A 288,358-nucleotide genomic window follows, 5' to 3' on the forward strand; every position below is an offset into this window, starting at 1 on the left:
CACCTGCACCAAGACACAGGGACACCCCTGCAACTACAGGTGGAGCACAACCTCACCACTCGGCACGCATGCCAGTGGAGCAGATCCCACCCCCACCCAGGAGGCAGACACGACGCCCAGCAAGTGTGCTAAGGCAGCAGCGCTCCGTGCCCACCACAGCAGACATCGAGCAACAGGCACACAGCTTGGGCCTGGGCATTGAGGCTCGGATGCTTGCTGTGCACCGTAAACAGGCGCAGCACATGGCAGCAATGCAGCTGCAGCTATATAAAACTGCATGCAACATTAGTCTCCTCACTGAGAGTGTGCAGGAACTGACCACAGCGGTGAGGGAGAGCAACCAGCTGATGGTGGCGCAGCAGGACATCACCCGCAGGCACCTCAGGCAGCTGCTCACACGGCTATCAGCCTACACACGTTCCAATTACCTGATTGGGAATGCCATTTCCCAGCTCTCGCGCAGATCATTGGCCATGCAGATCCAGATGGTCCAATGCTGTGCTGACGTTGCAAGGGCCCTGGAGCAGGTCAATGCTGTGGAGCACCAACAGGCGGCCGACCATGGCAATGCAAGGGGAGGGATGATGCCAGCGAAGGGACATCTAGCCTCAGCAGCCTGTCTGTGCCGGTGCAAACAGAAAGCCGGCACAGTTCCCGGACCAACACTGCATCACGATAAAACCATCCTAACGTGGAGGGTGAGAGGCGACAGGGTGCGTCCGGCAGGAGGCGCTAGTTACTCGACATTTCCGGCAGTGCTGTGGTGAGGTAACCATGCACGCCAGCTCAGGTTACAAGAGCTTCGATGTCTGAATACAGTAGCACTATTTTTTGCTGATGAAAGCACATCGAGAGCTTGTGAATTAAAAAAGAGCTTTATTTAGAAAACAAGTCTTCCTCATGTCAATCATTGATGTGGCTTGCATGAGTGCAGTGTTGTGTGAGTGGTATGGGTGCACTAGATATAGTTAGGTGTGATTTTAGCGCAGCGCCTGTGACCTTCAGCAGGATTTTCCCCATGTGCATGATGCACATGTGCAGGTGGCAGGTTGTCCCTCTCTGACTCACTACCAGAGACCTCAACAGGTTTCCTCCGCTTGGTGGCAATATTGTGAAGTATGGCACACATGGCAACGATGCGGCAGCAGACCTCAGGCCAGTATTTGAGGGCCCACCAGTCTTGTGGAGGATGCGGAATCTACTCTTTGACATGTCAAATGTCCGCTCTATCACATTTCTGGTGTGTATATGCGCAGCATTGTACCTCCATTCCTGGGGTGTTGCAGGGTTGAGGTATGGGGTGAGGAGGTATTCACGGAGGCGGTAGGCGCTGTCACCTGAAGGGAGGAGCAGAGGGTCAGTGCCTGTTATGCGCGGCAACATGGTCTTAACATACTGTATGTGGGCATGTGTACTTACCTAGGAGATGTCCCTCACCAAATTCACCCCTGGCCAAGCGTGTGTGTATGCCGCTGTGCCGGAAGATAAACGAATCATGCGTGCTCCCTGGGTATTGTGCCACAATGTCTGTAATGATGGTCTTCGCATTACAGACCATCTGAATGTTGAGGGAGTGGTATGACTTGCGGTTCCGGTACATGTATTCGGTCTCTGCGGGTGGACAGATGTGAATGTGGGTGCAGTCGATGCAGCCAATTACATGGGGGAAATGGGCGGTGTGATAGAAGTCCAGTTTTGTTTGCATTAAGTCCTGTTGGGTTGTTGGGAAGGTGATGTAGTGATGTATCCAGCTCAGCATGGCATCCAAGAAACTCTGTAGGCAGCGTGACAGTGTACTCTGGGATATACCCCCTGCATACGCGACTATCCCCTGGAGGCTGCCGGAGGCCAGGAGATGCAGGCAGCACAGGACCTGGACATGGGTGGGCACGGCACTGGTCCTCCGTGTTGGGTGCTGCATCAGGGGGTCAAGGTCTCTGATGAGCTTCTTAATCATTGCCCCATTGAGCCTGTATTTGGAGTAGATATCCTCTTCAGTCTGTCCCAGGAGTGTAATCCGCAGCCGGAAGATGCGCTCCTGAATCCTGCGTCAGTGCTGGGCTGCAGCCTGTAGCCTCAGCCGCCTTGCCACAATGTAGAGACCTGCCATTGTGACTTTCCTCATGCTCTTACTGAGTCTCCTTAAGTGTGTTTGATTTACCCAACACCTGTTTCTTGTTTGCAGTTTTTAATTTTTTTTCCCAATTAGACTTCATGGTTACCACCTGGTGTTGCTTCTCCTTAAATTGCGACTCGTATTTAGCGGTTTATGGTATTTTCGCTATTTGCGATTATTGATGAATGGAAATAGCGATTTATTTGCGAATTCTCTATTTGGATGCGAATTCGCTATTGATTTCGCTAAATGTGTGGGTAATCGCTGTTAAGGAATCGTAATGGGGGTTTCCAAATGGTTTTGCGATTCTTTGTTTTGCGATTTCGCAATTTGCTGCTTTTGTACTTGATGCATTGAGAAAGTGGGAATTGCAATCGCAATCGCTGTTTCGCAGCGATTGCGATCGCAATATCGCTTGATGTATCTATGCCTAAGTCATCAGTGATATATATATATATTTTTAATTGTTACTATGTATATTAAAATATTACATTTTATTAAAACAAATATACTTAAAAGTAATTGAAATGAAATATATTTAAAATGTTATCTAAATTATTTATGTAAAATTTTCCCCAATGTTGGTGTTCCCTGTCTCCAGTTGGGAGTGATTAAATGTGTCTTACTGAATGCACGGGTTAGTGACTGATACAGGCATTCACACAGTTTAGTTTGTCAGTTGGTGTGTAAGCGGTTGCATGGGTTGGTGAGTGGCAAATTGAGGGTCTATATGGGTTATTGATTGGTTGTCTGAGTATCTGTATGGGTGCCTGAGTGTCTGTGTGGGTGGGTGGGGGATTGACTCTGTGCATTAATGTGTGAGTGGGTGATTCACTGGGTGGATGGGTTCAAGAGTGAATCTGTGAAGGGCTGTATGGGAGGGTGAGTGTGTGTATGGGTGTGTTGGTGAGTGAATGAATGTCTCAGTGGTACATGTGTGAGTGACTGCATATGTGAAAGGCAGTATATGTGAGTGTTAGAGTATATAAATGACTATATGTGAGAGTGAGTGATTGTGAGAGTGGCTGTACAAATGAGTGTGTGCTTGTATTAGTTATTGTATAAGTGTGTAAGTATGTGTTGGTATATGTTTGAATAAGTGAGGTGGCATGTGTATAACTGTATAGGTGATTGAATGGGAGTGTGATTGATTCTTTGCATGACTGACTAGGTGTGTGAGTAACTCTAAAGATGAGTGGTGGTGTGTCAGTGTCTGTATAGATATGTGAGTGCATATGATAGTGCCGTATTGATGGTTGACTGCATGTATGAATGACTGTATGGGTGAATGAGTGGATGTGTGTGTAGAATTAGTGATTGGGTATGCACTAACTGGTAATGGTGTGTCTATGGTTTAAAAAATGGTAGTCTGTATTTTAGAGCAGGTGAATCAAAGGTTATATTAGGGTATGAGGAGGTGCATCAGACTATCACGTGGATGATAACATCTGTGATATCACCAGTGATGTCATTTGAGATGTCATCAGTGATGTCATCAGTGATGTCCCTGACCATGTCATGAATGATGTAATCTATGACATCATCAGCAGTGCATTGCGTGAGTTATAGTTAGCTGAACAAACTATAACAGGTGCATTTCTCTGGTTTGTACGAGTGAAATGTTCGACTAATTATAAATTCCATGAAACCTGTGATTTTTTCAGTGAATTTCTAAGGTTTATTATATGCTAATTTCTAACTATAATGTCGCCGAAATCTATGGTTTTTTGAGTGAATTTCAAAGGTTTTTTAAATGCTAATTTCTAACTATAACATCCCTGAAACCTGTGTTTTTGTCAATGAATTTCAAAGGTTTTTTAAATGCTAATTTCTAACTATGCCTACAGATGTAGGACATGTGCAGAAAGAGGAAGAAAGGTTCAGAAAGAAGCAAGAGATGTGCACAAAGAACCAACAGAGAAGCAGAAGGAGGCCGTGTTTCAAAGTTTTTGCTGACGGGTGCTGGTGGTAACTGACTCTGACTACCCAGGCCCGGAGCCAGTGCTCTGCTGAAAGACACTTAGAATACAGTGAAAACACCTACATAAACTAGGTTACACTGTGGGTTGGGGTACCCCTGTGATTGGCATGACCTCCCCTGTATGGCCCTAGTACACAATACATACATAATAGGGCAGGGGGATTAAAACTTCCTCTAACTAAAAGGTGCAGAAGGAGGCAAGAGAAGTGCAGAAAGAAACAACAAAGGTGCTGAAAGAGGCAAGAGAGGTGCAGAAAAAAGCAAGTGAAGTGAAGGAATAGGCAAGTGAGGTACACAGAGACAACAGGGGTACAGAAAGAAGCAAGACAGGTGCATAATGAAGCATGGAAAGTGCAGAATGACGCAACATGGGTGCATTGAAATAAATGTAAATACGCTAAATAGTCTTACCGCAATTCTTCTAGTAGTAAAAGTTTGACCAGTTTTACTGAAGCGTTGCCAAGCAACCTTGGTTATCTTTGTCTTTTCTTGTTTTCTTCAGGGGAGGCGCCGGAGGACTGGATTTGGCGAGGAACCAGAAACAGAAGCAGAGGAGCGTATGTTGCCAGGAAAACTGCAATGAAGGGCGCTGTGCTGGAGTCAGACGAGACCGGAATCAGCTAAGTTGCCACGATGCAAAGAAGCGAAGCGACAATTTTAGCGCGAGCGTTTCTTTACATAGCCGGGCGCTTGGTACAGTTCCAGAAGACACGTGTGCACGGTGGAACTGTTAACACGTGCGCACGCTTCCCAGTGCTTTTGGTAACACTCATACGTATGCTACGCAAGTCTTCAGGAATCTTAACTAACAAGCATTGGTTAGTGCAAAAAACAAGCTTTGCTTAAATCATATACCTTTCAACTAATTTTGGTAGCAAATTGCATAATGGAACAGCACAAACATGGCAGCAACAACTGTACTGGTAACTTCTTGTCCATCAAGACATGGGACATAACAAGCATGGGGCATAACCAGTGGTTACTTCACATTCAAGTAATGGGGCACAAAAACCAGATACTTGTGACAAACATGACAAGCTTTGTTTCAAGGTGGAACATATCATGATAAGGCAGCGCAGTTCTGTTTGCCCATAACAAGAAGTATACAAAGGAGCAAGTGAGGTGCAGAAAGAGCCAGCAGAGGTGCAAAAAAGGTAAGAGAGTGGCAGAAACAGGCAGGAGAAGTGCATTAAGATGCAAGAAAATTGCTGAAAGAAGCAACAGGGGTGTAGAAGGAAGCAGGAAAAGTGCAGAAGGAGGCAAGTGAGATACAAAAACAGGCAGGAAAGGTACAGAAAGAGGGAGGACAGGTGCAGAAAGAGACAACAGGGGTGCAAAAAGAAGCAAATGAGGTTCAGAAAGAGGCAACAGACGTGCAGAAAGCAGGAAGAGAGGTACAGAAAAGGGCAAGAAAAGTGCAGAACAAGGCAAAAGAGGTGCATAAAGAGACAACGGGGTGCAGAAAGAAGCAAGAAAGGTGCAGAAAGAAGCATGGAAATTGCAGAATGAAGCAACAGGGGTGCTGAAAGAGGCAAGAGAAGTATAGAAAGGAGCAAGTGAGGTGCAGAAAGAGCCAACAGAGGTGCAAAAAGAGGCAAGAGAGGTGCAGAAACAGGCAAGAGAAGTGCACAAAGAGGCAAGAGAATTGCTGATAGAAGCAAAAGAGGCGTGGAAATAAGCAAGGAAAGTGCAGAAAGAAGAAAGTGAGATGCAAAAACAGGCAGGAAAGGCACAGAAAGAGGAAAGACGAGTGCAGAAAGAAACAGGGGTGCAGAAAGAAGCAAATGAGGTGTAGAAAGAGGTAACAGACATGCAGCAAGAAAAAAGAGAGGTGCAGAAAAAGGCAAGAAAAGTGCAGAAAGAGGTAAAATAGGTATATAAACAGACAATAGGGGTGCAGAACAGAAAGAGCCAGCATATGTGCAAAAAGAAGCAAGAGAGGGGCAGAAACAGGCAAGAAAAGTGCACAAAGAGGCAAGAGAATTGCTGAAAGAAGCAACAGAGGTGTAGAAAGAAGCAAGAAAAGTGCAGAAGAGGCAAGTGAGATGCAAAAACAGGCATGCAAGGTACAGAGATCGGCAGGAGGAGTACAGAAAGATGCAACAGAGTTGCAGAAAGAAGCAAATGAGGTGCAGAAAGAGGCAACAGATGTGCAGAAAGATGGAAGAGAGGTGCAGAAAAAGGCAAAAGAGGTATATACAGAGATAACAGGGGTGCAGAAAGAAGCACGACAGGTGCAGAAAGAAGCATGGAAAGTGCAGAATGAAGCAACAGGGGTGCAGAAAGAGTCAAGAAAGGTGCACAAAGGAGCAAGGTAGGTGCAGAAAGAGCCAGCAGATGTGCACTAAGAGGCATGAAAGGTTCAGAAACAGGCAAGAGAAATGCAAAAAGAGGCAAGAGAACTGCTGAAAGAAGCAACAGAGATGTAGAAAGAAGCAATAAAAGCACAGAAAGAGGCAAGCGAGATGCAAAAAGAGGCAGGAGCGGTGCAGAAAGTGGGAAGACGCATGCAGACAGAGACAACAGGGGTTCATAAAGGAGCAAATGAGGTGCAGAAAGAGGCAACAGATGTGCAGCAAGAGGGAAGAGAGGTGCAGAAAAAGACAAGAAAAGAGCAGAAAGAGGAAAAAGAGGTGCATAAAGAGACAACAGGGGTGCAGAAAGAAGCAAAACCAGGTGCAGGGGTGCTTAATGAGGCAAGAGAAGTGTATAAAGGAGCAAGAGAGGTGCAGAAAGAACCAACAGAGGTGCAAAAAGAGGCAAGAGAGGTGCAGAAATAGGCAGGAGAATTGCTGAAAGAAGCAACAGAGGTGTAGAAAGAAGCAAGAAAAGTGCAGATAGAGGCAAGTGAGATGTAAAAACTAGCAGGAAAGGTACAGAAAGAGGGAAGACAAATGCAGATTAGACAACAGGTATTCAGAAAGAAGCAAATGAGGTGCAGAAAGAGGCAACAGACATGCAGAAAGAGGGACGAGAGGTGCAGAAAAAGGCAAAAAAAGTTCAGAAAGAGGAAAAAGAGGTACATAAGGAGACAACAGGGGTGCAGAAAGAAGCAAGACAGGTGCAGAATGAAGCATGGAAAGTGCAGAATGAAGCAACACGGGTACAGAAAGAGGCACGAGAAGTGTAGAAAGGATGAAGTGAGGTGCAGAAAGAGGCAAGAGAGGTGCAAAAAGAGTAAAGAGAGGTTCAGAAACAGGCACGAAAAGTGCACAAAGAGGTAGGAGAATTGCTGAAAGAAGCAACAGAGATGTAGAAAAAAGCAAGAAATGTGCAGAAAGAGGCAAGTGAGATGCAAAAACAGGCAGGAAAGGTACAGAAAGAGGGAAGCCGAATGCAGAAAAATGCAACAGGGGTGCAGAAAGAAGCAAATGAGGTGCAGAAAGAGGCAACAGACGTGCAGAAAGATGGAAAAGAGGTACAGAAAGTACAAGAGATTTGCAGAATGAGGTCAAGAAAAGTGCAGAAAAAGAAAGAAACATGCAGAAAGAAGAAACAGCAATACAGAAAGAGGAAAGAGAGGCACAAAGGGAAGCAAGAGTGGCTTGCTTATCTTTAGTACCAATTGAACACCCACATTTAACAATAAGTAACAAGTGATCTATCTAGGTTTTCAAAGGGTCTTCCACCACTCTTTAACACTTTTTGCTGCATTTTTGGTAACATTTGACCAGTTTCAGCTAGAAACGAGGCTTTTTTGTTCAATTCTCAGATTAGGGTGCAGATGACCCCAGCAAGACCCCTAACCCTCGGCCAGAGATCTGCTCTACCCCCCCCAGCTCTGCCGTGCTGTCCTCTGCTGCAGTTCCACCCAGGCAGGGTTCAAAACCGCACCTTGCTGGTGCCTGTTGCCAGTACTGGTTTCTCTGTTTCTCCCCTCCATTGTGCCCTTCGTATATCCTTTTTCCACTTTAATTCTCATTCCTTGTAAATCTTTTCCGCTGTAGTGGTCATTGTGTATTTTATTTTATCCCTGTTTGCTTGCCCTTATTGTGTTGACTTCTCGCTGTGTGCCTCATTCACTTTTCTTGCAGTGTAATTCTGCCCCCTTTTCCTGCCCACGTCATTCCCGCCGCAACCGACCCCACCTCCCAGCTGCACCTCCTTCACCCCTCCCCTACTTAATGGTGACCGCTGCAGTGCAGCGCGAGCAAGACCCCTGACCCTCGGCCAGAGATCTGCTCTTCCCCCTCAGCTCCGCTGTGCTGTCCTCAACCTGCCGTCCCACCCAGGCAGGGTTCAAGACCGCACCTTGCTGATTTCTTTCTCGAGAAGATTGTCACCATCAAACGGAACATCCCCCGATCTCTTTTCCTCTTCCCCCTCCCTCCCTTACTCCCCTGTCCTCCTCTCTCAATCACTTCCCTTCTATTTTGAAGGAATCCTTTCTTGCCCTGCTTAGGAAGGTCAAGTCAGGCTCCCCCGTTGATTGTGCGCCGGCCAAAATCTTTGGGCAGCTATTCTCTGGCTGCCCTGATCCCCCCCCTATCCCTTCTCAGTGCATCCATTTCCCAGGGCATTGTTCCGACCCTCTTTAAATCAGCCACGATCATTCCCATTTTTTAAAAAAACAGGTTCCGACCCCTCTCTCCCTGCCAACTTCAGGCCCATCTCCTTGCTCCCTTACCTAGGTAAAATCTTGGAGAGCCACATTACCTCCTGCTTGTCGAATTACATTGAGACTAACATCTACTGGCCTCCACCAAGCGGGATTTCGTCCGGTCCATTCGACCGAATCGGTGGTCCTTGCTGTCCTGGATGAGTTGAAAGGCAAGGCGGATTCCAACTCTCCCCAAGCCTTAGTGCTCCTTGATCTGTCTGCTGCTTTTGACACGGTCGACCACTTCATCCTCCTCGACCGTGTCAGGGCAGCGGGCATCCAGGGCACCGCTCTCTCTTGGCTTGCCTCTTTCCTTAAAGAACGGATGCAAGCTGTCCGCCTCTCTGGCTTCTCCGCCCCCTCCCTCCCGGTGTCTTCCGGGGTTCCCCAAGGTTCCTCTCTTTCCCCTCTTCTTTTCAATCTTTATATCTATTCCCTTATCATTTCTCTGCTTAATATGGGGGTCTCCGTATACAATTACGCTGATGACCTCCAGCTTGTGTTTGATCTCTCCTCCCCTTCTGAGTCTATTCTTAAATTTCAAACCACCCTAATTTTCATCTCTGATTGGATGAACCAAAATCATCTAAAACTCAACCCGGACAAAACGGAGCTGGTCCTGACTGGCGGTCCTACCAGCCCTTGGACTGCTGCCTTCTGGCCTTCCATCCTCGGCCCCTCCCCGGTTCCCTCCCCTGCTGTTAAAACACTGGGAATCAAGGTCAGTCAGGACCTCTCCATGCGCCCGCAAGTCAGCTCTGTTGTGTCTTCCTGTTTCCTCTCTCTCCAGATCATCCGCAAGATCTCTCGTTTCTTTTCACCTGATGCCCTCAAGATTATTGTCCGGGCCATGATCCTCTCGAGACTGGACTACGGGAACTGTCTGTATGTGGGCATTCCAGCTTACGAGCAGCGCCGACTCCAGACCATTCAAAATCAGGCCGCTCATCTCATCTACCGGCTCCCCAGGTCTCATCATACCACTCCCCTACTCAAGTCCCTCCACTGGCTCCCCGTCCTGCAGAGAGCTCTATTCAAACTGGGATGCATAGTCTTTATGGCCCGCGCCCACACGTCTCCTGTCTTCATCAATTCCAGGATCACCCACTATCACCCTTGCCGTGATCTTCGCTCCTCAAGCTAGGCACTCCTCAGTGTCCCCCGTTTCTGTAAGTCCAGAACTGGAGGCACAAGGTTCTCTACCCTTGGCCCGCGTTTCTGGAACAACCTCCCACTCTCCATTAGGTCTATTACTGACTACTTGTTGTTCCGTAAAGCGCTTAAAACTCACCTGTTTGCTCAAGCATTTTCCTCTTAGTAATTTCCTGGCTCCCTCGCTCTCTGCTTTTGTCTTTCCTCCCCAGCGCCAGGAAGCCGCTTGGCCACAGTGCGCTTTATAAATTCTTTCAACTTTCAACTTTGCTGGTGCCTGTTGCTGGTACTGTTTTCTCCGTTCTCCCCTGCATTGCCCCTTCATATTTCCTTTTCTACTTTAATTCTCTTCTCTTGTAAATCTTTTCCACTGTAGTGGTCATTGTGTATTTTATTTTATCCCTCTTTGCTTGCCCTTATTGTGTTGACTTCTCGCTGTGTGCCCCGTTCACTTTTCTTGTTGTGTAATTCTGCCCCCGTTTCCTGCCCACGCCATTTCTGCCGCATTCCGCCCCCGCTCCCACCTCCCAGCTGCACCTCCCTCCTCCCTCCCCTACTTAATGGCGACCGCTGTGCAGTCGCGCGCAGCGGGGGCTCCTAAGGCAAGCCGAAAGCACGGCTAAGGCAAGCCCGTCTGTGCCCGTCCACGACCAGCACCAGGAACCCTGGATCTCCAATGCCCGGCCGATATAACTCTGCTTCCCTCCACATATTCAACTGCGGAAGACACGCCGACTGCCAAAGAGCTGCACCTAACAACACCCACGGACAGTTCTTCTACAGACACTGCAAACAATCCTTCACCAACAACGATGCACCCACGATGGCAGAAGGCCCCCTGGACGGCCGCTCCACCAAAGACCTGACCTGCATCCTCCTCAACACGCGATCCCTACACAGAGACGCCTCAGAGATCTGGGACCTGATCGACACCCTATCGCCCGATGTCTCTTTCTTCATGGAAACTTGGACCAACACCACCTCCGGCCCTGACATCGCCCCCACCATCCCTGAGGAATACAAGATCCAGAGAAAGGACTGCCCCCACCGCCCAGGAGGAGGCCTCGCCATCGCACAAAAGACATCTCTCCGACTCTCCACCTCCAGCACGGGCGACCCCCATCCCTGCACAGAACACCTCCACTTCCAGATCCAGACCATCCCCAGGACCAGGCTGTGCAGCACCCTCGCTTACAGGCCCCTGGGACCACATACCCAGGCCGCCACAGCCATCGCCCACACTCGTCACACATCACACCATCACCTCCATGGACTACATTCTACTTGGAGACCTTAACTTCCACCTCGACAACCTCAACGACACTGACTTCACCACCCTCCTCGACAACCTCTCCAACCTCGGACTGAAGCAGCTCCTCAGCACCCCTACGCACTGAGCAGGACACACCCTCGACCCCATCTTCACAGGAGGAACAAGCTTCAAACCACAAAAATAGTCTCCCTCATGACCAAAATAATTATACAATGGAGTTAATCCAATAGAGCACTGTGGGCCCCTAAACCAACATATTAACCCAATCAACAAAAATTATTGCAACAAATCTAAAAAATATACATTTTTTTATTTTCATTTTTTATCAAATATGTTTTCATAAATATACAAATCTATAAATATTTTTCAACAGAGTTAATTCACAAATCATCACAAGTAAAAAATACATTTAATCGAATCAAAGATACCCGGGAGGGGACACACATCAGCATCACAACAATCCATTCATATCAAACTCACACAAATCCAGACAACCTTCACATTCATAACATATCTGGGGAACACAATTACGGAATGACAAAGTAATTAGAATGACCAAAGACAGAAACTGCACAGACGCAGGATGTTCTCAAGGCAGTGGTTGACGCGTTTCGGTGGCTGCAAGCTGCTATAATGCCACCTCCATCAGGACCTGCCAGATATCAAATAAAGGCCACTCCACCCGGGAAGGGAAAATTACACTCTCAAAATATACGTACAGGAACCTTCTATATTAGTACTTGTATACGTGTCTAAATATAGAGAATCCGGATATGCAAAGCACTCCTCAACCAGGTGCTGACACCACTCTCAGCGTCTTAAGCAATTAAACCCCATGGAATATTTCTTGGTTTGTAATAAGACAGTTCAAGTGCCTCTACTCCTCAAAAATATTCTTTTTAATATAGCACCGGTCCAGCGCAGCGGGCGGATAGTATTGCACATACCAGATATCGACATAGAGTACTTCAACGGCTGTAAATGGTCCAATATTTCTTCTCCTTACAGACTTCCAAAATATGTCTGCTTCAATATATCGTATACTTTTCAAAACAGTCCGATATCTACCTCACGATCTGCCTGTCACACACTCGCATCACATACTCAATGCCACATGGCTGTGGGCCCTTCCTGACGACTGCCTCCAGTCTATACTGCGAACAGTAGGGCTCACAATTCAAGATTAGTACCAATGCAAATTGTGTAAGAGAGTATAATCGGTTCAGAAAACCAAATGCTCCCCATCTGCAACATCGCCACCAGACATACGTACCCATTTTGAGAAAGTTAGGATGCACTGCGTGAAGTGCAATCGTTTAATTTGTTATGGGGAGCAATCAGTAGACCTAGTTAGCAGAACAATTAATAACCATCGATAGTAGTTTTTTCCCCCCTAAAAGTACATGCAATCCAGTATGCAACATTCAATGCTTTGAGTGCAGCCTGTTCACACCACGCATCATCGCAGGGTGAGCACACGCTAAACACCAGACGTACCACTAACTCAGTACACCATAAATAATCGTCAAGGGGCTTTATTAAGGCAAAATTCAGTAGTCAAAAACCATTACCCCCAGTGCGGCATGTCCGGACCACGCATCATCACAGGTTACGTACACGCTCAGTCCCAAAGGTACTATTAACTCAGTGCACCATATTTCATTGCCACGTGGCCGTATTCAGGCAGAATTCAACTGACTCTTCATTCATTATATATAGAGTGCAGTACCAAATAAAGTATAACGCCCCTCAAACATACACACTATCCCTTTAGTAGCCTTCCTTCAAAAACTTCTTTTATATCAGTTCTAGGTTTAGTTGAAAAAAAAAATTCACTCTGCAAGTGCAAAGGCACACTCAATGGTAGTCTACACTGCGGACAGCACAGGTCACAACTTGAACTATAATGTCCCTGAAAATACATATTTAGACAATGTATTACATGCATGTTTCATGTTTTATTTCAATCGTGATTACAGATGATACCGTCCAGTAGGCAACAAGCTGAGCACCATACGTACCACTAACTAAGTGCACCATAAGTAATTGCCACAAGGCCTTATTAAGGCAAAATTCACTAGCCAAAAGACATTCTTACCAGTGCGGTCTGCCTCAACCAGGCAACATCGCAGGTTCCAAACAAACCGATCCTACCTTATTGCACCACAACTCATGAAACCTGCCTCAACCAGGCAACATCGCAGGTTCCAAACAAACCGATCCTACCTTATTGCACCACAACTCATGAAACCTTTACAATAGAATCTTCTGTGTATTATTTCACATAGAGTGCTCCTACCTTTGTACAGCAGAAGTCATAAACCGTTTAGGATTGAATATCTGTATATGATATCATGATTACTATTCTACTTGTTACCAACATCAACGTAATAAAATGGAGTCGAGCACACATGCCCGTACCCACTTCAACTATCCATCTGTGTCTGAGTAATTATTATGTTTGTAAAATGCTGATCCTGCACCCTACCACAATATATTGTACCGAAAACAGCGAATGCAACAATCTTACCTCTGCCAGTAACAAAAACTTCGATTCATACAACTTTCTCTCGCTCATTCTACAAATACGAACGTACAAACTGGATCATTACAATGCTGCAAAGAAAGTGTATAGTGAATTTATAAGTGTGTGCTATTTCCCGTTTTTTTTTAGCATATTTATATAGCGAGAAGTTGACCCAAAACTATATCAACAATTTACTCGAGCACCGTATTTACAGTACATTTTCAGGAACACGTAGATTACGTAATTTCTCTACAATGACAGGATGAGGACGCGCCTCGAACACTGATTTCCAGCACCAAGTTCGACAGTATACCCGAATGAGTACATACTTATAAATATTAACTGAGCTTCATGTGCCAAACACTGCAACCTAAAGCTTTCACAGTCCTGCATTACTACAGCTACAACACTGCACTGAATGTACAACAAACATTCATATTCGCAGAAGTGCGTCATTTCCACCATATTTTATGTGTGCAATGATGGATGAATATAGGGTCAGTGATACCCTGTACCTTTCATGTTGGCCATGTTCTGGGACTTTACAGACATAATGACACATTTGGTTTAAGACCCAGGTGTTGGCAGCACTACAACACAGACACCCAAATCAGTTAATTTCTCATATAGCTCATGACAGAACCACGCCCATAGCTCCGGAGTAATCGTTCGCAGCCTTGCGCAGCACTGGCATACGTCAGGCCAGCGCAATCCGCTTACACTACCAGGAAAACACTAAGTATGGGCGAAATTTGCAAATTTGCGGTCCGCGAAATTGCAAAAAAAGTCAGCGAGTTCGCGAATTTTCCTGCAAACTCGCGGATTTTTGTGCCATTTGCACAAATATGTGACCACGTGTGCCTGCAACTTTGCCAGCGCGCCAAAAGGCGCCGAGGTCCCTTGAGTGAGCTGGCCATTATAGTGGGGACGGGCGGGAAGATGTTTCATACCCCTAGTGTGTGGTGGATGGGGCCAAACGGGCGGGGTTTCTCTGCAAGTTCACATGCATCTTGTTTATAAAGGGTCAGAGACCGAGCAGAGCAGCAGATGAGGAGAAAGCAGCCTCCTGGTCACAGGAGCTACACGGGGATGGCGCTCGGGAAACTCAAGGATGCAAAAATATGTTTGGCACAGGACCCCAGAATTCTTCCGATGTCCAAGATAGCTCTGCTGCGCATGTTGGTACGAAGCCATTCTGATCCTGCTCAGTGGGTTCAGGCGCATGCAGCTGCTGCTGCTGGACAATATCCCATCTCATACTAAACTGCCCCGTACAGGCATATGCTGGTGCTGGGCAGTAGGGTGCAGTGGCATGCGGGTGCTCCACGCCTGGTACATGCGCATACCGGTGCCAGGGGGGACACGTGTTTATTGGTGCTGTGTAGCAAGTTATGACTTTACATTTTGACTGCACCAGATGGTGGTACCACCTACATGGATCAGGAGCATCCAGGCACCAGACTTCATGGTGCAAGAGCATAGTGGTGCTGTGCGGTACGGGTATATATGTACTGGGGGCAGGGTGACACTTAGCACAATGTGTGCTCACACCCAGAGGGCTCCCAGGCAATTGAGCATGAATGATTTTCACACTGAGAGGGCTACGGGGCAGTTCAGCAGCACGGGGGCTCACACCCACTGGGCCCCGGGGCAGTTCAGTAGCACGTGGGCTCACCACCCCTGGGCAGCTCAGCAGCGCAGGGGCTCACACCCACAGGGCTCCCGGGCAGTTTAGCAGCGCCACCCTCTGGTTCATCACTGCCAACCTCTGGTTCATCACTGCCACCCTCTAGTTCACCACTGCCACCCTCTGGTTCACCACTGCCACCCTCTGGTTACTCACTGCCATCCTCTGGTTCACCACTGTCACCCTCTGGTTCACCACTGTCACCCTCTGGTTCACCACTGTCACCCTCTGGTTCACCACTGTCACCCTCTGGTTCATCACAGCACCCTCTGGTTCACCACTGCCACCCTCTGGTTCACCACTGCCACCCTCTGGTTCATCACTGTCACCCTCTGGTTCATCACTGCCCCACTCTGGTTCATCACTGCCACACTCTGGTTCACCACTGCCACCCTCTGGTTCATCACTGTCACCCTCTGGTTCATCACGGCCACCCTCTGGTTCACCACTGCCACCCCCTGGTTCACCACTGCCACCCTCTGGTTCATCATTGTCACCCTCTGGTTCATCACTGCCACCCTCTGGTTCACCACTGCCACCCTCTGGTTCACCACTGCCACCCTCTGGTTCATCACTACCACCCTCTGGTTCATCACTACCACCCTCTGGTTCATCACTACCACCCTCTGGTTCATCACTGCCACCCTCTGGTTCATTACTGCCACCCTCTGGTTTGCCACTGCCACCCTCTGGATCATCACTGCCACCCTCTGGTTTGCCACTGCCACCCTCTGGATCATCACTGTCACCCTCTGGTTCATCACTGCCACTCTCTGGTTCATCACAGCACCCTCTGGTTCCCCAGTGCCACCCTCTGGTTCATCACAGCTCCCCTCTGGTTCATCACTGCCACCCTCTGGTTCATCACTGCACCCTCTGGTTCACCACTGCCACCCTCTGGTTCACCACTGCCACCCTCTGGTTCATCACTGCCACCCTCTGGTTCATCACTGCCACCCTCTGGTTCATCACTGCCACCCTCAAGTTCATCACTGCCACCCTCTGGTTCAACACTGCCACCCTCTGGTTCATCACTGCCACCCTCTGGTTCACCTCTGCCACCCTCTGGTTCATCACTGCCACCCTCTGGGTCATCACAGCACTCTCTGGTTCACCCCTGCCACCCTCTGGTTCATCACTGCCACCCTCTGTTTCATCACTGCCACCCTCTGTTTCATCACTGCCACCCTCTGGTTCACCACTGCCACCCTCTGGTTCACCACTTCCACCCTCTGGTTCACCACTGTCACCCTCTGGTTCATCACAGCACCCTCTGGTTCACCAATGTCAGCCTCTAGTTCATCACTGCCACCCTCTGGTTAATCACTCCCACCTTCTGGTTCACCACTGCCACCCTCTGGTTCACCCCTGCCACCCTCTGGTTCACCCCTGCCACCCTCTGGTTCACCACTGCCACCCTCTGGTTCATCACTGCCACCCTCTGGTTCACCACTGCCACCCTCTGGTTCACCACTGCCACCCTCTGGTTCACCCCTGCCACCATCTGGTTCATCACTGCCACCCTCTGGTTCATCACTGCCACCCTCTGGTTCACCACTGCCACCCTCTGGTTCACCACTGCCACCCTCTGGTTCACCACTGCCGCCCTCTGGTTCACCACTGCCACCCTCTGGTTCATCACTGTCACCCTCTGGTTCATCACTGTCACCCTCTGGTTCATCACTGTCACCCTCTGGTTCATCACTGTCATCCTCTGGTTCATCACTGCTACCCTCTGGTTCATCACTGCCACCCTCTGGTTCATCACTGCCACCCTCTGGTTCATCACTGCCACCCTCTGGTTCATCACAGCACCTTCTGGTTCACCACTGCCACCCTCTGGTTCACCACTGCCACCCTCTGGTTCATCACATCACCCTCTGGTTCACAACTGCACCTTCTGGTTCATCACAGCACCCTCTGGTTCACCACTGTAGATTATGGAGAGAAAGCACACCTGCCCAGCCCCAACCGGGGGCCGGTTAATGTGTTACTGAATTTGAGCTTCAAGTCCGGCACCTGCTTCCTTATCTGTAAGTGCTTCCTGTTGTGGTTTAATTTTTGTGACGGCCTGGAGCATTGTGCCATACTTGTAACTATTCTCTGACCCTGCTTCGAGGGTCAGAGCAGGGGCAGAGAATAGTTGCAAGTAGGCAACAACTCTGGAGGCGCCGCTCAGGAAGCACTTACAGGGTTACAGCAGGTGCCCAAGTTGAAGTTAATTTCTTTGTAACCATTTTGTAAATGGTTACAAAGAAATTAGCTTAAACTTGGGCACCTGCTGTAACGATGTAAGTGCTTCATGTACTTCAGTTTTTGAAAATCCGTCCGGAACGCGATTTCGCGGATGTTTCTGCAATTTCGCGAGATTCGCGGACCGCGAAATTGCAGAAAATCCACAAATTCCGCGAACGGAACGGATTTTACGCCCATGCTAAGAAAACACAACAGCGCTACATGGCCCAGATTTCCATTGTAGTGATTTCTCACTTCCAGGTCTAGTTGTCAGAACGGCACACACCCATTCCCTCATGGCTGGTATACACCCACACCACACCCATCCTGCACACTACAAACATGACCCTACCAATAAAAAAGACGGAGCACACGTGCTCTACGCCATTTTAGAGTTGCTTTCATCGCAAGCGCTGTGATGGCCTGTCCTAGTCATTCGAACGCCTCATGTAGGCCTGAACTACCGAACAGGGAGGCCCACTACCACGTGCGTGGCCTCTTTCGTCACTGAGTTAGTGATACCGCAAGGACTGTGCGGGTAAGGAACCTGCGATGAAGATAGGTGCACGAGTATGTCCTTTGCCATAGTGATATCAAGACTCAGCACCAAATCGGAGACTTCATGGTAGCAGAGCTGGACTGCATGATGTAGAACGTACACTGTCCGCGAAAAGGTGAGCAGTGAGGCCTGGGTGCGCAGTGGAGAGAGTAGATGGGGTGTAGCAGACTGGACACAAAAAGGCAACACCGCGATTTAGGCGTACGCAGTCCTATATACCGTATCTGATTTGATTTGTATTTATTTTCCAATAGCAGGAAAGTTTTTATAGTCGGTCAAATGTCCGTCGCTTGTGATGCTTGAAACCACGTGTATCACTGCGCACCACTTGCTTTCACAACTGGATGGAAATCATTACTACTCTACTAATTCTTCATAAATCAAAGCCCATTAAACACGTTGGTTACGGTACAAATAGTTGTATCTTAAATCCGGGAGGGAAGGTGTGTGAAAGGGCAATGTTATTCTACTCCACATTAAGATAGTGACAATTACCAATCATAACATCTTTCGTTTACTATCTTTTAGATATAGAGCTTCAGGGTGCACTATGTCTCAGCACGTGGTGGAAGACACACCAGTGACAGTAAGGTGAGCTGCGAATATTCTTTTCAGTCACTCTCTCTCTTCCTCTCTCCTTTGATTAAGAAATGGTGCACAATCTTATCTTCCTTTTTATCTAACAGGTTGTGTCCCACCCAACACCTCCAAAGCTAAATGTTTGAGGATTCTGCGATGATGTATGGCCATCGTAACAACGCCTGAGGAGGTTACTTCGAGACGTGGTGCACCCTCTTTGAATCACACCAATGGCACAAGGTGAACAAAGAAGCTTGTTTCCTAAAGAATGAGAAGTCATCTGTGGGCGGAGAAAGTGGGTAGTGTGCAGCAGCTTGACTGCGTAGGAATGTACAATTACCTCCGGGCAGTGAGAATGGATAGGTTGGAACAGTCTGGGTGTGCAAGAAAAGGCACTCCCCTCCGGACTCTGGGAGTCAATGGGGTGCAACAGTCTGGGTACAAAGTAATGAGAACTCACCGCTATGCAGTGGGAGTGCATGGGTATTGTACTCTGGGAGAAAAAGAGCGCACAGATACCACCTTGCAGTGGAAGTTGATGTAATACAGTATGTTGAGTGTCCAAAGGCATAATTCAGAAATATGCTTGTACAGTTGTATGTATTCTGCTATTACATACGTTTGTATTCAATGCTGTTTTTCTACGGGTGCCTAATAGCGCTTCATGGTCTCTGGGGGGGGGCGGTGTCACTCCCCGTCACAGTGTCACTCCCCACCGGACCGCATCTTGGTCAAGATGCGGTCCGGCGGGGAAGCAGCTAGGTATTTCGACGCGGCGCCACCAGTCAGGAACAATGTTTCCATAGAGTGACACCGCCCCCCCCCCAGAGACAATGAAGTGCTATTAGGCACCCATAGAAAAACAGCATTGAATACAAACGTATGTATTTTAGATAAACGCATGCCTATAGTCTTAGCAGCGTTAAATGTTGTGTCTCGGAACCCAATATTTTGGGCTCCTACTTTCATGTCATGTCCTAGGAGGGCGACCTGGTCTTTAGTGCCTCCTTCTCCCCCTTTGTTATATAAGTCTACTTCAGAACAGATGTTAGGATCCGACATAAACCGCAATTAGCGAGAATTTTGCTATTGGTCCTCAAATCCAGGGCCGCCTTGTAAATACAACGCTGTTGTCATACCTCCCTCTTCCTTTTTATATTGTCATAGGGACACCTACCTTGCCACTGAGAACGCCTACATTGCAATTCATTGGAGATACGAGGCGAGCCCTTAGCAAACCGGCTGCTAACATGCGTTAATGCATCTTAGCGTCGCCTAGTAAATAGGGCGATATCATTTTCACCGCATTTTTGGCTTTCTTAAAAAAATTGCGGCGAAATGGCACTTGTTAATATGCCCTCAAGTTTGCTATGACACAGTGGGAACCTCAACTCCCACCCTGCCATAGCAAACCGCAGTGTCCCAGGGTGAGACACCCCGAGACACAGCAGGAGTCACTCCTGGGGGGTGGTGTTCCCCAAGGCTTTTGACTGCTCCAGAATGCATACCATGTGGCCCCCCTCCTAAAATATAAAAAGCCCGGAGGGTAGTAATCCCCGGGGCTTCGACGGACATTTGAGCTCCCTCACCCATTTATTTTGTAGCACCGAAGAATGGCGGTCCCGGGCTAAAGGGCCCCTCGGAATCCCCATCAAATGTAATATTTTAGACCCCGGGATGTGGCCCTTCCAGGTAGCTAATTTTTAAACAAGCACAGGCCCGCGCTTCATTTTAATTTTATTATGGAGGATCCATGCACCCAGCGCACATTTCTCCGTTTTCAAAAAAAATTCTAAAAATGTTTTGGGGGCCCTAGGGGTCCTTGTTGGACACCCTAAGCAGGTCTAGAAGGTCAAAATATTTCTTACCTGCCCCTTTATACGTTTTGAATACTTGTCCCACTAATTTTTAGATCCTCGCTTCTACCGAGGTACAAAATGGCTGCCAACACTTCCTGGTTTCGAATGTTGAAAACCACTTGACAGTAAATTAGATCAGGACGGTGCGCTTAGAGTGCGCGCAAGATGCACGGATCCACCGAGGCCATAGCTATATATGTACTTTTAATTGTAATTTTCTCAGAAACTACTGAATGGATTTACACCATTTAAGCAAAAGGCACGAGTCTGAACAGAGGACTACCTCTTTGCCAAATGTGGTATAATTCCGTTCAGACATTCGGGCTGTAGCTGCAATGAACGGTTCCTATGGAAAATTGCATGGGAAAAACACGTTTTGGGACCCCCCTTTTTTCTCGGCCCTCGCTTCAAATGCAATATTTTAGACCCAGGATTAGTCCTTCTTAGGTAGCTAATTTTTAAACAAGCGCAGGAGCCCGCGCTTTGTTTTTAATTTGTTTTACACGGATCCATGCACCCAGCGCACATTTCTCCGTTTAAAAAAAAAGAAATAAATAGTTTTGGGCCCTAGGGGTACTTGTGGAACCCCCTAAGCAGGGCTAGAGGGTCAAAATATTTCTTACCTGCCCCCCTTTATACATTTTGAACACTTGTTCCACTACTTTATAGACCCTCGCTTCTACCGAGGCACAAAATGGCTGCCAACACTTCCTGGTTTTGGATGTTGACAACCACTTGACAGCCAATTAGCATTCATCGCGTGATCGGGACGGTGCGCTTATAGTGCGCATAAGATGTGCGGATCCACCGAGGCTATAGATATATGTACTTTTAATTGTAGTTTTCTCAGGAACTACTAAACGGATTTACACCATATAAGCAAAAGGCACGAGTCTGAACCAAGGACTGTCACTTTGCCAAATTTGGTGTAATTCTGTTCAGCCGTTCGGGCTGTAGCCGTGATCAACGGTTCCTATGGAAAATTGCATGGGGAAAACACGTTTTGAGACCCCCGTTTTTCTCAGCCCCCGCTTCACGAATCACCCCAAGACTTTCAGTATAGGAGCGGACCGGGGCGCCCCACCAGTTTTGAAAATTTCGCAAAGATTCGTCAACCAGTGCCACAGTTATTCCGAATAGGATGTCGCGGATTTCCTACGGAAAATAGGTTCTAACTATAACTAAGTACTGGCGACCGCCAGTAGGTAATAGATATATATATATATATTCACTGTAAAAACCATACGTTTCATTGATGTTATAGTTAGTTGGACATTTCACTTGTACAAAACCAGAGAAATTCCGCTGTTATAGTTAGTTCAGCTAACTATAACTCGTGCCTCCGCAATGCACTGCTGATGACGTCACATATTTCATCATTCATGACATGGTCAGTGACATCACTGATGACATCTCAAATGACATCACTAATGCCATCATCCACGTGAAAATCTGATGCACCTCCTCACACTCTAATATAACCTTTGATACACCAACACTAAAATGCAGACTACCTATTTCAAAACCATAAACACACCAATACCAGTTACTACATACCCAGTCACTGATTCTTAGGTCTATACACACATCCACTCATTCACCCATACAGTCACTCACACATGCAGTCACTCATCAATACAGCACTTTCATTTGCACTAGGCCTGGGCGGTAAATTCTTATCCGCTCGTGGAATTTGCGGAATTTGGGTAATTTCACGTTTTGCGGAGAACGCAAAAATTGCCCAAAATTCTCCGTTTCGCGACTTCGCAAAATGTTTTGCTTGTTCGCATTCTCAAATGCGTGTTTGCGAGATATTTCCCCCGAAAACGTAAACAGCGATTGCAAACAGTAAAAAAGCATCGCGAACAAGCAATTCCGCGTGTTCGCGGAATTTCTGCGTGTTCGCGGAGATTTTTTACCGATTTGCGGGGATTTGTGTAACGCGATTACGCTAATTCCGCCCACCCCTAATTTACACTCATATACCTATACAAACATTGACACACCGCCACTCATCCATAGAATTACACACACACCTAGTCAGTCATGCAAAGAGTTAATCACACTCCCATTTACTCGCCTACACAGTTATACTCACACCACCTCACTTATTCATACAGATAATAACACATACTTACTCTCTTATACAATCTATCATACAAGCACACACTCATCCATACAGCCACTCTCACAATCACTCACTTTCACGTATAGTCATTCATATACTCCAACACTGCCTTTCACATGTACCACTGAGACATTCATTCACTCACCAACACACCCATACACACAGTCACCCTCCCATACAGCCCTTCACAGATATACTCTTGAACCCATACATCCAGTGAGTCACCCACTCACACATATATGCACAGAGTCACACACCCCCACCCACACACACACAGTTACTCAGGCACCATACAGATACTCTGACAACCAAATAATAACCCATATAGACAATCATATAGCTACTCACCAATCCATAAAGCCACTTACACAACAACTGACAGACTGATACAGTCATTTACACAGTTTATTCACTAAACCATGCATTCAGTCAGACATGTTTAATCACTCACTTCTACAGTCGGTCACGCACCTACTAAATCATCTATTCAGACACTCAAACACCCACTCATACTTCAATACACATTTGCATATATATTTATAGAACATATTTAAACTTTACAGAAATACACATTCATTGGATGATGTCATCAGTGATGTCATTTGAGATGTCATCAGTGATGTCATTGACCATGTCATGAATGATGTAATATGTGACATCATCCGCAGTGCATTGCGGGGGCTCGAGTTATAGTTAGCTGAACTAACTATTAAGGTGGAGTTTCTCTGGTTTTTCTACGAGAAAAATGTCCAACGAACTGTAACGTCAATGAAGTCTATGTTTTTTCAGTGAATTTCTTTTTATATTTGAAAAGCTTTATTAGAACAATAAGTAAGGCAAAAAAAATGACAAAAGGAAGGGAGATACAAAATATATAAGCGAAAAGCATAACAATCCTAATGTCAAACGGAATGGAACACAAAGCATTTTTTTAATATTTTAAGGGGAAGAAGAAGGGGAAGGGAAGAGAGAAAGAAAGAAGGGTGGGAGAACAGAATGAGAGGGAGGGAAAGTCAAAGAGGTACTCAAAGAGGCAAGGGTAGTAAAGGTAATCTGCAAAAACTGTATAACATATCAAAGAACATTGGGAAAATTCAAAAGAAGTATAAAACATCATCAAAATAAGAACAATAATATAAGAGTATAAATGTAAGCATAACACAGGATAAACTATCTGAAGGGGGTTTAAAATTCTCAGAGCTAGTAAGTAAAGGTGTCTTGCTTATGGCCAAACGATCTAAGTAAGCAGTAAGAGGAATGCTAAAAAAGGTCAACATTACGAGGAGGTTTACAGGAGGAGGCAAAGGAAACGTCAAGCCTATGAAAGTGACAAATGGAGTTCCACCAATGTTGCATGGAGACATTTGTAAGAGCTTTCCAATTGGAGGAAATATGTTGAAAGACGAGTGCAAGCATAAGATCAACGAGACCACAGGAGTATGACGGCAAATCAAGTGTATCTGAAAGGCTTCCTAGGAAAAGGATAGAGGGTGAGTATGAAATGGAAAGGGAAACGATTTGAGAAATACAGTGCCAAAATTGTTTCCAAAGAACAGAATCCCTAGGACAGAAGAAGTACATGTGGAGGAGGTCAGCAGCAGGAGAGTGACAAGTCCAACAGGCAGAATCAGAAGAAGAGGAAAAGCGAGAAAGGGAAAGAGGAGAAAGATAAAGTCTGTGATATAGAAAAAAGAGAGACTAAGTAAGAGAAGCAGAGCGAGAAACCTTTAAGGATTTGAGCCAGAGTCTATCGCAAAGGGAGGTGGGCCACACACAACCTAGATCAGTTTCCCAAGCAAGTTCAAGTTTGGACTTAGGACGGTCCGGATTAGGAGAAGAAAAGAACTTGTAAATAAAAGACGCCTTGGGAAGAGTAGAAAGTAACATCAGAAGAGAAGACGGGGGAACAATTGATAATGAAGGAGAGAGAGAGTTATAACGTTCCAGAATCACTCCCATAAGGAGAGTATATTTATGCAAAAATGAACGAGGGCAGGAAAAATGAAGGTGAAAGAGAGGAAATGGACAAGGAGTGGTTCCGTCAAAAAATTGATGAATCCAAATAATACCCTTCCGTCTCTAAGAATTCCAGCAAATGTGTCTAATATTGATAAGAATGAGCGAATTATACCAAATAGGCCGTTGTAAAAAGGATTCACGTGAAATAGGTGAGAGGGAGAATAAAGGGCGTAAAAGGGAAGAGGTGTGTTTAAACAACGGGAAGGAATCATAAGGGGACTTGGATGAAAAACGGATTAACTCGTCAAAAGAGAAAGGTGATAAAAAAGCATGTTCAATAGAGAGCCAAAGAGGAGAGAAAAGGGAGACTTCACGGGAAAGCCAACGGGAAGCCTGACGGAGGGAAAAAGATTTATGATAAACACGGAAATCAGGGAAATTAACACCACCATTGGATTTGGGTCGACGAAGTGAAAGGAGGGAGATCCTAGACCTCTTGCCTTTCCAAAGAAATTTCGAGATAGACGAGTCAAGATGCTTAAAATATAGAGCGGGAATATGGACGGGAAGCATAGAAAGCGTGTAAAGAAGAATGGGAGCAATCATCATTTTAATAGAGTCCAGTCTACCCCACCACAATGGAAATAGCGGATTACAATTGATCAATGGGAGAAAGGGCAACGGACCTATTCAGTTTGACAGAAGAAGCGATAGAATTAGAGAACCAAATCCCAAGATATTTGATCTTGGTACTATCCCAGGCAAATCCAGTGGAAGCGAAGAGATGAGGGAGACAGAACTTCGCTAAGGGAAGAATTTCTGTTTTGTCGGAATTAATATTATAACCGGAGACAAGGGAAAACTTATCAAATTCAGCTAATAGCTGGGGGATGGAGGATTCCGGGTCTGAAATGAACAAAAGAATATCGTCAGCGTTTGCGGAGAGTTTTAACTGGTTAGGACCATAGGGAAAGCCAGAGATGGAAGCATTCTGGCGGATGGAGGATAAAAAGGGTTCAAGGGCCAAAACAAAAAGAAGCGGAGAGAGAGGGCACCCTTGCCGAACACCTCTTTGAAGGTTGAAAGAGGAAGAGAGATGGCCATTAACCAGAACAGAAGCTTTGGGGGAAGAATATAATAAGGAAACAAGAGATATAAACTTAGGACCAAAGCCATGCCAAGTAAGAGCAGCAAATAAGAAAGACCAATCCACCCGGTCAAAAGCTTTTTCAGCATCAACTGAGATGGCGGCTAAAGGGAGCGACAGAGAGGGGGCTTTATTCAAGACATTGGGAAAAAGGCGAGAATTATCCGAAGTAAGCCTACCCTTGATAAACCCGCATTGTTCTTTACCAACTAGATGTGGCATAAAGGAGTTCAATCGTAAAGCAAGAAGTTTGGCAAAGAGTTTATAGTCGACAATAACTAACGAGATAGGGCGATAATTCTTGCAAAATTTTGGGTCTCTACTTTCCTTTGGGATCAAACAAATAGTAGCATCTTGAAAAGTACCCGCAGCAGAACCTGAAGATGCAAAAGACTGGAAACGTGTTAATAGTCTGGGGAGAAGGAGATCAGAGAAGTGTAAATAGAATTCCACTGGGAACCCATCGGGACCGGGGGTTTTACCTTTAGTAAGAGAAGAAAGTGCCTTAGAAAGCTCCTGAAGAGTAAGATCAAGGTCCAAGGAGGCAAAGTTAAGATTAGAGGCAGAAGGCTTAGGAAGATTCTCAAAGTAAGAATGAAGCATAGAGGAAGGAGGAGATTCCGGGGTATAGAGGTGCTTGTAGAAAAGTTGGAATTGCTCAAGAATTTTATCAGTTTCATGAAGAAGAGAGTTATCAGATGAAAAATATAGACTCAATACAAGTACGTTCTTTACGTGACCTAAGATAATTAGCCAAAAGTTTGCCAGACTTATTCCGACCCCCGTAATATTGAGCACTAATGCGAAGAAAAATAGAGGAGGCATTGTCCGTAGATAACTTATTAAAGGAAATTTTGGCACGTAGAAGATCTGGTGACATACACTTAGCAGAGGAGGTATAGAAGTGATGCTCTAACTTTTTAATATGGGCAAGACAGGCTTTCCGTTTCTGAAGAAACTTTTTCTTCTTCCGGGAAACGAAATCAACAATAAATCCTCTTGCCGTGGCCTTGAAGGAGTCCCAAAGAGTATGTGGGGAGGTATCGGGAGTGGCATTGGTAAGGGAGAAGTCATTGGTAAAAGTACGGAAGGAGGAGGAAAAGACAGTGTCAGTAAGAAGCGAGGAGTTAAAGCGCCAACGAGAGGATTTGGGGCGAGGGGAAAGTAATAATGGGAGCATGATCAGAAATTACAATAGGCTCAATAGAGGAAGATAGAAGATTCCGAGTGAGATGATGAGAGAGAAAGAGGTAATCCAGTCTAGAAAAAGACGAATGAGGGTGTGAGAAAAAAGAATAGTCAAGGGTATCTGGATGCGTGAGTGGCCAGGAGTCTGAAAGGTTAGCTTGGAAAATAGTGTCTAGAAATTGTTTATGAGACTTATGTGGGACAAAGCGAACTGTGGACTTACGATCTAGAAAGGGATCAACAACCTGATTACAGTCACCACCTAAAAGGAAAAAAATCATCTTTGTGTTGTGTACACTTGCTTGTGATGACCGGCTAAAACACACAGTCAGGTTGGGTAGGGCCATAAACATTGAAGACAGTCAAGGGAATAGAATTAAGCGACAGTTTAGCTAAAATCCAACGATCCTCCGTATCCCTCTCCTCAAGCAAAACTTTACATTTAAGTTTCTTATGAACCAAAATAGCAACCCTGTTCTTTTTGTTATCCGTTGGCGAAAACAAAACATTACCCACCCAACTCCTCTTCAATTTAAGGGATTCTACATCATTAAGGTGAGTTTCTTGTAAAGAACAATATCAGGGGAATAGGAAGATGAGTGGGAAAGTATCCTCTGTCTTTTAATGGGGTTAATAAAACTTTTAACATTCCAAGATATAACTCTGAATCGTCAAACAGGGTAAATGTGGTAAGTAAAACACAAAAAACAGGAACATTGCAAATACAGTAAAAAAACGTAAGAAACAAACGAATAAGAAGTTGCAAAAAGAAGAAGCAAGGGTAAATAGAAAAAGAGATGAATAAACGCCTCGAAAGAAGAAAAGGCAAAATCAAATATGGACGAAAAGGAGATCAGGAGAAAAGCCTTCAGAAATAAGGAAAGAAAGCAGATAGGGAAAAAGAAAACCAAGGCTCAGAAGGAGAAAAGACAAAGAAAGGAAAGAAGGAGAGAAATAGGGAAAGGATAGAGAGAAGAGACAGCACAAATCCAGAAGGGTGACTGCAAAGAACATACCTGAGGGGAAGGTACAAAAAGGAGGATGGGGAAATGGCGACGCTTAACAAGATGGATCAGCCGAAGAGCATGGACACGACTACACCGGGACATCATAGGACCACAGGATGGGATTCACAAGGAGGATGGAACAAAGGATACAAATCTATGGGAGGGAAGGAAGATGTAAGAACTGAGTTGAGGACAACGAAACACAATATGAAAGAAAGAACAAATCACAAAAGTAAAGTGATAAACGAGAACGAATGAAGTACAAGTCAAGAGCACAAGTGGAACACATAAGCGCAAGGGAATGCCTTAGACAGCAACAATGAAGAAATAAGCAAGGGGACATGGAGAACCAATACAAAATGTCAAGGAGCATTCAAAAACATTCAAAAACATCAAAAAGCACTAAAAAAGAAACCACCAAAAAACATCCAAAAAACAAATCAGCCAGATGGAGAGGAGGAGGTATCCATGCCACTGTTGTTTTGCAGAAGAATGAAGTTCTTAAGTTCACCAGGATCATAAAAGGTCCAAGTCTTATTTTGATGAGTGACTCTGAAGATGCAAGGGTGGAACAGACCATAACGTGCACCAAGGGAGCGCAGAGAAGGACGAAGAGAAAGGAATTCTTTCCGTCTTCAAGCTGTAGCATTTGAAACATCCTGAGCAAGAAACACACGTTGCCCCAACCAGGAAACTTGGCGTTTAGCTCTGGCCGCAGAGAGGATCGAAAGGAGATCTGTGAATTTTAAAAAGAGAATGATAACTCCACGTGGTTTTGTAGAGGAGGCTAAGCGAGGACCAAGTCTATGAGCTCTTTGAATACTGATGGAAGTAGATGGCGGCATGTCCAAGAGCTTAGGAAGAAAGGAGGTGAAGAAGGTCACCGGGTCATCCCCTTCAGGGGATTCCGGCAGGCCATAAATACGGAGATTATTCCTTCTGTTTCTATTTTCCAAATCTTCAGTGTGTTGCTGGAGAGAGAGGACAGATTTTTCTCGAGAGGATATACGCTGAGAATTAGACTGTATGTCAGGAATTTGCTGTTCCACTGAGGTGATCTGGGTGTCCATAACCACCCACTTCTCTTTCAAGAGCTGCATATCTTTATTAGTCTCCTAAACGAAGGGACGCAAAGCACGTATTTCTTCCAAGATTAACTCCATAGAAATGAGAGACGAAGTCTTGTCAGGGGAAGGAGGGTCATGCTTTAGGCGCTTGGAGGAAGATGCAGGAGGCGAGTTTTTGTTAGAAGTAGCCTGAGCCATCGATGAGCGATGAGGTGCAGAGCCAGCCATTGTTGGCGTTGAGATGGAGGTGGACAGAGCCACAGAAGAAGAGTCCTGATTGCGCTTGGAAGGTACAAAAATAATTTTTGGCGTACGCAGTTTAACCATATGAATGAAAGGCTTCAAAAAGTTGAGTGAAAAACTTACAGGAGATACACTCAGCAATCAAGGACCTAAGCTGAAAATCCCAAATATGAGGCGTCTGAGTGATAAAAAGGGACTCGAGTAAGGGGATACACCCCAAGTAATTGGTCATGAGAGGAAGTCCATTGACTATACACCATCCGGAGTGTCCAGCTTATAAAGAAGCACTAAGCAAAAAGAAACAATGACGCAGGTTGTGTTGCGTACTTGAGAAAGCCTTCCAGCATGAGTAACGAGAAGTGGGTGGTGAGAGGTACAAGAAGGAGGCAGCCAGCAGCATGGAGACTCAAATGGCAGTAAAAATATCAGCAAGGAAGCATGTCTGAATATACCACCACATGAAATAGACGATGGAGAAATTAAAATGCACTGAGAGAAGGCATGAGCATGAGAACAGACTAATTTGCTTTAATATGTATAACCTACAGAGGAATATTGCAGCATAATCCCTAATAAATGCGTAGAGATCCGGTAGAAAGTGGCATTCTGCTGTTTCATGGTACAAGAACAGAAGCACGCAGCATGGAAAGGCTCATCAATGCGTGAAGTAATCTAGAGGCAACATGAAGAGGCCACAGGCAATGTTGCGGATGAAAGTGCATGAAATATTAATAATAATATTACGTTATTTGTACCCTGTTTTTAGCAGAAAAATAAGGGGTGTCCCTTTTTATTTGCAGGGCCAAAATGGCCTGCTCCTCAATGTGGTTGTCCTATATATCTTCAGGCGCTCAGGGTTGGGACCAGAACCAATGGTTTTATACAACATTCAATGCTATACCTCTAATATATTAACAGACCATATGCACTTTTTCCAGGTTTGCAAATGTACAATTCAAGAATTTAGGTTAAAATTAAAACAACTACTTGTCTGATGTCAGGTGTTTGAATTTATTTTTCATTAATATAAAGGTAAGGACATGTTACATCGTTAAAATTACATCTCTATGTAGTCAACACTATACAGTTATATATATAATTCATGATTTAAAAACACATTTCATACACAATAAAAACGTTTAAGATACACAATATCACAATTACAAAAATCAATACAAAAGAATCACAATTTTTAGTCGACGCAGCGTTTCGGTTTTTCTTATCTCACACCTTCTTCAGGACTGATTCTAGAGAGATTTTTATTGAGAAACAGAAATTACTGTATGTTGACTATTATCACATTTTTAAACAAAACTTTTCAACATTAAGTTTGTCCTTGTTCCCACCTTGCTCAGACTCCATCAATTTGTATCACATAGCCTAGAGGTATATCTAAAACACAGTACTGTTGCCCTCTTTTTCCCATTCTTTAAACTTTTACTCTTTTACTTCACATTTTATCATCTAAATTGAGTTTCATACATTATTATCAACCCTTATTCAAGTGCCTGGAAGATATATAGGTATTTCTGTACTTTGAGGTTCACAGGTGCTAGTAAGACACATGTCAAGTATGTTACCATATTTCTTCATAGGGTATTTATCCCAACGTGGGGGTTTCACTATCCCCGGTACGGGCCCAATACAATTGCCTTACCTTTATAACTAGTCTTTATGCTTAGTTCCACCCAGATTTTTGGTGATGTTTCTTTGCCCCAGTCTTATATAAGCTGTTGCCGGTAGTTATACATAGTACCGATTGTAGGTTTCTCCTATGGTGGAAAGAAGGCGTAGATATGCTACTGAAAATCTTTCATCCTTCTTATAACCTCGTGTGTATACATGTACATTTTTTTTTATTTTTTTTTTTATAAATTATGTACCTGTTCTGATTCAGGGTCTCTTCTTCCACACTGTGCGAGGTAGCCACCGTTTAATTGCAGTATGTAAGGAGTCCTTCCGCCTAAACATATTCACAGTGTTAAAGGAGTTCTAGGTGAGATTTTACATTAAAGAAGTATTTAGCCCCTTTCTACTCACCAAATTACAGACTATCAGAATAGGATGAATAAACTTTTGGAGAAAACGGACTACTACAGCAGAACCAATAGAAATGAGTGGTCTAACTTACAAGATACTATCTTAACACTATTACAACATGCCAAAGAGGATGAGGTCATATGCGAAGAAGAATTTGCTTTTTTAAAGAATGATAAACCTATCATCCCAGCTCTCTATGGCCTCCCCAAGGTCCATAAAGACTTAGAGAATCCCCCAATGCGACCTATAGTATCTAGTTTAGGATCCCTCACGGAACCACTCAGCAAATACGTGGACATATTTCTTCAACCCTTAGTGGTGAAACAAAAAGCTTACATCAAGGACACCACCTCGATGATTAAGAAAATAGAGTGCCTCAATTTTAACCCGGAAAATCAAATCTTAGTGACTCTAGACATAGAGGCACTGTATACAAACATCCCGCAAGATAAAACAATTACAATGGTAATAGATATGTTGAGCCAAGAGGGACAGGACCTGACAACACATCACCAGTTCATTGTAGACTGTATTAGAATAGTCCTCAAAAATAATATTTTTTTATTTGGAAAAGACCTCTACAAGCAGGTCAAGGGCACGAGCATGGGGGCTACCTGTGCGCCGAGCCTGGCCTGCTTGTATGTCTCGAGGTTTGAGGAACAACACATCTTCAATCAGGCAGCACCTTTCTTCGAAAACATCAGTGAATGGTCCAGATATATAGATGATATTTTCTTTATCTGGACCGGGGAAATGACTATGCTACTGGAATTCTTAGATTGGCTCAACCTGGGAGACACTGACTTAAGATTCACGTCCCACATAAATAGAGAACAGTGTGAATTCTTAGATATCATCATAAAACACACAAATGGCAAACTCAGTGTCGAATTATTTACAAAGACAACTGACAGAAACACTATGCTACATTACAACAGCAACCACCCCCCATGCCAGAAAAATAATATTCCGTTTGGACAGTTCCTGAGGTTAAAAAGAAATTGCACTGCCTCAAAAGATTATGATAAACATGCCGAAGTACTAAAAACCAAGTTTGTAGAAAGAGGATACCCAAGAAGGTTGGTACGTCAAGCCTATAAGAGAGCGAAGTACTACAACCGGGACAGCTTTTTTGAACAAAGGATATCTACAGGTGACAAAACACAACCATTGATATTTGTGACCAATTTTAGTCAGGTTAGCAATAAGGTGAAGAACATAATTAACAGGAACTGGCACCTTATTTCTAGTAAAACATCTGAGAGGATACCAAAACCCATGTTCTCTTTTCGGAGAAACAAAACTATCCGAAACAGGTTGGTACACACCTACAGAGATGTAACTAACCAATCACAACCATGTATCAACAACGCACCCCTGCCCAATGGCACCTTCCCTTGCCAGGGATGCGTGAACTGTGAAAATATCATTAAAGGAAGTTCTATCAGTACTAAAAACACATCAGTAAAGATCAAATGTTTTATGAACTGCCGCACAAAGAATCTTGTATATTTAATCCAATGCCCCTGCAAACTATGTTACGTGGGCGAAACGTCTAGAGAAATACGAATTTGCTTAAATGAACATAAATCTGCGATAAGAAACCATAAAAAAGGCGCCCCATTAGTAGAACACTGGGCAGCAGCAGGTCATAAGGTAGAAGAATTGAGCTGGTGCGGCCTCGAAACTGTAACTTTAAATCTGAGAGGAGGCGACTGCAACACAAAAAGGAAGAAGAGGGAACAATTCTATATGTCTCAATTTAACAGTGTGAGATGCGGATTAAATAGCAGGGAAGACTGGGAAAGAATTATCCAATAGGAAACGGAATAGACGCTAGGATCAGCATCCCTGTATGATGTTAAATAATAGAGTCATACTTAAGACAGTGTGGATACCAGCACATTCTGTCTAGATAGCTTAATAAATAGCTGTAAAATGCCACATAAAACATTGCGCTTAAGCAGAGAAATGCCCGAGCGATAATAAGTGCGGAAAATGTGGACTTTTCCAATTTGTTAATAGTTGTCCGACTGACCAATCAGGGGCGGAATGGCACTGAGCACGGCATTGAGAGAGGTAAAACGTAACCATGGTAGAGGCGTCTCCTGTGTGGTAACGGAGCGGAGATAGGCTTGTGTCCAACCAATTAAAACAGCGGGTTAAGAAGAACTCGAAACCTACTAAGATAGTGTGGATACTAGCGCAGTCTGTCTAGATAGCTTTATAAACAGCTGTAAAATGCCACATAAAACATTGCGCCAAAGCAGAGAAGTGCCCGAGCGATAATTAGTGCGGGTAAATGTGGACTCGTCCAACTTGTCAATAGTTGTCCGACTGACCAATCAGGGGCGGAATGGCACTGAGCACGGCATAGAGAGAGGTAAACCGTAACCATGGTAAAGGCGTCTCCTATGTGGTAACTGAGCAGGGATAGGCTTGTGTCCAACCAATCAAAAAAGCGGGTTAAGAAGAACTCGAAACCTTGGAAACGGCGTCAATACACCCCGTATTCAACCAATGGGAGAATAGTAACTGCCCAATTAGAAAACAGCAAAGAAACCACCAATCAGCTGGTGGCGCTTAAAAAGAGATGGTAAATCAAAGCGAAAATAGAAAGAACTCGCAAAGAAAACGGAGCTGCAGACGGTGCAGACGTCGCTGTGACGAGGAGCAGGGAGGCCGAATACAATTGACAAAGTAAGTCCTTACAGCGGAATGTTGTAGACTAGGGCCAATCTACCTCCTTAAAAACAGTATAGCATGGTAGTAAACTATAGAAACAGTGACAGCATAGAGGCAGACCAACAGATGCCGATACAACATGGCTGGTGATCATATAAAGTCCAGAGTTTTTAAAAAAAATAACTGGTATAGTCTGAAGATGAGGGGAAAAATAGAATTAATTCAGCGAACCAGTAGGGCACAACTACAGAGTAATGAATGTAGATTAAACACCCTAAGACTAATACTCCATATTAATTAATTTTATAGAGCATAGTGGCGAATCAAGAAGCAAGAAAGGCAATTAAAATCCAAAGCTTCCTGGAGTCGACGATAATTGAGAGGAAAATCGCGGCACAAGCGTGACCCACTTGTAATTTGGTGAGTAGAAAGGGGCTAAATACTTCTTTAATGTAAAATCTCACCTAGAACTCCTTTAACACTGTGAATATGTTTAGGCGGAAGGACTCCTTACATACTGCAATTAAACGGTGGCTACCTCGCACAGTGTGGAAGAAGAGACCCTGAATCAGAACAGGTACATAATTTATAAAAAAAAAAAAAAAAAAAAAAAAAATGTACATGTATACACACGAGGTTATAAGAAGGATGAAAGATTTTCAGTAGCATATCTACGCCTTCTTTCCACCATAGGAGAAACCTACAATCGGTACTATGTATAACTACCGGCAACAGCTTATATAAGACTGGGGCAAAGAAACATCACCAAAAATCTGGGTGGAACTAAGCATAAAGACTAGTTATAAAGGTAAGGCAATTGTATTGGGCCCGTACCGGGGATAGTGAAACCCCCACGTTGGGATAAATACCCTATGAAGAAATATGGTAACATACTTGACATGTGTCTTACTAGCACCTGTGAACCTCAAAGTACAGAAATACCTATATATCTTCCAGGCACTTGAATAAGGGTTGATAATAATGTATGAAACTCAATTTAGATGATAAAATGTGAAGTAAAAGAGTAAAAGTTTAAAGAATGGGAAAAAGAGGGCAACAGTACTGTGTTTTAGATATACCTCTAGGCTATGTGATACAAATTGATGGAGTCTGAGCAAGGTGGGAACAAGGACAAACTTAATGTTGAAAAGTTTTGTTTAAAAATGTGATAATAGTCAACATACAGTAATTTCTGTTTCTCAATAAAAATCTCTCTAGAATCAGTCCTGAAGAAGGTGTGAGATAAGAAAAACCGAAACGCTGCGTCGACTAAAAATTGTGATTCTTTTGTATTGATTTTTGTAATTGTGATATTGTGTATCTTAAACGTTTTTATTGTGTATGAAATGTGTTTTTAAATCATGAATTATATATATAACTGTATAGTGTTGACTACATAGAGATGTAATTTTAACGATGTAACATGTCCTTACCTTTATATTAATGAAAAATAAATTCAAACACCTGACATCAGACAAGTAGTTGTTTTAATTTTAACCTAAATTCTTGAATTGTACATTTGCAAACCTGGAAAAAGTGCATATGGTCTGTTAATATATTAGAGGTATAGCATTGAATGTTGTATAAAACCATTGGTTCTGGTCCCAACCCTGAGCGCCTGAAGATATATAGGACAACCACATTGAGGAGCAGGCCATTTTGGCCCTGCAAATAAAAAGGGACACCCCTTATTTTTCTGTTAATTTCCCCCTGGTCCCACATAACCAATAAGAGGGGGCCTCCCATAATTTTTTGCATTTTTTGTACCCTGTTTTTAGCGCCACTCACTTGCTCAATAATCGTTTATTCACCGCATTTTGCGGGCCTTCTTCCCTCGTTTTGGATCGGCAGCGCCATCTTGGGAGTAATTTGTTCACGGCAGTGCCTTTCAGGGCAGCGTGCTTGGCGGCGGGAATACTGCAAGCTATTTAAGGTGGGTTGGAATTGGGATTTGGACCTCTGACCAGGCAAGACCTAGATTTCTAGCGCAGCGCTTAGATTAGTAGCGCATTTCTCGTTATCAGACTCGAATTCTGAACATTTTTAAAACAACCCGTTTTGTATTTAATTTAATATTACGTTATTTGTACCCTGTTTTTAGCGCCACTCACTTGCTCAATAATCGTTTATTCACCGCATTTTGCGGGCCTTCTTCCCTCGTTTTGGATCGGCAGCGCCATCTTGGGAGTAATTTTTTCACGGCAGTGCCTTTCAGGGCAGCGTGCTAGGCGGCGGGAATACTGCAAGCTATTTAAGGTGGGTTGGAATTGGGATTTGGACCTCTGACCAGGCAAGACCTAGATTTCTAGCGCAGCGCTTAGATTAGTAGCGCATTTCTTGTTATCAGACTCGAATTCTGAACATTTTTGGAGCAACCCATTTTGTATTTGGTTTGATATTGCGTTGTTTGGGCCCTGTTTTTGGCGCCACTCACTTGCTCGGTGGTCGTTTGTTCACCGCATTTTGCGGGCCTTCCTCCCTCGTTTTGGATCAGCAGCGCCATCTTGGGAGTCATTTTTTCACGGCAGCGCCTTTCACGGCAGCGTGCTAGGCGGCGGGAATACTGCAAGCTATTTAAGGTGGGTTGGAATTGGGATTTGGACCTCTGACCAGGTAAGACCTAGATTTCTAGCGCAGCGCTTAGATTAGTAGCGCATCTCTCGTTATCAGACTCGAATTCTGAACATTTTTAAAACAACCCGTTTTGTATTTAATTTAATATTACGTTATTTGTACCCTGTTTTTAGCGCCACTCACTTGCTCAATAATCGTTTATTCACTGCATTTTGCGGGCCTTCTTCCCTAGTTTTGGATCGGCAGCGCCATCTTGGGAGTAATTTTTTCACGGCAGCGCCTTTCAGGGCAGCGTGCTAGGCGGCGGGAATACTGCAAGCTATTTAAGGTGGGTTGGAATTGGGATTTGGACCTCTGACCAGGCAAGACCTAGATTTCTAGCGCAGTGCTTAGATTAGTAGCGCATTTCTCGTTATCAGACTCGAATTCTGAACATTTTTAAAACAACCCGTTTTGTATTTAATTTAATATTACGTTATTTGTACCCTGTTTTTAGCGCCACTCACTTGCTCAATAATCGTTTATTCACCGCATTTTGCGGGCCTTCTTCCCTCGTTTTGGATCGGCAGCGCCATCTTGGGAGTCATTTTTTCACGGCAGCGCCTTTCAGGGCAGCGTGCTAGGCGGCGGGAATACTGCAAGCTATTTAAACGGCCATGGCAGCGCGCAGTGGTCGCGTGCAGCGGGAGCACGCCGGAGTCACGCCAGAGTCCAGCCCGTCTTTGCCCGTCCGTGCACGAACGAGCCCAGGGGCCCGGACTCCTGGTCATAGTATTATGTACTCGTCAGATACTTTACACGGCTTATACTCCAATAAGGGGAGGTTGAGCCCTAAGATGATCAACACGCTAAAAGATATACAGATTCTAAAACCCATCAAAGCAAGTTCCTATCTAGACCAACCTGTATTGAAGGTAGGGAGCCTGAACACACGATCTCTCCATAAGCACCATTTGGAAATATTTACCCTCTTGCAAGAGGGAGATATAGATATCTTAACCCTAACGGAAACTTTGAGGGATGATAATTCGGTTTCGGACATCATAGCAGCCCTTCCGGTAGAGTATGATGCGGTTTGGCATAATCGAGCTAATAACTCATGTGGTGGTGGAGTTGCAATCTTATTTAAAAAGTATTTGAGAGTTGAAAATCTCATAGCGGAATCGGTGGATCTGGCAGACCTACTTGGAATAAAGGTGATTTTTAATAACTCATGCCTTGCGCTTCTTACAATTTACCGGCAACCTAATACCACTTCAATGTTTAATGATCTCCTTTCCCCCATCTTATCAGATATCTGTACTAGATTCCAAAAGGTAGTGATAACCGGTGATTTCAATCTACACTGGGAAAAAACGCCTAAGGATTCGATATCTCCCAACTGGAGGTTTTTATGTCCTCAATCGGCCTGAAGCAGTTGGTTGTAGGTCCCACGCATAATAGGGGACGCACGCTTGACCTTGTCTGGACCTCGGATCTTGAGGCGACGATTCAAGACATCTTACCCTGCGTGTGGTCAGACCACTATCTGATTAATTATGCTATTTCCATTAATGGAATTTCCGTAACCAAAGCCCCAGAAATAAAGAAAGTTTGCCAATGGAAGAAGGTTGATTTGCAAACCTTGACAGGCACTCTTCCATACTGCATTAATCCCCTTAGCGGCAATCTTGAGCAGGACTATCGGAAGTTAGCTCAAAATTTAACTCAGGCGATCGATTAGATTGCCCCGGAGAGGCTTCAAAAAGCTAAAGGGTCGGGGAAAGGGGCGCCGTGGTTCACCTCCCTTCTGAGAGAACATAAGAAAGAGCTTCGTTGTGTGGAAAGGAATTGGAGGAAGACAAAGGAGGAAACTGATCGCGACCATTACAAAGTCAAATTAAACGCCTATAAGAAATTGATTTTGACAGTCAAAGCGAATACTTTGACACTCGTATAAAGCAGGCGCAAAATGTTCAGAAGGAAACATTCACCATCTTGAGAGAATTGACAAAAATACCGGCTAAAGCTGATATAAAGATTGATTGTAACACCTTTCTACAGTATTTCTCATAGAAAGTGCAAACGATTCTCTCTGAAATTAAAAATAATACAGTAAGTGGATTTATTCCACTGCAGAATACTGAAGTCCCTCAAGATTGTATCATGTCAAGCTTTTCTGAAATTAACTCTACAAAGCTTGAGCAATTGATGAATAATATTAAATCAGGTTCGCCAGCTGACCCCTGTCCCCCTAGGGTTTTCCGGGCGGCGCGGGCCATCCTGGGAAATCATATTGTTTCCTTTCTTAATTTGTCTTTGTTGAAGGGATATCTTTCACCTAGTTTGAAGGAGGCTCGGGTAAGACCTTTGCTAAAAAAAACGGGAGCGGATTCAGCTAATCTGAAAAATTACCGACCGATTTCCCAACTACCATTTATATCTAAAATTTTAGAACAACATGTGCTACAAGATCTTTCTTCCTTTCTGGAATCTCACAATTTTCTTCATGGGCGTCAGGCGGGCTTTCGTGCACACCATAGCACCGAGTTAGTGATGCTCTCGGTGCTTGATGAGCTCAGAGGTATGGCTGACAGTAGGAAACCGAGCGCCCTGATACTTTTAGATCTGTCAGCGGCGTTTGATACTGTCAGCCATGACCTGCTTCTGGAAACATTGGCCAGAGCCGGAATAAAGGGCACAGCCTACAAATGGCTAGAATCCTTCCTAACAGGGAGGCAACAGAGGATTCAACAGGGAGATGATCTCTCCGATGTGGGTATGGTGGACTGTGGAGTCCCGCAGGGCTCAGCACTATCGCCACTACTTTTTAATCTTTACCTACAACCTCTGATCGAGTCTTTAATGCACATGGGTTGTCGAGTGTTTAATTACGCCGACGACACTCAACTGCTTTTTAGCATTGAGAACTCTACTACGGCCCAGGCACATGTGTTAGAAGTTCTCAGGTATACAGTCAGTTGGATGACCATCAACCTACTGAAAATTAACCCCGAAAAGACGGAAGTCATGGTGGTATCTACCGGTATGTCACCTTGGGGTGATCTGTACTGGCCACAAGAACTTGGTGCCACTCCAATACCAGCAGCAAATGTAAAAAGTCTTGGCATAAAAATTGACTGTGACTTGTCAATGTCTGCCCAGATCTCTACGGTAGTTGGCACATGTATTGGTTTAATCAGGCAATTGCGTAAACTAGTACTCAATCGATGCTTCGCACGGTAGTTTCAGCCACAATTATATCACGATTGGACTATGGCAACGCCTTTATTTAGGCTTGCCAAATAGTCTGCTCAAGAGATTGCAGGCTGTCATGAACGATGCAGCACGGTTAATTTTCAATCTTCCTAGAAGAGCTCATGTCTCCCCCCTATTGCTCAGGCTCCACTGGCTCCCTGTGAAGCAGAGGGTGGAGTTTAAGAGCCTGTGTGTAGCACATAAGGCAATATATGGACAAGCACCGGTCTATATAAAGGATCGTTTGATGCCTTATATCCCTAAACGATCACTCAGATCTTCTGACGCTCAGCTGATGGTTTGCCCTCGCTTTAAACTGGCAACAAAGGGTGGAAGATCCTTTTCCACACTAGTTCCACAGCTGTGGAACAAATTGCCGGACACACTTCGTAAAGAGACCAATCTCTTACAGTTTAGAAAGCAGTTGAAAACAACTCTGTTCAGGGAAGCCTTAGGTCCCTCTTACATTTTTGGTTATCTTACTCCTTTTCTAGCTGGGAATTGTTGTGTCTTCTTGGTCTGAAAGCGTCTTGAGACCTGTAGGTGAGTTGGCGCTATACAAACTAAAGTAACAATAACAATAACAATAACAAATGGCGGCGTCCCATTCTGTAGGGAGAAACGGGTCGCAATTGTAAAGTTGCGCAACTAAGACTTCATGAGGTGCAGCAGGTGGTCAATTGAAGGGAGCCCCTGTCCTCACAAATAACAATGTGGAGTCGAGTACAGACCAAGACAGGAAGCCTCATTAGGTAGCGCTGGTACTTGCTGCATAAATGCGCTAAAGTCAGGTGAAGAAAGGCAAGCTGCCGACATAAGCCCCAAGGTAAAAAATAAGCTGCATATAAAGGCTCACCAACGCTTGATAAAGTCCCAGACATCAACCTCCACAACGCGAGGCAGTAGGCAGCGTAGTCGGGAAGAGTGCGCGAAATGGCGGCGGCCCGTTCTGTGAGGAGAAACGGGTCACGGCAGCAGAACAGCGCTACGTGCTCCCCGGCATCTGAAAAAGGTCTCAGGTGACACAGCAAGCAGTCCGGTTGTGCCTTCCGTTGTCCCACATCAACGGGGAAGGCAAAATGCTGGCAAAAAACGAAGAAGAGTGTCCCGGCGTAGCCGAGACCCCACGCTAGGCAGCCATCTCGTCCGGCGTCGAAGCCACGCCCCCCTTTTCAGTGAATTTCTAAGGGTTTTTAAATGCTAATTTCTAACTATTATTTTCCTGAAACCTATGGTTTTTTCAGTGAATTTCTAAGGTTTTTTAAATTTCGAACTATAACGGGCATAAAACCTATGGGTTTTTCAGTGAATTTGTAGGGTTTTCTAGAAGCTAATTTGTAAATGTAATATGTATAAGACCTTTTTATGTTTTTCTGTAATTTACACGTTTTAAAAAAGAGATATTTTGTAACTCTAATATTCTATAACAATTTTCTTTTATTGTTTTCATTTTAATTTATTTATGTAATGTCCTATGTCTTTTAAAAATTTACGTCCACCTATCACTGTGGGTGCCCTAATTCAAGCTGCCTTATTGGAAAAGTCGAGAAGGAGCCGCGTTTGGTTTGCGACGGGTGCGCGGTGTGTGGCCCCATGTAACATCATATATGTATGAGATCGTGTCATGTGGACAATTAGTATGTGATGGGTGCGCGGTGCATGGCCCCGCATAATGTCATATACATATGGGTTCGCGTCATGTGTGCGTTTCTTATGTGGCGAGTGCGCGGTGCTGGAACCCGCGTGACGTCATATACATGCTAGATCACGCCGGGTGCGCGACTCCCATAAAAAAATTTATGTTTATAAACTATATGTATATAACTTTAATGCACAGATCAGAACAAGAGATTATCTAAACTATTTATAAAAATAATATATTTGTACTTGTTATAAACTTATATCATTCTTAAATATATGTTCGCGACATCGCGTTGGGTGCATGCTGATTGGCGCGACTCCCATGTGACTATAAAAGAAAACATTGAATTGGTTGACAAGGTTTTCCATTATAGAACTTGGAGGACCCCAACCTTTTTAGTCTCTCTGCTGCATCAGAGGAGAGACACCTGCTGTGCTTTTAGCAGCAATAGTGAGTTTTTTTGGTGTTTACTTGGAAAGCTTCTGCAATGGCTTCTTCCAATCCACCAGTAGACCTTCCATCTAATGAAGAAGATTTGCTTCCACCTCCAACAAAAAGACCGGAGTCCATTGTTTAGAAATTCTTCACAATTCCTGAGGGGGAAAGAAAAGTGAATGCAAGGTAGGTGAGCTGCACGCTCTGTCCCAGATTTTTGTCAAGAGGCAGCCAGAAAAGGTTCTCGTGTGGCACTTCCAGTATGTATACATTTCTGCGGCAAATAATCCCCAGAAAGAAACCTTTACGGTTTTGACCGAGCCGAGAAAAAACAAGGGTCAGAATCTTTCCTTTACTCAAGAAGACTGTCACAAATTTCAGTCTTTCTTTACTAATAAAATATCGGATCTTTTGACAGAAATCCACAATACCCCGAGCCTTAGCTGCCCTGAAAGCCCCCCACTGACACCTCCTTTGATTGTCCATCCTCTTAATGCGCTACCCCCACTTACAAAAGAGACTTTGGCAGGCCTGATGGAGCAAGTGAAATCAGGGTCACCAGCGGACCCTTGTCCTCCCAGGATATTTAAACTAGCCCTGCCTGGAATAGAGGATGATGTATTATCTCTCCTTAATAGTTCTTTGGAAACAGGACAGGTCCCTGCTGATTTTAAAGAGGCCCGCCTGATTCCGCTTCTGAAGAAGCCTGGAGCAGATACTAAGATCTTGAAAAACTTTAGGCCTTTATCACAGTTGCCTTACCTAGCCAAAGTAATTGAACAGCATGTCCTTCCATACCTCTCTCGCCACCTTGAAAATAACTACCTGCTAGAACCAAATCAGGCTGGCTTTAGGGCCCATCACAGCACGGAATTGGTTATGCTTTCCGTGCTGGATGATCTGAGAATCAGGTCAGACAAAAAGACGCCATGTTCCCTAGTGCTGCTAGACCTCTCCGCGGCATTTGACACGGTCAATCATGACCAGATACTGTCCCGGTTGGGGGACCTCGGCATTCAGGGCACCGCGCACGCCTGGTTAACTTCATTTCTTAAAAACCGGTCTCAGAGAGTCCAACTGGCAAACTTGGGGGCATATTATCAAGCAGGGCGATAGGCAATTATCGCCGCCTTAGCGGCCGTTTTCGGCCGCTAAGCGGAGATAATTCTATCGCCCTATTAGCAAGCTGTCGCTAACTGATGTTAGCGACAGCTTTTAGGCGATAGCAAGCGGTTTGGGGCCCGCTTTTCATGTCAGCGATGTTTATCGCTAATGACATGCAAAGTGGGTGTACCCAATCAGTTAGCGACTGAAAGCAGTTGCTAACGTCGCTAACGCCTATTAGCAAGGCAGGCGTAGCGATGGAAATATTCGCGCTAAGCGTGAATATCTCCAAATACTAACACCTGTCCAGACCAGTTCTTAGCCATGTTATCCAATGGGAGGTGGATAACATGGCTAAGAGCATTTCGTCGCTAATGCGTGAATACCGCTGTATTCTCCGCGATATTCACGCATTTCGCCGCTATCACTGGATATTTTAGCAAAATGGAGAAAAACGTTGCTAATAGCATGTTTTCTCCGCTAACACATACAGCGATAGGCCGCGATAAAAAAATCAACGCTAAGCCTATTTAGCGATAATTATCGCTACTTGTTTGTAATATGCCCCTTGGTTTCCAACCCAGCAGGTCTTTCATGTGGAGTGCCTCAAGGCTCTGCACTCTCACCTCTTCTTTTTAATGCCTATTTGCAACCTTTGTTCTCAGCATTAAATCAGATGGAGTGCCGGCTGTACAACTATGCCGATGATACTCAAATTATTATCCAAATTGAAAATTCACCATCGGCATATACTAGGCTACAAAATATACTAACATTTACAGTTAATTGGATGTCAACAAATTCACTAAAGATAAACCCGGAAAAAACAGAGGTGCTGGCGATTACGACAGCGTCCAGCCCTTGGAATGGCCTTCTCTGGCCAAATGAGATAGGGCCCTCTCCTGAACCAGCGGCGGTTGTGAAAAGTTTGGGCATTCATATAGATGCCAAACTTTCAATGGCAAAACAAGCCTCTTCAGTTGTCGGTACTTGCGTAGGTCTAATAAGACAACTGCGGAAAATATCACGACTTCTAACCCCGGCTACTCTTAGACGGGCAGTATCAGCTATGATCTTGTCGCGCCTGGATTATGGCAACTCGTTGTATGCTGGTCTCCCACAACAACTGCTGGCCAGATTACAAATAGTCATGAATGATGCGGCAAGATTAATTAAAAAAATCCTAGACGAGCACATGCTACACCACTGCTACGTGAGCTCCATTGGCTCTCAATTAGGCAGCAAATCATGTTCAAGGGCCTCTGCACCACTCATAAAGCCCTGCATGGACAAGCCCCAAAGTATATCAAGGAACGACTAGTCCCCTACGTTCCTGGAAGGACCCTTCGATCAGCAGATGCCACCCTCTTGGTCTGCCCTCGCTTTAAATTAGCTGCCATGGGAGGGCGAGCCTTTTCCAATGCAAATCCTGTGGCCCGGAATAATTTACCAGTGAACTTGCGCAAGGAATCAAACCTTCTACCCTTCAGGAAGAAGATAAAAACTATACTCTTTCGGGAGGCCTGGGGTATATCCTAGTAGCTCCTTGTTCTTCCACTGAACCAGTGTATGCCCTCTAACAAGCACTTAGAGACCCCTGGTGATAAGGCGCTCTATAAATCTAAATAAATAAATAAATAAATAAAACTATACATCCCAGACAACTCGCAAGAGAACAACTGCGACGAGCTAAAGAGGCCACACTACAAACTGACCAGGGAGCTGGTTCCAGTACCTCCGGAGGCTCAACCTCTGCATCTCATAGTCCGGATATTCCTCAAGAGTTTACGGTGCTCAAACAGCATTGTATAAAATGCAATGCCATTTTATGCTGTGGAGAGCAATCAGTTGACGCTGTATGTTCAGCAGCAAGAAAGCATTGCTGCTACATTTTTTTTTTGGTTAGAATGACATTTTAATTCCAAAAGTTTAAAGTTTTGTCTGTTTGTTTTTTTGTTTTTCAAAAAACACCAGAAAAATCGCAAAATTGTTTAAAAAACACAAAAAATGTTTTTAAAAATGAAAAAAAACAGTTCTCTTCAGTACTACTTTATTTGGTTCAAACAGAGAAGTAACTGCATGCTAATATCTGGGTGATTGCTAGAGTACATGTGTAGAGCATGATTGATTATAAGAGTGCATGGGTAGTGACCGAGAGATGGCTGGGCAGCATGAGTAATGCACTGGTAATTGTAGGTCTGCATGTGTTAGTGCCTGTGTTATTGTAGGAGTACATGGGTACTGACTGATTGATTACACTATTGCAAGGAGAGGGCATGGTAATTTTATAAGTGTTTGGGTTTTGGCGGAGTGATTTGATTAGGTCATGGGACAGGCTGGGTAATTGAAAGAGTACATAGGTAGTAACATGGAGATCACTAAACTGTATAGGTAGCACTCAAAGGATTATAAAAGTACAAGAGTTAGTGCCTGGGTAATTGCATGAGTACTTGGGTAGTGACTGGGTGATTAGAGTACTGCAGGGAGAGTACATGGTACATTTCTAAGTGCTTGGGTTTTGGTGGAGTGATTGAATTAGTACATGGTACTGGCTGGGTGATTGGAGGAGTGCACTGGGATTGACAGTGTGATTGCTGGACTTCATGGGTACTACCTGAGCAATTGGCGAAGTCAATTAGTAGTGTGTAGGTGGTTACAGGACTGCATGGATAGTGCACATGTGATTGTAGCATTGCATGTGTTAGTACCTGGGTCATTCCATGAGTTCTTGGATAGTGACTGATAATTAGAGTGCTGCAAGGAGAGTGCATGGTGAATGTATAAGTGCTTGTGTTTTTTCGCAGAGTGATTGAATTTGTACATAGTACTGGATGGGTGATTGGAGGAGTGCACAGGGAGTGACAGTGTGATTGCTGGACTGCATGGGTACCACCTGGGTAATTGGAGGAGTGAATTAGTAGTGTGTTGTTGGTTAGAGGACTGCATGGATAGTGCACATGTGATTGTAGCATTGCATGTGCTAGTGCCTGGGTCGTCATTCCATGATTACATGGATAGTGACTGAATACTTAGAGTGCTGAAAGGAGAGTGCATGGAGAATTTATAAGTGCTTGTGTTTTTTCGCGGAGTGATTGGATTAGTACATAGTACTGGATGGGTGATTGGAGGAGTACAAAGGTTGTGACATGGAAATTACTAAACTGTATAGGTAGCACTCAAAGGACTGTATGTTATGTTATGTTATGTTATGTTAATAACTATTTCTAGAACGCACGTACACCCGTAGGTTTCATGGCGCTATTTGTAAGGAAAACGAAGCCCAAACTCTAAGCGTAGGCCTGCTTGAATAGCCACGTTTTCAAGAGCTTCCTAAATGCCAAAAGATCATTACAGTGCCTAATGGGTGGCGGGAGGGAGTTCCAGAAGGTGGCAGCTGGTAGTGAAAGCAACTACCTCCTTGACGTTTCTTTCTAAATGGGAGAACGGTTACTAGGCCAAGGTGAGCAGCGCGTAGGTTGCGCGGTGGTTTATAGTTGGTGATCAGGGTTCGGATGAATTTGGGGCCTTTGCCAAGCAATGCCTAGAAGTGGTACCTGTCCTTTAAGTGATAGATCTGCGCTAATAGTGATCCCTAGGCTTTTGACCGAGTGGGACTTAGCGGGAGGAGATCACATGTCGAGTGGCCAGAAGTGTCGACCCCAGCTCACTTCACTTTTCCCGGGCAAGACAAGTTCTGTCTTGCTCGGGTTAAGTTTCAAGTGGTTAAAGTTCATCCATCTCTGTATATGTGACATGGTTGCCTGAAATTCGGCAACCGAGTCCGTAGAGTTTAGGGGAATGATTAGCTGGAGGTCGCCATCGTAGTTAAAAACGGTGATTTTATGGTTTTTTAAGGAGTGTAACAGCGGGCGGAGGTATAAATTAAATAGTAACGGCGAGAGTGACGAACCTTGAGGCACCCCACAGGTAGAAGAGGTCCTGGGGGCTGTAAAAGTCTCCAATCTCACTGACTGTGTACGGTTCGTAATAAAGGAAGCTATCCAATTTAGGGCGGGACCCCTGAGGCCGGCCTGCTCGACACGGTTCATCAGTATGTTATAATCAACCGTGTCGAACGCGGCCGACAGATCAAGAAGCACCAGGGCCTGGTGGATGCCCTTGTCCGCGTTAGATCTTAAAGTATCCTGAACTGCCAGAATCACAGTTTCAGTTGAATGAGATGGCCGAAAACCTGCTTGATTCGGCTCTAAGTACTCAGAATTTTCAATGAAGTTAGATAGACATCTAGACATGTGAGCCTCGAGTAGTTTGAACAAAAAAGGGAGGAGGGAGATGGGCCTGTAATTGGTCGGATCCAAGGGGTCTGCTCCGGGTTTTTTCACTAGTGGGATCACAGTGGCATTCTTGAAATTTTCAGGAACCTTGACTTGTAAAAGTGATTCATTTAAAAATGAAAGGATGCTTAGTGGGAAGGCTGAGCAAACGTCCTTCAAAATATGTGGCGGGCATCTATCGTTGGGTGAACCGGATTTGGCGCGGAGGAGAAGTCCTGAAAATGTTTTAACATCAATAGGGGGAAGAGCGTCTAGTGTGAGTGGGTTGTGATAGATATCATCTATGGGATCCAAACAGAGCGGATTTTGGATACTCTTCTTTATTGTAACAATTTTATCTATGAAAAAGTCATTTAAAGAGTTACACAGCTCCTGAGTGGGGGCCAAGAGAGGGGCTGTTCTTTCACTATTACATAGATTGTTTACTATATTAAAAATATCCTTGGATTTGCTCTGGGAGTTTAGAATTTTTGCTGAAAAATAATCTGTTTTGCTTTTTAAGATAATCTTTTGATCGTTTCTGCGGGCAGAAATAAATTCCTCCTTGTCTTGCAGCTTATATTTTGCTCTCCACTTTCTTTCTTTCTGGCACACCTCGAGTTTTAGGTTCTTTAGATCCGAGGTGAACCATTTGTGGGCGTCCCTGCTACGTGTGCGAGAGAATTTCACTGGGGGCACGTGGATATCAGTGGCCTTTGAAAGCCAGTGTGAGATCCTCTCCTCCATGAGATCTACATGCTCGCAGATTGTAGGTAGCGTAGATGTTAATGTGTCTAGGAAGGCCGGTGTGTTAATAGCTTTCCATTTTCTAGTTTCTCCCCCCGCCTGGGGTGGTGGCTTGATGTGCCCACTAATAGTAATTGTAAACTGTATTAAAAAATGGTCAGACCAGATGCAGGGCGTAATGGAGGGAGGTGAGAGTGGGAGGTTGTAGGACCATATTTGATCCAAACTATGACCTTTTTCGTGAGTGGGGGAGTGTATGTGCTAGGTCAGATTGATGTTTAAGAGCAATTCTTGGAGTTCCGTTGCTTGGGTGTCGCCCACTGTGTTGTCAAACCAGTAATTTAGATCACCAACCAGGAGTATTTTCAGGAAGTTTGTCACAAAAGAGGCTATCTGTTTTCCCAGAGATATCGGGAATGAAGTCATAGTTTGAGGGGGGCGATAGAGCAGGACGAGTACTAGAGCGCCGCTGTCCATGTTAGTTTTAATGACTAAGTTCTCAGAATCAGTAAGGACCAATGTGGGAAGCGTCATAAACTTAAGATCTTTATGAATGATGGCTGCTACCCCCCCACCCATTTTGCTAGTAGGGCGGTTTGCTGCTATGATGTAGTACTCAGATGGAAGTGCTGCTAGGATATCCGGTAGAGAGTCTTGGGTAAGCCAAGTTTCCGTCACCAAGAAGATATCAGGTTTTTCGGTAACAAGCAGTAGAAATATGTCAATTTAGTGCTTAACCATGGAACGAGTGTTGAGGTATATACAAGGGAATTTTGATTGGGAGTTGATAGGGAGGTAAGTAATAGCAGATGGAATATTACTATGTTCAGTGGTTGAGTAAGGCTGTGTAGCCTGAGAGATACCATAAATTGAGGTACGTCTCAGTGTGTGGGGGGCCAGTGAAGGGCAGAGGTGGGTGGGGGGTCTCTTAGAGAGAGTAGTTTGCCAGCCGAATATATCTTTTTTTGGCCATAGTCCGTGGCCCCTGGTCCCGGTCGGGCACGGACGGGCGCAGACGGGCTTGCCTTTGGCGCGCCATCGGCGCGCCCGCTGCGCGCGTCCACTGCGCGTTGGCGTCATAGTATCTTTGTAGGTATATGGCTGGTCAACCACTAGAGCGCCACCCTGCCACAATGGCCGCTCTGCGAGGCTAAACCAGGAAGTGAGTGCCTCCCTCCACACAATCAGCACGAGATTGCTGCGGTGGACTGGGGAGAACAGTCAAGTAAACGCAAGCCCGAAAATCACAGAGAGATTAAAAATTAAACATTTAGCAGTTTTAAAAAATAACACATAGGCAATTTCAATTTCGTGGAGCTAGCACAAGGAGTTGTGCTTGTGATCCTCGAGCGCGTCGACTCCTACTGAAATTTAAGCACCCTGTGGCTGGTCAACCACTAGAGCGCCACCCTGCCACATTGGCCGCTCTGCGAGGCTAAACCAAGAAGTGAGTGCCTCCCTCCACACAATCAGCACGAAATTGCTGCGGTGGACCGGGGAGAACAATCAAGTAAGCGCAAGCCCGAAAATCACAGAGGGATTAAAAATTAAACATTTAGCAGTTTTAAAAAATAACACATAGGCAATTTCAATTTCGTGGAGCTAGCGCGAGGAGTTGTGCTTGTGATCCTCGAGCGCGTCGACCCCGACTGAAATTTAAGTACCCTGTGGCTGGTCAACCATTAGAGCGCCACTCTGCCACAATGGCTGCTCTGCGAGGCTAAACCAGGAAGTGAGTGGCTCCCTCCACACAATCAGCACAAGATTGCTGCAGTGGACCGGGGAGAACAGTAAAGTAAGCGCAAGCCCGAAAATCACAGAGGGATTAAAAATTAAACATTTAGCAGTTTTAAAAAATAACACATAGGCAATTTCAATTTCATGGAGCTAGCGCGAGGAGTTGTGCTTGTGTGTTTAAAAGTGCACGAGTTAGTGCCTGGGTAATTGCGTACATGACTAGTGACTGGATGATTACAGTACTGTAAGGAGAGTACATGGTGCATTTCTAAGTGCTTGGGTTTTGGCAGAGTGATTGGATTAGTACATGGTACTACCTGGGTGATTAGAGGAGTGCATGGTGAGTGACAGTGTGACTTCTGTACTGCATGGGTACTATGTGGGTAATTGGCAGAGTGAATTAGTAGTGTGTAGGTGGTTACAGGACTGCATGGATAGCGGTCGCCAGTAGGTAGTTATTGTTAGGACCTATTTTCCACAGGAAATTCACAACATTCTATTCCCAATCACTTTGGCGCTGGTTGACCAATCTTTGCGAAATTTTCAAAACGTATGGCCTGCTCCGGTCCGCTCCTATCTTGAAAGTTTTGCGGTGATTCGGCAAGCGAGGGCCGAGAAAAATGGGGGGTCCCAAAACGTGTTTTCCCCATGCCATTTTCCATAGGAAACTTTAGACATGGCTACAGCCCGAACTGCTGAACGGAATTACCCCAAATTTGGCAAAAAGCTAGTTCTTGGTCCATCACAACAGTGATGGACAGAATGTGGATCAATGTCACACATTCACCCCAGTCCAAAGATCTGGGCCCAAATCCATTGTTTTTCCACTCCACACCACCCTGGGTTAGACAATGGCGATATGCAAATCAGCGCTGACCCTGTGCCCCATGGGAACAGTCCAGTCCGAACTACAAAAGCCATGTCCTTCCCAGAACGGAATCAAGCATCCGAGGACCGGCCCGGTTTCGAGGTAACACCTCTCATCAGCCCGGCTAGCTTGACTCCAGTGGTGTGGAGTGCCTGGGACTCACGTCTGAGCATCCCCAGTACACTTAGAGCGGTAATTGCCCCCTATGCTACCTCAATCCCCTTCTCACTATAAGTTATTGGACCTTTTCATTGCAGTGGCCTTTCATTTGATTACCTCCAATTGGAAAGACTCCTCAAAACTTACCTATTCTGCCTGGTGGAATGCTATCTGTTTTAACCATAGACTTGATACTAATTATGTTACCCCTGTCTCCCTTGCCATCAAACGTGCCCTACTCTGGATCCCACTCACCAACTACCTCTCCTCCTCTCCCTCTCCCTCTCCCCCTTCTATTAATAATGTCCCCATCAATACCCCTGATGAAGTTCGTAAACCCCCTTGAAGATTTAACGTTGTCTTTTTGCCTATCATTTTGCAGTTTTCTTCTACCAATTGTAATATATGATTACATCATTTTTCGCATCCAATGTAAATTGTGCACATGATATTCTACTCCATTTTACTCTTATTGTCTCCCTTTTATTTTTTATATTTTTTCTCTCCTTCTTTTTTCATGAACGAGAGTGAGTTGTTTATTGACTCCGCTTTCTTATTCTTTTGCATTGTTTTATTCTATTTTCTCTTATATATTGCTATTTCTTAAATGCATTTTCACTTTTGTACTTTCTGTTTGGTTTCAATAAACTTGAACTTAAAAAAAAAAATACTGATTAGGGTGCCCTATTTCCAGTTCATAAGTACAAAATAGAATTTGAGGGGCACAAGCAGAAGAATGCAATGTCTGCTTGCAGCCTGCCTACATTCTCCCTGGAGAAGGATCGAGGCCTGGTCCCTATAAGTCTTCCACAGCAAATTAGAAGCTGTATGATTGACCGAAAAAAAAAATCCATCATCTTTAAAGATTAATGTATAATCGTTTTTACAACCTCAGGAAGACCTAGACAAAATGGCAAAGCTCCTCAAAAAAATGCAATTTTAGTCTCCAAGATATGCTGTTATGTCCTACTTTGATCTTTGTGGGCAGGAATTGTAAGCCTACCACCATACTACCATAGTCCAAATCTATCCTTATTTAGCTCTCATAGGCTACAAAACCATGCCTTGACTGAATGATGATTTTTAAGGTCCGAAAACAATGACATAGGGGGTCAGTAGACTGAAGCAGGAGCACCTCCTGCTTTGCTGAATGTGCAGTTTCCACGTTCTATTCAGAGGTGAGGGAACTGCTGGGGTTCTGCTGGTAAAGCCTAAGCTTTCTCCCCAAGTGGAATCACTTGAACCCGTGGCATGTCCACCACCGGGTCACCAAGTGTGGTATTAGTCCTGCCAGTTTTAGCCAGGCTACCAGCATGGATCTTTCCTGCCTGGGACCACCATTCATGACATGGCGGTACCAGGCAGGAAAATGTCATGCAATCATTATTTCAACAGGTTACCTTTATTCAAGTGTGGTAGACTCTTAACTCTATCTCTCACTAAGTTGGGCAGTCACTCTGTGGTGAAGTGGGTATCTTATGTATCACAGCGTGCTCCAGGTATTATTTCGGAAATGAAAGATATCATGTCTAGACAATGGTCCTGCACATTCACCTGTTACATGGGTAGTTTCTTGATTGATAATATAGTATTGTGAATTCCTGAGACATATGAAGTCAGTCAGAGTAATTTGTTCAATATGGTGGTGAGAGGGTGTTTGTCTCTTTATTTGGTGTTGGTCTATCCCAAACGTGTTCTTTTTTCTGTTGGCTGCTGTGGAATTCCTACACATCTGCTGAAGAGCAATATAAACATGGGACATCTCAAGTAAATGGCACAGTTTATGAAAAGTGATACTGATGAGTCAAAAACACATCATATAAAGCACATAAAACAACATTAACCAACTAACTGGAAACTAGAACTGTTTGGCCTATTTTGGTGGCGTGCAGATACATTCACATCAATTCATCAAATATGTTTCCCTATTGGTTGTATGGACCTTTGCTACTCGACTTGAAGAATTATAAAGGAATTAACATCCGAAATACATTTCCAGTTCTGTGAAGTTAATAGGTATCTGCAATGAAGACAAGGAATCAATTGATTCAATTATATGGGTTTATTTTACGACATTAATCCATCCAGTATTTATGAAAAGTAAAACAAATTCAGAAGATATTGCAACATAGTCTGAAGGTCAAATGTGCCAGTGAGTTAAATCATAGAAAAACAAGATAGTAACAGCCACAATGCAATTTTTTTAAAATTTTGCATTAAGGTGTTTCATAAAGAAACGTCCCCTTTCTAATCTAAACATACGTTGACCAGGATTTTCTAAAGAGGATTCTAAGCTGGGAGCATTGACTGTGTTCAGCATAGAGTTGAACTTCTGTAGAAGTTCACGCTTAAAACGAAAAGTCTGTCTAACTAGTTATGGAAACACCAATTGGATGACAATAGCTTCGAAAACACCAATATCGCTCTCCCACGACCAAGAGCCAACCCAGTTTCTGTGTATGAGGGGGGTCAACATTCTCTCTAAATTGTGTCCATCTCCTCTGGATTAGTTATGCAGCTGGTGCCCTTGGACAAATCATCCTCCTGGTACACTGCAAGCAGGAGGCCTCCTTTCATGATCATTTCTGAAAGTTCGTTGCCAACTTGTTCTCCGCAGGCCTCACTATCAGTAGTCTAATACAACCAATATGCTTTTTGTCTAGCTAACGAGAAGCAGGATAACGCACGTGCAGAAGAATAGAACAACACATTTGGAGCTTTAAAATGAACACCTTTAATGAAGGCCTCATGTCAAGTTAAGCTCTCCTGAAAATCAAAGTGGATGTCTGTTACAATGTTAAGTATATGTATAGAATAGAAGTAAACAATAATGTTAAATGTGAATATGAAAAATGTGAGAACAGCAGTCAGTAGATCAACTTAATACACATGTGTAAATCTTTAGCATTTAAAGAGAATACACTCTATTAATTTGTTTACATGTAACACATGTTAATGAAGTTAAGTCATTGATTGAATATTATGTTATATTGGAGTCTATAAAACTGTATAAATTACGCATACAGGGAGGAGTCAATGTCACGCTGCTCTAATTTTATTAATTAACATGAAATTAACACTTACTTTTTACAATATGAATTTGCACTGGGTCCTAACATTCTACCATTTATAGCGTTTTTAGTTTCCACTGTCAGCTTTTCCTAATATGTCAAATGTATTCTGCAGCATGCCATAAAAGGTACCACACAGCAACAATAATAAAATACATTAAAAAAACTTAAAGAGATGCAAAATTAGCGTTGTGCATTTACTGAGCCAGAGCATCATATAACATGCATTTATTATCAATTATACGTAAAATATCAAAAAGATCAGGAGCCCTTGAGCAGCCATTATCATCTGTCTGCTCAATGTAAAGCAATCCGCCCAAAGAGTAATCTTTATGGCTACATAGAATGAATGTGCCATATATGCGCTCAGAGTTAGAGGGGAAAATGGAAAAGGAGGTCAAACCTCGAGTACAGTGCAAAGACACCAAAACAATATAAGAATGCCCAAAGTGCAAGAACAAATTGGTTCAGACATAAACCGAACAGGAGGAACAATTTAAGAACTGTCAATATTTTGGGTACACACTCTTTCTACAATAACCTCACGGGTATGCAATGTAAACTAAGGATGATAGCCCAACTAGTACAAATGAAGGCGCAATCACAGTGTACATGCCAGTGCCTTACTTCAGAGCTTAGTAAGATTGTAGAACTCTGGGCGTAAGGAATTTGATGCCATTGCTTTGTGTCTTAATCCCCATACTCTTCCCAAGAATTTAGCTACACTGCAAGCAAACAGTGGACTGATGTCTGACCTTCAACTTCTCAGGGCTACAACATATCTTTGGGTATTCATATGGAGGCAGACAGGTTTAAACAGCCGCGGCCCGTGGAAGGAGTTACGGTGGGGCAGGAAGGCGGGGCGGGGAAGGGGCAGGGTGGGGGATGCTAAAAATCAGAATATGGATAATTGGAGTTAAGTAAACAATTTAATAATTAAAACGAATTTCGTAGCATGCACTGCATCACATTTTGCGATGCAGAGCACGCTATGGAATTCGTTTTATTTATTACACTGCCTCACACAAAGCATCTCCAGCACCCCCAAAAAAGTGTTGCTCTCTACTGAAGAAGGACAATTATCCTGAAACACGTGTCTAGAGATACACAGCACTGGCTGCACCAACAAGGGTGAAAAACGAAAGCCTGACACCGAAGAAAGTGTTATCATGCACTGCATTTATTATGATGCATCAGGGCAAACTGAGTGCTGGAGTGTGAGGCAGTGTGCGCCCATACCCCTCCTATTTGAAAAGGGTCCCTTGAGCTAACGAGCTGACGAGCTCTGGTTGATGCACCTGCGCCCAGCGAGTGGTACTGAGACCTGAGAAGACTTTGGGCAGCATCTCCAGCACCTCCAAAAAAGGGATGTATGACATTACAATGCATGCTTTTACATCGCATGCCTTTACAACGCGTTTTTTACAACGCAAACCTTTACAGCGCATAGCGCTTTGGGGTGCTGGATAGTGAATAGTTTAATTTAATATTCCAACTCCAGTCCCCGTGGACACTAGGAAAGGTGTTGGACAGTAAATTAAACGTATTCCCTATTCTAGAGCGACCCCAGCGCAATGCGTTGTAATGGTTTGCGTTGTAAAAGTTGCGTCGTAAAGGCACTGCGTGGTAAAAGTTGCGTTGTAAAGGATGTTTCCCCCAAAAAAGTGTTGCTCTCTACTGAAGAAGGACAATTATCCTGAAATGCGTGTCTAGAGATACACAGCACTGGCTGCAACACGAAGGGTCAAAAACAAAAGCCTGACACCGAAGAAAGTGTTATCGTGCACTGCATTTATTATGATGCATCAGGGCAAACTGAGTGCTGGAGTGTGAGGCAGTGTGCGCCCACACCCCTCCTATGTTACCAGTAGTTATTGGTTGTGTTTTGCATTTACTTACCTGCATTCTGATGGTTCTGACTGTGGCCCGATTTGCCCGGTCCTGTATATAATTCCCTGTGAATACTGCCTGTGCCAGTTGACACAGTGTAAATGTGTGATTATGTTTCTAATGTGTTTTATTACACTAGAAATGCTATGTTTTATATAACCTTGTGTGGAGTTTCTTTTGTGGTGTGCCCAGTGTGTCGCTGCTGTGTGTGTGTGTGTTGCGCAAACGCTTTACACATTGCCTCCGGGATAAACCTGACTGCTTGTGCCAAGCTACTAAGGGTGTGAGCAGGGGTTATCTTCGGCATGTAACTCCCTTGCCCTGACTAGAGTGGGGGTCTCTGCCTGGCTTTGTGCAGGCCTTAGCCTACCAGAGACCCCATTTCTAAAACCTGTCCTCTGGTTGCTCCTGTGACCGTGAATGTGGGCTCTCTACTTGGCCTCCAGACAGCTGGAAGAGACTAGCATCTGCCATTCTCCAGCAGGTTATGCTTTCCCTGGGGGCCCACGGTGCTGTGTCAGCCTCTCATCTCCAGTGCTGATGCCCGAGAGCCATGCTGTCTAGCATGGTGGCCACTTGCTAGGACATGAGGGCAACTGGTGCCTGGAGGTGGTGGGCTAGCGACCATGCCTGGAGGTGGGAGGCACACACCTGAACTTTGCAGCCTGGTTGGTGAACCCCTGACTGGTGGTAAGCAAGACCACATGGGTTACAGCCTGCCTTCCTACGGAGGAGTCACACACTTGGCAGCTGGGCTCCCGGATTGGCCTCCAGTACTGCTTTGACTGTGAAGTGATTGTCCTTATGGGTAGTGCGGAGGGAAGGCACTGCCTGCTTCTCTCCATTACCACATGACACCGAACTGCGCTGCTGCTCACTTCTCTCCTGCCACCTGCAAAAATGTTGCATTCGCCTGGTGTGCAGGGAGCCATTAAAGTGATTAGGCATTGGGTGATGGGATCTGGTTTGTTGCTCAACTCCAATATTGGCAGCTCACACTGTTTGGGGGCCCTTGCCTTTTCTCCCCATATGCCATTGCATCATTCACAACAGGTACTATCAGTGGGGTCTGCCTGATTTTATCTTGCCCTCCTAGCCCACGGCTATTTGGGATTAGTGCCTTCTCCAGCCTGCGTTTGAGCGCAATCCTCTGAGGAGAACTCAGAAAGATCATAACTATGCATGCTACACGTCTAGGGAGCCTCTTGGCACCTCATACCCCCACAGAGCCTGGGACTTGGGCCGCCTTGTGCCCCCTAGTTGGAAGGGCACTCCCGGACGTTAAGAGGGCTCTAGGGACACAACATTGCTCGATTAAGATCATGGCTCCGCTAATCTTTGCTCTTGGAAAAACTCCAGGTGCCCACAACCAAATGCTGCACAGACATTCAGCACAATAATATATGTCAACTCCCTACAGGGTGTTTGGAGACAAACACACATGACCACTTTGGAGAGTAACTGCATATCAGCGCACCTTAATGCTTGATCCAGAATCGACTACTGGCTAACCTTTAGGGATGTACAGACGTGTACCACCAGAGTGGTCCTTCTGCCCGCACCCTCTCGGACCACCTGCAGATCCTGCAGCTTCCTCAGGTGCTTTCCTGTGGATTTGCCTGGCAGCTGCTGCCTGATGCCTTGCTTTCCATGGTTTTTTGGGAAGAGATTCACGGTGCCATTGAAGATTTTGTTGCCAATAACGAGTGTTCCATGGTGCCCATGTTATGGGAGGGATTCAAGGTGGTTATTCTCAGAGGATGCATCTCAAAAAAATCGGAAGTATTAAAGGCCTTTCCCGTATATAGGCCTCCACTACCCTCACAGAGTTTTGCGGAATTCAGCAACTCTGCATTCCACAGAGAATGTGGAGTAACCGATAAATTCCGCACTCTGCAATAGAATTTATTTCTGTTGGCCTGCTTATCATGTCATGTCACGTACTCGGGGAGTGCAACAAGACTTGTCGGTCGCTCGCTACCTTCCACGAGATTTGCTAGTTGCCCACGAGCTGTCTTGAGAGTTTGCACCCACTAACGCAGCTTTAGGCCATGCCAACGACTTCTGGTGCTTCTTTTGTGATGTAGAAGAGCACAATTAAACATGCGCGACCTTGGCTGCAACCTTGAGAAGATTCTCTCCTCGAAAAGCAGCTAAATCTCCTCAAAAAGAGATTTTGGAGTTAAAAAACGTCTCAAATTGACTGTTTGCTTTGTTTTTTGTTCAAAAGCCCTTTTTTATTTAAATTCTTTTCAACAAGGAGGAAGTGCCCGAGAGGCTTTACCTTCCTGTTCCTGTCTTACAGGCTCTCCCCAGTGCTTTGTCCACCTCCTGGTCACTTCTCATGTGGATTTGGAGATGGAGAGATCACTCTGTTTGTCTGCTGCATATATACCATTGGATATGAGGACTTTGATTTTGTGATAGCACAAGTAAGTTCAAAAATGTTTGTATAAGGATAAGGTTGTTGTTCGTTGATAGAGGGCATGCACCAGGATTAATTTGTACTTTTATTCAATTTTTAACATTTATTGTTCAGGGTGACCTACAGCTTCAGTATTTTTTGCATGTATTTTTTTTCTTTTATAAAGGAAATTTATTGCACAGTTCAGTACATTTTCTCCATGTTTTTAATAAATTTGCAATATTCATTTAATTCACTATGTGGCCTAGTCTGCCAATGGGCCTTCCAGCCAGCAGGCCCAGCACTAGTCATGTGTGCATGAAACCACTGTTTCTGTGGTGTCTGTTGAAAGGGAGCATCATGTAGGCCACGGATGGCAATTGATTAATTAAAAAAAATATTTTGGGGGGTATATCATTTCTGCAAACATTGCATAGGTTGGGTAATATATTTGATCCCTTTGGAGGATGTGTGATGTAAAAGTTTTTAACCCAGTTAATTTTAATTTTTGGTATTGCTGAATTAATGTTGCTTTCTCCTGTGTTATTATGCCTCCTTTGTATGGTCAGTGTGTGAGTGTATTTGCCATATGTCACCATTTGTCTTTGTTCCCCATGCATGTGACCAGTGGACATTTTGCATATTCAGTGTCTATAGGCCTTCATGTGTTCTTTTTTCATGCCTCCTGCTTATTGTTTGACAATGCGGCATGTACCCATTTTGTGCAGGCAAATAGTGTGCTTTTGCCATAGGCATTCATGTGTTCTTAATTCTGGCCATGTCTCCTTGCTGTTTTTTGTTGTTTAACCATGTGGCTGCATTTGTGTAGCCAGCCAGTGTACTTTTTCCATAGGCGTGCATGCGTTCTTTGTTATGGTCATACCTCCTTGCGGGTTTTTGTTGATGTGTAACCATGTTGTCGTAATTTGGCAGCAACTGAATTAGCATTTAGCTCAGCTACACTTTCACCGTTAACTTGACCAAACGTGCGGGGGCCATTTTGTATTTCTTGGCTTCCATTTTGTATGAACATGCGGCCTCGTGGTCAGCGTGCCCTTTCGTCCTTCCTCCATGCCAATGACCATTTACCTTGCCCAGCAACAGGCTATTTTTAGTACTGGTCAAGCTCACGCATGCGTACTTGAACATTTGGATTAACGAGCGGTCACCTCTCAGGAATGTTCTCCAAACTGACCAGTGGTACTAAACTCCTCCCACATGTTAGCTGTGTTCCAAATATGCCCTTATATGTACCTAAACTGTGAAAAGAGGATACCGCCTACCTTTTTATTAAAATTGTATAAAAGAGGTCGCACACCGATGTTCGGTGTGATACTTCTTGCATTGCCGAAGGGTGCTGTAGGAATGTACCACCACCCCATGGGGTCTTAATAAACTTGTCTTTTGCATTTTCTAGTTTCCGTGCCAACTTCTATTTTATGGTGTTCGAGAGTTTTTGCAGAGTATGTAGACCTGACGAAACCCAATACCACAAATTGGCGACCACGAAGGGACTCATCGGCGACTCGGATGCCCGAAGGAGAGGTCGCGACGAAGGATTGGAAACTCGCCATGGACGTGTACGCTGCCACTGAGTGACCCGAGTCTTGGCATCTGCCGTGTTTCTTCCTTTCCTTGTGACTCGACCTTCCAGGTGGCGCCGGTCCTCGACTGAGATCCTGATCTGTTGGGTTATCGTGCAGTGCCCGTTTGACGGATTCGATTACGGAACTTGGCAGTTGGAACCTGGACGTTTGGAAATATTTGGTAAGCCTGTGATTGGTAAGGTAGTCTATTGACGCTTACTGTGGCTCTTTGAATTTGTTTGAGTTAGCTAACTGTGACGGAGTCCCGGCGTCCCCCCCCCCCAGGTTTCTTCCCCCCTGAGCCGTTACCTCATCCCGGGGTAGTCCGCACGAACACTCGCCGTCAAACCCCTCGGGTCCGCAACATTGCCGGAACAGTAACGATGACCCACAGTCCCCCGCCTCTCTCTCTATTCCAGGAACCAATCACGGACCAACAACAACCGGAAGTACTACGCCTTGAACCCGGAAGACTCGCCCTGGAGGAAGCGTCAGAACCAGTGAAAAGCGGCACAAACAGTGGAGGCGGAGTAGGAGAATCGTGGCAGGATACTCAGACTGGCCTTGGAGACGGAGAAGAGGAGCCAACCGAAGCAGACGAGTGGTCGGAGGAGTGGTGGAACCCTTAAGGAGGAGGCTGAAGAGCGGCCGTAGCTCACTGGAGAGCTACGGCGGACCGCGTGAGTACCGTAAACCTCCCCGTGAACACGCTAGGTGCTCACTGTACATATTGTATATAGTCTCCTCTCTTGTAGGCACCTATCACGTAGTATACGCACTGTGACATTCTGTAAAGCACTATCACCGTACACGGCCCAACTCCCCGTCACGTCCTGAACACCCTTGCAGAATCTCTGTCTTTATCCGTGCTGCCGACCCTTTTCCCCGTACCTCCTTCCCTCACGACTCCTTCTGCTCTGCCCCTTCACTTCCCGGTGTTGGTAGTGGCATACGTGCCGAGTCCCTGTTCGGACTAACGGTCCCTCTCTCTCTTCTTGCCCTCCGAGGTATCTCCACCAACGGCGAAGACCGAGCACCCGTCAAGGACCATCCGAAGGGAACCGCGCCCACACAGACGACGGATCCGAACATCTGGAGTCCGCTGTACCCGTCCCTTGCGTGTCTCTTGTACTTCTAATAAAACCCATAACAATAGCACACTATCTACGGCCTCCTTGCCTGATTTACCGGCCCGCGGAAACCCCAAGACCACATCTGGTGTCAGAAGTGGGATCAGCCGGTAGCATGGAGGCCGTCATGAAGAGAATGGCCGAATCCCAGGAGCAGCTGGGGAAACTAATGGAACAATTCTTGAAAACAGCTGAAGACGACCGGGGCCAACTTCATGACGTTCTAAAAGGACAAGGAACAGTGCAGGAACAAGCATTGGGTAAATTGACTGACGTCCTGGGACAACCACGACCCATGACCTCTCTCCCTTCCGTGGTGTTGCAGAAATACGTCCCCGGGGAAGACCCCGACTACTTCTTTACTAATTTCGAGAGGTTATCCCAAGCCGTGAACTGGCCTGTAGAACGATGGGGTCAGTACCTGGGTCCCCTTCTTAGCGGAGACTTGCAGGCCGCTTACCAACAGGCCAACATCCAAGGCAACACCCCGTACCCGGACATAAAGAAATGCATCCTTGAACGTCTGGGAGTAGACGATGACACTTATAGGATGAAGCTCAGACAGACCAAGGAAGGGCCCCAAGAAAACCCTCGGGCTCTGTCCTTTCGAATCAAGGATCTCGTCAACCGGTGGCTTAAACCGGAGGCCTCCACAAAAGAGGACATCGTAGAAAAGATCTGTCTCGAACAGTTCCTGAACTCCCTTCATCCCGCCACGCAGAGATGGGTACGACAACATACCAGGCTCAACCTGGAGACGGCAGTGGAAATTGCTTGTGCGTATGGCCGAGCTCAAGACCAGCAACGTGGTAGGGACGAAGCCACCCACAGGTCCCACACCTCCAGCACCAACCGTTTCCCCAGGCCTCCACAACCTCGAAGACAAGAACCCGCTCCTCTCTTGCCCTCCCCGATCCTATACCGTCCCCCCAACCCTGGACCCCAATGCTACCATTGTGGGAACTTCGGACACATAGCCCGCATGTGCCCCCAAAAGGAGGTACCGATGGAAATCGGACTGGTAAGAAACTACGTCTGCCACACGCCCGGGGCTGCTCCCCCTCCGTTTCATTGTCCCGTGGCCATAGACGGACAAGAGGTTCTGGCACTCGCGGACACTGGGTGTCGACAAAGCGTCCTCCGTCCTCAGGACTTGGTTCTCCACCAGAGGACCCCAACGGGAGCAGTGGCCATCCAGTGCGTACACGGGGACACGAAACGGTACCCCACCACGCGGGTTTGGGTGCAACATCCCGGCGATCCAGGAACCAACCTCACGGTCGGACTCATTCCAGCTTTGCCTGAACAAGCCATCCTGGGAAGCGACTACCCAGGTCTCCCTACGCTGCTCCAGGATACAACGGACTCCCTGGCCCAGTGGTGGAAGGAGGCCCCCTACCCTCAGGACCCGACCGCAACCCCTAGGGATCCGAAACCCCACAAAAGCAAGAGACAGAAAAGACAGGAGAAGATGTTACACACCTCTGCCTATCCCGTTGCTGTGGATGAACACCCATGGCAGACAGACCAGGAGTTCCGCGGGGCTCAACTGGAGGATCCGCTCCTACAAGAAGCCTGGGGAAGGGCCCTAGAAAACGAAGACCCCACACAAGTAGGTCCATATTTCTTTAAGAAAAGGGGTTTGCTATACAGAAAGGGAGGCCCGCAACAAAACCCACAATTGTTGATTCCTAGCCCCTTCCGGGACAAAGTCCTTTTCTTAGCCCACAGTCACCTGTTAGGGGGTCATTTCGGGGATGAAAAGACGAGCCAAGCGGTCCTTGACCGTTTCTACTGGCCTGGGATCTATCAGCACATAAAAACCTATTGCCGTGAATGTGCTATTTGTCAAAAGAACAGTCGTTATAGACCCCCTAGGGTGCCCCTGTGTCCCCTTCCCCTCATCGACATACCGTTCAGCAGGGTGGGAATGGACATTATAGGGCCCCTGTTGCCCTCCCGAAGCGGGTGTCGCTACGCTCTTGTCATCGTGGACTATGCCACGTGCTTCCCTGAGGCCTTTCCGCTACGCCAGCCCACGGCCCAGAACATTGCCAAAGCTCTTATCACGCTGTTTTCCCGTGTAGGCTTCCCCCGTGAGATTCTCACTGATCAGGGCACTCCCTTCGTTTCTGCCCTGATGAAGCAAGTCTGCTCAAGACTAGGGATAAAGCAAATCAGGACCTCAGCATACCACCCACAAACGGATGGTTTGGTCGAACGCTACAACGCCACCATAAAGCAGACTCTAAAGAAAATGTTGGGACTGGAGGCTAAACGGTGGGAGGAGCTCCTCCCGCTAGCCCTTTTTGCCATCCGGTGTAAGCCCCAGAGCAGTACTGGTTACTCCCCATACGAGTTGCTGTATGGAAGACCCCCTCGTACCCTGCTGGATATGGCACAGGAATCCTGGGAAGCTGACCCGGACCGCACACGCCCTTTACCTGAGTACGTCAACAACTTAAAGACCCATCTGGCACAGATCCGAGACATAGTCAAACAAAACATGGAAAAGGCCCAAGACACCCAGAAAAGACAATATGATAAGGGCACCAAGAATAGGGCGTTTTCCGTAGGGGACCTGGTCCTCCTAATGATGCCCTCTTCCGACCATAAACTCCTGGGTCAGTGGCAAGGACCCTACACCGTCCTGCGGCAGGTGACCCCGGTCACTTTTGAGATCGAGCTTGACCCCACAAAAGGCACGGCCCAGATCTATCATGTGAATCACCTGAAGAAATGGGAGGGACCCCGTCCTGTCCTGTCGGGGCACAGCCTCCCGGTTCCCTTTCCCTTTGATCCCTGTCTAGACCCTGCTCTGACCCCGGGACAAATCCATGCACTCCAAAAAGCCCTGTCACCCGTGAAGAAGGTTTTCTCATCATACCCAGGAAGAACCACCGTCACCGAACACGCAATAGACACTGAACCAGGGAAAGTGGTGCGGTTGCGTCCTTATTGTGTCCCTGAGGCACGAAGGGCAGTCATAAGAAGAGAAACCGAGGACATGTTAAAGATGGGGATCATCGAGCCTTCGATCAGCGAGTGGAACTCCCCTATAGTTCTGGTGCCTAAACCTGACGGGTCTGTCAGGTTCTGTATAGACTTTCGCGAAGTGAACAAGGTGTCCAGGTTCGACACATACCCCTTGCCGAGAGTTGACGAAATGGTCGAGCGAATAGGGAAGGCCAAATATATTTCCACCCTCGACCTCTGCAAGGGTTATTGGCAGATTCCCCTCCGAGACCAAGACAAGAAAAAGACTGCCTTCTCTACACCTGAGGGGTTGTTCCAATTCATCGTCATGCCCTTTGGGCTCCACGGTGCCCCCGCCACCTTCCAGCGTGCAATGAACCAGGTCCTGCGGCCACACGCACTGTATGCAGGTGCCTACCTCGACGACATCGTCATCTATAGCGACAGCTGGGAGCAACACCTAGTCCACTTACATGACGTTGTCTCTTCCCTGGGCTCCTTTGGCTTTTCCATTAACCCCGCCAAAACCACCCTGGCTGCCCAAACCGTCCAGTATCTGGGGTTCTTGTTGGGCGAAGGTATGATCAGACCCCAGAAATCCAAAACAGAAGCCATAGAGACCCTTCCTTTTCCAAGAACAAAAAAAGATCTCCGAGCATTTCTCGGGCTCCTGGGTTATTACAGGAGGTTCGTGCCCAACTTCTCTCAGAGAGCCGCACCTCTTACGGATCTTCTCAAAAAAACTACACGCACCGAGCACGCCCTGAAGCACCCTAACCCCCTCATATGGCAGACGTTCACCGACCTGAAGGGGCCCTAACCTCCAGTCCTGTCCTGGTGAGCCCTGGCTATACCCGGCCCTTCATTCTCCAGAGAGATGCCTACGACCAGGGATTAGGGGCCGTCCTATCACAAGAAGACGAACAAGGAAACGAGAAACCCATCCTATATCTCAGCCGAAAACTATTCCCCAGGGAACTGAACTATGAGGTAGTCGAGAAAGAGGCCCTTGCCATCAAGTGGGCTATCGAAACCTTGAGATATTACCTGGAGGGTCGTGGCCACCATTTTTACCGACCATGCCCCCTTGGAGTGGATGGCCCGGAACCAAGGACACAACGACCGGGTCCTCCGCTGGTTCCTATCTCTCCAGCCCTTTCACTTCCGTACCCAACATCGAAAAGGATCCGAACAAGGCAACGCTGATTTCCTATCCCGGTACCCCATCTCGCCCTCTCCAAACCGTACAAGAAGGACAGCTAGGGGAAGGGGATGTGACGGAGTCCCGGCGTCCCCCCCCAGGTTTCTTCCCCCCTGAGCCGTTACCTCATCCCGGGGTAGTCCGCACGAACACTCGCCGTCAAACCCCTCGGGTCCGCAACATTGCCGGAACAGTAACGATGACCCACAGTCCCCCGCCTCTCTCTCTATTCCAGGAACCAATCACGGACCAACAACAACCGGAAGTACTACGCCTTGACCCCGGAAGACCCGCCCTGGAGGAAGCCTCAGAACCAGTGAAAAGCGGCACGAACAGTGGAGGCGGAGTCGGAGAATCGTGGCAGGATACTCAGACTGGCCTTGGAGACGGAGAAGAGGAGCCAACCGAAGCAGACGAGTGGTCGGAGGAGTGGTGGAACCCTTAAGGAGGAGGCTGAAGAGCGGCCGTAGCTCACTGGAGAGCTACGGCGGACCGCGTGAGTACCGTAAACCTCCCCGTGAGCACGCTAGGTTCTCACTGTACATATTGTATATAGTCTCCTCTCTTGTAGGCACCTATCACGTAGTATACGCACTGTGACATTCTGTAAAGCACTATCACCGTACACGGCCCAACTCCCCGTCACGTCCTGAACACCCTTGCAGAATCTCTGTCTTTATCCTTGCTGCCGACCCTTTTCCCCGTACCTCCTTCCCTCACGACTCCTTCTGCTCTGCCCCTTCACTTCCCGGTGTTGGTAGTGGCATACGTGCCGAGTCCCTGTTCGGACTAACGGTCCCTCTCTCTCTTCTTGCCCTCCGAGGTATCTCCACCAACGGCGAAGACCGAGCACCCGTCAAGGACCATCCGAAGGGAACCGCGCCCACACAGACGACGGATCCGAACATCTGGAGTCCGCTGTACCCGTCCCTTGCGTGTCTCTTGTACTTCTAATAAAACCCATAACAATAGCACACTATCTACGGCCTCCTTGCCTGATTTACCGGCCCGCGGAAACCCCACGACCATACTAACGTTTGGACCTATGATTTGAGTTATATGTGGAGTGCACCTCACAGAGACAGGCACGTAGAGATATTTCTCTGACTTTGAATTTGTTTGAACGGCACATCGTGTGTGAAGCGTGTTTTAAGCGCCATTTTATGTAATATCGCGTTTTCGTGATATTTTGACATGCCTGTTCTAAGCACACTTCGAGGAATGTGCTGTTTTGGAAATGGTACCACTTATCGACTAAATGAATCTCAGCCGGCTCCCCCAGAGGGGACTCCCAATCGCGAAATGTACATAAAATTTGGCCTTCCCCCATTATGTATAGTACATTATGGCATAAATATACAAAAACTGATCGTGAATTGCAATGGCCACTACATGGGTCGTTTGATCTGCGAAAGGTTCAGTATGTGGAGCAATGTTTGTTTCAGCGTAGGTCTAGACAGGATATGTTTGATTGTGTGCGTATGTGGGAGAAAGGGGTGCGTGAACAAATGAAGCGTGAACAAGCCTTGGCGGACAAGGAGCAGCGAAAGGCTGCTCGTGACAAAGCTTTACAATTGCAGGAGAAAGAATTGCAGGAACCGAAAGAGAGGGAGATTCGAGAACGTAATTTGCAGGTTAATGGTCAGTTTCCTATTCGACGTCCTCTTTATCCTGTCCTTACTAATGAGTCAGATGATTTTTCATTATTAGATCGTTGCCCGCCTCCGTATGTTCCGCCTACGGCTCCGGATGAGGATTCGGACGAGGATGATCAGAATAATCAGCGTACCAGGTTAACTGCTGAGCGAATGACGGAATTGCGCTCAGTTGCTCGTAAACTTAATTCAAACTCTATAACTGTTTCAGAGATCGATGATCTTATGAGTAGGTGGTCTGAAAGGGAACAATTTTATTTTTTAGATCATTTTGCAGACGAAGTTGTTGACCGGTTTAGGAAGCATTCTCCTGAGTTGGAACCTAAAGTTATATCAGTTGGTCGTGAGAATTTCCGTAAAGGTATTTTTGTTCTTGCAAATGCGGATTAGTTTTTTCAGCGTTTGGTTAAGCTACGGGATGAGGCGACACGGCTGCGAGCGGTGAAAAAGGCATCGAGTTCGTCTACATCTGGACCAACGGAAGTATCCAACGAGTGCCCTATCTTTGGAACAGATAAGAGCGCTGCAATTAATGTTATGCCTATGCGAGAAGCTGCGCCTTTGTATGTCCCTCCTAAAGGGCAAGGCACAGATGATGATAAGAGGTCTAAAGATGCGAAGGGTTATTTCGTGTATAATTGGGTCTATACGCCATGGAATAGAACGGACGTTATGGCGCTTAAGAATGCTTTACCTGATCCCCGTAAAAATCCAGCAGTTTTCTATGAAGGAGTGGAAGGTGCTATTTCTTCTTGCGTTATGACATTAGTTGATATTGATCTGTTCTTTGGGTTGATATTGCCTCCTGATATGTGGAGAGCGATTCGTAAGTTTGATGATCGAGCGATTTTAGGTGCAGAGTGGAAGGAAATAGCTCGAGCTGATTTGGATAGAGAACCTGCATGTAAGCCATGTCAATTGATTTCAGATCTTCCAGTAGCTATTTTGAATAAATTAAAGACGCTTGTCCCTCCTAAGAAAATTGACTGGACGATGCTGACTTCTTGCAAACAAAAGCCGGATGAGTCGGTCTCTGATTTCTTTTCACGTTTCGAGGAAGCATTCCATGATTACAGTGGGCAATCATTAACAGAAGATACAGGCAGGCATTTGTTCGTTGATAAGTATGTGGCTAATCTCCTACCGGAGATTGCAAAACGTTTAAAAACTAGTGAGAGTTCATGGACCACTGCAACCCCTGCTTCTTTATTAACTCAGTATCAATATCAGTATTACGAACGACAGGAATTGGAGGCTAAAGAAAGTAGTGATAAGAAAGCGAAGGACTTAAAGACAAAGGTGATGTTGGCTCAGGTTTATGCTACGCAGTCGAGAGGGAATGATAGGGGTAGACGAGGATCATATGTTATGTCTCCCCCCCGTTCTGATATTTCCGAGGATCAGTGTGCATATTCGGTTTCGGATTGTCCGGTGCTTCGTGAACAGCGTGCTCAGCGTCGACGAGGGAGTGGAAGGTCACGGAATAGTTATGCGGGACCGAGAGGTGGAGCGAATGATCGCGGTAGGTCAGAAGCGAGGGGTCGTGGTCAGGCTGATCACAATACTTTTGATTGGCGGAATCAGTATCAGATAGCTGAAGGAGAGAATACTGAGTCTCAGGATAATAATTATGCATAGGATTGCGTGGGATGGGGTGTGGAATCGGTTGAAGTACCAGTCAATCAAAGGGGTACATATATATCAGCACATGTTTTGGGTTCTACTGATCAGTTTATGGTTGATACAGGAGCTACTCGTAGCGCTCTGTCCAAACACCTGGTTCCAAGGACTCCCCTGTCTGGCGAAACGATTACATCAATAGGGTTCGATGGAACACCTTCTCCTAGCCCATTGTCTCAACCCCTCACATTTCACATCGACAAATTCACTGCCCCATGCCCGTTTTTGTTATCCCCAAACACACCAGATAATATTGTAGGACTTGACATGCTTAAACATTTTCGTGCAACAATACGTTGTGCCCCTGAAGGGGTGCAGGTTATTTTGAATGAGAATTACCCAGAGGTTGAGAGATCGTGTCTCATGCAGGAGGCCGATGCCTTAGCATCTCTTCCAAGTACTTTATGGGCCACTTCTGATACTGATGTGGGACAAATGATTATTCCTCCTGTGCGTATCACTGTAAAGGAGGGAGCGTCTTTGCTTCGTGTCCCACAGTATAAGATCTCCAGAGAAGGCAAAATAGCTTTGACACACATTGTGAATGATTTGATAATGGCAGGGGTGGTGGAGGAAGTTCCCTATAATGTTTGTAACAGCCCAATTCTTCCGATCCTAAAGAAAGACACAGACACTAAGATCTATCGTTTCATTATTGATTTGAGGGAAATCAATAAGATAGTTGTACCCCAGTATCCGGTAGTGTCTCACATTACCACCTTACTCACTTTGATTCCACCCACAGCTACTACCTTTACAGTAATCGATTTGAAAAACGCTTTCTTTTCGATTCCCATTCATCCTGATAGTCGATATTTATTCGGCTTCACATTAAATAACAAATCATATAGATTATTCTTTCGACTTACAGTCTGGGGTGGTTCTTATTCAATATGTTGACAATATTTTGCTTGCAGCAGATACACAGGAGCAATGTGAGGAGAGCACTCTCTCCTTACTTTCTTTTCTTGCTAAAAATAATCACAAGGTCTCACGGAAGAAGTTGCAATATTGTAGACCAAAGGTGACCTACCTCGGTCATCTTTTGTCTAAGGAGGGGCGTGCATTGACATCAGATCGAATTCAAGCAATTTTAGGCATGCCAGTCCCTTGCACTCAGAAGGATGTTCGTGCCTTCATAGGTTTGACGTCCTTTTGTAGGCAATGGATACTAGGATTTTCGCACATTGTAAAACCCTTGTTAGCGTTGTTGTCCTAAACCACACCGGTTCCCCTTGAATGGACAGATGAATGTCAGAATGCTTTTGAGCAATTGAGACAAGCTCTTTGTTCTGCACCAGTGTTAGGGACACCAGATTATACAAAGCTCTTTACATTATATGTACACGAGAAGGATGGGTGTGCATTGTCAGTCTTAGTGCAGTTACACGGAGATAAACAGAGACCTTGCGCGTACTTTTCGGCAGTACTCGATCCTGTGGCCCGAGGACTGCCTGGATGTTTTCAAGCAGTTGCAGCAACAGCAGTAGCTATACGACAGAGTGAGGGAATAGTTTTGTCACACAAATTGTTGGTGTTAGTTCCCCATGCGGTAGATGCTTTATTGAACCAAACGAAAACACAGCATCTAACCAGTGCCCGTTTAACAGGATACGAGTTAACACTGTTGGCGCCACATATTACACTGAAGAGGTGCGCCACTTTGAACCCTGCTACTTTATTGCCATATCCTGTTACTGAGACCCAGAAGGAAGAACAACATGATTGTGTTTTTCTGACTGAAGAACAAACAAAGGGTCGTATCGATTTGCAGGATACACCACTTCCAGATGTAGATGGGGAATTGTGGGTTGATGGATCATGTTTGAAGCTACCAGATGGTACGACTTCCGCAGCCTATGCGATCACGACACTTAAGACAGTGGTAGAAACAGCATGGATACCGCAGAAATCGGCCCAAGCAGCTGAATTGATAGCCTTAACGAAAGCATGCGAGTTAAGTGCTGGTTTATGTGTGAATATCTTCACTGATAGCCGTTACGCTTTTGGAGTAGTGCACGATTTTGGCCTACTCTGGAAGGAACGAGGGTTTCTGACCTCACATGGAGTACACATCATGCATGGAGAGTTGGTACGTGACCTCCTGAATGCACTGTTATATCCAAAGAAAGTAGCGATAATCAAATGTAGTGCACACAAGAAGGTGACAGACAAAATAGGACAAGGAAACGCTTTTGCAGATCGCATAGCGAGAGAGACTGCTATGTTACAAAACACCTCTCCTATGTATGTGGTGATATCCCAAGCTGAGCGATGGCATGACGCCAGAGAGGAAATTTTAGACATACAAAAATCAGTATCTGAAGCAGAACTTGCAACCTGGGCAGCAGAGGGAGTGCAGGATGATGAGGGAGGCTGGCATGGTAAAGACAAGGAGAGATGGAAATTGTCTGCCGCTTACTTGCAAGCAATGGTTCAAATGACACATGGGTTGGCACATGTTGGAGCTCTTGCAATCACTAAATTGCTTACGCGAGTTTGGGAGCATCCTGAGATTGCCAACACGGCCAAGAGAGTAGTGCAGACCTGTCTGATATGCCTACATTACAATCCTGCTAAAGGGACTTATACTCCTAAAGGAGGGTTCGTTACACCTACTGCACCATTTGAAGTACTGCAAATGGATTACATCCAGCCTGAGCGCTGGAATAACCTCAAATATGTCCTAGTGGTAGTGTGCGCCTTCAGCAAGTGGATTGAGGCTTACCCCACGAAGGATAATACAGCATTGACAACAGCTAAGGTGTTACTCAAGGAGTACTTCCTACGCTATGGTGTTTGTAAATTTTTGTGGAATGATAATGGTCCTCATTTCGTTGGGAAAGTAGTGGAGTATGTCCTGAAAGGATTGGGGATTAAGCAAAAATGTCACGCTGTATTCCACCCGCAGTCAGTAGGTCTAGTATAAAGGTATAATGCGACTCTGAAGCTGAAGCTAGCAAAGATCGTGGCATCCACGTCTTTGAAATGGCCGGACGCTTTGCCTTTGGCATTACTGTCTATTAGATCAGTGCCACATTCCCGATCTGGCCTCACACCCTATGAAGTGGTGTTCGGAAGGCCCATGAATATTTGGGGAGTTCCAAAGCCTCGTTTGATACATGATGTGCCTTGTATAATGATGAACGATTATTTTGCACGATTAACAAATGATTTACTTTCTATTCATCAACAGGTTCGAGAAGCGCTCCCCGACAATTCCATTGGAGAGGCTCATGATCTTCGTCCTGGGGACCACGTGATGGTCCGCGCGTTCGAGAGAACCAGCAGTTTGGAGCCGAGGTGGCGTGGCCCTGAACAGGTGTTTCTGGCAACTCGGACGGCTGTACGAGTCACGAACAAGAAGCGGTGGATACATTCAACTCACTGCCGTCGTGTTTCTCCGGACCTGGTGAACCCTGCGGTGCTGTCTGATTATCGAGACATCTTGGATGCAGAGAAGAGCCCAGCTGTTACGCCTCACGAGTCGGAGGGAGCCTTCCCGGACCACACTGCTTGTGGTAAAGGGAAATAAAATCTACGGTCAAGAAAATAATTTTTTTTTGGTACAAGACTGGTTGAGTAACCGTTCTGAGGTTTGTGAAAACGGAAGCCGGGAATATCAAGGGGGGGATCAGTTCTGGCCAGTGTAGCGACACCCGTCTTGAATCTCGGAGAAGAAACCAGCGGCAGCCTCGGTTCTCAGCACTCAATTTTTATTTTTTAGTTTGGTTTTTGAAACTTTGTTCTTTGTACTATGGCACCTACGACACTGAGAAACAGAAGAATTTTGGGTGCAGTTCTTTTTGTTACAACTATAGTGGTAATAGCAGTAATAGCTTGGACTATAGAACGATTGCTTCCTGCACGAGAATATTTACTGCCTACCACTCCAATTCCATCTGAACATTTCCATTTTACTCTGCCTTATCATGAAGAGAGACATAGACAGACTTACTTGAATAACAGCTTCATTCAAATTCTGCACCACACCCATAATATGACGAACACTTCAAATTGTTGGGTATGTGGAATGTTGCCTGGACATCAGAAGAGAGGAGGAACTCCGCTTATTCCTCTTCCGTTCTCACATAATGGTTCTTGTAATGCTTGGTACACTCTTCTTTTTACCCTAAGATGGCCAACAAAAGGTGGACTACTTTTTCGATTGAATAAAGTCTGTTACAATGATAAAGATGGTTATCCACAGGCAGAAGGAACTAAATTTGAGTGGGAAGAATATCGACCGGACAATGTATCTACACTTCGTGTTTTCACTAATCAAAGACTTATAAATATGTCTAGTCTACATGTAATTACGGTTATTGACACTAAAGCTGACCTTTGCGTAAGAAATAAGGGAACAATTCCGGTGGGGAAAAGTGAATGTAACACTACCCTCACATTTGACACACCAAGGGGTATTGCTTTTGTAGCTTCACGAAACACTTTATTTGTGGTAATAAAGGATATCATCGTCTTCCCCTTGGATGGTTAGGAACTTGCTATATATCTTTTGTGCTACCCCCTGTATTTATTGCTCCGCCTATGTATCATAATGATTTTGTATTGTATCATGATTTTATATTAAATAGGGTTAAGAGAACAATAGAGATTGAAGATGTGGACCAAACTGACACCTCCTTACAACAATATGTAGATTTTAATTTAGGCCTATTCTCCTTTGTTGGTGCTGCCTTAAACAGCAGGAAAATACGACGGCTAACACGTGTTGTGGAAGCTGTTGCTAATGAAACTGCCTCTGCTCTAGGGAATTTAACTGAGGAACTCCAGATTACGAGAATTGTAACGTTTCAGAACTGAATGCTTCTCGATGTCGTATTGGCTGATCGTAGGGGTGCATGCCGCATTATCGGAAGTAGTTGTTGTGTTTATGTTCCCGATAATTCGCCTTCTGTGTATGATGCCATTTCCAAATTGCACAAAATTGCTGCTGAAATCCACCCCGAAAATGGTACATGGACATTTTCAAATTGGTTCTGGACTTTGCTTAGTACCTGGGGTTGGAAATTACTGACTATCCTATGTATGATTATTGGAATACTCTTTTTTCTTTGTCTATGTATCCAATGTGGTCCTACCCTATGCTCTGTATTTATTACGGCCTGTATCACATCCAAACGAGCTATTGCCAAAAATGAGCAAATGGTTAATGCAGAAGTGATGAAGATAATGATGATTAATATTGATGACGAGTATCCTGATTACTTCCATTATGAGGTAGCTTCAGCTAAATGCTAAAAGGGCCGTCTGTCGTAATTTGGCAGCAACTGAATTAGCATTTAGCTCAGCTACACGAACTTTCACCGTTAACTTGACCAAACGTGCGGGGGCCATTTTGTATTTCTTGGCTTCCATTTTGTATGAACATGCGGCCTCGTGGTCAGCGTGCCCTTTCGTCCTTCCTCCATGCCAATGACCATTTACCTTGCCCAGCAACAGGCTATTTTTAGTACTGGTCAAGCTCACGCATGCGTACTTGAACATTTGGATTAATGAGCAGTCACCTCTCAGGAATGTTCTCCAAACTGACCAGTGGTACTAAACTCCTCCCACATGTTAGCTGTGTTCCAAAAATGCCCTTATATGTACCTAAACTGTGAAAAGAGTATACCGCCTACCTTTTTATTAAAATTGCATAAAATAGGTCGCACACCGATGTTCGGTGTGATACTTCTTGCATTGCCGAAGGGTGCTGTAGGAATGTACCACCACCCCATGAGATCTTAATAAACTTGTCTTTTGCATTTTCCAGTTTCCGTGCCAACTTCTATTTTATGGTGTTCGAGAGTTTTTGCAGAGTATGTAGACCTGACGAAACCCAATACCACAATGTGGCTGGTGGCCATTTTATGTAGGCAACCAGAGTGCCTTTGACATAGGCCTGCATGTGCTCATTGGTTGCCCATGCCTCTCTGCTTGTTGTTTGACCATGTGGCAAATTTTTGCAACCATCCTTTTTTTCAGTTCGTAAAAACGTTTTGTAGTTAGAAGATTAAGCCTTTTTGTTGGTGCTAATTTCTTTTTTAACTTTTCCAGATATTAGTTGATAATATGCTTGAGGCCTAGTAGCTCAATGCTTATAGTAGATGTATTGTATGAGTAGTGTTTTATATTAATATATACTTGCTTTGCATTTTTTACTTGCACTACTCCTTGCCTCCCAATTCCCAGTGAATTTCTACCACAAAAGTAGAAGTGATGAAAAGGAGATTACCTGCACTGGTATGTCACCCCAGACCTTTTTCTTGCAAGGTCCTGTGCCTGCCGCACTGGCCTCTGGGAAGCAAGCTGGGAGCAACAGCCCACCATAACCTAGGCCCAAGCCTGGCACTCAGGCAGCCACTCTAATCATGGCAATGTCAATGAGCAGTGATGTTGAATTGGAATAAAATAGTATGATATTTTCACCCATGTGTTCTATATCCTGAATTTCTTCTTTTTTCTGCAAACGGAATACCATTTGTGGACATATAGAACGAGAGTAAATATGAGCTTAGTTTCACTTCTTACATAAGTGGGAGACAATTCACATGTAGTCCTCTATAAACAAGCTTAAAACAAAAATACTTCAAAAACAATATGAACAGCAAGTGGTATGCCTCAATCAGCAATCTCATGGTAGTAAAAAAAAATCATAGTCTATGAACAACATTTAGGAATTACACTGAATTGTTTTCAGGCGTTATGTTATGTTATGTTATATGTTATGCTATGCTATACTATGGCTGTGGAAATATAGAGTAAGGGAATGCCTTACTCTGTGAGGAAGAGGCATTACATGGGTGTTGCTCTAGGTGTTCCCACTCAACACCCATGGTTTTTGACATTGCAGCAGATTTACAAATATGCGTAAATCTGGGGGCACCAAAAATACCGCCTTCCCAAAGCAGGTGTAACTGGAAGAAATGTTTACATTTCTGCTCATCTCATCCTCTTTTGATGTGTGCTGAGGCAAATACCTCCTGTGATTGTTTTTGTATAGGAAGGTGTCCCTTCCTTCACAAAAACAATCATGCCAACAGCACAAACACTCTTTCACTATGGTCCAAGGGGGCCTGCGTTTGTGTTTGGCTGCAATTTGTACATTGGTGCTGGCTGAAAGGACAAGAATGCACTGTATCTTGTAGACAATACGCATTCCTGCCCTTTTCTTTTGACATTGGGCAGCGCAGCTAGAAGACTTGTGGTCCTGCCCTATGCCAAAATATTGTTAAAAAGCCCCTTGGTTTTCACCCAGTGGGCAATTTCAATAACGCAGACCCTGAACTTGATCCCAGTACTGACGTTTTGTCCATGTGGGAGAGAATGAGGTTGTTGGTATCGTGAGACCACATGATGCTGGCTAGAGAGATCATGAATGCATTGAAGAGGGTCTAGCTCAGTGAGGATCCTTGAGTAACTCCGCAGATGAGGTTACGGGAGTCCGAGATGTACGGTGTCAGTTTGACTGACTGTGTTGTTTCAGTTAGGTGTTTTCACTTTGCCACAGGACAGTGTGTACACAAATTAACTAACTAAGACACATGCGGAAGATACAACTAGAAATACATTATCAGTGCTTATCAACAAAAATCAACAAACAGTTTAAAAAATGATGAAGGAGCTAACATGACTCATCATGAAATGCAGAAATCAAGTGATTGCAATATCATCTTTTTTACAAAAGCACTGATTTGTCTTGTCTCGTTTGGTGATGATATGAACATTGAAATAACAAGGTGCGAGGAACTATAATTGGGGACGTTTTCCTTATCGTAGCTTACCTTTGCCGACTTGTTCCTGTGCCGATCCAGCTGTGGGGTGACGCTACAATCCACATTGGTGAACCCACGCGTCTGCAACACTGCGGAACGCCCGGTCTCTCCCTGCCGTCGCAGCACTATGCCATCAGCGCGACCGCAGTGGGGGGGAGACCGAGGGGCAGGTAGGAACTACATCTCCCAAGTGCCCTTGCGTTTCCCAGCCGCCTCCGGGGGATCGTGACGCGCCAGGAGGCGCTTTAAAGAGCAGAGTGCCCTCGGTGGAGTGGGGACGTTTTCCTTATTGTAGCTTACCTTTGCCGACTTGTTCCTGTGCCGGTCCAGCTGTGGGGTGACGCTACAATCCACATTGGTGAACCCGCGCGGCTGCAACACTGCGGAACGCCCGGTCTCTCCCTGCTGTCGCAGCACTTTGCCATCAGCGCGACCGCAGTGGGGGGGAGACTGAGGGGCAGGGAGGAACTACATCTCCCAAGTGCCCTTGCGTTTCCCAGCCGCCTCCGGGGGATCGTGACGCGCCAGGAGGCGCTTTAAAGAGCAGAGTGCCCTCGGTGGAGCGGGAACGTTTTCCTTATCGTAGCTTACCTTTGCCGACTTGTTCCTGTGCCGGTCCAGCTGTGGGGTGACGCTACAATCCACATTGGTGAACCCACGCGGCTGCAACACTGCGGAACGCCCGGTCTCTCCCTGCCGTCGCAGCACTTTGCCATCAGCGCGACCGCAGTGGGGGGGAGACCAAGGGGCAGGGAGGAACTACATCTCCCAAGTGCCCTTGCGTTTTCCAGCCGCCTCCGGGGGATCGTGACGCGCCAGGAGACGCTTTAAAGAGCAGAGTGCCCTCGGTGGAGCGGGGAAGTTTTCCTTATTGTAGCTTACCTTTGCCAACTTGTTCCTGTGCCGGTCCAGCTGTGGGGTGACGCTACAATCCACATTGGTGAACCCACGCGGCTGCAACACTGCGGAACGCCCGGTCTCTCCCTGCCGTCGCAGCACTTTGCCATCAGCGCGACCGCAGTGGGGTGGAGACCGAGGGGCAGGGAGGAACTACATCTCCCAAGTGCCCTTGCGTTTCCCAGCCGCCTCCGGGGGATTGTGACGCGCCAGGAGGCGCTTTAAAGAGCAGAGTGCCCTCGGTGGAGCGGGGACGTTTTCCTTATCGTAGCTTACCTTTGCCGACTTGTTCCTGTGCCGGTCCAGCTGTGGGGTGACGCTACAATCCACATTGGTGAACCCACGCGGCTGCAACACTGTGGAACGCCCGGTCTCTCCCTGCCGTCGCAGCACTTTGCCATCAGCGCGACCACAGTGGGGGGAGACCGAGGGGCAGGGAGGAACTACATCTCCCAAGTGCCCTTGCGTTTCCCAGCCACCTCCGGGGGATCGTGACGCGCCAGGAGGCGCTTTAAAGAGCAGAGTGCCCCCCGCGTCACGGGAGCGCGCGGGAGCTGCGCCGGGCTAAGCCCGGGCAAAGGGCGGGCCCTCTACGGCCCTCCAAGGCCAAACAAGGCTGGGCTGGGCATTCCTCTAAGTTCTACGCTTGTAAAACTCTTTAAAAACGACCTCGCATCACTAGAAATATCTACTTCTGTGGCTGATGAATTTCCATCCAGGGTAGGAGTATCCATTCTCGGCCCCTTGGATAAATATTTTTCTAGAGCGATTGCTGATGTAGATAGAGATATAGCTCTGGCAGAGCGACGTGTGGAACGTCGCCTCTCTATTGAATTATTAAAAAACACTGTCATTGCTCCAATCTCTAAGGAAACAAATATACCACACATAGAAAACGTCACAATTGAAAATACAGACGCTGAACTGGTTAATACAGAGAATATCCCTTTGATCTTCCAAATCAGCTCTTCCCCAAAGCCGACTAACAAGTCGATATTCGTTGTCACCCAGTCAGACCCACTTCCCCCTACCAACCTTTTAATTGATCTAAATACCCCCATAGATCCAAAAGCTTCAGAACATTTTAGTCGAAGCCTCCCCGTGGCTGAAATAGGTTCAGGGGCTGATTATCACGTGCAAACACGACTCCCCCCTCCTATAGAATTTAGACCACTAACTGAAGACAATTCCTTAAAAAATAAACGTGGTATTATCCGCTCACCTCCTAAAAAACGAAGGAAAAGAGGCGAGGGAAAAAGTAGCGAGCTTTACTCGTAACTTGTTGCCATGTAAAACCTCCCTGAGACAGGAATTAGCTGTAATTGTAGAAAGGGTCCCAAGCTTGGCCTCGACCAATCTATCTGATACCATCCCTCCTTATGTGCCTCCATCATTGAAAGATTTCACTGAGGTGATGGAACAGCTCCTGAAAACCTTACTGCTACCAATAGTAGAGAGAGTCAAGAGATTAGGCGCTCAACTAGATACCCTTGTCGAAGGTGCTAAACAAACGCCTCAAATTAAAAATGATGAAATAAAATCAACGAATTCGAAGGAGGCTGAAAAAGCGACAACTAAGGTTACAGTAACATCGGCTGTGAAAACAGCTCTTGTGCCAATGCCTTCTGCAAAATTAAATTTAGCGAACACTAAGGTCTCTTCTGCCACTAAGAAGATGCCCCAAGAGTCACAGTCTCTTCAAGTAAAAGCACTCGTGGAATCGGCAAGATCGAGAATAAAAAGACCTACTCCCAGCTGAACAGGGAAAAAATTAAACCAACCCAGACTCCACGTGATATAAATGTGGATCTACCCCCAGACGCTTCCAAATATGTCATTATTCTAACAGGGGTTTCGCCCTTATCATCAGGCTCTGTTGAAAATTATAACAGCCTAAAAAATAAGATTATTTATTGGCTATGCAACAACAGACCACTGCCACCTCACCTTAATGGTGACATAATTTCTGTGCGAAGAACAAATTGGGTGGGAATGCGACCAAAGGACATTGAGGGCGATGTCGTGATTGTGACTTTTAGAGATCACAGAGTCATCTCGCATATCATGGATTGGTTTACAGACACTAGTAGGGGGCCGATTATTCAAAAAAATGTGAGTTATTTTTACCCTGAGTCCCTGATGCCTCGCAAGAAATATTGTCCAACATAGCACTGTGAAAACTATCTTTCTTCCCAGCAATATAGATATTCACATAATTTCTATTCTTCAAGGCCAAGATATATGGAAAACACCATTCCTCGTTCCTATCTACATGCTTTCTCTGGCTATGGCCATTGCCTGCCACCTACAACGCCTCAGTGGAATATTCCTTGTTTCAACCCCTATGCGCCTCTTTCCGGCCTGGATGATATTGAATGACTTTCCATCCGAGATGCATCCTCGACAAATCATTTTGAGCATCTTTCCAACTATCAAAATCTGATTACTGTACCTTCCAAAAACCTGAAGACAAAATCTTTTTTGGGGAGTAAAAACTGGCAGAGAGGGTGTAAGGTCCCCTTCGTGTAAAATCAGTATCCCGAAGAAAGGAATTCTTTCCGAGTCTTTGAACTTATACAAAAATGCAGACCCAACTATAGTTGGATCACAGCTCGATACAATAGTTTCTGGTAGCACATTGGCTTTATTAAGGGTGGATAGCCCTGGGAGAGGGATTGTAACTGGTGCTAGCTTTGACGTAGCACCTTTAAATAGCGTTTCGCCGTGTACCATGATAGATGCTAGTGATTCAGCTAGTCGGGCAGAATTTTCGGAATCCTCAATCAAACAACCTTGGGTGAACCGGGAGAATAACATAGAGGTATCCTATAATCATCCTATGAACAGTGCCATACTTTCCCAAATTGAGATACTTAGTTGGAATGTGGCAGGCATTTCAACAAAAATAGGTTCATCATCTTGGCTTGATTTAGTTAGTTCTTTCTCAGTTCTTTGCTTCCAGGAGACGTGGGTACAAACCCCGGTTCATCTCCTGGGTTTTCAGACATTGCATTCACCGGCGTTACCGAGTAACCAAGGAAGAAATAGGGGTGGGCTGTGTGTTTATGTTAACATTGCTAGGGGTTTGAGTGTATGGAAACATTCTCTCACGGAGTCTTATCAAATTATCTCCATTCAAACAGGTAAATCCTTCCATTTGTTAATAATAAACTTTTACAACAATATGCCATTACATGGTTTGGAGAGGGTACTAGATGAATTGTTTCACGCTGTTGTTTCTGTTAAGGAGTTGCTTGGGGGGGAATGGGCCATGGCCTTTATGGGCGATTTTAATTGTCACGCCTGCCAGTATGCTTCAAGGGGACTTTGCGATTTTATCTCCTCCCCGGATAATAATGATGATACCTCAAATCATTTTATGCACTCGAAAATAGGGGAGGCACTAAATAGTTTTTTAGCACATTTTAATTTAGCTTTTGAGAATGAGCTATGCTCACCCCCGATACCTTTTAAACCCTCTTTTCCTGGAAGAGGGTTAAATTCCACCATTGACTTTGTATTCTTTTCTAAGATGCACGCCTCCTTGATATCCTCATGGGATACGTTAGATCATATATATGGTGATCATTACCCCATAGCCTTTTCTATTTCCTTACCATCCCATATTATAAGTCATCGTACTCACTTGGTAAGGTATGACCAACCAATCTCAATAGGGGCGGTAAATGGCTACACTCTTAAATGGGAAAAAATTGAGCCTGCTGGCCTTCTTAAGAACTTAATAGAGACGAGGTGGGAAGATGTGCATATCTGCCTGTCTTTGACAGAACACCCTCAAAAAATTTTGGAATCTTTTTCTAAAATACAAGAAACTCTAAAAAAGTTACTTACCCGCCAGTTTAAGACAGGACCCTCTATATTTAGAGGATGGTTCGATAATAATTGCACTCGAGCGCTTAAGTCATTGAAAAAGGCCTTACACTCCATCCCGAAGTCCTTATCTGAGATACGTCAGGCTAGATGTCGCTATCGCCATGCTATCAAAAGTAGGATTAAAACATTGAAGGCGGAGGCCTGGCAGACACTGTTGTTAGCCTCCGAAAGCCGTGATTCCTCGGCTTTCTGGAAGCGAGTCAATGCCCCTCTTCCATGGGTTAAAATCCCGGAGAATAGGTTAGATCTGGCCATTGATGGAGATACTTGGGCTGCTTATTTTCAACAGCTGTATAGCAACCCAAGTTTTCTAGGGACATCTCCAATGGATCACATTCTTCCCTCTCCTACTAGTACAGTGGCCTTGAGAGAGTGTGTCCCTGATATCGTTTTCTCATGTGATGAGGTTATCCTTGCCATTAAGGAGAGCAGACCTGGCAAGGCACCCGGTCCAGATGCCATACCAGTGGATGTCTATAAGGCTGAAATAGATTTTTGGACCCCGTTATTAACTTCTGTTATGAATTGTGCAAATGTTTATGGCCTAATTCCAACCTGTCTAGAAGCCATTGTGATACCTATATATATAAAAGGGGATAGGCACATACCCTCTTGTTATCGTCCTATCTCCTTGCTCGATGCCCTAATGAAAATTGCGGGACGTATTATCCTTAAACGTATGAATAATTGGACAGAGGAGGCTGATGTCCTCTCTAGATTTCAATACGGTTTTAGAACAGGTAGGGGTACGGCCGAGCAGAGCTTAAATTTATATTTTTTAATTTCTAAATATGTCGTGGCTAAACATGGTAACCTTTTTGTTACATTTATAGATTTAAGCTCAGCCTTCGACTGTGTCGACCACAACCAGTTATGGAGAGTTCTAGAGCACTTAGGACTGAACTTATCTATTCTTAATTTTATTATTGCTTTGTATAGGGATGCAGGGGCCAGGGTGCGGTACGGACAGAAAGGGGAGTGCTCCTCAAGATTCACCATTGGCAGAGGTGTGAGGCAGGGGTGCATTTTAGCCCCCCTGCTTTTCTCGCTCTACATAAATGCCGTTGGTGATTTCATGCAGAGTGTTGAATGTGATTACCCTAAGGTAGAGGGTCACGCCGTCCCAATCTTGTTATACGCAGACAATGCGGCTATTTTGTCTCAAACAAGGTTGGGGCTGCAAAGGGCGGTCACTAAATTTACTCTCTTTATGAAAGAAAAGGGTTTGAAGGTAAACATTGCTAAAACCTTTTCCCTGGCCTGTAGCAAGGGAATAAAGAAAACCCCATGCCCGATATTTATCGAGGGAAAAAAGATAGACACTGTAGAACAATTCCCATATTTGGGTATTTGCTTTCATAGAAAGGTGTCCTGGCAGCCCGCTGTAAAAGCTAGGAAGCTTGCTTTCTCAAGAGCGATTGGCGCACTTCGAGATTTTGCTAGTAAAATTGGGGGGAGACCAGTCAAGCAGCTTATTACCATTTACAAAGCAAAGTGCGTATCAACGGCAATCTAGGGGCAGGGCTCTAGGGGTTCGATACAATAACATCAATCCAGAAGGAAGAAAACAAGTTCCTCAGATACCTCCTAGGTTTGCCGAAATCAACGTCTACTTATTTGACGCACATAGAGTTGGGGCTACGGTTCATTTCTGATCCAATTAAGACTGAGCCCATTCTCTTATGGCATAAGCTTTGGACTACCCCAGAAACGGCTTTTAATCGTGAAGTAATAGCTGATTGCCAAAAATTGGAGGGGGCAAGACACATAAAATGGATGTCTTTCGTTGAAAGTATGTGTATGGAAATTGGCCGCCCTGAGTTTTTTATTGACCCATCGAGCCTGGAGCAAATATCGAGGAAAGCTCTGAGAAGGCTCTTAATGGACCATTTGGAAGCCAAAAGATGGTCTATTCAAAAGGACTATAAAACTGTTTTGGCTTTCCAAAGGATCACCATGACCCAGGGTCTTCAATTATACTTGGCAACTGACATTAATTGCTTTTCAAGAATGCTCCTATCCAGATTTAGATTGGGCTCCTTTTTTCGGCTAATTACTTTCCCCTCTTGCAATGATTGGTCTCGAAACCTGCTCCCTTGCCCTTGTGATGATGTTGCATCCCAATCTAATATACATTGCATACTTTTCTGCAAATATTATCAAGTACCTAGAAAATTTTTATTGAAACCTCTACTGAAGACCTGGTGACTGCGGTCTTGTAAGGATGCTTTTGTTCGTCTACAACAATTGGAGAATAGGGAAGTGATACTTATTGTCAAAAAGTTTTAAAAATTGCTGCTAAGGTTCAGGAAGTCAATATGATGCATGAATTTTTTTTATAATTATTTTTTGACTATATAGTCTTCTTAATATCTTTTTTATTGAAAATGTTAATTCCTCTGTTTCTTGTGAAGTGATGTTTCTGGCATCTTATAGATTTATATGTGTCTTTTTAAAAAATTGTAATTCGATTATTGTAATGTGTGCTTTTATGATATCCTTGTGATTATCTAATAAAGCTTATTGAATTTGAATTTGAAAAACACATTCATGTATTGACTGCAACACATTTAAGGATTGAAAACTGTTTTAAGTCTTTCCTCATTAGTCAAAAGTAAAAAATACTAATACTTAAAGAGGCATGGAAAACACACAGGCGAATTGGTCTATCATTCTCTTTTAGTTTGAGATTAGTAGGGAGTTGAATACGCACATTAAAAAACAATTTTGGAGCATCTAAGTGCAGGAGCGAATAAAATAGGCAATACATTTCTGGCGGGCCAGCATATCAGCATACAATAAAGGAAAAACAAAAATAATGGCTTGTTTTTTAACCCCTTGTGTGCGCACGACGGCCAGGAGCCATCGGGCAACACAGTGCTTGTGTGGGCAGGACAGCTCCCGGACATCCTGGCACAGGAAATCCCCCTGGTGCAGGTACCAAAGGGATTTCTTTTTCTCTCCTAAAGCCTTGTGAGCTGGGGAAGAGGTTCCCCAGCTAACAGTGCCCCCCCCTGGTATCTGTGAAAGGAGGATCAGCGCGCATGTCACGCTGACATCATTTCATAGAAACCAAAACTGAAATCAGTTTCACTTTCTGTGTGCTCAGGCGGCTATCTCAGCCCCCTGAGCACGTAGAAAGATGGGAGAGGGGAGTCCAAGGGATTCTGGGTAGAGAAACACTGGGAGATCCAAGCAAGCTATACATTCCTGGACTCGCTGGGGTCTCTAGTTTTCAGAAATGTGTGGGTTTGGTAGGTTTCCCTAGATGGCCGCCAAGCCCGGGACCAAAAACTCATGTGAACCCCCTAGCAAACCCAGGTCATTTTTAGATACATAGGGGGCATCTGCATTTTTGGTCCTGGGGTCGGCAGCTATCTATAAAGATGAGAGAGGGGAGTCCAGGGGACTATGGGTGGAGAAACATTGGGGGATCCACACAAGCCATACCTCGCTGGATTCCCCCGGGTGTCTAGTTTTTAGAAATGTGTGGATTTGGTAGTTTCCCAAGATGGCTGCCGAGCCCGGGCCCAAAACCCAGGTGACCCCCCTTGCAAAAACAGGTTGTTTTGTGATAGGTAATTTTGATGTCTCCTCAATACATTTTGTCGACGTTGCCTGTCGTGGGTACTTGACCCACCCATGTGAGTGAGGTATCATTTTTATCGTGAGGGACCTAGGGGAATGCTGGATGGTAGGTAATTTGTGGATCCATGTAGATTCCAGAACCTTCCCAGACAGAAATTTGAGGAAAAAAAATATTTTTTCAACAAATTTGAGGTTTGCAGGGGATTCTGGGTAGGAAAATATTGGGGGACCCATGCAAGCCATAACTTGCTGGACTCCCCCGGGTGTCTAGTTTTCAGAACTGTGTGGGTTTGGTAGGTTTCTCAGTTTTCAGAACTGTGTGGGTTTGGTAGGTTTCTCAGTTTTCAGAACTGTGTGGGTTTGGTAGGTTTCTCTAGATGGCCCCCAAGCCCGGGGCCAAAAACTCATGGGTCCCCCTTGCAAAAGAAGGTTGTTTTGTGATAGGTAATTTTGATGTCGCCTCAATAGGTTTTGGGCCCTTGCCTGTCGCCGTTACTTGACCTACTCACGCAAGTGAGGTACCATTTGTATTGGAAAACCTGGAGGACTGCTGGGTGGTAGGGCATTTGTGCATCCACACAGATTCCAGAACTTTCCCACACAGAAATTTGAGAACAAAGTGATTTTTTTCAGCTAAATTTGAGGTTTGTAGGGGATTCTGGGTAGGAAAATGTTGAGGGACCCACACAAGGCATACCTCGCTGGACTTCCTTGGGTGTCTAGTTTTCAGAAATGTGTGGATTTGGTAGGTTTCCCAAGATGGCCACTGAGCCCGGGGCCAAAAACTCATGGGATCCCCCCTTGCAAAACCAGCTTGTTTTGTGATAGGTAATTCTGATGTCGCCTCAATACTTTTTGGGTCCTGCCTATCGTGGGTACTTGACCCACCCACACAACTGAGGTACCATTTTTCTCGGAAGACTTTGGGGAATGCGAGGTGGGTACAATTTCATGGATCCACACACATTCCAGAACTTTCCACCACAGAAATTTGGGGAAAATTCTTTTGTTTTTTTTTTACAAATTTTGAGGTTTGCAAGGGATTCTGGATAACAGAACTTGATGAGAGCCAGATGAGGCCCCCCCATCATGGATTCCCCTGGGTGTCCATTTTAGAAAAATATAAAGGTTTGTTAGGTTTCTATAGGTGCCGGCAGAGCTAGGGTTCAACAACTACAGCTAGGCACTTTGCTAAAAAAGGGTCTGTTTCTACTGTGAAAATGTGGTATGTCCACGTTGCCGTTTGGGCCGTTTCCTGTCAAGGGGACTAGGCCTACCCAGACAAGTGAGGTAAACATTTTCGTGTAAGACTTTGAGGAACGCGGAGTAGGTGGAATTTTGTGGATCCATGCAGATTCCAGAACTTTCCCCCACAGAATCGCGAGGTAAATGTGTTTTTTTTACAAGTTTTGAGGTTTGCAATGTATTCTGGGTAACAGAACCTGGTGAGGGCCAGACAAGTCACCCCATCCTGGATTTTCTTGGGTGTCTACTTTTAAAAAATATATATGTTTTCTAGGTTTCCCTCGTTGCCGGCAGAGCTAGGGTTAAAAATCTACAGTTAGGCACTTGGCAAAAAAAGAGTCAGTTTTCACTGTGAAAATGTGGTGTGTCCATGTTGCGTTTTGGGGGTATTTCCTGACGCGGGCAGTAGGCCTACCCATACAAGTGAGGTGCCATTGTTCTTGGAAGACTTTGGGGAATGTGGAGTGGGTGGAATTTTGTGGATCCAAGCAGATTCTAGAACTTTCCACCACAGAAATGTGAGGAAAATTTGTTTTTTTAGAGTGTGGAGGTTTGCAAGGCATTCTGGGTAACAGAACCTGTTGAGAGCCAGACGATTCACTGCATCCTGAATTCATCTGCTTGTCTAGTTTTTAAAAATGTATAGGTTTGCTAGGTTTCACTAGGTGCCGGCAGAACTAGGCTTTAAATCTACAGCTAGGCACTTTGCTAAAAAAGGGTCTGTTTCTACTGTGAAAATGTGGTGTGTCCACGTTGCGTTCTGGGCCGTTTCCTGTCGCGCGCACTGGGCCTACCCACATAATTGAGGTACCATTTTTCTCTGAAGACTTGGGAAAATGTGGGGTGGGTGGAATTTTGTGGATCCACGCATATTCCAGAACTTTCTACCACAGAAATATGGGGATAATGTATTTTTTGACAAGTTTTGAGGTTTGCAATGGATTCTGGGTAACAGAACCTGGTGAGGGCCAGACAAGTCACCCCATCCTGGATTTTCTTGGGTGTCTAGTTTAAAAAAATATATATGTTTGTTAGGTTTCCCTAGTTGCCGGCAGAGCTAGGGTTACAAATCTACAGCTAGGCACTTTGCAAAAAAAGAGTCAGTTTTCACTGTGAAAATGTGGTGTGTCCTCGTTGCGTTTTGGGCCGTTTCCTGTCACCGGCAGTAGACCTACCCATACAAGTGAGGTACTATTTTACTTGGAAGACTTTTGGGAATGTGGGGTGCATGGAATTTTGTAGGTCCAAGCAGATTCCAGAACTTTCCACCACAGAAATATGAGGAAACGTGTTTTTTGACAAGTTTTGAGGTTTGCAATGGATTCTTGGTAACAGAACCTGGTGAGAGCCAGATAAGTCATCCCATCCTGGATTCTCCTGGGTGTCTAGTTTTAAAAGATGTATAGGTTTGCTAGGTTTTCCAAGTTGCCGGCAGACCTGGGTTCAAAATCTACAGCTAGGCACTTTGCAAAAAAAGGGTACATTTCAACTGTGAAAATGTGGTGTGTCCACGTTGTGTTTTGGGGCCGCTTCCTGACGCGGGGACTAGACCTACCCATACAAGTGAGGTGCTATTGTTCTTGGAAGACTTTGGGGAATGTGGAGTGGGTGGAATTTTGTGGATCCAAGCAGATTCCAGAACTTTCCACGACAGAAATGTGAGGCACTTTGCAAAAAAAAGGGTCTGTTTCTACTGTGAAAATGTGGTGTGTCCACGTTGCATTCTGGGCCATTTCCTGTCACGGGCACTTAGCCTACCCACATAAGTCAGGTACCATTTTTCTCTGAAGACTTTGGGGAATGCGGGGTGCATAGAATGTTGTGGATCCACACAGATTACAGAACTTTCCACCAAAGAAATGTGAGGGAAATGTGTATTTTTGGACAAATTCTGAGGGTTGCAAGGGATTCTGAGTAATAGAACCTGGTGAGGGCCAGACAAGTCACCCCATCCTGGATTGCCCTGGTTGTCTAGTTTTCAAAATGTATAGGTATGCTAGGTTTCCCTGGGTGCCAGCAGAGCTAGGGCTATTGCAAAAAAGGGTCAGTTTTTACTGTAAAAATAAAGTGTCCACGTGAGGTGCCATTTTTAACAGGAGACTTAGGGTAACACTCAATTGTAGAGCAACTGTTATTACCTAATGACTTTTGATGCATTTCTCCCTTTCAAATGAAAGACAATGTGGAATAAAGAAGTCACTTTGAAAAATGTCCTATAGTTCTCATGCTAGTACGGGAACTCACAATTTCGGAAATGTGCAAATATCTACTGTTTCTAAACTCTATATTTTTTTCCAATTTCAGAAATACATAGGAGTCTTTCATTCCGATTTTTACATGTAAATATTTTCCCAAATTAATTGCTATATACCTGGTGTATAATAAAAAACTATTGCAAGATACTGCTCAGTTATTGGCTCTGATTTCGTCAGGTTCATGGTGAACCTACAAGTCCTATATATCCCCACAACCAGAAAGGCCCAGCAGATGTAACGGTATAATGCTTTTAAACAGCTGTCATAATTTTTAGAAGTTAGAGCTGAAAACGTTTCCACAAATGGCTGTTTTTTTCAACTAATTTTCAAATTTTCCAAAATTCAACTGTTAGTTTCTACAAAGAAACCTTGAAAGATCTACACAAAGAACCCCTTGCTAAATTCAGAATGCTGCCTACAAGTATATGTGACATGTGACTCCTGCACCTTGAAGCCTTCATTGTCCTATGTAATATTTCCTATACACTGATTTATACACATATGATTAATTGAATCTGTGAAATGTCAGTGATGTAAAGTGCTCTGACACCCACACAGGTATGAGTAGCACAATAAAAAAATTAAATACTTGCGAGAGACAGGCTATTTAGACATGAAGGGCACTGTTGGAGTGTGGTTGAGAGGGTATCTGTTGAGAAAGAGGTCCTGGGTGATGGCTCCAGCAAAGATTGTTGCACTGGCCACCACCACTGCTAAAGCTGGCCCTGATAAGATACATACACCTGCAGTGCTTAATTTGAGATGGTGGTTGCCAGTGGGGCCACGGGCACTATTTGTGGGGTTGGCCCTTATTTTTCTCCATCAGTCGTTTCCCAAGAGCAGGAGAGGGAAACCCACACAGAGGGGAAAGTAGGACCAAGTAAAAGACGGATAAACAGTCACAAAGGGAGAAAGAAGGAACCTGTGAGAGGGAGATAAAGGGAAAGGCGATGTCTGGTAGTAGATAAAAGAGTCATGAGGCGGAATGAAGACTATGCAGCCTTGGTATTCAGCATCCTAATATTTAATAGTGCACAACACAGGCTTCTGAGCACAGCTTTGGGAACCGGTTGCAATTCTTTCACAAATTAGGCACTGTGCACATACCTATTTGTATTAATGTTGCCATCGATGTAGCTAATGGCATCATATGATGAACAAACTGGCCAGTCACTATAGGCAATATCTTAGAAACAAAGTAAACTACACATTTTCTATGGCTTTTTTATGAAGTTATTATCTGATCTATGTGTGAAAAATTGCACAATATTATATAGCATACAGCAAGTGAAAGAAGAACTATAACTGTTTCAGTCCCTTGCTTTACCTCGGTTAACATGACCTACAGAGCTGAAGCATCTCAAAGGTCCAGGCAAATTAGGCTACTATTTTGTTAGGGGGTAACACATACCAACTTAATAAACACAATCAGATTAGGCCAAAACACAGCTCTTAGTGAACATAAAACAGCTATTAAACTTCACCACAAATCTATAAAGGCAGCCCAAAAAGTTTTTTTTACAAATGAAATTGAGAAATCTAAGAAGTCCCACACAAAATCTTACAGATAACAAAATTGTTCTGTAAACCTAAAGCATGAAACTTAAATCTAGTAGCCTCATTAGAGCTATGTGAAAATCTCCCAGGGTATCTTGGACAAAACATAGAAACAATTCTGTCAGAGGTTACTAGTATTGGGGGGCGTGGCTTCGGTGCCAATGAAGATGGCCGACCTGAAACGGAGCTCCGTGACAAGATGAGGAGATGAACTCCTGCCCGGCGGTATTCTGAGCTCCTCGGACCTTTTACTTGCGGGAAACGATGTATGAACACTAAGAGCATATATTCGCCATTTTTACCGCATTGTTAGGTGAGCGCTAGAACTTAATTTTTGCATTCCTGACTCCGCATGAGTATTTGCAACCGCGATTTTGTCTCACAAATTGGCCGGCAAACACTCCCCTTATGCTGCACTCTCTCTCCAGTCTTGAAAATTTCTACCTGCAGGACACATTCTGGGACGATTAATGATGTGTTTTTGGCACTTTACTGCACTTCAAGGTGAGTGCTAAAGATACTATTTCTTATGACCTGATGCCGCGATAATGCTTGTGACCACCATTTTGTTTCTCCACACTGGCTGACAGGAGTTTCCCTCATGTTGCGCTCTCTATGCAGTCTTGTGTCTCAAGTAGCCAGAGCTCTTTTAAGGCTAATCTGCAGTTTCACAATGTGATTTTCTCCTTCCTTTCATGTGTCTTGTATAATATATAGCACCTCTTCTGGGCATTCTCTACTACAGATCCATTTTCCCTGTTTGCCTCTGAACTTTTTGATTAATATTTGTTCCGCTCTCCACTCGTGGCACTATTATTCCCTGTTATTCTAATCCACTAGAAGATTATAATCCTTTTACAATATTGAGAGAAAATATGGATAAAATAGACTCAAACTGTGCCGCCACAGGAAATATGTCACCCTCTGTGTGTCGCAATACCTCAAAACAATCTTCTAAAATTCCTGCTTCCTCAGTGTCTGTAAGTGGTAAAAGCCTCAAGAAAGACCCACCCTCTGCTTCTAATTCTTCTGGGACAATCTCCATGGAATTGCTGTTGGAGGAAATGTGTGCTCTCAAACCCTATATGGAAGATACGAATACGTGTCTCCAAAAACTTGAATCCAACTGGTCTGCTTCTGACCAAAAGATTACTTTCATGGAGCAACGTTTGAACTCTATTCAGGGTTTGGCCAACCAAGTTCCTCCCCTATAGTCAGAGATATTGCACCTGCAACAACAAGTGGAAAATTTGGATAATTGCAATCAGCGTAATAATGTACTCATTTATGGAATTGTAGAGGGGCTTGAAGGTACAAATCCTCTCTCCTTTTTTCAAGCTTTTCTTCCAAAGATAATAGACCTCCCTGAAACTCCAAAATTGAATATTCAAAGAGCTCATTGCTTGGGTCAAGCTCCAAAATCTTCATCTTCCTTAACTAAACCAAGGGGCGTTATCCTATACTTCTTGGAGTATACTGATTTACTTAAGGTTTTACACGCTGCCAAACTCAAAGGAAAAATCTCTTGGCAAGTTTCCAATTTATTTTTTTGCTCAAGACTGAGCTAAGGTAACAGCAGACCGAGGGAAGAAATTCTTGGACAAGAGACCTGCTCTGCGAAGTCTAAGTGCTAGATATCGATTGTTTCACCCCTGCCTTATGAAAGTGACTTATAATAATAAGACCATCACCTATGAAGGTAGATGGGTTTCAGTTTCGTTGCTTGTCAATAAAATTCCTTTGACTATTTTTGATTTATATGCACCCACCACTCCATATAAACTCTTTTGGCCTTAGGTCTTATCTAATTTGATGTTATTTTCTGATGATTATTTGATATTGGGAGGAGACTGTAATATGGTTATGGACCCCTTTGTACATAGATGCTCTAAATCTAAATGTCTTCCTTCCTCCATTCATGATCAGTTTACCTCTACTATAGCTCAAAGATCACTTGTTGATGCGTGGAGATTATGTCATCCCATTCTTCGTAAATATATACTTATTTCTCACCAGTACATTCCTCACAATCCCGTATAGACTATTTATTTATTTCTAAACTCCTTACTCAACACATTTCCCACTCTGACATAGGATCTATATTAATTTCTGACCATGCTCCTGTATCTTTAGACCTGGACCTACTCCCACCCATGACAGGAACCAGGAGATGGAGATGTAAAAATGATCTTCTCATAGACCCTACATTTACTCCCGCCTTGCAACTATTTGCAGAAACTTCTTTTTTAGAAAATGAATCCCCTCATACTTCCCCTCAACTTATTTGGGTCACCTTCAAGGCTGCTTCTAGTGACTTTAATATTTCTTTTGTAAACCAGAAGAGGAAGACATTCTCCCAAACCATACAATCACTCTATTTGCGTATTAAGCAATTGGAACACTCCTACTACTCGACAAAATCCCAATCTATCCTGACTGAACTGATCCAAGCCAAATTAAATTTGAACAAACTTTCCAATGAATCTGCAAACCTCTACATACTTAAATCTAGTTCTAAATATGACAGTGCACCACATAAAGCTGGAAATCTCCTGGCTAAGTAAGTATCTCAAAATCAAAAAAGAATGACCAAAATTGAATCCATTTTAACTTCAACTAACACTACAGTTCCCAAAAATGAAGATTTTTTTTTAGAATTTAAGAACTTTGATCAAAATCTCTATGCTCCTGAATCTCCTTCTCAACAGTCTGATATTGATCACTAGTTATCCACTATACCTCAACCTTCTTCTTCTCGTAATGTAGATTTTTCTTCCTGCCAATCCTTCCAATCTATTAAAAAAGGGAAAGCTCTTAGTCCAGATAGTTTTACCATTGAATTTTACTCTCACTTTTCCATATTTCTTCTTCCCAAATTACATAATCTATTTAAGTATTTTATTTCTACCCAAAATTCAGGAGGGTCTTTTCAGGAAGCTCTGATTTGTCTTATCCCAAACGAAAATAAGGACCACACTTTTTGTAAACATTATAGACCTATTTCTTTAATTAATTTAGATTTGAACAATTTTGCAAAAATCCTCGCCCTTCGCCTAGTTTCGTTCTCACCCCAGTTGATTGGGAAGAAACAATGTGGTTTCGTCAAGGGGTGCCATATGTCTGATAATACAAGATTATTTTTAATTTCATAAATAAATCTAAATCATATCGACACTCTTTAGCAGCAATTTCTCTAGATGCTGAAAATGCTTATGATAGAGTCAGTTGGTCTTTTATTTTCTCTACACTTGCTTGGTTTGGATTTGGCCCAAAATTCATTAACTATGTTTCTTTACTTTCTGCAGGGGTGCCCATTGTCTCCCCTTCTATTTATATTAGTCCTAGAACCTTTCTTAATAAAAATCAGTTTAAATACTAATATTACAGGTTTTTCATATGGAACTAATGAGTTAAAACTTTCAGTGTATGCAGATGACTTTTTATTATTCATTTCAATTCCACAATCCTTCCAGCTTTTTTGTCAGAAGTAACTGACTTTGCTTTTGTTTCTGGATATAAACTTAATGCTGATAAATGCAAGATCCTTCCATTAAATAAACTTTGCTTTCATGCTGATTTTTTAACTTCCTCTTTTCACTGGAATCCAGTTAAAATTAAATATCTCGGGATATGGTGTACTTCCTCTATTAAAGATATTGTTACTCTAAATTTAAAAAAAACTTCAGGAATCTTTGTCATCTTCTGTATCATGCTGGCATCCTTTATTCTTATCCTGGTGGGCTAGATTTGATTCTATCAAAAAGATGCTTGTTCCAGGGATTCTGTTTCATTTATTCAATATTCCCATTAATATCCCTAAATCTTTTTACAAAACTATATAAAATATTCTTTCAATATTTTTGTGGCAAAATAAACAACCTAGAATGTCTCTTTGGAAGGTTAAGAAACCCAAACACATTTGAAGAGTTCATTTTCCAGTCTTCTATTCATACATACCTCATTTTATCTGAAGCACTCCTCCTTTTTATTGTCTGATAATAAAACTGACCCTAACCTACATCCACAATGGGTTGCGGTTGAAAAATCCTTCTTTCATCCATTTTCCTTCAAAGAATACATTTCCTTTTCCCATGTTCCTTTATCATTGTCTCTTCCCAACCTTACAAATGCTCATAAGATCTTCCAACCACTTTTTACATCTTTTTACATCTGATCAAGATGAATGCTCACATTTTTTAAACTCATTCATTTGGTATAATAATCATATTAAAATCAATAACAGATATATTTTCTGGAAGGATTGGTTAACTTATGGTAGAATGCAGTTGGGAATATGATTTTGGAGAATCCTTTCCTATCCCAGTGTGGAATAAAATCTGGACTAAGCTACCAAAGTCATCTAGAGCAGAAAACACTACACAAACTTTATTTTTTATTCACAATAGACTTCTCATCACGCAAGATTAACCCTACCATACCTCCTACTTGTTGGTCATGTAAAGTCTCTTTTGCTGATCTCAAACATATGCTTTTTGAATGTCCGGCAATTTACACTTTTTGGACCCAAGTTTGGTGACAAGTTACCACTAACTGTCACTCCCAAATCCCTTTTTCTTTTACACATATTTTTCTAGGCAGTATTTCTGAAGCCTGGTCTTTCTCCCCTACTACCTTTCATATCATTAATTTACTCATAGCTGTTGCTTTTCGATAGATTACTAAATCATGGAAAGATACTTCTATGGTATCTTTTCAAGCATCATGGTATGGAATTTGCTACAATCATAGATTAGATAGAGCCTATGTACATCCACACACACTTGCCACTAAAAGAGAATTACTTTGGATGCCCATAACAGAATTCTTAACTATTTCTGATAAAAAATTGCCTGCACATAACCCTTGCATTGAAGAAGTACCCAAACCACCTTGAATTTTATATTTACTGTTATTCTTATTACCCAGTTAATGTTTATACTGTTACTATAGAACAATCTAACAAAGAAAATACTTATGCATAAATGTCATGTTTGGAAATATGCTTTTTAATATGGATGCTATATAATCCCTCCCCTCTTTTTACCTCTCTCTCCCTTATTTTATCCTTCTTATGTATTTCTTCCTGTTTTTTTAAATATTGTATCTGTATTTTTCTACATGTGTGTATTTTTTTAAAATTATTGTACTATGCTTCATTCCTTAACAAATAAAGATCTTCAAAACGTAAACAGAAGTTACTTGTATTTTTCCCACTGATATGATTTGAGAATTACCAATACTGTGAGTCGCAAAAGCAGACTGGAGGCTGGCAGAGTTTAAGCACATCATGGTAGAACCGGCCGAAGAAGTGACTCTCGGATGTAAATCCGGATCGCCAGGCAACCCCTGCCCACCAGGCATTCTAATTAAAACCATGCAGTTAATTAACCAGATCATTAATAGACTATTTAATGCCTTTATGGACTCCACATGTGTTCCAGAAGGTTGGAAACAAGCAAAGGTTAGACACCTTTGAAAAAACCCTCTGTGGACCCTGGCATTTTGTCTCTCTTCAGACCTATCTTGTTGTTCTGGCATTCGCTAAAATGTCAAAGATGCTTGTCAATAATCCATTTTTGGTCTATTTGGAACAATATGTATTACATATATCTGAATCTGAATTTAGATTGTGACTTAGGACAGAACCTGCACTCTTAGAAATATGTAAATCCCTTAAAATAACACTGGAAAAAGGTCAGAGTGCAATTCTAATTCTTTTAATTTGTCAGCGAGGTTCAATACAGTCTCACAGCCTACTGTTCAGCGATTAGTTGAAAGGGGAATTGGTAACCTTGCACTAAAATATGTACAACTTTTTCATTGTGACAGAAAACAGGAAGTGTCAGTTTCCATCCTTCGCTTAGGGAACAAAACACTCAAATATTGGGTCAAATAGGGATTCTCTTTGAGCCCCATGTTTTTAATGTCTACGTAACACCCCCTTCTCCCTCTCCCGACTTAACTTGCTGAAACTTTTGGGATCACAGTATTTAATACACTAATGAAACCACCTGTTCCCATCTTTGGACAAACATTCCGCTTCAACAGATTAACATTTTCCAGCCTGCCTCACTAAGGTGATGAAATGGGTAAAGCGGTAAAGTTATTTCGAATATAATAGAAAAAAATGAAATTCTACCTTTTGGAAGTGATAACAGGTTTTCAGCTACTGAGTTGTGGTCAATGGGACTGGCCAGTTCTCCCACTGTCAGACATAATGGCTAGAAATATAGGTGTAAAGTTTAATATGAACTTATTCTGCCCCTAAATTCTCGCACCCTCCAGTGATAGAAACATGTTTTTTGCTTTCATGCTCAATTAAAATGCTTTCTGAACCTACTTCAATGAGAATAATGAAATGCAGAGGTCCGTGCATTATTCACCTCATGAATCCATTATGCTCAAAGCCTTTACCTTCCAAAATATTTGAGCAAGTAGCTGCAGCTAATGTAGAATGTGGTGGCACGTCTAGTATTTAAACTTTCCCATTAGGACTTGGTCTCCTGCCACCTAAAACAATTCCATTAGCTACCAGTGGATACGCATATTCTTTTTACAGCTTTAGTCTTTGCACATATAGCATTCTTTGATACAGGCCTCAAATATTTCACTGGTAGGTTTAAACGTCATACTATAAATATAAATTTGAGATCTTCTAACTCTAATATATTTCACATTCTGATGTTTAGGCTGGTTGAAGAGGAGGGTAGATATTTTGCTTTGCTAGCCTCAAAGGTCTGGAATAAACTTCGCTTAGATTATTAATATATCAAAAGTGAATGTCCTTTTTTGAAAACAACTCACCTGTAGTTTCCTTTACTGTAATGTAGATATAAGGACAGTACATTAAGCCACAGTGTTGGGACGCCCTGGTGGCAGCAGTTAGTGTTCTACACATTTCCCTTCATTTAAATTTCCAGTCGCCTCTCCTCAAGCCTGTTAGCTATGGCACAACATTCAGGTTATACCCGGAGAAGTGCATATTAAGTTTAAGCAGTTTCCACAATTTTGAAGTCAAGTAAACACAACAATAAAATTCTCAAACCAGTTTAGAAACATATGAATGAGTAAAATATACCAAACTTAGTCAAATCAAATATCAATCAATCAATCAAAGTACCTGTAAAGTGCTCTACTTACCCGTGAGGGTCTCAAGGCGCTGAGGGGAGGGGGTGAATATATCCTGAGTAAGGTGAACTCGGGATATATTTTGTTTAATTTTTACAGTAAAAGTGGTTGAAAAAGTTACACGCTGTTGAAAAATAGCATGAAATAGTTTGTGTTGACCCAGTTACTCTCAACTTTAGATCATCCACCGAATGAGACATCACAGTCCAAGTTTTAGCTTCTGACGTATGGCCTCATTTAAAGTATGATAGATGGATACTCTGTTACAAACATGGCCAGTAGCCTGTCTGCCATATTGCAAGTGCATTAAAGCCTATGACACTAGCAATACAGAAGATTGGATATCTCTCATTGTATGCCCTTAGTCTTTCCTATGGATGTCAGAATCCTCCAGTAGGGCAGCGTCCAAGGCTAAAACTGTCAATATTCCCTCCGGTAAACAGCGTTTACAACTCAACTTTTACCACGCACTACCTTTACCACGCAAAACCTTCCCTACTATCCACAGGGACTGGAGTTGGAATAGTAAATTAAACTATTCACTATCCAGCGCCCCCAACGCAAGTCGTTGTAACGACTTACGTTGTAAAAGTTGCGTGGTAAAGGCATGCGTTGTAAAAGCATGCGTAGTAACGACATACATCCTTCCCTCCAAGTCAGATATGTCATTGTCCAGCACTTGCTGAAGCCAACTTTCAGAGCAGGTAAAGCTGGTTTTGTAGCCACCAGGGTATCTTCATTGTGGGATGAATTTAGTTGTAAATCACATTTTTGGATCTCAATATCTCCAGTGGGGCAAAGTTTGTTTTAAGTTTGAGTTTATTAAGAACAATCAAGAAAAATGAACAGCAATATAAATAAATCCTGTTTAACACAGAGATTATCAGAAAAAATACAAAGATATGTAATGGGTATGGCTAACATGCAGAAGATAATGAATTCAATAAATGGACTATAAAAGTGGTGGGAGGAGGGAAGGAACAATGTATCATTACTTTAAAACTTGAGAGTGAAAGATTTAAGAGAATAAACACTGTAAGCATAATATTATGAACAATTAAATAGCATAGTATAAGAATATAAGCATACAACAACTACTAATATGTTAAAGAAAAGACAACAAGGTGAAATTACAGTGTTTTCCGTATGTCATCTGATACAATAATAACTCTAACAGTAGCAGAAGCAGACAAATATAAATATGTAGTTAGTGGAAACCATAAAAGATCTCTATTAATCTCTAATGAAATAGGGGAAACATAATTGGTGTCAAGTCTATGATGAAAACGTACAGGGTTCCACCAAGATCTAAAAGTAACTTTATCTGCTTGTTTCCAATTTGCGGTTATTACGTGAAAATCAACAGCTAACAGTGAATCTAACAGGTTAAAATTCAATGGTGATTGCGGCCATTGCAGTGACAAGGAACCTAGGAAAATATTGAGTAAAGAAAAGGGTACATTACCTTTAAAAATCTCTTTAATTTGGGACCAGGCTAACTGCCAAAACTGGTGGATAATAAATAGGGCATTGTAATTACATGTGTTTTAAATCAGCAGTGGAACAGGAACAGGACCAACAAGTAGAAGATGTATATGGTGATAAAAATGCTAGTGTCGCAGGAGAAAGTAACAGGCGCTGATAAACAAAATAAAGTGTATGTGTGGTATTTTCAGCTTGTGAGGTCTTATGAAGCTTTAGCCATCATTTATCCCAAGTAGCAGTTGGCCAGCATTGTATTAAGTCTTTTTCCCAGGCCAATTCAGTCTTCGACTTGAGTCTATCAGAGGGTAGTAGTAAGTTCTTATATATATAGCAGAAGCGGATGGGGAAGTATCTAAGATATGGAAAAGTGTGGCGCATGTTGTAGGGGCGTTGGAAGTATTTGGGAGTGCAAGAAGATATTGATTGAGGGAGAGAAACAGAAGGTCATATTGTGATCTGGAGGTAGCATGCAATGAAAACTTTATTTGGAGTTCAGTAAATGATAAGGGTTGATTATTGGACAAGAGTTGAGATATCCAAAGTAAGCCCTTAGATCTCCAGGATCTCTAATATATGGTACAATTCTTAATTTGTAATGATTCATTATGCCAAATGGGTTGCTGATGAAGAGAAATGACAGAAAGGTGTGAGGAAGGTAAAAGAGGAGCTAAAAGCTTACAAAAGTGAGATATAATGGGAGAACGCAATAAAGAAGTGTTATTAGAAAAAGTAAAGATTTCCTGAAACTCAAAGGGGGTAATGAAAAATGTATCCATATTAACTACAATGGAGGATGTAAAGGAAGCTCAGAAGAGAGCCATTGAGTAGCCTGTTTTAGGGAAAAAGCAGAATGATAAGTTTTGAAGTCAGGAAACTTAAGGCCCCCATTAGGTTTGTCCTTTTTTTAAGGAGGACAAGGCTATTCTAGGAGGTTTTCTTTTCCAAAGTAATTTTGTTAAATGAGTCAATTTTCTTAAAATAATATCCAGGGATATGAACAGGAATCATAAAAATAATATATAAGATCAGAGGGGTGAGTATCCTTTTATTCAAACCTATTCTAACCCACCAAGAGAGGAAAAGAGGGCACCAACGTGCATTAGTATCATTTAAAGTTTTGATAATGAGATAAAAAATGTATTTTAAAGTCTCAGAAATATTCGGAGAGAACCACAGGCCTAAGTATTTTAGTTTTGAGGGTTGCCAAGAAAAACCAGTGCTATCAAAAAATAGTTTGTGACATAGAACATTTAGAGGTAAGACTTCACATTCATCAGTATTAAGCTGATAGCCTGATAACTGAGAACCATGATATCAGTAATAGGAAGAAGAAAGAGATAAAGAGGAACTTTATATGGAAACATTAAGTTAAGAAAAATACAACAAGAAACAAAAAGACAGTACAAGTCATACAAATTATGTTTGAAAAACATACCTACAAAACACAAAGACGAATGGGGTAGGCAACACCAGGCAACGACGAAGACAAACATCCGAGCCCAACCGGACGACAGGGCTGCTTTAGACTGGGTGATGACATCAACATATTGAGGAGACCATATGGGTAACAGAGAAGGGGAGATACACCGGTAACTGGAAATAAGAGAGACAATATAATATGAAAAAGAACAACAAATAAATTAAACTAAAATAAAACCTCAGACAGAGAATAATACATAAAAAGAGCAGAAAAAAAACAACAAATAACAATCAAGTAAGTCAAGTCAAGTCAAATATCTTTATTCGATTGTTTGCATTTAACAATCATAAAAGTACATTTCAAAACATATACATTTGACACAGATAAAATTTTAATAAAAAGACATTACCAAAAAAAGGGAAGGACACAAGTGGAATATGTAGTTAAAAATATAAATATACGATTAAATAAAAAGATATAACTATCAGTAGCATAATTAATTAACCTTCCATACTTTTTCTAAACTTAAGTGCTAATTTTAAAAAGCTACATACAAACATGGTACAGTCACAGTTTAGCATTTGAAGGTAATAAAGTGCTGGTCTGATTTGTGCAAAATTCAGCTGTTTAAGAAGAGGTTTTAAAAACAATTTACGAGGTACTGAATAATAAGGACAAATGAATAAAAAGTGGGCCAGGTCTTGCGGAGACTTACTGTCGCAGCCGCAAGCTGCCAGCACTTGACCTCTGTGGGCCCCACTTGGTACAGCTAGCAGTAGGTGAAACAAATCAAAACGAAACCTTGACAACAAGAAGCGTTCATAACCAGACATGGGCCAAGATAAATAGGGTTCCATTTGTAGACAGGTTTTTGTCAAAACATGCTTCCTCACACTGTCTTTCTTAAGCTCTGTCTCCTCCCTAGCTAAGTACCTAGATGACATAAAGATGTTCTTCACATAGGTTACATCTAGTTTAGTTATTGACTCCGGGGCTAGGAAGAGATCCAGCCGTCCCATTTCAAGAAGACATTTTCTAACATATTTTATCCAAGGGATCTTATACCTCCCTTCCCACGATAGTGCTTCATATAGGATGTTTTGGGTGAGGGGTATGTCTGCATTCAGCCAGCAATTTAGCAAGCACAGCAAGGGATTAGCAGCTATTCTGTCACTTAAATAGGGCATACCTAATTCTTCATGAACTGAGAAATCAGCCGTTCCCCTTGGCAGCCTTACTACTTGTTTTAGGAAGTTATTTTCGATAACCTCAAGATCGCCTAGGGGAACAAAACCCCATATTTCACTCCCGTAACACGCAACGGCAGTGCTTTTAGCTTGGTATAGTTTCAACAGAGCAGCCACCGGGCTATTTCCCATTTTTCTTGCGAAATCTATTATCGCTGCATTTGCCTGCACTACCTCACCCTTCTTCTTTCGTACCGCAGGTGCCCACGTTAGTTGGTGGTCAAAAAGAACACCAAGGTACGAAAAGGTCTTTGTTGTCGGTATTTTTTCACCATTTACTGAAAAGGAGTATAACTTTCTAGAACCTAATCCTGTCTTCATAACAAATGATTTTGAATTATTGATACTCAGGCCTCGGGAGTTCATAAATACAAAAAAAGAGTCTAACAAGGTTTGGAGGCCAATTGCGGTTCTAGAAATTAGGACGGCATCGTCCGCGTATAGCAGGACGAGCATGCCCTTCCTTCCTATATATGGGTAGTCTGTGCCTGTTTTTAAAAGATGCTCCTCTAATTCATTAATATAAAGATTAAAAAGAAACGGGGCTAAAATGCACCCCTGCCTAACCCCCCGATTTATACTAATATCCCTAGTTACTTTCATGTCTTGGGTGTAGCGGACATTTGCTCTTGTATCCGAATGAAGGTCGGCCAGAAAATTAATCAGGTTTTGCTCGACCCCCATTTTTGACAGGACGTCCCAAAGCCTGCCTCTGTCGACACAGTCAAAGGCGGATGATAAGTCCATAAAGGCCATGTGGACAGTACCTTTTCTGGCCATAGTATATTTGCCATTGATTAAATACAAATTCAGACACTGGGAGACCGTTGAGTGACCTGGTCTGAACCCGTATTGAGTTGGCGACATTACATTATTATCATTAGCCCATGCTACCAGCCTATTTAAAATTATACCCCCCACTACCTTAGCAACTGAGTTAATCAGGGAAATAGGCCTATAGCATACTGCACTGTTTCGGTCACCCTTCTTAAATACAGGTACTATGGTTGAAGACCCCCAGGACTTTGGGCACCCAGTTAATACTCCTGCATTAACTACTGCAGTAAGGACTGGAGCCCATAGGTGAATGTTGGATTTAAATAGGTCAGGGGGAAGGCCGTCAGGGCCAGGAGCCTTATTACAGGTTACACCCCGAATCCCCTTCTCTACCTCCCCAACTGTAAAGCACAAAGAAACTTCCCCAGGAGTTTTAATGTCATATTCCACTTGTGGCTCATCACTTTTAAAAATTAAACTAAAATGGGAGACCCAATCTTCCTCGGGTATATTAGTGCCAAGCACTGAGTCACTAGGATCATCAAACAGTGGTTTGTTAATAATGTTCCAAAACTTTGAGCTGTTACCCAAGGTTGTAGGGTCGAGCAGAGACTTCCAGGTGCGTGCTTTTACTTCTCTTTTCCGAAAAGCCAGAGTTGCCTTATATTTAGCTCGCAAGGTTTTAATGCAGGCAGAGTCCCTTGGTTTAGTCTTTAAAGCCTTTTTAAGATTTCGTCCGGCCTTGGAGCAAGCTTGGTCGAACCATCTTGGATGGCAATCAGACTGACCCTTCACTGGTACAGTTAACATTTGACCAACTCTTTGTACCACAACAGCAAAAGCAGTTAGGGTCGTTTCAGGCGATGTGGTTGGAGAAACACAAAGTCCAAGTTCGTGGCAGCAACTGGTGTTAATTGAGCTATACAAAATGTCACTGTTCACCATTGACCATTTCAGTCGGCGATTTCCATTTATCGACTTTAGAGACCCACTGCCTTTGCGCGTCTTCCGCTGCTCAAAAATACCTGCTCCCACTACAATGGAGATAGGATTGTGGTCGCTGTGAATACTTGTTTGAATTGTGAAGTCAGAGGCTAGATTTGCAAGGTCAATGGAAAGTAAAATGTGATCTATGTAGGAACCATGACCAGAGCCTTTATAAGTGGGAACATCAAAGATATAAGAATCCACCGTCATGGACATAGCAACAGTTAGGTTCATATCATCAATTAGGTTATTGACATGCGTGCCACGCATGGAGTGATCAAAGTGGAAACCTGACCTGTTATTACAACCTAGTGAGCCCATGGATGTCACTTCTGGATTGCCACAGGGATGCGCATTAAAGTCACCAGCAATTAATATATTTCGGGGTAAACTCGCCACTTTGACTTTCAGAAAGTTGTGTAACTGAAGGATATTGCACTCCCCTTGTGGAGTTACTGCGTTGTAGAAGTTGACCAGGGTAAGTGCCCTTTTACCCCTCCTAAGCTCCGAAACTTGAATGTTTCTATTTTCAGGTTGTCTATTGGTGACCTGGCAAATAAGTGCAAGGCTAATGTATGTTACCAGGCCCCCCTTTGATCTGCCACTGTTCTACGGGGCTGCTGGTGAAAAAAAGCTCTGGTAGTCCTCAAAGTGATTTTTTTTTTCTTCCAGCCACGTTTCTTGAAAACACAGTACAGTATAATTCCTTATATATGCCACCCAGGTTGGATCCTTTACCTTAGCAGCCAGTCCAGCTATGTTCCAAGATAGAAATGTTATGATGCTAGGTGCCTCATAGCCTGATCCTATTTCCTGGGCCAAGTTTGAAGGCGAAGATGGAACTTGATTGCCTCGGCCTGTCTCTACAACTGCATGCGCTTCGCTAATAGGAAGCGGGTGATTGACCTCAGTGAGGGCAGGGCTGTAAACTTTAGTGATAGGATGTGGTGAAATAAACCCGTTTTGTAAGAGCGGGCTCTCAAGACAGTGAGGCTCTGCTATACAGGTTATGTCTAACTCTAGTGTGGAAACTGGTGCACTCGCTGGATTAACGCTTTTTATTATATTAGGTGATGCTACCCATTGCGAAGAGTCAGAATGGGCAGGTAGGGGCGAGAGTGCTGTTAGTCAGTCAATCTCATCCAGGTAATCTTGAGCGCAAAAGGCATCAAATCTATTTGAGATGGGAACCCCATATTGCATGTTTAAATGATATGGGTATGAGTAATCACGTTGATGTATATGGGGTAAAAACTCCCTTCTCTCATGAGATGTTGAGAGATAGTTTTTAGGCCTACTCTCCCATAGTGGTTCCTGCCTTTGGTGTGTAAGATCCGTTGTGATGACCTGGCCATGGTGCCATGGAGTTACCCTTGGTTGATAGTGGACTGATGGCTCAAGCGTCCCCCCCTGTTCGTGGATCGACTGAGGTTGTACTTTAGTTGGGCCAGAAACATTAGAAGGGTAGAAATAGCTTAGATCCATCGTACGGATCAGGCTATTTGTCAAGCCACCCCTCCAGCTGCTAATAAAACTAGCCACGCGACTATCCCTAAAATTAACCACAATACAGTCGCCCTCAGTCGATTTAAATCTGGTGCCCACCCAGTCTACCCTCCTCACGTGGGATATTTGACCGTTTATATGATGGGGAATCGGTCTGTGTGCGGACAGCCAGAGGCTCACCTTATTTTTTAATTCCTCATGGGTCTCCGACCTCTCCCCGACTAGTTTGGGTACACCAAACAAAAAAAGACCCTCCGTCTCCAGTGCACTCTTTTTCAGTTTCTATGGACCTAATCCCTGAGGAAAAACGTGTTCTAAAACCTTTCATGGAGACCAACCTACAGAATCTCTGCAATATAAATGATCCTGTATATCCTCTCTAGAGTCAGAAATGGCTTTTCTCAAGAAACACACTGAAGACTTAGTATTCGGGCATCTCAGCAGGTTGTAAATCAGAACAGGAAGGGTGGTCTGAACATAGACACAATTCCTTCTCCTGTCCTATCAATATTGTAACTTTCCAGGCCAGCTTTGGCCTGTCTGGGACCTGGGAAGCCTTAAAGGTGAGTGACTTTGTTGGAAAGTGGTTTATTAGTAGTGATAAGTAGTGACGTACCACTAGTATAAAGGCCACAAGCACAATAAAATGGTCAGTCAAGGTCTCAATAAATTATTCCTTTGCTCAACCCTAGGTAGCTGGCAATGAGCAGGCAGGCATAAGTTAGGAGATAGGTGTGTAAAGCATTTAAAAACACGATACATTAAATAAGTAAAACACAACACACAATAAAAATTCAACTCAAATAGATTATATTATTGTGAACATATAGACCCCAAAATATAAAAAAAACAATGTAGGGAACCAGAGATATTATTTTTTAAAGAGAAGAAGCACTTTCTAGTGCTTAAAAACATATAGCACCACTATGGGACAACTGGTTGTGCTTGACCGGGACAAAGTTAAAGTTTGAGGCCAACCGCGATGGAGCTCCGGTCAGATACACTAAGCTGAAGGCCTTGGTCACAATGTTACCTTCAGACTTAGAAACCTTTCTGGAGGATTTTTCTCTGGACATTGAGTGGTCCCCTCTAGCAAGCTAATTTTGATCCGACATAGTCGGATCGCTTCTTCGCTAGGCCTCAGTAAAATCCTGGAAGTTTGGAGCTCCTGAGCTTTCAGCAGGACGAGCCTGAAATCCTTGCCAGGTCGTGGTTGAAGGCAGCAGGCTTGACTCTCGATGTTGACTTAGCTTATTGAGCTTTTTGACAAAAAGTTCCCAAACTTCACCAAGCTTCTTGAAGTTCTTCCTAAAGTTCCCCTTGAGGGTTAAAAGTGTCCAAAACACAAATCTAAGAGTCTGGAATATCCTACAAGCTTCTTGGGATGTCTGGGCTACAAATCCCACAAAGCACCTGGCCAAATCCTTAAATGTCTACTGGATGACCTCCAGGATAGGGACTCTTGGTGGAAATGATGCAGGTGGGTTCTCTTAACCTGTAACTGTCAGAGAGTCAACTACGTAATCCTTCTTCAAGCAAGGCAAAGTCCCTGGGCTGAAGTATCAATTTGTGCAGTCCTTCAGAGTACAGTCCTTTGTGTGCAGATCCAGATTCCAGCATGGCAGTCCTTCTCCTTGAAGTTTCAGGTAGCAGATCTGAGGAGCTATGCTGCTCTCCCATATGTATTTAGTTTTTGGGAGTCAAGCAAGGGGGACACTCATGACCAATGGGATGCAGGGATACAATCAGATGTAGGGCCACTTCCTCCAAAGTGTGCAATATGTGTGTCCCAGAAAGCATCACTCTTCCAAAATCCAACACCGAGGATTTCTCGCCTTGAAGGTTAGATCAGGCAAAGCCAACCCACTGGTGTGGCTACGTTTAACTATTACACATCTTCCAACCCCCTGACTAGTTTGATTACTGAGGCTCTTTTGTGGCTGGTGGTGGAGGATGTGAGGGTCAGCCTGTGCTGGACCCAAACTGTAATTCCCTCTTTGAATGACAGTCCGCTCCCCCACCCTATTCCTGCCTTTTGGCTTCTGCAGCTAAATGTTTCCACCTGCAGGAAATCCACTGTATACTCTGACAGGACACTTCACACCTCATCAAGCAGCTCTGGCTCAGCCTGGGAAAGCCTGGCCAATCAGGAGAGGGCAGCTGGAAAGCTGGATTTTGGCTCACAGAAAAGAAAGTTCAATAGCTTATTTTCTGTAATAGGTAGTACAAATCCAACAGTGGCAAGTTGTTGGATTTATCTTAACAATTAATTAGATACTTTGAAGTATATCTTTTGGTGGTTCTTGCCAACATTTACACTTAAATAAAAGATCTCAATGTTAGCCTATGGAGCTAGTCACTACAATGGGGAAAACAGAATTGGCAGTTTTTCCCTCACCAAGGCTTATAAAACGTATTTTACAATGCCCCATGCTTATACTTACAAGGCACCCTACCCGTGGGGCTCCTAGTGGAATCCTTAGGGGTGAAGTATATGTAAGATTAACATAGTTTGATACTTTGGAAGTACCTTTAATTCCAAAGTCGAATTTGAACAAAATTAAAATTTAAAAGCAGCCTGCAAGGCAGAGCTGGTCTTTAAAATGACAGCAGGCAATTATAATTATAACTAACCATGTACTTTTAATCCGAGCACAGGCCCTGGGTCTGGTTAGCAGAGCCCAAGGCACAATCAGAGTCAGAAAACCAGCACCTAGTGGTCAAAATGGGGGCAATAAGTTGGGGAACACTTCAAACAGGTCCTGATTTCTCTCAGGCCTAGATACACTTTAGCTGATCAGGCCAAATTGTAAGAGTTGTATGTTGCAACTCTTACAATCTTGAGGAATGCCGCAACAAAGCCACTGAGGCATTTTTCATCATTCCTTTGTTCCTAGTGCTGCTTTTCCTCTTTTTTTTATGACGGGGATCACAAGGACTGTGGCAGAGGTCACAAGGGAAGTGGCAGGGTTTGCAGTTGCAACCCTATGCAACCCCCACACTACATCTAAGTCTCAGCTGCCGTCCAGTCCTCTGGAGGAATAAATGGATTCTAATTCACACGTTTCTACAATATCAATTTTATTTGTATGCATGCATTTTCCTGGAGAATGCAGCCTAAACCAACACAGTGAAAATAACAGTTGGCCTCCAGTCACTGTGAGAGCACCTATTTCAAATGTAGTATGGCAGTGTATTGTTAATACTAGGCATCCCGCCCTGTGAGGGTATGAAGCACACTTATTAAGAGATAACAATATATTTTTATGTAGCAAATGTACTTTTGCTGTTCAGGTGTCTCTGTAGTTCAGTTAAACTGTTGCACAGTCAGATGAGAGTTGTGCTCCTGGCTACCATATATTTTTGTTATACATGTGAGTGGTGCAACATCACACAGCAGACCACACATGGCATTTAACTTCCACACTACTAGTGGGGCATCTGCTCCATCTAATATGGCCTTAAGGCAATGTAAATGATTAAACAAATTTTACCAGCGGCATTTAAGGGCCAGGGTAAACTCACAGTTGCACTGAACAACAGTGGTACTACGCAAAATGCTACTACCAGAAAACACAGGATTCCGAACAAAAGACAGGAAATCAGTAGTGGTTCAGAAGCATGCCCATGTCTCCGCATTCCCGGATTTCTTCATTAGAGAGAGAACCTGTCATGGCTATTTTTGTGACTCTTTCTCTAACCATGACTACATTACAAAGTTAGTGCCCAGTCCGTGTTAACAAAATGTTTCCTTATTTGCATTCAGGTGTTGCTTCAACAAATGAGGGAATCAGTTTGCTATGAACATGCTTTTGAATTTTGAAGCATGAACAATAGGCTATAAATATATACATCTACTGTTGAGTGATAACTGAGATGTGCAATATATTTATTATATGCCTCACCCCAGATCACCATCTTTTTGGAGGGGATACAGAGGTTGATGGGGACTCACCAGAAGGGAGAGAAGCCACAGGCTGCACCCCTGTGTCATGTGTGGGGGGCTGCTTGTACATGATCACTGCAAGTGTGAGCATTCAGATACTGAGGGGCTTATTTATAAGCCCCTTGCCCCGCCAATGCATCACTTTTTGTGACGCTCCAGTGGCACAAGAGCTTATTCCATATTTACAACACACAGTACTAAGCCACTTTATGATTGGCTTAATGCTGCCTTGTAAATATTGTTCCCTTTAATGCAGATTCTGCATTAAAGTGGTGTGGTGCAATGGATGTTGCTGCGGCCATTCTGAGTAACATCCATGGCTTTTTGACACTGCCCCAGATTTATGAGAAATCGTAACTGTGAGGCAGCGCCAAAAGCTAGTACCTTCCCAGGGAAGGTGTAGGCAGGCAAAACGAGGGGAAATATCATTTTTTCTCATCGCTTTTTCTTTTTGTATGTGTGCTGCATTCTGCAGCACACATACAAAGAGGAAAAAGACTCTTGTCATTGTTTTTGTGCAGGAAGGTTTCCCTTACTGCACAAAAATAATCCTCCCCGCAATGCACACACCCTTGCACCATGGTGCAAAGGGGCCTGCGTTGGCTTGCGGCAGCCCATTGTGTGCCAGCGCAGGGGGAAAAGACAGGAATGCACCGTATCTGATAGAAGCGTTGTATTCCTTCCCTTTTCTTTTCCCGTAAGGCAGCGCAGAAGGAAGGCCTGCGCCACTGCCCTACGGCAACAACTCATAAATGAGGCCGTGGTAATGTTACAGCTATCATTCCAGGAGTTCCACTGAAGGGACACCCTTCACATGAGGACTGAGAGGAGAATGAAGATTCAAAGAGGGTGTATGCCACGAAAGACCCTCTGTGGGACCTTTCAGAGCCCCAAACCCTGCGCCACCACCACTAGTTCCATTGAGTGTCTTCCTGCACACAAGCTTAGGACACATTTAAGTATCACTTCATTTTTCTACTCTGCACGGTCAATGGTGCTTGCCGCAGTATGTATCTTTAACGCCCTAGGAACAAAGCTCAGTTTGTGATCAACAGGTTCCATGAACCTCATCTGCGAGGGGGAAACAGAGTTGGGATATAAAATGGCTAATATCAAGGCTGTGCAGTACTGTATTAATATGCAACACTTGCATTTTGTTTACCCATTTTCTTGCTGGAAATCAAGTTGACATAATTATACAGTTGTAATCTAAATTTATTTATTCTGTGTATAGAGGATGAAAACAGAGCTCACATGAAAGTCTGCTGGCAAAAAAAACGACCCACATCATTACGTGCTGCTAATTATGTTTTATAATTAGTCTTATTAATGGAGTTGTTGTAGTCATTAATTACTCAAGGCTCATGACTCATTTTTGCCAGAGCTAAAAATAAATAAGATAATTACTGAAAAGAGCATCTTTCACAGAGGCTGGCAAAATCGAGTATCTTCTAACAAGATGAACAGAAGTATACAAATACAGAAATTTTACATAACGTCAGAACAAAACATAAGCTTTCTGCTGCTAAAAAGGGAGACAACATTTTTCAGTTTTATATACTTATACAAAATATGTGATAGTAATAATGGTTGTTACCTTCCACTGACTGTTTCTCAGAGTTGTGAAAAACAGATGATACTGTTACCAAATATAATGGAACTCACTTTATCATCCTCCAAGGGTGAAAAGATGGGATGGCCAATATGGGAGTTGAAATTACGACTTGAAGATGACTGCAGCACCATTAACGTTTGTGCACCTTGACAACTGGGGTGCTTATTTACAAGCCCATTGTACCACCGGTGCGTCACCTTTATTGGTGCATTGTCAGCGCAATGGCCTTCCCAATATTTATAAGGCAATGTAAAGTCACCCTGTGTTATTTTTCAGGGACTTTTCATTGCCTTGTAAATATGTTTCCCTTTCATAGATAACTCTGCGTGAAAGGGCCTTTTTATAGGCGTTTCTGTGGGTGTTCCTATGCAACATCAATAGAACTTGACGTATTCCTAGATTTACAACATTTTGTAAACCTGGGAATGTGTCAGAATCCTACGCCTCCCCAAGGGAGGCCTAAGGATGCACAACGAGGAGAAATACTTTTATTTGTCCACGGTTTTTCCTCTTTCTATGCTTGCTGCATTCTGCAGCATTCATAGAAAGAGGAAAATGTCTTTAATTATTGTTTTTGTGTAGAAAGGGAAAAACAATTATCCCATCAGCGCAGGCACCCTTGCTTCGTGATGCAAGGGTGTCTGCACTGGTATACGGCTGCTGTTTATGCGCTGGCACAGGGGAGAAGGACAGGAATGCATTATATCTTGTAAATACGGTGCAAATCTGGCCTTTTACTTTGATGCATGGCAGCGCAGCAGGAAGGCTTGATGCGCTGCTATACGTCAAAATATTTTAATGAGGCCCCATGTTCTAAGCTTTATCTTGTATTGTCCTTTTAGATGCTGTTAAGGCTGTTTCAGGTAAATGAGGCAGTTCAGAGGATAATGACGATATCTTTAGAATGAACATATACATGGGGTCAATTTGTTTATTGGGGTGCTTTCCTGAGCTTTACTTTAACTTACCATTCTAACGAGACCTGGGATGAATCTGTTCTTTACCCTTGAGCACCGTAACAATATTCATTTGCAGCCATATCTGAAATCAACAGAACACTGAGGGGCATATTATCAAGAATGGTGATACAATTATCGCCGCTTTAGCGGCAGGAAACTGCAGCTAAAGCGGCGATAATGGGCTTGATAATATGTCCTTGTGAATTCCCATAGCAGCCCAGGTTCTGGTGTTAACCTGTGCTGTTATGGGAATTCACAAGGGCTTATTATCATGCCCATTATCGCTGTTTTAGCAGCAGTTTCCTGCCGCTAAAGCAGCAATCATTTTATCGCAGTTCTTGATAATATGCCCCTATATGCTAAATAAATATTGCATGGATGTTATAAAAACTCCACACATAATGAGTGGGCACTAGCAGGTGATAAAGCATACCATACTGCCAGCCATCATAAAGGTATTCACTGCTTCCCACTTAGTGGAAGAATAACTTTATTCATGAAAATATCCCACAAGCCCTAAATTATCCACTCCTTAGAAAACACAAAAGCCAACTGCGAAAAAGAAACAGGCTAAGAAGAAAAGCTATAGAGCAAAGCACAACAGTCCAAACAATTTACTGCACAACCTGCAAACACATCAGAGGCAACACTGACTTCCACAGTAACACATCCATAAAGGTCGATGTGGGCGCAAGAATTAAAACACTGAATCCATCCACTCGATGCCTACTCTTTCCCCTCTTTTTTAAGTACTTCCCTAATATCAACACTTTCTTGGTAAAATCATCGCCAATAAACATAATAAAGACCTCACTAATGAAAGGGCCTACTAACTAAAATTCAAGTATTTAGAATTAACAGGTAAAAATAGACAATGATTGACGTAAAATTCAAAGCTGAAGTAGCACATATTTCAAATGTGCAAACTGCAATAGGCAGTCAAAGCTTTGTGCATAGGCCATACAAATACTAAGAAGCAAGCTTGGTTTAACTAGAAGTGAACCTAATATTGCTGAAATATGCACAAATATAATTTAGTAGTCTGAACTTAATGTGACATGCATAGAAATGCTCGTCAAAACGGCAGAATGTTCCGGTTTTATTCAAATGTATTATTTTACTAAGCTACATATTGTTTGCAATTATTAACTTCCGATTCTCATCCTATTTCACCTAATGTTTGACTAGAATAGGTGCACATCCAAAATAATATTTCTTGCCTGTATTAACGACATGCAATACTAAACAGTATTTTAGAATGTTATCGTCCATTATCTTTAGCATAATTCATTGTGTACACAGTGCATCATTTATTAGGAAGGCCAACACCCGATGAATGCCTATGGGAACTGAGGATTATGTGTCTGAAACTTTACTATGTAAGAATGACTGTGGCTAACTTCTGAGTACTCTTTATAATCAGCATGTATTTTCATGGGAAAAGGAGAGCCGAACCTGCTCACAGAAGAGAGCTGTCGTTTGATTGGCCCATAGAGTAAGAAGCCTTCTATAACATGTATTATTGTATTTCATGTTATTTTGTGTTCCTAGTTATTCTCAGTGCCTTTTTCCATGCTCTTTTCCTGATGCTCTTGTTTCCTCACTCCTTGCCTTCCTTTTGACAGTTGTGGATACTGTTGTATCTGTTCATCCTTATTCATTTGAGACTTTATTTTTGCACATTGATACTGCAACTCTATTATAATTTAATCGACTTAGTGACACTCAACTGAGTTTCATGAACTACTCTTTATGGAAAGTTTTGCTGCTCAAAATTGGCTTTGAACTTCATGCTCCTTTAATCTCACTCTGTTCCTTTGTAACTGAACTCCTCATGGGTTCAACTAACTCTGAAATTCTGGACTGAACTTTTAGAATAGGGCTTTATTCCTTAATGGAATGTGCTTGATGCAGTATTTGTCTATTTGATTCTAACCAAACCATTTTATGAGATTTCTGTTAATCTGTTAAAGATTTGTTGACTAATACGAATGAAGAAAAATAATAGAAAGACTATTACTAATCTCTGAATGAGAATAAAGCTTTAAAACGTTTTCAAAACTCTCATCATTGACTAAACTTGGAATTGTATTTAATATTTGCATGCAATGTAAAATTAGCTCTTTGAATCATAATACTGTGGCAACCAAGCGTCACCTAGAGGAGAGGAGATCAAAGTGGGAATGTGTCTTTTCCCTGTAAGTGATGGTAAAGGAAACAGTGAACCATGTTATTAAATTTTGACCCCAATCCACCCAATCAGTTTTCTGGTAGCAGAGGATGGTTGTACCTTGATCAAAGATCTATAAATATTTACAAACATTAGAATTAGAATTTAATACCTGAATCCTGAAATCCATTGCCTGGAGTTTAAGGAGCTGACAAGGTGCAATTTTCTACTGCGTTGCTGGTTTGGAGGTGTGAGTATTATTAGGGTGATGCAACATTTATTGTAATTGTGTTTGGGGTTTTATTATTAAGTTGAGAATGAATGGGTTTGATGAATGAAGATGTTTATTATTTGTAAAAAGATTGAAATGTTCAGAACCATCATAGTCTAAGATCCTGGAATAAAGGATACAGTTTAAAAGATAGATAAATACTGAATTAAGTGCATAAGACACTTTATAAATATTGAGACAAGTGTAGAAGACACTTGAGTAAGACATCGTCTCAAAGAATTTGCCAGTAAGCAGAACTGTGCCTTGGAATGACAGGGCGACAGAATATAGGGACTGTGTCTCTATACCGCAACACTACCAGGCAGCCCAAATCAAGGCTAGCTCACAGTGCCTCATTTGACCTCCGAACCTTTCCAGAGTAGCAGGTGATTTTGGCAAACCTAAATGTGAACTTCTAATCCCCAGATAATTAACAGATCATCTCCTTTCATATCCAACACATGCATGCCCCTAGTAAACCAATGAAAGACACAGTGAAAGTTTACAACACAATTATTGAAACTATCATAGCCTATTATGAATCAGATATGCTACGATTAGTAGGCAATTACCATTAAGCAAAGTAATAAACATTACGAGCAGACTGTATACAATAAATAACCCAAGCATGGGAAATGATCTTTTTAGACCTATCTTTAGCAAAGGGATATATTAGTAATCTCTGGGATTAGCAACAGACCCAAAACATGGTGCGGGATCACTCAAGGACAGGTCTCTCTGCTGGAATTCACCTTTCTGCCCACAAAGGGACAAAACATATTATATATGATAATTACTGTGTTGGAAAAGCTGCAGCTGGGTTAACGTGTTATGTCTACCATGTTCGGTTCTGTTCCTGGCAGAGCAGAAAACAGTACAATATGGTGTTATGTATTCCAAATGTCCTTGTACAAAATGTGCACACGGAATCCCAAGAACAGTCACTGAATAACAAAACAAAATGTACCGGGCATTTCTAAAATACTGTCGCAGAAGGATTATGTGTGGCTTTGTAAGCAGAAGCATCGTAAAAAATCTAGGGCCACATGTATGAAAAGTCAAAACTGCGATCACCAAATAGCGATTTTTACTGGATCGCTATTTTGTGATTTCAAAATCCGGGGTATTACAAAAATCGCAAAAAATATAGCGAATCAGTACAAATCGCATTCACAATTAGCAATTACCTTATTGCGATTCTCAAAATAGTGATTAGCAATTGAGTAATCGCATATTAGCGAATCTTGCATTTCCGTGTAGCATGATGGCCTCACAACCAGGAAGTGAGGCATGCCATACTGTTACCTGTGTACCTGTGTACTGAGTGAGTGGAGGGGGAAGACTGCGGGAGCACAGCACCTGGGAGCCTGTTTGGAGAGCTGGGTCTCTGTTTGAAAACCACGAAAGCCAATGGGTTAAACCCTGTGTCCCTCAGAACACGGGTATTAGTGATATGAGCTACAGTGAGTTCTGTCAGTTGAAACAATTGCGAAGCCAGACCCAATTAATAGTAAAATGTGTCCATCAAAGTAGCACAATGTATCTATTCCAAATAGCACAAAGTATCAATAAAAGGTCTCATAATTACTTAAGACAGGGAAAAAAAGGTCAACATGCACTAAACATGATGCATCAGTTTTTCAAAAATGATATAATATTTTAATGCTGTTTAATTTATAAACAGCTTTTGCAAACACAGGTATCAAGACTGATTTTCATGTGGCCAGTTCTAAACTGGGGTGGCTTGGTGAACAAAAGAATGATGGATTTAACTCAGATCTCTTGACTGAGGGTGAATGTTTTGATGTGTTCTGCATTCCATTTATCAATTGTGTGTCTTTTGCTTTCTCGCCCTATGTGCGCCGGGCATGCCCAGACGTGAGTCCCGGGCTCACTGTGCCACTGGATTCAAGCTATCCTGGCTGATGAGGCGTGAAACCCCGAAAATGGTCTTAGGATGCTTATTTCCAGTCCAAGGAGGACCTGGCTTGGCAGTTCGGGCGGGACTATTCCTATGAGGCACAGGGTCAAGTCTGATTTGCATATGGCCAGGACTAAACTGGGGTGGCATGGTGAACAAAAGAATGATGGATTTAACTCGGATCTTTTGCAAGGGGATGAATGTTTTGATTTGTTCTCCATTCCTTCCATCAATTCTGTGTCTTTTGCTTTCTCACCCTAAGTGCGCCGGGTATGCCCAGAATTGGGTGCTGGGCTCACTGTGCCACTGAATTCAAGCTATCCTGGCTGATGAGAATGAAACCCCAAAACCGGTCCTAGGATGCTTGTTTCCGGTCCAGGGAGGACCTGGCTTGGCAGTTTGGGCTAGACTGTTCCCATGAGGCACTGATTCAAGACTGATTTGCATATAGCCAGGTCTAAACTGGGGTGGCATGGTGATCAAAAGAATGATGGCTTTATCTCAGATCTCTTGACTGGGGATGAATGTTTTGATTTGTTCTGCATTCCGTCCAGCAAATGTATGTCTTTTTCTTTTTCACCCTAAATACCCTGGGTATGCCCAGACGTGGGTCCTGGGCTCACTGTGCCACTGGATTCAAGCTATCCTGGCTGATGAGGGGTGAAACCCAGAAACCGGTCCTAGGATGCTTGTTTCCAGTCCAGTGAGGACCTGGCTTGGCATTTCGGACTGGAATGTTCCCAGAAGACACAGGGTCAAGAATGATTTGCATATGGCCAGGTCTAAACTCGGGTGGCATGGTGAGCAAAAGAATGATGGATTTAACTCGGATCTCTTGACTGGGGTGAATGTTTTGATTTGTTCTGCATTCCGTCCATCATTTGTCTGTCTTTTGCAAACACAGATAACAAGCACAAAAAAAATAGTAAGGTGACTTTGGTGAAAAATTGTGACATAAGGTGCTCGAAGGAATTGAGACAGAAATACACACAATTTGCATACACAATGATATAGAACTTATAAGTCTGTTCCATTGCAGATTCCGTTGCAGATTACAGCCACAACTCAGAATGCCTTGCTATTAGTACAGGGATGGAGAGACTTGGGAATTGGACAAATAAATTAAGCGTTGACATTTTCACCCAAAGGTATGGTAGTTAATTAGCGGCACATCAGGTCTTCCTCATGACTGTTATATGGACTATGGACAACCTCAATTCTAAAGACTTCTCCAATCCATGATGGAGTATATATCTCCACGAAGGAGATGTTGTCTCTCAATGAATTCAATAATTTTGAAGTTGTCAGGAGAATATCCCAAACATATTTATTCAAAACGCCGGAATCATTGTCAAGCAAGGCATCAATCAAGAATAACAATCTTTATTTCTACTCTGTTTATACATAAAGGGGTGGGTAAAAACCCCAGAGTTACAGTATGATTTCACTGTCCGGTTGGAATCTGTTCCGTAAATCGGCACTGAATGGCTGCATTCTTGGATGTGCTTCAGAAAATCAGCATTGTGTCTGAAGACAGTGGGGAAGAGGCAGCATTGTACAAAAGAAAGCACAAATTTAGTGTGAAAGAGTTGGAAGTTCTAATTGAGGAAGTGGTAAAGAGCCACGAGAAACTATTTGGAAAACACTCACTCTATGTCCCGGAGTGTGAAAAAAATAAATATGGTAGGACATTCAAACAAAATCAATGCAGTAGGGGTCACGCAGGACTCCATTGAGAAGCTGTGTAAGAGGTATTATGATCTGAGGAGCAGGGCGAAGGCAAAGGTTGCTGCAAGGCTTGCAGAGGCGAAGAAGCCTGGTGGATGACCATGCCTCCAATCTGCATCTACACCTTTAGCGGACTTGGTGGAGTCAACCCTTCAGCCAGAAGCCATCATTGGAGTGAGGCAAATTGACACCTCAGCTCCACCCAGTACCACCCCAGGTAAGATGCATGCTAATGAACATATGCATGATAAATGTAATGAAATACCCATTTAGGAAGATAAGGATGAAAGGTGCAAATACCACTATATTAGTCCACATTTTGCATGCTACACAGCAATGCATTATGGGAGTAGTTGTCAAAAAAGACAAGAGGGAAGGCATGGAGGAAAGTTCAAGCAGCATAGGTGCATTCAAGCAAAACAAGCAAGTGCCATTTGCACACACCGTGTAATGCTAAATACCTTTATTAGACAAAACAATGTGTGACATACATGTAAATAAACATAAACGAGAAGTGTTTAATGTCACAGATACACCTGCACAAGAGCTAGACGAAAGTGAATCCCAGGAACCTGTGGAGACTAAGGCGTAGCCCGGATATGATATGTGGTCCCATCACCCCCAACATCTGCTCCTACAAGACACAGAACCCCAGTGGCACCACTACCTGAGTTTTAAATGGAAGGAGACAAGAGCTAAGCTGATCTGCCTACAACAGAGGCTGAGCATACAGCCACCCCAAGAGCCCAGGTCCATATGCGGTGCCACATTATCCCCATCAGGAGGCGCAGGTCAATTTTCACATAGGCCAATCTAATAAAGGCAATTGACCATTTTTCTTGGGTGGCCTGGAGACAGGTACAGCACCTGCAATGCAAACACATGCACTCAATACAGGCACAACTACTTTTCCTAAACCATAATATGGTAGAGATGAAGTACAGCATTATACAGCTCAAAACAGCAGTGGTGGAAGGACAGAGGGAAACTTAGGAAAATGTCAGGCACATGACAGATGCCATCAGGGAACTTTGCAATATAATGCAAGAAGACCATGTGTTCCACCACAGATGACACCACTTGGCCATTTAGATGGCTACACTTGGGCCATCTACCTCCTGAGTAACACTACAGCTCTCCTACTTCGATGCTCCGTGGCATTCAGGTAGAAATGGCCCTTTGAAGCAGTGAAATGGGCAGGGGTTTGATTAATGTCAGCAATGCTGTTGAGGATTTGCAAACTGCTACCATTGATGGTAGTGATGTACTGGGTGGGGGAGAAAGTGAGGAGGCTTCAAGCCTTACAGCCAGATTCATCAAACAAAATTGCGATCGCAATAGCTGCGAATTAGCTATTGCGATCGCAATTAAATTAAATGCAATTCATGATGTGAAAATTGAATAAATAGCGAATTCGCAAAATCTATATTGCGAATTCGCAAATTAAATCGCAGAATCTAGGTGGAACCCCCTTAGCGAATCGGAATTAGCGAGATTCCAAGGATTCTGTGAAATATATTGCGATTTCGCTAAATACTCGCAAAGCCAATTCATGAATAATCGCAGATATCAAAAATCCGCTAAATCGCTATTTGCGAGGCGCAAAATAAGGAGAACCCAAACCAGGTGGTAACCATGAAGTCAATAAAAAGTAAAAAAAATAATAATTCCAAACTAGCCACAGGTGCAGGCCTGACCAAACACACTTAAGGAGACACAGTAGGAGCATAAGGACTTTCACAATACCAGGACTCTACATGGTGGTCAGGCGGCGAAGGCTCCAGGCTGCAGCAAGGAACAGACGCAGGATCCAGGAGCGAATCTTCCACCTGCGGATCACCCTTCTGGGTCAAACTGTGGAGCAAATCTACTCTAAGTACCGCCTGAATGGGGCAATGATTACAAAGCTGATCCGTGACCTAGACCCCCTGATGCAGCACCCAACAAGGAGGACCAATGCCGTGCCCACCCATGTCCAGGTCTTGTGCAGCCTGCACCTCCTGGCCTCCGGAAGCTTCCAGGGGATAGTTGCCGTTTCAGGGGGGATCTCCCAGAGCACCATGTCCCGCTGCCTAAGGAGTTTCCTGGAGGCAATGCTGACCCGGCTACACCATTACATCACATTCCCGACCACCCAACAGGACTTGGATCAAACCAAGCTTGATTATTACAACATTGCGCAATTCCCCCATGTAATTGGATGCATTGACTGAACCCACATCCACATATGCCCACCTTCACAATCAGAATACATGTACCGGAACCGCAAGTGCTACCACTCCCTGAATATCCAGATGGTGTGCAACGCTAAGACAATCATCACGGACATAGTGGCACAATACCCGGGGAGCACACATGACTCCTTCATATTCCGGCACAGCGGCTTGCACACACCACTGGCCAGGGGAGACTTTGGGGAAGGACACCTACTAGGTAAGTACACATGCCAACAAATAGTACATTGCGACCATGTAGTTGCGCATAACAGTCACTCACCCTCTGCTCCTTTCATGCAGGTGACAGCGCCTACGGTCTCCGTGAGTACCTCCTCACCCCATACCTCAACCCTGCCACACCACAGCAACGGCGTTACAATGCAGCACACATCCGCACAAGAAATTGCACTGAGCGGACATTCGGGCTTTTGAAGAGCCAATTCTGCATAATTCACAAGACTGGTGGGGCCCTCAAATACCAGCCTGAAGTCTGCTGCCGCATCGTGGCCATGTGTGCAATACTCCACAACATTGCTACCAAGCGGAGGATACCTGTAGAGATCTCTGGCAGTGAGTCGGAAGGGGACAACCGGCCACCTGCACATGTGCGTCATGCACTCGGGAAGAATCCTGCTGAAGGACACAGGCGCCGCTACCAAATCACAATGAACTGTTTCTAGTGCACCCACTCCCTTCATCCAACACTTCACTCATGCATGACAATTGAAATAATGACATGAGTCAGATTAACTAGTGCATAATAAATCTTATTGTTTTCTTCACAATAATGTAATATTTTTTCTATAAATTGCATGAGAGCTGTATTGATTCATACATCCCCATGGTTGTGAGGAGGGCATGCTTGTTTCATCAGCATCGCCGTGCATGTTAACTAATAAATAGTCAGTGGCGCCTCCGGGTGGACGCTCCCCGTCGCCTTTCGACTTCCTCCACATCAGCATTAGCCCGTGAGGCTGCATTGGGCTGGTGCTGCGGCGGGTACCGTCACCTGCGGCACTGACAGGCTGCTCAGGCTGGAATTGCCCTCACTGGCATCATCCCCACCACCTACCTGCCCATGTCCAGTCGCCTGCAGACTCTGCACTGCAGTGGTGACTTGCTCCAGTGCCCTAGCGACATCCTGGCAGCATTGCACAATTTGTATTTGCATCGCTAATGATCGACGCAATAGCTGGGAGGTGGCAGACCCAATGATGTGGTTCGAGCGTGTGTACGCTGACAGGCGGGTCAGCAGCTGGCAGTGGCGGCGGCGGTTGACATCCTGCTGGGATACCAGGACCTGGCTGTTTTCCCGGACAGCAGCGGTCATGCTTTCCATGTTGTCACTGAGCTGTCCCACATTACGTGCAGTCTTGGCAAGCTGCAGGTGGATGGCTGCCAAGTGACGTGCCTGCTGTTGATGTACACGGAGCATCCGACGCTCAATAGACAGGCCAAGTACCCGGACATTCACCCCCCTGCCGGCATGTGGTGTTGTGTTGCGCGGCTCTCTCACCAGTCCGCTGGACTGTTACGTACAGTGGCTGTGCGCCTTGTCTGCTTCCGTGCTGCAGCTGTAGTTGCCAGTGCCACTGGCATGGGTGTAACTGGGGGTGGTTGTGGCGCGCCTGTTGTTGCAGGGGTGGCCCTGTCCACAGGAGCAGGTGGTGGTTCCACTGCTGCTGGCTGTGATGGTCCTGGTTGAGGGTTTGAATGGCCCTCTCTAAGTATGGGCGAAATTTGCAAATTTTTTTTGTGTGTGTTCGTGGGGCTTTTTGCGTGTTCGCGGGGCTTTTTGCTAGTTTGCTGGATTTTTTCCGCACGGCTACCCGAGGTTACCCATGCGGTCGTACATGGGCTAGTTGCATGCTCGCGTTGTGCAATTGCGTGTTCGCGTCTGTTTTTGCGTGCTCGCGGACAAAAAGTCTTGCGACCAAGCAAAAAAATCCGCAAGCTTGCGAATTGCGAATATTTTGGCAAATTCGCGCGATTTGCGGAACGAGAATTTGTCAAAATTTCGTAAATTCCGCAAGCGGAACGGATTTTACGCCCATGCTTAGCTCTCTCCCTCGGTGTCTTCAGGATTGTCCTCAATGTGAAGGGCCTCACTATCGGTGCTGGGTTGTTCTGCGCCACCTGTGATGTAAATGGGACGGTGATTAATGACATGTTTCTTGCACATGGGAGGTTGCTACATGCATGCAGGCTTGCATTCCCTGACTGGCTTTAGGAATGACTCTCACTGGACAGGTCTGGCTGTATGGGGCTATCTGGAAAATGTGGTCACACTACAAGTCCCACAATGCAATTGGGCTTTTCTGGTGTGCATGGCCTGCATGACTAGGGTTTCTAATGGGTAGCTCGGGAGTCATGGACATTGTTAGGGGACAGGGTCGCAGTCGCATGGCACTTACCTTGGGATTCTTGGGTGGGTTGGAGGAGTCCAGCCGGGTTACCGCCACGCATGCCTGGGGATTCAGGGTGTCCTCCACAAGGTCCTCCAGTGGGGTGTTGGGTGGTACAGTGGGCTCGCCTCCTCCGGTTCCCAGTCGCTCCCCCAGAGTCTCAGCAATTCTCTCCTTAGCACGCCCCCTGAGGTCATACCACCTCTTTTTCAGCTCCTCTATGGAGCGCTGGGTCACACCAGCTTATAGCTTTCTTAATCTCCACAACGGCCCCCACAACGCTAGGATGCCTGGCTTCACCTTGGGGGTGCCCAGGAGTGGGCACTTCACAAGGAAAAGCCAGGAAGGGTTCCACAGCGGTATTCGTACAAGTGCTGGGATGCCCCAGCTGGGGTCGATTCGTGCGCTATACAAGTACACTACATTTACATTTACATTTACATTTACACCCACTGCGTTTACTTTGGCGCGGATGCGCAGCCAAATGCGCCTCTTCTCCGCCTCAGGCACCCTCCTTGAATCCTTCCCAAAAAGCCGGTCATGATCTTTGGTTACTCCCTCTATTAAATATTCCAATTCCTGCTCGGAAAATTAGATTTTTCTTTTCCTTGCTGAGGCACTGCTCCCTGCTGCTTCCTGGGACATTTTCTGGGGTGGTTTGTGTCCTGATTTGCAGCTGAAGGTGGTCTGTAGTGGAGCTCTGGCCACTGCTGCTTCCACTTTCAGGATCAGTGTGCTGAATGAGGGAGGGAACTGCCTGCTTTCTGGTTGTGATGTCATCACTGTGCTCGAAATACGACTTCCCGTTTTTGCGATCTCGCAATTTGCGATTTCGGTAACTGCGGGATCTCAATTTCTACACAGAAAAAGGCTGATTCTGAGATTTTATTTGCGATTATAGCAAAATCGCAAACGGCTATTGCGGTCGATTGCGATTCGCTTTTTTTATCGCATTTCTTCATGAATCCCATTCTGCGAATTCTGAATTGCGATTCGGTAATTTTCGCAATTTAGAATTCGCAGAATGTGGCTTTGATGAATCTGGGGGCTAGTAGCATAATAGAACCAGTGACAGAATGCAGAAGGTGAAGTTCTAGACATGTTTCTGCCTCAGAGGCCTCATCAAGGGAGGGCATAGAGCACACAGACCGGGCCACAGGAATGTGTGGCCGAAGAAAATAGTGTGACCTTGATCCCTGAAATTCCATTTGGTGACGTAACCTGTTGCATTCAGTTGTCAGGTACTATTGCAATATATTTGAGTACTATTACAATATTTTTTGGGTGTATCATAGCTTTCTAATTACAAATATTTTGCTTTGAATGTGTGCATGTACAATGACTGTGTTCTTGGAATTATAAATCAATTTAGCAGTGAAACCATGTAGTGCATTTTTCATCATTATCCACCTTAAAAACAAATCTGCGTTATTTCTGCATGTCTCTTTCTGCCTTTTGCTGCCCCTGAACTGTCTACTGCTTGGCAGTGTTGACATGTCTCATCTTCTTCATTTAAATCTGTAACTGTTAGGTCCAATGGTATGCCTCTGTCTTAGACCTTGCATCTTTGGCGTGGTTTCCCCTGACTTTTTGCCTCTATCTCCTGTATTTTTGATACTGTGCTGGATTTTGTCCTTGCTGGTTTAGATGTTTTGGGCACTTTGCCACTGCTGATCAGTGCCAAAGTGCAAGTGCTCCCTGTGTAAATTGTTATTGTGATTGGTTATCCATGATTGGTATATTTGTTTTACCAGTAGGTCCCTAGTAAAGTGCACTGAGTGTCCCAGGGCTGGTAATTCAAATGCTACTATTGGGCCTGCAGCACTGATTGGCCCATGAGTAGCCCCAAAGAGATGTCTTAGACCTGCCACCGCAGTGCCTGTGTGCAGTTTGCTAACTGCCATGTTGACCTGGCCAGTGTACCCCTTTGCCAGGCCTTACCCTTCTCTTTTCTTACACCTAGGACACCCCTATGGTAGGCCCAAGGTACCCCCCTGGGAAGGGTTCAGTGTATGTAAAAGGTAAGACATGTACTAGTGTGTGTAACATGTCCTGATAGTGAAAAACTGCCAATTTTGTTTTTCACTATTGAAATCCTATCTTACCCATAGGACAGAATGAGGAATGTTGTGTAACATGTTTACCTGCATATCTTCTCATAGGAGTGAGATAGAAAATTGGAGTCTGGAATCCTTGAATTCAGAATTAAATAACAATTGTTTTAGGAAGGATGGTTTTTAAATTTTGTGTTTGAAAATAGCACTTTTAGAAAGTGGCTATTTTCTTGTTCAACCTTTCTGTGTGCCTCTGCCTGTTTGTGGATTGTCTGTCTGATTTGAGAGTGACAGGAGCTGGGGTGGCTCCAGGACTCTGGGTGAGTCAGCACTAGCCCAAATAGACCCATCTGTATTTGGAGTGGTGGGAGGAGTAGCACCTGGGCCTGAATAGGGCTGTGCCTGCCTTATGCAATGCTGGCTCCACCTCCTGTGGTGTGTGTGATGACCGTGGCCCACACTGACAAAGGAAGAAGTTGTGCACTGGCAGAGTGCACCCAGAACTGGTTTGGACTGGGTCCAGGACCCCTCACACATAGAGAACAAAGACTTTTGGGATATAAATATGAGACCTGAAACCCCTGAACTTTAGACTACTTTGTGATCAAGAGGAATCCCTGCTAAAGAAGATCAGCTGAAGAGACTGAGGAGAAGTATTGCCCTTGATGTGTGTCTGGGGTTGTCCTGCAGTTTGCTGTTTCTGTTGAGGAGAGGATCAAGGGACTTTGCTGTGTGCTGTGTCCCCTGCTTGAAGAAGGAGTTTACTGTGCGCTGTGTCCATTTGAAGAAAAGTCTCCAAGGGCCTGAGAAGAGCTGGCCTCCTGTTTCTAACGTCCCAGGCACAAAAGGACTTCACCCCCAGCTTCCCTGACTTCTGTGCTGAAAGTTCTGATTTGCCCTGAGGTGCCTGTAACTATGTGTGAGACCCTTGCTGCTGGGATCTGGAAGCGCAACGCAATGAGGGAGAAACGTGGTGTCGCCGCAGCACCCGCCTTCACATTGCCAAGGAAGCGTGTCGCTGCTGCTGCTGTTGGCCGTCATATCACCGGAAAAGCGTGTCGCCGGACCGTCACATCACTAAGGAGTTTCGCCACTGCCGCTGATCGCCATCGTATCACCAGAGAAGTGTATCGCAGGGCCTGTCGTAGCTCAAGAAACCACTGATTTCTCAGTAAGTTAGTAGTACACACTGCAAGATGTGCAAGACAAGACAGAGTGGAGGGAAGTGTAAGGCTCCCCTCCAACCCTTTCCCGTGGTGAGTACCCCTTTTGAGCGGGTGTGCATTGATATTGTAGGGCCACTGGAACCCAAGACAGCCTTAGGCAACAATTTATCTTGGTCTTGGTGGACCATGCCACCAGGTACCCGGAAGCAGTCCCTATCCACACACTCACAGCCCCAGTGGTGGGCCGTGCATTGATGGGGATCTTTTCCTTTGTGGGGTTCCCCAGAGAGGTGGTCTCTGACCGAGATGCCAGCTTCATCTCGAAGTACATGAAGTCTTTGTGGGAGGAGTCTGGGGTAACTTACAAGTTCACCGCTCCTTACCATCCTCAAGGGAATGGGTTGGTTGAGAGATTCAACAGAACCCTAAAAGGCATGATAATGGGCCTTGCGGAGCCCATGAGAGGGAAGTGGGACATCTTTTTGCCATGCCTGTTGTTTGCCTACAGGGAGGTACCTCAGAAGTCCTTAGGTTTCAGTCCCATTGAACTCCTGAGAGAGAGGACCTCTGAGTCTGATAAAGGAGGGTTGGGAAAAGTCCACTGGTAAGATCCCCAGGATGTGTTCAGCTATATGCTGGCCTTCTGCAACCAGACTCAAAGCTTCAGGAAACTCGCTCAGGCAAACCTGGAAGCTAGCCAGGAAGAAATTCAAAGATGGTACGACCAGAATTCCACTCTGGTAAAATTTCAACCTGGGCAAAAGGTGTGGGTGATGGCGCCAGTGGAGCCATGTGTGCTCCAAGACAAGTGGACTGGGCCATATGAGGTGGTGGAGCGCAAGAGCAATGTAAACAATCCGGTATATTTGCAGTCTCTCATGAACCCTTTGAGGGTCCTACATGTGAACCGCCTCAGCCACAGTTTGAGAGGTCTGATGTGACAATGCTCCTTGCTACAGATAATGGGATGGAGGAGGAAAATGAACCTCTTTCTGACCTTCTGTCAGAAGAGGAGCAGCATGGGTCAGTGGATGGAGTGAACCTCTCGCCTACCCTGACCCCAGAACAGCAGAGGGACTGTCCCCATGTGATGGGTCAGTTCGCCTCCCTGTTCTCGGACTCCAGGAGTCACCGATTGGTGCATCCATGATGTGGACATTGGGGACAGTCTGCCTGTGAAACAGAACTTTTGCAGAGTAGCTGACAAGGTCAGGGCTAGGATCAAGGATGAGGTTTCCAAGATTTTGGCGCTAGAGATAATTGAGCCCTCCAGCAGACCAAAAGCTGCTGCACCCAGTGCCACTCCAGAACTCCGGTTTTGTGTGGACTACCATGGGCTCAATGCGGTCACCAAGACTGATGCACACCCCATCTGTGTTATGCCCTTTGGGTTGTAAAACGCCCCTGCCACCTTCCAGAGTGGTCAGCTGGGTACTGTCCGGGCTGGTGGAATTCAGTGCTGCTTACCTGGATGACATTGCTGTGTTCAGCTCCACTTAGGAGGAACATCTGCAACACCTCTGTGAAGTGTTGAAGGCTCTGCAAAGAGCAGACCTCACTATCACGGCTAGTGAGTGCAAGATAGGGCAGGGATCTGTGGTGTACTTGGGACACAAAGTAGGGTGCGTCCAGGTGGCGCCCCTACAGGCAAAGATTGATACCATTCTGGCTTGGGAGCCCCTAAGACCCAGACAGAGGTGAGAGCCTTCCTAGGTCTCACCGGGTATTACAGATGGTTTGTCAAGGGGTATGGCACCATTGTTGCCCCCTTGACAGAGCTGACTTCAAGGAAGCAGCCCAGGAAGGTGATCTGGTCCGATGTGGCACGTTTGATGCCCTGAAAAGCTGCCATGTGCACAGCACCCATGCTCAAGGCGCCTGATTTCTCCAAAGAGTTTGTGGTGCAGACAGATGCTTCAGAGCATGGGATGGGAGCAGTACTCTCACAATTGAACGACAAGGCCTTGGGCCAACCCTTTGCTTTCATTAGTAGGAAGCTTCTTCCCAGGGAACAGAGGTGGAGTGCAATTGAAAGGGAAGCTTTTGCTGTGGTCTGGGAGCTGAAGAAGCTAGGGCCCTACTTGTTTGAGACTCTCTTCCATGTTCAGACACAGGCTCATCAGATGTTTAATGCAGATGAGGGGTGAGAAACCAAAACTGTTAAGGTGGTCCTACTCCCTACAGGTAATGGACTTTATGGAGGAACACAGCCCTGGTACAGAACACTGATGGTATGTCCAGGTTATTTTGCCTTAGTGATGAGAACTCCCAGGAGGGTGGGTATTTCTCCCCACTCTTCAGCTGGATGGGACACTGGTTAGACCTGGCATCCTTGGCGTGGTTTCCCCTGATTATTTGCCTCTACCTCCTGTATATTTAACACTGTTCTGGATTTCGTTTTTGCTGGTTTAGATGCTTTGGGCACTTTGCCACTGGTGATCAGTGCCAAAGTGCAAGTGCTTCCAGTGTAAATTGTTATTGTGATTGGTTATCCATGATTCGTTTATTTGTTTTACCAGTAGGCCCCTATTAAAGTGCACTGAGTGTGCCAGGGTACTTTGAGAGAAAAGTGCTGCATTTACCATCTAAAAGTTTATTTTTGCAACAACCCTTTTTGAAGACATTCTACTGAGTACTTGTATGTTGGATTTTTGTCATTTTGGTCTTGTTTAGTTTGGATAAAGATACTTTATTTTTCTAAACTGGTGAGGTGTCCATTTGTGGTGTTTTCACTGTGTTACTGTGATTGTTGGTACACATACTTTACATATTGCCTTTGGGATAAGACTGTCTGCTTGTGCCAAGCTACCAAGGGTGAGCAGGGGTTATCTAAAGGGTGTATCCCTCTTACCCTGACGAGAAGCTAGGGTCCCTATTTGGACAAAGGTACCTACCTTTGCCAACAGGAGACCCCCATTTCTAACACTCTGGAAGTCACAATTTTGTGCAACATTGCACAAGTGGCTAAAATGTTGTTGCATTTCTCATGCCTGTACTACAGTACACCTCCACTTGTATGTAGGCAGTGGAACCTACTCTTCAGTAATCCAAAGGCCCTCTCTATCATGCCATGTATTTGCAAAATTGTATCACTGTTCACTTGGCGTAGTCAGATTTAGGTAGAGGGTAAGTATGAAGGAGCACAGAGCATATGCTCTGTCACCTGCAGGGGAAAAGGCAATAGATTACTAACTAATTGTTTCACCCTATCCAAAGAGTCTGACAGACTGTGATACATGCATTTACTTAGCAGATATCCTTCTCCAAATTCACCTCCAAGGAGATGTGTATGTATGCCACTGTGTCTAAAGATGAATGAATCTTGTATGCTACCTAGAAATCCTGCAACTATGTCTGTGATCATGTGTGAGGCATTGCATATGACTTGGATGTTCAGTGAATGACATGATTTCCAGTCTCTATAAATGTACTCATGAATTGAGGGGGGACATATAGCTATGTGTGTTTAATCAATGCACCCAATTACATGGGGGCAATGGTCTAGCTGGTAAAAATCTAATTTGGCAGGCTACACCATGTTAGAGTATGGTCCTAATGTGTGTGCCAATAGGGTGGCATGAGCTCAATATAGCGCGAGGAGAGGGCCAAGGCCCCTCAATGTGGAGAACTGTACCATGGAACCTGGCAGTGCCAGCTCAAGGCAGCACCTCCCCTGCTAATGCCAGGGAGAAGGGATGGGCCTTTTCTACTTCTCTTAAGGAACTGCATACTCTGGTATTACATCTGTTGATACATACTTTTCAACTACCCGACTACCTTAAAGTAGTTGACGCGGTGAGCACTAGTCTGGAAAATAGTGAGAGCATTGTGATTGGATATCCTCATTACTGTAATGGTCCAAAACTCTATGAAGCTTCTATTGACTTAAACGGAAACCTAATACTTGATTCATACTTGGCTCACCAGATATGAACAGAGAATTTTGACATCTGACATTGTCGTTTTGAAACGCTGTCAAATTGCAAACCCAGCAACTTTGCTGCCAATAAATTATACTGTTTGTGATGAAAATCATTGCCTAGATCTCGCGGGTTTATGCACCAAGCCGAGATCTGATATTAAGGATGATTCCTGATTGATCCCGACCATGTAATTTTTGATGATGGCTCATGTCTGAGAAATTATGAAGGTACTCTGAGAGCAACCTATTCTGTGTGTACAATTAATGTTGAAGCTTCATGGCATCAAGGGGTTACCTCAGCAACATTGCAGAATTGATTGCCTTACCAGAGCATGCAGGTTAACTGTTCAATTGAGAGTGACTATATTTACGGCTTTGGTATTGTCCATGATTTTGGTCAATTATGGTCACAAAGAGGGTTTATGACCTCTTCAGATACCTTTATTAGAAATGGTGTGCAAGTGAAAGACATATTGGTCGCCCCCAGTTGCCTGCAGAAATTACAGTTCTTAAATGTACAGCTCATCAGCATTGGAATGGTTACATTTCCATGAGTAATAGGTATGCAGATTCGATAGCTGTTGTGCTTTGTTTGCCGGAAATTTAATGGAAATTCCACATGTGAATCTGTGAAGTGTGAAGTGTGGCGTGTAAGCAAATGAATGCTTGGAAACGAACACACATTACACTGAGTCACAGAGGGAGATCATGTCATTCTTTTGACAGAATGCAAATGGACTTTATTGAAATGCCTGTTTGCTTTGGGCTGAGTTATGTCCTTGTCATAGCATGTGTTTTCTCAAGATGGGTGGAAGCCTACCCATCCAGAAGAAATGATAGCCTCCCAGTGGCAAAACTCTTATCATGAGAACCGATACCCAGGTACGAAATGCTGTTCTCTCTGGAATCAGATGCGGGGACATACTTTAACAATGAGATCCTGATGATGAATTGGACAGCATTGCAGATTGATTAAAGACTACATTGCAGCTATGTACTTGAGGATTCAGGTATATTTGAACAAATGAATGGGACTATCAAGTTTCGACTAGCTAAAGTCTGTGCTTCAACATTACTGAAATGACAGGATGCTTTACCCTTGGTGCTGATGAGTATTTGAAGCATTCCTGATGGGAAGACTGATTTACCACCTCACGAGATTCTGATGGGCCATGCAGTTAGGTTACCTGCTGTACCTGCAAATGCAATCTTGAATATGACAGATGATATGATACTCAATTACTGCAAAGGATTGGCTGATGTGGTGCATTCTGATTCTTACCAGGTTGCAACTGCCACTTAAGATCTGCATCAAAAATTATTTTAGTAACATACACTGCTGTTAAATGAGCCAAAGTTGCCAATTGGGTGCACGCATCACACCCCAAGAAGGTGAGAAATCCCAAAGAAGAAAGTGCACTCTTTCAGCCTGAATTAAAAATATTGCTGACCGTACCACCACCAGCTGAGAGACAGCAAAAAGAAATGTTACAGATAACACCACACCAACAAGGAGAAGGAAGGGGGGAAGAATCCGAGACTGCAACACAAGTCCAAGTACCTGTGTTTCACATAGTGGCATTGTAGTCTCTATTGAAGGAGATGCAGATACTGACCCTCAGCTTGGAAATGTTGCTAAGACAACATCAATACAGTTGGAAGATCTGGGTGAAAGAACAAGCACTGAAACAGGAAGAGTCACCTGTAAAGTTGGATGGCAACCAAACCGTAATCAAGGAAGACTAAAAAAGAGCATATCAGCTGATCGGATTCCAAAAGCTATTTCTGAGGAGATGGAGTCAAGTCATGGAAGTGATACGGAAGTAGAGCATTCAAAACTGAGGAGATGTAGAGAGCAAGATATTCACCACCTTACTATGAGGACCAAGTACTAAATATCAGAATAGATAGTTTTGTGATGTGAGAACCGAACTGTTTGAGCATCTGTGGTTTCACTACAATAAGGTAGTAATGGATGAAAGATACTTTACAAAGATGAACTATGCAATCAGAAAAAATAATGTATTTTAGAATTGGTGTGTGTTCCTCGTTAATCTGAATGCCTTTTGTCCATGCTCTTTTCCTGATGCTCTTATTTCCTCACACCTTACTAACCCTTTGATGGGTGTGGCTACTGCTACTTCTGCTTATCCTTATTTTTTTGAGGCTTTATTTTTGCACATTGCTACTGCAACTATATGATCACTTACTTGTATTACTGAGACTCGGCTGAGTTTCATGAACTACTCTATATGGGAAGTGTGTCCTCCTATAATTGGCTTTATGATCCTTTAATCTCACTCTTTTACTTTGAAATGTAACTCTTCATGGGTTCTAATAATTGAAATTCTGATCTGAACTTTTAGAATAGGGTTTTATTTGTTTATGGAATTTGTTTGATGCATTATTTGTCTATTTGATTCTAAGCAATCCTTTTTATGAGATTTCTGTAAACTTACTAAAGATGTATTGTCTAATACAAATAAAGAAAACATTGCAAAGCCGATTGCCAAATCTCCTAATGAGAATAAAGCTTTAAAACTGATTTAAAACTCTCATCATTGACTGAATTTGGAATTGTCTTTAAAATTTGCCTTTGGTGTTGAAATAGCTCTTTGAATCATAATACAGTGGCAAAGAACTGCAACCCAGAGGAGATGAGACCAACGCGGGAACTGGTCTTAACCCTGTAAGTGATGATAATTGAAACAGTAAACCATGTTGTTTCATTTTGGCTGCAATCTGCACTATCAGCAACAAAATAAACATTCCTGTTGCATATATTTTCACGTGGCCCACATTCAAGTCACTCACCCGTAGCAAACTGATTGAATTAATACATGTATTGCTTAGTTCATATAAAATAGTTCAAATACATTAGTTTAGGACATTTATAAAGCGCCTGGTGACGCCAGAGGGCATGTCCCCGCGCTATGATAAGTGAGCAGTTGCCACCCCCCCCTCCCCCAGGAGTTACCTGCTAAAAAGGTGAGTTTTTAATTTTTTCCTAAACAGGGCCTCTGATGGCTCAAGACGCAGGTCTGGGGGCAAGACATTCCAGCATTTGGGAGCAAGGTATCTGAAAGATCTCCCCCCCATCCGTGCCTTCCTAACTCTGGGCACCACCAGTAGTCCCGTCTGTGAGGACCGTAAATTGCGGGTAGGCTCATAGTGGGACACCAAACTCTGGAGCGGCACAGGGGCTTTGCCGCTCAGAATGCGATGGCACGTTGAGAGGGCCTTAAACTCAACTCTCTTCTCCATCGGGAGCCAATGGAGGGCTTGGAGAGCGGGTTTAGAGGGTGACCTTCTCGGGAGTCTAAGCACGAGCCGTGCTGCGGCATTTTGGAGCACCTGGAGGCGACCCATGACCTTGCCTGAAGCCCCCAGATAGAGCAGGTTCCCGTAGTCTAAGCGCGAGGTGACCAGGGCGTGCACCAGCGTCCTACGAGCCGAAATGGGAAGCAGATCTAAAACCTTCCTCAAAGTTCTCAGGACACCGAAACACACCCCCGTCACCCGGCCAACCTGCGGGCCAAAGGCAAGGTCCTTGTCAAGCCACATGCCAAGATTCTTGGCCTCCAGACTGGGAGTGGGGGCCTCACCTAAGCAGGGTGGCCACCACGCAGGCGACCACGCAGAAGGCCCGCCCCCCACCACGATCACCTCGGTCTTGCTACCGTTCAGTTTTAAACAGTGTGCGGACATCCAGGCTGCAAGATCTTGCATGCAGTTCCTGAAGATGTCCGCCGCAAGGCCGGGGGAACGAGACAGGGAGACAACCAACTGCGTGTCGTCGGCGTAAGACACCAGGTGGAGACCGTGGCCCTCAGCGATGGCTGCTAAAGGGGAGACGTAGATATTGAATAAGGTCGGGCTCAGGGACGAACCCTGTGGTACGCCCTGGCCCAACTCGATCTCCCTCGAATAGCATTCTCCCATCCTGACTTGGAAGCACCTGTCAGACAGGAAGGACTTGATCCAGCCAAGCGCAGCGCCTGTGACCCCACCTTCACTCAGACACTGTAGCAAGATGGTATGTGCTACAGTGTCGAATGCTGCACTTAAGTCGAGTAGGATCAGCGCCATAGTCTGGCCCTCATCCACACCCTGTCGGAGTGCCTCCACCGCCGCAAGAAGTGCAGATTCCGTTGAGTGGCGGGGACGGAAGCCAAATTGCGAGTCGTGGAGTAGCGATGCCTCCTCCACGAACTGCATCAGTTGAGTATTAGCAATTTTCTCCGCTATTTTAGCCATGTAAGGCAAAAGAGAAATGGGGCGGAGATTGTCGAATTTCTCGAAATTCACATTGGCCTTTTTTTGCAGGGGGAGTACAACTGCCCGCTTCCAAGCCTTGGGGACACTCTGGGACAGAAAAGAGGAGTCGAGTAGATTGCGAACATAAGGTTCAAGCACCTGCAAGCTACCCTTAAGCCGACTAGGGGTCGTCGGGTCTCTTGGAGAGCCAGATTTAATTGACCCGCAGATACGAATTAGCTCTTCTGTGGGCGGGGTGAAAAAAGAGGTAAGCTGTCGTACTCCCATCTTTTTGACACCCTTCCCCCATGTGGGAGCGTTTAGTGCCTGCCGAGGAAAGGAATTGTAGAGGTGAGTGACCTTGTTAGTGAAAAACTCTGCAACACGGTCACAGCCCTCCACCGTGCAGAGTTTCGAGGGGCATACAGCAGACTTGCCTATGGTGATGGACTTATAGATTGAAAAGAGCTCTTTAGTGGACTGGTCAGCTCCTTCAATCTTAGCGCAGAAGTACGCCGATTTGCCCTTCCGTAGCAATTTATGGTAGCTACGCCTACAGTTAGTATACTCTGCTTTAGCGGAGGCAGAATATGCTACTCTCCATTGTCTTTCAGCCCTTTTGCACGCTGCTTTTGCCACCCGCATATCAGCATTAAACCAGAGAGCAGATCTTTTTGCTCGGCCCCCCAATTTGGCCGCACCAAGTGGGGCAACCAGATCCAAGGCCTCTGTAATACGTTGGTCTAGGTTGGAGTTGATGTCTACCACACCTATTCCGCCTGGATGACCTTTGGCAGTTAAAGCCAGATTGAATGCGGGTTGGGAGAATGCTGCCCATCTCCGCCTAGGGTGTTTATCGGCTGGAGGGTCAGTCGGAGCAGGTTCTTGACTCCCTATAGTAAAGGGAATAAGGTGGTGGTCTGTCCATGGGATGGGGACCGGTGCGCATGCTTCCACTTGACTCCAATTGGCAAAGATTGGGTCAAGAAGATGACCTAGGTTGTGGGTGGGATGCTGCACCTTCTGCTCAAATTGTAGATTAGCCATTGCGAGACAAAGGTCGTTAGCTGTCTTATCTGTTAGAGTATCCAGATGTAGGTTCAAATCACCTAAGACTAGATACCTATCAGTGCTCAGAGCGGCTTCAGTAACAGCTTCCACTAGTTTCTCAATGAAAGCTGTGGGGGAGCCCGGTGGGCGGTAGATCAGGAAGCCTTTTAAGGTGGACTTGCCAGTCAGTGAAACGGAAAAGGCACCTGCTTCACTACCTTCAATAGTGGTGCGTTCCAGCTGGCATTGGTATTCCTGTTTCGCCACTATGGCGATACCCCCACCTCTCCCTCTAAGTCTGTCTAATCTTTGAAGACAGTAACCCTCTGGGATGGCCTCAATATTTTCTGGCATGGAGTCCGAGTCCAGCCATGTCTCTGTGAGGAAGAGTAGATCCCATCGCTTTCCAGCAAGGAGGTCATGGATGTCGAGACGGTGCTTTCGCAGGGAGCGGACATTCAACAGACCACACATCAAAGGATGGTGGGCACTAGTTTTGGTTTGCCTTGAGCAGAAGGTGAAGCCGCAGTAGTTGCATTCCACGCTTTTGTCCGCCTCCATGCCATGTAAGCAAGGTGCCAGGTGGCCATGGCGGAGGAGAAGTAGTTCCTCTCGGCTCCAGCGAATATGTGCTGCAGGAGGACCAGGGAATCTGGCCCTGGGCCGCAATCGGCCGCGGACGGGCGCAGACGGGCTTAACTCAGGCGCAACTCCGGTGCGCCTTCGTCGCGCCCGCTGCGCTCGTCCGCTGCGCTGCCTGCAACACATCCGCCTTATATCCCCCCCAGCGCCCAACAGCTAGAGCGCTGCAGTCAGCTTCCGGAAGTGCTGGCTCGGACCCTCCACGCCCTCTGCTCGAACGGTGCTAGTCACCGGCGTCAGAACGAGGCGGGAGGGAGGGGCGAGTCCAGCACTTCGTTGCTAAGTGATGGTAAAGCGTCTCCGCTAGTGAAGCTCAGCCGAGCAGAATACAAATGGCGGGATCAGCAAGAGCGCAGTGAGGCTTGTGCGCGCTGTCACACCGCTATGCCAGGTCAGGACAATGCAATTTTAAAATTAAATGTTTAAAAAATCACCCGCCAGGTTGAGCGCGCAGCGCACAGGTAGCAATCACCCACACACTGACGAACGCTGCAGTAAAGCGGTAGAAACACTGCCAGGTCAGGACAATGTGGTTTTAAAAGTAAAGTTTAAAAGTTCACACACCAAAATTAAGCGCACAGCGCACAGGTAGCAATCACCCACGCACTGGCGAGCGCTATAGCAGAGAAGCGGTAGGGACACTGCCACTGCCCACTTACCACGCGAGGGAGCAGGCTCCAGTGCCTTATATCCCCCCCAGCGCCCAACAGCTAGAGCGCTGCAGTCAGCTTCCGGAAGTGATGGCTCGGACCCTCCACGCCCTCTGCTCGAATGGTGCTAGTCACCGGCGTCAGAACGAGGCGGGAGGGAGGGGCGAGTCCAGCACTTCGTTGCTAAGTGATGGTAAAGCGTCTCCGCTAGTGAAGCTCAGCCGAGCAGAATACAAATGGCGGGATCAGCAAGAGCGCAGTGAGGCTTGTGCGCGCTGTCACACCGCTATGCCAGGTCAGGACAATGCAATTTTAAAATTAAATGTTTAAAAAATCACCCGCCAGGTTGAGCGCGCAGCGCACAGGTAGCAATCACCCACACACTGACGAACGCTGCAGTAAAGCGGTAGAAACACTGCCAGGTCAGGACAATGTGGTTTTAAAAGTAAAGTTTAAAAGTTCACACACCAAAATTAAGCGCACAGCGCACAGGTAGCAATCACCCACGCACTGGCGAGCGCTATAGCAGAGAAGCGGTAGGGACACTGCCACTGCCCACTTACCACGCGAGGGAGCAGGCTCCAGTGCCTTATATCCCCCCCAGCGCCCAACAGCTAGAGCGCTGCAGTCAGCTTCCGGAAGTGCTGGCTCGGACCCTCCACGCCCTCTGCTCGAACGGTGCTAGTCACCGGCGTCAGAACGAGGCGGGAGGGAGGGGCGAGTCCAGCACTTCGTTGCTAAGTGATGGTAAAGCGTCTCCGCTAGTGAAGCTCAGCCGAGCAGAATACAAATGGCGGGATCAGCAAGAGCGCAGTGAGGCTTGTGCGCGCTGTCACACCGCTATGCCAGGTCAGGACAATGCAATTTTAAAATTAAATGTTTAAAAAATCACCCGCCAGGTTGAGCGCGCAGCGCACAGGTAGCAATCACCCACACACTGACGAACGCTGCAGTAAAGCGGTAGAAACACTGCCAGGTCAGGACAATGTGGTTTTAAAAGTAAAGTTTAAAAGTTCACACACCAAATTAAGCGCACAGCGCACAGGTAGCAATCACCCACGAACTGGCGAGCGCTATAGCAGAGAAGCGGTAGGGACACTGCCACTGCCCACTTACCACGCGAGGGAGCAGGCTCCAGTGCCTTATATCCCCCCCAGCGCCCAACAGCTAGAGCGCTGCAGTCAGCTTCCGGAAGTGCTGGCTCGGACCCTCCACGCCCTCTGCTCGAACGGTGCTAGTCACCGGCGTCAGAACGAGGCGGGAGGGAGGGGCGAGTCCAGCACTTCGTTGCTAATTGATGGTAAAGCGTCTCCGCTAGTGAAGCTCAGCCGAGCAGAATACAAATGGCGGGATCAGCAAGAGCGCAGTGAGGCTTGTGCGCGCTGTCACACCGCTATGCCAGGTCAGGACAATGCAATTTTAAAATTAAATGTATAAAAAATCACCCGCCAGGTTGAGCGCGCAGCGCACAGGTAGCAATCACCCACACACTGACGAACGCTGCAGTAAAGCGGTAGAAACACTGCCAGGTCAGGACAATGTGGTTTTAAAAGTAAAGTTTAAAAGTTCACACACCAAAATTAAGCGCACAGCGCACAGGTAGCAATCACCCACGCACTGGCGAGCGCTATACATTACACAAATAATAAATAAATACACAAATAGGAACAATGAAACAGGGACTAAACTATCATCATTCATGATAAGAAGTTAAACATATCCTATATAAATACGAGAATGCCAGAAATTAAGTGCTCAATTATGTAAAAGACAATGGGGTATATGTAGAAGAACTGCCACTAACTAACGCAAGTTAGCTGCAGTTTTCCTAACGCAGCCTATCACCAAAAACTACTGACCTGTTAGCGTGAATTTACAATACTTCCCTACATGGTGACAGTTTCAGGTAGCCGTGGTGAAAACTGCTGCTAACACTAGAATGAAGGGGATACAAATTCTGGTGATAGCAGGCAAAAAATGATGAAAGTTCCATTAGCAGCAAAAAAAAGTGACCTGTTTTGCCTCTAGGGGCACAAATAGCCTATAAGTCCACCTCCAATAAAAAATGAGAAACAAACCAATGTAATAGAGAATGAAGCAGCCAGGACCAAGTGCAGCACAGATCAACAACCCACCAAGATCCCCAACAGCAAGGATGACCAGGCAGAGTCCCAGGGAAAGAGGAAATTGAGGGTTACAATCATGAAAAGAGGTGCATCGCTGGGTAAAACCAGTAATGCATGTCTTATCATTGCGTACTCCTTGGCATTTTAACACCATGGCAACCAAAACCTTGAAAGCGCGGACAGTCCCTGGGACCCGGAGGCGTCACTGGATCTACTTCTGGGACCCGGAGTGGGATGCGGAAGTGCTGTGCATTTGCTGAGCCGTGGCAGTAGACATTGAGGTGATGCCCTTGAGCTGCACCAAACTTGTGTGGTGGGTGCACTGCAGCTTCACTTCTAAGGAGGCCCAGTCACATCACCTGCATCAGGGGGTTCCCCAGCAGACTTGGTGACTCCTGCTGTACCAAGGCTTGTGAAATGCCACCTGGCTGAGGCTCCTGCTGGCTGAGTCACAGATTTGGACAGAGTGCAGCGGATTGCGCCATGGTGTTAATATCCAGGTGAGGAGAAGGTAGGACTTGTAGTGGAGGAGACCCAGGGGTCGAATGGGCCCAGTCCTAGCACCCAGTGGCGGCTCATCCGCTCTGGAGGAAGAGAGTCACCCCACTGCTTTCAAGCAGTGCAAGAAGAGGAAACATAATGTGATTACATCTTTCTAATGTACTTTGCGGGCAGGGTGGGGCTGCTCTACTCATGGAACAAGGCAAGAGCAGAGTGGTATGTTCACTCAAGTTTGCAATGACTGTTTGGTCGGCCCTCTCAGTCCTCCCAAAGCAATCATGGACCCTTCCCTGTTTGCAATGCAGGCTGCATTACAGCTTGCATGGAGTACATGCCCACCCCTTCAGTCCCTGGCTGAACGCCTGGTCACGGCACTCAAGAACAATCACAACACCGCCTTGCAGTGTTGTCACTGGCTTAGGGGAGGGAGTCTGGCTGCCTGCTTCCTGTTCCTGGAGGTAGACTCAGGAGAGCTGGAGCACAGAAGACGCGGGACCCGGCCTCGCGGTAAGAATTGTTTAAAAAGGTATACACAACCACTACTCCCCCCTGCATGCCCAGTTCTTTACTGTCCTTTCCTTCCTTCGCCACCTACCAGCTGTCCAGTTCCCTCGTAGCACTACTTAATGGTAGCTGCTGTGCCACCATGCGCTGCAGGTGAATCACTGGTGCACCAAAGGCAAGCCTGTCTGTGTCCGTCCTCCCCGGAACCGCACCCAGCACAAAGGACCCTTCCTCTCGGACACTCCACCACTACAACGCCAACACCCTCCTGGCCATCAACCCTGGATGCCACACTGCCTGCCATCTAGCAACATTGTAGAATTCTATTGCACCCTGTGCATGTCAAAACTGCAAATGCACCTTCTGCCACCTCAGCACACCAGTGACTCCGGCAGCCCAGCTGACCAACAGCGCAGCCGACCGGCTCAACAGCATCCTCCTCAATGTGCAGTCCCTCCACAAACATGCAGCAGAAATCTGGGACCTACTTGACGCCACCTCTTCAGACATCGCCTTCTTCATGGAAACCTGGAACAGCACCTGTTCCGGACGGGACAACGGCATCACCATCCATGATGGCTAGAAATTCACCTCCATGGACCAACCCGAGTGCCCAGGAGGAGGCATTGCCATTGTCTACAAAACCACACTTCAACTGACCATGCACTTTAATTACCCGAAAGTGGCCATGGAACACCTCCACTTCCAGATCTGGACCAACCCCAACACCAACCTCTGCGGCACCCTCATCTACAGGCCCCTGGACCATGAACTCCCATTTACTGATGCCATTGTAGACCCCATCGCACACTAGGCTCTCCCATCCACTGGTTACATCCTACTCAGAGACCTCAAGTTCCACCTGGACAACCCTAGTCTATCACTGATCTCCCCCCTCTAGGGGATCCTCGCCAACATCAGATTTAAGCAGCTTGTCACCGCACCAACCCACATAGGCTGACAAACGCTTGAGCAAGTCTTGTCCACCAGCAGGAACTTCAACAACAGCCACACCATAGGACTCTCCTGAACCGACCATCACTGTTTATATCATACCTTCACCATGCCCACCGTACACCATCACCATTATTTCCCCCCCGTCGCAGCTGGATCAAGGCCACCGAAGAACTTCCCGTCAACTCCCTCAGCACCACCACTCTGCCAACGCTTACAGATGCCAACACCTCAGCGCACCTCCACCGATAGATCTCCAAGTGCGCCGGCACCCTGGCGCCCCTCAAGAAACGACCAGGCAAACAATACTCCAAGAAGGTCAACTGGTTCAATCCTGCCCTCCACTAGTCCAGCCCGACCTGCAGATGTCTCAGGGAGAGATGGAGCCACAACATAAATCAACTGCGCAACACAGTAACCGTTGCACCATGGCACAAGGGTGCCTGTGTTGGTGCATGGCAGCCATTGTGCACAAACATAGGGGAAAAAGACAGGGGGGCTTATTCATGAGCTCCTTCTGAAAGTCTCAGCCCGCCAGTGATGTACTTGCAGCATGATTTTTGCACCATGTTGCGCCATATTTGCAAAGTGACGCATCTGGGCATATGTGTGACTTAGTGAAGCCATGTGCCACATTATACCTGCATCAGGTATAATGTATGCAGGGTGGGCATTCCCACGCAACAAATGCTCATAGGAGAGGCGCAGTGAAATCCATCAGATGTTACTGCAACAATTGTAGGACGCCACTGCATCAATACCTTATGCCTGCCTTATGGCAGGTGTAAGGGTGAAGCAGTGCCACAGTGAAAGGCTGGCTCCATGCATTGCTGTATTTGCATCATGCTTGTGACACAACTGCAGCAATGCGTGACATTAGCTCTGACAGATACGTCAGGATTCCAGACGTATCTGTCATTAATTGCGACATGGAGCACTGTACAGTAAATACACCACAGCCATCATGATGTCACAAAAAGGCCATAAGGTAAAGTGTTGCAATGCTATTTTGTTGCAGTGATGCAACAATTTTCATGAATGAGGCCCAGGAATGCACACTATCTTATTGATGGTGTGCATTCCTGCCCTGTAGTTTTATCGCAGGGCAGCGCAGCAACATTCCTTGCAGCGCCGTCCAGCACGAAAACCTTCTAAAATGAGGCCCCAAGTGTCTGCACCATTTTTAAGACCAGCTATTTTCTGGTCTTAAAAAATTGCCTCTAACTGGAGTTAGAGGCAGTTTTTCTGGTTTTGCACCATACAAGGAATTCCTTGTAAATATTGTGAAGCGGGGTCAGCAGCAATTTTTGTTAAGTCCTGCTAACGGAAGTGCTTGTTCTAAAAATGCATTTTCATGCCGGACAGCGCTAACTACGGTTGGGACAACTTGTACATGCTGCGATTAAAATAAAAGCTGCCACAACGTCACAAAAATGACGATACAGCGGCGTTAACTCCTTGTACATATGCCCCAATATTCACTATTAAATGGATGTAAAACTAGTGCACTTGTCCTTGACTACTTTTTAAAAAATGCCTAGACTAGAGATCAATTGTATGTCCATGCTGTTAAAAATATACATTTTAACATCCTCGTGCTTTCTGACTCAAAGGCACAAAAATCAAAGTATTATGAAAAAATGTTGTTCCTTCTGATCTGAAATCTTGTGCAAATGCATAGCCCATGTGCTAGGCGTTTTAGAGTCTATCATAAAACCTGAAAACCACATTTTTTCCTTATGTTTTCCAATTGTTCTTGATTTTCACCTACATCAATGAGCCCAAATCTCTAAGGAGCGCAATCCTTTTTAGGTGTCAGGTGTAATTGAAAAGCACCAGGGTGTATGGCCAGATCAAACTGTACAATTAAAATATAGTTTTTGCCAAATAATTGTTTTTTAATAGTTTAAAAATAAACTGTGAATTTTCCAATAGTTTGGGCATTTCTTATTGCTAAAGGCCATCAAGGAGATAATTTTTTATTTTACTCATTATTAGAAATTGGGTCGCTAGTTGGCAGAGGTATGCACCCTGTCCAAGTAGGAACCACAATCCTAGTCAGGGTAAGTCACAATACAACCTAAATCATCTTGTGTTTACCCTCTGGTAGCTTGGCAGAGAGCAGGCAGGCTTCACTTAGTAGGCAATGTGCAAAGTATTTGTGCAATAAATCTTACTGTAAAACAGTGACAACACCACAAAAACAGTCCATGATTTATAAAAAAAATGAGGCCTAAATAACAATAATCCTATATTAGATCCTGAGATATGCAAATGTAAAATTTTAGGTGACTAACAGCCTGATTCATGTACGGGCCGTTTTGCGTGGCCCTAATAGCGAATCATAGCGACTCGCTATTGAGGACACGCAAAACGGCATTCATGTAGGAATTTCTAAATCAATAGCGATTCCTACATGTTCTCTATTTGCGAGTAGCAATTTGCTACTCGCAAAAAAAGGAATAACTCCCCATTCATTCCTATGGGCCAAAAGGCCCATAGGAATGAATGGGGAGTATCCCTCATTTGCGAGTAGCAATTTGCTACTCGCAAATCAGATAGCGATTTTAAGGGTGCCAGGGGTGTCCAAAGGACACCCTGTAGCACCCCTAAAATGCACATTTGAACAGGTGTTGCGCACACACATGTCCAAAGGACATGTGTGTGTGCAACATGCAACTTAGAAAAATGCTTTTAAAAGCATTTTTCCGAGTTTTTGCTATTTACCGAGAGGTCTGACCTCTCGGTAAATAGCAGCCAAAAAGTGCTAAATCGCAATTTTTTATTGTGTCATGAATAGCATTTGAGGAATCTCTATTAGAGATTCCTTAAATGCCATTCCTCGCAAATATGCGCATTCTTAAATAGCGATTTTTGCATTTGGGATGATGAATACCAAATGCAAAAATCGCACTCGCAAAGGGCCAGATTCTCAGAATCTGGCCCTTTTGCGAGCGCTTTTAGCTACATGAATCAGGCTGAATATCTCATAAAAGTACAACGCGCCAACTGTGGATATCTGGTCACGCCGGGACAAAGTCACAAGTTCAGGCCTACTGCGATAGAGTGTGGGCTGGCTAGAGGGACCTCCTTAGGTCCACAGAACAAAAGTGCCTTTGATATGAACTATGTAATTCCTACAAGGCTGTGTAGATCATGCTGTGGATGAGATTTGTAGAGGCCTTTCACAGAACTGCGACGATGCACAAGGCCACTATATGTAATGGCACGAATGTACTGGTTGTGACTCACATACCAGCAGAGAGGAGCCAAATCTTTGATAGCAGCAGTCAGCACCCCTAGTGGCCAACTTTCTACACAGCTAATTTCTATAAATTCCACTGAAGACTAGCCTGAAATTGATTAAACAAGCACACAACGCAGGTCTGTCCACTTTACTTTGTTACTGTCAAACAAAAAACAATGGTCCTAGACCTATACTTCAAAAATGATATATATCAAATTCACAGTATTGAGTTCCAAAGACGATTTCATGAGCATGAACAATAATTAGCTCGCTGTAATCAATACACTAATTTAAACTAAAGAAGTGCAACAACCAAAGTATACTTCACCAAAAATTTATTTGTATGTCATATGGTGAACAGTTGATTATTCACTGTTTAAACGAGGTTGGGGGGATAGGGAAGGTAGGTTGCTCCAAACGGAACGTGCAAAAAAGAGGTGCTCTGGTGTTTGTGGGGTGAAATAGAATTTCAAAGTAGTGAAAAAAAGAGACATAAAAACATTCAAATTCTAGACTGGTTATATGTCCCAGTCTTGGCTGGCCTGGCCACGTAATAATAGTCAAAAATTCTTTTAGTACAATTCATAAATACACAAACATGAATCTTTAGGTGGCACGTTTAGAATAGAGCTCGTGGTCCACGCTACTTATGGGGGCGTCGACGTTTCGACCCGACTTAGGGCTACGAGGGAGATTCGTGGCCTCGGCCTTGCGGGTCTTCTTCAGTACTGTGTAGGGGCAACCTGAGTAGGTATGATGGTTGTGTCATACACCCACAGGGTTGTGCGGGGCATGAATTCCTCACATATGATTAAGTCATGATGGGCATTTCCTTCCGTTAGTGAAGGTTGTTAACTGCAAGCAATGGCTCCAAAGAGCTTAATGCAGCAGAACCGGCATCCGTAATGTGGATTCCTCACATATTGTTAAGTCGTACAGGTGACTTCCTCCGTTAGTGACTGGTCTCAAATTTCTAAGGCAATGAATGCAAAAGGGGCTTAATTTGACAGAGCCAACATCTGTATTCCGCCCGAAATGGCTGGAAACTACTTTACTCTGTCAGTTTACCAACAATGAAGGTGTAAGTGTATTAGCTATGGTGCTATTTTCTCTAAACCCTATCTGATGCCATCATACTAGGTTGTTGCCACTACACATTTGGGCAAATATTTTAATAGGAAAAGTTTGCCTCACCATCCAGCAGAGGTGTCACTCTATAATCAGGTACAGTAGGGTGGCCACCTGACATTGAGGATAATTCAGGAAGGGCCTGTAAACAATTCAGGACAAAGGGTCATAATTCAGGACAAAGGGTCAAAATTCAGGCCAAAAATTCAGGACAAATGGATGAGTGGCCATACCACCACTGATTTATCAATGCATGTATTTACTATTTTTTTTATATTGCACTACTTATTCACTGTGCTGTGTATGAGAGTGCTTCTAGGTATGCTACTTTCAGATGGTGCATTATGTCCTTGTACAATAGTAAATTGATGCCATTGAGCACGGTGTCAAGAACATCACTTCTACCAGAATGTACAAATCTTTCTTGAAGATAAAGCAACAGTAACATTTTGATTATGTTTCTAACATTTCAATTCACATGGCACACAGTTTGGGAAACATTAAGGTAAGTGACTTTTTTTTACCCTTCTGCTAGTTTAGGCAAGTTGAAAAAGCATATTTGGCTCACCTGACCTTCCACTACATGTTAAATCAAAAAAGATTAATGAGGTAGATCATGAGGTGTTGGTGATAGTTGCACACCAAATGTCAGAATGTGAAGTACATACAACTTGCTCTAAAAAGGCCTGACTGCTGCATTGGAGTGCACATCAGGGACTCCTCTGTACTTATCTCAGAACTGGGAACCCAGCCACCAGACAGAGAATTAAGGAGCAGGAGGAAGTCAAGATCAGATGGGAGATATGCAGCAACCGACTTAAAGGGTCATTGCTAAGAATCTGAAAAGTAAGAAAGAGAATAACAAGGTGGGATAATTTCTAAAATTAGGTAGGTGTTCCACAATTCCTGGAAAGTTTGGCGTACCTTGAATAAGCAGTACCCTTCCCCCATCAAACTCTTCAGGTGCAACGGCCCATTAGTACTGCTTGTGGAGGGCGGGAAGGGGCCAACCCCTTGGAGTTTTTGCCCCTGGACAATTGACCACCCTCTCCATGTCCTAAAATGGCTTAAATGGCTCTATTGTCAAACTAAGCCCGAACCAATGGTCTGGCTCATCCTTAAGTTTGAAAGAGCATGCAGAACCTTCAAAGTATTTGCGAAAAATTACACTACAAACAAAATATAAGAACATTGTAAAGATTTCAAAATGTAGAAAGTGTTTCTTTAACATATGGAAGTGTTTCAATTTAGTATATTAGATCACAACATCGCTTTGATATTTATTTGAATTGGAAGTTTCTAAACATGAACCGTAAAACATGTATTAACCCTCCAGCCTGACAAAGCCATGAGTAAACAAAGCATGCAAATCATCAAGTGTCCTTTGTGTCATGGCCAATATTATTTTTATGGATGGAGGGTCATTATAGGCTATTGAAGCATATACATGAGAGATTTTTACACAGGATCCACCTTGAACTGAATTATTTGAGTGTGCTCTCACATGAGACTATCAAGTAAACTAGATGCATGAAGTGACATTATTGGTCTTAAATCTCACAATTTAGTCATACAGGTGAGCCAGGATTTGTAACTAGGTGTCCTAGTCACACATTGTGCAAACATGCAACTGACTAGATTACTTTCATTTTTGAAAACCCCTTTCAGCACCAGAGGACAGTGTTTTTGTACAGTTATGTCAGACGAATAGTTCACTGTGCTAAGTAAGTAAAGTTCACAGGTTAATTTGACACAATGTCAAAAAATGGTAGATAGTAAAGGTGAGGGATTGTGGGAAAACATACGCTAACATCACTGGCTTTCTCAGTGGTTGAAGGGCATTAAGAAAAGTATGGATGCTGTGATCCTGAGTGCAGTGGGTATGTGGTCAGTGAGCGTGGAGTTGGTATTGAAGGTGTAGCTAAAAAAAAATATATATAAATTCTGTGGCTTTTTTTTTGATCTTTAACAAATAGGTAACTGCATATAAAATGAAGAACACCGTAAATGAAAAGTAAATGCAAGTTTAAAAAAATCAGTGGGAAATACACTATTTTATGTTATGAAACTTTTGTTGGTTAATTTAATCACTGCAGATGTATGTGTGTGAAGCCAGGAGCCCATAGAACTGAATTCAGTTTGCTTCAGCAGGAAATAGTGACATGTGTATTTTTAGTGCTAGGAGGTCCCTATGTATCACGGAAAGAACCAGCTGCAGCTCCTCTTCTAAGGCAGAGAAGCGTCACCCCACTGCTCTCCGAGTAGTTTGAAAAGTAAAAATAAAATGAAAATGACGTTTTTTTCTTGGGCAGTGGCTCATGTTTGTTTAATAAGGGGCTGGGCTGGGCCGGACAGAGCACTGGAGGTGGAGTAGTGCTGGCACTCCATAAGTACACACGACAGTTTGGCCAGCTGTCTTGGGCAATCCAAGCAGTCATTCGTACTATGGATGTTCTCCACCGGCTGTATTGTAAAGCCTAGGTGGAGAACATGCACAGCGTCCCACTGCCTGTCTGAGTGTCAAACTAGGGCACTCAGGACAATCACAATGCTGCTGTCATGCTGGTGACACCAGCACTATGAATGGCTAGGGGAGTAAGGAAGAAGAAGAAGAGAACGGAGGAGAGGAAGCGGCGGCTGCTGTACCCAGGTAAGTGATTTTTTGTTGTTGTTTTCATCCCCCCTTCATTCCCACCCAACCACCCCCATTCAGTAGTTGCCGCCACTGGAGAAGTACTGTGAATGTATGTCATTATTTTTAGTTTGCATTACACACAGTGTTAGAAAGGCTACCTCTAAATGTAGACATACATTTAGGTTAAAATCAAAAAAGTGTTTTTAAAGTGTAAATCTTTTTTAATACGGAGATTGCACCTAGTGCAAACTGTTTTATTTATTTTATTTATTTTTATTTTATGTAGTTTATAAAGCGCACAGCTACCCCCGAAGGGGTGTCCCGGCGCTAGAACCTAAGTCTCAGAGGAGAGGAAAGGAGCAAGAAGGGGAAGTAGCGTAGTAAATCAGAGTCCAGAGAAGAGCCAAGTTTTGAGTCTGGCCCGGAAGATGGATTCAGAGGGACAGAATCTAAGATCGACTGGCAGCGCGTTCCATAGTTTTGCCGCAATGACACTAAACCCTCTGCCACCCATTCTGGATAGTCTGAAACGGGGAGAGATCAGAAGGCATAGGTCATTGGATCTCAGAGATCTGATGGAGCGGGATATTGAAACCCGTTTTTTCAAATAGTTTGGTCCACGATCGTTGATGGCTCGGTAAGTCAGAGTGAGGATCTTAAACTGGATGCGGCTGGCCACAGGTAGCCAGTGCAGTTCCTTACGATATGCGGCGACTGATTGACGATAGGGAATATTGCCAATCAGCCTTGCCGCCGCATTCTGAACAATCTGTAGCCGGTCAATCAAGTATTGGGGGGCTCCAGCATAGAGGCTATTAGCATAATCCAGATGGGACGTAATGAGGGCATGGGTAACTGTACGGCGGGAGTCCAGAGGGAGATAGGGGAGGATTTTTCGAATCATGCGCAACTTCAGGAAGCAGGCAGAGGTCACTTTGTTAATCTGAGTCTTGCATGAAAGAGAGTCGTCAAACTGGAAGCCCAGGTTACGGGCCGAGTGGACGGGAGAGGGAGCGGGATCAAGTGCCGTGGGCCACCACCAGGAGGAAGGGATGGAGTTTTTCTGATTAAAAAACAGCACCTCTGTTTTGTCTGCATTGAGTCTTAGATGGTTTTCAGACATCCAACCACTGATGTTGTTGAGGCACAGGCGGAAGTTGGAGAATGCGGAGTCAGAGTGGCCTCTGAAGGAAAACACTAGCTGGGTATCATCAGCATAGGAGACCACCCTGACTCCGCAAGACTCCACCACGCCGGCCAGTGGGGCAAGATAGATGTTAAAAAACAGAGGGCTGAGGGCCGAGCCCTGTGGCACACCGCAAAACAGGGGGTTTTCCTCCGATTTAAAAGGCCGCAACAATACTCTCTGACTTCTTCCTGATAGGAAGGACTCGATCCAGTTAAAGGCAGTGCCGCCAATGCCAGTCTGTTTTAGTCTGTCAAGGAGGATGGGATGAGATACCGTATCGAATGCAGCGGACAGGTCGAGGAGGACTAACATGGCCTCCTCGCCCCTGTCCACGCACTCCCGGATAGTCTCCGAGACTTCCAGCAGAGCCGTCTCTGTGCTGTATCCCGCCCGAAATCCGGATTGTGAGTCGTGCAGTAGTGAATTGCTTTCCAAATACTCCGTGAGCTGTAGCTGCACGGCTTTTTCCAAAACCTTTGCAGGTTTGGGGAGAAGGGAAATGGGGCGGTAGTTGGAGAAAACCGAGGGATCAGCATCTGCCTTTTTTAGAATGGGGATCACCAAGGCCTCTTTCCAAGTGGTAGGGAAGAGGCCATGGTGCAGGGAGGCATTCCAGATGGAGAGGAAAGAGTCAGCCATCAAGGGGGCCAGTTCACCCATAAGTTTGGCAGGGACAGGGTCAGAGGGTGCACCAGATTTGCAATGGACAAGTAGTCTGATAGCATCCTCCTGAGTGAGTTTATTAAAGGCAAGAAGGGACGGTAAAGCAGGGGGACTTGTTGACGGAGGCCGGGGTATTGGCCCTTTAGGGAAGGAGATGCAAAGCTTGTTAATTTTTTCGAGGAAGAAGTCCGAAAGTCCTTCGCACAGGGTCTGACTAGCTGAGTTCTGAGTGGTCCTGGCCGGAGGATTAATAAAATCTTTAACGATGGAGAAGAGGGCTTTTGAAGAGTTTTTGGCTTTGGCAATTTGGAGCGAGAAATGATCTTTCATGGCGATTTTTTTATGTTTGAGAAATTTTTTCAGGGCAGCTTTGTAGGCAAGCTTAGCTTCAGGGTCGTAGTTTAGTCTCCACTTCCGTTCGAGTGCTTTGCAGCTGCTTTTTTCCTCACGGAGCGAAGTGGAGAACCAAGGAGCGGAGGGGCGGGATCTAGTGGAGGCAATGATTTTCTGGGGAGCAATGTGGTCGATAGCATTGATGAGGGCGGTATTGAGCCTGGCGATATTAGCGTCGATATCAGGGGATAGATGATCCGTCTGGAAGTGGAATACCGGGTCCAGGGTTGCGCATGTGACTTTGTGCCACTTCCTTCCCATCTCTTTCCTGGGTGCAGGAGGGACAGATTTCCGGTCAAAGGCCAAAGAAAAGGGGATGAGGTAGTGGTCGGACCACGTAAGGGGAAGGGAAGGGGAGACAGTAATAGTGAAAAAATTAGCGAAAATAAGATCTAAGGTGTGACCAGCCACATGAGTAGGACCGGTGACTAGTTGAGTGAAGTTAAGACTGTCCATGATTTCCAGTAGATTATTCGCTTTTGCGCAGAGGGGGTTGTCAACGTGAAGGTTAAAATCCCCTAAAACTAGAAAGCATTGATGTTTAAGGGATAGATCAGCCAACTGGTGGGTGAGAGCGGTAAGAGAAAGGGAAGCAGCAGTGGGGGGATTATAGATTAGTGAACCAGCCAGTATAACAGCCGCAGAGTCGGATACAGAGAAGTATAGGGCTTCAATGATACCAATGTTGGTAAGTTTGGTGGTGGTCAGCTGAAGAAGAGATTTAAAGATGACTGCTAGTCCGCCTCCCGATTTGCCCCCAGCCCGGTTAATACATTTTATATCATAGCCTGAAGGGATGGCTAGATAGATGTCCGGAGAGGAGGAGTCAGTTATCCAAGACTCAGTGAGAAATAAAATATCCCACTCCTCGGAGGAAATCGACATCCAGATGTCGTTGGCATGACGGGGGAGAGACCGGCAGTTGACCAAGCCTGCTTTCAGCATCCGGTGGTTAGATGCTGGGAGCTGCGGTGTGGGATAAGAAAGCAAATGGGAAGGGTAGGGCGGGAGAGTAAAGTTGCATTGAGGGCAATGAAAAGGGGCGGATTCTAAGTGGTTAGGGTTGCAGGGGGTTGTGGCCGCGCAGAGGGAGGGATTGAGTGAATGAAGTTGGGAATTGGTCCAGCAAGTGCGAGCGGAATCAGCGGCACAGACAGGGGGACTGGCCCTGGACCCGGTCCAGGCCCGGAAGGGCCCAGACGGGCTTGCCTTTGGCGCGCCTTCGACGCGCTGACGGCGCGCCCGCTGCGCCCGTCCGCTGCGCTTCCTAGCGAGGCACATAGTTTATGCCAGAGGGGGAGGGCGTCACGGGGGCGTGACCAGCTGAGGTGGGCGTGTCTAAGGACGCGCCTCGCCCTCGGTGATGGCGAAGATGGAAATCGTTGCAGCGCTGAAGACGCTGTTCGAGAGCAGGGGTGAGTAGGTAAAAACAAAGTGAAGCACAATCAATTTTAAAAGAGCATTAGAGAGACGCTTGTATTCAGCGTCTATATAGCGCGCTGGAAGGGGGCGTGGCCTCGGAGGGGGGGCGTGGCCTCGGCGCTCGCCCGAGTGGCGGGAAGGGGAAAAAGGTGATCGGTTACCTCCCGCCACAGCGTTGAGTCGGCTGTGCGGGGAACCGGAATCCAATGAAAGGTCGGTATTTTAAAATCAATATACACAAGTTTAAAACAGCAATTTCAGAAGTGCAATTTTTAAAACAATAAGTCCGCAATTTCAGAGGTGCAATTCTTAAAAACAATAAGTCCGCTCCCGGCTTCCGCCTCAGGAGGACTCAGGTAGCATTAGAGAGACGCTTGTATTCAGCGTCTATATAGCGCGCTGGAAGGGGGCGTGGCCTCGGAGGGGGGGCGTGGCCTCGGCGCTTGCCCGAGTGGCGGGAAGGGGAAAAAGGTGATCGGTTACCTCCCGCCACAGCGTTGAGTCGGCTGTGCGGGGAACCGGAATCCAATGAAAGGTCTGTATTTTAAAATCAATATACACAAGTTTAAAACAGCAATTTCAGAAGTGCAATTTTTAAAACAATAAGTCCGCAATTTCAGAGGTGCAATTCTTAAAAACAATAAGTCCGCTCCCGGCTTCCGCCTCAGGAGGACTCAGGTAGGTTTTATATGTGTCCATTAAAAGTAGGCATTCCACAACTAAGTTTGGAACACCCCCATACAATACTTATCAAAAGGAAATAAGGGGCTCAACAAACAGAAAAGATGCAGCCATTTTGCTGTGCTCAGCTGCGTAATTTTGAAAGCATAGGAATGCATCGGATTAACAACAATACAACGCATCTGTGTGCTTTCCGCAGCACTGGCGCACACTTGGCTGCCATGAGCCAGCACATATACCCTTGCGTCATGTTTTAAGGTTGCCTGCATTGCGGGGATGATTGTTTTTGTGCAAAAAGGTACACCTTCCTGCAAAAAAACAATCATTGATGGCATTTTTGCTCTTTCTATGCGTGCTGCAGAATGCAGCACATATAGAAAGAGGAAGAAAGTAGGAAAAATAAAAGTATTTCTCCTAGTTGTGGCACTCATACACCACCCCTGGGAAGGCATAGCCTTCTGACACATTCCTAGCTTCACAAAACATTGTAAATCTTGTAAAGTGTCAGGTTCCATCAAAGTTGCGAGGGAACATCCACACCAACACTCCCGGAACGCTCCTTTGAAGATTAATGATTGAAAGGGGCCCATTTTTTCAAGGCCATGAAAAGTCATGCTGGGTGACTTTACCTAGCCTTGTAAATATGGTCAAGCACATTGCGCTGCTAATGCGTCAAAAAAGTGGCACAATGGACTTGTAAATGAGGCCCAACATTTTTGTTTTTAGGATGATTAAAGTGTCTCCATAAATTAATGCCACCTCTTCTGGCTCCCAATCAGACCTTACATTTTCAAATTAACCAACTTGACAGATCTACATTTCTTTTCAGGCAGCCAGCACTCTGGCAAGAAGGACTTTTTCTCATTTATGTGTCTGCCCCTCCCTTGGATTCACAGTACAGGAGACATTTCACTTCAGCTGAGGTATTTAAACTGCAATGTCGGTCTTTTGGCATGAAGGCTAAATAACATTAGGGAAAAAATGCGATCTATTTTTCCTCAATGGCGGCGGACAATGGAGTTAATTCACGGACTGTCCAGGAAAATTACTGAGAGGCGGTCACCCTACAGAAGAGTCACCCATCGGGTCCATTTCATAAAAGAGACAGACAACAAAATCAATCCAAAACATTTAGCTCATGTCACGGATGAAAAATATAATGTACTATATCATGGAAGCCATCAGGTGGCCCATTAATCATAATCCATTTTGACCAAAAAATTGGGAATTTCATTTGGCCCTGGGGCTCAGGTAGATCCTGAATTTCTTAAAATGTCTATTGCCAGTGTTAGTGAGTACCACCCATTGCCTGCTTCACCAGTATATAAGGGCCTGATTACGAGTGCACGGGTCCACAGAACCACTGTACTCGTGGTGGTGGTCGCACCACAGCCACACAGTGGGTCCGCCCGCAGTATTTTGAGTGTGGCTATCGGACACAACAAAACCGTCGGCTCTGCCAGGATCAAAGATCTCATGCGGCGGAGGTGGTGCTAACAGGGGCAGCAATATGCTGGCTGTGCCACTGCTGAGCATATTACAAGTTGTCTGTCCATCGCCCATTTATGGTGGTGAGCTTGCAATAAAAAGGATGGCAGAGTGAAGGCTAGCATCAAGGAGGAGGCGTCTAATATGTTAGCTCTAGGGGTGATTGAGCCCTCCAGCAATCCTTCGTCCAGCCCAGTGATCTTGGTTTCCAAAAGCTGCTATACTTGGTGCCACTGCAGAACTGCAGATTTGAGTGGACTACCGTGGGCCCAATGCTGTCACTAAGACTGGTGCCTGGAGGGGCATGCAGGAGGGCACATGTAGTGTGGATTTGCACCCTCAGTTCCTGCACAGTGTGGCATGTATGCCACACCATGCAGGAAGGTACAGTCGGCACTGTGATGGCAGCCGTCTGCATGTTAGACTCTTCTATGAGCCTAACAGCAGCTGCCATCAGACCGTTGGACCACCTGCCAGGCCATGATTTAACTCCTAATCTAGTGGGCAGTCGCATCATGGCTTTGGTGGTGCTACAGCAAATGGCGGGTTGCCAGCTCCACTGTGGGACTGCCAAATGCGTAATCGGGCCCTAAATCCGACAGCAATGAAGATGTAACTACAGTTATCACCTTCATGTTTTGAATAAATCTAGGCTGAATACAGTATATTCTTGATTTGAAGGTTCAATTTCCGTTAAGCAGTATAATACGACTGATTTGTAAATGGGTTCTTTTTTTTGTCCAGTCATTATGGATGTAACTTCTTTATAGTGAGAGACACCATTATCATAGTCCTTCTGAGGGTGGTCAGTGATGTGACGATGAACTTATTTGATGGGAATTTCCATCTATTTCTGTGTGCACTGCTGTGTGTAGTATTTGACCATTTTTCTGGCCCTGAGTTGCAGATCAAGCCCTTGGTGCATCCCGATAGTTAGTTCCCTAACTGCTAATATATTTTAAGTCCTCTATTAATGTTTTCATGATATCAGACAGGAACATAACTTTTCTAAACTAAGTGAAGATGTATACTCTTGAGAGCAAGAGTGCATGCTATTTTCATACACAATAGTAACAAGAGTGTAAAGTTCTCATTTTTCTATAACTTTTTCTTATAGCAGAAGCCATGTTTTGTAATAACGTGACCCAAACCTCCATCTTGTGTAATGGTTATGACATGGCTGAAATGATCATATCTAAAGGCCGAATTAAATCCTTCCATGAAAGGACAAGTTCTTGAGGTGGGGCAGTGATATGTTGCAAACCCCTGTTAGGGGTGACGTTTTTATGCATTTTAACATAAATTGGTTCTAATTCTAACTGGAAGAGGCTGGCGACAAGAGTGTAAACCATTTCCTTTCTGTGGTGTTCCAATAACTGAGTTTATATGTATTGAAAGGAGGGGACCTACCGGTGTACTATTGGCAGTCACGATGATAACATTAGAGCCCTGTTCTTTGCCAGGATCATCATATCAAAGTTTTGTCCTGACTAAATTTGAGAGCTTAGCCATTTCTGAATTTGAATAGATGAGTGTATGCTTAACACTGGCAATGGAATTGAAATAAGTAGGAATGGGTCATCAATATGTCTTTTGTATAGTTCCTGTGAGAAATTTTATTTTTGGCTGGCTAGGGCATGTGCCAAAGCTAGGCAGAAACCACTAGTCTAGTCAGGATAAGGGAATAACACTCCTAAAATAACCCCTGCTCACCCCCTTGGTAGCTTGGCACAAGCAGTCAGGCTTATCTTAGAGGAAGTGTGTAAAGCATTTGCACCTAACCAACAGTAATACAGTGTAAGCACTACAAAAGGACCCAACACCAGTTTAGAAAAATATCCAATATTTTTATATACTTAGGACAAGACCAAAACAATAGAAATCCACAATACAGTACTTCAAAATCTTCACGTATTAAAATATGCTTTGAAAATACACAAAGTGGCCCACACTCTGTGTATGTGGCATAAAGCTTTCACTCTTACCACAATTGTGATCCCAATCAGTGTCAGGGGATGCTGCACCTTGGATCCAAAGAAGCACAGGGTCGCAAGGCTCTAAAAGTGTATTACCTTAGAAAAATGATTATAAAAATAGTTCAGCTATCAGCATAAGGGTTAACTTTAATGTAGGTCTATTTAATTGATTATCAGACCCAGATCTTGTATAATTTGCATGACGATATGTACGTAGTTAATTAATTCACTGCTGACATATGCTTGGGAATCTACATTGAAAACTCAGGGTTACCAAACTCTAGAGTCTCTTCAAAAGACCAATATGTGTCGGCACTTGTCACCAGAAGGGGTCAACTATATGTTGTCTGGTTGTATGATATCTTGCTACAAATTAACTGTCATTTGCCAGAATTACATGTACATTAAACAGTTCCCTAGGGACCACATGCTGTCGGCTAGAGGTTCAAGGGAGGGGATTCTTCTTTGACACTCAACCAATGTGCAGGTCAAACCATCAAGATCCTTGCTGTGGGCCCAAACACAACAGACTGTACCATACCAGCATATTTCATTGTTTCTCAGCATGATACTAGCGTGGTCATCAAGGACAGTGCAGACCTACACCCCACCTTCTACCTGGTCGCCATACCACCTAACTTCTTGGGGGATGAACACAGTAGCTCAAGACAGGGGCGACCTTGGCTGCAGTAGAGACTATGGAGACTGCAGACACATGACCATGCACACAAATGTGAGGACACAAGCCAGCTGCGGCCTATACAGGTAAGAGCATTGGGGCCAGGTTGAGAGGGATTTGATGGACGACCACGAGGTAAAATTAAATAAGTAAATAATTTTTCCTCGTCAGTCAAAATCCCACCCCACCAGGCCCAACTGCTCTACCGCTCTTACCTGCACGGGCAGCGGCTGACACAAGCACAGCTAGTGGACAAAAAGTCAGGGAGATGGCTGAGCACATCTGCAGACTGTTCAGACATTTAAATTGCATACTATTTGATTGGCTTATAGCCTCCTGCTTTTCTCTCATTGTGAACGTACTTAAAGCAAACTCTTCTTAGGACAATGGAATCCCCTCCTGTTAGACCAGGCATTCTTGGCCTGGTTATCCCCTTACTTGTTAGTCTTCAAACCTCTTGTTTTCGCTGACTTTGGTATTGCTGGCCTTAGAACTCAGCACACTTTACAATTGCTAATAAATGCTAAACTGCTTGTGTGCTTTCCCTAACACATGGTAACAATGACTTATGACCAAATTGCCATATTTAATCTACTTGTAAGTCCCTAGTAACATGGAACTACATGTGCCCAGGGCTTGTAAGATAAATGCTACTTGTGGGTCTGCAGAAGTGGTTGTGCCACCCACTTAAGTATCACTTTAAACATTTCTCAGACTTGCCATTACAGAGCCTGTGTGTGTATTTTAATGTCATTTTGACCTGGCGAAGTAAACCTTTTGACAGACCCAAACTGTCCTTTTTAATTAATATATATCACCCCTAAAATAGGCCCTGGACAGCCTCAAGGGCAGGATGCAGATTATTTAAAAAGCAGGACATTTACTTTTCCGTTTTATATGTGCTGGTAGTAAAATACTCTTACATTTATTTTTCACTACTGCACTGTCTACCTCTCCTATAGGATAACATTGGGGTTGCCTTACTACATTTCTAAAGTTTAATTTCCACATGGGAAGAGTTAACCAGAAAATGTTTGGTGTCTCTGGAATCACAATTTAAAATCCTAATTTATGGTGGTCAGATTTTAAATTGTCATTCTGAGAATTCCTCTTTTAGAAAGGTGCCATTTTCATGCCTTGGCCATTTGGTGCCTGAAAACTGTCTCTGGGTCACATGACTGGGTGTAGCTAACAGTTGAGCTTTGTGGATGTTTCCTAGACAGCCACACACAATGGGGAGCTCAGGTGTGACCGGATGGGCCTTCACTGGCAGGATGGGTGGAAGGATCTGTGCCCAGATCCACTTTTACTTGAATAGACTGTGTCTTGTCTTCACAGAAAGGTCTGCATAGCCTCTGTAGCCAGGGCCAGGAATGCAGGGCATCTGTGCACTTCAAAGGCCTGCATCGATAAGCTTCTCCCCCCTTCATAGGCACAACTGTGCATACAAACTGGACCTCAGACATCAACTCTTCAGTACACTTCTGGACCTGTGGATGCACAGATAGAAAGAAGAACTACTGTGCTGCTACAAGGTCTTCCATTCTGCTGGACTGCTGCTCTAAAGGAACCACTGCCCTGCTGTGCTGACCTGCTGCCTTCCTACCCGGGGAAGAGGAACTGTATCTGCAACTATATCTTGAACCCTGGACTCCAGAGTGTCTCCAAGGGCTAGTCTGTTGGCCTCCTGATTTTATCCTCAGGGATATAAAAGATCCCCAAAAAAGCTCCTAAACCCAGCTGCAGTGAATTCCTGGCCCCCAAGTAGTGCCTCTCAGGTCCTGGACAATTGATGTGGCACACAGGTTCTTAAATCATGCTTTTGGGCTGTTTGCAACTGTGAACAGACCCATTCACACCAATACTGTGCTGCCTGACCTGAACTGGAATCTAGGCCCAAAACATGAGACGGTAAACCTTCAGCATGACTAATCCGGTACTGTGCACTACCTGTGCTCCATTGCAGTCAGCCTGAACTTTTGATTTTGACCCAGTCCACTACAACCAGAAAGCTGCAGTTGGCCCTTTATGGTTGTAGGAACTATTTTTTATTCTATTCTTAAAAATTCATAACTCCAATTCTACTGATTGGATTTTTGGTATTTTGGTCTTGCTTTATTTATAAAATGTACTTTATTTTTTTCAAATCGGGTGTGGGATCTATTTTATGTGCTGTTTTAACTGTTTACTGTTTGAAGTGAATACTTTACACATTGCCTCTAAATTTAACCTGAAAGCTCTGCGCCAAGCTACCAGAGGGTTGAGCACAGGTTAATTTTGGGGTTGCGTGCACCTTAACCTAACAAGGATTGTGGCTGTTGCTTGACCAGTATTCAAACCCCCGTCAACCAACAACCACATTTCTCTCACCTCATGATTCTTTAGAACCCTGTTTTCATGAACTCATATACATTTTCAGCATCTCCAACTTCTTTTTCACAACAATCACCTTCTTTTGTTAATATTAAGCGACCTAATCTACCATTGCACTGGTAATGCAAAGTTTGTCTAGCCCAACCCTTAAACTATCCCTTGGTTACACACGGATAATTCCTGGGCAAGATCCAGGAAAGGCAGGTGAAGTCACACTCCAAAACCTCGAACACCACCATGGTCTTCTCCAAACACAATCTGTCTTGTCTCCTGAATCAACATGGAAACAGTAACTGGAAAGCTACTGACACCACCTTCAGATTGTGTGACAACAAGGGCCACCACTTGTTGATTCTTTTAAGTCTTTCTCCCTCTATCACGATAGAAGGCAATTTTGAATTCCTTGCTTTTCTATCCTCTGGTATGGGCATCTCTAAATCTTTTAATGAATATTTTATTTTTTTGTTGCTTACTCAGACAGATAACACATTTGTTCAGATAGTGTCCTCTAAATTAACGTTTATACCAGCGTCGTCAAGCAACCCGCAGGAGGTCTCTATTTTCTAGTAAATTGTAGTCAAACATAGAGGCCCATAACATACGAACTTCATTTGGATGTGATGCTCTATTTGATCAAAGTGTAACATGGTGCTATTTTTAAGAAGTTGACTAAAAATATTTGTGATTAGTGTCTGTGGATGGGGATATTTCTCCAGAGGTCTTCTCAGCTGGATCCAGACAGTATTGCTGTCTAATATGTAATGTGACAATGTACATAAAAAGCTAAACTTAGCCATCCCCCCTCAAATTTGTCTAAGTGAGTCAGCAATTAGAAATGATCACTAAACTATTATTAAACCAGGATAGCCCACCTGTAAATTGCACTGCCCTCAAGGCTGGACTTTTGCTGGCATTTTGCACAATGAGGTTATGATGGGTGCTTTTGCAACATTATCTCAAATCAAATCAAAAGAAACATATCTTTATTTGGAAACAAATGTATTCATTAAAGTGCATTTTGAAATCACAGGCAATGTTAAAACTGACATTTCACACATAAAAAATACTCTCATCGTCAGTGAGCTGGAGCAGCTTGCTTCTCTAAAATCACTAATGCCAAGTTTCTTAACCAGAATGAGTAAAATAATTTTTGTATACATAGAATAAAAACCACAAAAGGGCAAGAAATGTAACACAGACTGACCTGAGCTTCCATTACAGGGGCAGTGGAAATATCCAAATTTGGCTGATATCCCAAGGGAAAACATAACAAATATTTAATAGTGCCTGCCCTGAGGTGAAACAGAAGACTTCGCTCTCATCGTCCCATATATTTTGTTAAATACACCGCGATCGATCTGTTAACTCCAATATTCATATGGGCCACCACACTCGGCTTTAGAGTCTCGGATGCTAATCTATTGGCCTGTAAAGATTTATATAAAACTTCTTGTAACAGTTTTTTGCTAGCGGTATATGTACTATCAGGATTTAAAAAAAGCTCTTGACAGCCTAACTTTAATGAACATTATTCAACTGTCTCAAACCATAGGAATACTCCTGACTTTTTCAAAGGCGAGACAATCTGAAATAATATCTCTGGTGAGGCTTGCCTCTGGGTTTCTCCATATTGATAGCGAAAGAAGCAGGGGGCCAACAGAAATATAGTCTTCAATGAAAGGGATATTCAATTCATTATGGCGAATAAAGTTGGAGGTAGAAATTGGGACCCCTAAGACTGTTCTACAACATCTATTTTCTTCTACTTGAATAGAGTTGCACTTATTAATACCCCATGCCTCAGCTCTATATGTAGCAGTCGGTAGGCATTGCAATTTCAAAATCTGCAGGAGTGGGTGAAGAGCTGTACTGCTCCTTGGTTGTGGTAAACTAAATAGCAAAGTAATCACTCCTGCCTTTTTCAAAGGCGAGACAATCTGAAATAATATCCCTGGTAAGGCTTGCCTCTGGGTTTCTCCATATTGATAGCGAAAGAAGCAGGGGGCCAACATAAATATAGTCTTCAATGAAAGGGATATTCAATTCATTATGGCGGATAAAGTTGGAGGTAGAAATTGGGACCCCTAAGACTGTTCTACAACATCTATTTTCTTTTACTTGAATTGAGTTGCACTTATTAATACCCTACGTCTCAGCTCCATATGTAGCAGTCGGTAGGCATTGCAATTTCAAAATCTGCAGGAGTGGGAGAAGAGCTGTACTGCTCCTTGGTTGTGGTAAACTAAATAGCAAAGTAATCACTCTTGATAATTTATTACTGCTTTGTGGAACATGTGCTGTCCATGAGCCATTGTCAGTGAAGATTAGTCCCAAATAAGGGAAAGTACGAGTGGACTTGAAAGTGGACTAAACCTCTTTAAGGGAGACCTACCACGAGTGTGGAGTACCTGTTCCCTTGCCAACACCGCCAAGACTCATACCGCCCTGATTTGAAGCGCAGAAGCGCCACAGACACTGCCAGATGCCACTGCCATCTGCTCTGCCTCCCCGGGACTACGAATCCCGGCAGCCTCAGCGGCGGCGCGCACCACTGACGTGGCTGGAGCGCCAGGAGGCTTATATAGTCGCCCAGCCCTGGGTGGTGCGGGGGAGACCTACCACGAGTGCGGGAGTACCTGTTCCTTTGCCGACACTGCCAAGACTCATACCGCCCTGATTTGAAGGGCAGAAGCGCCACAGACACTGCCGGACGCCAATGCCATCTGCATCGCCGCCCCGGGTCTCAGCGGCGGCGCGCACCACTGACATGGCTAGAGCGCCAGGAGGCGCATATATTTGCCCTGCCCTCGGTGGAGTGGGGGAGACCTACCACGAGTGCAGGAGTACCTGTTCCTTTGCCGACACCGCCAAGACTCATACTGCCTTGATTTGAAGCACAGAAGCGCCACAGACACTGCCGGAGGCCACTGCCATCTGTGCCGCGGCCCCAGGACTACGGATTCCGGCAGCCTCAGCGGCGGCGCACACCACTGACGCGGCTGGAGCGCCAGGAGGCGCATATAGTCGCCCAGCCCTCGGTGGAGCGGGGGAGACCTACCACTAGTGCGGGAGTACCTGTTCCTTTGCCGACACCGCCAAGACTCATACCACCCTGATTTGAAGCGCAGAAGTGCCACAGACACTGCCGGAAGCCACTGCCATCTGCGCTCCGCCCCGGGACTACGAATCCCGGCACCCTCAGCGCCGGCGCGCACCACTGATGTGGCTGGAGCACCAGGAGGCGCATATAGTCGCCCAGCCCTCCACGTCGCGGGACGCGCCGGGCTAAGCCCGGGACAAGGGCGGGACCGTCTGCGGCCGTCCGAGGCCAGACGAGGCTGGGCTGGGCCCCTTCTCTGAGCACCTCATTAGGGAGACTGCAAAAAACAACAAGTGATGGACTGAATGTGGATCAATGTCACACACTCCCCCAGTCAAAAGATCTGGGCCCAAATCCATCGTTTTTTTGCACTCCACACCACCCTGGGTCAGATAATGGCTTTATGCAAATCAGCTCTGACCCTGTTGCCCCATGGGAACAGTCCAGTCCGAACTACAACAGCCATATCTTTCCCAGACCGGAATCAAGCATCCGAGGACCGGACCGGTTTCGAGGTAACACCTCTCTTCAGCCTGGCTAGCTTGACTCCAAGTGGTGTGGAGTGCCTGGGACCCACGTCTGGGCATCCCCAGCGCACTTAGGGCGGCAATTGCAAAAAACAACAAGTGATGGACTGAATGTGGATCAATGTCACACACTCCCCCAGTCAAAAGATCTGGGCCCAAATCCATTGTTTTTTTGCACTCCACACCACCCTGGGTCAGATAATGGCTTTATGCAAATCAGCTCTGACCCTGTTGCCCCATGGGGAGTGTGTGACATTGATCCACATTCAGTCCATCACTTGTTGTTTTTTGCAATTGCCGCCCTAAGTGCGCTGGGGATGCCCAGACGTGGGTCCCAGGCACTCCACACCACTTGGAGTCAAGCTAGCCGGGCTGAAGAGAGGTGTTACCTCGAAACCGGTCCGGTCCTCGGATGCTTGATTCCGTTCTGGGAAAGATATGGCTGTTGTAGTTCGGACTGGACTGTTCCCATGGGGCAGCAGGGTCAGAGCTGATTTGCATAAAGCCATTATCTGACCCAGGGTGGTGTGGAGTGCAAAAAAACGATGGATTTGGGCCCAGATCTTTTGACTGGGGGAGTGTGTGACATTGATCCACATTCAGTCCATCACTTGTTGTTTTTTGCAATTGCCTCATTAGGGAGACAGCACAAGGACCAGTTAAAACCGAATACAAGGGTAATAACTTGACTTTCTTGCAAAACCAAAGTGAATCACAGGGTTGGCCTTATCCATTGCCATAAGGCTATTGAGGATTACATCAATATTTATACTATACTGGCCTCTGATTGTAAATGTCTTAGTAATATCTAGAAATATTGTGACTTTAGTCGCTCCATCCAGATTTGGGGCTGGGCTGAGTTACTAGCGTAGATAACTGCTATTCCGGTTAGAAGCTGCCATTTTTTCATCAAACTAGGTAACTGTGCCCTGCTCCCGCTAGTTTGTTTGACACACTGATATCTGAGGGGAGCAAAAACTCAGCCCGCTACTCTAATGGCAACTCGAGTTGGGAAATGGAAGGGAGTGGGGGTGGGTGGCAGTGTAAGTGGTACACTTGACCAATTCATTATTAGGGCCACCTCTGTGCTTGAAAAAGAAATTGCACTTACCGATTGAGGTTTATCTGTCGAACCGATGTATAACAGGCGCTCTTTGCTAGGCCCCTTAATGTTAGTACCATCTCCAAACCAACAAGAGGGGAACACTGCCAGTAATCGACCCTTACACCCAGAACAAATATTAGAAAGCGAGGAGGAGAATGTGACAGACACATCTGGACTAAGTAGAACCTGCTCTCTTATGCCAACAAGCCCAACCATAAGTGTAAATACAACAAAGAATGCAACCCCACCTTTAATCGCTTCACAGATTTGTATGGGATGGAGGGAGTAGACTGACTTAGAGGGCAGGGTATGGACGAACCTATGTTTATTGACACACTGCACCACAGATCAGGGGAAAACATAAACAAGAACGTAACCCACTCAAAAGAACCTTGCTTACTCGGGTGTATACAGAACCAAAAACCCTCTGGGGAAGGCTCGGAAGAGATAGTGGAGATAACCAGGGGTCTTATTAAAGATCCTCTGCAATCTGTATGCATGACTGAAGAAACATCCCACAGTACCATAGGGGTCCAGTTAACTGAAGTTGAAGGCACCGACGTGCTGTTACCTCCCGATGTAACCATGCCAGGGACCACTACTATAGGCAGTAATACACCAACTGGGCGACCAGGAGGGCCTGTAGAGGAGAGAACCAATGATGGCCTAAAAATACTGTCCTGGAACATTGCTGGTCTCACTTCTAAACTTGACCAGCCAGATTGGGGGAATACATCGATACCCACGATATATGCGCTTTCCAGGAAACGTGGGCTGTAGAACCAAAATATAGGGCAGGTTTTGTGGCATGCTGCGACGGGGCCGTTAAAGGACGAATGGGTAGACCATCTCGGGGTCTCTGTGTCTGGGTTGCTCTAGATCTTGGTTGTATGGTCAAGCGTATTGAGACGCACTCACTGGACATAATTTGTGTTACCCTTGCTCGCAAGAATACCCACCAAAAACTAGCAATTATCAATGTCTATTCTCGCCCGACGAAGTATGGTGAGACCTCGCTGGCAATTGCTAGTTTGACCAACCTTCTAGCAAGTGTGGAAGGAAATTCTAATTTTATAATTTGTGGCGATTTTAATTGTTTTTTTGAGCCACTAGGAGGTGACATATCTCTGATCACTGAGGAAGAGGATTCCGGCTGGCTAATTCCGCCCCTAAATATGACTTCTATTAATCACTCTACCCCGCTAGCCCACCAGATAACGTCTTTGACACTGAATTTTGCATTAAGGGCATGCAATGGCCGCTTCCCTAGTGATAGTCTCGGTCGGCCGACGTTCGTGAGACGCGGCAAGTCCTCGACTATTGATTATATCATGATCAGTATGGACCTACGGCAAAAGGTGAGGGACTTTGCCATAGGAGATAGATCTGAGAGTGACCACAATCCTTTAGTCATGACGTGGGATTGTAAATGGGCCGGAACTAATAATTCAGATAAGAAGTACCAAAATAATCTGACCATAGTAGAGGGAGGGAGGCGGATAAGATGGACTAAGGTAATTGAGTCAGAGGAATCATTGTCCGCATTGTATGCTAGTATCATTCCGGTACTAGAAAGGGTTAGTGATCTGGTAGGGAAATGTCAGTACCCTGATTTTGACACTGAGATAGGGAACCTACACTATACCCTCACTGAGGCCCTGGCTATATTCTTTTATAGGAGCGGCAAGAATAGCTATAGAACTGGAGATCCAAGGAATACATGGTATACAAAAGCATGCAGGCTAGCAAAACAGGCCCTTTTGAAAGTAAAGGGGTCTGTCCTTTTAAGCATTAGGGAAGCTAGAAAGGTCTACAAGAGAACTATTGAGAATGCTAAAATCAAATGGGAAACTGCAAGGTGGCAAGAAATCAAGAGGGTCCTCGAGCGCAAAGATAGTAAAAGCTTTTGGAACCTCTTCCACGGTGGGAAAATAGAGGGCAGAACTACCCTTGACCCCAACATCGATGAGGTCACCTGGTTCTCGTATTTTAAAGGACTATATTCTACCTTACCCGAAGAGCCAAACCTAAATAAAACTTCAGGTTTTAATCTTAATCTTCAGAGCTTACTTGATGCACCCCCATTTGATTTGGGAGAGGTGGAATCGGCTCTGGCTAAACTGCAATTTAATAAAGCCCCAGGATTGGATAAAATTCCGGGCGACCTATTCAAAAGTGAACACATAATTTGGGCCCCTTATCTTGCGGTACTTTTTAACGCAATTCAATACGGTCTCCCTCCGCCGCCGACATGGGCTGGTGCTGAGATCGTTCCAATCTACAAGAAGGGATCCCCATTTGAACCATCAAACTATAGGCCTATTAGCCCGATCAATGTCTCTCAAGAACTCTACGGGAGGCTACTGTTGGGGAGATTGCAAGGTTGGATTGAAGATCAGGCCATTCTGACCCCCTTCAGGCTGGCTTCAGGGCCAAGATGTCCACAGTGGACCAGCTTTTTAGGCTTCAACTTATCCACTGGAAGCATGTCTTACTTGAACAGGGGAGTCTATGCCTCACATTCCTTGACCTTAAGTCAGCCTTTGACATGGTTAACCGAGATCAACTATGAAAGATCCTGTATACTATGGGGGTTCCCCCTTATCTCTGTTTACAACTGCAACGCCTTCACGAAGGCACTTTTGCCAGAGTAAGGTACGAAAAAGATGCACAGCTGACAGCCCCATTTCTGGTTGATAAACCCTTTTTTCCCTTTTCCTCAATGGTCTAGTGGGAGATCTATATCAAGCTAAAGATCTGGATTCCCCAAAACTGGGTTCCCGCAAATTTCCTGCATTAATGTTTGCGGATAATACCTTGCTCCTCTCTAAGGGCCATATGTATCAAGGCCAAATGGGTTTGCAAACGCCGAAATTCACAGAATTTCGGCGTTTGCGAACCCATTTTTGCAAAATGGTACGTATGAAACAATTTGGGTGCAAAATAAGGAATGGCAAAATTTGCCATTCCTTATTTTGCGATTGCATTTAAGGAATCACACATTTTGCGATTCCTTAAAAGCAATGTATCAAGGAAAAAATAATTCCAAAATGCCCTTAAGGAATCGCAATTTACCACCAACTTCTAGTTGGTGGTAAGTTGCGAATTCTCTTAAAAAAGCATTTTTTTTTAAATCCAAAGGTGCCATGTGATGCTCATACATGCCCTTAGGGCATGTATGTGCGCCATATGCGCACACATGTCATTTTCAGGGGTGCAGCAGGGTGTTCTTGAGACACCCCTGCACCCTTGAAATTATTCTCAATTTGCGATTAGCAAATTGCGAATCGCAAATTGAGAATAATTTCACATTCATTCCTATGGGCCTCCAGGCCCATAGAAATGAATGGGAAATTATTCCTTAATTGCAATTAGCAATTTGCTAATCGCAATTAAGGAATTTTAAGAAATCGCTAAAAAGAAGCGATTTTCTACATACATACCATTTTGCAATTTTTAAATAGCGGTTCCTTAAAAATCGCTATTAAGAAATCGCAAAAGGGTATGTTGATACATATGGCCCTAAGTCACCTATGGGGATGCAGAGCGTACTAAAGCAATTCACTGACTTTTGTAAAAAGAGGAAACTACAAGTTAAGATCAATAAAACAAAATATATAGTGTTCAGCGCCAAACCGTCTACCTACCCGGAACCTGCCATGAATGACATCCCATTGGAACGTGTCCGGGTCTTTGAATATCAAGTACAGCATCATCAGAGGAAAGCAGTGATGGTAAAAATTTGCATTTAAATTTAGAAACATCAGGGGTCTCGGTTAATACAAAACGATGGAGATGGTTTATATATAAAATAAATAAAAGTGCAGCTAAAACACATCCTTGTCTCACTCCCCTAAAAATTCCAATGGGCTGAGACACCTCCCCTTGAGTATTTATTCTTAACCCCTTTGCTGCGGCGGCAATTCCGCCGCAGCGCTAGAGGGGAGGGGGGCCTCGCGGCGCTCACATGCTCGTGACGGAACCGCTCCATCACGAGCCTCGGGTTCCGTCACGGCCCCGCTCGCTCAACAGAACGCGCCACGCAGGCGCACCGAGCGGGCCGTGACAGAACCGCTCCGTCACCAGCACAGCCCACCTGAGGCTCGTGACAGAGTGGTTCCATCACAAGCATGGGAGGGGTTAATCTGGGCTTGATGTCGCTGTCCAAATAAGCTATAAAGTGCACAAGTGCTTAATCCATGCCAAGAGCTAAAAGGATGGACCACAGCTTCGAACTCATTATACTGTTGAACAGTGTGGCCACGTCAATAAATGTGGAGAAGTGTGGCTCACTGGTTAGAGGAGGCAGACCCTGAAGCAGAGGTCAGACCCGGGACCAGGGTTCAATTCCCGACGCGGCAGGGTCTTGAGCCCAAATGTCCACGGACTCGATAATTCTCGCTTCGGTGCCTAATTAATCACGGGTTCACACTCTGCAACTCTGGGCAATAGCTTGCTTAATCTCCACTACGCCCCCCGCGGCGGGATGCCTGGCTTTCACCTTGGGGATGCCCAGTATGGGTTATCTCACAGGGAAAAAGCCAGGACGGGTTCCCAAAGCAAGCGCCTTGAGACCTTGCAGTGATAAGGCGCTATATAAGAACCTTTGACATGACATGACATATATATTGGGTATTTTCATCTCTATAATATATGCATAGCTGCTTAAGCAAACCCAACCATGGGCTACCCCCATATAGGGTCTGCATGTACACCACTGAATGTAAGCACACCATTCTAGGAAGCTGCACTTAATTAAGACACTGAACTATAACTGGTTGAATATGGTTGAGGACCTATTCATGCCAATTTAATAACATATATTGAAGCATCCTTAAATAGACACCGTGGATATTACCTAATTTGAAAGACATTAAATAATGAGGCACAAAAGCAATAACGACAAATGAAAATGAAGTTACAAATATACTTTGCTTTATGCTTTATCTCCTCATCCTCATAAACAACTCTTTTCACACAGTGTGCAAGGTTTACCAGAGGGCACTATAGAGTTCTATCAAATCACGATGGTCTGATTTAAACTAAGCTACATTGCCAAACAGTTGTTCCTCTGTTCAGTTTCCTATTAAAGTTTCAGGGTAAAAAGGCAGCACATTTAGACATTGTCTTTTCAGGATAAAGATATTAATAGGGCTTTCAATATCCAAAGAGTTGCTCTGCAGCAATGTTTCTATGAAGGGACAACATTCTGAAGGCTTACATAACTCTACAGGGCCGGCCTTACAGCAAAGCAAAGTAGGTGGTTTCCTGGGATGCCCCAAGCAAGAGAGTGGATGTGTAAGAGAGAAAGAGAGAGAGAGGACTTGTGTTTTCATTGAGAAAGCAAAAATCCTTACCCTGCCTGCAACCCCCAAAAAAGCAGACAGTGTGATAGAATTACCTGCACATCTTGCTCATCAAAAATAGTTCATTTTGAACTGCACAGAACAAAAAAGGTTACGTGACATTAGTGAAAAGTTTACTTCTTGTGAACAAATGTTTGTAAATAAATGCAAAAAATATTTAAAGCTACCATACTATGCACTCAATAAATACTCTTCTCTCAGTCAACCAATGTTCACTGATCCATCTTTAGTGCCTGATGAGAATGGTAACATGTCTCACACAAAAGCAACAAAAAAACTTCATAAAGTGACAGAAGATAAATGTTAAAATAATTGAATACCAGAGACTAAAAAGTGAAAAAGTGGTTGTAAAACAAATGAGGACATCCCTGACTACAGCATTCCAAATTACACTGGTCTTTAGCAATGTAAGTCAAATTAGAAACTTGCAGTCAAAGAATGTCCACTAGCCTTGGATACAGAGGAGCAGTCATATAGGCCCCCTTCCTCTGGAAGGAAGCCTTCAATGCAAAACCAACGGGAAGCTGACGCCCTTCTAGGACCAACATTTCTTAAGTACAATTCTCACCGATCTTTGATATATGTCTTCCAAAAGATCACTACCGAAAACACCTGAGAATGTATCCATTTAGCAGCCATGGCCCATGCAGGTAGGAGCGGTGGGGCTGGGTGGGGGAGATTTTGACAGACGACGACGAGAGAAAATGAATTATTTATTTAATTTTCCCTCATGCTCGTCTGTTGCACCCCCCCCCCCCCCCCATCCCAGCCTCACCACCCCACTGCTCTTACCTGCATTGGCCATGGCTGCCATTTAATCACTATGTAAAACAGGAATTGTGAATCAATCCAGCTCTTTTAAAGTTATATCTAGAGATTTCACTTCAATGATTCACAATTGATCCATAACGAAACACCATTTTCTTTAAACCACATATAATTTCGGACCTAACAGTTCCTTAATAAGGGACTTTAATGATTTATGTGTCATAATTACGTCTGCATGTTTGTCCAAACGTGTGGATTGTCTGGCCAACTCGTGGTACATGACAATACCAAAGTGGTCAGGGTGCTTATCAATGAGGGGCTTTGCTGTGTCACACAATTTCACATACACTGCACACACTGGGCAACTATTGTGTGGGATGTGCAATCAAAAGTCACAGAGTGGTGTTTCTACTTCAAATTCCAGCTTCTTAATATTATAGTTTACACATTTGGTAAACTGTGCATAAATCTGCGACTGACATGTTTGCCACGCTGTACATAGTGTGCAAACCTTTAGATCTTAACTTCTTAAATTGTAAGAAATGCGTATTTCCATAGTGTGCAGTACAAAAATCATTTGTGAGCTTAGTATACTCTAAGCAAGCATTGGAAGAACATAATCTAAACATTAAGGGGCAGATGTATAATTTTGTAGTGCAATGCGGTACAGCAACCAAATTTGGTGCACTACATTACGCAAATCCGAGAGAGACATATTTATTAAAACATTGGGTTACTACTACCGTCATCCTTGGCTTTGGTGCATAAATATGCTGACTAGCGCCAAGCACAAACTTTGCACCATGGTACAGAGGTGTATGTGTGATGCCTAGCTTCGGTTTTGCAATACCATATCCTATGCCTAGACAAATTCTTACACTTCTTGGATGTGTGCTGTACAGTGCATCTCACATGCAATGTGTGAAATACTTGGAGAAATTAAACATTTCCCCAAGCTCCTGCTTCAAGAAGGTGTTTTTTTTTTTTAGACAAAGCCTGCTCTGACTACTTTAGCCAATCATGCTTTGTGCTAAAAACTATGGGGCATATTGATCAAGGTTTTACCTCACCCATGAGCAACGCAATGGGATGGAAGGGTGACACAGAACTTAAATGAGATTCATCAAGACACCCAAGGCTACCTTGCATGGCCCTTGGTGACTTGATAACTCTTGCCACACGTTACTGTTATGTCATAACGCTCTTATAACGCGCACAAATACTCAAAAGTTTCCCGTCGTGAAAGCCAGTTGCAGAAAACAAAGAGCAAGGCGATAGGAGGAGCTGTAAGTTAATTAAAAAGCAAGATCTTTAACTGCTTTTTAAACAGCCTGAGATCCTTAGTATTTCGCAATTCAGAAGGCAAAGCATTCAAGGCTTTGACTGCCTTAAAAGACATAGAGCTGCCCCCCATACGAGCAAGGCAAAATCAGGGGATGGCTGCAAGACATAATGTGGCTCATCGCAGTTATCTTCGGGGAACGTAAAACTTAAAATGACTCCTGAGATATAGTGGCTCGGATTTATGTAGAGCACCGTGGGCAAGGGTGAGGGCCTTTAACAGGATATGTTGCACTATGGGGAGCCAATGCAGATCCCAAAGATGCTGCCTTATACTTGATCTGCGAGGGATACCAAGCAGCATTCTTGCAGGCTGTGGCAGGGAGCAGTGCCGTGGGTGGACCATGGGTGTTACCAATATTAAAAGTTGGTGCTGTTCTCCATTCGTGAAGCCTGAGAAGTATGCGTGTACCATCCATCTAAGTATGATGGTGGTAAAACAAGGGGGGGTTTCTTTGAAGGAAAAGCGTTAGGACGGAAACAGGAAACACAGGAGATCCAGCTTTTGCGGAACTAGGGTCCTCACACATCCTTCAAGCTAGGTGTCATGCTTCATCATGTTGACCTGCTCCTCGTTGGGTCGGTGATGCAATACCCAACGGGCACCCGCGAAGGGGCTCCTTGTCGGATATCTTTTGTTCCTTTGCCGTTTGATGAAGTGGAGGTGTGTGGCCCGTGAAAGTGTAGATGCAGTGAAGTGTAATGAGTGGGTGTTTAAAAAAGGTAAGATATTCCAAAGGATAATTTTATTCAGGTTGGTTATCCGCCTTATTAAAAATGTGTTAGGAGTGGCAGCTCCCCTGATGTGAGGGTTCAGTTGAAGCTAAGCTCATCTCCTTATGGTCAACATGTTTCTTGCCTGGTGGTTATGGAATACTGTGGCAATTCATCAGGACAAGGGATATGAAAATGTATCTACACTTTGTGGTGTTGCTAATTGCTAAATACTACCAGGGAAGGGTAATACCTACAGATTCTTCAGTAGTGCTGGATGTGGACCTATAGAGAAACAAAATTGGAAGGAGAAAGCGGGGGTCAGTTAATCACAGCCAATATGTGGATGTCCCTCAAAGGTCACTCAATGTGTTCCTCCAACCTCCTAATAGAGGCGTAACAAGTAAAAAGTGAAAAGTAAACACGGTCACTAACAGACTGTAAGTGCACCGTGATTTGCATGGTGAAATGGGGGGGTTGGATTGAACGGAGAACAGCCATTACAACGCGGGGATTACCCCGCACTACCATTACAACGTGGGGATTGCAACGAAAGTCGTTACAACGACTTTCGCTGGAGGGCACTGTTGGATAGGGAATAGTTTAATTTTCTATCCAAAACCTTCCCTACAGTCAACGTGGGCTGGAGTTGGAATAGAAAATTAAACTATTCCACTATCAAGCGCCCTCCAGAGAAAGTCGTTGTAACGACTTTCATTGTAATCCCCGCGTTGTATAGGCATACGGGGTACAAGCCCGCGTTGTAATGACATACAACCGATTGAACCCTTGTGCAGATTAAAAATCAATAAATACACATGTGGTCCACCAATCAACATATAAACCTGGTGGAGAGCCACCACTTTACAGAAGATACAACTCTCAAACAAGGACAAACGTCAATGCTGCGAAATACGTGAGTGTCCACAAACAATCCAGCAAGATGTTCGTTGTGGGGCATGCTGTGAGCAGACGTCAACTGCCTGCATGGTAGTAGGGGTCGTTGGTTAGCCACAGAGAAACTCACCTCCCAGTAGTTTGAGTGGTGCCTCAGCTGGTGTAGTGGGTCATAAAGACACTTCGAGGGATGGTGTCCTGTGGATTTAAAATAACAGGCGCACCTGGAACAGTTAGCGTGTTGAGTCAAAAACGAACTGCCCCTCTAATCGTGCGCACAATTGCCATGTAGGAAGTGCGGCTCCGCAATCAGTGTCAGCCCACAAGGGCGATGGTTCCCCGGGCCATCGAGGGGATGGAATGGCAGCCCTTGTATCCACACTGCATGGTCCCCGGGAGCACCACCGGGTGTCGGGTGCCGGCAAGAGGCAGCGAGACACGTAACCTCATGGACCAGAAAACGCACAGACCAGCGGCGCATTGTGCCAAAAGTCTGGGGGGTCCTGGGAGCAACAGTGGCCGCCCATCACAACTACTCACATGTCTGTCGTAGAGTGACGTCGGTTCACCTAGCCTCAGCCACTGCACCGGGACGATGTGGAAAGGCCCGCGAGCAGGGTTAAGACCTGCTACCGGGTCATGTGCAGGTTAGTGGGAGCGGGTGGAGTACGGACCATGAGACCATCGGATCAACCACAGACAACTAGAACACCCTAGCAGCTCGTCGCGGGGCCAATGCTGGGTGGAGGCCTTGGTGTCTTGTGAAAATTCGTAACAGGTGCTACAAGCCTCTAGAAATGATTGGCGGGGCGTAGATGAAGACAGTGGGGAGCGCTCAGATTTGAGAAATGAGGCTCGCAAAAAGTAAAGTGGAGCATGCAACAAGTTGAGGCGAATATTAGATTGATAAATATTTCCCTGTGTATTGAATAAATTATCATGATAAAGGGTTAGTGGGATAGGTAGGTAGAATTATAGACCTTGGTATCCATATGCCAATGGGTTGGTGGCAAGCGTCACAGATGTAAAGAGATTAATCCAATCCCCATAAATGACGGTGGTCCATAAGGCTATCAATGGGTATGGTCAGTTGTAAAAGCAAGTTACGGCGAAATGCGGCCAAAAGGGGGCCCTCTGTCACACCTGTGCATAAATATACCGTGACATGGGTGGGACCTGTACCCCCTTGGTGATACTCACTGCCTGTATCCTGATAGTATGTTAGATCAAGGTATGCCACACAGGTGGGTTGCTACTCAGTTATACATACGTGGCAGTTCATCTGTTGTTCAGTGCCGCCCACGGAATGTCATCATTCAGGCCAAGGGTGGCTGTGGACAAACCATGTATCCACCGCTGTTCTATCCTGAATAGGGCTTGTTGGGTGATCTTGGGATGGCATTCTAGTACCAGCCACTGTAGTGACTCTGGGGTGTGTCCCTGTTCTCGGTAGTGTCTGTACATCTTAGTTGTGACCCTAAGGCATTTGATATTACTTTTGTGTTCTGCAATGAGGATATTTACAGCTCTCAGTGTCATGCCCACATACATTATGCCACATGGGCAGATGATCAGGTAAATGCATTCAGGTGTATTGCAGTTGGTGTGCCTCTTCATAGTTCATGTGAACGAGTCAGTTAGGTTTATTGTTTTCACCACCTTAGTTTGCTCACATGACACACAAGGATTTCAGAACACAAAAGCACGATCCAAAACAACAACATCCACAGTAGTTTAGCAGTTCACTGGACCAAATATCGTCACACAATAGCGCAGCTTAAATTCCAGTTGTTAGAGATAGTGTACCCTGCTTCTGGGAAAGATTTTACTAAAACCCTTCTTCAGAGAGAGATATACTGGATTAGAAGGCTAAACACACAAGATCCCAATGGGATCAATGATAAAATAGATTTAGGATGTTTTCTATAAATCTCTGCCTAAGACAAAGGCATGTTAGACTAAGGTTTGACATAATATTGTATGAACAATAGCAAGTTTGTCTCATTTTGCATGAGATTATATTTATTGCTTACATTTTTATCAGATATAGAATCGCCAAAAGTGATCAATGCATATTGTATTGTTTGAGTTCAATGTCATTTTGCCTGTTATTCATTTGTATTGCTCATATTTGCATTGGATATGGAATTCCCTAAAGTGATCCAAGCACCAGTTCAGTTTATCATCCACATCACAATGTACACGAGGTTATTTGTATATGAGATCTTGGATGTAGTTGGAAATACGATTGCTAGGTGAATTGAAATGGAAGATTTGTATGCTCATAGGAGTGTACACCTTAGTAGGACAGTTTGCACATTTTTTTGACATTATTTGGTCGACGAGTTTTTTTACGGTGCCCTTCGGGTTTTGATCAGTCATTTATAACACACCGTAAACGATTGTGCGGTGTGTAAATATGGCGTCCATCAACTGATTTTTCTTTTTAGTCAGCTGTCTATGTTTTTAGACTCATGCGTCCAGTTGAATCGCGATCAGTCCGTTGTTGACTTCTACACGTTGCGTTTAAAGGAAGTTGGGAAACACTGTGCCACACGCAAGTGTCGCGTTTTACTGCAAAAACATCAGCATATCGCCGAATAGAAGATTGAAGTACGTCGGGACCTCCCATTTGAACAAGGTGAGTTTTTGTCCGTGTAACTTTACTCCAGTAGTTATATTGGTCATGCATACAGGGTTTTTGTAGAGACGAGTACGTTTTTTTCATTCTTTCCAGAAGAGCTCTCTGTGAGGGAACAACATTGGGATCGCTGTAACTTCAGAAGCAGTCCGAGGTTTTCAATAAGAACACCGAGGTTAGTGGTGAGCAAGGTATAGTCAGTATGATTTACAACTTGGTTTTCGTATAAAGATTTTAGTGCAAACTTTGGTATTTATTTGTGTCATTACAGATTATTTCAGAAATCAGAGCGTACATTATTGCATCAGTTTTCAAGTAAGATTTTTATCACAGCATCACGGGGGCTGTTTGCTCACTTACTAAGGTGTGTAAGATTGGCGTCACAAAAACACTTAGGGACAGATGTAGGAAGGCTATTACTGGTCGGCCGTTAGCGACCGGTAATAGGCTTTTGTTATGTAGGGGGCCAATTTACAGATTATGTAAATACCGAATCGTTATTTACCGATTCGGTATTTACCGAATCATCATTTACCGATTCGGTATTTACCGAATCGGTAAATGACATGTAGGAAGCACTTTAAACAGTACTCATGTGCTTTAAGGATTCGTTATTTACCACCAACTATTAGTTGGTGGTAAATAAGGAATACCTTAGAAAATGCAATTCAATGCATTTTCAACTGTGAATTCAACTGTGTATTCAAAAGATTATGAGGGCCCTGGGGGGGGTGATATTTAAAAAATGTTTATGCCAGAAAACTTCGCGGGAGTGTACTCAACAACTTCCCAAAGTTTCATTGCGATTTTTTTGTTTTTCCGTCTTGCGCATACATCAGTATTCGAAAGATTATGAGCGCCCTTGGGGGCCGATATTTAAAAAAAAATTATGCCAGAAACCTTCGCTGGAGGGTACACAACAACTTCCCAAAGTTTCATGGCGATCGGATGAATGATGTTTTAATTCTTTTTATTTATTCAAGTGCTTGTGGATACAAGATTTGTTGTTTTTCCATCTGGTCCGTACATCATTATTCGAAAGATTATGAGGGCCCTGGGGGGCCGATATTTAAAAAACATTTATGCCAGAAACCTTTGAGAGAGTGTACTCAACAACTTCTCAAAGTTTCATGGCGATCAGATGAATGGTGTTTTAATTCTATTTATTTATTCGAGTGCTTGTGGATACACAATTTGTTGTTTTTCCGTCTGGTGAGTACATCAGTATTCGAAAGATTATGAGGGCCCTGGGGGGGGCAATATTTAAAAAAAATGTATGCCAGAAACCTTTGCGGGAGTGTACTCGACAACTTCCCAAAGTTTCATGGCGATCGGATGAATGGTGTAGTAATGCATAAAGGACAAACAGACAGACAGACATACATTCGTTTTTGTTTTTGCCTCGAAGCCCATAGGAATCAATGGGAAATACAGATTCGGTATTTACAGAATCGGTAAATACCGAATCCTGGCAGGTGGAACGGGGTGTCACTTTGACACCCTGTAGCACCACAAATGCAGGCTTGTGTGCCATGTGGCACACATACATGCCCTAAGGGCATGTCTGTGTGTCACATGGCATAGGTGTACATGCACAGATTTGCATGTACACTGGAATTCGGTATTTTACCACCCAATAGGATTGGGTAGTAAAATAAGAAATCCTAAGGGCCTGTGGCACGGCAAACTGTGCCACCTACATATGGATTTACAGAATCAGTATATTTACCGATTCGGAAAAATACCGAAGTGGTAAATTTACCAAATCGGTAAATATACCGATTCTGTAAATTCCGACCCAACTACATCTCAAAAGCCAAATACCGGTCGGTAACGGCCGAAATCGGCCGTTACCGACCAGTATTTGGCTACCTACATCTGGCCCATAGTCTTTTACATTCCAAGATTTACCAATATTGGTAGACCTAGGAATGAGTCAGAATTGTACACCTCCCCACCAGAGGGGCAAGGAGGAGAACCATCTTCATTTCTCATTATTGATTCCTCTTTCTAAGTGTGCTGGCAGACGAAAATGCCTATGAGGATTGTTTTTGTGTAGGAAGTACCCTTCCTGCACAAAAACAATCCTGCCTTTAATGCAGGCACCCTTACTACAACATACAAGGGTGACTTAATTAGTGCTAGGCAGCCAAAAGTGAGCCAGTGCTAGGAAAGGACAGAAATGTATCATGTGATGTTAAATGCAGTGCATTCCTGCCCAGCATGGTGGCTTGCTGCATTGTGTTGCGAGATTTGTTTTTATAAATATGGTCATAAGCATGCTTGTAGTGACCCACCCATTTCATGTTCATGTGAAGACCGGCGGACTTAAAGTGGTGCAAAGCAACTCTGAATATAAAGTGAACCGTCACAGTGCAAAATTCTGTTTGAGTTAGATACTAAGGGGCAGATTTACAAGTCCCTTCTGTCACTTTTACGCTGCTGTTGCATCACTTTTGTGACGCAACGGCAGCGTAAAAAATGCGGCAGATTTACTATGTGATGAATTTAGAAAGATGCGTCACGTTGTGAAGGCCTGCGTGACATTATACCTGCGTCAGGTATAATGTATGCAGGGTAGGCGTTCTCACGCAGGAAAGTCTCATAAAAGTGACGCCGTAAAATCTACAAGATTTCACTGCCTGATTTTTAGGACGCCACTGCATCAAAACCTTACGCCTTCTTGAAGCAGGCGTAAGGAGTGACGCAGGGTATTGGAAATAGGCCACAACACGCATTGCTGAAGTTGGGTTGTGCTTGCGACACAACTCCAGCAATTCGTGACTTCTCCAACAACAGATGCGGCAACATTTCTGGTGCATCTGTCAATCCTTGCGCCATAGTGCACCGTATTGTAAATACGGCGCATCTATGGTAGCGCAAGGGTTTTTCACTCAGGCACAGGGAAACTGACGCATCTACAGATGCGTTCGTTTCTTGTAAATCTGCCTCAAAATACTCTTGTAAGTCTTTGTCCTGCTTTGTGTCAACTTGCATGACTTTGTGCACCACAGTCTTGATAAATCTGCTGAAGTTTGCAAAAGCGTTGCACCATCTGTGTAGACTGTTTCACATGGGTTGTTCTTGTTTTCAAAACCTTTGTACATGCACTCTTCCAACTGTAGATTCAATATGCATGAAAAGGGCACAAGACTTTATAAACACAGGGTTGACATATGGTTTACATAATTGTATGGAAACTTGATTCATTGTGTGCTTTTTATGAGGCCTTGATGGTGTGTGTGCTGGAGAAATATTAAGAGAAATGTGTTGATTTCCGTTTGCATGGGATTGGCAGCCCCATCATTAATGCACATAGACTGTCTAGGCACTAATGAATGGTAGTTGTGAGCTACATTTGAGGAACATGAATACAAATTGAGGAAGATTAGCACACTAGCTTTACTAAAATACTGTTAATATAGAACAATAGAAAATAATGACAAGCATAAATAATTCCAGGGGCCACATACACTGAATACAATTTACTGATGGTGAATTTAAAATGATATGTTTTCGATTTTCTTATTAGAGATTCTAATCTTGGTAGGTTGTAAATGATGTATCTTTGGTAGCAACCATGAAAAGTGCATTTTTCTGACACCGCACCTCGTTATACAAAATTAATGCCACATAGGATATACAGGTGCATATGTATAAGGGAAGTGGCAGAGTGAGGCGTTAACCTTCCTGGCTTAATGCCTCACTCCACCACTTCAGAAACGCAGGGCTGCACCATATTTACAAGAATATGGTGCAGCCATGCATTTCCCCCTGAGCTGGTGCTACACTTAACAACCTAGTGACAACGCAGGCACCCTTACAAGATAGTGCAAGGGTGTCTGCGTTCAGGGAAAGATTGTTTATGTGCAGGATGGTGCACCTTCCTGCACATAAACAATCTTTAAATGCACTTTTGTAACTTATATGTTTCTGCCTAATGCAGCACATACAGAAGTTGCAAAATGGCATTTTTATTTTTTTTATTGTTTATGTGCAGGAAGCAGGACCTTCCTGTACATAAACAATCATTGGCCTTTTGCTGTTTTCATGTGTGCTGCAAAACGCAGCACACATGAAAACAGCAAAAAAGTGGAGAAATGAAACATTTCTTCCTGCTGCACCAGGGGAAGACCATGTATTCCCTGCTCTTAATTCTGGTGCTACCTCCTATTTACGCCTCCTTGGAACATAGGAGTCAGTGTCAGAATCAATGCGTGTTGAGGTGGAACGCCCACAACAACAACCCTTGCCCTCCAGTTTCACGCTAAGCATAGCATGACAGGGGGCCTTCCTAACAAGGCAACGTTAAGCCATAGTAAGTGGCTTAAAGCTGCCTTGTAATTAGGTGAAGCCCTATCGACACAGGAACGTCGTAAAAAGTGACGTTCCTGTGGCGATAGTGGCCTGTGAATATGCCCCCACAGTTGTTTTGAAATATACTATGCATAGTGGGTACTTTCTTTAATTTAAATCCTTCTTCCATTGTGTACTGGGCAAATGATTATTTTGTCTCTGTGCATGCTGATGGTTGGGAAAGACAGGAATTGGTTTAACAAAGCAACTCCTTTAAAAATTAGATCACTGCAAGAGATAATTAATTGTCTCAGAAAATAAATTTGGCAATAAACTGTAATGCTGATATAAGGAAAAATTATTAATTCTATGTATTTGGTTATTTTGTACCTTCTCCTTTGTGACCCACTATTAATCTAACCATTTTGAAATGGGAAAAGACTAGCCGAATCATCACTTTTCCTTTCCAAGATATATATATAAAAAAGCACAATTAAATTAAATGGATGAAAACATAAAACATGCATGACTTAAGAGTAAAAAAAAAGAAAATTTCATAACATACTACATGTGATAAAATGCATTAAAATATACTATAAGAATAAAACTGCACAATAAACAAGAAAGTAAAAACAGGTATTGTCGGCTAAATGTACCATATAAAGTCCATTACAGTTTTTCCATAAGAGTACTCTTTGCCTTATCTTCGACATCACCATCAGAAACCTCAACATCACAAAAAAAACAAATTGCCTAGTATGGATTCCATAATTATTATGGCTTCTTTAAATTCTCTTACCCCAAATTTATGATATAGTGGGGTAACCCATTTCATCCTAGTGATATGATGAGTAGGGCAGAAGATTGGATAAATAGTTTGGTTCCATGTGAGAAACTGGGTTCTTGTTGCAGTATCTTCCCACTTTTTGCCAAATTTTTGATGCAACTTTGATTAAGGAGTACTGGGCCCCTGCTAACCCTGCTCCTAGTGTTATATTTCATATTGGTACCCTGATATAGGTCTAGGGAACATTGTACACTTTCCCTACATTGTCTGTGTCATTTCATATGAGCGAGCCTTATAAGGACATAACTCCAAATATGGACAGACTGCCTTACATGGACATAGCGCCTTATAAGGACTGTTGCCTTTTATGGCAATGCTGGATGGTCAGAATACAAGCCTAATAATGATCTACACACTGCATAGATCATCTTGTCCACTAAACCAAACAATCACTACAACGATCTTTTACCGGCAAAATGTTGGTCTGAAATAAACCATCTGCTCATCCCTTCATGGACAAAGATCATTAACTCTTCGCTAGCTCAAGACTCAATACCGGACTGCCTAAAAACATGGCAAGTCACTCCAATCCTAAAAAAAACAACAGACAACCCCTCTGACCCTAACAACTTCAGACCAGTAACAAACATGCTAGCCAAAGTCCTGGAAAAATGTGTACAACAACAATTGAGCACTCATATCTCAGAATTCAATCTGTTGAGTGACTTCCAATCAGTATTAAGACCTAACCATAGTACGGAAATAACAATGCTGCACATCGTGGATGACGCTCTACTTGCCCTCGACCGACACAAAACCTGCTTTCTAATCCTGTTGCACCTTTCTTCAGCATTCGACATGGTAAACCATGCTAAAATACTAGATCGCATGAAAAATATAATGGGATTGGATGGTACAGTCCTAAAATGGTTTTGTTAATTCTTAGAGATCAGATCGCAAAAATGAATATTAAACCAACCATTATCAGTGTCACTGGAGTTCCTCAGGGTTCAACTCTATCTACGGCGTTATTCAATCTGTCCGTAGAGACACCCGTAAAAACTTTACAACAAGCAAACATCTCTTTCCACATGTACGCAGATGACACAGAGCTGTACATCAAGATCACATCGCCAGAAGAGATAGGTATCATGAACCATGCATTAAAGAGAACCATCCACTGGTTAACCAGTAATCACCTGAAGCTTAACCCACATAAAACCAAATTCCTGTTGATTTCCCCCCAGAAAAGAGCTACAAACATCCTAGAATGGACCAATCTGATCACAGCACTAAACTGTACTCCGAGGATTGTTGACACCACTAAATCCTTGGTAATTGTTCTAGACAAAAATGTGAACATATCAGCATAATGGCAAAAAACGCCTGGTTCCATTTAAGTGATCTCGGAAAACTGAAACCTTTTTTAAACAACTCAGACCTGAAAACAGCAGTGCAGGCACTAGTAATTCCAAGGATCGAGTATGGTTGCACAACTCTAGATGGTCTCCCCAAGATCTCAACAGCCCCTCTGAACACCTGTCTCAATGGGTCACAAGACTTATAACCGGCTCCAGAAAATTCGACCGCATCACCCCCCATCTGAAGGCGCTTTATTGGCTGCCCTACAAAGCAAGAAAAAAATCTAAAAATAGCATGCATAACTCACAAAGCGATACATCACAACACACCAATGTATGCAGCCCAGAAAATCAAAGTATCAGGAGGATGCTGCATCTCCCGAAGTCATGAAGAATTACTATTGAAACTGGCCCAGTTCCATAAGAAAAGAACTGATGACCGAGCTTTCTCAGGGGCAGCCCCTAGAATTTGGAACACTCTTCCCCCAAACATTAGGAACATTTCGTCCATCTCCTCTTTCAAACAGGAAGCCAAATCATTTTATATGAGTTAATATCTCCCTCCATTTTCATTCATACGCCAAGATCCTACAAATGCGAATTCTTAGCGAACCTTATCCTAGTTGTGGATCGTACACATGTATATTATGCCTTAATGTTGTGTGTTGTGGATCGTACATATGTATATTATGCCTTAATGTTTTTTCCAAAAACAATGGACAACTACGGATTTTTGATGATTGACTGGTAACTCAACAGTTTATTGATAGGTAAATGTAAAGGGCTCTGATACCCTAGTCTGAGTCACGTCCGCGCTATATAAAATACTAAATAAATAAAATGGACTAAACCTTTCACCTAGTTCAATGTCGAGGGTGGGTTTTTTCCAATCGATATTGCTAAGACGTCATCCTTAGCACATATGAATAATTTATGAGTACACTCTACAGGAAGTCCTCTTCACCTCTCTCTTCGACGCACAAGGTTTAATCCCCAACGTCATCTTCATACTGAACAATGGGGAACATACACACATAGACTGTATAAATACAGCACCTCTTGATATCAGTAAGCAGGAGAGAACGAGACTTCAAGGCCAACACACTGAAAAGGGGAGATGCCACCGCTCCGGCATGCCATAGCTCCAGCTGACAGGGATGTGACGATCCCTTGCAGGGTGTCCAACTCGAGTCCAGGACGAGGTGCCACACTCTCACTATTCAGGTATGGAGGTTTGACTAATTCCTAGTGGGATTCTTGGCTCTTAGACTTAGGCTCTTAGACTTAGGTTCTTTCGCACCTAGTCACATGCTAGGTACACTTAGGTACATCTAGACAGGCATCTTAGGAGTACGCACTTTATTTTATAAATGCATTTTATATTCATGTATGTGTTCATGACTATTGCAAAATGGTAGAACAGTACTATTTTTCGCTATTCACTCTACTGCTGGTTCTGTATCTCTGCTACTGTATTACAGTTGTAGCAGCACACTTATTTTACATGAGAAGAACAACGGTACAATAAATTCTTAATGTAAACATGCTCAACTGTTTCTTCTGTGTATCTCTCTGAGAGCAAAACAAACTAGCACGAGTGACTGGGTGAAAAGTAGTCTATAATTTCCACGAGTCTGAGGTTATTATGTTCTGAAGTTGCACAAACTAATCTCTCAGATAACTGGCGAAAACATAGGCTGACGTATTCGGTGTGGGTGTACAGAGTCAGTTTGCCACCAAGCCCACAGTATATGTTATCTGTAAACATCGTAGGTCCTGCATGAAAGGGTACTATCAGAACTACACCACACTGGTACCAGGGTTCTATCCCTAAAACTATTCCACAATTGGTACAACTTCAGCAACCCCTTTAAGCACGTAGCAAATGGTATCCCTGGTACCTAGGGCATGAGACTATGCAAACTGCCAACACCGGCTGAGTGTTTGGTGCAGAGAAAACCAAACAGTTGACATAGCACACAGTCCTGTGCGCAATGCCCCATACACTGCATGAGGTATAGCTAAGTCACCCCTACTGCAGGCCTTCCGCCCTAAGGTAGGTTGCACTATATCCCATGTGTGGACATATCTGCAGGAGCAGATATGACCCTATAATATTCAAGTCTATTCTTGGATATTATAAGTGCACAGGGAAGCCAAAGAGAGTACGTGGGCTAGATACTTGGGATCACGAGTTTCCTAGCTCCATGAAGTCTTCACTGTACCCTAAGATGTTTGGTATTAAACATCTCGTCTTAATAAATCCTCAATGATGCCAGTATTATATTTATTAATAAATGCACACAGAAGATCCTTTAGAGGGCCCCCTGAAAACCTTCCAATTACTGGTGCAGTCTCTGACTAGATTTAGGCAGCCTGCCACCCCAAGACTTGTTTCTGACCTCATGGGGTGAGAGCCAGCACTCTCAGCAGCCAGGAACAAAGCCTGCTCTGGGGGAGTTTGCCATCTTTGAAATGCAACCTAGGCAGCTCCAGCTAGTGGAGTATGCCAACCCTCCTTTCCTGCTCTAAAAGTGGTGGGAGAACAGGTGGGAACATTAGATAAATTAGGAGGAGGATCCCCAATCAGCCAGCACCACCCCTAAGGTGGGGTAGGTCATGTGGAACCCACTTTTCATTTCCCTCCATGTTGGTTTGAGAGGGAATTAACAAATTAGGGTCAGTGTATTACCCCTTGGAAGTGGGCACATAAAGGATGTAGACACCCTAAAGGTAGGTATGCCATTGGCTGCTACCTGTCACCCCTTTTAACACCTCTAAATGTAGTATTTAGGTGGCATCCCTGGGCCCTGAACTTTACATTCGATGGACACAGAGAGTAAAAGGACATAAATGAGCTGCTGGCCCTAGGATTGAAGCCCAGCTGCAGAAAATTCGAGCTAAATCCTGCCTGCTGACTTAAGTACTCGACAATCATGGTGAGGTGTCTCGTTCCACAACAGAGAGGCCTCCAACATCCCTGAAGATGTCCCAGCCATTGACAAACTACCAAGAAACTCCCTTGGAGTGGAGGTACAACTGCCATGCACCAGCAGGCACCAAACCGCAAAATCAGCTTTCCCCCAACCTTCTGCTCCTCAGCAACTCTGACACAGCACCCAAACCAAAAGGGGTACACCAGCCCTACACAATCAAATATGTCTCCCTCCAGGTTTGGAGATACCAGGGTTCAAAGAGGTCATGCCGCACTAATACCTGAGGTACTGGACCCTCTGCAGCATTCAATAAGATGAAGAATCCAATCCGGGCTCCAACTGTCAAGGAAGCAACCACCCATAAAGGGGCATCAATGTCCCTGAGACCCCCTTTGCGAGTGGCCCAGCTGTTCTGGAGTTGCCTCTCCAAGCTGCCTGCTCCTGACCACAAGGATATCATGCCGTGCTCCGACTGGCTGACCTATCTGCTCTGCACCCAGCCCAATTTGTCTGGGTACCGATGAACCAGCTGTGCTCCCATGATCCTGAGCCCCTTGTGACCTGCTCCTTTGCGTGGGCCCCCTCTAACCTTCCATTAAGTTCCCTTGTGCAGTGTGTTTTCAGGTGGCCTACTTCTTCGTAGTTCACCAGCTACCAACGACCTCAGCACCCTGGTCCCGGCCGAGTCCGGGATGCTTCAAAGAAACCGCTGGTGGGAAATTGGGCCTGGCCTTGATATGTACCTAAATCTGACAGGTGAACCTTGAGAAATAACTGTGTGACGTTACTTGCATGTTCTTCTTTCTTCCCATTTATTTCAACAGTGCATAATTGCACACAAAATTAATTCACTTTACAAAATTCATATCCTAAAAAGTACTTACTGTAGAAAGAAGTTCTTGGTTTGAAAAACTGCATGAAAATTGGTGTCGGATTTATTCTTGAGTGTGTGTCTCATTTATTGCTTCTGTGAGTACCACAAAAGCTTAGCCTTACCATCTGATATACCAAATTGCTCGCCAACACTACCACAAATAGAGCATTTGTATCATCTATGTTTGCCTCTGTATACGTATTGGGGAGCTACTGGACTCTCTGCACAGTGTACTTTTTTTCAGTGCACTATATAGAGAGCCAGGGTCCTACATGCCATGAGTTACAGAATAGACAGTGACCATGTGTTTGATTCGTCGGTCAACCTCACCTGGCGGTGCATGATGCAAGGGGAAGGGTCCCATATCTAGATTAGAGATAAAGCTTTCTGGCATTACTAGAACATATTATAGTATAATGTACATAAGCATACACAGATTGATCACACTAAGACCACATTATTCTAAATAGCCAGGTATATATTTTTATGTTCGGAGTATATATAAAGCCATTCTAACAAATATATATTTTCTATGGTCATACATACAAAAATATGCAGAAAACCATGAAGCAAAAATGGACATAAATTTTCAGAAACTGAAGATGTCAAGGTGTACCTGTAGCCCACCAACATCGCATAAATCCGATGGGTTACACTTTGAGAAATGTACTGAAAGCATATATTTTTTTAATTATATTTGTGCTAGAAATAAAATGTTTTGCATGACAAAAAACATTCTCTTCTTCACCCCAAGAAATGCAGGTGTGCAGACTATTCTTTGACGTTTGGCAAAGCTTCTACCTTGTCTTTTCCAGAAATAGTAGTAAATGCATTTCCAGGTTGGGAACATTCCTGCCAATTGTTTGTTAATGTTCACTATTTTAAGACTTTTCATTTTCCAGGACCACCTCTTTGCAATGGTACTTTTAATACTCCTAATCCTAAACTTACAACTGTGGAAATTCCAACACTTACTAAACGTAAACTTTGCTTTTTGAAAATTTGAATCTCATATAGCTTTATTTAATTTATTTGCAGCAAAAGTTCACATTTTGTGCTAAGATACATTTAGAATTTTGCCTTCGGATTAATAGCGTCTTCATTGGGAAAGCATGCCCGCACGTAATTTGTAATAAAGATAAGACTATCCTAAAATCAATGTCGGAGGCGCTGTCAACCCCCAGTTTTAGCAGCTACAGCGGGGATGGGGTTACTGGGGGGACTCTTCTGTCTGCAGCTCGACAGACTAAGGCTCATAATTAATGTGAAAGAGTGGGAGCGTGAGTGAGTGGATGAATGGATGAATGGATGAATGGATGGATAGATGGAAGGTAGTGTGGATGAATTAGATACATGGATGAATGAGTGAAAGAAAGACGTAAGGATGGATCAGTGACGGAGAAAAGATGGATGAGTGAGAGGGTGGATGGCTGATGAAAGAAAGGATGGATGGATGGATGAGTAAGTGTTACGATGGATAGATGAGTGAAAGGGTAAATGGATGGTTGTGTGGGAGGATAGATGGAGCGAAAGGCTGGATGAATGTAATTAAGGAAATAGTGGATGGATGGATGATTGAAAGAATAGATGGCTAAGTGAAAGGAAGGGTAGACGGTTGACCGGATAAAAGGCTGAATGGATGGACAGTTAAGTGAATGGGTGGATGGATGAAGAAGTAAGGGAAAGGGTGGATGAATGAGTGAAAGGGTAAATGGACAGATAGAAGAGTGGATGGATAGGTCAAAGGGTGGGTGGATGGGTTGAAGGGTGGATATATGAGTGAAAGGATGGATGGCCAAAAGTAAGGGTGGATTAATGAGAGAAAAAATTGAATGATGAGATGAAAGGGTGGATGTATATTTGTATGGAGTGAAAGGGTGAATGGATGGATGGATGGATGGATGCATGGATGGATGCATGGACAGATGAATAGATGATTGAAGGGAAGAATGGATAAAAGGAGGATGAATAAATGAAAGGATGGAGCACGAGTGAAAGGATGGATGGATAGATGAGCGATGGATGGGTGGGTTGGTGGATAGATGGATGGAGAGATAAGTTTGATGGATAGGTTTGAAGATGGATCGCTAGGTTTAGATATGTATGAGTGGATGGATGGATGGACGGACAAATTAAACGGTGTCAGACTGAATGATGGATGAAACTTTGAATGGATCATAGAATTAAAGGTGAAATTGTGAATATCAGCAGTTGGCTGGAAGAATAAAAGGATGAATGGATACATGTTTCAAAGGAAAAGATAAAAAAGCTACTCTGAGGATGGTTACAATCACTTGATTTGCTTGCTTGGTGCCATAAGATTTTTGACTCAAAGTGGGGGTTATTTTGATTTTCTAGCTACTCTCTTGAACAAAATACTAAAGGAAACTCAATGCCTCCAAAAGGATTCCTATCCACCATCAAAACCCATTGAGGCCCTGATAGAGCTTCAAGTGTATACCCACAATGAATGAAAAACTTGGCAGTTGTATAGGAAAAAGGTTTTAGGTTGCAAAGAATTGCACAAATTGAAATGGTAGCTAAAAAGGAAATGATTATTATATTGAACTACAATTGATATAACAATTTAGTGAATAACTCAAGTAAATTCCTGGAATTGTGCGTTAGTGGAACATGAAAGGGCCAGTTTGAAGCAGCCACTCTGTCTTTCACTTGGTCTTTCACAGTGCAGGGGGCATGCGACCTGCACCTCAAAGGGGGCCATAGATCCCCCAGAAGGTGGTGCAGTGATTAGCTACACACTCCTGGAGCTGGATTTCTGGGGCCCATAGGACTCTCTTTATCTCTTTGTGGGTGAGCCCTTAGGGGCCCCACTGACTGTGCAGAGTCTCTTTGATGTTAACAGTAAGTGTAACTCTTGACAGGCTCTTTGCCTCTGTAGATCTGCACAGGCACAAAGACAATATGTTTTCCTCATTTTTATCGAACAACGCATCAATTCAAATTAGGGAACACCTTCTTTAAATACCTCCAGTACTATCTGTATTACAGATGGGGCTGTTCAAGCATCTGCCACCACTTCTGTAATACTACAGAACTCCAGGAATGAAGAAATTCGGAGTACAAACCTGCTGCGCACCCAGGGCAGTCTATGTATTATGGTCACAGGACTGTTGTTACAAAACATCATCGTGTATAGCTTAAACTATGTACAAAAAGCAAGTAATCTATGCATGACTATACCTCATGGCCTTCAAAATGCCCCTCTAGAGTTACACCTACCCTTCAACTACATATACTATTTCCAACTACATTTTACACTCTTGTCTCTGAGTTTAGCACCAACAGGGAGCCCTCTCTGTCTCTCAGGGGCACATCAGCATCTCAGCAGTCTTGATGTACGTGGCTTCATGTTCATAATAACTAATTGTTCCAATTTCCACAAATGATCTTCATAGAGAGCAGAATACCTGGCAAGTGTACCAATTGCAGGTGGAATAAAATTAGCAGTTTCTTTGCAGCATGTGGCACCAGGTACATTTTGGGGCCGATTCCAATTCGGTAAAATCCCCTACGAATAGCCGTACGGAGCATATTTCCCATACGAATCGTACACCTTAAAAGTCCCCGTACTTACGATGAAGTACGATCCGAACCCAAAGCAGATCTCCGTACGAATCGTACGAAAGACCATACGACTTAATAATCCATACAAATCGCATTCGGAACATGCAGTACACGACGTCCGTACGGATCGAAGCAGCTTTTTCCGACCCAGCAAGTATGATTCGTCACGTCAACACTCTGTACGACTCTTTTTCTACGGGAGCTCAAAATGTCCGTAAAAGCAGATTTCCACTCGAACCGGACCCCCCCCCCGGGTATGCGAGTACACCCCATGATTGCAGGGGTATGGTGCGTAGGGGTACGGTGCGTAGGGGTACGTTGCGTAGGTGTACGGTGCGTAGGGGAACGGTGGTGTCGGTACGGTGCTTTGGGGTATGGTGCATAGGGCATAGGGGTACGTTGCTTAGGGGTACGGTGCATAGGTGTACGGTGTGTAGGGGTACTGTGCGTACACCCATGATTGCAGGGGTACGGTGCATATGTGATTGTGTGGCTCTCCGTACAAATTGCTCATCCGTCATTTTCCGTACGAATCGCGTTCTCGTTTCCTGGTCTGGAATGTACTTGTCGGGTTATACAGCAAGTTTACGATTCGTACGGAGTTTCCCTTGCTTTTCGTACGGTTCACAAAGATTCAGATGTATTTTTTTCCTACGGATCGTACTACACGATTTGGACGGATTTGGACGATTGATACGGAAAGGGCTACGAATTCGAATTGTCGTACGGATTAGTTTCCTGAATCGGAATCAACCCCTTTGTCTTGTTCTGAACATTCAGCAGTGCACACTTGCAAGTAGAGAAAACTCAGGTAACTGATCAGCCCACGGAAATTGGCTCATTTGTATTTCGTTTGATGGAATTATTTTGTATCAAATAACAATGAAAATGCTTTGCAGAATAATAAAATTAAACTTTGGAGCAAAATTGGCACAATTAGCAGTAGCATTATTAAGTTAACTAATTCAGAATGAATTTGAGACAGTGACATATATGAAAGAAAACAGTGATGGCAGTTGTTTAAATGCCATCCAATTTACAGCCTCCTAGGGTGGGTCACTATAAGAAGTACACATTTTCTGGTGGGTCACTATAAGAAGTACACATTTTCTGGTTTATTTTTTCACAGTACAAATTCTAAGTGTAATTGATAATCAACATTTCATAAAGTTGCATATTATGTTGCCTTTGCACAACATTGATATGAGTTCATATTCCAACAAAAAAGGATTTGCAATATATTTCCCAAACAACATATTTTTGTCGAGGAAGTTTCTCAAAACAAAGTATGCTTTTGTAGCTTCCTCCACAGCCCGGGTATACGCCAACGACTATGCCACACACAGAGCTTAGTATAACTTGTCTAGATTGGCAGAATTATGCAATAGACATTTCGGTCATGTGACAGACAAGCGTGGCGGAAAGCTGACGAGCAGAGTGAGCCTCTGAGCTTGGAGCCCCTGGAGCTGTGGAGCATGATGTGACCAGCTGCCCGGCCCGACCAGCCCGGTCAGCCCCTCCAGACAGGATCAGCAGGAGCAAGGCAGAAGGGCGACGGAGCAGGAGCGGGACTAGGAGCGGGAACGATGGTGAGGGAATTGGTAGCCGTAGCAGTAGCGGTAACAGGCTGGGTGCAGGCTAGCTCTCGAACCCGGGCTTTGACGTGAGCCAGTTTTTCAAAACATTACGGCCCTAAGTGCCACGGGAGCCGCTCATTTCCTCAGCTCTTCTCAGCCTCCCCTGCCCCTGCCTCTGCCTCCCTGCCCCCCTTCTCCTCCGCCTCGCCACCCTCCTGTCCCCAGGCCCCATCCGCCTGTTCCAGCAATCATTTAAACCACCACAGCGGTCACGGGCCACAGGCTGCTGCACTGACCGCTCTACAGGACACGCCACGCCACGATTCATCAGCAGGGCAAGCGCGGCTGCCTTTTAGCAGGCGGCCACACCAAGTGAGAGCCCCTGGCTACCTGCTAAGGCAGCCTGTTAGATCAGGTCTGGCCAGAGTCTGCAGCAGCAGTAGCCTTGTGAGCCCTGCTTGCCAAAAGCCATACCTGCACTCGCACCCGCACCTGAAGCTGTTTCATCAGCCTTCAACTACTTATACTACCTAAAACTCCGGCAGCCTTCAGCTTACAGTTTTACTGTCGTAGGAATGTTTTTTAAAAATTGGACAAGAACCAAGAGTCAAGAATCATTACTTTGAAACTCTTCATTACCTCAAGTCACTTTAAGCTTGCTGTTACACCCAAGCTCGCCATGCTTTGAAATACAGTCTGAGCTCCAGCCTCGCTCAGGAGGGCTTACTTCATTGGAGTCCACGCACGACAAGGGACTAATAAGGAAAATCTGGGCACACCTAGCCCCCAGCCATCTCAGCCATTCCAGCATCTGAGTTATGTCATCGAATTTGCACCAAACAAGGGCCACAGTCAACATTCGCTGTAACATACTATAGCGGCTATTAATTTTTTCTGTTGTTTTGCATTTTGACAGGCACCGTGGGTTCACAGTTAGACTACTCAGAACATCCAGTGCGGAGTAACCTTTAAATCAATTTTGAATAAAAAAAACCTCTTAGGAAATTAGTTGCTGGCGGTACCCCCTCCCCCTCACAATAAGAGCTTCCCAAGCTTCTCAAGCCTCTCCACCATGAGATTAGGGCGGGAGAGGAAAACACCATCAAAGTTCATAAAAAAGATTGCAAAGGTAAAAGTCATCTCCAATAGTTCAGAAGCATCAACTGACCCTCCTACGCACTTCCAATCTCAATTATCTATCAGTCCAACATTAGACCCCGATCTTGATTCAGGATACAAATTCAAACTTCGGCAGCCTTCAGGGCAAGAGCAACTCACTAATACTCACTTGCCGCATTCAGCCGTAGGGGAGACGGCCACATTGCAGGAACATATGAGAAACGAGGCGCCAAACCAGGGCTCAACAGCCCCCACATATCTTGTGGTAAACCAACCCTCAATCAGGGACTATTTTAGGAACCTTGTGCCATCGGCAGCCCAAAAGAAAAACTCTAGTCCAAGGGCACTGCCCCAGGTTTTTCCTGTAACAAAAGCAGTTGCAACCCCGAACAAAATTTTTATCCAGGCTCTGATCCACGTGGCAGTTAACAAAGGCAAAATATGTCCGCAGCCTTTTTCCACAGCAACTATGGAACCAAATATTTTGGACTCTTCAGCAACTCCAGAAGGCAGTCGATCGCCTCAAGTCCCAGGACAGTCTCCCCTGGATCAACAGTTAGTTCAAACAGAACATGCTTCAACCCAAGTTCTCACTCTCAAAGATGTTAGTTCTTCAACTGGACAGCCTGCACAGTTCCCAAGTCAGTCCTCCCCATTACCATCAAAACCCTCCATTGTATCCAACAACCAAAAAACAAAAGCCAGCGTAATGATTCCTCAAATTGTGTCATTACTCCCAACTTAAAAATCCCGAACTAAAAAGCCAACCAGATACGGCCACCCCAGGTGTTTACATGGGTAATAAAGAGGGGCCAGGAGACAATTTTACTCTCACCCCCTTAGACCTCTCGTTTTTCTACAACGATCAACAAAAAACAGATGCCCATGCAGCCTCACCAGTTCTAGATCAAAACAATCTTTGGGCTCAGTTACTTCAGACTCTTCAAACCTTGGCAGCCGCCTTAACTTACCACTCTGACAAAATGGACATGCAGCTGCACCTCTTGAATACCCTAGCGGTGTATACCGCTGGTATAGATCAGAAACTTGAGGCACTAAATCTGCTCATTGCAAAAGCTCAATTCCAAGCCATCTTGGTCCAATCAGTATGCTGCTGCTCCCCCATCATCGATTTATTATTAACTCTTCCACAATTCCTTTCCTCCGTTATAACAGAAATTAAGAACTTACCAGTGGTAGGGTCATCAGTCTCACTAACTCCGTCCTGTAAGGGACCAATTGCCATGGAAGATCAGTCCCTAGCCATTCCACCGCATTTTACAGAGTTAGAAGACAGCAAAGCAACCCCCACTATTTCAGTCGATGAACAACACAAACACAGGTTGTCCAAAAGAGAAAAAAAATTACGGAAGAGTCGGAACAAATACACAATAGAAACCAAAACACAAAATCCCAGAGGGTCGGCCGATATCACTTTAGACCAAGCACGAGAGCAGCAGCTCACCTCAAGTGCAAACCTGAATCCGAGTTTAGCACCACAAGTCCCAACCCCCCACAAAATATCCATCAAGACAGTGGGTCTCAAGGACATGTCACTTTTCAAGCACCCAACGCAAGTAGAATCTGGACCTGGGACATCACCAATACCTGCTCCTGCACCAGTAACATCACAATCGGGAACCGAAAACCCTTTGACCCAGCTCTTAGACTTCACCCCCAATAGTCCACCATAGTGGAGTATAACCCTCACGCCCTGCAACGCATAGTTATCCAGCCTGTCCATCAAAATCTTTTAAAAAGTTCAGGTAGCCATCCGCAAGTGTCTTCAAGCAAAAGATTCCTTGCTCAGTCATCAATCAATAACCAATGTGAGCCATCTTCATTATGCGCTGCCACACACACAACCACACAGGTTTCCATTGAAAACTCAACAAAAATAAAGTCCCTAACGGATGATAAAGCTCTTAAGCAGCAAAATACCAACCCAGGTACCATACTACTGCTAACCCAAGAGTACGTCTCAAGAGGCCCCCACGACATTTAAAATCGCAGAAACATATTAAGACTCTTTAAATCTATTCTGGACTTGAGCACTCTGCAGTCTAATGACATAATTGATATCCAGTTCATTCTATCATAGGAACCAATGCGGGCGAAATAACCCAACTAACACTGGCAACTCCAGAAATTCGAGAATTAGTTCAGTCAAATGCAGATCAATTTAAAAATTGGGGCATAATAATATCATCATTTAGTGCCCCACATTACCCATCAATTTTGGAGACCAATCAGTACCAGGTTTCTAGAGTAAGCCCAGTCCCCTTCTCAGTATTAAAAACAGCAAGGAGTTGTTCTCCAAAAGCAACCCGGAAGTACAAACCAAGTCAGCAAAACTCGGCTACAGTAGATTGTTCTTGGCTCCCAGGGGCCCTAGTTAGAAGCCAGAACGATTGAAATACTTCCAATCCAGGCATATCAATATGTTCTTGGAACATGAACGGCCTAGGAGAAAAAATTCAATCAGCAGCTACTAGTGGCTTCTTAAAGGAGCACAATATCATTCTACTGCAGGAAACCTGGGCAGTCAACAACATACCCGAAGGCTATCTCGAATTTGCGTTGTTTGCAACAAGACAGTCCAAGTTCGGCAGGCCAAGTGGTGGCCTAGTTACTTACTTGTCAACCAAACTATCTCTGCATACCAAGCAGCTGTAATTCAAGGAAGATTGGCTCCGTGGAATTCTAATGGGAAGGGGACAAATCGAAAGCCAGCTGCTTCTTCTTAACATTTACATATCCCCGCGTACCCCAGAGAAAAAGTTCAGATTGGATAGCCTGACCAACATCGTATGTAATTTGCTTAGTGAGTACAGCAGCATACCAAGTATAATCTCAGGTGTTTTTAACACCAACCTTTACTGTAATCTTTTTGAGGACCTGAAGACTACTCTGCAAATGGTTCCTTCATACCTAGTCACACAGTCAATTCCTATAGACAACAGACCATCTAAACTGGGGGAGTACGCAGTTACCCAGCTCAGTAGCATTGGTTACACCGTCCTGAGTGGTCATTTCCCCATGGACACACCTCCAGCTTGGACACGATCTGACGGCTGAAGTTTCTCTTTTTTGGATTATTCTCTAGGGAGCATAGAAATCCTCCCACTGATTGAGAATCTTTACATCACACCGCAAGGCGAGAGCGATCGTCGGCCTCAAATAATAACACTTCTCGCGAAAATCCCACGCCACCAGGAGCTCGCCTATACCCACATCGGCACCCACACAGAAAATTTAAAAAGATTGAAATGGTCTGCCGATAAGGCCCCCTCCCTGATGGAAAAATGCACAGCACTGTTAAGTCAACAACCAGACATTGATTCAACAGCTATTAGCTATTAGCTATTAGCAGCTGGGCAAATTATACCAACCAATTGTTACACGCAGTGCCTCCAAGGAGGAAAACTGGGCAGCAGGTATTTCAACCAGACACTTCACCTGCAACAAAAAAACTAAGGCTTCACAGAAATCGAGCCCTTCAGCAATCAAGGAAGAGCCCAAACTACATTTCTCAACTATAGCAAGCTCAAGCAGCTTTCAAGTCCGCCGTACGCGGAAAAAAACAAGAGGCCTCCGATCAATTTTTGCTGAAGCTCTTCCATGAAAGCAGGAAATCAAATTCCAAGCAATTCTGGTCCCTGGTGAACAGGACCCAGCAAGGCGGAAACTGCCATGGCAGTGCAAACATCGGTGCCGACGAATGGACCCACTTTTTACCCTCCCACTTTAAGATCACTCATCATAAAGATAACTGCCCTACTTCACCAAGCATAAATAGAGCAATGATACTCTCACCAGAGGCCACAAATCAAACATCCATTTACCCAGTAGCACATTTGAAGAGCCTGTACACACAAGAAGGAGTAACATCGACTCACTGACTGAAAAGATAACAACGACACATGAAGGAATAAAACACAGGATCCTACGCTTAATAAAGAAAGCCAGGGCTGATGGCCGACACGGTCCAAACGGTCTCCCTCAGGCAATGTTCAAATCAGATGTTGAACTTTGGTCAGAGCATTTGACCCCCCTTTTTTGGAATGTTGATTAAACAACGAAGTTCCTGAGTCCTGGAGAGGTGCTATCATCCATCCCATTTACAAAAGTGGGAAGAGAAACAACCCCAGTAATTATCGAATGATAGCCCTCCTCGACGTGGAGTCCAAATACTACGCCAGTACTCTATTGGAAGATCTCCTGACCTGGGCCAACGAAACAAAGTGCCTCCCATTCAACCAAATCTGGTACAATACCCAATCTACCAACATTATCGGTCTTAATAGAGAAAGCAATCGTCCAACAAACTCAATTACACTGTTGCTTTGTGATATCAAAGTGGCCTTCGACCGTGTGCCCCAGGCCCTATTGTGGCAAAAACTAAAGGGCTGGAAAGTTCCTCAATCCTTGCTACTAGCAATAGTTCAACTCCACTCCAAAACATGGATAAGAATCAAGCTGGGTGAAGGTTCCCATGTTTCCAGGAAGATCAAGACCAGCAGTGGAGTAAAACAAGGTTGCGTGCTGGCTGCATTTCTTTTTAACTTGTTCATATCAGAGCTTTCGCCAATCTTTGATAGCGTCAATTGTCATCCCCCTAAATAAGACGCAGTACGTTTCAACAACTTCTTATACGCCAACGACCTTGTGCTGCTCAGCCACACGAAGGTGGGCTTACAGAGGATTCTTGATGAACCGCTCCCCTATACCAAAAACAACCTCTTAGAGCTGAACAAATCAAAAACAAATACAATCACCTTTGGGAAACCTAAGAAGTTGCTTGGAGGGTGGTACTTTAATAACATAGAAATTGACTCAACACCCCACTAGAAGTATCTGGAAATATTTTTAGACTCCAGAAGCTCATTTGCCAAGCAAAAAGAAGCACTAAGGACCAAAGCACTGGCTTTAGAGGCTGCAGCAACAAGATTGTCAAAAAAACTATTAGGTCCCAGCTTTATTCCACTGTTAAAAAGAATGAAGGCAAAAACATCGAACTCTCTGACATACGGCCAAGAGATTATGAAGTGAAACACAACCATTCATCTAAATAAACTGACAACCAAAATCTTCAAACTAGCATTCCATCTGCCAAATTCAGCATCACCGGCACAAGTCCGCCTCGAATTTGGCTTACTTGACCACCATGGCGTAGAGGCTGGGGCATTTATAAAGCTTTGCAACAGAGTGCGTGAAGCCGGGGAAGACTCACTGGAGGCTAGACTTTGGCAAGAAATTCAGAAAAGTCACGCCAGTCAGAAATATCGGCTCCACTTGGATCAAAGTCTACAATTACTTGGTATTAAGGAATTTTGGGGAACAAACCCCCCCAGTCGGCATTAAAGCTAGCTATCAAGAAGAGTGCGAGGTTGTGGTCCTTTCACTCTGACAGGGCAATACATTCAAAAGGAAAACACGCCTGGGTAGTAATCACTAACTTTAATCCATGAGTTTATTCCTTTAATTTATCAAGCACCTCAGCACTTTACTTGATTCGAAAGTTCCTGGCGCTGAGGCTGGGTGAATGGCCTTTTTTGAAAAATCTTCCTGAATGGCGCCAGAAATACAGCGACACCCAATGCAGGTTGTGCGGCTACCACACCGAGGGGTTGGAACATATATATTTTGCCTATGCCCAACAATGCTCACTTTCAGACGTTTATTATTGCGAGAAGAATGGATACGACTTGGAATCCCATCTTGCCGCCAAGCCATAATAGCGTCCTTTAACCCGGACAACACAAAGCTGAATATCCGGTTAACGAAATTTCTTATTATAGCATTGGGAAACTTCATCATTGGCCATATCAACGGCTTGCCGGTCATAAACAAATTGCTGATTCAAATTTGGTCCACAAGACTTTTAACAGCAGCTAATGGGCCAAGTAGAGTTTTAATTAAAAAAATAATCATTGTTTTTAACAATTGTAACAAATGTATTCATTTTAGAAAATGATGTTAGTGCTTTTATATTGTAAGGGTTTTTAATTTACCAACAATAAAGTTTTCACGTCTTTATTCTTCTGTGTGTAACCTCAAACTCAACATTCTAAACCTGCATTCCCTTCACTATGCACTAATGCTTACCTCACAGTTCTACATAGTCCATCAGGAGCCACAAGGGTTCTGTCATTACAAACTCACATGGCACTCCAGCTTTGTGGTACATTTTCTACCCTCATAGCCCAATTTGGCATGATTATTTTACCATCTTCTTCAAAACTGCGCTAGCCATTCATGGATTTTGTGAAATTCCTTTGCCTGGAAAAATGGTCCGGATCTACATCAAATCCCCATACAAAGCCTTTTGAAAGTTCACGTCCATTGTTCATTGGAGACAGTGGGAAAAGGGCTTTTCGTAATGCTTTTATATCTACAAAAACCATACAACTTCGGGTCAGTAAAGAGCAAACCATTTCAAGGTTCAGAAAGAGATGCAACCATTAAAAATTTAACAAAAAGAAACAGGAAGAAACTGAAATTAGCAGAATAAGGGAATGTGGTGTAATTTTCTAATGGGCGCTCCTTTGTACCCTCGAACCTTTCCCCAACCGAAATAACCCCCTCCTCAACCACACACGCAAACATACACCAGTCACAAGACAAACACAAACTAAATTACATCTCACGGAGCATAGCATGCTCGGCTCTGCTGGGAAATCATTTTGCTCAGTATTCCTCATAACACCTCGAAACAGCATGAAACTTCTACAAAGTGGAATTTCGACTGAGTCCTTTCATCTAAATGTTAGTTCTGCAAGGTCGGCAGCATTTTTACTCGTGAACCCTCCAGATGTGAGCAGGAATATGTGGAGAAGTATATTTTTTCTCAAGCCTTTTGGGAGAATAATGCTTTTCCAAATGTTAAAGGTGCGTTTTTCAAAATATTTCTCACCAGACGGTGTCTAATGCTTTATAGATTTCTTGCAATATCACAGTAAACAAATTACAGTCTGCTACAAGAAATGAGTCTGTTTACATAGGTTATGCACGTAGTCTTAGTGAAAATACTACCATCTGCTACTACACTGCTCAGCAGTAAGAATTGAAAGTCAACAAACAATGTAGTGGCTGACAGAAACCAAAGGCATAATGCAGGGAAATCTTTTAAAAATGTTTGTTTATTGTACTGTGAGCCTGCACCGAGCGGGTTCTGTTCCCATCACTCAGACAGTAAGGGAAAATGAAACATCCCTCTGGTAGCTGTACTATTGCTCAGAATCGGGGACCATGTGCGCGCTGCGTGCATAAATAATATACGCGACACAAGTGCTTAGTTTCATGGCGCGGTCCCAACTACCACCGCTGGGCCCCGCCTCCTTATTTTATACGGGCGTATTGCGCCAATGCGACAACGTCTAAGCATACACTGCGTGCAGATGTTTAACTGGACCGTCACCCCGCACTGTGAACATTACATTTCACTTCACCTTAATTAAACACAATATAATAAATATCAAAACAAACAGTTACTAGTTCTGGATGAGTCCCACTTCGGCGACATGACACAGTTCTCGGTAGCAGCCTCTCACATGACTGTGGGTCCTCACACAAAGAATCCTGCCAGACGGGAGTACGGGGCAGGATTGCACCGCAGATGATACTGGGAACGCTCTTCTCTGGATGGAACCAGAGACAGGACTCCTTCTCCCGTGGCACAGCTACCTAGAGAGCCTGGTGGTGAGTTGGATGGTTCTCCTTCAGGGCTTACTTGTGAGGATGGGGACTCCTGGTCTGGCACGCTCGGGACATCCACCGGGATCCTCCTCGGACTGGTGTCACCATACTGTGCCATTCTCGGACTTGGGCTTGCATCCCCACTTCTTCAGATCGTGTGGGGAGGTGTCCTGGCATGTACTTTCTTGAAGAAGGAGACATTAAGGGTAAGTTCTTCCGTGCCTTTCCGGGCAGAGATCATCGTGCCTCTCCGGCGAGTTACGCAAATTGCTCAAACGGGAGACGGAATTTGCTCTCCGGGTGTCTGTCTCTGACATAAACCCTGACTCCTTCATGGATGCTTGATGCTTTCGCTTTTTTGTTGATACTGAATAGGACGTTGGTGTTGGTCCTTTTTGCTAGGACTCGAGCGCTGTCAATGGGGGAAGGGACCCAGGTCGGGTGATGGGGAATGGTGTCTCGTACTACTCGGCAGATGCTTGCCGGTGTCGGTGCTCTCTCTGTCGTGAGATGGGGCTTCAGTCGATATTCCCTCAGGAAGCTGTAAATGGCTAGTTCTAGGGGCGCTTCCTCGACATGAGCGATGCGGGTGACTTTGTTGAGGGTGCCCATGAACCACTCAGCTTCCCCGTTTGCTTGAGGCCTGCGGGGTGTTACTTTCCGATGGCCGATGCCCCAGGATGCGAGATAGTCAGCAAACTCCTGTCCTTGAAATGGCAGCACGTTATCCGTCTTCCCCATTTCAAAGATCCCATATGTGGCGATCATTTTTTCCACTTTGGTTATCACTTCCCTGCATTTTGGCTGCCTATGATTTCTATTTCAGGGTATTTTGTGTAATCATCTAGGACTACCAGAGCATAGGGTCCATGTGGCAAGTGTCCAAAGTCAATGATAATGCACTCTCAAGGTCATTGTGGATTTGCTTCTATGATGACAGGTGCAGGTCACACCGGCTGGCCTGAGACTTGGCACCACTGGCAAGTTTTGACGGCCTGCTTGACCATTGTGTCCATTCCCGGGAACCACACCTTTGCTCTCAGCCTACTTTTTGTTTTTACCACGCCTTGGTGCCCTCGATGTGCTAGATTCACTGCTGGCTGTATCAGGCTTGATGGAATGACTATTCGCGGACCTCTCAAGAGGCATCCACTGCCGTCAGTTGACAGCTCTTCTATGACTTTCATCAATGATTCCAAAGTGTCTTTTGCTTGGATTGTCCGTCTGGCCATGCTGGTCTGGATGGGTCGCCAGTCATTTGCTCGAACTGCCACGATGGCCATCTGCAAGCACTCATAATTTCTGGTGGCTTCAACCAGAGTTTCAATCGTCATTGGCATTGGCCGGGACCGTTCAGCCACAAAACGGACATATAGTTGGGTGTCTTCGGCTTCTTCCTCTTCTGCTTTTGTCGCTGCCCTCGGGTGTCTCGAGAGATAGTCTGCTAGGTTGGATGAACCAGGCTTGTAGTCTACCCAGTAATCATATCCTTTCAATTGGAGTATCCATTTTTCTATCCTTGGGGCGGGGGGGCTTTGCGGCGGATCCTTGAAAGAGGGGGATTAGAGGCTTGTGGTCTGTGAAAACTGTAAATGGGTGGCCATATACGTAAATATGAAAGTGCCGACAGGCCCAGTGGATGGCGATAGCCTCCCTTTCGATCTGCAAACAACGCTGCTTGGTGTCCGTCAGGGAACGGCTTGCATAGGCTACCGGGGCCCATTCTTCATTGCTTTGCTGTTGAGGGAGTACAGTACCTAAGCCGTAGGGGCTGGCATCAATGGTGATGTTGGTAGGCCGGACTGGGTCGAAGTACGACGGCGTGGTGTCTGCCGAGAGGGCTGCTTTGGTGTCCGTGAAGGCTCATTCTTGGTCAGAGCCCCACTGCCAAGAGGCGGCAGTTTTTGTCAGTTCTCGGAGTGGCTTTGTGACATTGGTCAGATTCGGGGACCATGTGTGCACCGCGGGCATAAATAATATATCTCGAGACAAGTGCTTAGTTTCACGGTGCGGTACCAACTACCGCTGCTGGGCCCACCTCTTTATTTTATACGGGCGCATTGCATCACGCGCCAGCGTCTAAGTGTACACTGCGTGCGGAGGTGAACTGGACCGTCACCCCGCTCTGCGAACATTACAGTAGCCTGTATTTCACCGCAGGGTACAAATCGTTCTGTGCCCTTTGTGGATCAGCCTCCCCATGCAAGTCTTTTAAAAAAGGAAAAACCCCATTCTTCAATGGGGTCTTTTGAATCTCAGTGTGAGTTATAATTGTGATTTCAGAGTAAAAGTGACTGCTTAATATTCGTGGGCTGTTTGTATTGTCCCTGTAAATCCAGCAAACATTTGAAGCTCCAATATCCACGTATGTGGTTCACAATGGGGTATAACCACACTTTGAATGTACTCTGGCTAGTTACAGAGGTCAATATAAGGCAGACACGAGTGGCTGGTGGTGAATACTTTCAGGTGAGTATCGGTTACTGACCCTCAATAGGACCAATCGACCTAAGATGGATCGCCAGAACAATAAATATTCAGGCAAATTGACCAACAAATAAACACTCTAAACCGAGCGGGCATAACCAGTTCAGAATATGCTCGTGGAATATCAACGGCCTGGCCTCTAAAATGTCCAACTCAGATTTTGTCAGTTACATAAGATCTTTTGATATTGTGGCCCTTCAAGAAACATGGCAAGCAGAGCCCCCACACCTGCATGGCTTTCTGCGTTTTTTCACCAGTACTGTAAGGATAGCAAAATATGGTCATCTTCAAGGGGGTCTAGTGACTTATGTTTCAGCCACAAGTGCCAATGAGATCAAAGCAGACTCCATTATCGCACCCCATCTCCGAGATGTCATCAACTCCTCCCTTAACTCCACCACATTCCCAGATAGCTGGAAACACGCCGAACTCAGCGCCCTTCTGAAGAAACCCACAGCTGACCCCACCGAACTCAAAAACTACCGCCCCATCTCGCTCCTCCCATTCCCTGCCAAAGTCATTGAGAAAGCCATTAACAATCAGCTCGCCACCTTCCTCGAAACTAACAAATCACTCGACTCCTCACAGTCTGGCTTCCGAGCCAAACACAGCACCGAAACCGCCCTCATCGCAGCAACAGATGACATTCGAACACTACTAGACAACGGAGACACAGTCGCCCTTATCCTCCTTGACCTCTCCGCAGCCTTCGACACAGTCTGCCATAGCACCCTAATACAACGCCTCAGAAACATTGGAATTCAAGGAAAAGCACTGGACTGGATCATTTCGTTCCTCGCTGGAAGAACTCAGAGAGTCCGCCTCCCCCCTTTTAAGTCAGAGGCCACCGAAGTCATCTGCGGCGTCCCGCAAGGATCATCACTCAGCCCCACCCTCTTCAACGTCTACATGAGCCCCCTCGCAACCATCGCACGTCAACACAACCTCAACATCATTTCCTACGCTGATGACACTCAGCTGATCCTCTCACTCACCAAAGACCCAACCACCGCCAAAACCAACCTACACGAAGGGATGAAAGAAGTAGCCGAGTGGATGAAGCACAGCCGTCTGAAACTGAACTCGGACAAAACGGAAGTCCTCATCTTAGGCTCATCCCCTTCCGCCTGGGACGACTCTTGGTGGCCGACGGCCCTAGGAAAAGCCCCCATACCGACGGACCACGCACGGAACCTGGGCATCATCCTGGACTCCACACTCTCGATGACCAGACAAGTCAACGCCGTCTCATCTTCATGCTTCAACATCCTACGCATGCTCAAAAAAACATTTCACTGGATCCCCACCGAAACAAGAAAAACGGTCACCCACGCACTGGTTACAAGCCGCCTGGACTACGGAAACACCCTTTACGCTGGTTCCACCGCAAAACTACAGAAAAAACTTCAACGCATCCAAAATGCGTCAGCCAGACTCATACTAGACATCCCCCGCACAGACCACATTTCCGCTCACCTGAAAGACCTTCACTGGCTCCCCGTCAACAAGAGAATAACGTTCCGTCTCCTCACCCACGCACACAAAGCCCTATACGAACTTGGACCGGATTGTCTCAACACGCGCCTTTCCTTTTACACCCCCACCCGCCAGCTGCGTTCGTCCAACCAAGCCCTCGCCGCTGTTCCGTGCATCCACAAAGCCACCATGGGAGGAAGATCCTTCTCCTACTTAGCGGCTAAGACCTGGAATTCCCTTCCCATCCACCTCCGCCTTACTCAAAATCACCTAGCCTTCAGAAAACAACTTAAAACATGGATATTCGATAAGTAAACCTCCCCCCTCCCTCAAGCGCCTTGAGACCCAATGGGTATGTAGTGCGCTATATAAATTTTGACTTGACTTGACTTGACTTGAAGAACTTGGACCAACCTCTCCTGACTTAATGGCAATAAACCTGTCCACCTCGAAATCAGGCATGGAGGGCACAAATCTTACATTGATCAACGTCTATATCCATCCAAAGAGGAAATTAAAGGCGGTAAAAGAATTATGTAAGTATCTGGAGGAATGCATAAACGATACACCGTCAACAGATCTTATGATAACCGGGGACTTCAATCTCAATCTGATGTGAGCCTCGACAGACGATGAGAACCATTATCAAAATATAGCCTGGGATATACCGCACCAAGAGAGTTCAGAATTATCCAAACACTCCAAGTTAGATAGGCAGATTCTAGAGAATCTCGAGACCTACAACATCAGAGCACTAAAAGGGAGATTTATTGGAGATAATCCGCCAGCATGTACATTTCACACAACAAGATTTAGTAAAATATTTGATTATACCTTTATTTCATTATCCTTATTTCATCAAATTGCCTAATTTCAAATAGGGGAACACGCTGATAGCGATCTCTGCCCCCAGGAAAGCATACTCAATATTAGCAAGCCTAAATTTGAGCTATCCTTGGTACCTAAAGATTCAGTTCAGACCATCAACTACAAAAGGATCAAGTACTCGACCGTGAACGATGGAGGCTTGATAGAAAAGGCAAAGCAGCACTTTGAAGAAAGAATCGGAGCAAGCGAAGTAGAGAAATGGGAGAGTTTTTTAACAACCATGGCAGTTTACTCTACAAATCCAAAACTCCAGGAGGGACGGAATGGCAGCAACGCGATTCCTTTTACAAAAGAAGATAAAGTGAAGATAAAGTATACAAAAAAACGTATCTATCACATAATGCGTCATCTTAGTAATTCCCAAATGGATATGGCGAAACATGACCTTTTACGGGAATTAAAGGCATCTTTGAAAAAAATAAAATGGGAAGCGAACAGAGCAATGAAGGACAGCATGTGGGCAAAACTACATGCAGATACCAAGCAGAATGTCGGGGCAAGATTTTGGAAAACAATCAATTCCTTGATAAACCCAAGGCATGACGGAGTCTCCTCTAACATCACCGAAGAAGTATGGGCAAACCATCTTAAAGATCATTTTAAAAAACACAGAGACTTCAAGTTTGAGACAGAAACTGATAATAACAAATTAAAGCCACTGCACGGGATTCGCTACAAACAAGAAGGCCATCCTGCTACCATGAACATAGGAGTGACAAACCTACAAAAAATAATTACGTGCCAAATCAAAAGAGGAAGAAGAGAAGGAGCGCCAGACCCAAACTGAATCCCTCCCATTCTTTACAAACAGAATGAAAGTGAATGGGCTGTAGCACTCGAGACATTATTTTTGGAAATTAAACAATTCAACATACTTCCTGGTTCCTGGAATGGCTCTATTATTTCTCCAATATTCAAGTCAGGGGACAAGTCGCTACCACATAACTACAGATTGGTCGCCCTTATGGATAACGAGGCAAAGTATTTTGCTGGGATACTTTTGGAGGAATTGCTGGCCTGGGCCACAGAAAATTCCCTAATTCCTGTTAACCAGACTGGTTTTGCTAAATCGGTTGGGACAACAACCAATATTTTAACCACGGGTCTGCTTATTGACAAAGCCAAAACTACTAAAATGCCAATCCACTTGTGCTTTATAGATTATAAGGCTGCTTTCGACCATATTAATTGGAATCTTTTATGGTCCAAACTGAAGAGGTGGGGAATACCATGGCCACTACTAGACCTGCTGATTAACTTGCATACTGAGACATGGATTCAATTCAAGCTGAGCGATGGTTCCCACTTGTCAAGACGTAATCCAACAAATAAGGGTCTCAAACAGGGATGTGTTCTGGCCCCAACGCTTTTTAATTTGTTTTTAGGAGACCTTATTCCGATCCTTAATAGTTGCAATTCTCACGCACCGAAACTAGGAGGACTAATACTGCCAACTCTACTCTATGCGGATGACATAGTTCTAATCAGCCATACAAAAATAGGGCTGCAACATCTTGTGGATGCTACACAGAGAAACTCGGATGCAAACCAATTGGCGATAAATCTGGAGAAAACTCAGACAATGTCAATTAACAAGAAAGGGAAAAATCCGTACAGCTGGTTCTGGAACAACATCTGTATAGAAGATACGACAGTGTATAAATAACTAGGAGTTAAAATTGACAATGGCGGCCAGTTTACTTCTCAGAAAGCCAGCATCAGAGGTAAAGGCATTGCTATAGCAATTTCTCTAAAAAAACTAAATAGCAGACTTACCAGTCCATCTCTTCTGCTCCTGTCACAAGTTATACGAGCCAAACTCTTGCCCACAATTACTTATGGGAGTGAGGTACAGCGAGGAAGAGATGCAGCAATTTTGGACAAAACTGTGACAGCTGCATATAGGATCATCTTTAGCCTGCCAAAATATACTTTCCCGGCCCAAATTAGGCTAGAGTTTGGTGGCCAGAAACAGCTTCTGGCAAGACAGGGGGCGTACATAACCGTTTGGGACAAAGTTCAGAAAGCTAAAAAGGGAACCTTAAACGACCACTTATGGTCGGAATTAGAGCGAAATCCAGCCTCGCCATCCTCTAAATATCTGAAAAACAGCCTGACGAACCTAGGCTTGCAGCAGCTGTGGAATACCCCTACTAACCATACAACGGTTACAAAATTAGTAAAGAAAAGAATTAAACATCTTTCATGGATTGAAGATAAGGCGTCTCTTGCTAAAAGGTCACATGGATGGATAACCCTAAACTCCTACTCCAAACAAGGCCAACAGAGCTACCTTGATTTGGGGTACTCAAAAACTACAAAACTGAAGTTTTTAAAGTACAGACTGTGTCTGTTACCTTGTATATGCCATTTTCCACACTGCCTTAAGGATAAAGCGGGATCCCTCTGTCGATTATGTGGCACAGCGCCTGAGGATATGCCACATCTGTTGAGTTTCTGCGACAAATTGCTGGAGGAACGGAAACGTTTGTTAAAATTTCAATTTAACCAGCGAGGAATACGCTCACGAAGACAGGCAGTTCATGCCTGCTTTGCACCCAACGACCCGCAGTTGACCTGTAGTTTGGTGAAGTTTATGAAGGTGATGGAAAAGAGGATGTTGAAACTTCACCATTCATTAAGCTCTTAGAGGACACCAAATTCAAGCTGAATCTCATTTAATAATGTTCGTCTAAAAAGTACTAATTTTACGATTTTAAATTTGAAATAGAATATATATTATGCAGATGCAATTTTTATGGTGAGAAATGTATTGTGTGCCGATTACATTTTAAATGGTTATATTGCAATGGTTTTAATTAACAATGCAAATACAATGTACTTACTTACTTACTTACATCAGGGTCTCTTAAACCAAACAGTTTGGTGTCTCAATTTCTTCTTTTATGTTTGTGTTTTTAAGTGGAGACCCCACATAATGTACAAAGTAAAACTTGTCTCATAGCAATCAATAGAAAGTTCAGGCACATGAACGGAAATGCACGCCGATAGAGACTCCTCCCATTTGGAATTATATGTGGATTGGCCATAAGTCTCGAAAAGGTCAACACCATAAATTGCATATTTAGCCAAATAAATCACGATTCATTTTTAGCAAAAGGAAGACATAGCTAGCACTGCTATTGTAAATATTCAACAAAAGTATTTATTGTGCATTTCAAAAGTATATACCTCCACTAGCTTTTGCTATTGTGTATTGAAAAACCCTGCAAAAAATAAACTTACAAAGAAAAAGCTCACATATATTTTCCAACTTGGATGGGTTCAACTAGAGAGAAAATTATTTTACAATGATCTCGTAATACACAGAAAACCTTAATATGAGAAAAGGTGAAAATTAATCACGAGCCATTTGAATCTTTACAAAGACTGGGCATTTACAACTGCACCAGACTTTACCCACAAAAACCACCATATAACAATTTATCAGTGAATTCTCTAACTATTCACTTCCTGTGTCCTTCAGTTTACCAGTTCAATTCCCAGGAAGCCCAGGTCAAGCTTCCAACCTTCAAAATGTTGACTCATTTGTGAACATTAAATAAGATACTACTAAAATCGATTATTTCCAGCTCTTTGTAATTGCACATGCGTGACATGCAGCTCTTCATAAAATTAGTTATTAACATTCTTTGTGAAAAAGAATCAGCCAAAGAGCTGATATCATTGTCAAGCAGCTGGTGCCTTTGCTAAAGTGTGAATAACTTTTGTTTATTCACAGTGAAGAGCTAACGGTTTGCACGCAATAGGAATTGTGGTAATTGCTGTAGCACAAGGTTGAGTGTTCACTGAGGTGATACGTGTGTAACCATGTTCCCTTTAATACATGACTCCAGTACAAATAGCAAGCAAAGCAAACCCCATCTTCAAGCCATCGAAATGTCAAAAATTAATACAGCCTGTACTGTGTTTTTCTCAGATTTCGTGCCAAGTGCTCTATTTTTAAACAGAATAGATTGTTCTGCAGGCAGTGTGATTGCTCTGAACAAGCATTTTGTTTCCTTCGTTCACACATTGAAAGTCCCCCTGGGACAAAGAAGAGAACATTCTCATTTTTAGCATAGCTGTACACCCCTTGCAGATGGGGCGGAAATTAAAGATAAAGTCAGGGTAGGTGCTCAGTACAGAAGAAAATCTCATGTATTTCAATAGAGTGCTGAAGGCTGAACCATCAGCAAATGTGAAATGATTACAAAGGTCATTGGATGTAGTATTTAGAATTCTTTTTTTTAATAGTTTATCATTTTTTAAATACTTTTTGTATGAAAAATATCAGAAGGCAGCTTCCATTCACCCTCCCTTTCTTGGTGGATTTGTAACTGCACTGAATATTGGGGCATATTATCAAGCAATAGCGATAATTATCGCTATTGCTTGGTTAGAGACAGAAATGTATCGCCGACCTGCGGCGATTTTTATCGCAGATAAACCTTGGTATTACCAAGGTTTATCGCAAATGCGATAAAAATCGGCCGTAATGCATGAATATCGCTGAAAAGTCAGCGATATTCATGCATTACCGAGCTAATGCTCTTAGCCATGTTATCCACCTCCCATTGGATAACATGGCTAAGAACTGCTCAGGGCAGGTGTTAGCTTTTGGAGAAATTTGCGCTTAGCGCAAATATCTCCAAAAGTTGGTAATAGGAGATAGCGATGTTAGCGACTGTTTCCAGTCGCTAACATCTTGGCACGCCCACTTTGCATGTCATTAGTGATAAATTTCTCTGACATGCAAAGTGGGGCCCAAGATGGTCGCTATCTCCTACTAGCTGTCGCTAACTGGTGTTAGCGACAGCTAGGTAATAGGGAGATAATTTTATCTCCGCGTTCTTGGCTTTTAAAGCCAAAAAAGCAGAGATAAACCCCCTTGATAATATGCCTGTTAGACCTGTCAGCCCTTTGGGTGGTCCCTCCTGTCAGTTATTTATTTTGTCCCCTTTTTGCCCCTCACAACCTTTCATTTTTGATGTCCACTAGAGTTTTTCAGGTGTTGACCAGGGGGGTTAGGTGCTCCTTGACCCCATGGTTCCTCTCAGACCCAGAAATCCCTCCTGTTTCTGAGGTAAAGCCTAGATGCCTAAAATGGTTGACAGTAACTGCCATAACGGACCCTTTAGGAGACAGGCCCATAGGACAATATAGGAATGCTCTAGCACCTTCCAGCTGGTTCTGGAGGCTTGAGGGTAAGCCTATAAAAGGGTCAGAACTAGGGCGGCCATTTTGTAGAGTGTGTGAGAAGGTTTAGAGCGGGAGTGCAGTGAGGAGCTTAGACTATTGTGAAGGGAGGCTAGTGCAGGGTAGGAGGGTTTGACTTCCCCTTGGGGCTGCTACCCCCACGTTTGACATTACCCCCTGACAGTGGATCTGGCCCTGCTGACCTCCACCGGGAGATAATGCTTCTTCTACCCGTTAATGCCACTGTGGGAAGATCTGGACTGGTGTCAGGAAGTTAAGGTGCGAAGGGGAAGAGGACTTTATCCCTATCAGTATCCCCGTGACCTTGGGCGAATTGCCTCGGAAATCCAGCCCCCTTTCATCCCGATAACCCTCCCCAGAGCTTGCCTGCCAACGCGGGGTTTTCATTCCCCAACTGGCGTACCTGGTGGTGTTACCGCGGCTGACTCTCAGCCCCTGTGGTGAAGTGGTGCCGCCGGGTGCCGGACCTGCCGGAGACTGGTTTCCAGGTCGGGCAAGTGTGGGAAAGGCGCCTACCGCTGGAGTGCTCGTTCCGTGGTGGAGGAGCGGACAGAGGGGAAGTTGCCTTGCTTTCCGGGAGAAGGGCGTAAGCGAGTGAGATCCTGCCTAGCGCTAACGAGGAAGAGCGCCTGTAGGCGGGACAAACCCGAAGGAGGACGACTGAGGGGAGGTTCTTCGCCTCACAGCGAGCGGAAGGGAGGAGACTCCAGGAGTCAGCTTGTACATCGGAGACCGAGGTAATCCCCTTCCGTGTGCCAGCCGCAAAGGGCCGCCCAGCTGAGGAGAACGTCGGAAAGGCCGCCCAGCTGAGGAGAACGTCAGAAGGGCCACCCAGCTGAGGAGAACGTCAAAAGGATCTTTAAAGTCACCGCCTGCCTGCCTGAGTTCACCGGACCTTCGGTTGCTGCCTCTGGTACCAAGTAAGGTGGGGGATTGGGCTTGCGAAAGGCTAGACAGTGCTCGTGTGTCTTCAATTGAGCCAAGCGGTAATTAGCCTTTTGCTCCCCTTCCTCGCCGGCTGAAATCGGAAGACTTGAGGAAAACCAGAGAGGGGAATCGAACTAAACTGGAGGTACTAGAACCATACCCGGGAGTCCTAGGCTAAATTGAGACTAGAATCTATGCTGTGAGGTACGAGAAGTCACTACTCATCAAGGAGACCAGCTCCTCTTCCCGGTGACTGATTGAATATGAGGTTGCCCCTTTAAAAGAGGGGAGGCAGAATCCCTTCTGGGAAGTTCAAAAGCTTAATTCTAGGGGAAATTGATTCGCGACCTCAAATGAACATGTAGAGATTGTTCAGACTTAAATCTACAATTAGCGTACTAGACAAACAGTTGATAAAATTCTTTCTTTTCAGAGAATTACTGCCTTGAAATAATATCGGAGTCTAACTTCTCTTTGTCTAGGAAATGTACTGTTGCAATGAATATACTTAATCCACAATAGCATAACCCGAACATAAGGGTAGAATTGTTTTTTTTGCATCTTGTACCCTAGACTTCATATGTGAACCCAAAAATAAGTGTAATGGGAAAGTAGTCTAATGCTGATTCATTAGAATAAGTGCAGCAGCGGAACTAACTTAAGGAAAGATAAAGCTTTTCTACTTTTATAAAAATTAAGGTGTAGTGTCATTTTTGGATGGATGGGCATTGAGTTACTGAGTGGGTGAGACGCAAACTTAACACATGTACCTTGGAGTTAGGCCTCCTTGCTTAGTGTCAAGCTACCCTATGTGACTTGGAGATCCCAGGTCCAACATAATTGGTGTCTAGCGGTGGGATGAGAACTGTGTTTGCGTCCACTCAATAGTAACCTAGTGTACTCCATAGGCCTACACCTGGAGTTTTCTCCTGGCGGACTCCCTAATTATATTTTTGGTTTTCCAAATTTACTCCTGGTGGTGGGTGGAGGAAGCTTCTAGTTACCCTCTGAGTTAATTCCTTCCAAGTGGCTGTCCCGCACTCTTGGTGGCAAAATGGAATTCGCACTGGAGGAGTTAGAAACCTATAATGTGGCTCAACTCCGTTAATTTTGTCAGAATATGGGAGTGTTCTTCAAGCGTGGTGCTAAGAAGGGGGAACTTCAAACCAGCTTGAGGGCGTGGGTGGCAGCTCACCCAAATGGGAAGGAAGAGGAGGAGACAGACCGGGACACAGTCATAGGAGTAGATGGATTGTTCCAACCTGAGATGGGGAACATACTACCAAGACCTAGGACCTTTTCAAGGGAAGGCAGCAGTGTCTCTGGGAGAAGCTTAACCGAAGCTGAACTAGTGGACAGGAGGGAAAAGAGACAGCTAAAGTGGGAGTTAGCTAAGATGGAAAAGGAGAAAGAGGAACAGAGGATGGCTCACGAGTTGAAACTTAGGGAGCTAGAACTCAAGGCCCTACAGATAGGACCCTCCAATTCTCCAAATGGTGGCAGCGAAACAAAGGAGTTGACCAGGGAATCCAGACGCTACCTACCTAAGGATATAGTTGCCAGCTACAGCCCAGGGGACGATATCGCCAAGTGGCTGGCTGCCTATGAGGTCTCCTTAAGAGCCCATGGGATCCAGGAAAAACATTGGGGGGGTGGCTTGTACAAGTACATGCCTCCTGCAGGACGGGATACACTATTGGCCCTAGAGCAGGATGAGCAGACCCACTACCCCACCATGAAAGTGGCGCTGATCAAAAAGTTTGGACTGACCCCAGAGAAGTACAGGCAAAAGTCAGGGGAAGTCACAAGTTAGGCACACAGAATTGGGTGGATTTCCTGGACTATGCAAGGAAGGCACTAGAGGGTTGGATACAAGGCAGCGAGGTGAAGGACTATGAGGGGTTGTATGACCTTATTCTCAAAGAGCACCGACTCGAGAAATGTTTTCCCGAGCTGCGTCAACACCTGGTGGACGGCAAGCTGACCAACCCCCGGAAGCTTGCAGAGGAGGCGGACATCTGGGCAAGTACCCGGGTGTCCTCAAAGGGGACTGGAGTGGATTCCCAAAGGTCAGGACAGGGCGCCCCCCAGAAGAAGGAGGGGGGAGATAAAAAGAGGGCGTTCTCAAAAGGCCCCCAAAACAGTTTCCAAGGAAAGGGAACAGGATTCATCCCTAAGGCTAACCCGCCCAGAAACCCTCATCCTGGCCAAAGTCAGCAGCCAAGGGTTGTCCACTGCTTTGAGTGTGGTGGTGTTGGACAATATAAGGGAGATGTCAAGTGCCCAAAGAGACCACCCCCTCCCACCGGAGGAAAAGCCCCGGGAGTAGCTAGTGTAGTGCTCGGGGAGGAGTTGCCCTTAGATAAGGGGGGTGAGTGGGCGGGTGTCACCTTAGTGTCCCTGGGAGATCGGGAGATGGTTCCTAAGATCCAGGTGCCCTCAAATACTGTAAAGTATGGGCAATGGGTCACCATCAATGGCCAAAGAGGGGAGGCTCTGAGAGACACAGGAGCCAGTATGACTATGGTAAGGAGTCAACTGGTGTCTCCAGAGCAGGTGATTCCACATGTACTCCACCCCGCCGCGATGGCTGACGGCAGATTGGGCCACTACCCTGTGGCCGAGGTTCCCTTTGAGTGGGAAGGGGTTGCAGGTTCACTTCGAGTTGCAGTAAGCCCTGCCGTGCCAGTCGATTGTCTGTTGGGAAATGACATGGAGCACAATGCTTGGAAGGAGGTGGAATACTGGACTCATACAGAGATGCTGGGTACACCTGACTGGGCCTGTGCAAGCACAAGGTCTGCGACTACCCGGAGAGGGAGTTCGCCTGGGCTGGAGCCTGGAACAATGGCCCAGCCCGCTGCCAAAAAGGGAAAGACCCAAAGTCAGGAGAAGCCTGCTTCGGCTTCCACGCCCCATGAGACAGATCGGCCACCTGCTGTGGTGGGCCAGGAGTCCGTGGAGAGGGAAGTAGTCTCCCTGGAGGACTTACCTATCCCTGCTGAGTGGCATGTGGAAGGAGGGCCTACCAGGGAGGAGTTTTGTAAGGGCCAGTAGGAGTGCCCTACCCTTGAGGGACTGAGGCGACAGGCCGAAGCCCAGGCAGCAGGGAACATTGCAGGGCACTACCATATTTACTGGGAGGACGGACTCCTCTACAGTGAACCCAAGGTACCTTTGCCTGGTTTATCACGGGCCTTAGTAGTCCCTCAACGATACCGAGCCTTTCTTCTAGAATTGGCTCATGAAATTCCCTTGGCAGGACACTTAGGACAGGACAAGACCTTTGCCCGGCTTGTTCCCCACTTTTACTGGCCTCAGATGAAAGTGGCATCTGACACCTACTGTCGGACGTGTGTATCCTGTCAAGCCAGTGGGAAGACAGGGGTGAAGCTGAAAGCTCCCCTGGAACCACTTCCTGTCATTAGCATCCCTTTTGAAAGGATGGGCATCGACATTGTGGGGCCATTGGATCCACCAACTACAGCTGGTCACAGGTTTATCCTGGTTCTGCTGGATCACGCCACGCGGTACCCAGAGGCAATACCTCGGAGGACTGTCACTGCACCCGTTGTGGCTAGAGCTCTGATGGGGATCTTTACCCGAGTGGGTTTCCCCAAGGAAGTTGTGTCCGACAGGGGGACCAACTTCATGTCAGCATATATGCGGGCAATGTGGAAGGAGTGTGGAGTGACCTACCGGTTCACCACTCCATACCACCCGCAGTCCAATGGACTGGTAGAGAGGTTCAACAAGACCTTAAAAGGCATGATAAGAAGTCTGCCTGAGAGCCTGCGGAGGAAATGGGATGTCCTCCTGCCCTGTTTGCTATTCTCCTACAGGGAAGTGCCGCAGAAGGGAGTGGGCTTCAGCCCCTTTGACCTACTGTACGGGCACCCTGTGCGTGGACCTCTCAGCCTGGTGAAGGATGGATGGGAAAAGTCTCCCAGAAAGCCTCCCCAGGATTTGGTGAGCTACATGCTGGCCTTCCGGAGCCAAATGGCAAAGTTGTGGAAGCAAGCTTCTGACAACTTGGAAGCCAGTCAAGCAGTAATGAAAGAGTGGTATGACCACAATGCTCACCCGGTGGAGTTGGAGCCTGGCCAGAAAGTGTGGGTGATGGAACCTGGAGAGCTAAGTGCTCTCCAGGATCGCTGGACAGGCCCCTTTGAGGTGTTGGAGAAGAAGGGTAAGGCCACCTACCTGGTGAATCTTAAGACCCCTCGACAGCCCCTACAGGTGCTGCATGCTAATCGCCTCAAACCCCACCATGAGAGGCCCGAGGTCATCTTGATGATGGTGACTGATGGAGGAGAGGAAGCGGAAAGCGAGCCTCTCCCTGACCTTTTTTCGTCTCAGGAAAATGATGGGTCGGTGGAGGGAGTGATTCTCTCCCCATCCCTAACTCCTGAACAGCGGGAGGACTGCCGCCAGATATTGGAGGAGTACTCTTCGTTGTTCTCCCTTGTCCCGGGAAGGACCCACCTGTGTACCCATGATGTGGACACAGGAGACAGCCCACCAGTGAAGTCAAAGACCTACCGGCTGTCAGACAAGGTGAAGGCCAGCATCCACGGTGAGGTTACCAAGATGCTGGAGCTAGGATTCATTGAACCTTCCAGTAGTCCCTGGTCCAGTCCGGTGGTTTTAGTACCAAAAGCTGCCCCACCGGGCACCACTCCAGAACTGAGGTTCTGTGTGGATTACCAGGGACTGAACTCAGTGACCAAGACTGATGCTCATCCGATCCCTAGGGCGGATGAATTGATTGACCGGCTGGGAGCTGCCCAATACCTGGGTACCTTTGACCTTACTTCAGGGTACTGGCAGATCTCCCTTACAGATGGAGCAAAGGAAAGGTCAGCTTTCTCCATGCCCGAGGGACACTACCAGTTCTGTGTGATGCCCTTTGGGCTCAAGAACCCCCCTGCCACTTTTCAGCGGCTGGTGAACCAGGTCCTCTCTGGAATGGAGGCTTTCTCCGCTGCTTACCTGGATGACATTGCTGTCTTCAGCAGCAGTTGGGAGGACCATTTGGGTCACTTGCAAGCTGTTCTCCAGGCCCTGAAACAGGCTGGCTTGACAATCAAGGCCAGTAAATGTCAGATTGGGCAGGGGTCGGTTGTGTATCTAGGTCACTTGGTGGGTAGGGGAACAGTGCAGCCCCTCCAGGCAAAGATTGAGGCAATCATGGCCTGGGAACCCCCCAAGACCCAGACTGAGGTCCGAGCTTTCCTGGGTCTCACAGGTTACTACCGTCTCTTTGTAAAGGGGTATGGCACTATTGTAGCGCCCCTCCCAGAGCTCATATCCAAGAAACAACCTCGACGGGTAATCTGGACAGAGGCTTGTCAGCAAGCCTTTGTGAAACTGAAATAGGCAATGTGTGCAGCACTGGTCCTGAGGGCCCCAGACTTCTCCAAGGAGTTCATTGTCCAGACAGACGCATAAGAGCATGGCATTGGGGCAGTGTTATCGCAACTCAATGAAGAGGGTCTGGATCAGCCTGTAGTCTTCCTGTCCAGGAGACTACTTCCCCGGGAACAGAAGTGGAGTGTAATTGAGCGAGAAGCCTTTGCGGTGGTATGGGCTCTGAAGAAGTTGCGGCCATACCTGTTTGGTTCGCACTTCCTGGTTCAGACCGACCACCGACCCCTTCGTTGGCTGATGCAAATGAAGGGAGAAAATCCCAAGTTGTTGAGATGGTCCATCTCCCTACAGGGAATGGACTTCCGGGTGGAACATCGGCCTGGAGTGGACCACGCCAATGCAGACGGTCTCTCCAGGTATTTCCGCCTTAGTGATGAGGACTCCCAAGGGGTTGGGTAGCTCTCCCTACTTTCAGCATGGGGGGACGCGTGTTAGACCTGTCAGCCCTTTGGGTGGTCCCTCCTGCCAGTTATTTATTTTGTCCCCTTTTTGCCCCGCACAACCTTTCATTTTTGATGGCCACTAGATTTTTCAGGTGTTGACCAGGGGGGTTAGGGGCTCCTTGACCCCATGGTTCCTCTCAGATCCAGAAATCCCTCCTTTTTCTGAGGTAAAGCCTAGATGCCTAAAATGGTAGACAGTAACTGCCATAACGGACCCTTTCGGAGACAGGCCCATAGGACAATATAGGAATGGTCTAGCACCTTCCAGCTGGTTCTGGAGGCTTGAGTGTAAGCCTATAAAAGGGTCAGAACTAGGGCGGCCATTTTGTAGAGGGTGAGAGAAGGTTTAGAGCGGGAGTGCAGTGAGGAGCTTAGACTATTGTGAAGGGAGGCTAGTGCAGGGTAGGAGGGTTTGACTTCCCCTTGGGGCTGCTACCCCCACGTTTGACATTACCCCCTGACAGTGGATCTGGCCCTGCTGACCTCCACCGGGAGATAACGCTTCTTCTACCCGTTAATGCCACTGTGGGAAGATCTGGACTGGTGTCAGGAAGTTAAGGTGCGAAGGGGAAGAGGACTTTATCCCTATCAGTATCCCCGTGACCTTGGGCGAATTGCCTCGGAAATCCAGCCCCCTTTCATCCCGATAACCCTCCCCGGAGCTTGCCTGCCAACGCAGGGTTTTCATTCCCCAACTGGCGTACCTGGTGGTGTTACCGCGGCTGACTCTCAGCCCCTGTGGTGAAGTGGTGCCGCCGGGTGCCGGACCTGCCGGAGACTGGTTTCCAGGTCGGGCAAGTGTGGGAAAGGCGCCTACCGCTGGAGTGCTGGTTCCGTGGTGGAGGAGCGGACAGAGGGGAAGTTGCCTTGCTTTCCGGGAGAAGGGCGGAAGCGTAAGCGAGTGAGATCCCGCCTAGCGCTAACGAAGAAGAGCGCCTGTAGGCGGGACAAACCCGAAGGAGGACGACTGAGGGGAGGTTCTTCGCCTCACAGAGAGCGGAAGGGAGGAGACTCCAGGAGTCAGCTTGTACGTCGGAGAACGAGGTAATCCCCTTCCGTGTGCCAGCCGCAAAGGGCCGCCCAGCTGAGGAGAACGTCGGAAAGGCCGCCCAGCTGAGGAGAACGTCAGAAGGGCCACTCAGCTGAGGAGAACGTCGGAAGGATCTTCGAAGTCACCGCCTGCCTGCCTGAGTTCACCGGACCTTCGGTTGCTGCCTCTGGTACCAAGTAAGGTGGGGGATTGGGCTTGCGAAAGGCTAGACAGTGCTCGTGTGTCTTCAATTGAGCCAAGTGGTAATTAGCCTTTTGCTCCCCTTCCTCGCCGGCTACAATCGGAAGACTTGAGGAAAACCAGAGAGGGAAATCGAACTAAACTGGAGGTACTAGAACCATACCCGGGAGTTCTAGGCTACATTGAGACTAGAATCTATGCTGTGAGGTACGAGAAGTCACTACTCATCAAGGAGACCAGCTCCTCTTCCCGGTGACTGATTGAATACGAGGTTGCCCCTTTAAAAGAGGGGAGGGAGAATCCCTTCTGGGGAGTTCAAAAGCTTAATTCTAGGGGAAATTGATTCGCGACCTCAGATGAACATGTAGAGATTGTTCAGACTTAAATCTACAATTAGCGTACTAGACAAGCAGTTGATAAAATTCTTTCTTTTCAGAGAATTACTGCCTTGAAATAATATCGGAGTCTAACTTCTCTTTGTCTAGGAAATGTACTGTTGCAATGAATATACTTAATCCACAATAGCATAACCTGAACATCAGGGTAGAATTGTTTTTTTTGCATCTTGTACCCTAGACTTCTTATGTGAACCCAAAAATAAGTGCAATGGGAAAGTAGTCTAATGCTGATTCATTAGAATAAGTGCAGCAGCGGAACTAACTTAAGGAAAGATAAAGCTTTTCTACTTTTATAAAAATTAAGGTGTAGGGTCATTTTTGGATGGATGGGCATTGAGTTACTGAGTGGGTGAGACGCAAACTTAACACATGTACCTTGGAGTTAGGCCTCCTTGCTTAGTGTCAAGCTACCCTATGTGACTTGGAGATCCCAGGTCCAACAATGCCCCATTAGGTTTATGAACTGGAGACCAGCCAAGACGCGGGACTATGAAGCCACCATTGGCTATTTTAACTAACAATGCTCAACATTAGATATGCGCTGCTGAAAGCATAAACTGCAACCCCAAGTTCAAATAACATCCAAACATTATTTTGCAAAAAACGTCGCCTTAAATATTCAATTGTGTTGTCAGCTCTCCTCTGAGATTTTTCATTCTGAGAAAAATTGGACAAGAAGCGGGTCCGAAAGTTCAGCACTTAAAAAGAGCATCTATGGGATTCACAGTACAGAGGAGTTGTGATGGTCCACCCGCTGCCACCTGAGGCCAAAATCTGCTGTGCAAGCTTTACGTTTGATAAGCAAGCAAAAGTTTGAAATGCGTTAGGAAAAGTTGTGAAACAGCAGATTTTCCAATTTCGAAAAGGCCAACGCCTATTTTAATGGACTAATATACTAATAGACTGATACAGAGAGCTGTTTGCACACCACTCTTCGATTTAGGTGGGGACATTCTATTATATTATTCTTGACACTTCTCTAGTGTATGGCTATGGAATGGGCTTCCCAGCATGTATGAAAATGTCAGTCGCAGACTCCTGTTGCTTAATAGGGGTACATATCGTTGAAAAGAAAAGTCTTCAACTGTTTCTAAAGCTAAGTTTCACCTTATGCTTTTTTACAGCTACTGGGAGAGCATTCCAGGGTAGACGAACAACTGTCGCCTTTCCTCGCTTTCTTGATCTTAAGAACGTGAACAGCCCTTGTTCAATGGATCATAATGATCTATAAATAATCTATAAATAATTTCTAATCCAAAAACAATCCAATAACATGGGAAACATCTCAATGCTTATTATTAGAATTTAGATTGTGCGAAACTTACACTTGCAAATGGGATTCATCTGTATGGAACTTCTGTCTTTATTTTGGAACAACTTCTTCATACATAAATGTTGGTTACAGTTAGAGGTAGCAGTATTTTACGGGGGACATACTTGCTAATGTAGGATATCCACAAACTTGTACGTTTTTTGATATTCACACACCACTTGCAGGGAGTGGTAATGCAATTACATTTCCTCATGGTAAAGGGGGGTTAATAGCATCCCCAACTTGGAAAATGAATGGGGAACACTAACATAGTTGCTATGAGTACATCAGAATGGGTTCCTCAATAGAAAAACATTTCCTCTGCATAAACCACACATTGATTTCACAATTTTTAATGGAGCGAATGAATGACTTTTGTAGTTTGGACGGTATACTGATGCAGTTTTTAATTGTTTATCGAAATAGGAACTTTGATTAAAAAATAGGAGTGATCTTAGTGGAACAAAATTCAATCTTTTTCTGCTTGGGTTTGTGACTCAAGTCATAAATAGCCTCAGATGTAAGCTCATATTGTTCCCTCTCCAAAATAAACTGTCACAGAGCAGTCATTCTGATGGATCCGTTACCATCCCTATAAACTTAGGAAAATCCCATTGCGTCCAATTTTCCAACCTAGAGAACCTTTTTCATGAATCATCTGATTTTCCTTCCCAACAGACCTAACTAATCACAGGTTTACTTTCCACCCTGTGGTAAGGCCTCCCACAAAATGCAAATCCAAACAGTGATCCCGTATGGCTTGTCTTACCCTGAATAATGAACACATATTAATGATATTTACAAGTGTTACAAAATACCCCTTTTCTTTCTTGACCACAGTTAATCACATTAGTCAACCCTAAGGAAAAACTATAGATCACAGTTTGCGAGTGAGGACCAATACCCTACCACTGCCCATGTCAATGAGTGGTACTCGAGTGCATGGATGTTCCCATACCACAACACCTTCACGATCCACCAACCAACTGGAGGTGAGAAAAGCCCACATAAGCTAACTGTCTTCACCATCGAGTATTTACCCCAAGGAAACACGTGCTGACGCTTCAGATACTGTTTATGGCACATGGTTGAAAATATCAATGGATCAAAAATACTTGCAAATATAATGTGCCAAACACGTATATCTGAGTTCGTGATTTCACAGGTGCTCATATATTTGACGATAATACAATAAATTGTTTGAACATAATATCTGATATGCTGGTACTTGCCGGAAACATATTTGTCACTGGTCTTGCCGAGATGCAAATAAATATTTCAATATGACCTTTGAAGTGAAACCTAGTTCTTGCTATCGCAATTATATGATTGAGTCCGTCTCAAAAATCCAGTTGTCTGTCAGAATATTAGAAGCAAAAATAGCATAACAGAAGTGTTGTGTCTGAAATAGAAAAATATTATTCTAGTGAGTGTAGATTTTCTATTATTAAATTCAAAGAGAAATGCTTTTTGAAAACAATACGTAGAACACATAATTTCAGGCAGATAATATTTTAGGAATTATATTGTGGTACCCTTCCAAACCCCACAGCGCTTACCAACATTAACTGTTAGTCAACCATAACAAAATGCATTAGGCACCACGAAAACCAACATAAGTACAACTGCATTTACGAAATTTAGGGCAACGACTACTGGTAGCTCAGGTAAGTAGAAGCAATGAGGTATTTGTTATGGATGAGATAAAATACTCTTTTGTGTTAATTATAGGGATATGCAATTCACGAATAATTCCATGACAATATTGAATAATGACGTCAAAGGCCAAATTAATTTAAAAGGATGTGGAATTGCGTGCATGACTTGCAATATCCTTTTACTCTATGGCACAGAGTATTTAATTCCTTAAAATACATGGTTACACTATTTCCTGATCCAATGAAGTTTAACACTAGAAGGGCATCTGACAGCCATTAACTAACATGGGGACGGCTGAAAAGGATCCTCCAAGACAAGCACCAGAGGAATCCTTTTTTCGTTTAAATGGTGGGGTGGGGAAGATGTGAATTGCTTCCCCATCAGTTCCCATCCCCCTTCCTACCCATCTATGAGGTCACCACACTGCAAGGCTTGCCAACGTCACAGTTTCCCTACCAGAGCAGACACGAGGAGCAGGTAAGCTCCCTCTTCCAATCATATGGGGAGAAATGGCGAAAACGCCCTCCCCCAAATTTCAGGGTGGCCTCATTTGAAAGGAGAGAGTCTCTCCTTTCAAACGAGTCCTCCCTGAAACAGTTTCCTGGCTGCCGAACATGATTGCACAGTAAGTAAGTAAGTAAGTGCACAGTGATCCATAGCCAGGAAATCTACTAGGCACCAGGAAGGGTTTATAGAAGTCAGCCCTCATGGCATGGAGCTGGCCTCCACCCAGAGAAACACATTGTTTTTTTAATTGTGTTTTTTAACCTGGGGAGCGCGATTGCAAATTTAACCATGAACAAAAAATGAAATTGTCAGGGACAATTATATTTAGGTTCAGAATTCACTTGTACAAAACCATAGAAATTCAGCAGTTACAGTTACCTAAGCTAACTATAACGTTCGCCCCCAATGCACTGCTTATGACCTCACATATTACATCACATTACATGGTCAGTGACATTACTGGTGACATCACTGATGACATCTCAAATGACATAACTGATTGCATAATCCAGAGAACCACTCACACACCCCTTCACACCCCTATACAGCCTCTCATACACCCACTTACAAATCCTCCCAATCACACGCATTCACTGACACATAGAATTACTCACACAACCACTAACTAATCCATAGAGCCACTCACACACCCACTGACTCGCTCATATAACCACTCTCAAACCAATCACTTAACCATAAGGTACTATACAACCAGTCACACACCGATACAGCCATCCATACAGCCATACACTCACCTATACAGCTACTCACACACTCATGTATTCACCTATACGGTCACTCATACACCCACTCACTCACATACCCGTACAACCACTGAAATACCCATTCCCACATCCATACAAACTCACACCTCAGCTCACTCACCCGTAAAGCCATTCTCACAGACATTCAGGGCCTGATTCACAGAACTAACTTAAGACAAAATCCTAAACTTACTACCATTTTGGTATTCACAGAAGGCACTTACTCATTTGGTACTCACAGAAGGCACTTACTCATTTCGGGATACACAGAAGTTAGGAGTCCTAACTTTAGGATTCCCTAAATGCCTTCTGGAATACCGAAAGTTTTAAAGTTAGGATTTTTCTCAGTTTAGGAGTAGGAAGGTTAGGACTCCTAAATTTAGGACACCTAAATGCCTTCTATGAATACCGAAAGTTTTAAAGTTAGGATCTATCTCAGTTTAGGAGTCCTAAAGTTAGGAGTCCTAACTTTACTACTTCAAAGTGCCTTTGTGATTACCAAAATGGTAGTAAGTTTAGGATTTTGTCTTAAGTCAGTTCTGTGAATCGGGCCCTATCGCTCTAATTCAGTCACTCACACACCAACTCATTAACCAAACACCTACACTAAAACCCACTCACTCACCCATATAGCCACTAACACACTCAGTCTCCCACTCAGACAGCTATTCAGACACCCACTTACTCACCATACAGTCACTCATGCACCTGCTCACCTGCACATATAGCCACACACACAGCCACCGACTCACGCACACAGTCATTGATATAGTCAGTCAGTGTGTTTATGGTGTATAAGTGATAACTACAAATAAACATGATGCAGTCCTTCAAGTTGTTGAGGAACACCCCGTTGCATTATTCTATTAAATGAACTCCATAATTTTTTTATATACTGTCCATATCATTGTGGTACACGGAGCCCCTGTTGTTGTCTCTGAGGAATGCAGAAACAGGTTTATTAACACGCTTCCTGGATTTGTCTATCTGTGGACAGAATTAGTTTGACCACTTTCACTTCTGCCTATGGCAAATTTTGGAGAGCACCAAGGCAGTAAGTGGCAAGTGCCATTAATTTACGATAGGAACCCTTTATTAGGAATTCCAGTCCAGCCCCAGTAAGTGTGCATAGGTCAATGCCAACAGTGCACAATCATGAGGTCTGGAAGGGATCACTGAAATATTATCGGCGGTCACATTATCAACTTGCTAAAATATCGTTGAAAAATTATCGACGACAAAAATATCGACTTTGTATACTTATTACACCAACTACAAAAATATCGACTCTAAAATATCGACTCTTTAGAATATCGAGTAAATAAATATCGCCTTAATAAATATCGACTACAAATATATCGTTTTTCATGAAATTACCCCTAACACTACAAAAATATCGACTACTAAAATATAGAGTATAAAAATATTGTTTCAAATAAAATATCGAGGTCTTTTTTGTACCCTTTCATGTCTAAAATACCATATTAATCGTCAATAAAAGTCATTGCTCTATACAAAAAACATTTTACATATAATACCTGTTACTTTTATAACATTCCTATTTATCTACATTTGCTATACATTCTATTAAATGCGTTCTATCATTTGAAAAATATTCTTTACATTTAACTAACATTTTCATTATTTTTTTCCACTTACACATCTATTTTATTTAACAACTAACCTGCTTTAATGCGGAAATCACCACATACCACCATTCTCACATCAACAAACACACCAATTAACAAAAAAAATCAAACTAGCCTATACAATGCTTCATTTCATCCTACAACCAATCAAATCAAAGCACACAAAATACACATACTATAAAAGGGATACATGCATTCTACCATTTGTTGCTGCTAACTCTATAGAAAGAAGATGCCAACACACTGAAGATTTTGTTCCTGAACAAACATCTTTAAAGATCCAGCTCACTAGCTAATTATTCAAGTAAGTTACAGTGCATTATTTAGAAATCTAAATTAGTAGTCTACTATTTTACTTATATCTCCTAACTCTTGCACTTATTTAATTTTTATCTCCTCCTACATTTCTGATAGAAACTACTCCAAATAAATTCCTAATACATGCTCCTATTTCTTCACCTGGAAAATCAGATAGTAAGTATATATTAATGTTCTGTTATACACCAACTGCTGTTTTTAAACACTATTTCACAATATTCATTCTTTATTTTAAACATTTTATTCACAGATAATCTGAGATTTTCCTATTTCAACACTACAAATGTATAAAACTACACTAATTAAACATGTAAGTATATATGTTTTTGTTAGTAAACACCCAATATTAAAAATGCTATTTTCCAAACAACATATCTTGCATATTACATCTTCCCTACAGATCCAATAAAAACATCCAACATCAACTATACCAAAAGACAAGACTACCCTTGTAAAAAATGTAAGTATACTTGTACTTTGTCTAAAACTTCCGAAAAAAACCGAAAACTATGTTCTTAACACCATGTTATTTATTTTATATTTTCTCTACAGATATTCTGAATACATCATACATCTATTCTACCTACAGCAAACAAAACTACTTATTTAGAAGTTAGTATACTTTTAAATATTTCCAATTTCCCAACGGTTCCAAATATTATTTATAATATTTTACATTTATTTATTCTATCTTCTCTACAGATCTGAACTTTACTACCTTGATGTACTCCACCAAATACTACAACTCAACTATTTAAACAAGTAAGTATATGTAATGTTTACATCAAATGTACTACTAAGCAAAATAGAAAACTGCTTTTTCCTAGGAAAAACGTTTGTTATGTGTAAACATTAACTTAGCATTTCTATATTTTCATACCAACAGTAAATAAAGAAATACATACAAGAAAATCCTTCAAAATACAGTTCTGCATTTGTGATTACTACTTTTAGTAACTGTAAGTATAAATACATCCTTAATTATGTTTGCACCACAAAGTGAAATATATGTTTTTTGATTTTGTTTCTTTCTACTCTTTCCTAGAACAAGTAAAACAAAATGACAGAAGGTGCAGAATTTGTTATGTCACAGAAAAATAAATTACTGTTATGTTATATGGGTTATGTTTATAATTAGGAAAGACAAAGTGGTAGAAAAGTTTTCTGGAAATGTACCAAATATTACTCAAACAAATGTTATGGAAGGGCTACTACTGAGGAAAGTAATGTGTTATTTACCAGGGAACACAATCATCCCCCAATGTCACAGAAATTGAAATAAGAGATGCTTTAGAAAGTATAAAAACTGCTAGCACACAAAGTGATAAACCAACAACACAAATCCTTAAAGAAGAACTGTTAAAAGTCCCAGCCCATGCTTCAGGTCAACTACCCTCTATTGACTCCCTTAAACGCACAATTGCATACACTAAAAGACTCACTACCACAACCCAACCCAACCCTACTACTTTTGAGGAAATTATTATTTCACCAGAAATGTGCATCACACACAATAAAGACAAATTTATCCTTTTTGACAATGAAAGCAGTACAAACAGAATCATAATGTTTGCAACTGCAAGTAATTGAAGAAAAATCCAACAGTGTCCCCAATGGATGATGGATGGAACATTTAAACCATGCTCAAAACCTTTTTATCAACTATATTCCATCCACGGTTTATACCATAACTATAACATCCCTTTCATTTACTGTTTGCTACCTAACAAACAGCAAAACACTTATACAGAAATATTAAATGTTCTCAAAAATGAAATCAATAATTATTTTCCACAAAACATAATTATAGATTTCGAATTAGCTATGATTAATAGCATTTTGAAAACATTTCCCCACACAGCAATCCAGGGTTGCTACTATCATTTCAATCAGAGCATATGGAGACATCTCCAGAAATCAACTTTAAGTATTCTATACTCAACAGATAGCACCTTTGCCTATCAAATTAAAAAATTGATAGCACTGGCCTACGTTCCTGTTACCGATGTAGCGGAACACTATAATTTATTAATTGACAGCACATATTACAAGAGGAATGAAGATAAACTAACCCCATTACTGGACTATTTCGAAGATACTTGGGTGGGAAGGTTGCACAGATCTGGACATCGACGCCAACCCAAATTCCAAATCCCTTGGTGGAATGTCTATCTTAGTACTTTAAACCAAGAGGCTAAAACAAACAACAGTGTAGAAGGGTGGCATAATGCTTTCCAAGCTACCACAAGCAGAGTCAAACCCACATTCCATAACCTACTAGAAGCTTTGAAAAAAGAACTAAGCTATCAAGAACTAAGAATGGAACAATCTGTGACCCAAATTGGTCCAAAACTAACAAAACAAACTAAACAAATGTTCCGACTACTGCAAAGTCAAGTCACACTATATCCTACAACTAGAGGATTAGAATACCTGTCAATAATAGCTAAAAGCCTACTATAAAAATGTCTCCAAAATATACTAATGTCTTCTTACAATAATGGTAAATATAAAAATCATAAACATTTCTAAACAATTATAAATAATACATATTTGTTTAAGAAACTTATCAAAATTTGGGACATTATTTCAGAACAAATAAGCAATATTTATAATGACATCACACATACACATTACATAAAGATCGACATTTCCCACCCAATAAAAAAGTACTTTAAATATTTACAATTTTTGTAGATGAAAAAGACGTAATGAAGCAAAATACAATGCATGGCAATGTAGGACAATTCCAATATGGGAAACCCTCAAAAACCCGAAAATTATGTAAAAATGAAATAAACGCTCCAGGAAATCCCGAAAACAGTAGTGTGGACACTTTAGTATTTAAAGTGATATACACACAACTTTTAAAAAACGGTCACGCATATCAATGTATCAATCCAATACGATACCCTCCAAAAACCCGAAAAATGTTTAAAAATTTTTAAATCCGCTCCTGGCAAACACGAAAAATAGGAGATACATGTCAAAATATAACCATAATAAGTCATACATTAGTTTCTCCGGAAAAAAACACGCTTCCTTCCATGTAGTTTTCATGCGAGGAACCGGAACCTGTAGAAAAACATACATAACGAAACCCACCCACAAATAGCCCATAAGATTTGTAAATACACTCACAATTAACATTAACCATGTAAGAAGAAATTTTCTAACACTTAAAATAACACTAGAACTAAAACATACACGACGCATCTATAACGACGACATTTCACCTAAACGCTACATAAACAATTCATACATACACACAAAAACACTACACAGTTCGAATATACCCTCAAACATTACCACTCAGTTATAAATTGTATGTAAAATTAACCTTACCTCTCTCCACGCGAAGCAACTCCCAACCGCGAGCTTCTCCAGTCCTGAATGAAGCGCAATAACCTTACGCGGTAAAAAAGTAGTCCCCTTAAACCATTTTTGAAAAGGTATCATAGAAAATACAATGTTATAGTAAAAAAATATAATACATACACATTGTTATTTGTACAAATTAATACACTAGACTCATTATAATTTAAACTGTTTAAAAAATATAAATATATTTAATATTAATTAATATATAGTAATTATTATATATTAATAATATTAAAAAATTATGTAACACTTGAAATAATATATGTAAATCATTTCTTATTGTGTACATTTATTTGAATAACTTTGTGTTTGTTTATAACTAAACATTATAATTGTTTATGGTAATAATTAATAATAATAAACACTATAACTTATTTATTGTTATTAATTAAAAAGTTATAACCATTTAATATATAAACAATGCCCTGAAATAATGTATTTTTATTTCTCTGAATGTATGTTTTTCAGAAAAGAAGAGATAAATGATTATGTTTAGAAATTAATAATAATAATAATAAATATATTAGTTATTATTTTTATTAATTATTACAAAATGTTTTATAATAATTTCTAAGTATTGTAGAAGTATATAATTGCATAAATTATCTTTTGCCAATACCAGATATTATTATTAAACATATTCTCCCCCTATACAGTTATAAAGTTTACAACATAATATATTTATATGTTTCATTTAAAAACAACATTGTCTGAAATATGTACCAAAAAATGTCTTAATTTGTATTTCCATATCTTGAGCAAATATAATAATTGTCATGTTACTTTATAAAAATGTAAATTAAAAAAATAAATATTTAATAATATTAATATATAATATTAACATTATTAAATATAAATGGAAGAAGCTGAAAAAACAGGTTTTTTATTTAGTTCAATATAAATACTTGTTACTCAAAGTTAATGATGATAAATATGTTTATTTACAGAAAAAATGTTGTTAAATAATTTTGTGTGATAATTTACAACATGTACATAAATGATAATGTGTTATTCTGCAAATACTAAATTTCAAAAATATGTTATGTTTTTTTTGATTGTGATTGTATTGTAGTACACATAAAAAAATAAAAAACTTTTAATAAAGTTTTGTGAAAACATCCATTTTGCATTATTTTGTAATATAATAACACGGTAATGTACAATTATATGCAAATGGGCTAGACACTGATTTTTATATTTACCCTGTACGCCTGTACCCCAAAAACCCAATACTGACCCTGAACCCTAAAAATATCCCTGGACCCCAAAAAACCAAAACTGACCCTGAACCCTAAAAATACCCCTTTATCCAAAAACCCCAAACTGACCCTGAACCCTAAAAATACCCCTTTACCCAAAAACACAAAACTGACCCTGAACCCTAAAAATACCCCTTTACCCAAAAACTGAAAACTGACCCTGAACCCAAAAAATACCCCTTTACCCAAGAACTGAAAACTGACCCAGAACCCTAAAAATACCCCTTTACCCAAAAACTGAAAACTGACCCTGAACCCAAAAATATACCTCTTTACCCACGAACAGAAAACTGACCCTGAAGCCTAAAAATACCCCTTTACCGAAGAACTTAAAACTGACCCTGAACCTTAAAAAATACCCCTTGACCCAAACACCCAAACTGACCCTGAACCCAAAAAATACCCCTTTACCCAAAAACTGAAAACTGACCCGGAACCCTAAAAATACCCCTTTACCCAAAAACTGAAAACTAACTCTGAACCCAAAAATATACCCCTTTACCCAAGAACTGAAAACTGACCCTGAACCCTATAAATACCCCTTTACCCAAGAACTTAAAACTGACCCTGAACCCTAAAAAATACCCCTTTACCCAAAAACCCAAAACTGACCCTGAACCCTAAAAATACCCCTTTACCTAAAGACTGAAAACTGACCCTGAACACTAGAAATACCCCTTTACCCAAAAACCCAAAACTGACCCTGAACCCTAAAAATACTCCTTTACCCAAAAATAATTAATATTATTTAATTACCAATTAATTATAAATTAACAATAACAAAGAAGTTAATATATTAGCACATTAGCTATAATTAATTTAATGTAATAATTAATATGATTTTTTCCCAATTAATTAATTAACAATAACAAAATATTATATATAAAATAATTACTCTAATTAATGTAATTAACTAATTAATATTAATTAATTACCAATTAATTACTCATAAAAAATAAGTACAAAATTATATTAATTAATTTACTAATTAATATTAATTATTTACCAATTAATTTATAATTAAAAATATTTACAAACATATATTAATTAATTAATTATTTTACATTACTCCCCACCCTTATCCCCTATTAACCCAACATCCCGCTCCTAAACATTAACTACAATTTATAACAATAACAAAGAAGTTAATATATTAGCACATTAGCTGTAATTAATTTAATGTAATAGAAACCACCGCAATGGAGCGCACACCGCTAGCCCCTCCTCCGGATCGCCCCTCGGGATTCTGGTACTTGTAGTTCAATAGTGGATCACCCAGGTGGGTGCAAGTCGGTACTTGTTGGACTGATGAATCTCTAGACCCAAAACATGTCCCGGGTTTTTGGGTATCGCCCGAGACATGGCTCGGGTTTCGGGATAACTTCCCTCATCAGTAGAGAAATGGTTAGGGGTGGAGGAGAAGGCCGCCAAACAACCATCAATGGCCTCGATGCCCGAACCGGCACGCAGGGCAGCATCCAGGAGCCCGTCGGCTCAGAGCTCAAGGGAGCCAATTAATAGAAACCACCGCAATGGAGCGCACACCGCTAGCCCCTCCTCCGGATCGCCCCTCGGGATTCTGGTACTTGCAGTTCAATAGTGGATCACCCAGGTGGGTGCAAGTCGGTACTTGTTGGACTGATGAATCTCTAGACCCAAAACATGTCCCGGGTTTTTGGGTATCGCCCGAGACATGGCTCGGGTTTCGGGATAACTTCCCTCATCAGTAGAGAAATGGTTAGGGGTGGAGGAGAAGGCCGCCAAACAACCATCAATGGCCTCGATGCCCGAACCGGCACGCAGGGCAGCATCCAGGAGCCGGTCGGCTCAGAGCTCAAGGGAGCCAATTAATAGAAACCACCGCAATGGAGCGCACACCGCTAGCCCCTCCTCCGGATCGCCCCTCGGGATTCTGGTACTTGTAGTTCAATAGTGGATCACCCAGGTGGGTGCAAGTCTGTACTTGTTGGACTGATGAATCTCTAGACCCAAAACATGTCCCGGGTTTTTGGGTATCGCCCGAGACATGGCTCGGGTTTCGGGATAACTTCCCTCATCAGTAGAGAAATGGTTAGGGGTGGAGGAGAAGGCCGCCAAACAACCATCAATGGCCTTGATGCCCGAACCGGCACGCAGGGCAGCATCCAGGAGCCCGTCGGCTCAGAGCTCAAGGGAGCCAATTAATAGAAACCACCGCAATGGAGCGCACACCGCTAGCCCCTCCTCCGGATCGCCCCTCTGGATTCTGGTACTTGTAGTTCAATAGTGGATCACCCAGGTGGGTGCAAGTCGGTACTTGTTGGACTGATGAATCTCTAGACCCAAAACATGTCCCGGGTTTTTGGGTATCGCCCGAGACATGGCTCGGGTTTCGGGATAACTTCCCTCATCAGTAGAGAAATGGTTAGGGGTGGAGGAGAAGGCCGCCAAACAACCATCAATGGCCTCGATGCCCGAACCGGCACGCAGGGCAGCATCCAGGAGCCCGTCGGCTCAGAGCTCAAGGGAGCCAATTAATAGAAACCACCGCAATGGAGCGCACACCGCTAGCCCCTCCTCCGGATCGCCCCTCGGGATTCTGGTACTTGTAGTTCAATAGTGGATCACCCAGGTGGGTGCAAGTCGGTACTTGTTGGACTGATGAATCTCTAGACCCAAAACATGTCCCGGGTTTTTGGGTATCGCCCGAGACATGGCTCGGGTTTCGGGATAACTTCCCTCATCAGTAGGGAAATGGTTAGGGGTGGAGGAGAAGGCCGCCAAACAACCATCAATGGCCTCGATGCCCAAACCGGCACGCAGGGCAGCATCCAGGAGCCCGTCGGCTCAGAGCTCAAGGGAGCCAATTAATAGAAACCACCGCAATGGAGCGCACACCGCTAGCCCCTCCTCCGGATCGCCCCTCGGGATTCTGGTACTTGTAGTTCAATAGTGGATCACCCAGGTGGGTGCAAGTCGGTACTTGTTGGACTGATGAATCTCTAGACCCAAAACATGTCCCGGGTTTTTGGGTATCGCCCGAGACATGGCTCGGGTTTCGGGATAACTTCCCTCATCAGTAGAGAAATGGTTAGGGGTGGAGGAGAAGGCCGCCAAACAACCATCAATGGCCTTGATGCCCGAACCGGCACGCAGGGCAGCATCCAGGAGCCCGTCGGCTCAGAGCTCAAGGGAGCCAATTAATAGAAACCACCGCAATGGAGCGCACACCGCTAGCCCCTCCTCCGGATCGCCCCTCGGGATTCTGGTACTTGTAGTTCAATAGTGGATCACCCAGGTGGGTGCAAGTCTGTACTTGTTGGACTGATGAATCTCTAGACCCAAAACATGTCCCGGGTTTTTGGGTATCGCCCGAGACATGGCTCGGGTTTCGGGATAACTTCCCTCATCAGTAGAGAAATGGTTAGGGGTGGAGGAGAAGGCCGCCAAACAACCATCAATGGCCTTGATGCCCGAACCGGCACGCAGGGCAGCATCCAGGAGCCCGTCGGCTCAGAGCTCAAGGGAGCCAATTAATAGAAACCACCGCAATGGAGCGCACACCGCTAGCCCCTCCTCCGGATCGCCCCTCTGGATTCTGGTACTTGTAGTTCAATAGTGGATCACCCAGGTGGGTGCAAGTCGGTACTTGTTGGACTGATGAATCTCTAGACCCAAAACATGTCCCGGGTTTTTGGGTATCGCCCGAGACATGGCTCGGGTTTCGGGATAACTTCCCTCATCAGTAGAGAAATGGTTAGGGGTGGAGGAGAAGGCCGCCAAACAACCATCAATGGCCTCGATGCCCGAACCGGCACGCAGGGCAGCATCCAGGAGCCCGTCGGCTCAGAGCTCAAGGGAGCCAATTATTAGAAACCACCGCAATGGAGCGCACACCGCTAGCCCCTCCTCCGGATCGCCCCTCGGGATTCTGGTACTTGTAGTTCAATAGTGGATCACCCAGGTGGGTGCAAGTCGGTACTTGTTGGACTGATGAATCTCTAGACCCAAAACATGTCCCGGGTTTTTGGGTATCGCCCGAGACATGGCTCGGGTTTCGGGATAACTTCCCTCATCAGTAGGGAAATGGTTAGGGGTGGAGGAGAAGGCCGCCAAACAACCATCAATGGCCTCGATGCCCGAACCGGCACGCAGGGCAGCATCCAGGAGCCCGTCGGCTCAGAGCTCAAGGGAGCCAATTAATAGAAACCACCGCAATGGAGCGCACACCGCTAGCCCCTCCTCCGGATCGCCCCTCGGGATTCTGGTACTTGTAGTTCAATAGTGGATCACCCAGGTGGGTGCAAGTCGGTACTTGTTGGACTGATGAATCTCTAGACCCAAAACATGTCCCGGGTTTTTGGGTATCGCCCGAGACATGGCTCGGGTTTCGGGATAACTTCCCTCATCAGTAGAGAAATGGTTAGGGGTGGAGGAGAAGGCCGCCAAACAACCATCAATGGCCTCGATGCCCGAACCGGCACGCAGGGCAGCATCCAGGAGCCCGTCGGCTCAGAGCTCAAGGGAGCCAATTAATAGAAACCACCGCAATGGAGCGCACACCGCTAGCCCCTCCTCCGGATCGCCCCTCGGGATTCTGGCTTGTAGTTCAATAGTGGATCACCCAGGTGGGTGCAAGTCGGTACTTGTTGGACTGATGAATCGCTAGACCCAAAACATGTCCCGGGTTTTTGGGTATCGCCCGAGACATGGCTCGGGTTTCGGGATAACTTCCCTCATTAGTAGAGAAATGTTTAGGGGTGGAGGAGAAGGCCGCCAAACAACCATCAATGGCCTCGATGCCCGAACCGGCACGCAGGGCAGCATCCAGGAGCCCGTCGGCTCAGAGCTCAAGGGAGCCAATTAATAGAAACCACCGCAATGGAGCGCACACCGCTAGCCCCTCCTCCGGATCGCCCCTCGGGATTCTGGTACTTGTAGTTCAATAGTGGATCACCCAGGTGGGTGCAAGTCGGTACTTGTTGGACTGATGAATCTCTAGACCCAAAACATGTCCCGGGTTTTTGGGTATCGCCCGAGACATGGCTCGGGTTTCGGGATAACTTCCCTCATCAGTAGAGAAATGGTTAGGGGTGGAGGAGAAGGCCGCCAAACAACCATCAATGGCCTCGATGCCCGAACCGGCACGCAGGGCAGCATCCAGGAGCCCGTCGGCTCAGAGCTCAAGGGAGCCAATTAATAGAAACCACCGCAATGGAGCGCACACCGCTAGCCCCTCCTCCGGATCGCCCCTCGGGATTCTGGTACTTGTAGTTCAATAGTGGATCACCCAGGTGGGTGCAAGTCGGTACTTGTTGGACTGATGAATCTCTAGACCCAAAACATGTCCCGGGTTTTTGGGTATCGCCCGAGACATGGCTCGGTTTTCGGGATAAATTCCCTCATCAGTAGAGAAATGGTTAGGGGTGGAGGAGAAGGCCGCCAAACAACCATCAATGGCCTCGATGCCCGAACCGGCACGCAGGGCAGCATCCAGGAGCCCGTCGGCTCAGAGCTCAAGGGAGCCAATTAATAGAAACCACCGCAATGGAGCGCACACCGCTAGCCCCTCCTCCGGATCGCCCCTCGGGATTCTGGTACTTGTAGTTCAATAGTGGATCACCCAGGTGGGTGCAAGTCGGTACTTGTTGGTCTGATGAATCTCTAGACCCAAAACATGTCCCGGGTTTTTGGGTATCGCCCGAGACATGGCTCGGGTTTCGGGATAACTTCCCTCATCAGTAGAGAAATGGTTAGGGGTGGAGGAGAAGGCCGCCAAACAACCATCAATGGCCTCGATGACCGAACCGGCACGCAGGGCAGCATCCAGGAGCCCGTCGGCTCAGAGCTCAAGGGAGCCAATTAATAGAAACCACCGCAATGGAGCGCACACCGCTAGCCCCTCCTCCGGATCGCCCCTCGGGATTCTGGTACTTGTAGTTCAATAGTGGATCACCCAGGTGGGTGCAAGTCGGTACTTGTTGGACTGATGAATCTCTAGACCCAAAACATGTCCCGGGTTTTTGGGTATCGCCCGAGACATGGCTCGGGTTTCGGGATAACTTCCCTCATCAGTAGAGAAATGGTTAGGGGTGGAGGAGAAGGCCGCCAAACAACCATCAATGGCCTCGATGCCCGAAACGGCACGCAGGGCAGCATCCAGGAGCCCGTCGGCTCAGAGCTCAAGGGAGCCAATTAATAAAAACCACCGCAATGGAGCGCACACCGCTAGCCCCTCCTCCGGATCGCCCCTCGGGATTCTGGTACTTGTAGTTCAATAGTGGATCACCCAGGTGGGTGCAAGTCGGTACTTGTTGGACTGATGAATCTCTAGACCCAAAACATGTCCCGGGTTTTTGGGTATCGCCCGAGACATGGCTCGGGTTTCGGGATAACTTCCCTCATCAGTAGAGAAATGGTTAGGGGTGGAGGAGAAGGCCGCCAAACAACCATCAATGGCCTCGATGCCCGAACCGGCACGCAGGGCAGCATCCAGGAGCCCGTCGGCTCAGAGCTCAAGGGAGCCAATTAATAGAAACCACCGCAATGGAGCGCACACCGCTAGCCCCTCCTCCAGATCGCCCCTCGGGATTCTGGTACTTGTAGTTCAATAGTGGATCACCTAGGTGGGTGCAAGTCGGTACTTGTTGGACTGATGAATCTCTAGACCCAAAACATGTCCCGGGTTTTTGGGTATCGCCCGAGACATGGCTCGGGTTTCGGGATAACTTCCCTCATCAGTAGAGAAATGGTTAGGGGTGGAGGAGAAGGCCGCCAAACAACCATCAATGGCCTCGATGCCCGAACCGGCACGCAGGGCAGCATCCAGGAGCCCGTCGGCTCAGAGCTCAAGGGAGCCAATTAATAGAAACCACCGCAATGGAGCGCACACCGCTAGCCCCTCCTCCGGATCGCCCCTCGGGATTCTGGTACTTGTAGTTCAATAGTGGATCACCCAGGTGGGTGCAAGTCGGTACTTGTTGGACTGATGAATCTCTAGACCCAAAACATGTCCCAGGTTTTTGGGTATCGCCCGAGACATGGCTCGGGTTTCGGGATAACTTCCCTCATCAGTAGAGAAATGGTTAGGGGTGGAGGAGAAGGCCGCCAAACAACCATCAATGGCCTCGATGCCCGAACCGGCACGCAGGGCAGCATCCAGGAGCCCGTCGGCTCAGAGCTCAAGGGAGCCAATTAATAGAAACCACCGCAATGGAGCGCACACCGCTAGCCCCTCCTCCGGATCGCCCCTCGGGATTCTGGTACTTGTAGTTCAATAGTGGATCACCCAGGTGGGTGCAAGTCGGTACTTGTTGGACTGATGAATCTCTAGACCCAAAACATGTCCCGGGTTTTTGGGTATCGCCCGAGACATGGCTCGGGTTTCGGGATAACTTCCCTCATCAGTAGAGAAATGGTTAGGGGTGGAGGAGAAGGCCGCCAAACAACCATCAATGGCCTCGATGCCCGAACCGGCACGCAGGGCAGCATCCAGGAGCCCGTCGGCTCAGAGCTCAAGGGAGCCAATTAATAGAAACCACCGCAATGGAGCGCACACCGCTAGCCCCTCCTCCGGATCGCCCCTCGGGATTCTGGTACTTGTAGTTCAATAGTGGATCACCCAGGTGGGTGCAAGTCGGTACTTGTTGGACTGATGAATCTCTAGACCCAAAACATGTCCCGGGTTTTTGGGTATCGCCCGAGACATGGCTCGGGTTTCGGGATAACTTCCCTCATCAGTAGAGAAATGGTTAGGGGTGGAGGAGAAGGCCGCCTGGGTGATCCACTAAAGAAATACAAGTACCAGAGTACCGAGGGGCGATCCGGAGGAGGGGCTAGCGGTGTGCGCTCCATTGATGACTAAACACAATATGGCTCCCTTGAGCTTTGGGCCGACGGGCTCTTGGACGACGCACCTGCGTGCCGGTTCTGGCATCGAGGCCTTTGACTGTTGTGTGGCGGCCTTCTCTTCCACCCCTAACGATCTTTCTCTACTGATGAGGGAAGTTATCCTGAAACCCGAGACATGTCTCGGGCGATATCCTAAAACCCGGGACATGTATCGGGTCTAGAGATTCATCAGTCCAACAAGTACCGACTTGCACCCACCTGGGTGATCCACTAAAGAAATACAAGTACCAGAGTCCCGAGGGGCGATCCGGAGGTGGGGCTAGCGGTGTGCGCTCCATTGATGACTAAACACAATATGGCTCCCTTGAGCTTTGGGCCGACGGGCTCTTGGACGACGCACCTGCGTGCCGGTTCTGGCATCGAGGCCTTTGACTGTTGTGTGGCGGCCTTCTCTTCCACCCCTAACGATCTTTCTCTACTGATGAGGGAAGTTATCCTGAAACCCGAGACATGTCTCGGGCGATATCCTAAAACCTGGGACATGTATCGGGTCTAGAGATTCATCATTCCAACAAGTACCGACTTGCACCCACCTGGGTGATCCACTAAAGAAATACAAGTACCAGAGTCCCGAGGGGCGATCCGGAGGAGGGGCTAGCGGTGTGCGCTCCATTGATGACTAAACACAATATGGCTCCCTTGAGCTTTGGGCCGACGGGCTCTTGGACGACGCACCTGCGTGCCGGTTCTGGCATCGAGGCCTTTGACTGTTGTGTGGCGGCCTTCTCTTCCACCCCTAACGATCTTTCTCTACTGATGAGGGAAGTTATCCTGAAACCCGAGACATGTCTCGGGCGATATCCTAAAACCCGGGACATGTATCGGGTCTAGAGATTCATCAGTCCAACAAGTACCGACTTGCACCCACCTGGGTGATCCACTAAAGAAATACAAGTACCAGAGTCCCGAGGGGCGATCCGGAGGAGGGGCTAGCGGTGTGCGCTCCATTGATGACTAAACATAATTTAATGTAATAATTACTATTATTTTCCCCAATTAATTAATTAACAATAACAAAATATTATATATATAAAAATTACTCTATTTAATGTAATTAACTAATTAATATTAATTAATTACCAATTAATTACTAATAAAAAATATGTACAAAATTATATTAATTAATTAACTAATTATTAATTATTTACCAATTAATTAATAATTATAATTATTTACAAACCTATATTAATTAATTAATTAATTTAAATTACTCCCCACCCTTATCCCCTATTAACCCAACATCCCGCTCCTAAACATTAACTACAATTTATATTACTATTAATACATTTTCTTTTTTTTTTTTACCTTTTTTCTACATATTATCGATATTTTTTACTTTGACTATTTATCGATATTTTGTCTTGTCGATTTTTTTGAGTCGATATTTTTGTACTCGATATTTTTTTATCATTATTTTAATCGATATTTTTCCAAACGATATTTTTGTGATCGATATTTTATTATTGACGATATTTTTAACTCGATATTTTGTCCATTCGATATTGTGGAGTCGATATTATGTCTAGTTACCGTCTGGAAGTTGGCAATCCACAATGCTTTCAACCAAAGACAGCAATTGATTCCACTTTAATCCTTTACGGCCAAACAAAACAATGTCTAAATTAGGTAAACCCAGGTCCCTTTGAACGGCACTTGCTCTAGCACTCTCTCTGGCCCAAAACACAAAACTATGGCTTACAATCCACACACTAACCATTTTGGAAGCAAAATAGAATAGCACACAGAAGAAGGCTGAAGTTAAATTAGATAGTTTTGAAATGAAAGGCAGTTAAAATTGAGGACAGCCTCTAAATTAAAAGTAACATATTGATTGAATGCTGTTAATATGCAGGTAGCTAAAAGTAGGTTGTGATTTTGTGAAAAAAGTCATTACAGTGGATAAACGTTATGTTGTTTGGGATACGCTTATAATTCTAAGCAGGCAACCACACCTGCTACAGTTAATTTTGAAGGTAGTGTGGTGCTCACAGAAAGGGTTACGAACATTTGACTTAGTGCTAGCAGTTAGTGTTCCAAACATGGTTACCATGGACATGGACCCAAAAGTGCTGGGTGAAAGGGAACACAAAAGAGGAGATTGTAAATCTTAGGAGCAGACTGGTATGGAAGTATTGCTCATTAGTGAGTGTTTGGGTTGTAATTTAGTATTTTCTACAAAGTAAAGTATAAATTATATGCTTTAGCAGCAGATTGTTAAGCGGTTTGAAGGGCGCCAGTGTGGGTTTGTGAATCTGCTGCAATATTACACAGGGAAGGCTGAGCACTGCGGTTGATTTGCGAATCTGATCTAACCCACTACCAAACTGGGCTTCTCAATATAAGTCTTTCAAAGGCTTAACAATAGTGACCATTTAGAAGTGGTATAACAAAAATAACATATGAAAGGAAGGTTGAGATTTGCTTACAACATTACTATCACCGAAAGCCGTGCGGGAAGGGTTGCCAATAATGGTTCCTCTGTATTGAGAGTGGTGTACCATTCCTGTACTACAGACTTCAGATTATCACTGACAAAAGATTCTAAGTGATACTGAGAACAAAATTTGAAAATAGCAAATACATTTCCCAGATATGTCAATTGGGGGTACTTTTAAAAAGAATCTAGATATACAAAAATGTACGAGTGCATTATTAGACCTGGGACCCTTATGTGGGTCACCCTTCCATTTTTTGCTGTTGCCTCCTGTATTTGCTATGTTTTTGCTGGTCTAGATGCTTTGGGCACTTTGTCCAAGCACTTTGGCACTGCTATTCAGGGCCAGGGCCCTGAATAGGGGCCCTGTAAATCAAATGCTGATGGTGGGCTTGCAGCACTCTTTGTGCCACCCACAGAAGCAGCTTGTAAAATATGGGACAGGCCTGCCATTGCTGAGCATCTGTGCAGTCTGGGACTGCCATTTCAACTTGACAAGTGCACACATTTGCCAGTTTCTAAACCTTCCCTTTTCTACATGTTAGTCACCCCTAAGGTAGGCCCAAGGTACCCCCATGGGCAGGGTGCATTCATTCTATGTAAAAGGTAGGACATGCCCGGATGTGTGTGGCATGTCCTGATAGTGAATTACAGCCAATTTCTTTTTTCACTATTGCAAGGATACCTGTTCCCATAGGCCAGAATGGGCAGTTTGATTATCCTAACTGACCCAAGGAACAAGGTTGAAATTCAAGTTTAGTATGCCTGAACACAGAATGTTAAAATACATATTTTAGTGAGAGTGATGTTTAAATTCTGTATTTGAAAACACCACTTTCAGAAATAAGGTATTTTCTTGCCTAACCATCCATCATGTCTGCTAGGTTGGTGCATTCCATGTCTGGGTTGTGTGTGACAGGGGGCTGGAGAGGGCCTTGACTCCAGCAGTCTGATGGGTCAGGATTGGGCTGAATAGGACCTGCATTGAATAGAGAGTAGGAGGAGGAAATTTCCTTACACTGCCCTGAGCCTGGTCTGCTCTCAAACAATGCTGTCTCCAGCTCCTGCCAGGAAACTGCACCCAGAAGGACAGAACTGGTTTTGACTAGGTACAGACACGGTTATGCCAGAAACCGGTCCTGGGAAGCTTGATTCCGGTCCAGGGAAGACATGGCTTGGCAGTTCGGACTGGACTGTTCCCATGAGGCACAGAGCCAGACTGATTTGCATATGGCCATGTCTGAACTGGGGTGGCGGAGTGAGCTAAAGAACGGTGATGGATTAAACCCAGATCAGTTGACTGGGGGTGAGTGTTTGTATTGTCAACGCTCCGTCCATCACCACCTTTGGTTTTTCTTTGTTCGCCCTAAGTTGGCAGGGTATGCTCAGACGTGAGTCCCTTGCTCACTTTGCCACTGGAGTCAAGCAAGCCCGGCTGAAGACGGCTGTAATGCCAGAAACCGGTCCTGGGAAGCTTGATTCCGGTCCAGGGAAGACATGGCTTGGCAGTTAAGGCTGGACTGTTCCCATGAGGCACAGGTTCAGACTGATTTGCATATGGCCATGTCTGAACTGGGGTGGCGGAGTGAGCTAAAGAACGGTGATGGATTAAACCCAGATTAGTTGACTGGGGGGGAGTGTTTGTATTGTCAACGCTCCGTCCATCACCACCTTTGGTTTTTCTTTGTTCGCCCTAAGTTGGTGGGGTATGCTCAGACGTGAGTCCCTTGCTCACTTTGCCACTGGAGTCAAGCAAGCCCGGCTGAAGACGGCTGTAATGCCAGAAACCGGTCCTGGAAAGCTTGATTCCGGTCCAGGGAAGACATGGCTTGGCAGTTCGGGCTGGACTGTTCCCATGAGGCACAGGGTCAGACGGATTTGCATATGGCCATGTCTGAACTGGGGTGGCGGAGTGAGCTAAAGAACGGTGATGGATTAAACCCAGATCAGTTGACTGGGGGCGAGTGTTTGTATTGTCAACGCTCCGTCCATCACCAACTTTGGCTTTTCTAGGTACAGACACTCTCTGCCTTCAGAGAACAAATAATTTTGCAGTATAAATATTGGGGCCCAAAACCCAGAACTTTAGATCCATTCTGGGAATCAAGACAAACGTTTGCCAAGGAGAAGAACCAAGGAAGCTGAAGGAGGAGAATGCCCCCGCGATAGTGACTGTTTGGGGTTGCCCTGCAGTGGTTACTTTATTGCGAAGGAAAGGAGAAAAGGATCTTTGTTTGTACTTTAATCATCTTGAGGAATATCTCCAAGGGCTTGAAGTTGTGCTTGCCCCCTGTTCTGAAGTCTCAGGGCCACAAGGACTTCACCACCAGCTCCCCCTGAGTTCCCTGGCTGGGAATGCTACCTGCAGTGAGGTGCCTGCTGTTGTTTTGGCCCTCTGAGAGACTACATGTCACTGGGAGCTGGAAGCGTAGCACAACGAGGAGAAGCGTGTTACCTACGTAGCAGTTGCTGTTGCATCGCCGAAGAAGCGTCGTACCGCCTCAGCTGTTTGCCGTCACTTCGCAGACGAAGCGTGTTGCATCACCATAGAAGCGTGCCGCTGCTGCAGAGGTCACCCTCGTATCAACAGAGAAGCGTGTCGCAGGGCTTGTCGCAACTCCAAAGTTCATCGATTTCACAGCATGGCCATCGGGTGTGCACGTATCACATCCACTTTGTCACATTGCATCCAAGACGCCATCTTGTTGCATCACACCGGATAGTCACATCGCATTGAGGCACCATCTTCCTGCATAGCACCGGATCACAGTAAGAAACAGTCTCTTCACCTCCTCTCCGGTGAGGAACAGACACATCGCCTCCCCTGCGCTGCAGTAAAGAACTGGTACGCTGCCTTCCCAAATGCAAGGAACAGATGCATCGCCTTCCCTGCGACCCTTTTGTTTGTTTTGCGTGACGCATCCAAGGTACTTTGAGAGTAAAGTGTTGCATTTACCATCTACATTGAACTAAGCTATTTCTACCATTTTAAAGTCCTATTTTTGATTACTTCATTGTAGATTTTTGTCGTTTGGTCTTGTTCTAAGTCTAGTAAAGATTACTGATTTTTCTAACCTGGTGTGGTGTCCATTTGTAGTGTTTTCACTGTATCACTGTATATGTTCACAAATGCTTTACATACTGCCTCTGAGATAAGCCTGTCTGCTTGTGCCAAGCTACCAAGGGGGTGAGCAGGGGTTATCCAGGAGTGTATTCCCCTTTTCCTGACTAGAAGCAAGGTTCCCTATTTGGACAAAGGTGTATACCATTGCCAACTAGAGACCCTCAATTCTAACAGTGCATATAATGAGCAATAACATATATAGGTTATACACAACAGTAAAGGGGAAATAAAAGGGAGGGTAGGGTAGATGATGATATTAAGGAAAACCAGAGTGAGCTGCAAACTAGGAATAAAATTGTCTGAAGAGAAACTATAGTTATTTTATGAAGCTCAAATGAATTAACGTGTTTGTAAGTAGATGTGGGTGATTTATTTGTTACACTATATAATATGAAAGTATATTATTTGCACCCGGTCACACACTGACACTGACACATTGAGGGACCCATCAATAAAATCATTCACATAACCATTTATTCACCTACACATCTACTTACATACTCATTCCCACAGGTATACAGGCACTGCAATATCCTTTCAGATCATATAAAGCTTTCCAAGTACCAAGTGCTCACTCAGTTAGAGAGCAATGTGCAGATCCAAACACCCAGTAACATATGCAACTGTTCCTCAAGACATATACCTATTTACAATACCTTATAGTTACTCACACTACCAGTCAGACACCGATAGAGTCACATTCTTTCACACAGTTACATATCCCGGTACTTACTAACAAGCCAGTAAGCATTCCATACAGCCAGTAACATATAGATATACAGACCCAAAGAATTACTAAGAGAGCTAGTCACATAGTTACTTACATATCCAATAATTCACCCACAGAGGGACTGATACACTCATTCTGATATGTACTGAAGATTTGATATTACTAAGTCACCCATCTAGACAAGTAGCTCTTTAAACATGTCCGAGGCCTTTTATTGCAGAGCTTGTGTGTGCAGTTTTACAAGCAGGTCAGCATTTAAAACCCCTCGGCAAGTCTTAAACTTCCCTACTACTACATATAAATTACACCTAAGGTAGGACATAGGTAGAACATATAGAAGGGTGCTATTTGTTTCAAACGTGAGACATGTACCTTAAAGCTTCAGTGAGTTACACTTGCATTTACAGACCCATACACCTAGTTATACATCCAGTCTCCCACATATACTGCTACTCACATACCTATGTACAAAGGTATAGAGCCCCTAACACACCCAGTCAAGCAGCGACAGAGGCACTAACACATTCATGCATACACCTAACTGAGCCAACTGCACACGAGGTTACATACTCGAAAACTTACTAAGACAGAAAGAAAGCAATCCTTACAGCCAATTACAAACACATATACAGAACAATAGTGTTACTAAGAGAGTCAGTCATATGCTAATATAGTTACTTACATACTCAATGGCACATCCAAAGAAGGACTGATACACTCATCGAGATGTGTACAGAAGAACTGACACTACAAAGTCACCCTTCCAGACAAGTAGCTCTTTAAACATGTTTCAGGCCAGCTACTGCAGAAACTGTGTGCGCTGTTTTACTCTCCTTTGGTTAGAGCACACATACCACATGCATGCATCCCTGATTTGGGCACACTTTAGGTTCTAAATCAAAGACTCAATAATTTTTGATTGTGCTTTCAATAGATTTTCAAATTTATTTACTTCATAGGTTAAACATCATGGTTTCATCTTTATGTTCCACATATCTGTTGTCGCGCTCCGATGCATTTCGAGCTATCATGCCCTTTCTCAAGGAGCTTAAATTAATCTGATCAAAAACAAATTCAAATATAGCCATCACAATTCTGATATATTAATTGTCAAAACAACTGTACAAAACATCATGTGCTTGTGAACCGTTTGTGAGCAATTAGGTTTAATATGGTGATATGTGGTGACAGAAGTCCGTGTCGTGAAGTGAACCGATTAAATAACGTGTGTGAAAGAGTAACAGGCATGCGTTACACTTACATATCTGGCTGTTCCAAAACGTATGCGGTAAAGTTCTGAAAAAAAGCATTAACAAGGTTTTATCTGGATGGGCTACACGAAGCTTCGCATTTTAGGCTAATATTAAGCGGTAGCGGTCCATGACCGACTTACTGAATTATGATGAGTGTTCTTTCGCGCCCGGTACGGTGAAACCTCCGATCCCCTGAGAGTTTGTTTGGGAAACAAGCTCCATGTTATAACGGGTTCAATGGTTGGTTAGCATATTGACGTTACGTTGTGTGTGCGGTGAGACTAAAAATAGAAAACGGACTGATTTATTACAGCCATGTTGTGTAAGGAGAAAAGATATGGTGTGTATTAGTGTACATATGTGTTGTATCGACAGTTATTTCTCAAAGTATGTGATAGTACAAAAGAGTCAATATAGCATCAGAAAACCCCAAGGGTTATTTACAAAAAAACACTTAATTCCACGTTAATGGCTTCATTGATTGAAAATGAAAGTGCGTCTAAACAAGCACAAATTGAACATTAGAACAAAAAATGTAAAATCAAACATCGCCACCCACTTCATGGAAATGAAACACAACATTGCGCAATTAAAATTCTTGGTTTTGGAGATCATCGAAAAAAAAGAGGGTATGGACAATAACAAAACCCTACTTAGGCGTGAAACAACCTGGATTTATCGACTTCAATCAATGAAGCCATTTGGGCTTAACGACAGAGTGGAATTAAGTTGTTTTTTGTAACTAACCCTTGGGGTTTTCTGATGCTATATTGACTCTTTTGTACTATCACATACTTTGAGAAATAACTGTCGATATAACACATATGTACACTAATACACACCATATCTTTTCTCCTTACACAACATGGCTGCAATAAATCAGTCCGTTTTCAATTTTTAGTCTCACCGCACACACAACGTAACGTCAATACGCTAACCAACCATTGAACCCGTTATAACATGGAGCTTATTTCCCAAACAAACTCTCGGCGGATCGGAGGTTTCACCGTACCGGGCGCGAAAGAACACTCATCATAATTCAGTAAGTCGGTCATGGACCGCTACCGCTTACTATTAGCCTAAAATGCGAAGCTTCGTGAAGCCCATCCAGATAAAACCTTGTTAACCCCTTCGACGCTCATGACGAGCTGGGCTCGTCATGAGGTAGCCTCCTCGCACGCTCATGACGAGCCCAGCTCGTCATGAATAATGGGATTTACAAATTCTCAGCGTGCCAGCTGAATTCCCCAAGCACGCATCAGGTTAATGCTTTTTTTCAGAACTTTACCGCATACGTTTTGGAACAGCCAGATATGTAAGTGTAACGCATGCCTGCACACGTTATTTAATCGGTTCACTTCACGACACGGACTTCAGTCACCACATATCACCATATGAAACTTAATTGCTCACAAACGGTCCCCACACACACATGATGTTTTGTACAGCTGTTTTGACAATTAATATATCAGAATTGTGATGGCTATATTTGATTTTGTTTTTGATCAGATTAATTTAAACTCCTTGAGAAAGGGCATGATAGCCCGAAATGCATCGGAGCTCGACAACAAATATGTGGAACATAAAGATGAAACCATGATGTTTAACCTATGAAGTAAATAAATTTGAAAATCTATTGAAAGCACAATCAAAAATTATGGAGTCTTTGATTTAGAACCTAAAGTGTGCCCAAATCAGGGATGCATGCATATGGTATGTGTGCACTAACCAAAGGATATTAATCAACGTAAAGGTCAGGTACGTTACCTGGGGAGCACCTCAAATCGCTAACAATCCTTATAAAACAAACTTTCATTCACAAGCAGCAAGTGCTGTGCACCTCCTAAAAACTGAAGTGTGCTGTTTTACTGCCAGGTCTATTTGGCATTTAAAACCCCTTGCAAAGCCTAAACTTTCTTACTAATAGAAATACATCACCTCTAAGGTAGGCTGTAGGCAAGCCATAGTGCAGGGTGCTATGTGCTTAAAGGATAAGTCATGTACTTTGAAGTTTCAGTGAGTTACACACACACTTAGAGACCTATAAACCCAGTTATACATCTGGTCTCCCACATATCCTGCAACTCACATACCTATGTGCAAAAGGATACAGCCACTAATACACCCAGTCAGATTGTGACAGAGGCACTTAAACATTACCCGCACAGACAACACACACACACACAGCACTTATGTATCTTGCAGTTACATAGTTAGTTACACACACAGATACAGAACCCAATAGCCAGCCAGTCAGCAATCCATACAGCCACTCAAATTGGCATGTGACTTTACTAGGAACAGGTAATAATTGCCATTTTACAAGATCATATTCTTGAGTTGCCTTCTCTCCCTAAACACAATGACATTTAACACACATTCATTTGTGCGCACATACAGGATAATATTCTCCGAACTCAGTTTTGCTTTCACTATCACTTTGTTGTCACTCTATTAGAACACCTTGAACATTCTGTGCACGGGCTAAGTTCATCACGCAATATGGTGCTATCTGTTTTGGCAGGTCTTCCACAGAGCTATCAAAAAAGAATGAATAATAGTGGCCTGGCTAGAGCTTTGGGCATGTTAATATGGAGGTTTTTTTGCACCATATATGACTTCAAGCCTTTGTTTAGACCGAGGATCATTTTGCTGCCACTGAGTGGTCAATCAATGCTACAATTCCAGCCCGCTCAACGATTTCCTGTTTATCTCATGCGAGGAATGCTGTCCAGATCTACCCCAAGATGGGCAGCTTGGTGACACTAACCCACAACTAACAGGGAGTTAGATCACCCTACAGGGATTTGACAAATGTACTCACCCTAAACATGATAGGTTAGAATGCGCTAGGTAGGAGTGCATTATATTACAGTACTTGTATGCCAGCATATATTCTCTGTCATCAGCAGAATGGTTAAACTGTTCATCTTTTTTACCATTCCCATAATTCTAATCACATTGTTCTGTTTCCTTTCATTGATTATTGCAACCCAAGTATTTTACACAAGAATAACAATGCTTCAATAAATATTGAAATGCTTTATTGTCTATGTCTTGCGCATCTGTCTTGTGATGCATAAATAAGTAAGCAAAAGTGTTCTAGATCTGTCATCATGATTTCCTTGGGGATACAAGGTTGTTATGTTCTGAGGTTGAACATCCATTTGTTATCCTGTAAGATTAAGGGTAGAGATGGTGCACTGTGAGATAGCAGGACTTCGGCCAACATCTCCGGGTGGTGTGCGTGGAAACATTCTCGTACAGTTCTGACGGCTATGTTGTCCAACAAACACACCGTTGTATGTGGGAAAGTATAATCCTTGTGGCAAAATACACATATAGAGACATATAGGGTTACTAAGAGAGCCAGTCATATAGCAGCATAGTTGCTTGCATATCTGGAGACACACCCATGGATGGACTGATAGATTCACTTGCAGGGGTTCTCAAATGCTGATGCAACCAAGTCACCCATCTAGACAAGTAGCCCTTTAGATATGTTTGGCCACTTACTGCAGAGTCTGCATGTGCAGGTTTACTACCAGGTTGACTTGACATTTAAAACCCCTTTGCCCATCTTTAAACTCTCCTTCAGTGGCATGCTTCGATGCTGACCGAAAGTTTATGAGCATGCAGTTTAATATGGTTGCTGCTTTTGTTTCAGGTTGTTTGAGTTGGATGCAGGTGATTTTGGATGGTGGTCTACGTGGGCATTTGGTGATAGAGAGCCTACTTGTGCTGAGGATGACCGGGATTTTGGCGGTGGAAGATTTATTGGTAGCAGTGGCATAAAAGCTGATCAGGGTTTTGCTTCTAATTGGGACAATTCAGGTGTGGATCATCTAGGCTTGAGGTGATGTAGTTTGAGAGAGATAGCCCACTAGGGAGTAGAGACGGAGGTGGCTGATGATGGGTTTAGGGTAAACAAATCATGAGATGAGCTGGGGTCAGACTTGAGGTCTTTACAAAATGCAGTGATTTTGCTTAGCATGGGGTTCCTTTTAAGTTCCATGAGGGTGATTACAGTGAACATTTGAGCTGTGGTTAGATCAGGGTGAGATGGCAGGGGACTGAAGGCCATCGTAAGCTGGGGTGGGGGTAGAGGTTGGGACTAGTCTGATGTTATGGGCTGATGTGTGCATGTTGAGGTAGTTGTTAGTGTAAAGGTTGTGGGGATTACTAGGGGGAAGGTGGATTGTGAGAGATATTCTATTTAAAGGGATTAGTGTGTGTGTAGGTATAGTAGGTGAGTGTAGGGTGAGGTGGAGATTGGCAGGAGAGGGTGGGGTGAAGCTGGTGTAGCTGCATGGAGAAAGGGGAGAAGGTGGGTTTGGGTTCAGGGCATTGAGAAGGGAAGGAAAGGGACAGTCAAAGATTGAAAAATTGCGTTTAGTGGCTTGGATGATGATATTTCCATGTTTGTAGATGGTTATGAACAATCCAGCCACACACCTTTGAGAGCGGGATATGGAGAGTTTGGATCCATGTGGGATGTTGGGGATAGTGGGTATGTGTATGTTCTATATGAAGTTGGTTCTCCATTTGGCAGGTGTTTTGGAGTAGAAAATGAGTTCTGTTATATTTCTGGGTGTTCTCTGAGGAGCCTGTGTTTGCACACTTTAGCAGCAAGTTTGGAAAGGTTTAGCACAAACTTAATGCAGAATGAGTTAGGAGCATGACTTTTCAAGAAACTTCTGAATAAGGCCATGGTAGGTTGTGGGGTGAGCAATGGGTCTCCTCCAGGAGGTTGGGTAAGGGGGAGTAGGAGATTAGTAGAGGGTGGAGATAAGGGATTGGGGATTATGAGAGCATGTGTAACTAGGTTAGATCATGGCAATGTGTGTACGGATGTGGGGGCATGGTAGAGCGTGGTGGTGGTCAGAACTTTAGAAAGATAGAGTGCCAGTGTCAGAGGTGTGATGAGGATGATCTAGTGTAGAAATGATAGATTTTCTGGCTTAGAGATATCCAGGTATTAAGCAATGATGGGTAGGGTTAGACCTCTAAGGATAGGTTGGAAGTTTGTCAATTGTATGAACATAAAGGATATTAAGGCTCCCAATTTTCTGTTTTTACCAATTTTTACAGACAAATACCTATAGAAAACTATGTTTTTCACATCTGAATGGGTGAGTGAATGGCTGTGTGAGTGGCTGTATGTGTGGGTGTGTGTGTGGCTGTATGGGTGACTTAGTGGGAGACTGTAAGTGCCAGTATGTGTGAGTGAGTGGCTGTTTAAGTGGATGTTTACTTAAGTGAGTTTGTGTGTGAGTGGCTCTATTGAGAGTAGGTGTCTGTGTGAGTGGCTGTATGGGTGAGTGATCAGGTCTGTGAGTAGTTGAATGGATGTGTGAATAGGCATGTAAGTGGCTGTGTGGGTGTGAGTGGCTCTGTGGATGAGTGGGTAGGTGTGTGAGTAGGTGTTTTGGTCTGTGAATGGGTATGTGAGTGGGTCTTTGGGTACATGAGTGGGTATATGAGAGGCTGTATGGGAGTGTGAGTGGTTCTTTGGATGATGTTATCAGTGATGTCATCAGTGATGTCACTGAGCATGTCATGACTAATATAATATGTGAGGTCGTAAGCAGTGCATTGTGGGGGTGTAAATCATAGTTAACTCGGGTAACTATAACTTCTGAATTTCTATGGTTTTGTACGTGTAAAATCTGAGCCAAACTATAACGTCCCCGTTTGGTTCTTGTAATTAATATATATCTATAGATTTACAAAAAACACAAAGGCTACAGGGACTATACTTAGTTTCAGATTCACACACACAAAATCATACAAATTTAGCAAATTATTTAGGAAAAGTACACCTTTGTATTTTTTGAGAAAGTGGTCACACCTACACATACAAGAGTATTCCTAAACAAAACCAACAATGCAAAACTGTAGAGGTAAATGAACTACTCTTGAAAAGCACATGACTCCAAATGATCTAAGGCAGCTGTTTAACACAATGAAGAAAACGTGTGCTTTTCATGAATAATTTATTTGCCCCATTAGAGTTGTCCGATGAACCGAGCAGCCTGGTATACATTGTAGACTTTGTCTTGAAGTATTCTTGCTCATATTGCTTACAGGATTCCTTATTGGAGGTCCCACGATTCCACGGTTTCTAGGGAAGTTTATTCATACACTTTTTGTTCTGATGAGAGCCAAAGACTAACTATAGCTTGAAACACTGACATCTCTTCCCTAAGTTGCTTTCAAAATATGTTATGATTAGCCAGGAGGTACCAATATGAACAGACAGGATCTCCACTTCTGTTTTATTGATATACAATCCTATGCAAACTTGGGAACTGTTCAGTGTCTTGATGTATATTGTCCTTATACTAAAGATGTGAAAAAAATCAGCATACAAGATATTGTGTCCTGTACCCTTTTTTCAGTCACATTGGTTATGATACAAGTTACTAATTGAGTTTGCCCGCTATCAAAGCAAAAGTGGAATTGTTGGTTAATTTGTCCCATGGGACATTTGTATGGCTTATAACTTTAGGGAATTTGGGTAGCATTCCCCAACATGTTTGCTCTAGTTTCATAGGTTGATATGCTCAATCAGTTTGAGGAATGAAGTCTCGGAGGCATGCTCGGACACCCCCAACATGCATCCACAAACTGGAAGGAGCTGGATTTAGTACAATGAGCACACTGAAGGGGCATGGAAGACACTTTTTCTTTGGCTTCAAGTTGCTAGCGATGGAAGGCATCAACATTGGTTCATTTGGCAAGTATACATGATTAGTCAGGACTCTGATGAGGACAGAGACATGAACGGGTAAGAAAAGCTTACACTAGGTGTGCCTTCACAGAGATATTGCATAGGTAGAAGGCAGATAGTAAGATACAATTTATCTTCAATTACCCAAACTCATTGGCACTGCACCTGTCCCAATACTGAATTACTGCCTCACTCGACTAAGCAAATGACCCCAAGCCATACAAAACACAGCAGGCAGCCTCTCTCCTTTAACATCCCAACAAGCACACACCTGGCACATGAAACAGCTTCATTGACACAGTCACCAGTCATAGCTCTTTGAAGCTCCTGAAACAGACATTCAAGGTCTTACACAGCATTGGTACAGCATACCTCAATACCGTCTCGGATTTCAGAAACCTTCCAGACACCTTTGCTCCACATAGGCAGCATATAGGGTTTAGACTTCTCCTATTTGGCTGCAAAAGGGTGGAATGACGTGCCTCTACACATATCTGAAGTACCTAAAATGTGGGCAATCCGCACAAAGCTGAACGCCTGGCTCTTCAACTAGTCAACTCCAATTACAGCCCTGTGTGCTCCTGTATCAACCACAGGATACCATCCCGGGTGATAGTTCATTTTACAAAGAAATCATAACATTACAAGTAACTCTGCATCCAAGGCTACACAAATGGGTCAAATTGTCCTGCTTGCCATGTTCATCCTCTGTCAGAACCCAGTATATGTTCACTTTACTGTATGACATGTTCGTTACATTACATTACAGTCACAACACTGTAAATAACAGAGGATGTTTTATATACTACCTTCTCACTGACTACTCCGTGTAAAAAACTACTTTTCATAGAATTTCATGATGTTCTCTTTAGGGACCTTACACAGTATTCTACAAAATATTTGCCTTAGTTTTAAAGGTAGATATGCTCACTCATTTTGATGAATGAAACCTCTGAGAGATACTCGTACACCCCCAATGTGCATCCACAATTGGAAGGTGTTGGATTTACTACTGTGAGTGCGCTAGACACATTTAATACATGTATTCCTGAGCCTCATGTGGCTGTCATGGGTGCTAGTACTAAATGTTTACTAGGCATGCTTTCCGTAATCTTCAGAATGGAGGTGGTTACTTGACAGGTGGTACAAATGAAAACTTTTTTTTCATTTGTGAAGGTTGTGGTTGCATCAAATGTCAACATGTCTGGACATAAATGGGGATTCCATTCGGTGGAGAATGAATGTGATAGGCCCTTTCATGGCGGCAGTAGTTTGATGTGAGTTTACTGATCTGTTGGATTGGGCCCATAGACTGAAAAGTCTTGTGTGTGGTGTTTTAATGGCATGTGAATGAATCATAAAGCGGTTGGTGCCTTGATGCAGCTGTATGGCTCACCTTCAGTAGCCTTACTTTCAATATTCAGATACTTTGTTAAGTATTTTTTATTTGAAGCTAGCATTTCCTGGAATGCTAAAACCAATCAGTGTAAGTGGTGGATTAACTGAAAAAATGAGAACCAGATTCATATCTCCCAATGGCAACAGAGTATCCCTTGCGTAAAAAGGCCTGAAGCACACCTAGTGCATTTCACATTACAGTTGAAGTATCCTCTTTTTTCAAATTTTTTCAAATTTAGTGTGCAGCACCCAGAATGGTGCGCAATTCCTTTTGTACCAGGGCATAATGTACTAAAAGGCAGTGGCCCTCTTTGGTAGCAGGTCACAGCGGGTTGCACAGCTGTATGCACATTGGTATTGCCAGATTAATACACATCCACCATAGTAATCCCATTTTTATCATGTTTATGTATGTACTTTTAACAAGTTTTGTCCATTTTGTTGAAACCAGCATGTCAAAAGATAGGAAATTCATGGCATTTTTGGTTTTTTAAGTTCCATGTGTTGGCCATCCAGGCCTATACATGAATATATGACGAATTTCCAAACCTCCACCAGATTCGGTACATTTCCTTTACTCAATGCATTTCGGTTTATAAAAACATTCCTCAGGAGTATCTATAATTTGTAAAGATGCATATATTACAATCAGATGACATGTAACCCCCACGAAAAACTTAAAATAATGTTTACTTAAATTATCTGTCTCCATGTCAAACCAATAACTAAACTTGCCAATTAATCACCCATCCATCACCCCCCCACGCAACTTCCACTTTCAACTAAAAAATGCAGTGCATTACATATGACCCCCGTCTTACTCACGGAATTCTCCCCTCATCAAAATGCTAAAAACCATGTGCTTCGGGATTTTGATTTAAGAAACTAAAAAACAAATTGATGGACGGCTCCATCATGCTGATGGTGTAGTGCATCAAACGTATGAAGGCACACACAGGAATTTCTGTTTTGGAGGGTCCTGTCAATGTTTTTAATTGATCTCCAGCTTGCCGGTCATATCTAAATTTGGTGTCTGGAGTAGTGCCAGCATGGCAGATATTATTCTCTTTGCCTGGGCAACTAAGTGTACTTTTTCAGCAAAAATGTAAATATGATCCTTACTAAGAACTCCTCATTAATGTTTTATTTTTGTAATGTGTTGAGCTGTGGAGTTTGGGCCCTAGCAGAGCTGGGAACCAGGAAAACAAGCACATTTTACCCAGAAGCCCTTACAAATGTCAAAATTTGGCAGGAAACACACATTTTCCTCACATTTTGTGATGAAGAGACCTTAAATCTGCAGGGAGCTACAGGTTTCCTACCACACTGAGTTACCACAAATTTCCTGATAAGAAGGGTACTCTGCTTGTGTGGGTGGACCAATTGAAAATATCACAAAAGTCCTAGGTGCTGTATTTGGGGTCATACGGTGGTGCCATTCATGCATACCTACATACCGCAGACTAGGGAAGTCCAGTGTGGTGTGCATCGCAGGGACCCCAAGAGGTGTTCTTACCCACAATGCTCTGCAAATCTCAAACTCAGGCATTTTCCAAGCCTCTAACTCAGAACTTCCATTTCGGTGATGGAATTACCCTACTTGTGCCAATCAAAACGCATCCCCACTTGTGTGGTTGGGCCAAGTGCCCACTACCTGAACAGCACAAACCAAGGTCAATGTGAGCCCTTGCTAGGGGACTACTGACCTTGGTGTGATCCATTTTTGTTGCAGATACTAGGCATTGCCACACAAGTGAGGTACCTTTCTATCAAGTGACTTGGGTAAATACCAGGTGGAAGGAATTTTAACATTTCCTACAGATTCCACAACTTTCCAACACAGAAATGTGAGGAAATTTAGTTTTTTAGTCAAAGTTTGAGGTTTGCAAGCGATTCTGGATAAATCAACCTGGTGTGCCACCCCACCATGGATACCCCCAAGTCTTTCATTTTCAAAATGTACAGCGGACTCCACCGAACTCAAGAATTACCGTCCCATCTCGCTCCTCCCGTTCCCGGCCAAAGTCATCGAAAAGACCGTCAACAAACAGCTGGCCGCCTTCCTCGAGACGAATGGATCCCTCGACTCCTCACAGTCTGGCTTCCGAGCCAACCACAGCACCGAGACCGCCCTCATCGCTGCCACCGATGACATCCGAGCCCTGATGGACAACGGAGAAACAGCGGCCCTCATCCTCCTGGACCTCTCCGCGGCATTCGACACTGTCTGCCACCGCACCCTAGTGCAGCGCCTCGGCAACATCGGAATCCAGGAGAAGGCACTGGAATGGATCACCTCCTTCCTCGACGGGAGAACACAGAGAGTCCGCCTACCACCGTACAAGTCAGAGGCCACCAAAGTCATCTGCGGCGTCCCTCAAGGTTCCTCGCTGAGTCCCACCCTCTACATGAGCCCCCTCGCGGCCATCGCACGCCAACACAACCTCAACATAATCTCCTACGCCGACGACACCCAGCTGATCCTCTCCCTGACCAACGACCCCGCCGCCGCCAGAACCAACCTGCACGAAGGGATGAGAGATGTAGCCGAGTGGATGACGACCAGCCGCCTGAAACTGAACTCAGACAAGACGGAGGTCCTCATCCTGGGCTCCTCGCCCTCCGCCTGGGACGACTCCTGGTGGCCACCCGCCCTGGGCACCGCACCCAAACCGACGGACCACGCACGCAACCTGGGCTTCATCCTGGACTCCTCCCTCTCCATGACCAAACAAGTCAACGCCGTCTCCTCGTCATGCTTCAACATCCTGCGCATGCTACGGAAGATCTTCTGGTGGATCCCCACCGAGACCAGGAAGACTGTCACCCAGGCCCTCGTCACCAGCCGACTGGACTACGGCAACGCCCTCTACGCCGGAACCACCGCCAAGCTCCAGAAGAGACTCCAGCGGATCCAGAACGCCTCAGCCAGACTCATCCTCGACATCCCACGAAACAGCCACATCTCCGGACATCTGAGAGACCTGCACTGGCTCCCCGTCAACAAGAGAATCACCTTCCGTCTCCTCACCCACGCACACAAAGCCCTACACGACCAAGGCCCGAGCTACCTCAACAACCGAATCAACTTCTACGCTCCCAAGCGCCACCTCAGATCAACCAGCCACGCCCTCGCCGCCGTCCCCCGCATCCGAAGAGCAACAACAGGAGGAAGGTCCTTCTCCTACCTGGCCTCCAACACCTGGAATTCCCTCCCGACCGACCTGCGCCTGACCCAAGACCACCTCTCCTTCAGGAAGAAGCTCAAGACCTGGCTGTTCGAGCAGTAACGGCACCCCCCCTTCCCAGCGCCTTGAGACCCTACGGGTGAGTAGTGCGCTCTATAAATGTCTTGATTGATTGATTGAGGTTTGCTAGATTTTCCCAGGTACCAGATGGGTTAGGGGTCCAAAATCTACAGCTCTCCACACTGGAAATAAATGGTAAGTTTTGAGTGGAAACATGTGATGTGACACCCCACAGATTACATAACTTTCCATTGCAAAGATGTGAGGAACATGTGTTTTTTAGTCTAAATTTGAGAGGGTTGCAAGGGAATCTGGGTAAAAAAAACTGGTGAGAGCCACGCAAGTCACTCCACTCTGGCTACCCCCTAGGTGTCTAGTTTTAAACAAATTTACAGGTTTGCTAAACTTCAGTTAGAAAGTCACCCTTTTACCCTTTTCACCCCCCATTTTTGTGCTGACTTGTACTGATGGTAACTCACTCTGTGCCCTGAGCCCTAACAGTCAGGCCCTGGGCCAGTGCGAATTTAAAGACACACACATGCATTGAGGTGCCCAATAATTGGCCTGACCTACCCTATAAGTCCCTATTAGATAATAGGGCAAGGGGATGGAAATTACCTATAAGTCCGTAGGATATAATAGTGCGGGCAGTGTAGAGGCCAACAGCTTTTTAGGAGCTTGCATGCGTGCACTACTGAGAGCCTGAGGTCATTTTAAAAGAAGACCTGAGTTGCAGAACTGCTTTTAAAAAACTAAACTCACTGCAAACTCAGCTTTGGTGGCAGGGGCTGTACAAAAGCGCTAATTTACATTATTTTTTACATTTCAGGTACTCCCAAGGTCTTCCCTAGGTGTTCCAGGGTTGGGGTGGTCAGGTATCTATTAGCAAAGTCCCTATAAACAATGTTTTATAAACATTGGATTAGGGAAACCCGGCAATTTAATTTTTTTCCCAACGTAGAAAATGTCCTGCAAAATTGGCTTTGGTGCTCTGGGCACTGTGAAGTATTAATCTACATTATGTTTACATATTAGGCAAACTCCATGTGTCCCATGGGTGGGAAGTCTTGTAATTATGAGCAGGGCACTTATTAAAGATCTTTTATAAACCCTGGGGAGGGAAATCTTCAAAGTTTGAGGTTTGCAATTGATCCTGCCTAACACAACCAGGTGACAGCATGATAGTCACCCCACCCTGGATAGCACTAGGTGTCTAGTTTTTAAAAAGGAACAGGTTTACTAGGTTTTCCTACGTGCTGCCTGACATCTACAGCTACCCACATTGAAAAAAAGGGTTACATTTTAGTCGAAAAATGTGATGCATCCATGTTGCATTTTTGTCCAGTTCCTGTCGAAAGGCACTAGGCCTACCCATACAAGTGAGATTACATTTTTATTGAGAGACTTGGGGAAATGCCGGGTTGAAGGGAGTTTGCGATTACCCATAAATTCCAGAACTTTGAAATGTGAGAAACATGTGTTTTTTTGTCTAAGGTTGAGAGTTGAGAGTTGCAAGGGATTCTGCATAAAGAAATCCTGCTGAGAGCAACACTAGTCACCCTCTTTCTGGCTACCCCTATTAGATTTTCTTTTTTAAATGTACAGGTTTGCTGGCTTTCTTTAAGTGCCGGATGAGTTAGAGTCTAAAATCTACAACTACCAACATTGGAAAAAAGGATTCGTTTTCAGTGGAAAAAAATGATGCATCCATGTTGTGTTTTGGGCCATTTCCGATTGCAGCAATAGGTCTACCTACACAAGTGAGATGTCATTTTATTTGGAAATTTGGAGGAATGCAGGGTGGAGGGAAGTTTGTGGTTCCCAGTAGATTCCAGAACTTTCCATCACAGAAATTTGAGGAAAGTATGTTTTTTTATTCAAAGTTTGAGGTTTGCAAGGATTTCAGGGAAAGAGACCTAGTGGGAGCCTTGCATGTCACCTCACCCAGAATACTGCTAGGTGTCTAGTTTCCAAAAATGTTCAGGTTTTCTAGGATTCCCTAAATGCCAGCTGAGCTAGGGTAAAAAAACTAAAACTACCAACATTGGATAAAAAGGGTCAGTTTTAAGAGATAAAATATGACAAGTCCATGTTGCATTTTGGCTTATTTCTATTTGCATTTTGGAAAAAGGGGGTGGTGATGGACAGAGTTTCTGAATGATGCAGAATACTCTTACCAAGTCAAGAGATCATGGTTTTAATCCATCACCGTTTTTTAGCTCACTGCACCATCCCAGCTCAGAACTTGGCTATATGCAAATTAGTCTGTTCCTGTCCCAGTGCATGATGGGAACAGGGCAAACCAAACTACCAAGCCAATTCTTATACTGGGAAGGAAACAAGCTTCCGGGGACCGGTTTCTGGCATCACAGCCTTCTTCGGCCCGGCTTGCTTGAATCCTGATGGTGCAATGAGCAAGGGACTCACGTCTGAGTATACCCTCCCACACATAGTGTGGATAAAACCGATTTTGGAAAAAGGGGGTGGTGATGGACAGAGTTTCTGAATGATGCAGAATACTCTTACCAAGTCAAGAGATCATGGTTTTAATCCATCACCGTTTTTTAGCTCACTGCACCATCCCAGCTCAGAACCTGGCTATATGCAAATTAGTCTGTTCCTGTCCCAGTGCATGATGGGAACAGGGCAAACCAAACTACCAAGCCAATTCTTATACTGGGAAGGAAACAAGCTTCCGGGGACCGGTTTCTGGCATCACAGCCTTCTTCGGCCCGGCTTGCTTGAATCCTGAAGTGCAATGAGCAAGGGACTCACGTCTGAGTATACCCTCCCACACATAGTGTGGATAAAACCGATTTTGGAAAAAGGGGGTGGTGATGGACAGAGTTTCTGAATGATGCAGAATACTCTTACCAAGTCAAGAGATCATGGTTTTAATCCATCACCGTTTTTTAGCTCACTGCACCATCCCAGCTCAGAACCTGGCTATATGCAAATTAGTCTGTTCCTGTCCCAGTGCATGATGGGAACAGGGCAAACCAAACTACCAAGCCAATTCTTATACTGGGAAGGAAACAAGCTTCCGGGGACCGGTTTCTGGCATCACAGCCTTCTTCGGCCCGGCTTGCTTGAATCCTGAAGTGCAATGAGCAAGGGACTCACGTCTGAGTATACCCTCCCACACATAGTGTGGATAAAACCGATTTTGGAAAAAGGGGGTGGTGATAGACAGAGTTTCTGAATGATGCAGAATACTCTTACCAAGTCAAGAGATCATGGTTTTAACCCATCACCGTTTTTTAGCTCACTGCACCATTTCAGCTCAGAAGCTGGCTATATGCAAATTAGTCTGTTCCTGTCCCAGTGCATGATGGGAACAGGGCAAACAAACTACCAAGCCAATTCTTATACTGGGAAGGAAACAAGCTTCCGGGGACCGGTTTCTGGCATCACAGCCTTCTTCGGCCCGGTTTGCTTGAATCCTGAAGTGCAATGAGCAAGGGACTCACGTCTGAGTATACCCTCCCACACATAGTGTGGATAAAACCGATTTTGGAAAAAGGGGGTGGTGATAGACAGCGTTTCTGAATGATGCAGAATACTCTTACCAAGTCAAGAGATCATGGTTTTAACCCATCACCGTTTTTTAGCTCACTGCACCATTTCAGCTCAGAAGCTGGCTATATGCAAATTAGTCTGTTCCTGTCCCAGTGCATGATGGGAACAGGGCAAACCAAACTACCAAGCCAATTCTTATACTGGGAAGGAAACAAGCTTCCGGGGACCGGTTTCTGGCATCACAGCCTTCTTCGGCCCGGCTTGCTTGAATCCTGATGGTGCAATGAGCAAGGGACTCACGTCTGAGTATACCCTCCCACACATAGTGTGGATAAAACCGATTTTGGAAAAAGGGGGTGGTGATGGACAGAGTTTCTGAATGATGCAGAATACTCTTACCAAGTCAAGAGATCATGGTTTTAATCCATCACCGTTTTTTAGCTCACTGCACCATCCCAGCTCAGAACCTGGCTATATGCAAATTAGTCTGTTCCTGTCCCAGTGCATGATGGGAACAGGGCAAACCAAACTACCAAGCCAATTCTTATACTGGGAAGGAAACAAGCTTCCGGGGATCGGTTTCTGGCATCACAGCCTTCTTCGGCCCGGCTTGCTTGAATCCTGATGGTGCAATGAGCAAGGCACTCACGTCTGAGTATACCCTCCCACACATAGTGTGGATAAAACCGATTTTGGAAAAAGGGGGTGGTGATGGACAGAGTTTCTGAATGATGCAGAATACTCTTACCAAGTCAAGAGATCATGGTTTTAATCCATCACCGTTTTTTAGCTCACTGCACCATCAAAGCTCAGAACCTGGCTATATGCAAATTAGTCTGTTCCTGTCCCAGTGCATGATGGGAACAGGGCAAACCAAACTACCAAGCCAATTCTTATACTGGGAAGGAAACAAGCTTCCGGGGACCGGTTTCTGGCATCACAGCCTTCTTTTTCCCGGCTTGCTTGAATCCTGATGGTGCAATGAGCAAGGGACTCACGTCTGAGTATACCCTCCCACACATAGTGTGGATAAAACTGATTTTGGAAAAAGGGGGTGGTGATGGACAGAGTTTCTGTATGATGCAGAATACTCTTACCAAGTCAAGAGATAAGGGTTTTAATGCATCACCGTTTTTTGGCTCACTGCACCATCCCAGCGCAGAACCTGGCTATATGCAAATTAGTCTGTTCCTGTCCCAGTGCATGATGGGAACAGGGCAAACCAAACTACCAAGCCAATTCTTATACTGGGAAGGAAACAAGCTTCCGGGGACCGGTTTCTGGCATCACAGCCTTCTTCGGCCCGGCTTGCTTGAATCCTGATGGTGCAATGAGCAAGGGACTCACGTCTGAGTATACCCTCCCACACATAGTGTGGATAAAACCGATTTTGGAAAAAGGGGGTGGTGATGGACAGAGTTTCTGAATGATGCAGAATACTCTTACCAAGTCAAGAGATCATGGTTTTAATCCATCACCGTTTTTTAGCTCACTGCACCATCCCAGCTCAGAACCTGGCTATATGCAAATTAGTCTGTTCCTGTCCCAGTGCATGATGGGAACAGGGCAAACCAAACTACCAAGCCAATTCTTATACTGGGAAGGAAACAAGCTTCCGGGGACCGGTTTCTGGCATCACAGCCTTCTTCGGCCCGGCTTGCTTGAATCCTGATGGTGCAATGAGCAAGGGACTCACGTCTGAGTATACCCTTCCACACATAGTGTGGATAAAACCGATTTTGGAAAAAGGGGGTGGTGATGGACAGAGTTTCTGAATGATGCAGAATACTCTTACCAAGTCAAGAGATCATGGTTTTAATACATCACCGTTTTTTTAGCTCACTGCACCATCCCAGCTCAGAACCTGGCTATATGCAAATGAGTCTGTTCCTGTCCCAGTGCATGATGGGAACAGGGCAAACCAAACTACCAAGCCAATTCTTATACTGGGAAGGAAACAAGCTTCCGGGGACCGGTTTCTGGCATCACAGCCTTCTTCGGCCCGGCTTGCTTGAATCGTGATGGTGCAATGAGCAAGGGACTCACGTCTGAGTATACCCTCCCACACATAGTGTGGATAAAACCGATTTTGGAAAAAGGGGGTGGTGATGGACAGAGTTTCTGAATGATGCAGAATACTCTTACCAAGTCAAGAGATCATGGTTTTAATCCATCACCGTATTTTAGCTCACTGCACCATCCCAGCTCAGAACCTGCCTATATGCAAATTAGTCTGTTCCTGTCCCAGTGCATGATGGGAACAGGGCAAACCAAACTACCAAGCCAATTCTTATACTGGGAAGGAAACAAGCTTCCGGGACCGGTTTCTGGCATCACAGCCTTCTTCGGCCCGGCTTGCTTGAATCCTGATGGTGCAATGAGCAAGGGACTCACGTCTGAGTATACCCTCCCACACATAGTGTGGATAAAACCGATTTTGGAAAAAGGGGGTGGTGATGGACAGAGTTTCTGAATGATGCAGAATACTCTTACCAAGTCAAGAGATCATGGTTTTAATCCATCACCGTTTTTTAGCTCACTGCACCATCCCAGCTCAGAACCTGGCTAAATGCAAATTAGTATGTTCCTGTCCCAGTGCATGATGGGAACAGGGCAAACCAAACTACCAAGCCAATTCTTATACTGGGAAGGAAACAAGCTTCCGGGGACCGGTTTCTGGCATCACAGCCTTCTTTGGCCCGGCTTGCTTGAATCCTGATGGTGCAATGAGCAAGGGACTCACGTCTGAGTATACCCTCCCACACATAGTGTGGATAAACCCGATTTTGGAAAAAGGGGGTAGTGATGGACAGAGTTTCTGAATGATGCAGAATACTCTTACCAAGTCAAGAGATCATGGTTTTAATCCATCACCGTTTTTTAGCTCACTGCACCATCCCAGCTCAGAACCTGGCTATATGCAAATTAGTCTGTTCCTGTCCCAGTGCATGATGGGAACAGGGCAAACCAAACTACCAAGCCAATTCTTATACTGGGAAGGAAACAAGCTTCCGGGGACCGGTTTCTGGCATCACAGCCTTCTTCGGCCCGGCTTGCTTGAATCCTGATGGTGCAATGAGCAAGGGACTCACGTCTGAGTATACCCTCCCACACATAGTGTGGATAAAACCGATTTTGGAAAAAGGGGGTGGTGATGGACAGAGTTTCTGAATGATGCAGAATACTCTTACCAAGTCAAGAGATCATGGTTTTAATCCATCACCGTTTTTTAGCTCACTGCACCATCCCAGCTCAGAACCTGGTTATATGCAAATTAGTCTGTTCCTCTCCTAGTGCATGATGGGAACAGGGCAAACCAAACTACCAAGCCAATTCTTATACTGGGAAGGAAACAAGCTTCCGGGGACCGGTTTCTGGCATCACAGCCTTCTTCGGCCCGGCTTGCTTGAATCCTGATGGTGCAATGAGCAAGGGACTCACGTCTGAGTATACCCTCCCACACATAGTGTGGATAAAACCGATTTTGGAAAAAGGGGGTGGTGATGGACAGAGTTTCTGAATGATGCAGAATACTCTTACCAAGTCAAGAGATCATGGTTTTAATCCATCACCGTTTTTTAGCTCACTGCACCATCCCAGCTCAGAACCTGGCTAAATGCAAATTAGTATGCTCCTGTCCCAGTGCATGATGGGAACAGGGCAAACCAAACTACCAAGCCAATTCTTATACTGGGAAGGAAACAAGCTTCCGGGGACCGGTTTCTGGCATCACAGCCTTCTTCGGCCCGGCTTGCTTGAATCGTGATGGTGCAATGAGCAAGGGACTCACGTCTGAGTATACCCTCCCTCACATAGTGTGGATAAAACCGATTTTGGAAAAAGGGGGTGGTGATGGACAGAGTTTCTGAATGATGCAGAATACTCTTACCAAGTCAAGAGATCATGGTTTTAATCCATCACCGTTTTTTAGCTCACTGCACCATCCCAGCTCAGAACCTGGCTATATGCAAATTAGTCTGTTCCTGTCCCAGTGCATGATGGGAACAGGGCAAACCAAACTACCAAGCCAATTCTTATACTGGGAAGGAAACAAGCTTCCGGGGACCGGTTTCTGGCATCACAGCCTTCTTCGGCCCGGCTTGCTTGAATCCTGATGGTGCAATGAGCAAGGGACTCACGTCTGAGTATACCCTCCCACACATAGTGTGGATAAAACCGATTTTGGAAAAAGGGGGTGGTGATGGACAGAGTTTCTGAATGATGCAGAATACTCTTACCAAGTCAAGAGATCATGGTTTTAATCCATCACCGTTTTTTAGCTCACTACACCATCCCAGCTCAGAACCTGGCTATATGCAAATTAGTCTGTTCCTGTCCCAGTGCATGATGGGAACAGGGCAAACCAAACTACCAAGCCAATTCTTATACTGGGAAGGAAACAATCTTCCGGGGACCGGTTTCTGGCATCACAGCCTTCTTCGGCCCGGCTTGCTTGAATCCTGATGGTGCAATGAGCAAGGGACTCACGTCTGAGTATACCCTCCCACACATAGTGTGGATAAAACCGATTTTGGAAAAAGGGGGTGGTGATGGACAGAGTTTCTGAATGATGCAGAATACTCTTACCAAGTCAAGAGATCATGGTTTTAATCCATCACCGTTTTTTAGCTCACTGCACCATCCCAGCTCAGAACCTGGCTAAATGCAAATTAGTATGTTCCTGTCCCAGTGCATGATGGGAACAGGGCAAACCAAACTACCAAGCCAATTCTTATACTGGGAAGGAAACAAGCTTCCGGGGACCGGTTTCTGGCATCACAGCCTTCTTCGGCCCGGCTTGCTTGAATCGTGATGGTGCAATGAGCAAGGGACTCACGTCTGAGTATACCCTCCCACACATAGTGTGGATAAAACCGATTTTGGAAAAAGGGGGTGGTGATGGACAGAGTTTCTGAATGATGCAGAATACTCTTACCAAGTCAAGAGATCATGGTTTTAATCCAAAACCGTTTTTTAGCTCACTGCACCATCCCAGCTCAGAACCTGGCAATATGCAAATTAGTCTGTTCCTGTCCCAGTGCATGATGGGAACAGGGCAAACCAAACTACCAAGCCAATTCTTATACTGGGAAGGAAACAAGCTTCCGGGGACCGGTTTCTGGCATCACAGCCTTCTTCGGCCCCGCTTGCTTGAATCCTGATGGTGCAATGAGCAAGGGACTCACGTCTGAGTATACCCTCCCACACATAGTGTGGATAAACCCGATTTTGGAAAAAGGGGGTAGTGATGGACAGAGTTTCTGAATGATGCAGAATACTCTTACCAAGTCAAGAGATCATGGTTTTAATCCATCACCGTTTTTTAGCTCACTGCACCATCCCAGCTCAGAACCTGGCTATATGCAAATTAGTCTGTTCCTGTCCCAGTGCATGATGGGAACAGGGCAAACCAAACTACCAAGCCAATTCTTATACTGGGAAGGAAACAAGCTTCCGGGGACCGGTTTCTGGCATCACAGCCTTCTTCGGCCCGGCTTGCTTGAATCCTGATGGTGCAATGAGCAAGGGACTCACGTCTGAGTATACCCTCCCACACATAGTGTGGATAAAACCGATTTTGGAAAAAGGGGGTGGTGATGGACAGAGTTTCTGAATGATGCAGAATACTCTTACCAAGTCAAGAGATCATGGTTTTAATCCATCACCGTGTTTTAGCTCACTGCACCATCCCAGCTCAGAACCTGGCTATATGCAAATTAGTCTGTTCCTGTCCCAGTGCATGATGGGAACAGGGCAAACCAAACTACCAAGCCAATTCTTATACTGGGAAGGAAACAAGCTTCCGGGGACCGGTTTCTGGCATCACAGCCTTCTTCGGCCCGGCTTGCTTGAATCCTGATGGTGCAATGAGCAAGGGACTCACGTCTGAGTATACCCTCCCACACATAGTGTGGATAAAACCGATTTTGGAAAAAGGGGGTGGTGATGGACAGAGTTTCTGAATGATGCAGAATACTCTTACCAAGTCAAGAGATCATGGTTTTAATCCATCACCGTTTTTTAGCTCACTGCACCATCCCAGCTCAGAACCTGGTTATATGCAAATTAGTCTGTTCCTCTCCTAGTGCATGATGGGAACAGGGGAAACCAAACTACCAAGCCAATTCTTATACTGGGAAGGAAACAAGCTTCCGGGGACCGGTTTCTGGCATCACAGCCTTCTTCGGCCCAGCTTGCTTGAATCGTGATGGTGCAATGAGCAAGGGACTCACGTCTGAGTATACCCTCCCACACATAGTGTGGATAAAACCGATTTTGGAAAAAGGGGGTGGTGATGGACAGAGTTTCTGAATGATGCAGAATACTCTTACCAAGTCAAGAGATCATGGTTTTAATCCATCACCGTATTTTAGCTCACTGCACCATCCCAGCTCAGAACCTGCCTATATGCAAATTAGTCTGTTCCTGTCCCAGTGCATGATGGGAACAGGGCAAACCAAACTACCAAGCCAATTCTTATACTGGGAAGGAAACAAGCTTCCGGGGACCGGTTTCTGGCATCACAGCCTTCTTCGGCCCGGCTTGCTTGAATCCTGATGGTGCAATGAGCAAGGGACGCACGTCTGAGTATACCCTCCCACACATAGTGTGGATAAAACCGATTTTGGAAAAAGGGGGTGGTGATGGACAGAGTTTCTGAATGATGCAGAATACTCTTACCAAGTCAAGAGATCATGGTTTTAATCCATCACCGTTTTTTAGCTCACTGCACCATCCCAGCTCAGAACCTGGCTAAATGCAAATTAGTATGTTCCTGTCCCAGTGCATGATGGGAACAGGGCAAACCAAACTACCAAGCCAATTCTTATACTGGGAAGGAAACAAGCTTCCGGGGACCGGTTTCTGGCATCACAGCCTTCTTCGGCCCGGCTTGCTTGAATCGTGATGGTGCAATGAGCAAGGGACTCACGTCTGAGTATACCCTCCCTCACATAGTGTGGATAAAACCGATTTTGGAAAAAGGGGGTGGTGATGGACAGAGTTTCTGAATGATGCAGAATACTCTTACCAAGTCAAGAGATCATGGTTTTAATCCATCACCGTTTTTTAGCTCACTGCACCATCCCAGCTCAGAACCTGGCTATATGCAAATTAGTCTGTTCCTGTCCCAGTGCATGATGGGAACAGGGCAAACCAAACTACCAAGCCAATTCTTATACTGGGAAGGAAACAAGCTTCCGGGGACCGGTTTCTGGCATCACAGCCTTCTTCGGCCCGGCTTGCTTGAATCCTGATGGTGCAATGAGCAAGGGACTCACGTCTGAGTATACCCTCCCACACATAGTGTGGATAAAACCGATTTTGGAAAAAGGGGGTGGCGATGGACAGAGTTTCTGAATGATGCAGAATACTCTTACCAAGTCAAGAGATCATGGTTTTAATCCATCACCGTTTTTTAGCTCACTACACCATCCCAGCTCAGAACCTGGCTATATGCAAATTAGTCTGTTCCTGTCCCAGTGCATGATGGGAACAGGGCAAACCAAACTACCAAGCCAATTCTTATACTGGGAAGGAAACAATCTTCCGGGGACCGGTTTCTGGCATCACAGCCTTCTTCGGCCCGGCTTGCTTGAATCCTGATGGTGCAATGAGCAAGGGACTCACGTCTGAGTATACCCTCCCACACATAGTGTGGATAAAACCGATTTTGGAAAAAGGGGGTGGTGATGGACGGAGTTTCTGAATGATGCAGAATACTCTTACCAAGTCAAGAGATCATGGTTTTAATCCATCACCGTGTTTTAGCTGACTGCACCATCCCAGCTCAGAACCTGGCTATATGCAAATTAGTCTGTTCCTGTCCCAGTGCATGATGGGAACAGGGCAAACCAAACTACCAAGCCAATTCTTATACTGGGAAGGAAACAAGCTTCCGGGGACCGGTTTCTGGCATCACAGCCTTCTTCGGCCCGGCTTGCTTGAATCCTGATGGTGCAATGAGCAAGGGACTCACGTCTGAGTATACCCTCCCACACATAGTGTGGATAAAACCGATTTTGGAAAAAGGGGGTGGTGATGGACAGAGTTTCTGAATGATGCAGAATACTCTTACCAAGCCAAGAGATCATGGTTTTAATCCATCACCGTTTTTTTAGCTCACTGCACCATCCCAGCTCAGAACCTGGCTATAAGCAAATGAGTCTGTTCCTGTCCCAGTGCATGATGGGAACAGGGCAAACCAAACTACCAAGCCAATTCTTATACTGGGAAGGAAACAAGCTTCCGGGGACCGGTTTCTGGCATGACAGCCTTCTTCGGCCCGGCTTGCTTGAATCCTGATGGTGCAATGAGCTAAACCATGGATTAAAACCATGATCTCTTGACTTGGTAAGAGTATTCTGCATCATTCAGAAGCTCTGTCCATCACCACCCCCCTTTTCCAAAATATATTTCTATTTGCATGCACAAGGCCTACCCACGCATATGAGAAACAATTATTATTGGGTATCTTGGGGGAATGCCAGGTGGAAGGAAGATTGTGGCTGCCCCGGAATCACAGAATTTTTAATCAGAGAAATTTAAGGGTAATGTGTTTTTTCAGTCAAAGTATGAGGATTACAAGGGCTTCTGGGTAAACAAATCTAGTGAGAGTCAGCCAAGTCACTCCATCCTAGATACCTCTAGGTGTTTAGTTCCCTGTTGCGGGCACTAGGACAACCCATACTAGTGAAGTACCATTTTTATCGGGAGACTTAGGGGAATGCCGAGTGGAAGGATATTTGAGGATCACCCCAGATCCCCTAACTTTTCATCACAGTACAATGGGGAAAATGTGTTTTTTATATTATAAATAAATCATTTTGATATCAAGGAAAACTATGAAATAATGCTATTTTTGGGTGACTGGGGTTCTGAATTGGTCTAAATTTGGCACTCAATGAAAAAACATTGTAAGGTGCAGCTCATTTGTTGTCGCAAATGGTGGTTTTTCCTAATCATTTCAATATTTTTTTACTTCAACAGGTATTTTCCTTGGAAAAACCTTGAGGGATCTACACATCTGATCCCTTGCTGAATTTGGAATTTCATCTACTTTTGAAAAATCTATAGCTTTCCTGGATCACCCATGCTTTTCACCCTGTTTTCCACCCACAAACTGGAAGTAGTTGGAGAGCACAAAAATAGGAAAAATGGGCTACTTCTTTGAAAAAAACAAAACTCTGGCACAAAATTAGATTTTTTTTATTCACCTCTGCATGTTCCTAAAAGCTGGGAAGGTGGTGACTTTAGTACGGCAAACTGTTGATGCCATTTTTAAGAAGACAGCCAAACACTTTATCTAGAGCACTTTTTCCCTACTCTTCTCAAAAACTCAAAATGTTGCTATATTGTGACTATTTTCTTAGTCCCCTCCAGGGAATCCATACACCCTGAGTACCTTAAGAATACTCAGGCAGTTGGAAAAGAGGAAGTATATTTGGTGTATATACCTTATGTGGAAAAAATATTGATTGTGCCCTAAGCACGAACTACCCCACATAGCAAACAAAAAAGTCTCAGCACTGCTGGTGGAAAGGCCCGGCAGCTAAGGGGTTGAATAATTGGACTCTTGCTCCTTCATGTGAAGAAGCTGGGTTGTAAATATTTATACTTAATGTGGAATTTGTAGTGTGAAATTAAACACATGTTAATCCAGGTAACAATTGTGGAAAATCATATTTTAAGCAGTTTAATTTGTCAATTTCAAAAGCTAGAATTCAGAATGTATAATAGCATGCAAACTGATCCCTGTTTTGAAATGATACCCTCCAGAAATGGAAAAACTAGGCATACTTACATTATTTTCTCTGTGAAAAAAAGTATATATTTTTTTTCATCACCCCCCAACTTTTGCTGGCAGATATTTACTGGTCTTTAACGCTGCACAACTGGTCCTTGATGTCCAGTACTGTGTATGTGCTCTGACACTTGCAAAACCTGATGTGCCATCGAGTATACTGTCAAGGAAAAACTTGCCTTCAGCCCTACATGTGTATCCTGACTGCTGCACGTTTTAAATCTACAGGTGGACCTCTCACAATAAGTCCTTTTGATAGCAAGGAAAACAATTTGTATGTACAATATGAGCATGAGAAATTCGGTTGTTTGTTGGCTGGGGTGTCAACACTGGTCAAGCAGCAACCACAAAACTTGTCAGGGTGAGGTACAAGGGAACCCTAAATCAACCTGTGCTCAACCCTCTGGTATCAAGGCACAGAGCAGTCAGGCTTAACTTAGAAGCCATATGTAAAGTATTTTATGCAAGACTTCAAACTGTAATACAGTGAAAATCACCACATAAAAAGGTTCCCAATCCAGATTATAAAACTATAGGGGTTCATTTAGGATACCAGATGGACTTTCATCCTTCCGCCATCTAATCATATTTGGGCCCTAGCTGGGTGCTGCGCTCTGCAGTAACCACCTCAAGACAAAACAGATACCCCACACATATACCTGCACTACATGGCAGGCACCATGCAGTGCCTACCACATGGTGCAGAGATAAATATATCGGCACCATAGGTGCCCCCAGGGCCTATGTCCCTGGCTTAGAGGTTTAGGGGGCCCACTCCGGGCCACCAAATCAGTTTCCGCCTGGCAGTTTGCTGCGGTCTAACTGCAGCAGAACAACCAGCAGAAAGAGATATTATATTCCCTACAGCGGTGCCTGACAGGCACCACTGCCATTCTGGGACTACAAGGAGGTCCGACATGCAGTTGGATATAGCCTGCCTGTTGGGACTGTGGCGGTCACTGTTTCTGACTGCCACTCATCCAGAAGACATAGTAAAATGGTGGACGGAGATCCCTGTGAAGATGGCCAAGGGAGCACCACTGACAGCCTGTTGGTGGTGGTCCTTTGGCCATCGTAATCAGGACCATATTTATTTCTAATAAATAAAGCAACATAAAACAACAAAAATTCAATCAGTAGAACCTGAGAAATTCAGGTTTAAAGATTTCAATGAAAATAGCCCAAAAAATACAAAGCGCCAAGTGTAGCTATCTGATCGCGCTGGATTTGTCAGTTCAGCTGGATCTACAGAGACTGGCAGAGAACCTTAAGCCCACCTCCAAGGGTCTGGGAATAAAAAAGGCACTCAAGAACAAAAAGCCTGTAGGTCGAGTAACGCTGAGATACTTAAACTAACACTGGACAAAATTGCACAATGAAAATTACATCAATAATCAGAAGTCAGACTGGCGACCAACAATTGCTGTTTGAGTCCTATCAGCCCACCCAGGTGGCGGAGCCTCATCATGTAGGACACCCAAACCTCGGTCTGTGTGCGAAACCCTGGTGTATTTTGGCTTCGCATCACTCGGCCATGGTCTGGTCACCGCAGTTGTTCTTGCAAATGGTGGAGCTGATGTGTGCAGTGCAAAAATTAAATCAAGTGAGGTGGTTAAAATGGCTGTCAAGACAAACAAAGACCTTTATTAGTGTTTGCCTAGACGTCAGATTAAAAATAGTGAAAGGACAGTGTGACAAAATCACTGTCTAAATTGCTTGGTGGAATTCATTAGATAGGGCCAACATGTTTCTGCCAATTGGTGAAGGTTCACCGGCATTCGTCAGGGCCAAGCTCTTATGTATGCTACTGCAATAACACTATCAATCGTGCTATATAAAACAAAACAATATTTAGGAAATCTAACAGACCATTATCAGGAAAAAAGAGAAGAAAAGAAGAGTGGTCGATCAAGACCATCCTACCACACTTTCTCAATTGGCTCAATAGATGCAAGTGTTCTTCCCTGAAAAAAATCCAAAGAAAGACAAAAAAACCATGGAGATATTGTATACACGTGGTGCTCATTAGAGAAAAAACATTAAATTAAGACTAGAGTGCGCACTTGGTGAAAAGTGCTATTCTTGTGCAAAGCCAGTGATAGTTTAACTAAACTCAGCTTAGCCAATCACATGTTAGTGATGGCTACTTGAAATGTGCGCTGTTTGATGTCGCCGACAGATAATCTGTATATTTGTTTCAAAAACTTGATATAACACTTACCCAACCATGCGTGGGAAGAAAGCCTCACCTCACCCGGCAACTGCTCGGAAGAATAAGGCCCGCTCTAAACATGTAAGTAAAGACAGTTCCTTTATGAGATACCTGTCACCGGATTAATCTCTGTTACAGTTTAAAAGAACCCAACAATTTACTGAACTGTCCAACGTGGTCACCCCCGCGGGAACCCAGATGGAAGCATTCAACGGCCAGAACTAGAAACCTCCTCTGGCATATCTTAGGTTATAGCTGCGTGATATTAAATAGCGCAGATCTGTTTTCCATACATCAGCTGAGGTGGTATTGCTGGTAATGAACGTGAGAATTTGCATGTACTCATACCTATAGGGGAGATAGTTCCTACACTCTCTCTCCTCCTGTTTGTAATCAGGTGGTAGCTCAACCCCAGGTCACAAGAAAACCGAAGGTAAAGGGGTCCTCCGTATTTGGAACTCAATACCCTTATGCCCGCATACAGACAAGCAAAATGTGGCTAGATATGTTCATTAACCCTTCTGCCCAGTGCAAACCATACATTCCCCTCTTACCTGTCCGTCGGTACCTCGCGGCGTGATCTCGAGCCGAAAGGGAGGCACCGACGGTCAGGCTGGGACGCGATTATATACTAATGCTGAGTGCGTGATTGGGCTCAGCTGGTCGTCCCGGCAGCGCGTCGGCGCATGCGCGCTGGTGTACCACTAATTACTATGAACAGCGCATGCGCAAATGACAGAAAAGTCGTCCAACGCGCATGCGCGTTGCTATCGAGCTCACCTCCGTGAACCGCGCATGCGCCACCACCAGACGTAGTTAGTCGCGCATGCGCGCAACGCCGCAGCGTACCAATGTCACTATATGCATCAGTATATCATGCGATCCTTTGTCTAATTAACCAAATACTGGCGGCAAGCGCCAACCGATGCCTAAGCCCGGGAGCAACAAGACTCGGGAAAATTCATATCGATGACCTGAAAAAGCGAGTATTCTGTTGTTAAAAGACCGAAGGATTACTGGTATAACCTTCATGGGTCCAGACCCGGGTAACCACCAATGCCTGCTTATTTTAGCATTGTGGACCCACATCAGCGAGAACATGATGCAAACATTAGGTACAGTCCTGGTCCTAAACATAATAAAACCGGGAACTGCGTGACTTGTTGTCATTAGTCAGCTACATGATATTTCTTTACCTGTACACGAATGCATGCAATCTCAAGCGATTTGGTCTATCAGAGTTACAAAACTGCGTGAAAAAAATGAAAAAATGACTGCCATAATGGTAAGGATGCTACTAGAAACATAGGGGTCACGATTATTAACCCTCGCTATCCTGTGATGTCTAGCTGTCATTATGAAACACCTTGTAGGTCAATCAACAAGGGCTCGGGTTGCCGAAGACACTCTAGAGACCTCAGATTCTACAGGCATAGGGTAAGCCTAAGTGATCGTTCATTGGAGTACCAGATGGCAAGTGTTGCACTCAGATCGAGACCCATAGAATGTTGTCATTAAGCCCGTTAATGTCGGACTTCAGTTTAAAAATCCAATGTTGCTCTTTGACAAAGAGAAAATGAGATACATCGGCGATGTGTGGCGGAATGTATGGCTGTTCCAGTACCACCCATGTTAAGTCCTCTGCTTTGTGTTTTGCTTCTAAGAAGTGGTTAGTGAGGCCTGTAGATTGTTTCTTACAACGGATCGTGCTTTTATGTTCGCTGATGCGAGACTTGATCATTCTCGTAGTGTGGCCCACATACTGCTTCTTGCAGGGGCAAGTGATCAAATAGATCAGTTTCTCAGAGTTACAGTTCGTGTGCCTTGTAAGCCGCCACGGTCTGTTAGTGCCAATGTCTATCATTATGGTCTTCTGTGTCTGTGGACACGCCGCACAGCTGCCACATGGGTAATGGCCTTGTACTGGGTTGGTGTTCCAGAGGGTATTCGTGGTTTGCTTCATGGCAGTCCGTGGTCTGGTGTGAACCAGGCTGTCCCTAATGGATGGTCCTCTCCTGAATGCAAAAAGTGGGCGTGGTATTGCTCCTGCCCCTGTATTTAAGATCTTCCAGTGTTTCAGAATGATCTTCTTTACAGCATTTGAGGATGTGGTGAAAGTTTGTACCATAGTCATCCGATCTCTGGTGGCGTCTGATCTCTTATGTTGCAAGAGAGCCTCTCGATTGTTGTTGAAGGCTCTCTTGCACGCTCGACGTACAAGATGGTTAGGATAGTGTCGATCTCTCAAGTTAGATGACAGTTCTTCAGCATAGTGATTGTATAAACTGTTAGAGGAACAGTTTCGTCTCACCCTTAGAAATTGACCCACCGGTAGATTTTCACGCAGTGATCGCGGGTGGAAGCTCTGGAACGATAATAGCGAGTTTCGTGCCATGGGTTTCTTGAAGAGTTCACTCTGTAGGCCTCCCTCTGCTGGAACAATCTGGAGATCAAGGTACGCCAGTTTTTCTTTGCTACTCTCCATAGTAAACTTGAGGAACTGATTCCTTGAGTTCAGCCAAGTGTGGAAAGACGACACCTCAGTGGACGAACCTCTCCAAAGCATGTGATGGCAATCGCGCAGCAGGACATTCCGCTGGGAACGGGAATGTGGGCGATCGGTCGGATCTAGGGGTGTGAAAGTATTGATTAATCCCCGCTCCTTTGATGTGGGGTGAGTTCCTACAGTAGGGGTAATAAACTGCAGCTGTAGGGCAAGGTGGTGGCCTGGGAACGGTTCGGACAATGGACGAGGAAGAAGAGGTTATCAATGGGAAATGAGATGAAAGGAGTGTGGGGGTTCAGCACGGGATGTGGCTCTGAGGCAGGGTCGCGCTGGAGGTGCGTTTATGGCTCAGGCAGGAGAAATCGGGGGCTGTCGGGGCGCGGGGGAATGCTTGCGAGGCTGGGGAGTGAGGGGGAGAGACGCGCAGGCTATTGGCAGTGGGCCGAGAGGTCATGACACACAAAATGGCTGCTACCTACGTTCGCGATGGGGTCTAAAAGGGACAGGATGGCGTGGCTACTGTTTCATGGTTTTCGCTTTACTTTCGACAGTGGCTGTGATGAACATAAATGAACGCCGCTTATGTATACCTAATTTTTGTCATTTTCCACATATGTCCCACTGGTAGCCTGTCCTTCAATGTAGGGCAAACATCCCTGCTCTGTCTTGTGTGGATCAGCCTTTGCATAAACATTTTAAAAATAAAATAAAAGTTTACTCTTCAATGGTACCTTTTGAATCTCACTGTGAGCTCTAAGTGGATTTTCAGATCAGAATTGAACCCTAATTATTTGTGGAATTGTATTTTCCCTGAAAAAGCAGCAAAGATTTTAAAGCCGAACCGAATAGCTGAACCTAAATAGATGTAGAGACTGTTCAGGCTAACAGATGGCTCATTTAGCAGGGTGGAGAACCTCTCTGAAGGCATAAACACACTTTGGAACTTAGTGAAGATGGCATTGGCAAGAGGTTTTGCTTTGCCATGTGTACATTAAAATTGAGACATTTTGGCAAAATAAATGTCACAAATATATATACTTCCAACAGAATGCTTCTGTATGAGATATTTTCTTCACTCAAAAAGTTGCTGTTAGGGAAAACGAAAGGTCTGCAAAACCTTTGCTAGTGTGTACCGAAAAGCTCCGCAAAAAATAAACTTGCATCGGAAAAGCTTGCACACATTTTCCAACTTGGAGGGCCCAACTAGAGAGAAAATGATTTCACAGTAAGGATACAATGATCTCGCACTGCATAGAAAACCTTAATAAGAGCGAAAGTAAAAAGGAATTCTGAAACTTCCCCAAACATTACCAAAAAAAAAAGATAATCATTTAAACACCCCTATCGGTTAATTCATTCTAACCACTCACTTGTTCTATGAGTCACCCGTGCAAATCCCAGTTGTTAACATTTTGTGTAAGAAACAATCGACCATAGAGCTGATATCATTGTCAAGCAGCTGGTGCTTTTGCTAAACTGTGAATACTTTTTGTTTGGTCTCAGTGCCAAGTTAAAGGTTTGCACGCAATAGGAATTGTGGTAATTGCTGTAGCGCAAGGTTGAGTGTTCACTGAGGTGATAAGTGTGTAACCATGTTCCCTTTAATAAATAGCTCCAGTACAAATAGCAAGCAAAGCAAACCCCATCTTCAAGCCAGCGAAATGTCAAAAATTAATACAGCCTGTACCGTGTTTTTCTCCGATTTTCGTGTCAAGTGCTTTATTTTTAAACAGAATAGATTGTTCCGCAGGCAGCATGCTTGCTCTGAGCAAGCACTTTGTTTCCTGAATGAATTCACACAATGAATGTCCCTCTGGGACAAAGAAGAGAACATTCTCATCTTAAGCATAGCTGCAGACCTTGCAGATATGGGCGGAATTGAATTAAAGAAAAAGTCAGGGTAGGTGCTCAGTACAGAAGAATATCTAATTTATTTCAATAGTGTGCTGAAGGCTGAACTATCAGCAACTGTGAAATGATTACAGAGGTCATTGGATGTGTTATTTAGAATATTTTTTTTTTATAGTTTAGCATTTTTGCTTTTACTTTTGTGAGTAAAAATATCATAAAGCAGCATCCATTTCCTGTATTAGAGTATCTGTGGATTCGAAACTCCACCGAAAATTAGGTTTATGAACCGGAGAACAGCAGCCACTGGGTATCTAGCGAACAATGCTCATTAGCTCTGCTTAATACAAAAGCTGCACGGACAAAATTCGCCAACAAAAACAAAATCCAACATTATTTTGCAATAACAAGTTGTCGTAAATATTCCAGTGTGGTGTCTGCTGTTCTGTAAGATATTTCATTCTGTGACAAATTGGGCAAGAATCGGGTCCGAAAGTTGAGCCCCCAAAGAGAGCCTATATGGATTCACGATACAGAGAAGCGGAGTGGCGATGGTCCACCGCTGCCAATAGAGGCCTTGAGCGGTAGTGCAAGCCTTATGTTTGATGCGCTTGCAAAGCTGAAAAGCATTGAGAAAAGGTGGGAAACAGATTTTCCAATTTCGAAGAGGCCAAAACCTATTTTAATAGACTAATATACTTAGTACTGATACACAGAGCTATTTGACCACCTATCCTCAATTTAGGTTGAAAAATATATCGATTAGCATGGGAAACGTCTCAATGCTTATTAACAGGATATGGATTGATCGAAAATTACATTTGCAAATGGGATTCACCTCTATGTCAAGTCGGTCTTAATTTTGGAACAACTTCTTCATTTATAAATGAAGGTTATAGATAGGGTAGTAGTATGAGTCCAGGAAGGTCCTACTTGCTTACTTGCGTGTACGTTTGTTGCCCTTCACACACCACTTGCAGTAAGTGAAAATGGGAGCACACCTCCTCCTGTTAAGGGCAGGACTAATTGTATTCCCAAGGTGGAAATGGATTGGGAAAACTCCCATATATGGTAGGAGTACAGCTGAATGGGTTCCTCAACAGTAAATCATTTTCTTATGCATAGGCCACAAAAAAACAGTCACATATGTTAACACACATTGGTTTCCCATTTTTGTACATAACTGTCTCTGCCTGGTGCAAATCAATGACTTTTGTAGTTTTACATCAATCAATCATGGTTCTTGTAGACGTGACTACTCACCTGTTAGGGTCTCAAGGTAGGTACACTCATGCAATTTTTTGATTGTTTGTGGAAGAAGGAAATTTTCCTAAAAAAATGGGAGTGATCCTACAGGAACACAATATCATCTTTTTCTCCTTGATTTTTGTGAATCAAACTATAAATATCTCCAGATGCGAGCTAATATTGTTCCCCCTCCAACCTTGACAGTCATAGAGCAGTGTTTCTGATGGAGTACTTTCATCTATATGACCTTAGAAAAACCCCATTGGGTCTAATTTTCAGACCTAATGAACCTTTTTCAGGAATAATCTAATTTTCTATTCCAACAGACGTACCTAATCACAGTCTTACTGCCGACCGTATGGTGACCGTCCAAGTACGTCGTTTGTTTTTCTATCAAATAAACTGTGACCCTGGGTGGCTTGCCTTACACTCAATGATTAAAACACAAGAACAATAATTACAGTTGTTACTGAATACTAAATAATCTATTTCTTTCTTGGCTACAGCTATTCACATTTGGCCATCCTCAGGCCATACTTGCATATCTCGGTTTGCGGGTAAATACCAATGCCTTACCACTTACCTGGTCAATGAGTCATCCAAAAGTTCATGGATGTGTTCCCATAGCACATCACCATCACGGTCCACCAACCAACTGGAAGTGAGAAAATCCCACATAAGTAAATTGTCTGCACCACCATGTACAAATCTCAAGGAAACATGTGCAGATGCTTCAGATAATGTTTATTTTTTAAGCTAGAGTAGTTAGGCCCTGGGACAAGGAGAAGGCTGGACCCTATAGTATATCAACAAAAACAAAAGATGCCAACTCCACTCGTTATTGTAAGAGATTTCTTTAGGACTAACAAAAAACCAATTAAAGTATGTCCAGGTATTTTTATTTATACCATGTATTTTTTATATTTTATATACTTTTTTTCTTCGTTTAAGTTTGAAAAAGAACACATATACAATCTACAATATTTACACATATACACCTATCTTACATAGACATATTTACATTGCACCGTGATACATACAAACTGTGACAAGATTCAACAAAAATATACATACTAAATACATACTAACAAAAGCTTATCTTTATGTATTCACAATTTGGAAAGCAATGAATTAATTAATATCCAAAATATTAAAGTGACAATGTCAAAAAAGGAACAGGGGGGGGGGCTGAATTGAATCACTAAAAAGCGATCAATTAAACAACGCACAAAATTGCTGCTGTTCTCTCCTGTTGATGTGCCGACGCGTTTCGAGTCTAGGGAACCAGTTCCTAGACTCTCATCAGGGCTCTATCACTTTGTCTGTATAGAATGTAAGAAAAATAAAGTTTTATTTAAAATTGTGTCTCTCTTACTGGACCTACATTAAAGTACCGTTACAACTCTGTACCTGTATCTGTATGTTTTTAGACAAACAAGGCTTTCTTGTTGTTGAAATTAGGCTGGGATATACTGTAGTGATTCTGACCTCGATATTCTACAAAATGGAAACAAGGTTTCTTGTTTAGTTATCAGTTACATAATCTCAAAAAGCAAGATATCACCATTGCTACACTCCTCAAGGATATATGACGTTATAACGCATACTATTTCAACGTATGCTTTTACAACGCAACTTTTACAACGCAGGATCCATTACAACGAATACCATTACAACGCATTTTTTTACAACGCATATACCTTTACAACGCATACCATTACAACGTAAGTATAGGTAAGTATATAACTTTTTTTTAATGTAAGTTATTAAATTTAATATATTTAATTTAATTTCAATTTAATTTAATTTTTTTAATTGAATTTAATTTTTAAAAATACCCCTTTACCCAAAAACCCAAACCTAGCCCTGAACCCTAAAAATACCCCTTTACCCAAAAACCCAAACCTAGCCCAGAACCCTAAAAATACCCCTTTACCCAAAAACCCATACCTAACCCTGAACCCTAAAAATACCCCTTTACCCAAAAACCCAAACCTAGCCCTGAACCCTAAAAATACCCCTTTACCCAAAAACCCATACCTAACCCTGAACCCTAAAAATACCCCTTTACCCAAAAACCCAAACCTAGCCCTGAACCCTAAAAATACCCCTTTACCCAAAAACCCATACCTAGCCCTGAACCCTAAAAATACCCCTTTATCCAAAAACCCATACCTAGCCCTGAACCCTAAAAATACCCCTTTACCCAAAAACCCAAACCTAGCCCTGAACCCTAAAAATACCCCTTTACCCAAAAACCCAAACCTAGCCCTGAACCCTAAAAATACCCCTTTACCCAAAAACCCAAACTTAGCCCTGAACTCTAAAAATACCCCTTTACCCAAAAACCCAAACCTAGCCCTGAACCCTAAAAATACCCCTTTACCCAAAAACCCAAACCTAGCCCTGAACCCTAAAAATACCCCTTTACCCAAAAACCCATACCTAGCCCTGAACCCTAAAAATACCCCTTTACCCAAAAACCCAAACCTAGCCCTGAACCCTAAAAATACCCCTTTATTCAAAATCCCATACCTAGCCCTGAACCCTAAAAATAGCCCTTTATCCAAAAACCCAAACCTAGCCCTGAACCCTAAAAATACCCCTTTACCCAAAAACCCAAACCTAGCCCTGAACCCTAAAAATACCCCTTTACCCAAAAACCCAAACCTAGCCCTGAACCCTGAAAATACCCCTTTACCCAAAAACCCATACCTAGCCCTGAACCCTAAAAATACCCCTTTACCCGAAAACCCAAACCTAGCCCTGAACCCTAAAAATACCCCTTAACCCAAAATCCCATACCTAGCCCTGAACCCTAAAAATACCCCTTTACCCAAAAACCCAAACCTAGCCCTGAACCCTAAAAATACCCCTTTACCCAAAAACCCATACCTAGCCCTGAACGCTAAAAATACCCCTTTACCCAAAAACCCAAACCTAGCCATGAACCCTAAAAATACCCCTTTACCCAAAAACCCATACCCAGCCCTGAACCCTAAAAATACCCCTTTACCCAAAAACCCTACTTACCTATACTTACGTTGTAATGGTATGTGTTGTAAAGGTATATGCGTTGTAAAAAATGCGTTGTAACGGTATTCGTTGTAATGGATCATGCGTTGCAAAAATTGCGTTGTAAAAGCATGCGTTATAAAAGTTGCGTTGTAACGTGTGCACACCACTCCTCAAGGTCCTACCTTTATTTATAAGGTGCTGCTTTCAGCCTTTTAGCAGGGAAGGATGATGTTCTATTTTCAGTTCACGATCTGCCGGTAAATGAATACCCGTTAGAGAGAGCTGTGTCGCCACCGCAAAAGTGAGTTTAAACGTCTCACTTGCCAACAAATAACACATACCTTTTTATTTTGATTTCAAACTGCGCAGGTATGTACGATAATTTTAAATGCGCTTCACCACAATCTCCGAATGTTAAACTGGCATATATAAGAGAGAAAACAAACAGGGCAGTGTTTTAATTACAGCGTCTGTGTGTGAACGGAGTGAAATTAGAGTCGCTTCACTTCCTGAGCCTGATAAATGTTCCCTACCTGCAGGCAATATTCCATCGCACTAGTCGAAGGACCGACGTTTTACGAGTGTCGGGCGGTATCTCCTTCTCCTGCTCCAGTGTACACCAACTCTCCAAAACCGCTCTGCGGCCATCTTCTCGTCATTACAAATACCTGGTGGATGGGACCAGATGTATTGTGGGACTCGTAGTTCCCAAAATGCTCAATTGTGCAAGGCCAATCATGCTGCCTACCCTGTGTGTTGTCTCATGTTACCAGCTTCTTGTGTACTGTCAATTAAACAAAAAACGAGGGCTGAAGGCCGACCAACAGTGCCAGGCATAGAGGTTAAATTTAGAGCCTCGAAATTTCAGACAGATTATTCAATCCAGTTAGTGTGCTGTTAAACTTGACTATTAAGTATGCCTCTTTTTGAAGTAAGGCTCCCTCAATATCAGGGACTCGTTTTGTGGAATTTATATTGAATAGGACAGACCATTTGAAATAATTTTCACTATGCATTTTTTGAACAAAATGCTCAACCATAGGGGCTGTCATCACTCTCTTTTTAATGCGGGATCTATGCTGGGTGATTCTTGCATTTATTTGTTGATTCGTTTTCTCTATATAGATCTTATTGCAGGGACATGTTATCACATACACAACATTTTTAGTTTTACTATTCGAAAAACTGGGGTGCTTCCATTTTACTCCTGAATGGGAAAACTCGCTACCTTCGGTGGTATTGGGGCAGGCTACGCAATTGCCGCACTTATGATGTCCTTCTATTGGCTTAAGTTTCCATTGGGACAAGAGATCTCCTTTTGTTCTAGGGACCGATACATCTGCTCTCACAATTTGTTGTCCTATACTGGGATTCTTTTTATAAGCAAAAATAGGACGTGGGAAAGGGCATTCTAGATCTTCAAGAAGATGCCAGTTCTACAAGACCGCCTGTCTCATTCTGTGTGTGTCAGGACCGAATGTTGTGACACACACCAGCCTATCTAGTTCATGTTTCTCCTTAGCCTGTTGTGGAAAATGACTAAAATCGGTATACATAAGCGGCGTTCATTTATGTTCACCACAGCCACTGTTGAAAGTAAAGCGACAATCATGAAACAGTAGCCACGCCATCTTGTCCCTTTTAGGCCCCATCGCGAACGTAGGTGGCAGCCATTTTGTGTGTCACGACCTCTCTGCCCACTGCCAATAGCCTGCGCGTCTGTCCCCCTCACTCCCCAGCCTCGCAAGCATTCCCCGCGCCCGACAGCCCCCGGTTTCTCCTGCTTGGGCCATAAGCGCACCGCTAGCGCGACCCTGTCTCCGAGCCACATCCCGTGCTGAACCCCCTCGGTCTTTCATCTCATTCAAAGAACAGGCCCTTTTGATAACCTCTTCCTCCCTGCCCGATTGTCCAGCCTGATCCCAGACCATCACCTAGCCCGACAGATGCAGTTTATTGCCCCCTACAGTAGGACCTCGCCTCACATCAAAGGAGCGGTGGTTAATCAAAATCCTCACACCTCCAGATCCGACCGATCGCTCACTTTCCAGTTCCCAGCGGAATGTCCAGCTGCGCGACAACCACCACATGCTGAGGTTGAGGTGGGAACTCTACTGTAAATATGTGTGGGAACGGGGGTGAAGCGGGGATTCCGAGGATGTCTTTCCGTACATCAAAGTATTGACAAGAATGTGTTTCATGTAATAAAGCAATAAACATGTGTATAAGAGGCCAGGCCTCAAGGATGTGTTTAGAGCACCTCGAGAAGATACCCTGTTGTCTGATTTGACGTGTTCTGCTCCGTCGGAATAAACTCCTGTTTCCTGCCTTCTGTCTCCAGCGCCTGCCTCTTTGTTTGGTAATCTCGAATGGTATGAGAGGCGGCTAACGCCGGGCAAATACTGAAGGGTTCTTGGTCGAATTCGGCCCTACCTTTTTCTACAATTGGCGTCCCAAACGTGGGGACCATCAGCGACACGTGGATCCAGTGGGAGAGGTCCCAACGACAGAGTGAACGACTGCAACGATCGGGAAGTGCACCTGCCCGATAGACCCTCGTCTGGCAGCCGATCATCCGAACTTCACTGGTTCTGAGCAGACCTCTCTCGAGTGATCTACGGTCCTGACTGGGAACCATCAGGAGTGCCACAGCAATTCCGGAGAATAGAGGACGATCAGGCGCTGGAAGCGGAAGACGAGAAACTGTCCATGCGGTCCGGGTAAGGTCGTGTAAACACGACGAATTGCGAATTGATTGTTTGATTGTTTGAAAATTCTAGTATTACTTATTTGATTGTTTCTGAGAGATTCTCTATTTGCAAACAAGCACAGAGTCGCCATACTCTGTTTAGTCTTTGCAGATAGTGAAGGGTAGGTAACGCAGGCCTTTGCCCCCATTGTAATCCGTCGTGCCTATTTCCCTCTCCATTTGATTGATTGTTATCCAAGCATTTACTGTTTTGGAATTGGTTCTCTTTGGATCATTCTCTATTTACAAATAAGCACAGAGTCGCAATACTCTGTTTAGTCCTTGTGAATAGTGAAGGATAGGTAACGCAGGCTTTTGCCCCCATTGTAATCCGTCGTGCCTATTTTTATCCCTCATTTGATTGATTGTTTATCCGAGCATTGATCGTTCGGAATTGGTTCTCTTTGGGTTATTCTCTATTCACAAATAAGCACAGGGTCGCAATACTCTGTTTAGTCTTTGCGGATAGTGAAGGATAGGTAGTGCAGACTTTTGTCCCCTTTGTAACCCGTCATGCCTATCTTTGCCCCGTTTGTTGGTAGTTGGTTCAGCCCGGACCGTTTATTAGAGGTAGATCATCCGGCTCCACCGGAAGACGCCCCTAATAAAAAGGACATAAAAAAAAAAAAAAATGCGGATTAGCCACTGTATTGTGCTAGCAAACAATAACATAAAAATCGTTAGGAAAAACAAAAGGAATCGAGCAAAATCAGTAGGCCACTGATGGGATCTCTTTTTGACCTTGCTAAATTAGAAACATTAGGAACAACCCCTCATGAGAAATATGAAACTAGTGAGAAGAATCGAGCTCAACGCCATGATGGCTGCAAGACAGCTCGGCTCCACTGCCCACCCCGCCCAAATAACGACAAACAATATGCAAATATTATAAATATATACAACACTCCAGCAAAGTAACATGTTAAAACTTTTTATTAAACAACTATTTAAAACTTTTTATTAAACAACTATTTACATGGCAGCCGGCTGCAACAAAAAACCCAAATGCATTCGCCGTCTGCTTAACGCTGTTCCTGTCCCGCCTTCAATGTTGGGCTACTTTGAGCTACTTTTTAGTAGGCTTTGGGCTATAAAAAAGTCTACAAAAGCCATCAGCCGGCAAGGTAGCGTCGGTGGCGGCCCGTTGAGCGAATAGGCCGGAGGCTACCCAACGCGCCAAGGCCTGGTCCAGCCATCCTATAATGCTGCGCCAAGAGATGGCGTGGGGTGCCCTGGGGGGAGGCGATGCGAACGGGCCTCCCCCACCTCCCCATGGGGGAGGTTCCTCAGCTGCAGCAGGGCGACCCTTAGCGTTTCACTCGCCGGCCAGCTGCAGTAGGGCGACCCTTAGCGTTTCACTCGCCGGCCAGCTGCAGTGGGGCGACCCTTAGCGTTTCACTCGCCGGCCAGCTGCAGTGGGGCAACCTTTAGCGTTTCACTCGCTGGCCAGCTGCAGTGGGGCGACCCTTAACATTTCACCTGCCGGACGGCTGCACCAGGACTGCCATTGGCGTTCCACTCGGTTGGATGACCGGGGGACCCGCTCCGGTGGCCGGGGTGAAGAGCGGCTGCTGCTGCGGAACGCTCAAAATGGCGGCCGACACCCCGGATTTGGGCCTGGTCCATTAGAACGGCTCTGGGCTACCTTGGAACTCGGATGCTTGCCTGCTCGGGCATGAGCCCCACTCTTGAAGACGCCCTCCCAGTTTTTAAAATTCTACGAAAGTCACTGGCCCTCGACTCCCGCAGGCTTCCGGTGGGGGCCACCGCCACTGTTGCTCGACTATCCCCCATGGATATCCCGCTGCCCCGGGCGACCGCCACCTTATCCACATCTGGTGTCGAAGGAAAGACTGATTCAACGTATCTGTGGAGGGATACACCTGCTGTCCCGCTCTCCGGAGTGTCCGCGACGTGGCCGCGAGAGGATGGTGCTCTCATGATGACGCCAGCTTTTGTCTGAATTACCAAGAGACACTCGATCAGCTCCGGTGGGACCTCAGCGTGGCCTGGTAGGGAAGATTTTGCCTTCCTCGTTTTTAAATTGCAGTCCACACCGCCTGTCCTCTCTGCTGGCATTAACGGAATCTTTTGAACTACCGAAAGGGATTCTGGTCCGACCACTTGTTATTGGAGGCATTTGGACTATGCTCTGGGCCCGCCCGGCCTCGACCAAAATGGCGCCAGTATGGGCGAGACTCGCAATTCCTTATGACGTTCTAGTTGCCTAAACCTTGATGTTATGGGATATGTATGCGGTCTTTGTACACGTGGCGGGCGGGAAAGGGTGCGGACTGAACATGCGAACAACCCTATCGATGTGTTTTTTTGTCATTTTTGTATTATTAAAGCTCCGAAGTAAAATGTTACTCATGATACTCGCCCATGGTATACGTATGAACGATTTTATTGTAACTGATCCTGTTTTACTTTCAATTATAAAATCAACCTTCACTGATCCTGCAACCGTTTGTCACGTTTAGTTTTTCCAATTAAATGGCTCGCTCGTTACGTACTCCTGTACTACAGTGTAATATCTCCCTACCTCATGTGTTTCCCGTCTGCCCCGTGGCCGGCCTGTATGGCTGGAGGCCCGTATTTGAATACTGACATTTTTACAACCAAGGTTTTAAAAGAAAAATATATGGAGCTAGCATCGTAACAGTCATTTAGATTGATAGGGTTGTTTTTAAAATACCATGCTCTGCGAACAGGAACGACCCTATACCACCGTAAACCTTTTCTTTCCCGCGAATGAAAACATGAATCCGTCACCCCCCACCTTATACTGAATACCCCTGGCCTTTGACTCTCTCCTACACGCGGTCTGTACTACCGCCCTCGGGCGATCTATGTAATGAACAGACTACCATTGGTTATCTTTGCAGCACTACCAGCTCCTCTGGGCTTCAATGCCGAGACATAAGGGACTGCAGCCCAGAGAGATGAGTCGAGTATGTGGTAGGTAAAAACATTTTCATGTTTATGCGCGCTGATGTGCTTTGAACGCTGCACCCCCCCTTTTCTTTTTCTTTTTGCAGGTTACATCGGAATTTCAGCTGAAGTATGGAGAAGACCTAAAACCGCACCGTGTTCCACGCAAGGAAAATAGGCTAGCTCCGTGAGACGGTACCTTATATGTAGGGGCTATCTCTGGGAACATGAAAAATTGTATGGTATGAATGTGCGCATGGGCCCTGATTTGTACGGTATGAATGTGTATGTGTGGCGCACGTCTGGGTCAATAAAAGAATGCTTTTTGTATGATTGAGGCGTTGATCGACCGGTTAATGGAATAAGAAAAAATAAGCCCGAACATGGTACCTGCATGTGAAAAACGAATAAATATATAGCACTTTCCTTACTTTGGAACGACTCTCTCTGGAGCTAACGACTGGGGGAGTGGCCTATGCCAGAAACTCGAAGGCCTATTTCAGTACGACAAACCCAACCCCAACCGCTCTCCCAAATGAACGCCCTAAATGACGCGCTCCAGTGAGTCAACTTAATGTGCGGAGTAGATGAGAAAAGTTAAGGATACCCCGGGTTGGGGTTCATCCAAAATCCCCCCCTCAGCCCAGAAATTAGGGATATTGTCATGTTTTAGATTTAACCCCTCTTCTTCCACCCTCATAGAAAAGTCAGAACTGCACCATCGCACGTCCGACAGACACCCCTCCTTTACCTCAACTTGGATCGTCATTTGTTAGATGTTGGAAGACCCCACCGTGAGTATAGGCACGACTGGACCAGTGTCCGACCAATTAAAAGGAGTAAGTATTTATTGAAGCGAGGTTACCAACAGAAATTGTCTGCTATTAGGAAGGAAGGAGAACGAAGAGCTCGACCCCCAAATGAATTAAATGGAGTACTGAAAATATGCAACACGCATGAAAAGGCTCTTTCGCCAAAAATAGCCCTCTGTTTTATCTTAAGTTTTCGTACTTGATGTATGTACTGTCGCACCCTATCTGGTATTTGTGTATTCGTAAACTATGAATTTATGTTTTCCCTCAGCTTGTGTTTTATACGTGAAACTGACCCGTACTGATCTATATGTGTGTGCACTGAATAGCCTATTATTATACACGTCTCTCTCTCTCTCTCTCTCTCTTTATATGTTGTACGTGTACTAATAGCCTATTTGGTACGCACAACGCTCTCTCTCCCTCTGAGGGCTCCCTTGCTCCCTTGTGAAAAAATAACGACACTGTACCTCGCCGGTACAGGTACAATTGGCTTTAGACACGACAGTGTTTGAACAAATTGACAGAAACAAAACGATCATATTTAGCCATATTACTACCTCTCCTTTCTGTAAAATGATGGAACTTAATTGGCTGAGAAAGAAAGGACAGGTAAGACGACTGATGTCCCCTAATCTGACACTTAAAAGGGAACTATATATCAGTGGCTTTAGTTTTAACTACTTTGGTAACACCACCCTCATCGTTCGGATTACCACCGCCCATTGCACAAAAATAGAATGTCCGATACGTCCCCGTTTCTCCAGAATGGTCCCAGTTCTGTACCAGCCGTCCCAGAAAATCTTAAAGACTGTAGCTATAAGCCCATGATAATAGCATTTCACACTTTTTATAAATTAACAGACCTTGAAGAAATATATAGCTCAACAGGATTTGTTTTAGACAAACGCGAGTCTCTACTGAAGGAGCCGGTTTGAATTCGATAAACCATGTAATTTTTAGATATCAGACTTCTTGCCACGTTCGCAAATATAACAGGAGTAGAAAACCAGACAGACAGGATGTTTGAAAATAGAAAAAATGCTTGCCGACCTGCGCTCCAGCAATAATGCATGAGTTAACAAAATACACCGATGTAAGGATTACTAAGCATCCACCCTATCGTGACCAATGAACGTTTCCCCAACTACTTGGGGTTCGGAGAGAAATTAAAGTGACTGTCCCTTGTATTAAGTTGAATTCCTCTCCCAACCACTTGTATTGATTATCACCCAATTGAGCTTTCGAAACCTTACATCGGTCACTTTTAACTGTACATGGGTAACTAAGAAAGCGTTAACTCTGTATCATGATGATTGTAGAACACCAGTTATGCACATGAGCATACTTTCTAGTTTCGATCCCCATGGAGTCCAGACCTCAAGTGATAATAGCCCTTATTCTGCCAGAACATTTTTGTATGACATCATGTTTGTATTCAAATGAATTTCCTACATCGTCTAAATAATGTCCCCGTCTCCAAGGTCTAACATATGACACAGCTAATGTAATTTTGTATGCACTGCCTCCTCGCCTATCGCATTGACTACATGTGGTTATGTACGATTCTGTCAACATTGATAGCAGGATTATTTCCATCTGCCCGTAATGCATATGGGCTACCAAAGACCTCAATAGACAGCCCAGCCACATGCTTCCCTTATTAGTATAACTAGATGTCAGCTTGTACGTCCTTACCTCAGACATGAACAGAAATGAACTAACTTATGATAAAAACTGGGGACTGTGGAAAATGACTAAAACCGGTATACATAAGCGGCGTTCATTTATGTTCACCACAGCCACTGTTGAAAGTAAAGCAACAATCATGAAACAGTAGCCACGCCATCTTGTCCCTTTTAGGCCCCATCGCGAACATAGGTGGCAGCCATTTTGTGTGTCACGACCTCTCTGCCCACTGCCAATAGCCTGCGCGTCTCTCCCCCTCACTCCCCAGCCTCGCAAGCATTCCCCCGCGCCCCGACAGCCCCCGGTTTCTCCTGCTTGGGCCATAAGCGCACCGCTAGCGCGACCCTGTCTCCGAGCCACATCCCGTGCTGAACCCCCTCGCTCTTTCATCTCATTCAAAGAACAGGACCTTTTGATAACCTCTTCCTCCCTGCCCGATTGTCCAGCCTGATCCCAGACCATCACCTAGCCCGACAGATGCAGTTTATTGCCCCCTACAGTAGGACCTCGTCTCACATCAAAGGAGCGGTGGTTAATCAATACCCTCACACCTCCAGATCCGACCGATCGCTCACTTTCCCGTTCCCAGCGGAATGTCCAGCTGCGCGACAACCACCACATGCTGAGGTTGAGGTGGGAACTCTACTGTAAATATGTGTGGGAACGGGGGTGAAGCGGGGATTCCGAGGATGTCTTTCCGTACATCAAAGTATTGACAAGAATGTGTTTCATGTAATAAAGCAATAAACCTGTGTATAAGAGGCCAGGCCTCAAGGATGCGTTTAGAGCACCTCAAGAAGATACCCTGTTGTCTGATTTGACGTGTTCTGCTCTGTCGGAATAAACTCCTGTTTCCTGCCTTCTGTCTCCAGCGCCTGCCTCTTTGTTTGGTAATCTCGAATGGTATGAGAGCCGGCTAATGCCGGGCAAATACTGAAGGGTTCTACACTGTAAGAGGCAATCACGTGGAGTAAATCATGCCCTTTTAAATGACTGCTTGAGAAGTTTTTTGGAGTAACCTCTTTGAACCATTTCATCACAAAAAGTTTTGGCATGTTCTTCGTAATCCCTGACATCTGTACCATTTCTCCTTATTCGCAGGAGCTGTCCATACGAAAGGTTGGCTTTTAAGTTCCTTGGATGCGAACTTTTTTGATGTAAGATGGTATTTTTGTCTGTACTTTCTTTTATATAAAGAAGATTTCAATTGGCCATCCACGCATCCCTCACCAAAATGGAAGATCTTCATTTAGTGTGATTCCAGTGGTTACAGCGGTATTCATGTACTATTCATTTACAATTAAAATATAGTATTTATTTAGTATTAACGAAGACTAAGTAGTATGCCCACAAGCCGAAATATGCAAATGAGGAATCCTAGTTCTACTCAACTACCCTTCAAATACATAATAAACACTTCAATTGAATGCTAAAAGAAGACTAGTAGTATTCTAGACGAATATTAGTTGAAGCTTAGTAGTATTCTGTTAGGGTTTATTTGCAGCTCTTGCGCTATTTCAAGAGCAAAATGAAGGGTAGTCACATCAATTATGACCACTATTTGAAGACTAGTGGTATTCTTTGTGAGCAATATCTGAATAATAACTGAATACTAACAGCAATGATTGTGAAAGGGGGGGTCGCCCTGGGGGGGGGATTTGGGCGGCGTGTCGCCCAAGGGGCGCGGTCGCGCAGGGGGGGAGAGAGGGTGGGGTGCGGTGGGGCTCATGCGGGGGGCCTTGCTCAGGCGGGGTCACGCAGGGAGGGTTACGCAGGGGGGGTCACGCAGGGGTGCACCCGGGGGGGGCAAGGTTCGCGCCATCGCGCCAGGGGTGGGTGTCGGGCAGCGGTACGCCATCGCTCAGGGGTGCGCCGGGGGGGTGGTCGCGCAGGGGTGCGCCGGGGGTTGGGGGGTCGCGTAGGGGTGCGCCGGGGGTGGGGGGGTCACGCAGGGGACCCTGGGACTCTAACCCGGGCACTCAGCTTCAAAGTCAGCAGTTGTGACTGTAAGACCATACCATTGATGGTGCGGCGATACAAATTCTCACATTCAATCGCTACCACACATGC

The sequence above is a fragment of the Lissotriton helveticus genome, chromosome 3_1 (assembly GCF_964261635.1).
Source record: "Lissotriton helveticus chromosome 3_1, aLisHel1.1, whole genome shotgun sequence".
Taxonomy (NCBI): Eukaryota; Metazoa; Chordata; class Amphibia; order Caudata; family Salamandridae; genus Lissotriton; species Lissotriton helveticus.